This window comes from Denticeps clupeoides, chromosome 4, assembly GCF_900700375.1.
Source record: "Denticeps clupeoides chromosome 4, fDenClu1.1, whole genome shotgun sequence".
Taxonomy (NCBI): domain Eukaryota; kingdom Metazoa; phylum Chordata; class Actinopteri; order Clupeiformes; family Denticipitidae; genus Denticeps; species Denticeps clupeoides.
This window is the reverse complement of record NC_041710.1, coordinates 4,950,558-5,176,968: the sequence shown is the minus strand read 5'-3', so window position 1 is coordinate 5,176,968 and position 226,411 is coordinate 4,950,558. Positions and strand designations below refer to the sequence as shown.

Here is a 226,411-nt window from a genome sequence, read left to right as displayed (position 1 = left end):
CCCCCACACACACACACACACACACACATCACGACCATGACCTGTGCACTCTGTCACTCTTTTAAACCGTGATCCAAGGCCATGGGTTGGAAGAATTGCATTGTGAAATCTGAAAAGTCCCCCTGAAGCCCTGTTGGTATCACTCTTTCTCGCCGTCCCCGTCCTCTCTGTCTGTGTGTCCTGCATCTGTCAGCAGATAAAATACTTTCTTTTTTTGTTTATTTTTTTTTTTGACGATTTCTTTGTGCCTCGCGTTCGATTGCGTAACACTTTCTTGGCCCCATAATGTCGGAAATTATTGTAACCGCTCTCCCTCCGGAGAACAAATTCACGCCGAATTCTGCTGGTCGGAGCAAATTCATCACCCTCTTCACTCAGGTCATATCCAGTTAGAGGTCACTGCCAGTCAATCTCGTCCTCATTCTTCGCTTATTCCACTGAAAAGAATGATTTCATATCAATTTGTCCCTAATGGAACCATTCTTTAAAAAAGAACTTTTCATTCAGAATCTGCCGTATTTAACTAACCTGACAAACGTTCAGAATCCGGAGGACATAAAGACTGCGTGAAGGGACAGAAATAGGAATAATGGACATAATGACGTGTCGGGCTGCCCTGGCAAGCACTTTTAAAAGCTTGTTGCCATGGCCAACAGTGAAGAAAAGCGCAGTAATTCTGCTCTGATGGCGAAGAACTGCTGTCAGGGCAGCCGTGAAGGTACAGTGGAATAAAGAGCGAGCACCGGAGAGAGGCGAGAGAGAGAGAGAGAGAGAGAGAGATGCTGCCATCTCCTGCGCTTGATATAGAGGCAGCTTTGTCTCCTGTTGGTTTGTCATTGCGGAGAAGTGCGGCAGGAATACAGAGTCACGGCAGGGAAACACTGGATCTTCTGGATGAAAAAATTAATAAAAAAACAAAAGTCACATAGAAATTCCTAAAAGACTGAAGTTCAGCTTAGTGTAAAATGAATTAACTCTGAGCACCCGGACCAGTTATGGCCTTTACCAGACGCCCTTATCCAGAGCGACTTACAATCAGTAGTTACAGGGACAGTCCCCCCCAGGAGACATTCGGGGTTAAGTGTCTTGCTCAGGGACACGATGGTAGTAAGTGTGGTTTGAACCTGGGTCTTCTGGCCCAGTGGATATACCTGTTAAATTAATGATTTTATAACAGTTATAATAGATGTAATAGGACAGGAAAGCGGTTCTTGTTGCAGTGTCCTTGATGCCTCCTGCACGCACTGGCGCAGTGCACAGAGCTGTAAAAAAAAAAAGGGACGGCACTCCAGAGCGACGGCGCCGCTGTTGAACACATAATTCAGCAAAGAAGTCCATGATCAGAGCTCCGCGTTGATGGAGGAGTATGAAACCATCATTTAGTCGTCCAGACTCCACAACAACTCCCACATTCCCCTGGACGGGCACCGAGGTAAACATGCGCTCCTCCTGAGTAATGATAAGGTTTCTGGGCTGGGTTACTTCATCCTTCTCCATGTGCTGAAGTTCGGTGGCACACATTGAACTGCCACCACATCATCATGGTCTTAAGTGAGAATTTGCGCAGAAATTGAGCATTTTTAGTTATCATGAGTTATCATGATTCTGACAACTGGAATAAAATAGATAAAAAAAATGTTTTTTGATGAATTTAGTTTGACCATTGAAAAGGGAAGATCTTATGAAAAGAGAAAAACACACTGGAAGTGAATGGCAGAATGGCTTCTGTCACTGGATCTGTCATAGATAAAAAAAAACAACCTGCACTCTGACAGAAAATAATTATTTTCCTATGGTGATGCCTTTGTGAAAAATAAAGTCATAGTTTGTAACTACGGCTGCTGATCCAAGCATATCATCTTCATTTTCATTAAAAAGAGGGCTGTTGGTAATCTTGAATTTACATTTAAAAAAATCAACATAATTCCTTGTATGTTAACATACTTGGTCAATGAAGTGGGGTTATTACTGATGTAGAGTAATAAACAGTAAAAAAAAAATGAAACATACTCATTCAATGTGTTTTCTTTACTCATGACCATTTACGTTGGTATATTCTCACTGAAGGCATCAAAACTATGAATGAACACATGTGGAGTTATGTACTTAACAAAAAGTGGAGACCTGGCCTCCACAGTCACCGGACCTGAACCCAGTCCAGATGGTTTGGGGTGAGCTGGACCGCAGAGTGAAGGTAAAGGGGCCAACAAGTGCTAAACACCTCTGGGAACTCCTTCAAGACTGTTGGAAAAGCATTTCAGGTGACGACCTCTTGAAGCTCATCGAGAGAATGCCAAGAGTGTGCAAAGCAGTAATCAGAGCAAAGGGCGGCTATTTTCAAGAAACTAGAATATAAAACATGTTTACAGTTATTTCATTGGGGCAGTGGCGGCCTAGCGATTAAGGAAGTGGCCCCGTAATCAGAAGGTTGCCGGTTCGAATCCCGATCCGCCAAGGTACCACTGCACACATGCTCCCCAGGCACCTGTCATGGCTGCCCAGTGCTCACTAAGGGTGATAGGTTAAATGCAGAGGACACATTTCACCGTGTGCACCGTGTGCTGTGCTGCTGTGTCTCACAAGTGACAATCACTTCACTTTCAGTTCACCTTTTTTTGTTAAGTACATAACTCCACATTCATAGTTTTGATGCCTTCAGTGAGAATCTACCAACGTAAATGGCCATGAAAATAAAGAAAACATATTGAATGAGAAGATGTGTCAAAACTTTTGGCCTGTACTGTATATGAACAATATAAGCTTGAGAATATGTCCAGGACTGACCACATTCAGGCTGGTTCTTGTCGCCCCCTGCTGGACTGAAGAGAAATTACACATTAACATACACAGACACATACACAGAATTTATAGTCCCAAACTAAGATGAGCAAAAATCTTTGTTTTCTTGAAATCAAGTTGAAAGTTCTGCAGGTATAATTTATAACTATCAACCTTCTTCAGTATCTGAATGAGAAATCCCACCCTACCACAGGATCATAACATATACAAATGTGACATGTCTGTCTTGTTCAATAGATGCCACCTCTTCCCACATTCTCTCAAAGCAAAGTAGAACAAAAACACTGACACCAGGCCAGTGGTGGGGACAGTAAGGAAGTGAACTCGTAACCAAAGGGTTGCGGGTTCAAATCCCAGACCACCAAGGTCACACTGATGTCCCCTTGAGAAAATCACCGTCCCCAAACACTGCTCATTTACATTTACATTTACATTTACAGCATTTATCAGACGCCCTTATCCAGAGCGACTTACAATCAGTAAGGCTGCTCCCCGGGCGCCTGTCATGGCTGCCCACTGCTCACCGAAGGTGATGGTCAAAAGCAGAAGACACATTTCGTTGTGTCACCGTGTGCTGTGCTGTGTATCACAATGAAAAAAAAAACAATCACTTTCAGTAAAAGAAAGACCGATTTTTATGTGAGCTGCAATCAATTTTGTCAGCGTAAATGGAAGTTAAATGTACACAGTTTGGTAAAGAGAAGACAGTCGGTGAGGACATTCTGGTAGACAGATGGAGAGGGAGGCATCCCTTCTGTACAGCTTTGACAGCAGGCCTGCTGTTTGTAATTTGTGGCCTTTGCTGCCGCTCTTGACACCCACACACGTCGTGGTAGGAATTATTAAGTCTGACGGGCTTCAGAAGCCTTTTACCGACGATAAGTGTATTCAGAAGTGCCAATTGAAGAACACGCAGAGAAGCAGAGCTTGTCAAATAGAATGGAAATATTACAATCATCACACATTTATTTAAAACGAACTCATGCAGTTAAGTGACAAATGCGGATGATTTCTAAGACAGTGTGCACACAGCAAATTCCCAGAAGCTCTCCCAACCAATCAAACTGGGAGTAGTTCTGTCTTGCTCTTGTCACCCGTGACCTGCTTTCCAGACTTCTGCAGCCTGTGAATGATCTGAAATGTAATGGACCGGAGATTCTCTGATCCGCACCAATCCACCACCAAACATTTAGTGAACGTGAATTGATTTTCATTGTGAAACACTGCAGCACAGCATGACAAAATTTGTCCTCTGCATTTAACCCATCACCCTTGGTGAGCAGTGGGCAGCCATGACAGGCGCCTGGGGATTTGCTCAGTGGCACCTCAGAGGCACCTTGGTGGTTCGAACCAGCAACCCTCTGATTACGGGGCCACTTCCTTACCCGCCAGGTCACTACTGCCCCCTTTATAATTATCATGGATTATTCCGTCCGCCAGAAGGTGGGTGCGGTCATTAATGAAACTCACGTGCAATTAACAGACAGGAATAGCGTGAGGAACAGGTTTTATGACCAGCTGGTACCTCTTGTGGTACAGAATAAAGGACAGGGTGCAGTTCAAGCTACTATCACTCATCCTCAAATGAAACTTTTAAACCTCATGCAACAAATACATTCACAACAGCCATTATATACAGTACAGGCCAAAATTACAGGCCACACTTTCTCATTCGATGTTTTTTCTTTATTTTCATGACCATTTACGTTGGTAGATTCTCACTGACGGCATCAAAACTATGAATGAACACATGTGGAGTTATGTACTTAACAATTGAGATGGTTTGGGGTGAGCTGGACCAACAAGTGCTAAACACCTCTGGGAACTTCTTCAAGACTGTTGGAAAAGCATTTCAGGTGACGACCTCTTGAAGCTCATCGAGAGAATGCCAAGAGTGTTCAAAGCAGTAATCAGAGCAAAGAAACTAGAATATAAAACATGTTTTCAGTTATTTCACCTTTTTTTGTTAAGTACATAACTCCAAATTTTGGGCTGTATTTTACAGATGTTTATTGTGAATATTTTAATGGTCCACCTTTAGTTACCAAAGAAAGGAAGTGCATCTTTGTTGTTTCCAGAGAACCGAGTTGAACGAATTCTTCCCCAGATGTAACCATCAGGTGCGTAACGTTGCAATGGCACGCGGCGCCGGTGTTAATGAGGACAAACCAGTTTAGTGAGTCGAGAAAAACACTCGAACATTCTCTTTATTCATGGAGACGTTAAAAGGTCTGAAAGGTTCAGAATGTATAATGGGCGCGTATAGTACAGAATCATGTTGCTTGAAATGCATACATTTCATATGTGTAAAGAATAAAAAAAAAACTAGAGGAAAAAAAAACACTTTAAATACTTTAAAGGACACGAGAGAGGTTGAGGCGAATCACTGAACGCACGATGAAATAAGACACAGTGTGAATACTTGGTTATATGCGAAATACATAATTGTCACTGGTTAAGTGCCGGAAAAAAAAAAAAACCACAAATAAGGCGTTACAAGTGGACGACATGCATGGCATCCCTGTTTTTGAGCTGCACCCAAAGAGTTTGTCGCGAGCATGCAATAAAAAGCCGCCGCTCCGTAGTTACACTTTTTATTCTTCTTCTTCTTTTGTGTTTGAAAGAACTGAGGAGCAAAGAAATGACCTTACAATACAGCGATAAAAAGTGGGGGTGGGGATTCGGGGTGCAAGAACTTGGTCCAACAATGAGTGTGTGCTACAAAAAAAATATACATATATATATATATATATCTGTAAACGTCGACTTCTCCGAAACAAGCACCGCTTAGTGAAGTGTCCAGTCTGCTGAAATGTCTCTGGAAAGTGTACAACTGGCGTGTGGCAGAGAAGGTGAGCAATGGCATCATTGTTCCTGTGTGTGTGTGTGTGTGTGTGTGTGTGTGTGTGTGTGTTGCATTCCGGCCACTAATACGCCGGAACTTGGTTCGGAAGAAGCTGGCAGCCGTTGTTGACGTGGTTCATGACCCTCTGCTTGAGCTGGGCCACTTGCTCCCTGAGTAGGCTGGCGGTGGAGGCCAGCTCGGTGTTCTGGCTCTTCAGGTTCTTCACCTTGTCCTCCAGCCGCGAGATCCTCTCCAGCTTCCGCTTCCTGCACTTGGACGCGGCTATCCTGTTGCGCAGCTTCTTCCTCTCGGCCTTGATGCGCTCCTGCGTGTCCATGTCGATGGGGGACAGCGGCGGGCTGTCGCCGAAGCTCTGCATGTCGGGCACCGTCTGCGGCTCGTCCTTCAGGGACTGGAGGCGCGTCTGCGCCTGCGCCTGCGGCGGCTGCGCGCCGAGGGGATGCGAGGGCGGCGGCGGCGGCGGCGGAGGAGGAGGAGGAGGAGGGAAGGGGATGGTGTCGGTGGAGTAGTTGACCGTGGTGCCCAGCGGGCTGCCGCCGTACGTGTTGAGGTTGGTGTAGACCGGCAGGTCGCTCAGCCGGCCGGCCGGGGGGGGGACGCACGGCGCGCCGCTCAGCTGGTTCTGCTTGTGGAGGTCCTCCAGCGCCTTGACGAAGCCCTCGGCGAACTCCTGCTCGTCGGTCACCGACTTGGGGTAGACGAACTGCGAGGTCGGCGTGGTCGTGACCATGCCGTTGGACTGGATGATCAGGCGCTCCAGCTCCGGCGAGGCCAGTTTCAGCAGCCCCAGGTCCGGGGAGTTCAGGATGCCGTCCGCGTCGGGGCTGCCGCTGCCCTGGTCCTCCAGGTTCAGGTCCTTCTTCATCATGCTGTCGTGGTAGAAGGTCGCCTCCATGCTAGCCCCTCGCGTCCCGGCTCATCGCGCCGGACGCGCTGTCCGATCCAGCCGCTCCCCGGTTCCTCCCTCTCGGACTGGCGGTCACGGCGAAATCATTCCCGGCGACGGCGACGGCGGCTCCGGCTATGGGCGTCAATACGCATCTGCAAGTTTTCTATTCCCTAAAAATTCCATTATGTCATTTCAGAACGCGCAGATTGGCCAAAGATGACGTTTTCTTCCGGCGCCATTTGAATAAGGGGGCCGGGCCACGGCCGCGTTGCCACGGAGACGCGGGGTAAACTGCAAACAGCGCGGTGCATTGTGGGTTGATGTCATAGAAGACGTAGGACGAGACGCGTGCGAGGGTGGAGGACGGCGCGCTGGAAAACACACGGAACAGCCATTTTCGTCCCGAATAGTCCCCAAATAAAGGAATAAGCAAATGAAACCTTTTCTCTGAGTTCTGAAACGATTTTTTTTAACTAAGCCCTATACATATATATAGCATGTGTATAAAACTTACAAAAACAATCCATAATCAGATCTAGATTTACTAGATTATGTAAAATGCCGTGCAAAGGTTTAATCTTACCAACAGTAATTTATGATATTGTTCAGGAAGTCTAAAATCGCAAATAATACTTTTTTTAAAAGTGAAAGTGGCATTAATTTTGTGCTGATATGTAGAGGTTTGCCAGAAAAATGGGGGTTATTCTCGGCCAACTAATGAATAATCTCCTAAAAGCAAACGTCTACAGACTCCCTGATCCACATTGTCCTTATCCGCACATTATGTGTCCCTGTAAGACACTCGGGAGACACTCAGGGACACAATGGTACTAAGTGGGTTTTGAACTTGGAACTTTGTGGTGTCCTGGTTCACGGGCGAATGTCTCACCCACTAGGCTAGTATTATATTGCTGCTCAGAGAACAACAGGAGAACAGAGTCTCTTTCTCTACACACACAATGTCATTGTTTCATGAACATTTTGCAATAAATCCTTTGAGTAAATCTTATTTGATTAGTTTATGACCAAAAAAAATCACAGGTTTGCATTGATGCCTAAGACTTTTGCACAGTGCTATATTTGGATCCATAGAAGAGGCTGTTGTTCTTATATTAAGGGTTTTTGTGGCAGATTGGGCTTCTTGTGGTTTAGTATAACGGAAGCGTGAAGAACCATTAGAACCAGCCGACTATAAATACCCTGGAACGCAGCACGAAAACACACGTCTCCGTGGGAAGTGATGACGTCTGTAGGCTGCCTGCATCAGAGAGCAGAATGAGCATCACCCGTCGCCATGGCAACGCTGACATAAGGCCTGACGCAGGAGCAGGTGAATGGAGCCGAGGGAGGAGGAGGAGGATGATGCTGGTGTGTGGAGAGCACGCGTGGGCGCGCGTCCTGCGCTTCCCAGCAGTGGGTGGTGGAGCAAGAGAAGAGTTCTAGAAGCGGGAAGACAGAGAGCATGAAGGAAGTAGCAAACCAGTGCAACCCCCTTCATCCCGCTTTTGTACAATTGCGGACAGAATTTCTGTGGGTATAGACAGAGACAGGAGATGCTTTCTGCTCAAGATCAATGTGGTGGCCTTCAAAACACGCGAGTCACGGGCCTGAGGGTGTGTGTCCATGCAGATGACAGAATATAAGGAAATAATACAGGGGAATGCACACAGGCACCACCCGCTGGCTGCTCTACAATAGAAATTCCATATGGACAACTCACATTTTCTTTTGCTTTAACTCACACACACAGACTCAGCCCTCTGTAACGCAACAGATCCTAATATTCCTAATGAATCCTAATAATTGGTGATTCTTGAAGCATGCATGCTATCTGTTCATTCATGAATTAAGCGTACGAAAGGTTGGGTAGTAAAATGGGTAGTGGCCTAGTGGGTAAGACCCTCGTCTATGAACCAGAAGACCCAGGTTCAAACCCCATTTACTACCATTGTGTCCCTGAGCAAGACAATTAACCCTAAGTTGCTCCAGGGGGGGACTGTCCCTGTAACTACTGATTGTAAGTCGCTCTGGATAAGGACGCTGATAAATGCCATAAACGTAAATGTAAAATCGCCGACATTTCGTGTCATTTTAAACTTCCGAGACCCTGGCGCAGACAGCGACGCGTTCTACTCCGCGCCGACAGGGGGCGACGTCCGCGCCGAGCTCCGAGCGGTCCCCGCCGACCGACGCCGCCCAGAGGAGGATGAAGTCTGGCGGGCGGGCGAGCGGCAGCCCGGCGGACGCGGAGGGTGTGACTCCGGTGAGACGCGACAGCCCGGCGAGACGCCCCGCCAGCGACGGGCAGGAGAAGTTATGGACGCGAGGAAGACCGTCGTCGTGACAGGCAAGCGTCGCGGCGACGAGCTGTCGCGCTGTTCTCCGCCACGGTTCGGTCGTTTGAACGACTTCTCTCGAAAGTTATGGCGGAGTGTCGCGGAACGGTAGTTTTAGGAAACGTGTGTTATTTTGATATCATTGCACCGCGGAAAGAACGGTTTGAAAGTTAATGGTTGAGTAAAGATGGACCTTTGGTTCGCTTGTGACCGACACGTGTTGGTGCAGACGTGCAAACTGACGTTTTTTTTTATTTTATTTTTTTATACTGTTTTGCAGGATTTGAACCTTTTGGGGAGCACAAAGTCAATGCAAGCTGGGTCGCGGTTCAGGTCGGGCATTACGATGGCTTCCTTTTTACTCTCTATCCCTCTTTCTGCAAAGGTCTTATTCAGTAGCCTTGTGCAGGATATAGAATAATAACGATTAAAAAGTGAGAATGGCAATATTTTCTGTCCATGTGTGGAGATGTGTCGTGTATTGTTAGATTAAATAACTATTCAATAGTTATTAATATCAGTTTACTTAACTGTCGTGTCTGTCTAGGAGCTGGAGAAACTGGGACTGGGACGAGATATTAATCTGTTCGTTAAAGAAATTCCTGTGGAATACAAGGCCGTGCAGACCCTGCTGCCATCGTTATGGAAACAGCATCAGCCACAGGTATCCCGTTTAAAATAAAGTTTTCATTGGCCACTGTGTAATCTGACATCTTCACACCACATTCTGGGATTACGCCGACTGTTTTGGGTGAAAACATTTCTGTTTATAGAGATGAACAGAAGCTTTGATCCAGTTCCAAAATTAGATTTCCCCAGGACACACCGTTTCGGTTGCTGTAGCTTTAAATGCTAATGAGAAGGAGAGGGTGAAAAACAGAACGTTTTTAAAAAATACAAAAATTAATTTAACCGGCTGGTTCTTCAGGGTTTCGCTTGACGGAACAAAAAAAATATATTTGTGCATTTTTACATCCAATCACCGAACAACTGCAATGACGGTGGAGAGAATGTTTTAGTGGAGGGGTGAGAAATTCTCTGGGCGGACAAAGCATAAGAAATGGGAGGTAACCTTTCCTCTTATGATGTCACAAGGGGACAAATTCCAGATCCGACCGTCTGAGCTGTGAACAGTGAAGCAGAATGACCAAAGTACTCTTCAAATCACAATTTGTAGCCACTGCAGGACCATAGACAGGCTGGGGGGGGGGGGGGGGGGGGGGGGGGGGCTCGTATTAATGTTTAAAAATCTCACAGGGCAATTTTCATGATAGGGAACCATAAAAACACACTATTGCTTTGGTGTACTACAGAGACCCTGGCAGTTTATTATAATTCTGTTATTCTACTGTAATTGTTTCATACTCATGTGTTCCTTTCCCTGTTTGGGATAAAGCTTATGGTCCATGTTGGAGTCTCTGGAATGGCCACCACAGTCACACTAGAACAGTGTGGCCACAACCATGGATACACCCGCCCTGACAACTCCGCCTTCTGCCCATCGTCACAGTGCTGCATTGATAAAGGACCCGATTGCCTTTTGTCTGCTATAGACATGGAGTTAGTCTGCAAGAGGGTGAATTCGTCCAGCCTGGGGGTCACAGTGTCTGTGTCAGAGGATGCGGGCAGGTACTGGTCATATTCACGATTCTTCATAATGCATATTTTTCATTTATTTAACACAGGGCAAAAACGTGATTGTTTTACCCTGGACGTTCTTCCTCCCTCAGGTTTAGCTAACCCCCCATTAGTGCTGCACGATTAATGTAATCGCAATCGTAATCGCGATGTCAGTCTGTGCGATTACATGAACGCTAAAAGCTGCGATTTAAATGATTAGTACATGGATTGGATCGGCAACATATCCAATCCATTCTCTCATTCTCTCAAAGTTTGCGAGCTGACTGAAGTCTCACTTCAGTCGGATGTGACGTGTTTGGTCACATGACTTTCGATTCGGAGACATATGGTTAGACACCGCATGACGCGCTGCATCGTACGTCAACGTCGCCGCCATATTGCGATAGGCTGTGCTGTGGCGTGAAGCATATACATGTCTATGGAGAGAAGTGAATAAAAATGCCTCACTCTTGTGCTGCTCGGGGCTGTACAAACCGCTGTACGGTCCAAACCAGATCCCGGGGGATTACATTTCATAGGTAAGGCTGGACAATTGTTTTGAATAACTTTGGCCATTATAAAATCCCGTTTTATAAGTCTTAACCTTAGCTAAGCTAGGCTAAGCTAGCTAAGCTATGCATTCCTGTGTTCAAGTCAGCCTCCAAACAACGTTTTGGCTAAACATAGGCATTAACTATTTAGACTGTTCTTAGCTGTTTAGTTAACTTTTCTCAAACTCACCTCAATTCTCAAACTCACCTCAGTTTACAAATCTTAACCTTAGCTAAGCTAGCAAAGCTATGCATCCCTGTGTTCAAGTCAGCCTCCAAACAACATAAGAACTATAATATGGGATTTTATAATGGCCAAATATAATCAAAACAGTTGTTTAGCATTACCAGGGTTTGTCGTTCAACAGTAATGTAAAATAGTTTTTTGTGATTTATTTAATTTTGTAGAATATTTTATTTTGAAAGCACTGGGCATATCAGGTTGTTATAAGTAGTTTGTATGTTTCATTTACATTTACGGCATTTGGCAGACGCCCTTATCCAGAGCGACTTACAACGTGCTTTCAAGTTACCATCGATGAAGACATAAATTCCAGTTCACTAGGACCCCAACTATGAATACATCTATTTTATTCACTCTGTTGTAGATTCTGTATGCAAAGTTCGACAACAAGAAAATTACAATTTAATCTAAATATTCTTTTAAAGAGGAAGGTCTTGAGCTGTCGTTTGATTTCACTATTAGTATGTGACTTTTCATTGATATACAAGCAAGTGTCCTTTATCATATCGCTATCGCAATATTGATCTCAATAATCGCAACATGTCTTTTTCCCCTAATCGTGCAGCCCTACCCCCCATCTAATTTCTGTCTCCTGCCAGGTACTTGTGTGACTACACCTACTACGTCTCACTGTATCAGGGCGAGCGCCGGTGTGCATTCGTTCACGTGCCCCCGCTGGAGAAGCCCTACAGCGCAGAGGACTTGGGCCGCGCCCTGAAGGCCATCCTGCGAGAGATGCTCAAAATTCTGGAGGAACAGGCTGAGCACAAGGATAACTGCAAGCATGAACACTGAAACGAGCGCTGGGTTAGGTCCAGCAAGGGCTGTTTCGGGTGGAAGAACTAAATCATGCATAGTAACTGTCTAATTAGAGATTCTTGTTCGACTGTGAGGGATGACTTTTTGCCTGTTTATTGTAATTCCACACATGCTTTGGAAAAAAGGCAATAATGGCATTCACTCTCCAAAAAAGATGTTTTAATGCCGGGTGTGAACAGGGATCATGTTCCTGAATGTGTGGTTTTATCCTGTGCAGCATTTGTGTCACTGTGTGTAACCTTGACGTGAGGCTGGTGCTAACTAGGGTTGGGCATTAAATCAATCTGCAAGATGTTTTCTCATAATGTCTGTAGATGGGGGAAAAAAAGATATCTTTTTATGAGTAATAATAGCATTTTCAGTTGTGGGTAAGTTAATCTTCGAACAAATCCGTAATGACTTCTGCATAATACCAGGCTGTTGGCCAATAACCTGTAAGATTGTAAGAGGAACATGTATTAACTAACCTGTTCAACACTGTTAAAAATCATGATCACACAGAACTGTTCAGTGCTGAGAAATCAAATATTGGCTCAACCCTGGTGCTAAATTTTTGTGCGTATATGTATGTCTTTTAACACCTCTAGTTTTATTTCCAAAAGGATTCTGCTTAATCTTTTCATAACACTGAAACATTTCTACATGGAAAAAGTAGATGTGTAATATATACCCGCACACTGCACAATCATTAAATAACCAGTTTTAATATTCAGTAACTGCAAAGTGCAGGTTTGATTGCCTTAAATCTCTTGGTGTTTTTTACAGAATGTGGTGGGATACCTATAGTTCATAAATGAACATGAGACAAGCTTTTAATTTTGATGAAATGGGTTGCCATTGCTAGCGATTGGCAACCCCAGGAGCCTTTATGTCAATTTTAAAGCTTGTCCCTGGAACATTCTGAAGTGATTTGATATCTGAATTCATTTATATGCCAAAAAACTTGGTCATGATTTAAGACATAAGACGATTCTGTGTTATTTTTGTTTGTGACTTTTTTTTTTAATCATGATCTAAATGCCTCTGTTGATGACAGAATCTGTAAACAACATGACTGTGAACTGTAGAATTTCATATATATATTAAATATGTCACAAATACAATGTTGGAATTATTTCAAACACTTTTTCTAAAACTGGGGAAAAAATTGTCTAACGGGTAAGTACCCAGACCAATAATAGGAAAGTTGTGGGTTTGGGACTCCCCCATCCTTTTTTTATGGGTGGTCGACGGGGGGTGGCCCTGGTCCTGCTGTGCAGTGGCCGGGCCATGGGTGGTGGTCAAAGGACTGTTTTTATTTCTTGTTGGCCGGGTGGGGGGGCTGCCGTTATCTGGCCACCTAGGGTCTGAATGAAAAAAAAAAACTATGAATGAACACATGTGGAGTTATGTACTTAACAAAAAGTGGAGACCTGGCCTCCACAGTCACCGGACCTAAACCCAATCCAGGTGGTTTGGGGTGAGCTGGACCGCAGAGTGAAGGCAAAGGGGCCAAAAAGTGCTAAACACCTCTGGGAACTCCTTCAAGACTGTTGGACCATTTCAGGTGGCCTAGCGGTTAAGGAATGGCCCCGTATTCAGAAGGTTGCCGGTTCAAATCCCGACCTGCCCAGGTGCCACTGCTCACTAAGGGTTATGGGTTAAATGCTGAGGGCACATTTCACACACAGTGCTGCTGTGTGTCACTTCACGTTTTCTTTACCTCTTGAAGCTCATCGAGAGAATGCCAAGAGTGTGCAAAGCAGTAATCAGAGCAAAGAAACTAGAATATAAAACATGTTTTTGTTAAGTACATAACTCCACATGTGTTCATTCATAGTTTTGATGCCTTCAGTGAGAATCTACCAACATAAATGGTCAGGAAAATAAAGAAAACACATTGAGTGAGAAGGTGTGTCCAAACTTTTGGTCTGCACTGCACATATATACATTATAGTTATACATGTATTAAATAAGACAACACCTGGTCAGTTCAAATGTCGGTTTTATTGTTGTTGTTGTTTTGTTTTGTTTTGTTTTTCTCTCTCGTTAACACTTCTGCACTCTGTGAAGTTCTACGGTGAGGATTTTGTTTTATTAAAACTGTAAAAAACAAAAAAAATAAAAAATAAAAAAAAAGCCTAGACTGGTTCAGTTCAATTGTTTGCGTTGCAAATAAAATCCAAAATCGTTCGAAACCGCCTCCACTAACAAGCCCAAAACGGTTTTGGTGCGTCAAAAAAAAGCAACAAAAAATGAAAATAAATTAACAAATGTAAATAAATTAGAACACGATAATAATTAAAACTAAATAACGACCCACGTTAATACAAATAACAGTACAAAATAAAATAAAGGGAAAACGTTGAATATAACTTTTTAGTGCGCCGACGTCATGAAAAAGTGCGCATCACGTGTCTACATGTGCGCTGCTTGGTCTTACGTCACCATTTCGAGTGGGAGTTGGAGCTCTCAGGCTGTATGCTTTCATTTCTTTAATTTTAATCGACCTTTTTCCCGCAAAAGGGCTCTTTTGTAGCGCCACGCTCAGGGCATTTACACGCGCCGTCGGATTGCCGCCCTCTTTTACGCGTATCTTCGGGCCAGCGGTCGCCGCTTTGGGGGGAAATGAGCGTTGAGGCATACGGGCCGAGCTCGCAGACTCTCACCTTCCTGGACACCGAGGAAGCGGAGCTGCTCGGCGCGGACACGCAGGGCTCGGAGTTCGAGTTCACCGACTTCACGCTGCCCAGCCAGACTCAGACGCAGGGCCAAACGCAGAGCCAACTCGACAACCAGGTCGGTTTTCGCGCCTCCGCCGCGCCGGGAACGGTCTAGCGCATGCTAACAAGCTAACGGGCTAACGCAAAAAAAAAAAAAAAAAAAAAACCCTGCCCCGCGCCACTAGCGGGCTGCGCTAGCCGCGTTAGCCGCGATAGCTACGCCTGCTCGTCCGTTCCGCGCGTTAGCCGCTCGGCTTGACAGATCGCGCCCTGCCCGCGGAAATTGTAAAAATAATAATAAAAAAAAAAACTCGATTAGTTCTACCGTTGACGTAGAAATGGCTGCCGTTCTATTACCATGGTAACTGCAGCTGCATGGCAAAGACGGAATTACGGTTGCTGCAAGTCGGGTTTATATTAACTTTATGGTCTGATCACGCCACATGTAAACCCGGCCTCCTCTAGTGCGTTCTTTATTTTTGCACTTTTTTGCAGTTCTGATTATTGGAAAAATATATTTAGGTTGTGGTCTGTAGTTTGCTCGCACTCCATTTGGTGGTTTGCATGTGATTTATTCATTTTCTGCCATTGCATTTAAACCATTTTGTTCTCACAGGTCAATGGCCCTGATGGCATCTTGCAAAATGGCGAAGACACCGTGGTGAAAACCAGTCAACTCCTTGCTGAGCTGAACTTCGAAGAGGATGAAGAGGACGCCTATTACACCAAGGACCTCCCGATCCACGCCTGCAGGTACAGCCCGGTCCAGTGAGTTCATACCCCCCCAAAAAAATCACAGCTTTTTTATGGTACTTGACCTGTGCTTGCTTGGTTGTCTACAGCTACTGTGGAATCCATGATCCAGCATGCGTGGTTTACTGCAACACCAGTAAGAAGTGGTTCTGCAATGGACGTGGCAACACTTCTGGCAGGTATGCAGCATCCAAGTTGCAAACAATACGATTTGCAACATATTACTGGGTTTGTTCATGTGCTTTTCCCCTCTTGCTTTTCATCAGCCATATTGTGAACCATTTGGTGAGAGCCAAATGTAAGGAAGTGACACTGCACAAAGACGGCCCACTGGGAGAGACCGTGTTGGAGTGTTACAACTGCGGCTGCCGCAACGTCTTCCTTCTGGGGTTCATACCAGCGAAGGCCGACTCTGTTGTTGTGCTTTTGTGCAGGTAATGAATCTAGCTCCACTCATACACATTCGCTGTGTGAAACCCTTCTGAAATTGACCAGATGTAGATTAGTTAAGAAATATTATTTATTTATTTATTTATTTATTTTCGTTCTGTGTTGCGTGTGTACATACAGACAACCATGTGCCAGTCAGAGCAGCTTGAAGGATATAAACTGGGACAGCTCTCAGTGGCAGCCACTGATCCAGGACCGCTGCTTCCTGTCCTGGCTGGTGAAGATCCCATCTGAGCAGGAACAGCTGAGGGCCCGTCAGATCACCGCTCAGCAGATCAACAAGCTGGAGGAGCTCTGGAAGGTACCTGTGGGACTCACCTGTATTTTGTTCACTAATCTTTGTGGTATAATATGAGAATGAAAATATTTTATATTTCTCTTGAGGATGGAAAGTGACGTTCGTGTCTCTTTGAACTTGAAACCGAAATACTATTTTGCTGATGAGGTTGCTAATTGTGGTTTGCTGTAGGAAAACCCCAGTGCCACCCTTGAGGACCTGGAGAAGCCGGGTGTGGATGAGGAACCTCAGCATGTCCTCCTGCGTTACGAGGATGCCTACCAGTACCAGAACATATTCGGCCCACTGGTCAAGCTAGAGGCCGATTACGACAAGAAACTTAAGGAATCTCAGGTTGGTTTCACTTTCTCCCTACCTCGCTCTGTCTTTCTCTGTCAATGTTTACAAATATGCAACTGGCTTCTCTGATCTAGACATACAATTCATGCATATGTTTGATAGTTTCATGCAAGTACTTACTTGAATCACTTACATGTATATATATATATATTTTTCAAACTCTTCTCCCAGACCCAGGATAATATAACAGTTCGGTGGGACCTGGGCCTGAATAAAAAGAGAATTGCTTATTTCACCCTTCCGAAGACAGACTCAGGTACTAATGTCTGAAATACTCACATTTGCGTACAGTTAATATGGTTTTAACAAGTTTCTCTCAACCAATATTGTCTAAGTGTCTTCAAGGATGATTTTGATAGGGACCTTTGTAAGACACACAATGCTGGATCTAGTTCGGATTGTTGTGACATGCCCAAACTGAGCCATTTAAAAGTATTGTGTTTAAGACTGTAACTAACTGCATAATTTATGGTATTTATAACATCGACCCGGTAAACCGACGGCTTCGGATCCCTCTGCATCCCTCTCTGTATCTGTGTTTTAAAGGTTAATTAGCAGGGAAAGAACATTTGTAATAATTTTTTTCTAGAACCTTTGTCTTTTCTCTGCATCCCTACTGTGTTTCAGACATGCGCCTCATGCAGGGTGATGAAATTTGCCTGCGGTACAAAGGAGACCTGGCGCCCCTCTGGAAGGGAATTGGTCATGTGATTAAAGTTCCAGACAGTATCCTTGATTCACCATCAGGAATGTGTGTTCGGCTGCAGCTGCTGAGCCGTGGTGTGGTTGGAACGGTGTTTTATTGGATGATGTTTTTGGTCTACTTTGGTCCTTGACTGAAATTGTAAAGATTATGGAGACGAGATTGCCATTGAGTTACGAAGCAGTGCTGGGGCGCCCGTTGAGATTCCTCACAACTTTCAAGTGGATTTTGTTTGGAAATCCACCTCTTTTGACAGGTGACGTTTATTTCACATAACTCAGCTGAACCTGGATTTATCTAAATGCTAATTTGTAGTTTGAGAAAGTGTGCTTGACTTGTTTATTTATTTTTTTTGACTTATTTCTTAATGCCTTGAAGGATGCAGAGTGCCCTGAAGACCTTTGCGGTGGACGAGACTTCTGTTTCAGGGTATATTTACCACAAACTACTGGGCCATGAAGTGGAGGACGTCATCATCAAGTGCCAGCTTCCCAAGCGCTTCACTGCCCAAGGCCTACCTGACCTCAACCACTCTCAGGTGTGTGATGTGTTCCTTTTTTTTTCTGTACACATGGTCCATGTATGCACAGGGTGGTAGTAGGCTAGTGGGTAACGCACTCGCCTCTGAACCTGAAGACCCAGTTTCAAATCCCACTTACTACCATTGTGTCCCTGAGCAAGACACTTAACCTTAAGTTGCTCCAGGGGGGACTGTCCCTGTAACTACTGATTGTAAGTCGCTCTGGATAAGGGCGTCTGATAAATGCTGTAAATGTATTGTAACATGGCGTGTGGTGTATTACAGGTGTATGCTGTCAAGACTGTTCTCCAACGTCCACTCAGTCTGATTCAGGGTCCACCTGGAACTGGAAAAACGGTGACCTCAGCAACCATTGTGTACCACCTGGCAAGACAGGGCAATGGGTGAGGTGCCCTTTGCGACGCGTTGTCGGTCAGTATTTAGTGTGACTGCAGCTCTAATGCGTGCGTGCTTTGCTTGCAGGCCTGTGCTGGTGTGTGCTCCCAGCAACATCGCCGTGGACCAGCTGACTGAGAAGATCCACCAGACAGGACTGAAGGTGGTTCGTCTCTGTGCTAAGAGCAGAGAAGCCATTGATTCTCCCGTGTCCTTCCTGGCCCTCCACAACCAGATCCGCAACATGGACAGGTATCCATGCCCATGTTTGAATATTTGTAACTTTTAATCTGAGAAATTATACTTTTTTTTTTTTTTTTTTTTTTTGAGGGGGGGTGCTAGTGTGTTTACATTTGTTGCTGGTTTCAGTATGCCCGAGCTGCAGAAGCTGCAGCAGTTGAAGGACGAGACCGGAGAGCTGTCATCCTCTGATGAGAAACGCTACCGGGCTCTGAAGCGTACGGCTGAGAGGGAGCTGCTCATGGTACTGTAGCACAGCCGTTTCTCTATAAGTTTATGTTTACACGTTTTCCAACCAAATATGCACATCTGTTTTTACCCTCGTGTAAATATTTAATACTGTACCTTCTAGGAGTTACAGGAGTGGTGTAGACTTGCATTTTTCTTTCTTTTTTCTTCTTAAATATTTACAAATGACATTAACAATCGCCGTCCCTCGTCCCTCCTGCCTGTCTCAGAATGCAGATGTGATCTGCTGCACGTGCGTGGGGGCAGGAGACCCACGTCTGGCTAAGATGCAGTTCCGCTCCATCCTGATTGATGAGAGCACCCAGGCCACCGAGCCAGAGTGCATGGTGCCTGTTGTTCTGGGGGCCAAACAGGTATGACATGAAACCATTTTTAAACTTAAAAATTTCTTTTGCCTTCTTGTTTTCCTGCTAACAAATGCTGCTTTAGTTTCATAATTGTAATTACTTGAAGGATAAAAATTATAATCATCGCCTGCGTTTCATGTGTGCGCACACAGCTGATCCTGGTGGGTGACCACTGCCAGCTGGGCCCAGTGGTGATGTGTAAGAAAGCTGCCAAGGCCGGTCTGTCCCAGTCTCTGTTCGAGCGCCTGGTGGTGTTGGGCATCCGGCCCATTCGGCTGCAGGTGCAGTACCGCATGCACCCTGCCCTCAGCGCTTTCCCATCCAACATCTTCTACGAGGGCTCACTGCAGAATGGCGTGACTGCAGGTACTACGCCGCCACCGCCTCCAACAAATTTTGAATCTTCGATTTCTTTACGTGCGTGTGGTGATGAATCTGGAATGTACCAATTTTTTCCTTTCCTGTGTGTGTGTTACTTAGCTGACCGCATTAAGAAGGGCTTTGACTTCCAGTGGCCCCAGCCGGATAAGCCCATGTTTTTCTACGTGACTCAGGGCCAGGAGGAAATCGCCAGCTCAGGAACCTCCTATTTAAACAGGTGCAGAACGCTGGCTTGTTCGCCTCGCAGCCAAGAGTTTCAGTTTCGCTACTAGACTTCCCTATTTTTTGTACGATAAAAGACTGCCATGTAAATGCTGTATTTGTGACATGAAGCCGAAAGCAGTTTTGCCTCCATCTGTGGGATTTTCCGTGACCTCTGTGGCTGTGTGCAGAACGGAAGCCGCGAACGTGGAGAAGATCACCACCCGGCTGCTGAAGGCCGGCGCCAAGCCCGACCAGATTGGAATCATCACCCCTTACGAGGGCCAGCGCTCGTACCTCGTGCAGTACATGCAGTTCAGTGGCTCCCTCCACACCAAACTGTACCAGGTAGGAGAGCCCGCCCACAATTCTGGCAGCACACCTCAGCATTTCGCTTCAGAAAGCAATACATATGGATGCACGCAAATAATTGACATACCTGCTTGGTCAATTAATTGTTTGGAAACTGTTGACCAAAAAACCTGCATGCCCAGCACATGATTTCTGCTGGCGATCTGCTGCATTTCCCGAATAGTCCCAGACACTTTGTCATGTGGAAGGGATGTTTTGTGTCTGACCGCACACTGACCTTGGATACAAAAATTGAGAAACAATGTTCTGGGTTGGTCTGTTCACTTTGGTGTCAGAAAGCCCAGTTTTTGACACTGAGGAGGGAGACCAGACCCTTAACAACCTTAATAACAAGTCACTCTCTGATTTTCGTTTTTGGTTTCTGGGCAGGAAGTGGAGATTGCTAGTGTGGATGCGTTCCAGGGCAGGGAGAAAGACTTCATTATCCTGTCCTGCGTTCGAGCCAATGAACACCAGGGCATCGGCTTTCTCAATGATCCACGACGACTTAATGTGGCCCTCACCAGGGCCAGGTAGATTCACATCCTGTTTTTATTTACTGCTAGGATCAGGTCTTTTATTGAATTTGTGTTTTTTGGACTAATATCAAAATAATAATATTTCACTATATTCTAGATATGGTGTGATCATTGTTGGGAACCCCAAGGCCCTGTCCAAACAGCCACTTTGGAACCACCTGCTGAACTACTACAAGGAGCAGAAGGTGCTGGTGGAGGGTCCTCTGAACAACCTGCGCGAAAGCCTCATGCAGTTCAGCAAGCCTCGCAAACTGGTCAACACCATCAACCCTGTGAGTGCAAAGTCGCTATTCGTCATGCTGCCGCCACTTCTCGTTTTCTCTTTGTGGATTTTAATTGTTGCTGTGTTTTGCAGGGCGCTCGGTTTATGACCACTGCTATGTATGACGCCAGAGAGGCCATGATCCCTGGATCTGTGTACGACAGGAGCAGCACTGGTGAATACAGCCACCATAGCAACACCGATTGAATTCATCTCAGTTGATTAAATAATCCGCTCATTACAATGCAACATTTTTGCATGTTCCCTTGCAGGGTGCCCATCCAACATGTACTTCCAGACCCATGACCAGATTGGCATGATTGGAACTGGCCCAAATCCTATAGCTGCAATGAACATCCCAATCCCCTTCAACCTGGTCATGCCCCCCATGCCACCTTCTGGCTACCTGGGCCAGGTGAACGGCCCAGCTGCTGGTAAAACTCTTCATTGTCCCAAGCGGAAATGTTCACCTGGTATATTATACAGCTCAATGAAGGTTCCGACACATCCACAGGCCGTGGTGCTCCAAAGGGGAAGACCAGCAGCCGCGGGGGACGCCAGCGGAACCGTGGTGTGGGAAACCATGGCAGCGGCCAGGCCAACATTTCCGGCAGTCAGGCGAGCCAGGACCTGGTGTCCCAGCCCTTCTCTCAGGGTCCGCTGACCCAGGGCTACATCACCATGAGCCAGCCGTCTCAGATGAGCCAGCCAGGCCTGTCCCAGCCTGAGCTCTCACAGGTATGAACCTCTTCCTGAGGGACCAATTCAAGTCAAAGAAAATGCCACCCAATAGCCAGCCGGCAATGTTCGTTCAGCTTATGCGGGGAATGTAAGAAAGGTTCCATCTTGTGGCTTTGCAGTGCTGTGCAGAATTCAGCTGCTCTCAGTACGGGTGAACAGTCTCGGCCGCTTGTGTAAACGTCGGGCCTGGCGCAAACACGCACCGCCAACATTTCTGCGCTGTCATCGCATTGCTCTTGTCATCACTGAGTTTGTTCTTTGTCTTTTTGTCAAACAGGACAGTTACCTTGGCGACGAGTTTAAGTCCCAGATTGACGTGGCTTTGTCCCAGGACTCCACCTATCAGGGTGAAAGGGCATACCAACATGGCGGAGTGACTGGTCTGTCGCAGTACTAAAGTGTAAGGTTTTTTTCTTTTTCTGTCTTTATGGAATTTATTATTTTTTTTCCTGTTTGTTTTAATCAGATGATTTTATAAATTTTGTTAACATTTTCTTCCCCAGGTTCTTGGACAGGGAGCTAGGCTTATGCTGAGCTTACTCCCTTGGCATTTTAAATCTGGGTAATAATAACAAAAGACCAAACATGGATGCCCGTTTTCCACTGTTACAACTGAAGCATCACGGTGTGAAAGCAACAGGAGAGAGAAACCAACCAATCACCTGAGTGAGAGAGAGAGAGAGAAATAAAAAGAGGAAGATAGCTGGACGGGAAGACAGAGGGAGAGAGAGAGAGAGAGAGAGACAGGGGGTGTGAAGGGAGAACCCGCTGCTCGCACTCAACAGGAGACCGGACGAGAAGAAGAAGAGGCGCAAAGAGGTAGAGCGACAAGAGAAATGGGATGACAGCGCTGCCAGAAGAGAGGGTGGAGAGGACCTCTCGCCCCCTCCTGTCGGACAGGAAGCCCACTCCTGCTACTTTCTCTTCCTCCCCACCCCCACAGGGGCACGCGGTAGCCCAGCAGCCACCCTGTCCGTGCGGAGAGATGGGGACTCGAGTGTTCGTACAGCCCGCAAGCTCACACTGTCGCCCGCTAAGAGCTGAGAAAGGGGAGGAGAGGGGGGAATAAAAAAAAACAAAAAAAATTGCAGTCAACCTGGGGAAACTTTTTCCGACCTCAAAGTTGAAAGTGTTGGCGTTGTCTGTGACCAAACACAAGTGGATTTTTTTTTTCTTTCGAGTGGTGAGGCATTCTGAGGATGTAATTCATCTGTGAGATGGTTGATTCAACTTTGAGAGAAGTTTTCCATGCCAAGTCTGTTCTGCACAGGTTTTAGAAACTGAGAGCTTGCTAGATTTGCCAGCTTTCTCGGGTCTTTCTTTTTAGGTGATTCACAAAGGAAAAGGGTAGTCTAATAACGGCTAGGTATTATTATTACTGTCATCATTATTATTATTATGATTATTATTACTGTCTCGAGATCTGACGTGTGGAATAGGAGGGGTAAGACAAAGTGACATTTTTTTTTTTTTTTTTTTTCCTCAGATATAATTTTTTTTTTTTTTTTTTTTTTGCTCAAATGCAGAAGCCTCCTGCAGTGATATTATATTGCTTAGTTTCGAAGTGGCATAAATGGGTTGCTGGTTTTTCTGTTAATGGTCTCTTCGAACCTGCCTTGCTTCACCACCAGTAAAATGCCGCAATATCCGCATTAGGTGCCCGCCCTTTTCAAGTTCAAATGCCAGCACTGTGCCCCTTCAGCAGAGCCCTCCGCAGATTGGTACGCTCCTAAAGAATCGAGAAAGACCCCCAAACGAGGCAAATTGCCCGCCGGGGACGCCTTGGCGCCGCCAAAGGGCCGGAGATGGGGTCGGGGGGGGGTCGAGTGGTGGAGGCTGGACGTGAACTCTCGCAAAGCACGTTCAAGCACGCCAGTCCAGGCAGTCACGAGTCTTTGTGTTACTGTGGCATGCAGATATAAAGAGTATTTTCAAAGCCTCCGCATCTGTTTAAAAGTAACCACCTGAACACTGACGTCCGTGTTCTGTCTTCTATGTGAAATATATCGATTGATTTACGTCGCGAAACATCTCGGTGCTGGTGCCTTTCTGTTCCTTTTTGTTTTCTTTGGTAGAGACAGGTCTGACATGCCAGTAGAAGCTGTGTTTAAAGATGTCCCCACCCATCGTACTGCGTCTTTTAAGTTTTTCTATGCCACAGGACTTGTGCGTTTTTGCTGACCTAAGTGTAGTTAGTTTCTCCATGTATCTCCTGTATCTTTTTCTTTCTTTCTTTCTTTTTTTTTTTAGTGTGTTGTAGTAGCGGAATGTTATTGGCCCTTAACAATTTCATTTGCAGTCTGTCACGTCATCCTTTTCACGCTTTAGTTTTTCTTGCTGAGTGGAACCCATCCTCATCTGAAGTGTTTTATTGTGTCTGGTCAGTAACATCACAACCATTTCCCCCTCTACTTTTTGGTGTTCTTTTAACTATTTACTAATAAAGACATTTGGGCTTTTGATGATTATTTTTTAACCTGCTTTCATCGCACTCTACGTAACGTTAGATGATTCTGAGTGTTATTTTAGGTATATATTATTTGCGACGCCTTGGTACTGTGGTCCAAATGCAATGTAAGCTTATAATTTTTGTGTTCAGAGGACAATCAGCACCATCTAAATGTAGGATTTGGCAGAATGACAGCAGAGCAGCTCCTGGTACCATCTGTATTTATTGTGTGGTAGCTTTAATAAAAAATAAAATCTTGCCTGATTGGTTTGTGCAAATCATATTATTGCTAAATCGTCTGTTCCTGACTAACTACAGTTAATGAAGAAGTTTGCCGTGAAAGTACAAGTATGTTTCTAATTGTATCTGGCTTGAAGGTATGTACACTTCATTCAAAAAGAATGTTTTAGTGTATATGATTTCAGACTAAGTTAAGTGATTTGGTTTTTTTTTTTTAAATAACACTCTGAAATTAATTCAATTGTTAACTTGCTTTCTCTTCATATTAGCCAATTAATATACATGTTCTTTCAAGATTTTGTTTCCTGTTTGTATCTCTAGGCTGCAGCTTGTGTAAAATGGCAAATAAAAACTTCATTTTGCTCAAATAAAACTGCTTGCTGAATTAATATGCCTTCTCAGGAAGGAAAGACCTCCCACTGTCTCTAAATTGACTGAAGATGTGAGTTAATGGTGTGTGCGTGCACCCTGCGGTGGGCTGGCGCCCCACCCTGCCCAGCCCAGTGTCCCATCTCTGGCAGTCTCTGGCCCTGAGTAACAGGACCAAGTGGCTCAGTATAGTAAGTGCGAGATCTTGTGTGTGAAGGATGGAGGGCTTCACACTTTAGAGTTTAGTCACGTCCACATGTAGCCACAGCAGATTAGGAGCGAACCTCGGCTCACAAGCAACTTACTCAAAAAGGTTTCTCAATCCTGCTCCTGCACTTGCAGAATGAATCATATTATTGTTGTGTTATTAACAGCCTTCTACCATCATTGTTATTAGGCAATTAAGAAATAATTCAGGTTAATTAAGGTTGGGCTGGAACGTGGTTCGCCAGGAGCAGGGCTGATTAACACTCAGGATGTTAGAAAAGTGAAAGTGAAGTGATTGTGAAACAGTGCAGCACAGCACATGGTGCAAACAATGGCGGCTTGGGATTTGAACTGGCAACCTTCTGATTACTGGGCCACTTCCTTAACCTCTAGGCCACCACTGCCCCTTTGAAGACAGTTGAAATCACTTGGTAAGTTTAAAAAAAAAAAAAAAAAAAAGTTACCTACTTTATGTAGACTCTCCTCAGGGTTCAGTAATCGGTCCTCTCCTTTTCTCCCTCTACACAAGTTTGCTTGGTGAGGTCATTTCCTCACATGGGTCATCCTACCACTGCTACACCGACAAAACAACTCATCTTTTCTTTTCCTCCCTCAGATGTACATACTGCTTCCAAAATCTTTGCATGTCTAACTAACATCTCATCTTGGGCGCAGCCCATCATTTAAAACTCAATCTCACCAAAACCGTGTTAATATTCATTCCAGCAGATTCTTCAAAATATCAGGATCTTGCTATTTACCTGGACAACTCACAGATCAAATCACAACTGCATGCAACTCTCATTCTCGACTCACATCCCCAATCTTTATTGCTCACATATATATCCTTCTCTACAATACCAGGCGGATACGTTCCCTCCACTGAAGCCATGTTAAAATAAATGCATCAGTACTGATCGGGGGCAGTGGTGGCCTAGTGGTTAAGGAAGTGGCCCCGTAATCAGAAGGTTGCCGGTTCGAATCCCAATCCGCTGAGGTGCCACTGAGCAAAGCACTGCCTGTCCTGGCTGCCCACTGCTCACCAAGGGTGATGAATTAAATGCAGAGGACAAATTTCACTGTGTGCACCGTGTGCTGTGACAATCACTTCATATATATAAACTAGGGCAATCAGAATTAATGTGTTAATCACTGTAATTAGTCTTACATATTAATGCATTTACACTTTGTTTACTTTCTTAGTGGGCTGTAATCAATGATACGGATGCGAAATACATAAAGATGGACAACGACAGAATTTTATGGACGATTCAGATGATGCCTCTGTTGTGTGTCATTTGCATTGTTCTCAGCACAAACAGGGAGCAATGCCTGGACAGGCAAGCAGAGGGTGGAAATCAGGCACGACCAGATGAAAATATTTTAAAGCACACGGTGCATGAACATAAATATTTGCTTGCATTTTTAATTTGCTTCCTGTTTTTTTTGCTATGCTTGTTCCCTTTTTAACTGAGCGTTTCAGGATACATTTCACTGTCTGTTCTACTGGTTGTACTGTGAATCCTGAATCTACCATGTGACACGTGCTACCGGCGTTTTGGGGCGCGGCATCAGAATCAGCGGAAATTTAAAGGATACCTTTTTGCCTGACCAAGTTCTGGGGCAGTGGTGGCCTAACAGTTAAGGAAGCCCGATCCGCCAAGGTGCCACTGAGGTGCCACTGAGCAAAGCACCGTCCCCACACACTGCTCCCCGGGCGCCTGTCATGGCTGCCCACTGCTCACTCAGGGTGATGGGTTAAATGCAGAGGACAAATTTCACTGTGTGCACCGTGTGCTGTGCTGCTGTGTATCACATGTGACAATCACTTCACTTTAATTAATTTCCTTTTTATTCACAGTTTTAATATGAAACGAGCTGTTCATATCCCCGTCACTCCCTGCTTGAGCCCCTTCCCCACACTTTCCTCCTTCGTAGTTTTATAGCAAGCGTTAGTGTTGAAGGTTGATCGCGATTATTTCATTGCAAATTAATTTAAAAATTTTAAACGTTCTAATTAAAAAATGTTTTAATGGACAACCCGCGTCAAAAACCGCGCGGAGACGCCAGGGGGCGCTGCTCCCCCGCGCCCCGGCCGGGCGACGGTCGCCTGCCGGTCGCGCCGCCAGCAGGTGGGGCGAGAGCGGCTTTTAAAAGCCGCCGGATCCGCGGCGGAGAGCAGCGCCAGCGGCTCGGGGCTGCCCTGCACACCGGCGTGACTCCAGAAGTCGCCGCCGGCCGCCTCCGCCCGCGTCGCAGCCGCGCTCCGCCCCGCAAGGGCGACTGACGTCGGGGAGGACGGTCCGTGTGATGCCCGCGGCGGTAGGTGGTGCCCGGCGGTCCGCAGCGCCGGTGTCCGGGTCAGAGCCGGGTCCAGCGGCGTGTCTGGAGCGTTGATATTTACCGCGACATGGGGCAAGTTTCGCCGGTTGTCGTGCCGTCTTTGCCGTCTCGTCTGCTTTTGCACTTTTGTAGCCTCGCTGTGCTTCGCTGCGTTACGAGAACGACCGCATGAGATATTTTCATTTACTTCTCCGTAAAAGATTTCTGGTGGGGAATTAAGTTAAAGCTAAAACTAGTTTCTTGCGTCTATTCTCTGTAAATTGGGACGGGCAGACCTGATCTTATTTCTGCTTTCAGAAGGAGGCCATCCATCATCTTGTAAGCATGTATCCGTTACACAGAGACAGGTAAGATTTTATTTGTTTTATATTGGTCCGTAATGGTTTTATTTGGAAGAACCGGGTGCATTCGGGCCAGGTGTGTGTGTGTGTGTGTGTGTGTGTGTGTGCCACCACGACACCAGCCTGTCACCACACACACACACAGGTGACCGCAGTTCCTGAAGGATCCGTTGTTCCGGATGAATTTTTAAAGGGCATTGATGAGTACGTTGGGGCATTGTTGCATTATTTTATTATGCGGGCCCAGAAATGACCTTGACCACCCCAACCCGGTGGCGGAGGCGCACTGCGAAGCTGTCTTTCTTTGGTCCAAGGACGGTTTGTCCTTTGTCTCTCTCTCTCTCTCTCTCTCTCTCTCTCTCTCTCTCTCTCTCTCTTTTTCGTAAAAGAAAGAGCGAGTGAACTCTACTTGCTTCCTAGATGCAGAACTAGACACTATATCCGCCCACGAACATGTGCCACTGAAGCCCAATCGACTTTCTTTTTAGTTATTAGTCGGCGTGCAAAACCAACGTCCCCCGCTTAAAGCTGGGTGTCCAGGCACTAGTACCAAGTAGTACCAGTGGTTTTTAAGTAAAAAATGTCATGATTTTATGCTAAAGTGCAGAAAGGAATGTGTTGTTCCAAATTAAAGATAAAGGCGGGCATCATATCGTGAGCTGGTGTGTGGCCTAGATAAAAAAAAAAAAAAAATCTAAAGACCCCCTAACTTGGACTCTTCTGAATTCTCTTTCTGGTCTCTCTTTCTGCGTTAAACCAGAACGGACCATCTTCTAAAAAACCTGACATTCTTAGATTTTTTTTTTTTTTTTTTTTTTTTTTTTATTACACTCCATTCAAGCAAGGTGCAGCCGTCCAGGCTGTCCGGAAAACTCTCAGCGAGCGTTGAGGCACAACACTCAATAATATCGAGCGTCTCCAGAACGTTCCGAGCAGGACAAGGCAGCGGCGGCCCTCGTCAGCTGACATGGATCTCTGAGTGCGGTCATCCTTGGGCTCCTTTCCCGAGCGCCAGTGATGGCTGGTTATCTGTATGCCACAAATGTTCAATATGACTTTATATGGCGAATGGCTTTTATTCTAAAGTATGGCATTTGAGGAAGCTCACCACAGGAATGGCAAATTTTCGGCCTTGGCTTTTGGTCGGCTCGGAGGGAAAACCTCCATTACAAATCCAGCCTATTCTTAATTTTTTTTTTGGTAACTTTTAAAACAGTTATTGTGATAATGTCTACGTGCATTTTTGCTGTTTCTTTCGGCGTAAGACTTCCACGTTACTGCGAAGTCCCTGTTCGCACGTTTGCCGCTATGAACACTGTAAAATACGTGAATAAGTCTCATCTTGGCCCTCATCTTTCATTAAATCCGCTTCACTGTATGTGGTTTGGGTGAAAAATCTGTAAAAAAAATTTTAAAAATGTCGTATGGCGTTATTATTTTGTCCAGACCAGGCGGTGGTCAGTACATAGTATACTTGGACAGTATTATCCGTTGTTCCGGATGAATTTTTAAAGGGCATTGATGAGTACGTTGGGGCATTGTTGCATTATTTTATTATGTGGACCCAGAAATGACCTTGACCACCCCAACCCGGTGGCGGAGGCGTACTGCGAAGCTGTCTTTCTTTGGTCCAAGGACGGTTTGTCCTTTGTCTCTCTCTCTCTCTCTCTCTCTTTTTTCATAAAAGAAAGAGCGAGTGAACTCTACTTGCTTCTTAGATGCAGAACTAGACACTGTATCCGTCCATGAAAAAAAAAAACGAAAAAATAAATAAATAACGTAAAACGCCGTTATTATTTTGTCCAGACCAGGCGACGGGTCAGGCGGTGGTCAGTACATGCGTGGATCGCAGTCTGCACGATCGGCATGTAACCAATCAGCTCAGTGCAAAGGACAGAGGTCGTGAATGGAAGCAGATCTAAGGAGAGTAGACGCGCCCGGATTTGTGGAAGCCTACGGAAGGCGACCAGAAGGCCAGAGGACGCAGGGATTCTACGAGACGAGTTAATTATTATTTATTTTATTTTTTTAAGCGCAGATTTTATGCAACCCGCGATTATGATGTCTGCTACTCTGCGGGCAGATTTACGGTCAGCAGGAGGAGTGAAGAGCTTATTGGCTCAGAGACGAACGGATGTAACTGACACCGGTCTGAAGACGATTAGCATCTGAAGTTCCACCATCGATTTTTTTTTTTTATTTTTTATTATTTTTTTTTATTTGCTTCCCCATTTTGATTTTGCCGAGTGCCAGAATAACCCGTAAGAGTGCATTTATTTCTTTGTTCCATTTCATTGCCGATATATAAAGCTTTGAAGCATGATTATGACCATTACAGCTTACATTCAGGGATTGTGTGGCTTAGAACAATCTTATTTTCACCATTTGTCTTGAATCGGACGCCGTGATCCAGTTTTGAGTAATCCTTCTTACGTCACGCTGTTGTATTTGTGTGGTCTACAGGCCTTTAATTTCGTCCGGGCCCACCGCTTATCCTTTTATGTCTGTCACATTTCTGTGCCAGGCCTAACATTCTCCTTCCAGCTCCTCAGTCGTGTTCCGATTTGACGAGGTTTCGCATTTTCCAGGCGGCAGCAGCCAAAGCTCGCGCCAACACTGGCGACGGTGTGATGGGCAAATATTTACCGCGTATCTAGGATACACTCTGAGCACGAAAACAGGAAGTGAAAGAATTGTTAAAATCTGTAGCATGCATTTGTTGCAATTTTGAGGTATCAATCTCAATCTCACATGACTTACATCGTAATTCCTATGTTGGATAATAAAAATTATTTTCATTTAGCAGAATCACAGTGAGACAGCAACTCACATTGTTCTTGAAACCAGAGGGACCCTGCACAGAAAGTACATGGTAGTGCTAGTATCATGGTTTACATTTACAGCATTTATCAGATGCCCTTATCCAGAGCGACTTACAATCAGTAGTTTCAGGGACAGTTCCCCACCCCCTGGAGACACTCAGGGTTAAGTGTCTTGCTCTGGGACACAATGGTAGTAAGTGGGGTTCGAACCTGTGTCTTCTGGTTCACAGGCGAGTGTGTTACCCACTAGGCTACTACCACCCTGTATATGGTTTGGACATATACTGCAGCATTACATCATTGGGACATCATCACTGGAATGAAAGATCATTCAGAAAGATGAACTGCATATCACAAGGAAGTGTCTTATTGGGTTTTTCATATCTGTTTGTGTGTGAATCTATGAAGGAACGTGGGAAATGTCACAAAATATCATCTCTAGGTCCATACCAAGTGCCACATTGTTATCACACTGGTTTTGTTCAATTATTCCGTAACTGCCAGTGTAATCGAAAGCACACAACAAAGCGCCATGTGAAGGTGTGTGGCTACCCTGCAAGGTTTCCATTTCCGTAGATGTTGGTAAAGTGTGCAAGTTGGGATGGTTTTGCCGAGGAGCCAAGGAGTTGCATTCTGTCTACAATTTCCTGGCTCTATACAAATCGAATCAGATTCGTGGGATTTCTGAATTGAATTTGTCTTATTAACTTTCAGGTAATGGAAGGAAATGGTGCACTTTAATGCTCTGGATCTTCTGACTTTTTTAGTTTAAGGCATCACACCGTCCACAGAGTCACATGATATTTTCCACTCGTTCCGGAGTTCACCAACGTAGAAATGTAACATTTCCGATGCATTTTTCTGTCTGTGTGTCTCAGAGAGCAGCCCATCTTCAGCACCAGAGCTCATGTGTTCCAGATCGATCCCGCCACCAAGCGCAACTGGATCCCTGCAAGCAAGCATGCCGTCACCGTCTCGTTCTTCTACGATGCCAACAGGAATGTGTACCGCATCATCAGTGTGGGCGGAACTAAGGTCATCTGCACAGGCGCAGCAGCAGCACCTTAAAAGAGCCGCACGACATATGACATTCAGTTTTCAACCCAAGCTCCCTCTTAACCATTATGTACTTAAAATCAGTCATCAGGTAGATTAAGTACTTCTTGTTCCCTGGTAGTTTTGTGAAAAAATTTGCATTCCCAGAGTGCTTATTAAGATTGGATTTGATCATGTTTGTGCTGCTAGTCTTTCAGTGGGTCGATCAAGCAGCTTAAAAAGGATGGGAAAACTAATGTGGGTTTCAGATGCTTTTGAAATAGAGATAAAAGAGGAAAAAAAAATTTGCAAATGTACATCTTATGGATTTGGGAAGACTGTTTCAGTTATCCGATCCATGTTGACCTATATACCAAATCCATGGTGACCTGGACTGAAGAGCTGTAACAGGAGGACAGATTTCACAGTTTCACAGGACATTTCCCAAAATAGCTTCTTGGGAATTTTATTGAGGTGACATATATTTACATTTATAGTACTCATATTCACACACAATACAGTTTCAGTAACTTAAAGTGACAAAAAATATATTTTATGTTGATAATGCATCTCTTTAAAAAAAAAAAAAAAAAAAAAAAAGCACTTTCAAAAAGTGCTTTGTTTTAAATGAGAATGCATGTAAAAATTAGTCTTAAGATGTTGGTGCAGCGTGGTAAAGTGGTGAAGTGATATTTATATTAAAAGTCTAAACATGTAAACGTGCTCTTTTTGCCAACAGGCCATTATCAACAGCACTATCAGCCACAACATGACCTTCACCAAAACCTCCCAGAAGTTTGGCCAATGGGCGGACAGTCGAGCCAACACAGTCTATGGACTGGGTTTTGCTACAGAACAGCAGCTCCATCAGGTAAGTTGCCTGAAAGTGATTAGTTGTCACCTGTGACACAGCACAGCACGCAGTGCGCACAGTGAAATTTTACTCATCCCCTGTGGGGAGCCGTGTGTGGGTATGGTCCTTTGCTCAGTTTCGCCATGGCGGTGCAATCAGCATTGTTCCAATTACGGGTCCGTTGCCCTACCCGCTAGCCCCCCACTGCCCCTGCAGACTTTCTGCCTTCAGGATTTACAGAAATAAATACGTTTTGACACCAAGAAAACTTTCTGGCTTGTATTCTGGACTGTTTCTTCACCATCAGCAGTCCTCAGAAACCTTCTTCTCAGTTGTAGTCGTCACAGGAGCCACGCCCACTACCACATCAAACACAAGGAGGAACTGTTGAATCTGACATCCACTGACACACACTACATTTTAGAAGTGTCCCCTTCAAAGCAGAACGCTTTGTGGCATGAGTGTTAAAAAAAGACGTTGTTGAAAAATGTTCCTTTAGTTCTCCGAGCGATTTAAGGAGGTGAAGGAGGCTGCGCGCTTGGCGAGGGAAAAGTCCCAGGAAAAGATGGAGATGAACAACCCCGGCCTGAGCATCGCTGCCCCTCAGGTGAGCAGCGAAATGCAGAAGCACTGACAATGTTGTGATGTTGAGCGCTGGAGGATTTCTTCTCCACCGTTTTGATTTTGTGGAGCACATTTTTGGTTCATGTGCACTGACCGGCCACAACATTAAATCCCCCTTTTTCTAACGTCCGAACCCTCTGCATCTATGCAGCCCCATGAACAGCAAGCTGTGCTGCACTGTGTGTTCTGACACCTCTCTGTTGTGAGCAGAATTGAGGCTTTTGCCATTATTTAAACCCAGAGCAGATGGGATGAATGTGAACAGGTTCTGACCACTTCACCGTGGGGAACACCCAGCAACACCTGCAGCTTTACCACAGACTAGGAATGGCTCAAATCTCCAGCTTGTGAGCTGCTGCCTAGTATTTACCCCACTGTTCACTTCACCAGTGCTGGCCGCTGAACAGCCTCAAAGTAATAACGGTAATTTACGTAGACGTGCCTACATTGTGAAGAATTACAGAGCCTGCGCTCGCGAAGGTAAATAAGGAGTTAAGCGGCCTCGCTTAGGTGGAGAGGATGGAGAGAAATGAGTAAGAAAGATGAGCTGGGTCATCTGTCTCATGGGGGAAACGAGCGGAGAAGTAGGGCGGCGATAAAATTATCTTGTGCAGCGGGCATGAGAGTGGTGCTCAGCTTGGCACCTCCTGCCTGGGAAGGAATGTAGATTTTTTTTTTTTTTTTTTTTTTTTTTTTTCATCCAGGTCAACTGTCTAAAGGGCAATTAGCTACTCGGTCTTAATATTTCCTTTTGGCAGCCTTTATCCCGATTTAATTTTGTAATTTTGAAACATAGCTATGAAATAGAGATAATTTGACTAATAGCACAATACAACAATTTATTTTACTCAATTATATGATCTAAATGTACTAAAATTCCATTGAATACATGTGATTAAAAATATTAAATTTTCTTTCTTTTTCTTTTTCTTCCACCTGGCTCCAGTTCTCTCAGGTATGTTTCAGATGTTAGTTTTGGCGCAAAAAATTAAATAAAAGTAATACGGTCACATGATGAATTTGCATGATACTTTAATACATGTTCTTGTAAGCTGGGGAAAAACTGAGTAGTAACAATAAATTAGTAATTTGAACATTGCCATTGAAAGGCTCCTCAAAAGCCTCCTCATTACTATGGACACTGCAGGCGTATAGCCACGTGCATGGAGGCCAATTTCATGTACATACACCATTCGGGGGGTCTCATTTGAGGAAGTAGAAAATCCCAGTCTGACCTGAATGTGCACAACACCTGGAGTGAGTTTGAAAAAAGTAAAAAATGAAAAAGACCGACATCAAGTCCGCTGGTTGTGTTATCAGAGCAGACAGACACCTTTTTCCCTGAGTCTGATTTACCACCTCAGGTGAAGCCCCTACTGCATCATTTGCAGCCGCAGGTAGGGGGTAGGGGATGTAAGGAGACCGGTCATTTCTGTGAAGAACAGGATCGTATCAGGATGCAGCAGCCTTGTTCAGATTCAGGAACAGGAACACGCATGGAAAAGTGCAAAGACATTGGGACATCCAGTGGGTACGGAAAGTATTCAGACACCCTTAAATTTTTCACTCTTTGTTATATTGCACTCTTTTTTAAATTTTTTTTACATTTATTTATTTTTCCTCATTAATGTACATACAGCACCCCATATTAACAGATAAAACACAGAATTGTTGCAATTTCTGCAGATTCATTAACAAAGAAAAACTGAAATATTACATGGTCCTATTCCGACCCTTTGTAACACACTCACCTATGAACCAGAAGACCCAGGTTCAAATCCTACTTACTACCATTGTGTCCCTGAGCAAGACACTTAACCCTAAGTTGCTCCCTGTAACTACTGATTGTAAGTCGCTCTGGATAAGGGCGTCTGATAAATGCTGTAAATGTAAAAGCCAAGAGTCTTTTTGGGAAAGATGCAACAAGTTTTCCACACCTGGTTTTGGGAATCCTCTGCCATTCCTCCTTGCAGATCCTCTCCGGTTCTGGCAGGTTGGATGGTAAATGTTGGTGGACAGCCATTTTTAGGTCTCTCCAGAGAGGCTCAATTGGGTTGAAGTCGGGGCTCTGGCTGGGCCATTCAAGAACAGTCACAGAGTTGTTGTTTTTGAGCCACTCCTTAGGGTCATTGTCTTGTTGGAAGGTAAACCTTTGGCCCAATCTGGGGTCCAGAGAACTTTTGGGGACTGTTTTTATCCAGTATATTCCTGTATTTGGCCGCATTCATCTTTCCCTCGATTGCAACCAGTTGTCCAGTCCCTGCAACTGGAAAAATACCCCATGATGCACTATTGGGACTGTATTAAAGAGGTGATGAGCAGTGCCTGGTTTTCTCCACACATGCTTAGAAGTTCTATCTTGGTCTCATCAGACTGGGGAATCTTATTTCTCACCATATTGGAGTCCTTAAGTTGTTTTTTTAGCAAACGTAAAGGGTCTGAAGACTTAGGACCATGTGATATTTCAGTTCTTCTTTGTTAATAAATCTGCAAAGATTCAGTTTTTCTTCTGTCAATATGGGGTGCTGTGTGTACATTAATGAGGGGAAAGACAGTTTTAGCAAATGACATGACAAAGAGTGAAAAGGGTCTGTAAACTTTCTGCACCCACTGTATGTTATGCAACATGAGTCAAAAGCTGTTTTAGAATAGTTTTTAAGCTGCATTTTCAGTTTTCTCAGTTTGTATGAGTAGGACTTCTTTTTTTTTTTTTTTTTTTTTTTTTTTTTTTTAATTAAAGCAAACACATAGAATATTAAGTAATTATGAATAATGTGTTTGTTTTGACCCAAATCTCTAAATTCTTTGTTGTGGTTTTGTTCTTTAGGTCTGGTGGTGATGCATAAAATTATATGAATCTACATTAAATTAATGAAACATTTAAGCTGTTAATTGTGTGGTCTCGTTCTGCATCAGGATCTTTCAGATGAGCTGCAGTCACCTCCTGTCATGTGTGTCAACGGTCCAGAGGACAAGCTCTTTCGCAGCCAGAGTGCCGATATCACACTCTCCTCCGAGAAGGAGCGCATCAAGAAGATGCTATCTGAAGGGTAAACCCCGTCTGCATCCTTTTACTTCATGTTAGTCACGATGTAGTGTTGTCTATAGTTGGCTGTGGAAGGTGCTTCTAAATCCTTTCAGCTGTCAGTGCTGCTGTGTAGTATGCGCTCGAACGCGCCCTCGTGCGATCACGTATTTATTTATTTATTTGATGCTAACCTTTGTCACAAAGATCTGTGTAGGTCAGGGGAGGAAAGGACAGAACCCCCTCAAGTAACAAGTGGCTTCACATTCCGTCATTCGTAATTGGCCTCAAACGTCCCCTAGATGCAGCACGTCATTATTCCGCTCTCATTTAGCACCTTAGGTGATGAGGAAGGGTCATTACTGGGTCTGAGTCAGACTTAAGAGTGCAATCTTTGCACCGCCCCTCTCGGTTCCGCGCCATTCTCTTTTGTCCATCGTGGCACAAAGACCATATTTCCACGGTGCAGTTGCCATGGCATTTTCACATCTCTACTTTCTTCTGTGTGGTGGTGAAGTGCTGGGAGCTACATGCTCTTGCTGCATTTTTCACCACCTTCACCTGATGGACAGCTTTAACAATACACCTTGTGGGGGAAGAGTGAGAGGTGCACAAGGCCAGTCCATGCAACATTTCTAAACTGGAGCATTGTCGAACTTGAGATCTTTGGATCGCAATATGGAACATTGTGTGAAGTATTTACCTCATACGGGTGCAGTGTTTTAATAAAATGCTTTCCAAAGATCTGCTATTTAATTACACGCCCTTATCCAGAGAGACTTACAATCAGTAGTTACAGGGACAGTCCCCCTGGAGACACTCCGGGTTAAGTGTCTTGCTCAGGGACACAAGGGTAGTAAGTGGGGTTTCAACCTGTGATTTTTCTCCCCCCATAAGCTACAAATCTCTGTCTTCGAAAGTAAGCCACTACTAGCTGGTTAGTTGCAGAAAATTAGCTACGCCGAATATACAGAAACATATTGTGCTGGTTGTACAAAATAACTGTGTGCTTGGCCATTCATCATTGTGCCTTCAATTGTGTTTCTTCACATAAAAAAAAAGCTTTAAAGACATCTTCAGTTTATTAAGGGTGGTAGTAGCCTAGTGGGTAAAACACTCGCCTATGAACCAGAGGACCCAGGTTCAAACCCCACTTACTACCATTGTGTCCCTGAGCAAGACACTTAACCCTGAGTTGCTCCAGGGGGGGACTGTCCCTGTAACTACTGATTGTAAGTCGCTCTGGATAAGGGCGTCTGATAAATGCTGTAAATGTTATGAAGATGTCTACAAGAAGCGTCCTGTAAACTCTGAAGACGCCTGTGAGTTTATAGGTTCAGATGGATATGTACGTGCTTGTGTCCAGGTCGATCTGCGAGATGAACCTGGAAGCAGAGCTTTTCACGCTGCAGGACAGCAATGCCAAGCTGGTAGCCGCGCTACATGAAGCGAACGCTAACGTTGAGCAGTGGAAGAAACAGCTCACTGCCTACCAGGACGAGACTGAAAGGCTGCGGGAGCAGGTGAGACCACAAACCTTGCCCTAGTTCGCACAGTTTCCCTCACACTGCCTGACTGATTACTTAATTGAAAATCAACACCGTCCCCTCCGTAGCAGAGCATCTCGCTTTAACTGGGACAGGAGACCCATTTCATCCTCTGCCCACTATTTTCTAACTGGTGCAAAGACGCCCTCAGGATTTACGTAAACGAATAGATAAAGAAACATGATCTTTGATGATTAATCATCTGATATATTGATGGGTACAGGTTTATAGTGGGTAAGGAAGTGGATTCGTAACCGAAGGGTTGTGGGTTTCACATCCCGAACCGCCATAGTGACACTGAGGCTGCCTTGATCACACACTGCTCCCCTTTCATGGCTGCCCACTGCTTACCAAGGGTGACGGCTTAAATGCAGAGGACTCATTTAGTTTTTTTTGTGTCACCTTGTGTATCACAATGACAAAAAGAACCACTTTCATGTTTTTCATCTAGAATGGAGAAGGGCTCCTCCCTTTTGTAAACTTTGTTAAAAAACCACCATTAAAGATTGTAGGGTAGTTCATTTTTCTTCTTTAAGGAACAGTTAACTACCAAGAAGTGCTTTCTTGCATTTACATTTAATAGCATTTAGTAGACCCCCTAATCCAGTAGTAGTGTAGTTACAGGGACAGTCCAACCCCAAACATATATGTTATAAGTACAGTGGGTACGGAAAGTATTCAGACCCCCTTAACTTTTTCCCTCTTTATTATATTGCAGCCATTTGCTAAAATGATTTCAGTTATATTGTCCTCATTAATGTACACCCAGCACTCCGTATTGATTTGAAAAGCACAGAACTGTTGATTTTTGCCGATTTAGTAACAAAGAAAAACGTCTTCAGACCCTTTGCTGTGACTCATGTATTTGACTCAGGTTCTGTCCATTTCATCTGACCATTCTTGAGATGGTTCTACACTTTCATTTGAGTCTGTGTTCATTTCAGCTGCGTTGGATTATACTGACTGGATTTGATTAGGAAAGCCACACCCCTGTCTATATAAGCCACACCCCTGTCTATAATCATGAGGTCAAAGGAACTGCCTGAAGAGCTCAGAGAGACAGAATTGTGGCAAGGCACAGACCTGGCCAAGGTTACAATAACATTTCTGTGCCACTCCATAATCTCATAAATGGAAGAGGTTTGGGACGACCACAACCCTTCCTACAGCTGGCCGTCTGGCCAAACTGAGCTATCAGGGGAGAAGAGCCTTGGTGAGAGAGGTAAAGAAGAACCCAAATACTGTGGCTGAGCTGCAGAGATGCAGTTGGGAGATTGGGGAAAGTTGTAGAAAGTCAGCCATCACTGCAGAGTGTCCCCACGGAAGTTTCTCCTCAGTGCAAGACGCATGAAAGCCCGCATGGAGTTCGCTAAAAACACCTGAAGGACTGATGAGACCAAGATAGAATTAAAGTTCTAAGCGGTAGCAGCATCGTGCTGTGGGGGTGTTTTGCAGCTGCAGGGACAGGACGACTGGTTGCAATTGAGGGAAAGATAAAGTGATATCTTGGTTCAGGGATATCTTGGACAAAAACCTTCCCCAGAGTGCTCAGGACCTCAGACTGGGCCGAATGTTTTCAGTCCAACTATACAGCAAGGGGGGGTGATGATAGAATTTTATAACTCACAGAACTCTTCATTACAACATAAATTAAACAACAAAGAAATACATGTTTCATGTAAGCAAAACCAATAACACACTTACATGTCCCACAGATAATTAAACAAACAGGGAAATGTGATTTGTTAACATAATTCAACCCTAAATACTACATAGTACAGCTGAGCAAAATAAAAGTCTTCAGAAAATTATAAAATAAGACACAAAAACACACATTTTAGGGGAATAGCAAATATTAATCTAGTGTAACCACACCACTCTTGCACATAAGCACACAGCTGAAATAATGGAGTGGCTTCGCAACAACTCCCTGACTGTCCTTGAATTGCCCAGCCAGAGCCCTGACTTAAACCCAATAGAGCGTCTCTGGAGAGAACTGAAAATGGCTGTCCACCAACGTTTACCATCCAACCTGCCAGAACCGGAGAGGATCTGCAGGGAGGAATGGCAGAGGCTGTATTAAATCAAAAAAGTCTACTAAATACTGAGCAAAAGGTCTTTAGATATTTAGGAACATGTGATATTTCGTTTTTTCTTTATTAATAAATCTGCGTTTTTCTGTAATATGGGGTTCTTAAATGATTTTAGCAAATGGCTGCAATGTAACAAAGGGTGAAAAATGTAAGGGGGCCTGAATACTTTCCGTACCCACTGTGTTTATTTCTGAAAATCCTGAGAACTCCTTAACTTATACTAGCAAACAAGTCCCATGCTTGGCGTCTGCTGCTGTGGTCGGCGCCAACTTGAAAAACGGTGCTTTCCGTCACTGAACAGTCGAAGGTAAACCAAGTTAATGTCTGACTCGCAACATTAAGGGCATTAAATAATTATTACTGCATTAGAATATTTTATTTTTGTTTTTTTTTTTATTGTGAACTGGTCTGTATCGAAAAGAGGTAAAAGAATCAGCGGCATATCTGGTGCATTAGCCAAAGTGTGTTTAACGGGCTTGCTCAGAGATGTGTGGTGTGTTAATGCCTTGAGGTGTGTGGTCTTTAAAATAGGCCACCATCACCCCCACGATGGTGGTAACCGAAGTGCTAAAGGCTGGAGGAAAAAAAAACACGTTCTCACTGATGACTAACCCGAAGCCTTTCATCTTCAAAACCCACTGAAGGTTATCTCGAGGTCCCAAATGGATAATTACGCATTCTGGCAGAGCCTACAAATCTGTCAAAGCTCCTCATCACAGCGTTCACAATGAGAATCGACTTATTCAAAGTGCGCCGTGAGTCAGAGACATTTCTAATCATTACTTCATTTAAAGAGTCGCGCTCCTGACACTTCGTAATTATCATTCCTGGTTCTCAGAAGGGTCGGGAGAGGAATCCAGAATACTCTTTTTCCCCGAGGATTTACGTTTTTTTTTTTTCCACCACAGGGGAGAGGGTTTCTTTGTGCATTTTCCGCTAAGGCCCGGCACATTAGTGTGCTGCGATTATAAAGAAAATTACAGAGGTGCAGTTGAACAGAGCAGCACCGGTTGTTGCTGCTGAAGGTCGAGCAGGTACTGGGAGTGATAATTGGGACAGTAGTCTGTTCTAGAATTGGTTCTTTTAGTGGAACACAGCAACATTTCTATTTCAGGCTTTTTGTAGTCACTAATGAAATTCCTAAGTAACAGATGTTATATAATGGTTATAAATGCGTTATAAAGCTTATAAGGACGTTTCTGTCTGTTCAGACAGACAGTTCACATCACCATATAACTCAACATAAACAACCCAGGGTGATCCAGTGCTGATCAGAGTTGGATGGGTTCCACTTTTTTTGAGTCCTACTCAGTGATGTTTTCTTTGCCCTTTGGATTGTTGATGTGGTGGCTTTTGGTTTGTTAAATTGTTCCTGTTTGCACTTGTGTTCTGTTCTGCTCTTCTGTTGCACCATGGCCCCGGAGGAACATTGTTTTGTGTTAAATATGTACTGTGTACATGATAGAAATGCGTTTACATGCGTGTGACATAAAGAGAAACAAGAACGATAAGAGGAATCATTTTAAAAGGCATCAATACAGGGAGTGCAGAATTATTAGGCAAGTTGTATTTTTGAGGAATAATTTTATTATTGAACAACAACCATGTTCTCAATGAACCCAAAAAACTCATTAATATCAAAGCTGAATGTTTTTGGAAGTAGTTTTTAGTTTGTTTTTATTTTTAGCTATTTTATGGGGATATCTGTGTGTGCAGGTGACTATTACTGTGCATAATTATTAGGCAACTTAACAAAAAACAAATATATACCCATTTCAATTATTTATTTTTACCAGTGAAACCAATATAACATCTCCACATTCACAAATATACATTTCTGACATACAAAAACAAATCAGCGACCAATATAGCCACCTTTCTTTGCAAGGACACTCAAAAGCCTGCCATCCATGGATTCTGTCAGTGTTTTGATCTGTTCACCATCAACATTGCGTGCAGCAGCAACCACAGCCTCCCAGACACTGTTCAGAGAGGTGTACTGTTTTCCTTCCTTGTAAATCTCACATATGATGATGGACCACATGTTCTCAATGGGGTTCAGATCAGGTGAACAAGGAGGCCATGTCATTAGTTTTTCTTCTTTTATACCCTTTCTTGCCAGCCACGCTGTGGAGTACTTGGACGTGTGTGAGGGAGCATTGTCCTGCATGAAAATCATGTTTTTCTTGAAGGATGCAGACTTCTTCCTGTACCACTGCTTGAAGAAGGTGTCTTCCAGAAACTGGCAGTAGGACAGGGAGTTGAGCTTGACTCCATCCTCAACCCGAAAATGCCCCACAAGCTCATCTTTGATGATACCAGCCCAAACCAGTACTCCACCTCCACCTTGCTGCCGTCTGAGTCAGACTGGAGCTCTCTGCCCTTTACCAATCCAGCCACGGGCCCATCCATCTGGCCCATCAAGACTCACTCTCATTTCATCAGTCCATAAAACCTTAGAAAAATCAGTCTTGAGATATTTCTTGGCCCAGTCTTGACGTTTCAGCTTGTGTGTCTTGTTCAGTGGTGGTCGTCTTTCAGCCTTTCTTACCTTGGCCATGTCTTTGAGTATTGCACACCTTGTGCTTTTGGGCACTCCAGTGATGTTGCAGCTCTGAAATATGGCCAAACTGGTGGCAAGTGGCATCTTGGCAGCTGCACGCTTGACTCTTCTCAGTTCATGGGCAGTTATTTTGCGCCTTGGTTTTTCCACACGATTCTTGCGACCCTGTTGACTATTTTGAATGAAACGCTTGATTGTTCGATGATCACGCTTCAGAAGCTTGGCAAGTTTAAGAGTGCTGCATCCCTCTGCAAGATATCTCACTATTTTTGACTTTTCTGAGCCTGTCATGTCCTTCTTTTGACCCATTTTTCCAAAGGAAAGGAAGTTGCCTAATAATTATGCACACCTGATATAGGGTGTTGATGTCATTAGACCCCACCCCTTCTCATTACAGAGATGCACATCACCTAATATGCTTAATTGGTAGTAGGATTTCGAGCCTATACAGCTTGGAGTAAGACAACATGCATGATGTGGACAAAATACTCATTTGCCTAATAATTCTGCACTCCCTGTAGAGAGATTTTTGCAAAGCTGTTCTACTCTTAATTGGAATTAATAGTAGAACATGATTTTCTTCTCAGAATTGTTATGTATTGTCATAATTGTATTGCTTTATTCTTAAAATATTAACCTTTATTCACACTAAAATGCTGCAGTTTACAGTGAATCACAGACCAATCACAAGGAAGTGGGTGTGTCCACAGTGGGAGGGGCTGAGCACGACCATGCTTAATGATTCAATCAATAATTCTTGTTCTATCACAATGCACCATGCTGTGGGGCCCGGTGAATGGTAAACAACAAACCAGTCCCCACTGGCACATTTTTGACATCATTACATTTACATTTACAGCATTTATCCAGAGCAACTTACAATCAATAGTTATGAGGACAGTCTCCCTTGAGCAACTCAGGGACACAATGGTAGTATATGTAAATGGGGTCTTCTGGTTCATGGGCGAGTGTCTTACTCGCTAGGCTACTACCATCATGCATTTGTAGTTGGTTGTGTACGTGTAAAACTTTGGAGGTGACTGTGAACATCAAGGTAACTGGATGAATCGCTGTTCTGGTAGAATGAGGCTGATGGCAGCAATTTGCCCGTCACGCTGCCGCAGTCAAGTGAAACGTGGAAAAAAATTGTGGTGATGTAAATATTGACAAAATATGATTTAACAAAAAAAAGTCTCTCCCCAACTGTCTCTGGAGTGATCCAGGCGACCAGGTGGCTGAAAATGGTGCATGTCTCGAGGGGGTGGTGTAAGGGAAGAGTTGTGTGGAGGGGGCGGGGCTTTGTAGGACAACTATATCCTACTTTCTGCGCCCTAGTTAGGCGAAATGAAAAATCACCAGAGGGAGCTGGCAGCTCTTCGTTTTGGGTATTTTTTTTTTTTCTTCCTACTCTACATAGTTAAAAATAATACACTCTCTCAAGGCTCTCCATGTGGCAGAGGCCTTTAAGAGGGGTTATTTTCTGCCGTTTTTTTTTCCCCATCATATACTGCTCTAACACGACAATCAAGTCTAAATTTCATGTCACTTGGGGTGTCAGAATAGGCCCGGCAGTCGCACTCAGTCAGCTTTTTTTTTTTTTTTTTTTTTTTCTTGTGATAGAATGTTGCTTTAATAAAACCGCTTTTTGAAGTTGTGGATTTCTCTTCTCTTTAACCAGTTGCCGTGTGTGTGTGTGCGGTCTATGGAGAATTGTATGAAGGTTGTATGACTGAAAATTTTACTTTTTATATTTGTCTGCACAGTGACGAGGCACAATCTCATTTTTAGCGCTGAAAGACTTTTTTTTTTTTTTTTTTTTTTTTTTTTTTTTCTTTTTGTCATCCATTTAAAATGCTCCTAAATCATCCTTCGCAAGAGCAGAGAAACCGCTGTCTTTGGTATCAATAATCATATGCGCCACCCAGGAGGCTTGGCCCAGTTCATTTAAATCGGTGCACCATTCACTGAAAGAGCTCTGAGAGGAACCGGTTTGATTTAGTTGTGTCATGAAAGGATTCTGGCTTTTCATCCAGGTGGCAGACCTGGAGGCTCACGGCGGCCATGGGCCCAGCGACATGCTGAAGGATGAGTTAACTCAGTCCCTGGAGGAGCTGGAGGCCCTTCTGAAGGCTAAAGATGAGGTGACCCAGAGTGATCAACATAGTACCGATACGAAACAAAGGTCATGGCCACACTGCGGCAATATTATTTTTACATGATCATCTTTAGATTAGCAGTTAGCTAATGATGTGCAGGATGCATGCGTTTATGGCGAGGCGCCTTATTGGACAGAACAGACGTTAACATTACGTTTTCTTTTGCGTCAGGAAATACACATACTGCAGAGCAAAAAATCTGATTTCCACGAGATGGAACAGGAGCGAGAAGAGGCAATACACAGAATACAGGTAACCCCTAGCCTCATTTCCACAATCTGGAAAAGTAGAGAGACGTAGAAATATGTGCAGCGTTGCACGAAAGTGGCGACTGACCGCGTTGCTCCCTCAGGAGCTGGAGATTCGCAACGTTGACCTGGAGAGACGTGTGCAGGGCGCTGAGCAGTCTCTGGCCAACGCCCTGGAGGACCGGGACCGCATCGAGAACGAGATGCAGAGGGTGATCGAGATCCTGGACATCAAGATCTTTGACCTCAACGACCTGAGGCAGAGCCTGGTCAAGCTCATTGACAAATAGCGAAGCGCAGCGCCCCCTGCAGGCGCTGCAGGTAAATGGGTGTGCGAGGAACCGGTCAGAAGCTCTTGAACTGCGGCACGAAAGGGCTGAGAGTCAATTAACTGCTTCTCTAGCGATGCTTTTGGAGGGTGTGATGCAGTCACTACACAAATAGACCGTACCTCCTCAGTACCTTTTTATCTTCTCTTTTGTTGTGCTGGTTTCATTTCGCTCAGAACAACCCTAGCAATAAATGCAACGGTTTATGTGATAAATTTAGGTGCTGTTTATTTACTATGGCCAAACGCTTCTACGCCACAGATATTTGGTACAGACTACAAGCTGTTATTTGTGTTTTAAAGAAAAGATCTATTTTTGATACACTGTGGTGACGTGTGGATGACCGAAGCACAAAGATGATCAAATTAGTAACAGAATTATGATAGAATCACACGGGACCGCAAGTCAAGATGTGCTGCACTGAAAACGTGCAAAAAAGCACACTGACTGCTTTATTACTGACCGATTTGTGGATAAGAGGTTAATGCATATGGGTAAATTCACTCCACACTCACGCGCCAGCTTTCCTCTCAAGTTTCAGTAAAAGCAATGCCTCTTGCTTTCATCGCGGTCAGCCTGGGTCAGGAAGTCACTCGTGAATAAACACTGAATTCTAGTATTTTCTGTTTAACACGTTCAATCTGATCTTAAGGACAGCGAACCCCAAAATGGACACGAGTAATAAGGGATTCCACGATTCTATATTCTCACACCAAAGACCAGCATTTCTCTGTTCGGCTTCTCAACAGTCTATTAAATATGAGGGTTCCTATTTAAGAGAGAATGTTTAATGCTCATAACAACTATGGCAACAACAGATCTTTAAGGACTAATCATAGGTAGTTTAAAGTAGATTAAAACACAGCCAACATAGTCAAGCTGTAATAGGCTGGTAGGTTTATTCCTTTAATTTTTAAGAGGGAATAATAATAATAATAATAAATAGTCTTATAAGATAAGAATCTTTCAGTATTTGTTGTACGGATGCTTGTGGCTTGAATGTGTCAGTTTAGTGGTAGCTTGATCTCATCCGCAGGCTGACTGTCATGTTACAGTAGAATAGTAACGCAGAAGCAGATACATGAGCTGCATTCCCTTTTTCAAGCAGAGAAATGTTTTTAGATGAGCCTGTGTGTCTTTTTGATATGTGGTGATTTATAGAGGTTGCCCGTAAGCCTTTCTGAAAACTGAAAATGCCTGGAAAGATCCCTCTGAGGGAGAAAAAACATGTCACAGGGTAGGATAAGTGAAAAAAGTTTATGTTAGCAGAGTGTGCTGGTCTTGTTTTCTAGTAATAAAAGAGACACTTCACAGCAGATTAATAGCGAGTATCTAGAAAGAACAACCTGGCCATGTCAGCATTAATCTGGCCTTATTTTATAGTATTAAGATATATGATTTTTGCATTATTATTGTCTGTTTTCATTTTAATGCCTAAATATGTTATGTCCTTCCTTTGGGAACTGTGCACAACCAAGGATATCTAGCCTTTTTTTGCCCTAAATGCTGGCATGATAATAAAAAAAAAAGCAATGCATACTGCATACTCCAGGAAATATGCATTTCATCGTGAATCCAGTTTATGGCGATGGGAGGTCTTGATTAAAAGCTTTAATTCAGGATTTGCTGGCTATTTGGATGTTACTACTGCAACAAATCTGTTCATCTACACTCTGTGCATTGCCTGTTTCTCTGAATAAAGAGCGCACTTGAATGTTTGTTCCTTTTTCCATTTTTTTTTTCTTTCCTGTGCTGTGCAGAGTCATCAATAATTTGACACAGTGATTAGAAGTCTTAATATCCTGACTTTTTTTCATGCGACTTGATGAGAATTTATAATCTATCCCACTGTGTGGATTGTTCCTCTGTTACCACGGCTGGACAGGAATTTTTCTTTTAAATGATATCCATATAATAATTTCTGAATGCTTTCTTGAGAGAAAATATGAAAGTAATGCAAACAAGTATATTAAGTCTCTAAATTGAAATGATTGCACATATTCATGATTCTTATTTTAAGAATACTCATGTTTCTATAGAGGATAGAAGTTCTAAGATATGGGCTTTTATAGATTTTGGCCAGAAATCTGCCAGAGGACTTCTTAAATATGCAGGCTACTGTGTTCTGCTTCCTGCAGCAGACAGAATCAGGGTGAAGGTAAACTTCATGTCACAATGGCATTCAGATACCGATGCGTGTATTTTTTTATATGCACTAAATAATTCAGTGTGTTTAATTTGTTCTAAATTTAAAGCATTTCAGTAAACCTTAGCCTGATTAAAACAGTTTGAAACCCTGAAGGTCCACAACTCTACAGACTACGACTGACCGAGGCCGGTAAAGAGTGTCCTCCAGACATACTTTAGTACGTCATAGCGCGTATCGATATCACTTATATTTATGTCAGGCTGAATAAATGAGATGAGTGCCGTTAGAACAAAATGTGTGGTGCTTTTACAGTTGAATTCTCATACCAAACCCTAAAGAAGATGCAGGAACCACCAGACAAGATCAAGAAGTCAAGACTAATGCTGCATTAACACCAGAGACAGTTTATGTCAAATGCCTATATAAAGATCTCTCACAAAACAAGGGTTCATGAACATAATCTACCCACCTTTCCTACCAATAACCACAATTGCAAAGAAGATCCATCGGGTCAGATACAGTTTGTGTTGTGATATAAAACTTTTGCCAGAGTGATATTTACACAGCTTTTTTTTCAATAACTACATTTAAGGACTTTCTTTTCTAGCAACATAAATAGCGACCCCTTCTGTTCAAACCATGTTTCACTACATTTGTACAGGAATTCCACAAGTATGCTGTTTTAATGGGGGAGAGTGGGTTTATTCAAAAATCTTGATGCAGATATCCATATGCACTGTAATACGTTCCAGACAGTCATTTGTCAAAGGCAAGCATCATAATTAATGCCCCATGGTTATTGAACTGAAAAGAAATATGAAATGAATGAAGTGAAGTGATTGTGAAACACTGCAGCACAGCACACGGTGACACGGTGAAATGTGTCCTCTCCTTTTACCCATCACCCTTGGTGAGCAGTGGGCAGTCATAACATATATGAAATGATGCTTTTATGGTCATTTAGTAATTTTTTTGTTTTCCCATAAAAACTAAATCATGAAATAGGTTTGAATAGTGTGAAATAATGCTCGAACCCACATCCGCTGCTCCACTAGATACTGTACCAGTGTGAATCTGGCCAGCTGTATTGCTGCAACTATTTTCAGTTGTACTAAGATGGATATTTTAAAGTGACAGGCTTGGTTTAAGGAACAGAGCATTCAATGGAACTTAAGACTAATTGTTGCTGATAAAGTTCTGCCATTATAAAGTAAAAGAATGTCAGAAAAAGAGAAAAATGCACTCCAAAAAACAATGAATATAAAATTGGCATATAGAGCTGCTGCACACATCACCATCAAAGTTACATTTTGTTGAACTTTGACCTTTGAGCACAACCAATAGAAACAAAGCATTGAATTCAAATTCAAATTTTATTTGTCACATACACAGTCATACATGGTATGATATGCAGTGAAATGCTTTTTGCGACTACTACAGACCACAGTATTGCAAATGTTGTAAGTATACAATGAACCAATATGCAAATATTGCAAACATAACCAAATATTACACTTTTACGTCTTAACATAAAATATGTGTAACTGATAGGGTGAAGGTGTGCAAATGAGTTACAGACAATGTTTAAGAAAAGAGAAAAAGAGCCATACAAAAAAAAAAGCAGTAAAGTAAAAAGCACAGAGTGATTTTGGGCAAAGTGATTTTGAAGTGGGCTCTGAAACCAAATTCAATGATAGCAGGGATAATAAATGGATTATAGCTATTTAATTCAAGCATGTCATCTCACCGTAACACTGCAAGGAAGGCGATGCAGGACATACCTCCCCTTCCCATGAAATACACAAACTCTACAAATCATATGGGGTCGAAACAACTATGCCTGGCCATAAAAACTGCAGAGGGCGATAGCATCATGATTCTTGTCACGGCTCTTGAATGTCAGAAGATTCTTCTCACAGGCTTTGAGTCAATGGTTTTCTGTAAAGTATGGTCGACCAAATGGTTGTTCATTTTTTAATTATTTTACAGTATGAGTCATAAGAGCTAAAAAATAGAATTTACTTAACACACACGTATTTACATTTCACATTTGCACATATCACCATAACTGTATAAACACATCATAAGTGGACATACCTTTTTTATATTATATATATTATACAGGGAGTGCAGAATTATTAGGCAAATGTCCACATCATCCTCTTCATGCATGTTGTCTTACTCCAAGCTGTATAGGCTCGAAAGCCTACTACCAATTAAGCATATTAGGTGATGTGCATCTCTGTAATGAGAAGGGGTGTGGTCTAATGACATCAACACCCTATATCAGGTGTGCATAATTATTAGGCAACTTCCTTTCCTTTGGCAAAATGGGTCAAAAGAAGGACTTGACAGGCTCAGAAAAGTCAAAAATAGTGAGATCTTGCAGAGGGATGCAGCACTCTTAAAATTGCAAAGCTTCTGAAGCGAGATCATCGAACAATCAAGCATTCAAAATTTCAATCAATTGAATTTCAATCAATTTCATTCAAAATAGACAACAGGGTCGCAAAAAGCGTGTGGAAAAACCAAGGTGCAAAATAACTGCCCATGAACTGAGAAAATTCAAGCGTGCAGCTGCCAAGATGCCACTTGCCACCAGTTTGGCCATATTTCAGAGCTGCAACATCACTGGAGTGCCCAAAAGCACAAGGTGTGCAATACTCAGAGACATGGCCAAGGTAAGAAAGGCTGAAAGACGACCACCACTGAACAAGACACACAAGCTGAAACGTCAAGACTGGGCCAAGAAATATCTCAAGACTGATTTTTGTAAGGTTTTATGGACTGATGAAATGAGAGTGAGTCTTGATGTGCCAGATGGATGGGCCCGTGGCTGGATTGGTAAAGGGCAGAGAGCTCCAGTCCGACTCAGACGCCAGCAAGGTGGAGGTGGAGTACTGCTTTGGGCTGGTATCATCAAAGATGAGCTTGTGGGGCCTTTTCGGGTTGAGGATGGAGTCAAGCTCAACTCCCAGTCCTACTGCCAGTTTCTGGAAGACACCTTCTTCAAGCAGTGGTACAGGAAGAAGTCTGCATCCTTCAAGAAAAACATGATTTCATGCAGGACAATGCTCCATCACACGCGTCCAAGTACTCCACAGCGTGGCTGGCAAGAAAGGGTATAAAAGAAGAAAAACTAATGACATGGCCTCCTTGTTCACCTGATCTGAACCCCATTGAGAACCTGTGGTCCATCATCATATGTGAGATTTACAAGGAGGGAAAACGGTACATCTCCCTGAACAGTGTCTGGGAGGCTGTGGTTGCTGCTGCACGCAATGTTGATGGTGAACAGATCAAAACACTGACAGAATCCATGGATGGCAGGCTTTTGAGTGTCCTTGCAAAGAAAGGTGGCTATATTGGTCGCTGATTTGTTTTTGTTTTGTTTTTGAATGTCAGAAATGTATATTTGTGAATGTGGAGATGTTATATTGGTTTCACTGGTAAAAATAAATAATTGAAATGGGTATATATTTGTTTTTTGTTAAGTTGCCTAATAATTATGCACAGTAATAGTCACCTGCACACACAGATATCCCCCTAAAATAGCTAAAAAATAAAAACAAACTAAAAACTACTTCCAAAAACATTGATATTATTGAGTTTTTTAGGTTCATTGAGAACATGGTTGTTGTTCAATAATAAAATTATTCCTCAAAAATACAACTTGCCTAATAATTCTGCACTCCCTGTATATTGTGTCTTTGCTATTTTGTATATTTTGTATATCTGTGACTTGTCTTGTTACTGTCTTTTTGTTGAACTGTAGAGTTCTATCACTAAAACAAAATCCTCGTATGTGTAACTATAACTGGAAATAAAGCTGATTCTGGTTCTGATTCTGATAATTGAGTAAAATTTTAAACACAGTTAAAGAACTTTAAGAAGCACATTTGTGATGTGAGGAGTGGTTCAATGCACTTTAATACAGAGCACCTGATCTGGTCAAGGATATCTCGTATCACTGGGAAGTATTCTGTATTACTTGCTCTTGATATAAATTCCACTGTCATCAGCCCTGCAGGCCCCACAATGACCCTGGAGGTCCTGGGCTGGTCACCTGAGGTGGGCACCTAATGTCTGGGAGATCCTAGAACTTCCTGTCCTCCTCCGCACCTCCTCGCAGTCTGTCTGTCTGTCTGTCACATCCTCACCGCCAACGATGCCTGGTCCCTGACCGCCAGCTTTAAACCTTCATTTAAAGAACTGTGCACTTGCACAGGGCAGCACCTTGTCAGGGCAGCGCCTTTTATTTGCTGTTTTTCCGGTGATGTTAGTTCTTAATGCAAATTGATTTGATTGCATGATCATTTATTTATTTCAGAAAGTCACATGTGCTGCCATTCTGTTCTTTGGATGTTAGAGTACTTTTTTTTCTTCTTGTAAGTGCAATACAAAAGCATGTTGATACTGATGTATCAATGTATCAATTAATAACTAATACAGATTACAATACTTTATAAAATTGATTATATTTCTTTTGGTGTCGGTTTTGGCCTTTCCTCTCTTCTATGGTCACTCCCATTGTTGTCTCTCAAATTATTATGATAAATTTGTCATGGATTTTTATTACTTTATTAGTTTAGTGTATTTACAGGTTGTTTTAGATGAACAGTGATGATGAAATCGGCATAAAGATGTGGCATAAAGCAATGGTCTGATTTTTTCATCTTGATTTCATCTGTCGATACCTTGATGAAGTTCCTATCTGGACTGTTTATTTTGTACTTTTTCTTTTTTTGTGTGTGAAATATGTGAAAGTCTGGCTTTTCAGCCATGATGAGGTTGAGTGGCGTCCTCTAGTGGCTCCGAAACGTCTTCAGATGAGAATAGAGCCTGAGAATGATACGATTTTAATGATTGGATTACAATGATTGCATCCTTGATTACCGCATCAGTTCAACAGCAAAAAGGAGTCTTTTTTAATGACCACTAGAACAGAAGAGTGGAGAGAAAATTTTAAATGAATTCATGATGTAAATGCACGAACTACATAAATTAAGGACATAAAAAGAACATAAATTAAATAAATACCACAAGCAAGTGTCGTGTCTTCAGCATTAATAATTCAGGTTGATGTTCCAAGTTAGAGCTTTGCCAGAACTGTGAAAAAAAACATCTTCTGACATCGTCTGAAACCATCATTTGAAACCAAATGATTGCCTTACATCGCATTTAGCACGATCATTCTTTATAAAAGTGTAACTATACCATTATATCAAGGAAAGGAATTCTATTAAAATGAAGGGTAATTTGATTGGAAATTGGGGGGTTGATAATTTGACCCCATAAAGTGTTATTGTTACTTACTTTGAAGGTAGCGGGTTATGAAAATTATCGCAACATGTATGTAAAGGAAAACGAACTCTAATCAACGTAACTGGTTTTTTGAAAGCGCATAAATTGACTGGACCAATCAGCGTCGAGGGGGCGTGTCCCCGCCGAATAAATTACCCCGGAAACCGCTCCCGCCTCGCCAGGCAGCGACGGCAGCGACCGGGCCGCGACGTCGCCTCGTCTCGCCCCCGTGATGTCCTTCATCATGATGAAGAAGAAGCGGTTCAAGTTCCGGGTGGACTTCGCGCTGGACGAGCTCTCCTCCGTGCCGTTCGTCAACGGCGTGCTGTTCTGCAAGGTCCGGCTGCTCGACGGCGGCTTCTCCGAGGAGTCGTCGCGGTGAGACACCCACAGTAAATCGACGATAAAAAAGCCGAGGCCCGCGCCCGAAGTGGGACGTCTGTGTCCCCGGCGCGTTTAAACTCGGTTTACTGGAGTCGAGAATCTGAGGAGGACGGGGTGTCGTTCAAATCTGGTTTCGGGGGGGAAGGGGTCGTGATTTGGCTCCGGGTTCTGGAGTTTGGCACAGCGGTCTCCGTGTTCGCTGCTTGCAGGATAGCGACTTAAAGCGAGATTATTATTATTATTTTATTCCTGATTCTAGTCACTGCCATAATAAGGAAACCTTCCTGTCACCCTGTCACCACGACGCACTGAGCTGGACTGACTTTGTCAGGGACAAGTGTGACACTAGTGTCTCGCTTTCATCTGCAGTCAGTATGCAGAGGCCGATCGGGAATGTCGCTTTTTGACTTGTCACGCTGACCCGAGTGGCGGACTGATCGTCCTTGGGGACGCCGTGGGTTCTGAACCCGCGACTTAGTGGCCAGTGTTTAAGCCATTAGGCTACCACCAGCCCTATAAAATGTGAATCGAACCCCGGCCTCCCGTGTGACGGGTGGGGACACTCACCGCTACACGAACACGGAGATGGAACCCTGGGTGGGTTTATACATTTACATTTACAGCATTTATCAGACGCCCTTATCCAGAGCGACTTACAATCAGTATTTACAGGGACAGTCTCCCTGGAGCAATTTAGGGTTAAGTGTCTTGCTCAGGGACACAATGGTAGTAAGTGGGATTCGAACCCGGGTCTTCTGGTTCATAGGCGGGTGTGTTACCCACTAGGCTACTACCACCCTATGGTGGTACCCTCGAACCCTCACCGAACCCCGCCTTTTTTTTTATCATTTCCAGGGAGATGGTCCAGGCGAACTGCGTCCGCTGGAGGAAGCGCTTCACCTTCTTGTGTAAGATGAGCGCCAACGCGGGGACGGGAGTGCTGGACCCGTGCGTGTGCAGGGTGTCTGTGCGCAAGGTAAGTTCACGCCGCCTGGCGGGTAAGGAAGCGGCCCCGTAATCAGAAGGTTGCCGGTTCGAATCCCGAGGCGCCACTGAGCAAAGCGCCTTCCCCACACACTGCTCACAAATGCAGAGGATAAATTTCACTGTGTGCACCGTGTGCTTTGCTGCTGTCAATCACTTTCACTTCACTTTTTTAAAAATATTTTTTTTAACCTCCTCTCTTCAGGAACTGAAAGGTGGAAAGGCCTTCGCAAAGGTTGGTCGCCATACGTTTCGTTCCCCTTGTTCCCGACGCAGCGCCCGGCGTCCTTGCTGATTGTCCGTCTGTCGCTTTCGTTTGCCTCAGCTCGGTTTCGCCGACCTGAACCTGGCCGAGTTCGCCGGCTCGGGAAGCACCACGCGCCGATGCCTGCTCGAGGGCTACGACACCAAAAACACTCGACAGGACAACTCCATCCTGAAGGTACGGCGGCGGCGGTTCGCGCGTGTGTACTCACTTGCTCCGGCGGCGAGTGGGCGAGGCTTGGGAGAAAGTCGGGGAAAGTAGGCTCGGGTTTCAGCCGGCTGCCAGTGACGACCGCAGCCTACGGGAATGTGAGTCAGAGGAACATTCCGGATGGCCGGCAGTTGCTTATAGCTTCATGATGTAAGACTTTGGAAAGAAAACCTCGTGTGGTTGTACTTGCTGCCGAATGTCTTTATTAAGAGAAGAAACATGCTACTCCTTATTTGGAGGAATGCTTATTAACCAAGACAAAATTAATGAGGCAAAAAAGCCCAAAGATTTGTTCTTGGTTACTGAGGTTTAAGTTTATTCAGTGGGTTGTATTTAGGTTTAGAACATGTCATGATGAAGCAGTTACATACAGTAAAGGCCAAAGGTTTGGACACACCTTCTCATTCAATGTGTTTAATTTATTTTCATGACCATTTAGATTCTCACTGAAGGCATCAAAACTATGAATGAACACATGTGGAGTTATGTACTTAACACTCTTGGCATTCTCTCGATGAGCTTCAAGAGGTCGTCACCTGAAATGCTTCTCCAACAGTCTTGAAGGAGTTCCCAGAGGTGTTTAGCACTTGTTGGCCCCTTTGCGTTCACTCTGCGGTCCAGCTCACCCCAAACCATCTGGACTGGGTTCAGGTCCGGTGACTGTGGAGGTCAGGTCTCCACTTTTTGTTAAGTACGTAACTCCACATGTGTTCATTCATAGTTTTGATGCCTTCAGTGAGAATCTACCAACGTAAATGGTCACAAAAATAAAGAAAACGCATTGAATGCGAAGGTGTGTCCAAACATTTGGCCTTTACTGTATGTTATCAGCTTAAAAACAGCATGATCTCCCCCTGTCTCCGTTTCTGTCTTCCAGGTGGTGATTAGCATGCAGCTGATGTCGGGTGACCCCTGCTTTAAGACGTAAGGGTGTTCCTCTTACTCTTCGAAATCATACTTTCTCTCCCTCAGGAATTCTCTTCCTGCGTGTAGTGAGCACACACTAGCAGGATCACATGCTCCAGTCGTCTGTTCCGAGGTCCGCCCGCAGCCATTTGTTCACGGTTGCCATAGTAACCTGTTCCGTCATGATGTTTGGTGCCTCTGTGACCACAGCCTCTTTACCCGGTCTCTTCGGAAGGAAGTTGTCTAGCTGTCATCCTGCCTGTATGTCTCTCTCTCTCAGCCTGAAACGGTGTTCTCAGTGCTGCCCATATTCAGTCTATTTACGTGAGCTCTGTTGCTTAATGTATAATAGTAATAATATGTTTTGGAGTTAAGATTTCGTGCCATACCCTCTTATCTGTCAAGAGGATTCAAAGTGTCTCCTTTTATGCTCCTTAGGCAGATTGTGCCGCCTTTTTTTGTAATATTCCAGGTCACGGTGCATGTGAGCAATATGAACCCTGCCCGTGCCTGGTCAGTGCAGCTGACACGCGTCACAGCTGAAGTCACCTCCCGTCCCTGGGAGTCTGTGATGTCAGCGCTGCAGGAATTCTACAGAGTGTCGCTCCCCCGCCATCGGGCGTTCGCGTGTGGCTACTTTTTTAAAAGCGCAGGCCATTCTACCCACGCTGCATTACTCCGACGATGTCCTACCGATTCAGAGCGTTGGGAGAAGCCCTTCTGTGTGTGTGGGAGTGCATCAGCATTAACACGAATCCCACTATCATGTTATTATATAATACAGAGTTATGATATATCACGAGGCAAAACCACACAGGGAATTTACGCAATTTACATTCAAATATTCAGTCTTGTATAGAATGAGACAATCTGAGGTAACATACAGATCATTTCTGTCTAAATCTGTATTTGATTTCTTAATCATGTTGCTCAGAGCTGTTTGTGGTCCATTGTGGGCCTTGCACTCACCATAAGTCTTATGACTGAATATGTCAGCCCGACAGACTGACCGATAACTGATTAGTTCTGTCTGGCGGTGATAAGAGGGAATCTTTGATGTGACCATACGCAGCCGTCTTTTCTCCTGCTTAACGCTTGCTTCCCTAGTGCCACGTTTCGCAGCAGTCCTCTGCTGATCGGTTAAAATTACGAAGTTGTAGGACATCGTAAGTTGCTATCACAGAGAAGAGTGTTTTCCTCAAGTGTCGCATGGTGTTCAGAAGTTTAGAGAGTGCGGTGGACTTAACTACCGTTAAAGAAAACCTGCTGATTTTACAAATTCGGCATGAATGACATTGCAGCAAGGGTGCACACCGCAGAGAGCAAATAGCTTCTTCTGAAGGGTCAGCTGGACTCCGGTCCGTCTGAATGCAGGAACAGGTCCACGGTTGGACGGCTCCTTATCTGACTCCCGAAATGTACTCTGTACCCTTCAGCAGAAAACTGAAGTCGGCAGGCAAAGCATTGCAGTGTAATGCTGGGATGAGCAAATGTTTTCATGTGAGATGTGTGTATTATATATGTGCATTATGCAATAATAATTTGGGATGAATTCATTTGCATTGCATGTTATTTATCAACATGAACGGGTTGGACAGCCAGTCTTATTGGAGGTTAAGCAGCTATGTTGTCACAAGCAAGAAACAACGATTGGTTGCCGCTCCTGTGCTCCCTGCACGGCAGACAGGCCCACGTACTTTAAACATGTACGTGTGAATCCTGGGTAAACAAGACACAGCTCCGCTAATATATAATATAAATAAATATAGCAAATTAATCACAGTGATTAACATTGTTTTTGACAGCCCTAGTGATGAATACTGATTATACAGTACTATGTACTATGCATGTAGTGTGCAGTCATGTGTCTTTTTGTGCAAGTCAGAAATGTTCTCATGGGTTATTCTCAGTTTGCTGATCTGGTTGATTTTGCCAGGCCTCCATCCACAGCTATGACTGTCGGGCTCCAGGGGGAGGCAGGGTGCCTGAATGAAGACAGAAAAGGCGGGGAGTCACCGAAGACATACCATTCTTCCTCAGGTAGCCCAGCGACATGCCTTTTTATCATTTTAATACTAACATCCTGGATACATTACATCACGGCTATGGTCAGAAGTTCAGACCGGTGTATCACGTTCTTGTTTTTGTGGAAATTTGATAGTCGTCTTTCAGAAAGCTGCTTTGAAAGTTAGGGAACAAAATAGTTCTGAAGTGAGAAAGACAGACAGATTTCTGCTGATTTTGGGGCTTTGATGTTTCCAATCTAGGAGAACATCCCAAAAAGTGTGCTGCAATGACTGATGAGCCGGCTGGATACGGGCACTCCAGAACCTCCAGTTATGCCAGTCAGCAGTCCAAAGTGTCAGGTATGCCATCGCTTTCACACAACACAGAGGCGGATCATTGGGGTGTATACATCCTGAGGCCGTCTCACCCAGCACGACCTATCTTGGACTTGGACTGAGAATGGTTGGCGTAACACTTCTAATGATATATCAGTTTCAAATAACACACAAGAGCTGGTTTCATTCATTAATTCTTTGTGAGTAGTTCAGTAATAAATTAGAAAAATGAATGGATACTAAAAAAAAAAAAAAGCATTTGCTGAACTCCGCTCATCTCAGTAGGAGAAGAACAGGATAGAGCAAATAAACAGAATTGTCTGTCAGACCCAGACTGCTGTTAATATTGGGTAGTGTTTAACTCCATCTCAGTGTGTATTTGTCATGTAGACCCTTTCAGAATAAATTACTGTTTTTCTACAGTTTTCCCTTGTATCTTCTGTATATATGCAGTTATTACCAAATTACAGTAATTAATTATTGTACTTTCCACATATCTGTACTTTACTAAAGGATTTCCCTTTGGAGAGACTTTATACTTTAACTCCTAGAACTTAAGAAGTTCCTTGTTATGGCTTTGTTAAGGCTGTAGTCCTGCACTGGCGGGGGTGTTGAGAGAAAGCAGAGCGCCGTGGTGTCCAAGTAAGCGTTTCCACCCTCTTAGATTTAAAATTTTAAATGTCTTACTTTTTACTCCACTGCGGGCTAAATCGGTTGTTCCTTTTTACTTTACTTAGTGACATAATTGTTGCATAACTATTTTTTTTATTTCATAACCCCCAGGTGACTTAATAACGCATTACGTTTTAAACACAATGTGTTTGTCGTCTGCAACTTTATAAATGAAACCGGCATTTATTTTTCCAAAAAGAGTGATTTTTAAACGTGCTTGTGTGTGCACAGAGCTCCTCACATGTTCAGTGAAAGCAGCATGTAAAAAAAATTTAATGTAATGGCATCTAATGTAATTACAGAATCTCACAAAGTCTATGTGAGTACACCCCTCACATTTTTGTTGATGTTTTATTCTATCTTTCCTTGGGACAACCCTGAATATATGACACTTTAATACAATGTGAACTAGTGAGTGTACAGCTTGTTTAAATTTGCTCTCCTTACAAAATAACTAAACACACAGCCATTACCACTGGCAAGTGTGGCAACAAAAGTGAGTACGCCCAATTAGCCATTTGTCATCCAGGTGTCATGTGACTCATTAGTGTTACAATGGCTGAGGTGTGAATGGGGAGCAGGTGTGTTAAATGTGGTGTTATCACGCTCTCACTCTCAATACAGCAGGGTAAACCCTGGTCCTGGAGGGCACTTGTCCGGCACATTTTTGTTTTTACCTTCATTTAGCATAAATGTCACAGTGTCACAGCAAAGGGTCTGAATACTTAGGACCATGTGATATTTCTCTTTTTTTTTTTTTTTTTTTTTTTTTTTTTTTGGATTTAAGATTTATTATCATATATCATTATCATATATTTAACTCAGGTGAATTGAAGGTAAATCCAAAAATGTGCAGAACTATGTGCTATCTGTCATTCCCACCAGAAGATGCTACTATAGCAACAAAAATTTCGGCCTGCCTCTCAGACATATCGGCATGGATGTCTGAGCGACACCTCCAACTCAACCTATCCAAAACCGAGATTCTGATCTTTCCGGGCAACAATTCTCCTCAGCAAAACCTCTCAATTCAAATTGGATCGCTATTGTTAACACCCACGGCATCTGCAAAAAGCCTTGGGGTTTGGATAGATAACAAACTGAGTTTGAACCATCATGTTGCTGCGATCTCCAGATCCTGCAGGTTCACTCTCTACAACATTCGCAAGATTCGGCCTTTTCTCTCACAACAGGCTACGCAGCTCCTCGTCCAGGCAATGGTCATCTCCAAACTCGACTACTGTAACTCTCTCCTGGCTGGAGCCTCTGCAGTCACCATAAAACCACTCCAGATGGTCCAAAATATGGCAGCCCGCCTCATCTTCAATCAGCCAAAATACACCCATGTTACACCTCTCCTTACCTCCCTCCACTGGCTCCCGGTAGCTGCTCGCATTGAGTTCAAATCCTTGATGCTTGCCTACAGGGCTGTAAATGGAACTGCGCCCTCCTACATCAACACACTACTACCTAGATACACTCCTACACGCTCTCTCAGATCGGCAAACGAAAGGAGACTAAAAATTCCTTCTTCACGGGGTCTCCGATTCCAATCATGTCTGTTCTCCGTTGTTGTCCCTGGCTGGTGGAACAACCTACCCTCCTCCACACGACTAGCCGAGACTATCACCACTTTTAAGAAGAAGGTGAAAACCTTCTTATTCCAAAAATATTACAGACAAATTTAACACATACACATGCATACACATTTAACAAATAAATACAAAATGTATAAATACATTATAATTTTTCTTAGTCTAGCACCCAACACTCTCCGAGCATGTTCTTCAATGACAAGTCTAAGCCTTATCAGGGCTCTTAGTTTGTATACTTGATATTCTATAGAAATCGAACGAGAATTGCTGGTGTCTTCCCATTGTAAGTCGCTTTGGATAAAAGCGTCTGCCAAATAAAGTAAAGTAAAGTAAAGAACTGGTGCCCTCCATGACCAGGGTTGGTGACCCCTGCTATACAAGCTGTACTTTACGTTGTATCAAAATATCTTCAGTGTTGTCCCAAGGAAAATTGTTGTGGGTGTACTCATTTTTGTGAGATACCATATGTCTTTTTGAGAAATATTTTTGCTGTTAACAGGGATTATTAAAATCTGATCATCATAAAAAGTGGGCAATAATTTCACAGCTATACAGCAAGCATTCTGTAAGCCTCCACTCGGGTTTAGTGCAGCATTTAAAGCTTCACATTTACCAGGTAAACACCACACCTACAAACACTGCAAGCCCCGCCCTCTGACATCACCTATGGATTTTTCTTTATTTATACAAACACCAGTTCCTATTATAGTAAATCCGACCTGCCAGGTTTGTAGCGAAACTTTGTCTGTTTTCAAACTCTTTGTTCAGCAGTCACTGTGTTTCACCCAATGGAAATTGTTTGCTCGCCTGTTTTGTGGTTATGATCATATTAATGACCGCCAGACAAATGAAAGACATTAAGTGACAGTCTTTTCATCTAAAATCAACTGATTTTAGATGACTGCTCTCTTACAAAACGAATAAAAGAACATTAGAACCATAATATATCATTGTACTTTTACTTAAGTGCCTAAAGCACACCTGAAGGCAAATACTTATGTACTTTTACCCAAGTAGTATTTTTAAGAGTGGACTTTTATGTATTAATGGAGTAAAATTTGACCTTGTGTATTTCTAATTTTAAGTAGAGGACCTGCATACGTTGTCCACGACTGGTTATTACTTAGTTATTACATTTACCATTTACAGCATTTATCAGAGTTACTTATTATCAGTAGTTACAGGGACAGTCCCCCTGGAGACACTCAGAGTCAATTGTCTTCCTCAGGGACACAAGGTTTGTGAGTAGGGTTTGAACCTGGGTCTTTGTGAGCTGGTTCATAGGCAGTTGTGTAATATCATATCCAACCCTGCACTGACACCATTTGCAGGCTCACTCTACCCTGGAAGGGGGTCCCTCTCTGTATCACTCCTTCCCAAGGTTTCTTCCTTTCTTTTTTTCTCTCTCCTAGAGTTTTTTTTTGTGTGGAGTTTTTCCTTGTGTGCAGAAGGGTCAAGTGTGGGGGGTGTCAACTGTAGGGCCTGTCAAAGCCCATTGAGACATACTGTATGTGATTTTGGGCTATATAAGAAATAAATGTTGTTGTAAATGTTGTTATCCACTAGGCTACTGCCCCCCCCTAGTTGTGTGCCAGCATATGTAGGCGTTCACGATTGTTCTGGATTTCTCTCCCCAGTTTTGAGTGTGCGCCGTCATTGTTATTCCTTTACACAGGCTACAGCACAGACCACTCGCGTTCCTCCAGCCTGTCCGAGCTCACCCACAGGAGGAACACGTCAGTGGGCAGTGCCTCCACGGGTGTCGGCAGCCTCCCGGAGCCCAGTGAGGAGCCCAGGTCCATAGTACCTGCCTCTGTACCCGAGCATCTGTGCACACCAGGAAAGAGTGGCTCATCTGAACGGCTCAACAGGTACAGTGTGAGGCAAAACAGCAGTGGATTGCTGTTGTTCAAATAAGACCAGATCATTTATTTGTCTGTCTGTCTGTCTGTCTTATTTATTTATATTTGTTTGTTTCTTCATTCATTTATGTTAAATTATGTTCCAGCCACACTCAACATCTAATGCCAGTCATGAGCTCATATCCTAATTATAGAAAAGAAGCTATCTTTGAGACCAGCTGTCACGGGGTAACTGTTGGAATAGGAATCTGCAGACCCTGCAGCCCTCATCAGACCAAGTTGAATGTCATTCCAGTTCTAAAATGCCCCCAGGCCATTTCTAGTACAGGCCATGCATTTCTGAACTACGATAGCAGTGATCGTATTTGTACATAAAACAGCGGTGTTTATGGAACAGGGGAGACTGGTGCGACTTGCATTCAGCTATTATTACATTATGAATTAATACTGCAAGAGCAATATTTTGTTCCTGTAACACGTATATCTGTGTTGTGTGTCTCAGACATCCAGTGAAGCAGGACTCTGTCGAGTCACAGCTGAAACGGGTGGACGCCACCAGGGTGGACGCCGATGACATCGTGGAGAAGATCTTACAGACCCAGGACTTTAGCCACGGGCTCCTGGATTCCAGCGCTGAGGGTTAGTTGATCTTCATTCAGGGTCCAGCAGCCCACCTGATTCAGAGTTCATGTGAAAACATGGATTTACGGATCCTGTCTGGCATGCTGCATTAGTAGATTGGGAATATTTCTGGAAATGGAGGCCATTATTATAATCACACGTAGAGCTTTTGGTTTTATATGGTCCTTTGTTATGATCTGTTTTAACAAGGAGATGGTGATTACATTTGATTGAAATGAATGAATATTTGACATTTTTAACTTATTGCTTTTCTTTGTACATATCACAAATCAAATATATTGCTTGTTGTTTCATTTGTTAAAGTAGTTGTCTGACTAAATCACCTTAGTAACGGCATTAGTCACATTGTCCTGCACAGAAGGCGTGTTGTTGAGACTGTTACCATGGGTTACAAACAACATATCACTCTTAATTCCACTCACTTTCCACCCTCTCACACTTCAGCATGAGTCATGGCTTTACAAATTCTCCTTGTCGGTCCTATCTGGGGTCGTTCGCAGGACTGGCTTTTTTATCCCGACAGATTGGATAAGAGGTTTTTTTTTTTTTTTTTTTTTGGTACTTAACTCCCAATACTGAGAAAGACGTTCCTCCGCCAGGAAGCCCTGTAGTCCTGCACTGGCATGGGTGTGGTGAGAGAAAGCGGAGTGCCGTGGCGGCCATGTAAGCGTCTCCGCCCTCTTAGATTTAAAACACTGACACAACGATTATATTTTTCCTTCGCCTTACAGTAACTGACCGACCGAACCGATTGTTGTGGTCAGATGTGTACATAGCCTCATTCTGGTAGTTTTGGCCTTTCAGGGATTTTATTTTTGGTTACTTTTTAGGTTTACACACAGGGTGGAATCACAAAGACATACATCTTTAATGATAATTGAGAAATAGTTATTTAGCATTTTCTAATCTTTTTATATATTCAGGTTCAAATATACACACCCACACCTAAAATATTATCTTTTTACATTTTACATTTAAGGCATTTAATAGATGGCCTTATCCAGAGCGACTTGCAGTAAGTAGTTACAGGGACAGTCCTCCTGGAGACAAGGTTAAGTGTCTTGCTCAGGGTAGTAAGTGGGCTTTGAACCTGTGACTTTTTGGTCTTCTGGTTCAGGGGCGAGTGTCTCGCCCACTCGGCTGCTTGAATTTCTCCTCAGCCAGATCTACCTGCATCGTTACCGTTCAGCGTTTGCCATGCAGAGGCAGCAAATGTCCTGAGTGCCCAACCATCCCCAGCAGGGACACGGTCACCCCCACAGCAACAACTGGATGGTGCCTGTCAGCAAGATCTTATGATTAGATTTGTGGAGGCAAATGAGTTGATCTGACCCCCACTGTGTGTGTGTGTGTGTGTGTGTGTGTGTGTGTGTGTGTGTGTGTGTGTGTGTGTGTGTGTGTGTGTGTGTGTGTTTCTCTCACCTCTTAGAGGAAGGACTCCGGCTGTTCGTTGGCCCTGGTGGAAGCACGGCCCTTGGAAGCCAGAACACCAGGTGTGTACTGTTGCATAACCCTCAGCTGCCGGAATTACGTAATGGGGTTACATAGTGTTTTTAACAAGTACCAAAAAAAAACAAGGTCCAAAAGATACTGACAAGGAAGCAAAAGTAAAGAACAGTACCAAGACTTCTTTTTGCTTTTGACCAAATTGAGAGATTGGTGTGTTTGGCGCGATCCTATTTTCTTTATTATCACATAATGCTGGCATAATAACGAACCTGTATATATGTTCTTTTTACAGGGTTTGTGTAGGCGCTTATGAACAGGTTGTAATAAAGCGCTAGGCGCAGGAGGCCCACACCGGTTGGGAGAAGCTGCGACTGGGGGCTGCTGTTCCCTCGTCTCGACGTCCTCCATTCCACCTCCAGCAGGAGGCAGAGCGGACGTGGGTCTTCGTCTGTGCTCCCTCCAGAGGCCAGTCCGGTTCGTTAGCCAGTCCGAAAGGGCATTTTGTTGAAAGGTCGGGTCGTTGCGCGACATGTTGTCTGTTTTGTGCCGTTCCACAAATGGACTCCAAGGAGCTGAAGAAAACACTGTGCTGCACATTCATTGTCACTATTAAATGTGTATATTGTATGCAGAAATTTACTGTGGAGCCATAACTGTAATCTTAATCTTGGTGTTCAGTACTCTAGTAGCAGGAAAGGCTATGCTGATACCCATTAGCAGCGTATATAAGGACACACGTGAGCAGTGTGGCTGAGTAAAAATAGAGCCTATAAGTTCGACTGAGCTTAACTGTCTATAAACAACTAGTGTTGCGGACCATAAACCTGATTTTAATACAACATGCTTATGGCTCAGACATTTATGCTGGACATAAATTGTATTTAAATACTGTTTTGATCAACAGTTAATACTATATTTGACGTAAAAATGACATTTTAAGTATTCCAAATAAAAAGAAAAGATGTTCTAAATGTGTAAAGGTTTTGTCTGTTTGAAAAATGCAGCGTTTTAATGTTTTGTTTGGTTTATAGTTTAGTTTAGCTTGGTCTTATTTAGTCTCAAATTAGTTCACACTGCTTGATTTTAATATGATTATAAAGGCCTCTGTCATTGGAAGTTTACATTGTTGAATGTAAGTGTAAAAGGCCTTTTATTTCACTTCACTCACACTGCATGTCACCAAACATCTGTAGAGCAACAGAATAAAAGGGAATGCATTCTTTCATTTTTGTGCCAAACTTTTTTTTTTTTTTTTTTTCTCTATTTTTCTATTTTGCACAGAACCTGATTTCAGTGTGCCTGTCACTTCATTTACATGTCGGTAACAGAATGCTGTTGTCCTCAGTTTTACTGGGAAAGTGTCCTAAGTGCCTGTTTCCTGTATTTAATGTTCGCGGTGTTGGACATTCTTGTTATTTGTATTCTATATGCTGTAAATCCTTTCAAGTCAGCAAAATAAAGACACTGTTCTGGTGTTTCATCTGTATGGTGCTTGTGGGTTCTTGTGTTTTATATATGATGTTCATATATATAAATAAATGTTACACCATAATTACGCTTTTCACACAAAACTGACCATATTCTTACATTCCTTAAAGCCATCGCTTGAAGTGAAAATGAAGCGATTGTCATTGTGAAGCACAGCACAGTGCACGGCGAATCGTTGCATTCAAAGTTGTTTCTGTGATTGGTAAATGTGTTTTATGAAATGGGAATTTGTTTTATGAAAGATTAATTTGATTTTGAACTTCTATGCTTCCATAGTCAGGCGATTCATTTTGACACCCCGAATCGGGTGGAAGATACGCTCGGCACTCATTCTGCCTGAAATAAGAGCTCTTTATTTGTACAACGTACCAACATTATGCTTCCTAACTATTGAGAAAGTTTATTTTATAGAGCACCTTTAAACAACTAGTTGACCAAGGTGCTGTACAAGAGACTGTTCATAAAACTAAACAGTCATTGAGTTTGTAACCCTGACTTAACATTTACATTTAAGGTATTATGGCAGACGCCCTTATCCAGAGCGACTTACATTGTGCTCTCATGTTACTATTGATGAAGTGATCAATTCTGGTTCACTAGGACCTAACCAATAATACAATCAATACAAGTGTGTTAGCCCTAGGCTACTACCACCCAATCTTTTTATTCACTCTGTTGTAGTTTCTATACATAAGTCAGACAATAAGAAGGTTACAAGTTAATCTAAATATTCTCTAAAGAGGACAGTACATAGTGAAACGAAACAACGTTTCTCTGGAACCTGGTTAAAACGCTGCTGTTTTAGGAACGTAATAGAGGTATGTTGTGAGCATATGAGGTGGCCTAGCGATTAAGGAAGCGGCCCCAAGGTGCCACTGAGCAAAGCACCGTCCCCACACACTGCTCCCCGGGTGCCTGTCATGGCTGCCCACTGCTCTCCAAGGGTGATGGTTAAAAGCAGAGGACACATTTTATTGTGTGTGCTGTGCTGCAGTGTTTCACATGACAACCACTTCACTTTCAAGTTCTTGAGTGTTCATGTGTCTGATGGCCTGTGGAAAGAAGCTGTTGTACAGTCCGGCCTTTTTTCCGGATGGCATGAGGGTCTAGAGCGCATGTGATGGGTGTGTAGAGTCCTTCACAATGCTGCCGGCTTTCACCGGGCTATGAACCCCAAATGACAACAAAAGAGCATATGATTTCTTTTTTTTTTTCTGGATTTAGGGTGGACTCTCATCATACAGAAAACAACGTGCCAGTTGATGCTGTGACGGCGATGCCCCCTACAGGAGAAGCAGCCACATTGCAGTTAAGGTGGCTTCGGAAAATTCGAGCAAGGAGACATGAATTATTGCTTCAGCCTCGTTCTTCGAGAATCTTCAAGAACAACAGTAACATTTATTTCTTATATAGCCCAAAATCACATACAGTATGTCTCAATGGGCTTTGACAAGCCCTACACACTTGACCCTTCTGCTCCACACAAAAAAACTCTAGGAGAGAGAAAAAAGAAAGGAAGACACATTGGGAAGGAGTGATACAGAGCAGTGTGATGGTCCTGTAGCGCTCCTGCCCAGCTGTGTCCTGATGGAGATGAACCCAGGTGGAAAGTCAATTTGAGAACATGTGCCTGCTGTAAAAGTTTTGGAGAAGGTGCGCTCTGGGGCCTGGCGGTTAAGGAAGCGGCCCCATAATCAAAAGGTTGCCGGTTTGAATCCCAATCCACCAAGGTGCCACTGAGGTGCCACTGAGCAAAGCACCGTCCCCACACACTGCTCCCCAGGCGCCTGTCATGGCTGCCCACTGCTCACTCAGGGTGATGGGTTAAATGCAGAGGACAAATTTCACTGTGTGCACCGTATGCTGTGCTGCTGTGTATCACATATGACAATCACTTCACTTTAAATGCTGTAAATGTGTCTGGGACTTTAACAAAAGGCCAGAGAAAACCGATGTGTTTTTAGTTTAGATTTAAAAACTTCACTGAACGAGTCCGATACTTCTTACCACTAGGCAAGAAACTGCGCATTTTATCTGTCGTATTTTATCTTTTATTCTCGTATACAACATTGACGCCGCAGATGTCCGTTTTCAAATTCTCCCTTTTTTTGTTTGGCGCAGATGACGTCACGTCTGCTTCCGGTCCTTTCCCGGCAGTGCGTGAGAGCCATCTTGTCGTGCGGTCGCTCGGCGGCAACGGGGAACGAACCATCGCCGCGTCCGCTCAGCCCGCCTCACGCCTTCAGACGGTTCAGCCCCGCGCCGACCCGCGCACCTCGGCCCCGGCGGCATGGCGTTCTAGTCTTCCCGCCCGCCGCCTTTCCGTGAGCCGCGCGTCGCAGTCCGCAGGATGGCCAACAGCGCGGCGGCGGGGAACCAGCAGCAGCAGCCGCCGCCGCAGGCCGCGGGGAAGCCCGCCGCGGGCAAGCACGGCAACGTGCTGCCGCTGTGGGGCAACGAGAAGACCATGAACCTGAACCCCATGATCCTCACCAACATCCTGTCCTCGCCGTACTTCAAGGTGCAGCTGTACGAGCTCAAGACCTACCATGAGGTGGTGGACGAGATCTACTTCAAGGTAAACGTTGCGCCGACGTTGCGCCAACGTTGCGGTCAGCTAGCGCGCTAGCGACGTCCTCCTAGACAAAAAAAAAAAAAAAACCCGGTGGAACGATAACGTTCTTTACGATTCTAACGTGGACGATATGGCGAACGATGTTAATTTAATATTTACTTTATACGTGCGACCCACCTATTTAAAAAAAAAAAAAAAAGGCGGGCGGCGGAACTCCAACACGAAACCGGTCCGCCATCACCGCTCCGCCGCCCGCCTTTCGCGGGTCTTCGTTCCCCGCCGCGCACTAACCGGACGGACGGCGCCATTTCTCCCCGCTGTGTGCACGCAGGTCAGTCACGTGGAGCCGTGGGAGAAGGGCAGCAGGAAGACGGCGGGCCAGACGGGCATGTGCGGAGGGGTAAGTAGAAGTACGTGCGCGCCTCTCCTGGCTCTGGAATGACTGGTGGAAATAAAATACCCATTTCAAACCTCGATCGGGCTTTACATTTGTAGTAGATTAGGAGGGGGAAAATTTGCATGTGAAAGTTATTTAAACCGGTAAGTTATTGCGCTTTCTGGGGGTGGGGGGGGTCAGCTCTACTATTGAGCCGAAGCAGGTGAAGTCTGGACAGAAAACCGCATGTTTTTACACTTTATTACACATTTTTTTTTTTTTTTTTTTTTCTCTCCCCCAATTCAGGTCCGTGGCGTGGGAACCGGCGGCATCGTCTCCACTGCGTTCTGCCTGCTGTACAAACTCTTTACGCTGAAACTGACCCGGAAGCAGGTGATGGGTCTCATCACGCACACGGATTCTCCTTACATCCGGGCGCTCGGCTTCATGTACATAAGGTACGTCGTCCTTCAACACGTTGCCGGACTTCCTTCTCCCTTCGTGCCTGATTTCCATATTTTTGGTGGTTTAGGTACACCCAGCCCCCAAATGACCTAGTGGATTGGTTTGATGGTTTCCTTGATGATGAGGAGGTATGTCGGCACGGGTAATGCATTCATATTTCTTTTGTCCTAACTGTAGTAATGTATGGATCTCCTGTATTGTGATGCACATAGCTGATATTCACCTTTGCATTCATTTGGCTTAATCAAGCTGGTGGAAGCTAAAAAAAAAAAAAAAAAAAAAAGTAAATCGCCGCAGTGATGCTGGTTTGTCATGGGTAAGTATGAATTGAACTGGAATTTCATGTAGACAGAATGAGTTTTGTTTTCTGTTAAAAGGCATGCTCTGTATTTTATAACTTCACATAGAAAAGGGTGCTTTTAAAGGACTCGTTGCACAACACAAATTGTCCGCTTTGTGAAAGTCTGCGGAATTATACGCAAAACGTTTTGGCGTCGAATGAAAAGTAACTCATTCTCAGTTGACAATCTGCACAGAGTGTGTTAAACTCGCACGTCTGTGCACTTGAGGTCAAAAAGTACTCATGGTTTTCAGTTGGCTGATTGGCGCTCTGTGCAACCAGGCCTGCATATAAATATATATTTACATATTTTTTTTTAAATTTATTTTTATGAATTTTCTCTGAATCTCAAACACATCCCATGCAATCCATACCAAACGGGCTAATTGCACTGTTTTCTCCTTTAGATTCCGCTTGTGCAGCAGGTGAATTGGAAATTGTATCTCAACTCAGTTGGTTTGCGTGTGTGAGTGCAACGCAGCTGTTCTTACCCATTCAAACTGTTGATGGTGTGAATCTGCCCCTTTCCACTGAGCGCTTGCCCTGGAGGACCTCGTACCGCAGCTCCCCGGACGTAGACCCTGCGTCTCACAAAGCACGTCCTTTTTTTTTTTTTTTGTAACTGTGCTCCGAGCGCGCGAGGCCCTGCAGAGTAAGCCCTCTTGAAAGAGCTTTCAGGTTAGACTAGAAGAAGTCCGCTGTCATGTTGTTTGTAACCCCCAAATTCTCTGCGAGTTACTTACTTAATTTGCATATTAAGCGAGATGAAGACAGAGGTGAAGTGTCAGAGTTTTGTCATCACACATACTACTTTATCTTTTGAAGCAGTTAAGTTAGGATACTTGTAAGGATCTCGGAGCTTCTTGGAAATAGATGTGCTTGTAGGTCCGCCTCAGATTTCTGAAAGCTGCTTCATCTTCACACTTGCCAGGAGTTGGACGTGAAGGCGGGAGGCGGTTGCGTCATGACCGTCGGTGAGATGCTGCGCTCGTTCCTCACCAAGCTGGAGTGGTTCTCCACGCTGTTCCCTCGCATCCCGGTTCCAGTGCAGAAGCTAATTGACCAGAAGATGAAGGCCCGACCCAGAAAGGTCCCTCAGAAGGACGAGAAGCAAGAAGAGCCGGTCGAGTCTGCCCGGCAAGGCGAGAGGAGGCGATCTCGGTACGTTTACATTTGCAGCATTTACCAGACGCCCTTATCCAGTTACAGGGACAGTCCCCCCTGGAGACACTTAGGGTTAAGTGTCTTGCTCAGGGACGCAATGGTAGTAAGTGGGGTTTGAACCTGAGTCTTCTGGTTCATAGGAGTGTGTGTTACCCGCTAGGCCACTACCACCCACATACCTACCGTACCTCATCACACCGCAGTTCGCAGAGTTGAACTTCCTCTGCGTGCCAGGTGTGGTGTTTCAGGACATTTACAGCATTTACCAGACGCCCTTATCCAGAGCGACTTACAATCAGTAGTTACAGGGACAGTCCCCCCCTGGACACACTCAGGGTCTAGTGTCTTCAGGGACACAATGGTAGTAAGTGGGGTTTGAACCCAAGTCTTCTGGTTCATAGGCGAGTGTGTTACCCCACTAGGCTACTACCACCAAATGGTTGGTCTATAATAGTTTTTACTATTTGCAGGACCCCCAGAAGGAGCCCGAGTCCGAGGCGATCCCCGGACCGCTCCCGCAGCAGGAGCCACCACGGAGAGCGGCACGGCGGCAGCTTCGACCGGGAGCTGGAGCGAGAACGAGACCGGCAACGTAAAGAGCGCGAGGGTAAGGATAAGGACCGGGACAGGGACCGGGAGCGCCGCCGCTCGCACAGCCGGAGCAGAGAACGGCGCCGGAGCAGCCGCAGTACGAGCAGAGAGCGGCGCGCCGACCGGAAAGAGCGCGACGGCGAGGCGGAGCGCAGTAGGCGGAAAGATAGAGATCACCACAAAGAGCGCGCCGGAGACCGGGAGAGGGAGCGGTCCAAGGACAAGAGGAGCAAAGGGGACGCGGAGGAGCGGAGGCACAAGGACGAGCGCGAGGAGAAAAGGCACAGGGACGAGAAGAAAGGCAAGCGGGCGAGCCGAAGCCGCAGCCGCGAGAGGCGGCACAAGCCCGAGCGCCCCGGCAAGAGGCGCTCGCGAAGCCGCAGCCGGCCGGAGGCGCCGGACGAGAAGCCCAGGAAGCGCGAGCGCAGCCACAGCAAGGAGCGCGCCCACAAACGCAGCCGCAGCAAGGAGCGCCGCCGCGACCCCAGCAACGGCAAGGAGCCCAACCGGCAGGAGCGCCGCCACAGCCAAAGCCCGGAGCTGTGGGAGGGACCCCAGGGGGCCAGAGCTGCCGACTCGCCCTAAACCGGTCCCACCCAACACCCTCACCAACGTGGGTTTTTTTTTTTTTTTTTTTTTTTTTTTTTTTTATATATAAAGGTTCTTTTTACTTTTTTTTTTTTTTTTTTTTTTTTTTTTTTTTTTTTTTTTTTTTTTTTTTTTTTGGTCGTCTCCCTAGCGAAGGTGCACGAGAAATGGAGCACAGGAAACGGGAGATGAAAACCTCGAGACTCCTGCCTCTTTAAGTTCGTTCCGTAGACGCCCTCCCGTCTGTGTTCTGTCCCTGTGCACCGGCTCCCGAGATGAATTTTAATTTTAATACATTTTTTTGCATATTTTCCCGTCTTATTTACAGCAATCTTCCAAACGGCTCTGTACATAGTTTTGAGAATGTTTTAAATTGTAACGAGCAATCACGACGACAGGTTTGTACACACATCGGGTCACGCTATGCTGAAGCTGTACTGTGTTTATGTTCATTGCTCTGTTGCATTTCGTTTTCTAATAAAATAAACTTTTATGGAAGGGGAAACTGCGTCTGTGTGTGTATTTTGGTTAAATAATGAACTTTAAATTTTCTCTTTACATGAAGTTTCCTTAATTTATGTACATTTAAGTGAAAGTAAAGTGATTGTTACACGTGATACACAGCAGCACAGCACACAGTGAAATTTGTCCTCTGCATTTAACCCATCACCCTGAGTGAGCAGTGGGCAGCCATGACAGGCACCCGGGGAGCAGTGTGTGGGGACGGTGCTTTGCTCAGTGGCACCTCAGTGGTACCTTTTTGGCTAGATGCCTTTATCCAGAGCGACGTACAACTATGAATACAACCTTTTTATTCACTCTGTTGTAGTTTATACATAAGTCAGACAATAAGAAGGTTACAATTTAATCTAAATATTCTTTAAAGAGGAAGGTCTTGAGCTGCCGTTTGAAAATACTCAGTGACTGAGCTGTTCTGACCTCGAGGGGAAGTTCAATCCACCACTGAGGGGCCAAGACGGAGAAGAGTCTAGATGAATGTCTTCCTTTTACCTCCAGAGATGGGGGGACCAGGCGAGCAGTACTGGAGGCTCGGAGTATACGAGGTGCAGTGTGAGGTGTAATAAGGGCTGTGAGGTAGGATGGTGCTGCTCCATAATTGGCTTTGTAGGACAGCATCAATATTTAGAACCTGATGCGTGCAGCTACTGGGAGCCAGTGGAGGGAACGTAGCAGAGGGGCGGTGTGGGAGAACTTGGGAAGGTTGAAGATCAGTCGTGCTGCTGCATTTTGTAGTAGTTGTAGAGGTCGGATGGTACATAGTGGTAGACCAGCTAGAAGGGAGTTACAGTAGTCCAGTCGTGAGATTACTAAGGACTGAACCAGTAGTTGGGTGGCCTGGGTTGACAGATAAGGGCAGATTTGTCTGATTTTGTAGAGAAGGAATCTACATGAGTGGGAAAGATTGCTGATGTGGGTCGAGAAGGAGAGTTGGTTGTCTATTGTTACCCCAAGGTTGCGGGCTGTTGCAGAAGGAGAGAGCTGCGAGTTGTCCAGGTAAATAGCAAGATCCTGATGTGAAGAATCTGCTGGAATGAATATTAGTTCAGTTTTGGTGGGATTTAGTTTGAGGTGATGGGCTGCCATCCAAGACGAGATGTCGGTTAGACATGCAGATCAGACGGAGGAAAAGTACATTTATTTTGTCACCCACCCAACAGTTTTAATTTTGTACTTGTGTGCGTATGAAGAACAAAACAATTCAGCTCATAATAATGTTTATAAAAAAAAAAAACGGGGGAAAACTTAAAATAAAAAAAATGGAATGTTATCCCTGGGATATTAATTTAGGACAGACATGCGCAACAGCAATACATGTTATGCTCATAAGGTGCACTCTGTTTAGCATGTTGAGAGGTGAGAAGCTCTTGAGATCTGATCAGATTTGTTTAGGTCATATTGTAGATGTTTTCTCTTTGTCACAAATAAAGTTCCATGCAGCAAACGTTTGTCAAAGCTGAGTTTTAATGGTTCTGGATCATGAAGAAGCTGGTTGGCGTTCATTGTAATTTTGACTATGAGTTACGGATCACGCTCCTACGTAAGCGGGACCGCTTTCTCCTGCAGCGTTGCTGGCTGTCACCATAATGTCCTTCAAGTTCACGTTGGCGACGGCGCAGGAGAGCAGCGTTGTGGTGCAGATCTGTCTTCTGGCCGCGCCGGAGACGTCGTACACTCTGTACGTGTCGGCGTACACAGAGGCGCTCCAGGACACAGCTGCGGATGTGTTTGATCCGGTGTACACCACATGCTGGGGGAGACAGGGAGCTGGAAGAGAGTTGGAGGTTAAGAACGTCGTAATAAAAGTCGTCAGGTGAGTAAAGCGAAGTGCTGACTGAAAACGTGCTGCTGTTCTGCACCTGTGGTTCCTGTCGTGATGTTGGATGGCATGCCAACCCCTGCCAGGTTCCTCGCCCTCACGCTCACGTTGTACGTGGAGCTACATGGGAAGGGCATCTCAAAGGACAGGACCGCCGCCCAGTAGGAGAACATCTCAAAAAGAGCCTGAGGACTTCCAAGGATGCTTCCTCTTGCCTCCAACAAGTAGTCTGAGCCAGGGCAGTCCACGCTGTTCCAGGAGGCTTTTATCACCTGCCTTTCATTCTGCATGGTCTTCGTCTGAACCCGTAACCCTGAAGGGGCACAGGGGGCTAAAGGGCGGAAAGCAGTCCACCAGCATGTTAACACTTTACATGGTCAAGGTCGCGTCCTGTCTACTGCAACACATATAATAAGTTCATAATAATAATCAGCATCCTGTTCCTCGTCATTTACATTTACAGCATTTATCAGACGCCCTTATCCAGAGCGACTTACAATCAGTAGTTACAGGGACAGTCCCCCCCTGGAGACACTCAGGGTTAAGTGTCTTGCTCAGAGTCACAATGGTAGTAAGTGGGATTTGAACCTGTGTCTTCTGGTGCATAGGCGCGTGTGTTACCCACTAGGCTACTACCACCAGGTTCAAATCCCATTTTTTACCATTGTGTCACTTAACCCTGAGTGTCTCCAGGGGGGGACTGTCCCTGTAACTACTGATTGTAAGTTGCTCTGATAAATGCTGTAAATGTAAATGTAAACCTGGGTCTTCTGGTTCATATGCGAGTGTGTTACCCACTAGGCTTCTACCTCAGATCTATTCAGATGGCGTTCAGATCTATTTGAATTGCGCACGCGTACCTGCCCCATTCTGCACCGGTGCACTGGCGGAGGAGTAACACTGTCCATCGGTGGCCTGCACCGTGAAGTTGTAGAGCACGCCGCACCTCAAACCCTGCAGCGCACACGACTGCTGGGAGCTCTGGCAGCGCACCACGCCGCTGTCCGTCAGGGCGTTCGCCGTGTACGCCACCGCGCCTGCGCTCGCTGTCCACGCGAGCAGTGCCGATCCGTTGCCACACTGGACCTGCGACACCAGGCCGGTGGGTTGGCAGGGTACTGCCCATAAAGAGAAGAGGCAGAAAGTGCACTGGTAAGACCATACGGACACCTAAATAGTAGGGATGTAATAATGCGCTCAACTTGTCCCCAGGATCTTCTAAAAAGAATGAGCTGCAGACAGATTTTTGATGTTTTACTGTAGCTGAAACTGCAATTTATAAAAATGGTAAAACAATAAAAGTAAAATATATATATATCCTCAAGTAAATAGACTAAGCGTAATGTTTAGTAGGGAGAAAAAATCTTTTCAATAGTGATATAAACATAAACGTAAATGTGGCCAAACACAACATTCAAGATTCAATTTTCAAGATTCAAGATTGGTTTATTGTCCGTACAACAGTTTACACAGTAGGGGTGTTAAAATTAATCTTATAATCGATGAATCGAGATGCAGACGTGGACGATTTTGCATCGATGCAGTGCAGAACATAATCAATAATATCATGATGACGTGGAATTCAATTTCAGCCTGATCTGGGAACAGCGCCACTCCGGGTAGGAGTTTTACGCTGCACGTATTTTCACGTGACCAATTTGGACATTACACGTACCAAATATTACTGCTTTTATGTAATACAAAATGAAATAATACAAGGACCTCGGTTCCTCTGCTTGGTGGAGATGTCAATCTGCATCAGGACCGGGACAGATGATTAACTCCTCCCACAACATAGTGCCGTGTGCATTTAAAGGAGAACCACCAGTATATATAACTGTTACAAGGTGAGTGCGGACGTAACAAGTTTTTCTGCTCTGGAGCAAATCAGAGCGTCTACACAGGCGCACGAGGCCGTAACTCTGGAATTTGGAAACATCATGTGACCATGTAGAAAATGGCTGGGATGCATCGTGATGCATCGATATCGAGGCACTGCTAATCATAATCGAATCGAATCGTGAGACCAGTGAAGGTTCATACCTCTAATACACAGTATACCGTGTATTGAAATAATGTTTCACACAGACCCCCCCAAAGTAAAAGAAAGAAAATATATATATATGTGGTGGGCCGTTATTGGCGTTAACGTGCTGCGTTAACGTGAGACTCTTATCGGGCGATAAAAAAAATATCGCCGTTAATCTATTCACAAAGTTGGGTTGGGAGCTGGGTCTATACTACGCAAGCGATTTTGCCGGAGTTAAATGGTTACACTAGATTTAGTATATTTCTTCTTTATGTTAAGTATATTTCTTCTTTCTTGTGTCTTTTATTTTCTTATTTTCTAAAGACTTTTATTTTGTTTTTGAGACCCGGTTTAGTTCTCTTGGACACAAAAAAATATTTCTTTCATTTTAATTTATGTACATATTAGGAATATTTTGCATGTGTGTTATTTTGTGAATATTTTCTTTTAATACTGTATATTGTAGAGAGAGGTGCAGAAAGACGCGATGTGTGACGCGATGTTCTGACGCGACCTTGCTTTTTGTACAGAATACAATTTTCACAGAAAATCTCTTGGGTGTCAGCTCATCATTTGTGGTTCAAGAAACGAAATCAAAAAGTTACACAACGCAGAAGAAGAACCGCTATAGTATGATGACTTTCACCTTGATATTTTAGCGCGATGTATACCTAGCCGTATTGCATTGTAGGGGGCGAGAACGAGTCTTCGAACTGTGAAATGACCACATCAAACGTGACGTGGTAACATGGATGCAGCTATTTAACTGAATAAACAGTTGGTAAACACAAGTACATCTTATTGAACATAATTTATTTTCATCACCAATTATCATAGTAGAACAGCTTTCTCAAGCAGTTTGTGATGCATTTTGGAAACAGGAGATGAGCCCCTGGTCTAACGCGCCACCTGGCTTGAGAAACCCGTTCTCAAAGACTTACTTTTAGTCATTATTTGGGTAGCACACATATTCTGAATGCCTTCGGCAGAATTCAAATGAGCCATTTTAATCTAGATTAATTTAGATTTATCTCAAATCTAGATTAATCTAGATTAATTTAGATTACCCTAGATTAATCTATATTAATTCCAAGATTACAGTGAGATTAATCTAGATTAAGAAAATTAATCTATGCCCACCTCTAGTATATACACACTAACTATACTAACTAAAACTAAAACATAAATACTGTACAGGTTATCTCTATAAGAGAAAAGTAAAACTTTTCTATACAATGAACAGGTTGAACAGGACAAACTGGACGTAACCGGACAACATCATGTAGGATGCTTGTAAATGGATATGTTGGAACAGGACACACAAGACAAGACAAACGTGCAAAAAGAGCAGAGATGCGCAAAATGGCCAGTACGTTATCAGGTATGTTATGTGGGCTACATGTGGGTTTAACACATAAACGCAGTTCAGTCTTATCCCAGCATGTTTTAATCCTCACAGAATTAGATCATTTTAGCCGATTCACGGTGCATCGTTACATCCCTCCTGTCTAGTGTGTCTACGTAACATATTTAAATGAGAACAGACTACCTGATTTAAAGGTGATGGCAGTGCTGGGCAGACTGGAGCAGTTCCCACTGCTCGCTGTCACACTCAGGCTGTAGGTCTGGCTGCAGTGCAGGTAGGTCAGGCTGCAGCTGGCGCTGGAACTGCTGCAGGTCCGGAGGTCACCGTCCCCAGCCGTGGCTGTCAGGACGTAAGACGAGGCCACGGCTGAAGGGTTCCATGAGACCAACGCCCCATTAGTGTCACAAAGCTTTTGAGTGGAGATGTTCACAGGTACACAGGGGGCTGTAAGAGGGTGGGCAGAGGCAGGCACTGAGAGACGTTCCGCAACATCAGAGTGGTAAAAAAAAAAACTACTGTACTTACAGGGTGGGGATTATTATTAAAATTGTCATAGTAGAACACAGCTCTGTTATTCTAGAACAAAGCAGTTATTTTTCATGTCTTTACATGAAAATCAGTCATTGATAGGATTGTGTATGTGTAAAATCTGCTTTGATCTGATAATTTTCAACTGTCATCAAAAGCTTTTATTATTCTTATTATCGCAAAGAGTTCAAATCTGGATTCTGACTATTTGCTGAAATGGAAAAAAAAACAATAATTGTTACAGCAATGTTAGGTCAGGTTTTTTTTTATACATCACAACCCCGGCACCGACCCCCACCCAGCAGAGGCGGCACCCCAGAAGACAGCCTGAACACAGTCCAAAATACAGTCCACACGACCAGTAATGTTGTTACTGGTAGACAAGGTACACAAGGAGCAGTTCTGATTTACCACACTGGTGACCAGGTCTAGGTTTTTTTACCAGTGGTCTGCCAAGAAGCATGGTCCCTGCTTTGTGGGACCATTTTGGGTCGAGTCGAGTTAACCAGGTGTCCTACCAGCCTCCATCCTTGGCACCATGAGAGTCAGCCCGTTCACTTTCGCGAACCCTGCATCGACCCCTACCCAGCTGTGGAGGTGCGTACGTCCCTATTAAAATGGTGCACCCAACTGAACACAGCGGTAGATTGGGTCCTATAAAGACACAGAGCAGACACCAGTTTTCGCTCGTTCAAAGTTGTCATTTTTGCTCAGGGTGGTAGTAACCACAGTCGCCTCTGGTAGACACTACCGTCCCCACACCGTCCCTGTAACTACTGATTGTAAGTTGCTCAGAAGGGCTTCTGATAAAATGCCATAAATGTAACTGTAACTGTAAATGCCGACTTCCTTTGCCCTGGACCCCTGACTCTCAGATCACGAGTAGAACTTGTCAGCCTCGCCTGACTTTGAATGACTGCTTCCCGGTAACTACACTGTGCTCGCTTGATTTCACGTCCAAGACTACACATCGCGTAGCGTACACTCGTACCGCGCACCCCACAAGACTTACACCGTCTCACTCACCGCAGGCACATGCCCCACTCCCCCTTTTGCAGCTTCTCCCCAATAATCCCAGACTCAGTTCATCCAGAGTATTTGCAATTACGCACTCCCCCACAACCCCTGACATGACCTGGTCATCCAATCATTATGTTGAAATTCTATTAATAATGCACATGGAATGGCTGCATTACTAATTGAAAGGCAGTTTTCTGGACGTCTGGAGCTGTACACAACTAAGCCTTTAGTAAACACAATTAATTACACAATCATCAAATGTTTGTAAAGCCACACCCATCTCATCTAAACATCGATTTCATAATAGATAGACTGTCGTACTGGTGCTGATCGTGTACGTCTGGCTCCTGAGTGTGCTACAGACGTTAGAAGAAGGTGCTACGATGATGCTGTACTGCGTGCCACACTTGACGTTTGTTAGGTTGCAGCTGGAATTAGTGCTGTTGCAGGACAGGGTGCTGAAGTCGTTGCCTTGTGCTGTGGCGACATAGAGGCGCCGTCCTGTCGTCGGTCCCCAAACCACCTGGATGGAACTACTGTTGCACCCGTAAGAAGCCATGATGGAGGAGATGGAGCAAGGAACTTGGGGATAAAATAAAAAAATAGGTGGTTAGAAGAAATGTATTTAATGTGATTATTCTCTACAAATATTTGAGAGTTGTTTACTGCTGTACATTTTGTGTTTATATGTGCCTGTAAAAGCTAAAAAAAACGTACCTGTTTCCATCTGTAGAACGTCACTGGCTGGGCTCTGGCACTGCTTATTTGAGGCAGTCACCTGGAAGGTGTAGCTGTTGCCACAGCCTAGATTTGGAACGTTACAAGTGGTGTTGGAGGTGGAGCAACTAGAGTTCATGCCATCCACTCCCACTGCCATCACCGTGTATGAGTCTGTTCCCAGGACTTGTTGCCATGACACCCAGGCCGAGTTAGAAATACAGTCCACACGACCAGTAACGTTGTACGGTACACAAGGAGCTGAAATATACAAACAACAAAGGTTCATTGAGACTTTGTTAATGATGAGTTTTACATTTTCTTCAGCTTTAACCTTTTTTTTTTCTTACATTTACAGGTTTATTGAAAGAGAAAGAACATACACAACATACAACGAGTGTTACCCACTCGCCTATGAACCAGAAGACCCAGGTTCAAATCCTGCTTACTACCATTGTGTCCCTGAGCAGGACACTTAACCCTGAGTGTCTCCAGGGGGGGGGGACTGTCCCTGTAACTACTGATTGTAAGTCTCTCTGGATAAGGAGTCTGATAAATTCCACCTTGTAAAATGTAAATGTAATGCCAGCGAATTTTTGGGTCTGCATGGGCACGATCGGTTTTCTATTCCACATTTGCGGTGAGTAAGAACACCCTGCTTTTGCGAGGTGCACTTCCTAAATAAAATAAATCTGCTGTTAAACATTGAACTGAAAAAAGAGTACCTGCGACCAGTCTGTATCCTGTACTGGCTGGACTCACACAGCTGCCGTCTGAGGCCGACACACTGAAACTGTAGTTCTGACCACAGTGCAGACCAGACAACTGGCAGCTGGTGGAGGTGACGTTACAGGAGAGTTGGTGACCATCACTGCCCACTGCCATCCCAAAATACTGCACTGCATTGGAGCTGACCAGCCAGGACAGAACAGCTGTGTTGCTTGAACAGTTTACCACGCCTCCAACACCTACTGGAGTACATGGTGCTGAGGGACAGAGACACAATATTTGCCTGTCAATATTTACACCAAGAATGATAATGGGAGATGTTTATAGTTTAATGAAGTCATGATGTATCAGTAGAGCTTCTGGAATAGCTGGAGTTTGTCAGTGATCTTTGGATATTAAGGGAATGTCTCTAATGAACAGACCTGTGGTGACATTCATGCTGTTTCCAGGGCTGCTGCTACACTGGGAACCCAGAGCCGTAGCAAACACTGAATAAATCTGGCTGCACTGGAGTCCAGTCAGGACACAGCTGTTAGTGGACGAGCTGCAAGACACTCTGTGTCCCCCACTGGATGTAGCATTAATGAGGTACCCCACAGCGTTGGGTACTAGTGTCCAGGATACTGAAGCACTTTTGGAGACACAGTCAAAGTTGACAGCAGTGATGCTGGGTGGAACCGGAACTGGAGGAAAGGAAACATATAGATGAACTGTAGTCACATGACCAGACAACACAAGAAAGTACCAGAACATTTTGGATCGTGTAAATGACTGTGTCTGCATATTTCATGGCTCTTTCTTCTGTACCTGTCTTTAAGATGGCGCTGTTTCTGGAGGTGCTGTTACAGGTTCCATCATCAGCCAGCACAGAGATATTGTAGACGTCGCTCGGCGTCAGCTGACTCAGATCAAATGAAGTATTGCTGGTTTGGTATGAGGTCTGTTGGCCTTTGTTCTGTGACAACACTGTGTACCGACTTGCACCAATGCTGGCATCCCAGGAGATGGTAGCAGCGTCCGCACCACAGCGAAGCACCGTAACAACATTCTGGGGCTCACAAGGAGCTGCCATTACATGGAAGAGAGAAATATTCAGTCATACGTTAAACTGTCACTTGTAAGAGTGGAATAAATGTACACAGTATATTGTTCATCTTTACAGAGTCCTGGTAAAGTTGTGGCTTATTCAAATACCTGAGTTCAGCAACACAGTCGAGCTGTAACTGCTGTTGCAGATGCCGTCAGATGATGCCACACTAAGTCTGTACTGACTGGCACACTGTAGCCCACTGAATGTGCAGGACATGTTAGCAGTGGAGCAGAGACCGGAGTACATGCCAGGGCCAACCAGAGATGTCAGGTAGGTGCGGGCACCAACAGCAAGGTCCCAGGATGCTATTAGGGAGTTGGAGCTGCAATCAAGTTTTCCAAAAATATTCTGAGGGATGCAGGGAGCTGCAAAGACAACAGTTCTTGATCAGGGTTTGTAATGAAGGTTCACCAGCTTTCATTGTAATTTAACACATACGTCAATACACAGGTCTGTAGTAAAACCTTTTCAAATCTCTTTCACTGAAGTTTTTATCCATCTGTGAGGTGTGGAGGTTTTATTACTGTTAATGTTAATGTCACCTGTTTGTACAGTTACTGCAGAACTGCTGGTGCTGCTGCAGTCACCACGTGATGCTGTTACTGTCACGTTGTACTTCTGTCCACATCGTAGGTTGTCCAGCCTGCAAGTGGTGCCCTGTGTGCTGCAGGTGACGGCAGCGTCTTGTCCTGTCCTGGCGCTGGCTGTGTAGCTCAGCTGGGCCACACTGGAGTCCCATCCGACCAAGAGGGTGTTGTTTCCACAAAACAGTTGAGTGATTATGTTCAGTGGGCTGCAAGGGGCTTTAATGTAAAAGAAAAAGTAGAAACAAGAGGTGATTTCAAGTCACATTAAAATGAGTTAGTTACATACAGGTAAGATTTATATACTGCTATTTCATAATGGAAAGATTAATTAACATAATGTAACAACCTGTTTCTATTATACACACACACACACACACACACACACACATATATATATATTGAACCTTTAGATATGTGGAGAATAAATGTTAAAAAATGCAAATTCCGCTGTGAATTATTGAAATAAAATTGGTGTACCTGCGACCAGTCTGTATCCTGTACTGGCTGGACTCACACAGCTGCCGTCTGAGGCCGACACACTGAAACTGTAGTTCTGACCACAGTGCAGACCAGACAACGGGCAGCTGGTGGAGGTGACGTTACAGGAGAGTTGGTGACCATCACTGCCCACTGCCATCCCAAAATACTGCACTGCATTGGGGCTGACCAGCCAGGACAGAACAGCTGTGTTGCTTGAACAGTTTACCACGCCTCCAACACCTACTGGAGTACATGGTGCTGAGGGACAGAGACACAATATTTGCCTGTCAATGTTTACACCAAGAATGATAATGGGAGATTTTTATAGTTTAATGATGTCATGATGTATCAGTAGAGCTTCTGGAATATCTGGAGTTTGTCAGTGATCTTTGGATATTAAGGGAATGTCTCTAATGAACAGACCTGTGGTGACATTCATGCTGTTTCCAGGGCTGCTGCTACACTGGGAACCCAGAGCCGTAGCAAACACTGAATAAATCTGGCTGCACTGGAGTCCAGTCAGGATACAGCTGTTAGTGGACGAGCTGCAAGACACTCTGTGTCCCCCACTGGATGTAGCATTAATGAGGTACCCCACAGCGTTGTTTACTAGTGTCCAGGATACTGAAGCATTTTTGGAGACACAGTCAAAGTTGACAGCAGTGATGCTGGGTGGAACCGGAACTGAATAAAAAAAATATATAAAGATGAACTGTAGTTACATGACCAGACAACACAAACAAAGTACCAGAACATTTTGGATTGTGTAAATGACTGTGTCTGCATATTTCATGGCTCTATCTTCTGTACCTGTCTTTAAGATGGCGCTGTTTCTGGAGGTGCTGTTACAGGTTCCATCATCAGCCAGCACAGAGATATTGTAGACGTCGCTCGGCGTCAGCTGACTCAGATCAAATGAAGTATTGCTGGTTTGGTATGAGGTCTGTTGCCCTTTGTTCTGTGACAACACTGTGTACCGACTTGCTCCAATGCTGGCATCCCAGGAGATGGTAGCAGCGTCCGCACCACAGCGAAGCACCGTAACAACATTCTGGGGCTCACAAGGAGCTGCCATTACATGGAAGAAAGAAATATTCAGTCATACGTTAAACTGTCACTTGTAAGAGTGGAATAAATGTACACAGTATATTGTTCATCTTTACAGAGTCCTGGTACAGGTGTGGCTTATTGAAATACCTGAGTTCAGCAACACAGTCGAGCTGTAACTGCTGTTGCAGATGCCGTCAGATGATGCCACACTAAGTCTGTACTGACTGGCACACTGTAGCCCACTGAATGTGCAGGACATGTTAGCAGTGGAGCAGAGACCGGAGTACATGCCAGGGCCAACCAGAGATGTCAGGTAGGTGCGGGCACCAACAGCAAGGTCCCAGGATGCTATTAGGGAGTTGGCGCTGCAATCAAGTTTTCCAAAAATATTCTGAGGGATGCAGGGAGCTGCAAAGACAACAGTTTATGATCAGGGTTTGTAATGAAGATTCACCAGCTTTCATTGCAATTTAAAACAATAAACAGGTCTGTAGTAATTGTTACAGAACCTGCTACATCGCTCCTCAATGTGCCACACCAACTGCAAACCCTTCAGGTTTACACCAAGGTGAGCCAATCACATCATTTGGCACAGAGTTCCTGTTTCTTCTCTATCCAGAATGTATGTGAATGAGCCCCCTGTCCTCGACCATGACAGCATGAATGAGGCAGTATCTTGTGCAGCAGATATGGAGCAGCTGAGGGGAATGTTCGGCCAGCTCCTCACTAGCGTCCAGCAGCGCAGGTGTAGCGGTAGGGGCTCCAGCCTCAGGGGGTCCATTACAGCCTGGCTACCCCTTCCGGGAAAATGCAAGCATTGCTGCTACATCTTTTGGGTCGTACAATGATTTGAGGTGCTCTGTGTTTGTACGTGTTTCCCTTTTAGGCTGTCTGCTGGGCGAAGATTGGGATTATGGTTCCGTCCACCGACTCCCTTGTCAACTGCCAGCCAATCAAAGCTCAGGACTGGAGTACTTAAGGACCATTCCATTGTTGTGTGCTAGAGTGGTTAGTGTTGTTAGTTGTGGCTTTGTTGTGTATCTGTATAGTCTCTCCTTTCATGTTGTGTTGTCCTCCTGTGAACTGTTGTGTAGTTGTTGTATATACCACTTTAGGTTTGGTTGGTTGTTCCCTACTCACTGTAAATAAAAGCACAATATTTCACTTGTGCCTGCTATCTGTGTATTCCCATTCTCGTTTGTTGTCATGTTTCCCAACTCTTAGCCATTGCACAGCACATCAAGTGTTTTGGCTTCTAGCGACCCAGTGGACGGCTGATTCTAAAACTGCTGGCTGCCATAGGCAACCAGGGTTTCGGCACCATGGACTGAGAATGTCATGTGCTGATCCTGAGGACATCAACAACTACTGACCAGTCTTTTGTTTTCTCATCAAGTCCTTGAGCACAGGATCTACAATCAGCTGTCACTTCATCTGTCTCAGAACAACCTCCTGGATCCCCACCAATCTGGCTTCAGAAGAGGTCATTCTACTGAGACTGCCATTATGGCTGTTTATGAGAAGCTACATGTGGCCAGATTAGCAAAACTCTCTCCTTCTCATATTTTCCTTGACCTCTCTGAAGAATTTGATCCACTTAACCTCAAGACTCTCCTGTCTATCCTGAAGAGACTTGGAATTCGGGCTCAGCATGGATATGGTTTGCTTCCTACCCTGATGAGCAGTTTTACCAAGTGACTTGGAAAGCATACATTTTTACTTCACATAGACTCTGCTCTGGCATCCCTCAGGACTCAGAACTCGGTCCTCTGCTTTTCTCCTGATATATGAGATCATTTGGTGAGTGATCACTTATTTTCTCACATGGGTTAACGTACCAATGCTATGTCGACGACAAACAACTCATCTATTCTTTTCCTCACATTTCCTCACAAGTTTGAATTAATCTTGTCTGGAGTCTAGAGGTTTTATCACTGTTAATGTTAATGTCACCTGTTTGCACAGTTACTGCAGAACTGCTGGCACTGCTGCAGTCACCACGTGATGATGTTACTGTCACGTTGTACTTCTGTCCACATCGTAGGTTGTCCAGCCTGCAAGAGGTGCCCTGTGTGCTGCAGGTGACGGCAGCGTCTTGTCCTGTCCTGGCGCTGGCTGTGTAGCTCAGCTGGGCCACACTGGAGTCCCATCCGACCAAGATGGTGTTGTTTCCACAAAACAGTTGAGTGATTATGTTCAGTGGGCTGCAAGGGGCTTTAATGTAAAAGAAAAGGTAGAAACAAGGAGTTATTTCAAGTCATACTAAAATGAGTTCAATTAAGGTTTATATACTGCTATTTCATGATGGAAAGATTAAATTGATTTAATTAAAACACATTTGTTGTAGAATTATAATGTAACAACCTGTTTATATTATATATACATAATTCAAACCTTTAGATATGTGGAAAATCAATAAAAAAAAGCGAATTCCACTGTGAAATATTGAATTAAAATTGGTGTACCTGCGACCAGCCTGTATCCTGTACTGGCTGGACTCACACAGCTGCCGTCTGAGGCCGACACACTGAAACTGTAGTTCTGACCACAGTGCAGACCAGACAACTGGCAGCTGGTGGAGGTGACGTTACAGGAGAGTTGGTGACCATCACTGCCCACTGCCATCCCAAAATACTGCACTGCATTGGGGCTGGTCAGCCAGGACAGAACAGCTGTGTTGCTTGAACAGTTTACCACGCCTCCAACGCCTACTGGAGTACATGGTGCTGAGGGACAGAGACACAATATTTGTCTGTCAATGTTTACACCAAGAATGATAATGGGAGATGTGTATAGTTTAATGAAGTCATGATGTATCAGTAGAGCTTCTGGAATATCTGGAGTTTGTCAGTGATCTTTGGATATTAAGGGAATGTCTCTAATGAACAGACCTGTGGTGACATTCATGCTGTTTCCAGGGCTCCTGCTACACTGGGAACCCAGAGCCGTAGCAAACACTGAATAAATCTGGCTGCACTGGAGTCCAGTCAGGACACAGCTGTTAGTGGACGAGCTGCAAGACACTCGGTGTCCCCCACTGGATGTAGCATTAATGAGGTACCCCACAGCGTTGGGTACTAGTGTCCAGGATACTGAAGCACTTTTGGAGACACAGTCAAAGTTGACAGCACTGATGCTGGGTGGAACCGGAACTGAATAAAAAAAAATATAAAGATGAACTGTAGTCACATGACCAGACAACACAAGAAAGTACCAGAACATTTTGGATCGTGTAAATGACTGTGTCTGCATATTTCATGGCTCTATCTTCTGTACCTGTCTTTAAGATGGCGCTGTTTCTGGAGGTGCTGTTACAGGTTCCATCATCAGCCAGCACAGAGATATTGTAGACGTCGCTCGGCGTCAGCTGACTCAGATCAAATGAAGTATTGCTGGTTTGGTATGAGGTCTGTTGGCCTTTGTTCTGTGACAACACTGTGTACCGACTTGCTCCAATGCTGGCATCCCAGGAGATGGTAGCAGCGTCCGCACCACAGCGAAGCACCGTAACAACATTCTGGGGCTCACAAGGAGCTGCCATTACATGGAAGAGAGAAATATTCAGTCATACGTTAAACTGTCACTTGTAAGAGTGGAATAAATGTACACAGTATATTGTTCATCTTTACAGAGTCCTGGTAAAGTTGTGGCTTATTCAAATACCTGAGTTCAGCAACACAGTCGAGCTGTAACTGCTGTTGCAGATGCCGTCAGATGATGCCACACTAAGTCTGTACTGACTGGCACACTGTAGCCCACTGAATGTGCAGGACATGTTAGCAGTGGAGCAGAGACCGGAGTACATGCCAGGGCCAACCAGAGATGTCAGGTAGGTGCGGGCACCAACAGCAAGGTCCCAGGATGCTATTAGGGAGTTGGAGTTGCAATCAAGTTTTCCAAAAATGTTCTGAGGGATGCAGGGAGCTGCAAAGACAACAGTTTATGATCAGGGTTTGTAATGAAGGTTCACCAGCTTTCATTGTAATTTAACACATACGTCAATACACAGGTCTGTAGTAAAACCTTTTCAAATCTCTTTCACTGAAGTTTGTATCCATCTGTGAGGTGTGGAGGTTTTATCACTGTTAATGTTAATGTCACCTGTTTGCACAGTTACTGCAGAACTGCTGGCGCTGCTGCAGTCACCACGTGATGCTGTTACTGTCACGTTGTACTTCTGTCCACATCGTAGGTTGTCCAGCCTGCAAGAGGTGCCCTGTGTGCTGCAGGTGACGGCAGCGTCTTGTCCTGTCCTGGCACTGGTTGTGTAGCTCAGCTGGGCCACACTGGAGTCCCATCCGACCAAGAGGGTGTTGTTTCCACAAAACAGTTGAGTGATTATGTTCAGTGGGCTGCAAGGAGCTTTAATGTAAAAGAAAAAAATGAACATTTATACTGTTTTGTTATGGAAAGAAATGCAAAGCTTCTTATTTCTCTAAACAGAAAAAAATCATTGTATAGTTTGTAACCTGTTTCACTGACAGGCCCATTTACACCATTGATGCATAAACACATTCTTTTTAAACCCACACTTGTTTTCCCCCATTTTTCTGGAATCTCATCCTGAGTTGACCCTATCCATCCTCACAAACTGACCACTAAAGAATGCTTGCTCCTGCAGCCAAAAATGTAAAAAAAGAATATTTTAAAATCTTGTACCTGCAACCAGTGTGTATCCTGTACTGGCTGGACTCACACAGCTGCCGTCTGAGGCCGACACACTGAAACTGTAGTTCTGACCACAGTGCAGACCAGACAACTGGCAGCTGGTGGAGGTGACATTATAGGAGAGTTGGTGACCATCACTGCCCACTGCCATCCCAAAATACTGCACTGCATTGGGGCTGGCCAGCCAGGACAGAACAGCTGTGTTGCTTGAACAGTTTACAACTCCAATGCCTACTGGAGTACATGGTGCTGAGGGACAGAGGCAGAGAGGCAGGAGACAAACATTCGAATTAGTCACAAAGCTTTTGAAAGGAGATGTTCACAGGACGAAGTAATTCTTCATTATTATTATTATAGTAGCACACAGCTCTGTGTCTTGAAAATGTAAGATTGGGCATCGCAGGACCATGCTTTTGTCTTGCATAGCAGCTGTCTACAAGAAGAAATGTGACATTCCTGTGCCAATTGTTGTGCATGAAAATTCAACACCTCTGTTTTTCATGCCTTTTGTCGGACAGCAACGTGTGAAGTGTCGGTCGTCAGGACCGCCCACTCTCTTTGTCTTCCCCAGATGGGAGGCACCGGGGGGCGTGACATCAGAAACAACAGGTTATGATTGGTCTGTGACAACTTCCTGTAGGCCAGTGACAACTGTTTCTAATTCATTAACACCAGTAAATAATTATTGTAGTTCCATGTGAATATTGAATGTAAAAAGGTAAAAAGGTTACAGAGAAAACAAAAATGAGAAGAAAGAGGTAAAGGGAGAGAGAGAGAGAAAAAGACAGAGCCATGAGAAATGAGATGATAGAGCAGGCTCAAAAACCAGAAGATCCGGTTTCGATGGAAAGACGGCTGGGAAAGAAAAAGTAAAGAAAAAAGTCCCTTTCCCACATGTGAGGAGACCTTTATACCCCTGGCCTAAAGGAAGTTGTCACTGGTATGACATGGTATCTGTCTTGTGGGAGGCAGAAACAGGATAGGTAGCCCGTAAGTGCGAACATTGGTTGGGAGGGTTGGCCACCAGAACAATCAATGCACAAGCTCTATGTTGTGGTGGTACCCTGGATGTCTGACCCGGTCTGCATCATGGCCACACTGCAGCACATTTTGCAGCAGAGGGCAAGATATGATGGTACATCTAGGGGGAGTCTCTGGTTGAGGACTTCTGCCTGATGAGTGGCTAGGACCTCAGCTCGGAGGACCCATTGCATTGGGGCAAGCAGGAGGGTTTCATGGTCAGGGAACTCATTATCAGGGGCAAATAGGAGAGTGTGTTGGCCTTGAGATCCAGGGTGATAAAAAAGGGTAAAATTGAACCGGGTGAAGAACAGGGCCCCGCGGCCCTAAATTCGTATGTTTTGTACAGATCAACAATGGCTTTAGTAACATGAAAGTGAACGTAAAGTGATTGTCATTATGATGCACAACAAATACAGCACACAGTGACACAACGAAATGTGTCCTCTGCTTTTAACCATCCCGCTTGGTGAGTAGTGGGCAGCCATGACAGGCGCCCGGGGAGCAGTGTGTTGGGACGTTACTTTGCTCAGTGGCACCTCAGTGGTACCTTGCTGGTTCCGGATTCCAACCCACAGACTTCCGATTACTTCCTTACCCGCTAGGCCACCACTGCCCCAACCACTGCACAAATTCAAAGCCACGCCCATCTCATCTAAACATCCATTTCATAATAGTACTCCAGTACAGCTCGCCTGGTCCCTCCATCACTAAAGGTAAAAGGAAGACATTCATCTAGACTCTTCTCCGTCTTGGCCCCTCGGTGGTGGAATGAACTTCCCCTGGAGGTCAGAACAGCTCACTCACTGAGCACTTTCACACGGCAGCTCAAGATCTTCCTCTTTAGAGAATATTTAGATTAACTTAACACACATGGAAGCACGTTGTAAGTAGCTCTGGATAAGGGCGTGCCTTTGCCAAATGCCTTAAATGTAAATAATAGATAGACTGTCGTACTGGTGCTGATCGTGTACGTCTGGCTCCTGAGTGTGCTACAGACGTTAGAAGAAGGTGCTACGATGATGCTGTACTGCGTGCCACACTTGACGTTTGTTAGGTTGCAGCTGGAATTAGTGCTGTTGCAGGACAGGGTGCTGAAGTCGTTGCCTTGTGCTGTGGCGACATAGAGGCGCCGTCCTGTCGTCGGTCCCCAAACCACCTGGATGGAACTACTGTTGCACCCGTAAGAAGCCATGATGGAGGAGATGGAGCAGGGAACTTGGGGATAAAATAAAAAGGTGGTTAGAAGAAATGTATTTAATGTGATTATTCTCTACAAATATTTGAGAGTTGTTTACTGCTGTACATTTTGTGTTTATATGTGCCTGTAAAAGCTAAAAAAAACGTACCTGTTTCCATCTGTAGAACGTCACTGGCTGGGCTCTGGCACTGCTTATTTGAGGCAGTCACCTGGAAGGTGTAGCTGTTGCCACAGCCTAGATTTGGAACGTTACAAGTGGTGTTGGAGGTGGAGCAACTAGAGTTCATGCCATCCACTCCCACTGCCATCACCGTGTATGAGTCTGTTCCCAGGACTTGTTGCCATGACACCCAGGCCGAGTTAGAAATACAGTCCACACGACCAGTAACGTTGTACGGTACACAAGGAGCTGAAATATACAAACAACAAAGGTTCATTGAGACTTTGTTAATGATAAGTTTTACATTTTCTTCAGCTTTAACCTTTTTTTTTTTTTACATTTACAGGTTTATTGAAAGAGAAAGAACATACACAACATACAACGAGTGTTACCCACTCGCCTATGAACCAGAAGACCCAGGTTCAAATCCTGCTTACTACCATTGTGTCCCTGAGCAAGACACTTAACCCTGAGTGTCTCCAGGGGGGGGACTGTCCCTGTAACTACTGATTGTAAGTCTCTCTGGATAAGGAGTCTGATAAATTCCACCTTGTAAAATGTAAATGTAATGCCAGCGAATTTTTGGGTCTGCATGGGCATGATCGGTTTTCTATTCCACATTTGCGGTGAGTAAGAACACCCCGCTTTTGCGAGGTGCACTTCCTAAATAAAATAAATCTGCTGTTAAACATTGAACTGAAAAAAGAGTACCTGCGACCAGTCTGTATCCTGTACTGGCTGGACTCACACAGCTGCCGTCTGAGGCCGACACACTGAAACTGTAGTTCTGACCACAGTGCAGACCAGACAACGGGCAGCTGGTGGAGGTGACGTTACAGGAGAGTTGGTGACCATCACTGCCCACTGCCATCCCAAAATACTGCACTGCATTGGGGCTGACCAGCCAGGACAGAACAGCTGTGTTACTTGAACAGTTTACCACGCCTCCAACGCCTACTGGAGTGCATGGTGCTGAGGGACAGAGACACAATATTTGCCTGTCAATGTTTACACCAAGAATGATAATGGGAGATGTGTATAGTTTAATGAAGTCGTGATGTATCATTAGAGCTTCTGGAATAGCTGGAGTTTGTCAGTGATCTTTGGATATTAAGTGAATGTCTCTAATGAACAGACCTGTGGTGACATTCATGCTGTTTCCAGGGCTGCTGCTACACTGGGAACCCAGAGCCGTAGCAAACACTGAATAAATCTGGCTGCACTGGAGTCCAGTCAGGACACAGCTGTTAGTGGACAAGCTGCAAGACACTCGGTGTCCCCCACTGGATGTAGCATTAATGAGGTACCCCACAGCGTTGGGTACTAGTGTCCAGGATACTGAAGCACTTTTGGAGACACAGTCAAAGTTGACAGCAGTGATGCTGGGTGGAACCGGAACTGGAGAAAAAAAATATATAAAGATGAACTGTAGTTACATGACCAGACAACACAAACAAAGTACCAGAACATTTTGGATTGTGTAAATGACTGTGTCTGCATATTTCATGGCTCTATTTTCTGTACCTGTCTTTAAGATGGCGCTGTTTCTGGAGGTGCTGTTACAGGTTCCATCATCAGCCAACACAGAGATATTGTAGACGTCGCTCGGCGTCAGCTGACTCAGATCAAATGAAGTATTGCTGGTTTGGTATGAGGTCTGTTGGCCTTTGTTCTGTGACAACACTGTGTACCGACTTGCACCAATGCTGGCATCCCAGGAGATGGTAGCAGCGTCCGCACCACAGCGAAGCACCGTAACAACATTCTGGGGCTCACAAGGAGCTGCCATTACATGGAAGAGAGAAATATTCAGTCATACGATAAACTGTCACTTGTAAGAGTGGAATAAATGTACACAGTTCATCTTTACAGAGTCCTGGTACAGGTGTGGCTTATTGAAATACCTGAGTTCAGCAACACAGTCGAGCTGTAACTGCTGTTGCAGATGCCGTCAGATGATGCCACACTAAGTCTGTACTGACTGGCACACTGTAGCCCACTGAATGTGCAGGACATGTTAGCAGTGGAGCAGAGACCGGAGTACATGCCAGGGCCAACCAGAGATGTCAGGTAGGTGCGGGCACCAACAGCAAGGTCCCAGGATGCTATTAGGGAGTTGGAGTTGCAATCAAGTTTTCCAAAAATGTTCTGAGGGATGCAGGGAGCTGCAAAGACAACAGTTTATGATCAGGGCTTGTAATGAAGATTCACCAGCTTTCATTGCAATTTAAAACAATACACAGGTCTGTAGTAATTGTTACAGAACCTGCTACATCGCTCCTCAATGTGCCACACCAACTGCAAACCCTTCAGGTTTACACCAAGGTGAGCCAATCACATAATTTGTCACAGAGTTCCTGTTTCTTCTCTATCCAGAATGTATGTGAATGAGCCCCCTGTCCTCGACCATGACAGCATGAATGAGGCAGTATCTTGTGCAGCAGATATGGAGCAGCTGAGGGGAATGTTCGGCCAGCTCCTCACTAGCGTCCAGCAGCAGCAGGTGTAGCGGTAGGGGCTCCAGCCTCAGGGGGTCCATTACAGCCTGGCTACCCCTTCCGGGAAAATGCAAGCATTGCTGCTACATCTTTTGGGTCGTACAATGATTTGAGGTGCTCTGTGTTTGTGCGTGTTTCCCTTTTAGGCTGTCTGCTGGGCGAAGATTGGGATTATGGTTCCGTCCACCGACTCCCTTGTCAACTGCCAGCCAATCAAAGCTCAGGACTGGAGTACTTAAGGACCATTCCATTGTTGTGTGCTAGAGTGGTTAGTGTTGTTAGTTGTGGCTTTGTTGTGTATCTGTATAGTCTCTCCTTTCATGTTGTGTTGTCCTCCTGTGAACTGTTGTGTAGTTGTTGTATATACCACTTTAGGTTTGGTTGGTTGTTCCCTACTCACTGTAAATAAAAGCACAATATTTCACTTGTGCCTGCTATCTGTGTATTCCCATTCTCGTTTGTTGTCATGTTTCCCAACTCTTAGCCATTGCACAGCACATCAAGGGTTTTGGCTTCTAGCGACCCAGTGGACGGCTGATTCTACAACTGCTGGCTGCCATAGGCAACCAGGGTTTCGGCACCATGGACTGAGAATGTCATGTGCTGATCCTGAGGACATCAACAACTACTGACCAGTCTTTTGTTTTCTCATCAAGTCCTTGAGCACAGGATCTACAATCAGCTGTCACTTCATCTGTCTCAGAACAACCTCCTGGATCCCCACCAATCTGGCTTCAGAAGAGGTCATTCTACTGAGACTGCCATTATGGCTGTTTATGAGAAGCTACATGTGGCCAGATTAGCAAAACTCTGTCCTTCTCATATTTTCCTTGACCTCTCTGAAGAATTTGATCCACTTAACCACAAGACTCTCCTGTCTATCCTGAAGAGACTTGGAATTCGGGCTCAGCATGGATATGGTTTGCTTCCTACCCTGATGAGCAGTTTTACCAAGTGACTTGGAAAGCATACATTTTTACTTCACATAGACTCTGCTCTGGCGTCCCTCAGGACTCAGAACTCGGTCCTCTGCTTTTCTCCTGATATATGAGATCATTTGGTGAGTGATCACTTATTTTCTCACATGGGTTAACGTACCAATGCTATGTCAACGACAAACAACTCATCTATTCTTTTCCTCACATTTCCTCACAAGTTTGAATTAATCTTGTCTGGAGTCTAGAGGTTTTATCACTGTTAATGTTAATGTCACCTGTTTGCACAGTTACTGCAGAACTGCTGGCGCTGCTGCAGTCACCACGTGATGATGTTACTGTCACGTTGTACTTCTGTCCACATCGTAGGTTGTCCAGCCTGCAAGAGGTGCCCTGTGTGCTGCAGGTGACGGCAGCGTCTTGTCCTGTCCTGGCGCTGGCTGTGTAGCTCAGCTGGGCCACACTGGGGTCCCATCCGACCAAGAGGGTGTTGTTTCCACAAAACAGTTGAGTGATTATGTTCAGTGGGCTGCAAGGGGCTTTAATGTAAAAGAAAAGGTAGAAACAAGGAGTTATTTCAAGTCATACTAAAATGAGTTAGTTACATTCAATTAAGGTTTATATACTGCTATTTCATGATGGAAAGATTAATTGATTTAATGAAAACACATTTGTTGTAGAATTATAATGTAACAACCTGTTTATATTATATATACATAATTCAAACATTTAGATATGTGGAAAATCAATAAAAAAAAGCGAATTCCACTGTGAAATATTGAATTAAAATTGGTGTACCTGCGACCAGTCTGTATCCTGTACTGGCTGGACTCACACAGCTGCCATCTGAGGCCGACACACTGAAACTGTAGTTCTGACCACAGTGCAGACCAGACAACTGGCAGCTGGTGGAGGTGACGTTACAGGAGAGTTGGTGACCATCACTGCCCACTGCCATCCCAAAATACTGCACTGCATTGGGGCTGGTCAGCCAGGACAGAACAGCTGTGTTACTTGAACAGTTTACCACGCCTCCAACGCCTACTGGAGTACATGGTGCTGAGGGACAGAGACACAATATTTGCCTGTCAATGTTTACACCAAGAATGATAATGGGAGATGTGTATAGTTTAATGATGTCATGATGTATCAGTAGAGCATCTGGAATATCTGGAGTTTGTCAGTGATCTTTGGATATTAAGGGAATGTCTCTAATGAACAGACCTGTGGTGACATTCATGCTGTTTCCAGGGCTGCTGCTACACTGGGAACCCAGAGCCGTAGCAAACACTGAATAAATCTGGCTGCACTGGAGTCCAGTCAGGACACAGCTGTTAGTGGACGAGCTGCAAGACACTCGGTGTCCCCCACTGGATGTAGCATTAATGAGGTACCCCACAGCGTTGGGTACTAGTGTCCAGGATACAGAAGCATTTTTGGAGACACAGTCAAAGTTGACAGCAGTGATGCTGGGTGGAACCGGAACTGGAGAAAAAAATATATAAAGATGAACTGTAGTCACATGACCAGACAACACAAGAAAGTACCAGAACATTTTGGATCGTGTAAATGACTGTGTCTGCATATTTCATGGCTCTATCTTCTGTACCTGTCTTTAAGATGGCACTGTTTCTGGAGGTGCTGTTACAGGTTCCATCATCAGCCAGCACAGAGATATTGTAGACGTCGCTCGGCGTCAGCTGACTCAGATCAAATGAAGTATTGCTGGTTTGGTATGAGGTCTGTTGCCCTTTGTTCTGTGACAACACTGTGTACCGACTTGCTCCAATGCTGGCATCCCAGGAGATGGTAGCAGCGTCCGCACCACAGCGAAGCACCGTAACAATATTCTGGGGCTCACAAGGAGCTGCCATTACATGGAAGAGAGAAATATTCAGTCATACGATAAACTGTCACTTGTAAGAGTGGAATAAATGTACACAGTATATTGTTCATCTTTACAGAGTCCTGGTAAAGTTGTGGCTTATTGAAATACCTGAGTTCAGCAACACAGTCGAGCTGTAACTGCTGTTGCAGATGCCGTCAGATGATGCCACACTAAGTCTGTACTGACTGGCACACTGTAGCCCACTGAATGTGCAGGACATGTTAGCAGTGGAGCAGAGACCGGAGTACATGCCAGGCCCAACCAGAGATGTCAGGTAGGTGCGGGCACCAACAGCAAGGTCCCAGGATGCTATTAGGGAGTTGGAGTTGCAATCAAGTTTTCCAAAAATATTCTGAGGGATGCAGGGAGCTGCAAAGACAACAGTTCATGATCAGGGTTTGTAATGAAGGTTCACCAGCTTTCATTGTAATTTAACACATACGTCAATACACAGGTCTGTAGTAAAACCTTTTCAAATCTCTTTCACTGAAGTTTGTATCCATCTGTGAGGTGTGGAGGTTTTATTACTGTTAATGTTAATGTCACCTGTTTGTACAGTTACTGCAGAACTGCTGGCGCTGCTGCAGTCACCACGTGATGCTGTTACTGTCACGTTGTACTTCTGTCCACATCGTAGGTTGTCCAGCCTGCAAGAGGTGCCCTGTGTGCTGCAGGTGACGGCAGCGTCTTGTCCTGTCCTGGCGCTGGCTGTGTAGCTCAGCTGGGCCACACTGGAGTCCCATCCGACCAAGAGGGTGTTGTTTCCACAAAACAGTTGAGTGATTATGTTCAGTGGGCTGCAAGGGGCTTTAATGTAAAATAAAAAAAAGAGGTTATTTCAAGTCATATTAAAATTAGTTAGTTACATTCAGTTAAGGTTTATATACTGCTATTTCATAATGGAAACATTAATTGACCTGATTAAAACACATTTGTTGCATAACTATAATGTAACAACTTGTTTCTATTATATACACACAAACACACACACATATGTATATATATTAGTGGTGGGCCGTTATCGGCGTTAACGCGCTGTGTTTACGTGAGACTCTTATCGGGCGATAAAAAAAATATCGCCGTTAATCTATTCACAAAGTTGGGTTGGGAGCTGGGTCTATACTACGCAAGCGATTTTGCCGGAGTTAAATGGTTACACTAGATTTATAAGTATATTTCTTCTTTCTTGTGTATTTTATTTTCTTATTTTCTAAAGACTTTTATTTTGTTTTTGAGACCCGGTTTAGTTCTCTTGGACACATGGCGTAAGTTGTGAGAGGTGTGTGGGGTTTGTGTGCAAAAAGTTATTTCTTTCATTTTAATTTATGTACATATTAGGAATATTTTGCATGTGTGTTATTTTGTGAATATTTTTATGTTTTGACGCGACCTTGCTTTTTGTACAGAATACACTTTGCAAAGAAAATCTCTTGGGTGTCAGCTCATCATTTGTGATTCAAGAAACGAAATCAGAAAGTTACACAACACAGAAGAAGAACCGCTACACTATGATGACTTTCACCTTGATATTTTAGTGCGGATGTATACCTAGCCGAATTGCACTGTAGGGGGCGAGAACGAGTCTTCGAACTGTGAAATTACCACAACAAACATGACGTGGTAACATGGATGCAGCTATTTAACTGAATAAAGAGTTGGTAAACACAAGTACATCTTATTGAACATAATTTATTTTCATCACCAATTATCATAGTAGAACATCTTTATCAAGCAGTTTGTGATGCATTTTGGAAACAGGAGATGAGCCCCTGGTCTAATGCGCCACCTGGCTTGAGAAACCCGTTCTCAAAGACTTACTTTTAGTCATTATTTGGGTAGCACACATATTCTGAATGCCTTCGGCAGAATTCAAATGAGCCATTTTAATCTAGATTAATCTAAAATATAGATTAATCTAGATTTATTTAGATCACTCTAGATTAATTCCAAGATTACAGTGAGATTAATCTAGATTAAGAAAATTAATCTATGCCCACCTCTAATATATATATATATATATATATGTGTGTGTGTGTGTGTGTGTGTGTATATATATAACTTTTAGATATGTGGAGAATAAATGTCAAAAAATGCAAATTCCCTTGTGAAATATTGAATTAAAATTGTTGTACCTGCGACCAGCCTGTATCCTGTACTGGCTGGACTCACACAGCTGCCGTCTGAGGCCGACACACTGAAACTGTAGTTCTGACCACAGTGCAGACCAGACAACGGGCAGCTGGTGGAGGTGACGTTACAGGAGAGTTGGTGACCATCACTGCCCACTGCCATCCCAAAATACTGCACTGCATTGGGGCTGATCAGCCAGGACAGAACAGCTGTGTTGCTTGAACAGTTTACCACGCCTCCAACACCTACTGGAGTGCATGGTGCTGAGGGACAGAGACACAATATTTGCCTGTCAATATTTACACCAAGAATGATAATGGGAGATGTGTATAGTTTAATGAAGTCATGATGTATCAGTAGAGCTTCTGGAATATCTGGAGTTTGTCAGTGATCTTTGGATATTAATGGAATGTCTCTAATGAACAGACCTGTGGTGACATTCATGCTGTTTCCAGGGCTGCTGCTACACTGGGAACCCAGAGCCGTAGCAAACACTGAATAAATCTGGCTGCACTGGAGTCCAGTCAGGACACAGCTGTTAGTGGACGAGCTGCAAGACACTCTGTGTCCCCCACTGGATGTAGCATTAATGAGGTACCCCACAGCGTTGGGTACTAGTGTCCAGGATACAGAAGCATTTTTGGAGACACAGTCAAAGTTGACAGCAGTGATGCTGGGTGGAACCGGAACTGGAGGAAAGGAAACATAAAGGTGAACTGTAGTTACATGACCAGACACAACACACAAAGTATCAGAACATTTTGGATTGTGTAAATGACTGTGTCTGCATATTTCATGGCTCTATCTTCTGTACCTGTCTTTAAGATGCCGCTGTTTCTGGAGGTGCTGTTACAGGTTCCATCATCAGCCAACACAGAGATATTGTAGACGTCGCTCGGCGTCAGCTGACTCAGATCAAATGAAGTATTGCTGGTTTGGTATGAGGTCTGTTGGCCTTTGTTCTGTGACAACACTGTGTACCGACTTGCTCCAATGCTGGCATCCCAAGAGATGGTAGCAGCGTCCGCACCACAGCGAAGCACCGTAACAACATTCTGGGGCTCACAAGGAGCTGCCATTACATGGAAGAGTGAAATATTCAGTCATACGATAAACTGTCACTTGTAAGAGTGGAATAAATGTACACAGTATATTGTTCATCTTTACAGAGTCCTGGTAAAGGTGTGGCTTATTGAAATACCTGAGTTCAGCAACACAGTCGAGCTGTAACTGCTGTTGCAGATGCCGTCAGATGATGCCACACTAAGTCTGTACTGACTGGCACACTGTAGCCCACTGAATGTGCAGGACATGTTAGCAGTGGAGCAGAGACCGGAGTACATGCCAGGCCCAACCAGAGATGTCAGGTAGGTGCGGGCACCAACAGCAAGGTCCCAGGATGCTATTAGGGAGTTGGAGTTGCAATCAAGTTTTCCAAAAATATTCTGAGGGATGCAGGGAGCTGCAAAGACAACAGTTCATGATCAGGGTTTGTAATGAAGGTTCACCAGCTTTCATTGTAATTTAACACATACGTCAATACAAAGGTCTGTAGTAAAGCCTTTTCAAATCTCTTTCACTGAAGTTTGTATCCATCTGTGAGGTGTGGAGGTTTTATTACTGTAAATGTTAATGTCACCTGTTTGTACAGTTACTGCAGAACTGCTGGCGCTGCTGCAGTCACCACGTGATGCTGTTACTGTCACGTTGTACTTCTGTCCACATCGTAGGTTGTCCAGCCTGCAAGAGGTGCCCTGTGTGCTGCAGGTGACGGCAGCATCTTGTCCTGTCCTGGCACTGGTTGTGTAGCTCAGCTGGGCCACACTGGAGTCCCATCCGACCAAGAGGGTGTTGTTTCCACAAAACAGTTGAGTGATTATGTTCAGTGGGCTGCAAGGGGCTTTAATTTTAAAGAAAAAAATGAACATTTACACTGTTTCGTTATGGAAAGAAATGCAAAGCTTCTTATTTCTCTAAACAGAAAAAAATCATTGTATAGTTTGTAACCTGTTTCACTGACAGGCCCATTTACACCATTGATGCATAAACACATTCTTTTTAAACCCACACTTGTTTTCCCCCATTTTTCTGGAATCTCATCCTGAGTTGACCCTATCCATCCTCACAAACTGACCACTAAAGAATGCTTGCTCCTGCAGCCAAAAATGTAAAAAAAGAATATTTTAAAATCTCGTACCTGCAACCAGTGTGTATCCTGTACTGGCTGGACTCACACAGCTGCCGTCTGAGGCCGACACACTGAAACTGTAGTTCTGACCACAGTGCAGACCAGACAACTGGCAGCTGGTGGAGGTGACATTATAGGAGAGTTGGTGACCATCACTGCCCACTGCCATCCCAAAATACTGCACTGCATTGGGGCTGGCCAGCCAGGACAGAACAGCTGTGTTACTTGAACAGTTTACAACTCCAATGCCTACTGGAGTACATGGTGCTGAGGGACAGAGGCAGAGAGGCAGGAGACAAACATTCTAATTACTCACAAAGCTTTTGAAAGGAGATGTTCACAGGACGAAGTAATTCTTCATTATTATTATAGTAGCACACAGCTTTGTGTCTAGAAAAGAACTTGGCAATAAAGTTCTATTCTGATTCTGACTATTAGCTGAAACAGAGAAAAACAATAAATGTTACAATACTATTATATAACATAATACTAAGTGCACACAAAAGCCATTGTTGATCTGTACAAAACATACTAATTTAGGCCTGCGGGGCTCTGTTTTTCAATTTTACCCTTTTTTATCACCCTGGATCTCAAGGCCAACACACTCTCCTATTTGCCCCTGATACTGAGTTCCCTGACCATGAAACCCTCCTGCTTGCCCCAATGCAATGGGTCCTAGCCACTCATCAGGCAGAAGTCCTCAACCAGAGACTCCCCCTAGATGTACCATCATACATTGCCCTCTCCTGCAACTTGTGCTGCAGTGGGGCCGGGTGCAGACCGGGTCAGACACCCAGGGTACAACACAACATAGAGCTTGTGCACTGATTGTTCTGGTGGCCAACCCTCCCAACCAATGTTCACACTTATGGGCTACCTGTCCTGTTTCTGCCTGCCACAAGACAGATACAATGTCATGATGGACTTCATGCCCAAGTCCAAAAGAATGTCAGTAATTCTTCACCATTTTGTGTCCATTCCCCATCTGCTGACAGCCTTGCACACTGCAGACGTAGTTAGTGTGACCCTGGGAGAGCTCCTCTCTGTCCAAGGCCCCTAGATCATTGCCGGGTTTGACTCCACCTCACTTGGGCCCTGGTGCATTGAGCGCTTCAACACTCTCAAGCTACCATGAAACGGAACTTTAATTGTCAACAGCAAGCACTTCTGATAGCTGATACCCCCCCATGGGGGTAGTAGTAGCTTAGTGGGAAACTTGCATATCAATAACAAGACCCATGTTCAATTACGAAAATTGTGTCCCTGAGTAAGAAATAGAAGCATGGTGGCCTGGTAGGTAAGGAAGAAGACTAATAATCAAAGGGTTGCTGGTTCAAATCCTGAACCATCAGTGTGGCACTGAGGTGCCCTTAAGAAAGGTATCATCTCCTCCCACTGGGGGGTACTGTCACAACCCCAGCACCGACCCCCACTAAGCGAATGGCCCCAGAAGAACAGTGCACTCCACTGAACCATAGAGGCAGACTGGGTCCAATATAAAAGACAGCAAGGACACTAGTTGTTTGAAGAATGGAACTGACTTCACATTGCTGACTTCCTCTTTTTTGGACCCCTGACTCTTGGATTACCAGTCACAATTCTGCTCTTGTCTGACAAATCTTGTCTTGTCTGCACAGCAAATACAGCACACAGTGACCCAACGAAATGTGTCCTCTGCTTGTAACCATCCCCCTTGGTGAGTAGTGGGCAGCCATGACAGGCGCCCGGGGAGCAGTGTGTTGGGGCGGTATCTTGCTCAGTGGCACCTCAGTGGTGGCAACCCACAGACTTCCGATTACGGGTTACCACTGCCCCAACCACTGCACAATTTCAAAGCCACACCCATCTCATCTAACCATCCATTTCAAAATAGTACTCCAGTACTACTTGCCTGCTCCCTCCATCACTAAAGGTAAAAGGAAGACATTCATCTAGACTCTTCTCCGTCTTGGTGGTGGAATGAACTTCCCTTGGAGGTCAGAACACCTCAGTCACTGAGCACTTTCAAACAGCAGCTCAAGATCTTCCTCTTTAGGGAATATTTAGATTAACTTGTAACCTTCTTTTTGTCTGACTTATAGAAACTACAACAGAGTGAATAAAAAGATTGTATTCATGGTTGCGGGTCCTAGTGAACCAGAATTGATTACTTCATTGATGGTAACATGAAAGCACGTTGTAAGTAGCTCTGGATAAGGGCGTCTGCCAAATGCCTTAAATGTAAATAATAGATAGACTGTCGTACTGGTGCTGATCGTGTACGTCTGGCTCCTGAGTGTGCTACAGATGTTAGAAGAAGGTGCTACGATGATGCTGTACTGCGTGCCACACTTGACGTTTGTTAGGTTGCAGCTGGAATTAGTGCTGTTGCAGGACAGGGTGCTGAAGTCGTTGCCTTGTGCTGTGGCGACATAGAGGCGCCGCCCTGTCGTCGGTCCCCAAACCACCTGGATGGAACTACTGTTGCACCCGTAAGAAGCCATGATGGAGGAGATGGAGCAAGGAACTTGGGGATAAAATAAAAAAATAGGTGGTTAGAAGAAATGTATTTAATGTGATTATTCTCTACAAATATTTGAAAGTTGTTTACTGCTGTACATTTTGTGTTTATATGTGCCTGTAAAAGCTAAAAAAAACGTACCTGTTTCCATCTGTAGAACGTCACTGGCTGGGCTCTGGCACTGCTTATTTGAGGCAGTCACCTGGAAGGTGTAGCTGTTGCCACAGCCTAGATTTGGAACGTTACAAGTGGTGTTGGAGGTGGAGCAACTAGAGTTCATGCCATCCACTCCCACTGCCATCACCGTGTATGAGTCTGTTCCCAGGACTTGTTGCCATGACACCCAGGCCGAGTTAGAGATACAGTCCACACGACCAGTAACGTTGTACGGTACACAAGGAGCTGAAATATACAAACAACAAAGGTTCATTGTGACTTTGTTAATGATGAGTTTTACATTTTCTTCAGTTTTAACTTGAGTCATAAGCTTATTTTTTATCTACAGGTTTATTGAACTAGAAAGAACATATAATACACGTATTTAAATTTTAGTGGAGGTTTTTGATATGGGCGACATGGACGGCATCATGGTAGAGACACATCATGGTACTAAACTGTACTAAACTGGGAGAGAACACATAAACTGGTTCTCTCCCACATGTTTCTGTCCACAGTAGACCTACTAATGTTTAAATGTAAGTATTTTTAATGCTATTTTATCTTTTTAATTTGTATTAGCTGTTTTCATAAGGAATATCAGTAACTGCAAAAATCTGTATCAGCCAATCACACTCACAAAAAATCAGAAATTGGAATTGGCCAAGAAAGTTTCGTCCAGAGCATCATTACTGGTAAAAAAACAAACATTTGTTTTATAATTGTAAATTAGCATCCTGTTTATAAATATAATTTGAACCTTTAGACAGATTTAGAAGATACATGGAAGTCTGGCCGAGCGGTCAAAATTTCACTTGGGCATGGTACCTGTGTATTCCCACCGCACACATTCCCCTTGTTTGTTGTCATGTTTCCCAACTCCTAGATGGGAATGTGACAAGTGGGGGCTCGTCCGGGATCGTCACCATTTTGTTGTGGCTGACAATCAATTTTTGTGCCTGTGTGTTAGTTTGAGAACATGCAGTGGTACACCGAACTCCAGTCAGTAGTGCTGCAGCTGGTTTTGCTTGCAGAGCTTCCTTTGTAGTAGTGAGTTTTCCTGTGAGTAGTTACAGGAACGTGCACGCCAATTCGAAGCAGTGAAATTACATTTGGAGCGGGACATTCGCACGTTTAAGGAAAAGGAAATTGAGAAAGAAATTCAGCTAAGGAAATTGGAAAAACAGTGGGAGCTAAATTTTAAAAAGTTAGTGCAGCAAGCACGGGAAAATGAGCATGTTCGCGAGTTTCAGCGTGAGAGCGATAGGGAGGAATGCAACTTCGCCTTGCGAAAGCTGGAGCTGGAACTAGCTGTCCGTACTGGGGTCGACTCACGACCTGCGGTACCCCATGGGGGTTCCGGATTCAGTTCTCCAGGAGGTTCACCAGGACGTGGGTAACCATCGCGGAGAGCTTTGCCCCCTTCGGAAGAGCCGGAAAACATACACCAGTTGGGCAATCATTTTGAAGTTGGCCATAATATTTGTATGGTGCTACCATTTAATTAAAGGGAAATGGAGAAGTATTTTAATCACTTTGAACGTGTTGCCCTTACATTTCAGTGGCCGGTTAAAGTGTGGACTTTGTTGTTGCAGTGCGTGTTAACCGCACTGACCATAGACCAGAGTTTAGATTATAGAGTAGTGAAAACTGCTATTTTGAATACATATGAACTCATACCAGAAGCGTATCGGCAGAGTTTCTGGGGTCTTCGAAAAGATGAAAAGTGTTCTTCACAGCAGGTTACCACAAAGGAACAATTACGTGAGTTAATTCTGCTGGAAGAGCTAAAAATAGCCTTCCCACCGCTGTGGCCACCTATCTGAGCAAAGCTAAGGTGACCACGTTAGCTCAAGCTGCCAGCAGCGCTGACGAGTTCATCCTGACATGCCGGAATGTTTTTGGGTCTTCTTCCCAGTCTGTAGGATCGTTCGGGCCGACATTCACACGGCAGGACTGGAGAAATCCGAGGTTGGACCAAGCATCCGCGCAGAGGGAGTGTTTCTACTGTTATAAGGTCGGACATCTTATTGCAGATTGCCCTGTTTTAAAACAGAAGGAACAATCCTCGAAAAACCCTGTGAAGAAAGAATCAGTATCTTGTAGATACTGTTAGTGTGACCCAGGTGAACTATTCAGTCAATAAGTTTAGTCCTTTCGTTTTTGATTCATTTGTTTCTGTTCTGAGCCGATTAAATTATTGCGTGTCACAGGTGCCGCGCAATCTTTTATTTCGGACTTATTGTGATGCTCTAGTTCAGGGAATCAACATGACTCTTATGACTGTTCTCTTGCACTCTGTCCATATTGAAAGCGACTTATTTTCGGGTTGGGCTAACGTCGCTTTTCGTCCTCATTTACCAATGAACGGAATACAGTTTATTCTTGGCAATGATTTGGCTGGCAGACAGATTTTTCCCACTCCTGAGGTAATTAGAAATCCTCTGGTTGGCTCAGTACTCAGTGATACCACTCAGAATACAGTTACATTTCCTGTTTGTGCGGTTACGAGAGCTCAGTCACCAAAATTTCAGGATATGGTGGATATGTCAGATTCTTTCTTGTACCTCCCTAATGGCAGTGTCAAATCCTCCTGAAGGTCCGTCTGTGGGGGATGTGGGAGAAAGTAATGACCGTAAGTTAACGCTCTCGGTTGACAAAACAGGTTGTACAAGAGCAGAACCAAGATCCGTTCTTAGCAAAGTGCTGTTTTGCTGCCGTGATGAAAGACGACACTTCTGGTCAGTCTGTAGTGTATTAATGAAATGGCGTAAATGGACTCCACAGTGCGGATTTGGGGTGGGACACAGTTTATCCACTTGAGGCCAAAGTTTTAGCTATTTTGGAATTTCCTACTCCCAGCTATTTTTGGGGATGTTTGGATATTATCAAGGGTTTTGTTGAAACCTTGCGGATGTTACTTAAGAAAGATCATGAGTTTATATGGTCTGGGGATTGTCAACATGCTTTCCAAAATTCAAAGGCATTGTTATGTAGCAAACCCGTATTGACCTTTTCAGAAACTGAGGTAGATGCAAGTGCCACCGGAGCTGGTGCAGTACTTGAATTGATCATCCCGTCTGCTACTTCTTGCGAAACTTTCTAAAACATCAGTTAAATTATAGCACTGTTGAGAAGGAGGCACTAGCACTACTTCTTACACTTCAATATTTTGAGGTTTACATCAGGTCCACTACTATTCCAGTTGTTGTATTCACAGATCATAACCCTCTGGTGTTTCTCTCCAGGATGAGGAACATTAAACAACACATCCTTTGCTGGTCCTTGTACATAGAGGGGTTTGCCTTAGAGATCCGCTACAACAGAGAACTGGACAATGTTTTAGCAGATATGTTGTCTCGTGTCTGTGTTTGTGCGGGTTTCACTTTTAGGCTGTTGGTTGGGCAGAGATTGGGATTATGGTTCCGCCCATCGATTGCCTCGTTAACTGCCAGCCAATCAACGCACAGGACAGGCATACTTAAAGACCAGTCCAACCACCAGTAGAGGCTCATTGTTGTGGAGCCGAGAGGAAGAGGATGCGAGAGGAGAGTTTGAAGTGTTGTAGAGTTGCTGAGTTTGAGATAAGCCTTTGTTGTGTGTTAGTGGTTAGTGTTGTTAGTTGTGGCTTTGTTGTGTATCTGTACAGTCTCTCCTTTCATAAAGTGTTGTCCTCCTGTGTATTGTTGTGTAGTTGTTGTATATGCCACTTTAGGTTTGGTTGGTGGCTTACCAATCACTGTAAATATTTCACTTGGGTCTGGTATCTGTGTATTCCCACCACACACATTCCCCTTGGTTTTTGCCATGTTTCCCAAGCCCTAGCTGCCCGCTGATCACCAAGGGTAATGGTAAAAAGCAGAGGACACATTTCGTTTTTTCACCGTGTGCTATGCTGCAATCTGTCACAATGACAAATACTTCACTAAAGAAAAAAATAAACGTGAAATGTGCTGTTAAAGATTGAATTGAAAATAGTGTACCTGAAACAAGTCTGTATCCTGTACTGGCTGGACTCACACAGCTGCCGTCTGAGGCCGACACACTGAAACTGTAGTTCTGACCACAGTGCAGACCAGACAACGGGCAGCTGGTGGAGGTGACGTTACAGGAGAGTTGGTGACCATCACTGCCCACTGCCATCCCAAAATACTGCACTGCATTGGGGCTGGTCAGCCAGGACAGAACAGCTGTGTTGCTTGAACAGTTTACCACGCCTCCAACGCCTACTGGAGTGCATGGTGCTGAGGGACAGAGACACAATATTTGCCTGTCAATATTTACACCAAGAATGATAATGGGAGATGTGTATAGTTTAATGAAGTCATGATGTATCAGTAGAGCTTCTGGAATATCTGGAGTTTGTCAGTGATCTTTGGATATTAAGTGAATGTCTCTAATGAACAGACCTGTGGTGACGTTCATGCTGTTTCCAGGGCTGCTGCTACACTGGGAACCCAGAGCCGTAGCAAACACTGAATAAATCTGGCTGCACTGGAGTCCAGTCAGGATACAGCTGTTAGTGGACGAGCTGCAAGACACTCTGTGTCCCCCACTGGATGTAGCATTAATGAGGTACCCCACAGCGTTGGGTACTAGTGTCCAGGATACTGAAGCACTTTTGGAGACACAGTCAAAGTTGACAGCACTGATGCTGGGTGGAACCGGAACTGAATAAAAAAAATATATAAAGATGAACTGTAGTTACATGACCAGACAACACAAACCAAGTACCAGAACATTTTGGATTGTGTAAATGACTGTGTCTGCATATTTCATGGCTCTATATTCTGTACCTGTCTTTAAAATGGCGCTGTTTCTGGAGGTGCTGTTACAGGTTCCATCATCAGCCAGCACAGAGATATTGTAGACGTCGCTCGGTGTCAGCTGACTCAGATCAAATGAAGTATTGCTGGTTTGGTATGAGGTCTGTTGCCCTTTGTTCTGTGACAACACTGTGTACCGACTTGCACCAATGCTGGCATCCCAGGAGATGGTAGCAGCGTCCGCACCACAGCGAAGCACCGTAACAACATTCTGGGGCTCACAAGGAGCTGCCATTACATGGAAGAGAGAAATATTCAGTCATACGTTAAACTGTCACTTGTAAGAGTGGAATAAATGTACACAGTATATTGTTCATCTTTACACAGTCCTGGTAAAGTTGTGGCTTATTGAAATACCTGAGTTCAGCAACACAGTCGAGCTGTAACTGCTGTTGCAGATGCCGTCAGATGATGCCACACTAAGTCTGTACTGACTGGCACACTGTAGCCCACTGAATGTGCAGGACATGTTAGCAGTGGAGCAGAGACCGGAGTACATGCCAGGCCCAACCAGAGATGTCAGGTAGGTGCGGGCACCAACAGCAAGGTCCCAGGATGCTATTAGGGAGTTGGAGCTGCAATCAAGTTTTCCAAAAATGTTCTGAGGGATGCAGGGAGCTGCAAAGACAACAGTTCATGATCAGGGTTTGTAATGAATGTTCACCAGCTTTCATTGCAATTTAACACATACGTCAATACACAGGTCTGTAGTAAAGCCTTTTCAAATCTTTTTCACTGAAGTTTTTATCAATCTGTGAGGTGTGGAGGTTTTATTACTGTAAATGTTAATGTCACCTGTTTGCACAGTTACTGCAGAACTGCTGGCGCTGCTGCAGTCACCACGTGATGCTGTTACTGTCACGTTGTACTTCTGTCCACATCGTAGGTTGTCCAGCCTGCAAGAGGTGCCCTGTGTGCTGCAGGTGACGGCAGCGTCTTGTCCTGTCCTGGCGCTGGTTGTGTAGCTCAGCTGGGCCACACTGGAGTCCCATCCGACCAAGAGGGTGTTGTTTCCACAAAACAGTTGAGTGATTATGTTCAGTGGGCTGCAAGGGGCTTTAATGTAAAAGAAAAAGTAGAAACAAGAGGTGATTTCAAGTCACATAAAAATAAGTTAATTAAATTCAGTTAAGATTTATATACTGCTATTTCATGATAGAAAGATTCATTGACCTGATTAAAACACATTTGATTTATAATTATAAAGTAACAACCTGTTTATATTATATATATATTTCAAACCCTTAGATATGTGGAAAATCAATAAAAAAAAAAAGCGAATTCCCTTGTGAAATATTAAATTAAAATTGGTGTACCTGCGACCAGCCTGTATCCTGTACTGGCTGGACTCACACAGCTGCCGTCTGAGGCCGACACACTGAAACTGTAGTTCTGACCACAGTGCAGACCAGACAACTGGCAGCTGGTGGAGGTGACGTTACAGGAGAGTTGGTGACCATCACTGCCCACTGCCATCCCAAAATACTGCACTGCATTGGGGCTGGTCAGCCAGGACAGAACAGCTGTGTTACTTGAACAGTTTACCACGCCTCCAACGCCTACTGGAGTACATGGTGCTGAGGGACAGAGACACAATATTTGCCTGTCAATATTTACACCAAGAATGATAATGGGAGATGTGTATAGTTTAATGAAGTCATGATGTATCAGTAGAGCTTCTGGAATATCTGGAGTTTGTCAGTGATCTTTGGATATTAAGGGAATGTCTCTAATGAACAGACCTGTGGTGACATTCATGCTGTTTCCAGGGCTGCTGCTACACTGGGAACCCAGAGCCGTAGCAAACACTGAATAAATCTGGCTGCACTGGAGTCCAGTCAGGACACAGCTGTTAGTGGACGAGCTGCAAGACACTCTGTGTCCCCCACTGGATGTAGCATTAATGAGGTACCCCACAGCGTTGGGTACTAGTGTCCAGGATACAGCAGCATTTTTGGAGACACAGTCAAAGTTGACAGCACTGATGCTGGGTGGAACCGGAACTGGAGAAAAAAATATATAAAGATGAACTGTAGTTACATGACCAGACACAACACACAAAGTACCAGAACATTCTGGATTGTGTAAATGACTGTGTCTGCATGTATCATCGCTCTATCTTCTGTACCTGTCTTTAAGATGGCGCTGTTTCTGGAGGTGCTGTTACAGGTTCCATCATCAGCCAACACAGAGATATTGTAGACGTCGCTCGGCGTCAGCTGACTCAGATCAATTGAAGTATTGCTGGTTTGGTATGAGGTCTGTTGGCCTTTGTTCTGTGACAACACTGTGTACCGACTTGCTCCAATGCTGGCATCCCAGGAGATGGTAGCAGCGTCCGCACCACAGCGAAGCACCATAACAACATTCTGGGGCTCACAAGGAGCTGCCATTACATGGAAGAGAGAAATATTCAGTCATACGTTAAACTGTCACTTGTAAGAGTGGAATAAATGTACACAGTATATTGTTGTCATGGCCAACGCGCCTCCAGCCCGCTAGAGGGCGCCTCACCAGCCTGGGAGACGACGACCCGGAAGAGGAAATGGAAGCGGGCGGTGGCAAGTATAAAAGTGAGGTAACCCCAAGGAGACACGCCCGCTCTTTGTATGAGTTTACTCGCCAGAGACGCTAGCTCTCTCACCCATGACCTACGATAATAGTGATTTCCTGAAATACGACCTTCGCCTGCCCACGACTTCGAGAATTGCCTGATCCCCTGGAAACCACGAAAAGAACCCCGACCGGAACTTCCTGGCTACAACCTCTGCCTGCCCCTGACCTTGAACCTACCTCACCCATCGGTTAAGACGGGATTCCAAGCTTCCCTACCGTCCTGCCGCCCAAGACCTACTCCCGTCCAGTCCAAGATCCCGGACCATCCTGAAACCCGCCGTCTTCCGGTTCTCCTCTGCCCCGGTCCTTCCCAAAGATCCCGAACTGACTCCCCGCTGCGTTGCAGCGCGTCCATTGCTTCCTCATTCCTCGCCGGCCAGGCGCCTCCGATCCTCCTGCCCCGCTCGCCCAGTGTCCTCTACCGGTACGACGGCTTATCCCCACGCCCAAAGTATGTCTGCAAGTACGTCATCGAATTCCCCCTGTGACAATTGTTCATCTTTACAGAGTCCTGGTACAAGATTTGTGGAAAATAAATGTTAAAAAATGCAAATTCCGCTGTGAATTATTGAATTAAAATTGGTGTACCTGCGACCAGTCTGTATCCTGTACTGGCTGGACTCACACAGCTGCCGTCTGAGGCCGACACACTGAAACTGTAGTTCTGACCACAGTGCAGACCAGACAACTGGCAGCTGGTGGAGGTGACGTTACAGGAGAGTTGGTGACCATCGCTGCCCACTGCCATCCCAAAATACTGCACTGCATTGGGGCTGGCCAGCCAGGACAGAACAGCTGTGTTGCTTGAACAGTTTACCACGCCTCCAACGCCTACTGGAGTGCATGGTGCTGAGGGACAGAGACACAATATTTGTCTGTCAATATTTACACCAAGAATGATAATGGGAGATGTGTATAGTTTAATGAAGTCATGATGTATCAGTAGAGCTTCTGGAATATCTGGAGTTTGTCAGTGATCTTTGGATATTAAGGGAATGTCTCTAATGAACAGACCTGTGGTGACGTTCATGCTGTTTCCAGGGCTGCTGCTACACTGGGAACCCAGAGCCGTAGCAAACACTGAATAAATCTGGCTGCACTGGAGTCCAGTCAGGACACAGCTGTTAGTGGACGAGCTGCAAGACACTCGGTGTCCCCCACTGGATGTAGCATTAATGAAGTACCCCACAGCGTTGGGTACTAGTGTCCAGGATACTGAAGCACTTTTGGAGACACAGTCAAAGTTGACAGCACTGATGCTGGGTGGAACCGGAACTGGAGAAAAATATATAAAGATGAACAGTAGTCACATGACCAGACAACACAAACCAAGTACCAGAACATTTTGGATCGTGTAAATGACTGTGTCTGCATATTTCATGGCTCTATTTTCTGTACCTGTCTTTAAGATGGCGCTGTTTCTGGAGGTGCTGTTACAGGTTCCATCATCAGCCAGCACAGAGATATTGTAGACGTCGCTCGGCGTCAGCTGACTCAGATCAAATGAAGTATTGCTGGTTTGGTATGAGGTCTGTTGGCCTTTGTTCTGTGACAACACTGTGTACCGACTTGCTCCAATGCTGGCATCCCAGGAGATGGTAGCAGCGTCCGCACCACAGCGAAGCACCGTAACAACATTCTGGGGCTCACAAGGAGCTGCCATTACATGGAAGAGAGAAATATTCAGTCATACGATAAACTGTCACTTGTAAGAGTGGAATAAATGTACACAGTATATTGTTCATCTTTACAGAGTCCTGGTACAGGTGTGGCTTATTGAAATACCTGAGTTCAGCAACACAGTCGAGCTGTAACTGCTGTTGCAGATGCCGTCAGATGATGCCACACTAAGTCTGTACTGACTGGCACACTGTAGCCCACTGAATGTGCAGGACATGTTAGCAGTGGAGCAGAGACCGGAGTACATGCCAGGCCCAACCAGAGATGTCAGGTAGGTGCGGGCACCAACAGCAAGGTCCCAGGATGCTATTAGGGAGTTGGAGCTGCAATCAAGTTTTCCAAAAATGTTCTGAGGGATGCAGGGAGCTGCAAAGACAACAGTTCATGATCAGGGTTTGTAATGAAGGTTCACCAGCTTTCATTGTAATTTAACCAGTGTTGGAGGAAGTACTGAAGCTTAGTACTTAAGTAAAAGTACAAGTAACCTGCATATTTTGCAGGTTACTTGTACTTTTACTTAAGTACTAAGCTTCAGTAACAGTACAAGTAACACTTCAGTAACTCAAGTAACAGTAGAAGTGCTACATCAACAATCTTACTTAAGTAAAAGTCTTAAGTACTTACTTTTAAATTTACTTTAAAGTATTTTTTTTAAGTAAAAGTACTCACACAATGGTTTGTCTCAACCTCTGGGGTGTGCCATTTTGTAAAAGCATAGTACATATACTGACTTATGCCTGTACTGATGTCATTGCTCGTAATAATTACAAGCAATTATACAGTATATGTGTTTTGAAGTTTGGTGTGCTTATTGTGCATGCACTCTGCAATACTTTGTGTACCTTAGAATTATGTGGATGACAAGTTATCTACTAGGTATTACCCACTAATATACCATTAAGATAAACCAATCAGGACATGATATATCTTTAAATCATTTATGTACTTGCAAAACTATTCAACACTTCTGTTAAGAGCAGTAAAAGGGAAACACAACAGTAACCAAACACCAGTGGTAACAAAGTAACTAGCACAATCAAGTATATTATTAGACCTATTTACTGTGTTAAACTATGTATATAAACCTTAAAATTACCAGAGATTGCATTTAAGTGAATACAAAACCAAATTGGAGGGGGTCCTGAAATATGTGGGAAACCCAGGAAATACAGGAGTGTTGGTCTATTGTGATCACATCTCTAGTCAGAGATGACTACTGACTGTGAAACAGGCGGAAAGCACCACTTCCAGCCAAGCTGGACCAGTGTTGTGCATGAACGCATTCGTTGAACGCGTTCCTATTTTTCGTGAACGCTGAACTGATTTATAATTTATGAGCGTGAACGTGAGTGACGTTCACTCTGGCGAGACTGAACGCCGCTCACGTTTTAAAGTTTGCTGGTTACAGGCTAGCATGGCTGGTGCTTCGAGTCCGGACGCCTCTGCAGAAGCAGTTTTCTTTACATTTTCATGGACTGAAAAAAAAAAAAAACTTAAGAACGAACGTGAACTAGTTCATTTTTTGAGCTGTGAACTTGGTTCAAAATTTTAAAAAATGAACTATGAACGTGAACTAGTTCTTTTTCAGTGTGAACTGGCACAACACTGAGCTGGACAGCAAAGACATTAAGCTATCTTCTCTGAGCTAATAAACCAGTTTTATCCTACCACTGTGTTAAAAAAATAATGAAGCTACACTGGTGTGATTTTTATACTCTTTCTGTATGTCGGCATACATTTCGCTAGATAATAGTATCATGTCATAACATACCCAAAAGCATAGCTTACCTCTATATGTTTTTTCAAAGGGGAGTTTTTAAATGCCAACAATTCTTTATGTTGAGGCAGGCATGGGATGCAAAGAAATCGCAAGGACTCATTCTTTGCTCCTTTGTACTCAAATAAATTTCTTAAATCCGGCCAAGGATTTATTTGTGATTCAGAGCTCAGTAGATGCAGCTCTGGGTCCATGTTGAATGTCTCGTCTACCAGCTCTGCCATCATTGGAGCTAATAAAGCCGGATTGGTAGGAAATGGCAAACAACGCCAGAACGTGATAGGCGAACTATTTTTTCATGCAAGATTTTGAGGAAATTGTGTTCATAAAATGTAACGATTAACGGCAGAAATTGTAGAAATGTAGAGGAGTAGAAAGTACAGATAATTTCCGCGAAATGTAGTGGAGTAAAATAAAAAGTATGCATTATTATTTTTACTTAAGTAGAGTACAGATACGTAAAAATTTACTTAAGTACAGTAAAGAAGTACAAATAGTTCATTACATTCCACCACTGAATTTAACACATACGTCAATACACAGGTCTGTAGTAAAACCTTTTCAAATCTCTTTCACTGAAGTTTGTATCCATCTGTGAGGTGTGGAGGTTTTATTACTGTTAATGTTAATGTCACCTGTTTGTACAGTTACTGCAGAACTGCTGGCGCTGCTGCAGTCACCACGTGATGCTGTTACTGTCACGTTGTACTTCTGTCCACATCGTAGGTTGTCCAGCCTGCAAGTGGTGCCCTGTGTGCTGCAGGTGACGGCAGCGTCTTGTCCTGTCTTGGCGCTGGTTGTGTAGCTCAGCTGGGCCACACTGGAGTCCCATCCGACCAAGAGGGTGTTGTTTCCACAAAACAGTTGAGTGATTATGTTCAGTGGGCTGCAAGGGGCTTTAATGTAAAAGAAAAAGTAGAAACAAGAGGATATTTCAAGTCATATTAAAAGGAGTTAGTTATATTCAATTAAGATTTATATACTGCTATTTCATGATGGAAAGATTAATTGATTTAATTAAAACACATTTGTTGTATAAAGTAACAACCTGTTCATATAATATATATATAACATTTAAGCTTTTAGATGTGTACAAAATAAAGGCAAATAAATGCAAATTCCCTTGTGAATTATTGAATTAAAATCTCGTACCTGCGACCAGTCTGTATCCTGTACTGGCTGGACTCACACAGCTGCCGTCTGAGGCCGACACACTGAAACTGTAGTTCTGACCACAGTGCAGACCAGACAACGGGCAGCTGGTGGAGGTGACGTTACAGGAGAGTTGGTGACCATCACTGCCCACTGCCATCCCAAAATACTGCACTGCATTGGGGCTGGTGAGCCAGGACAGAACAGCTGTGTTGCTTGAACAGTTTACCATGCCTCCAACGCCTAATGGAGTGCATGGTGCTGAGGGACAGAGTCATTTTAAAGATTTTTTTGGAACCATTTTCTGTACCAGTGTATCTTGTTTATTCAGAAATTGTACAGTTTATTAGTGTGAATAATATAACAATAATGCATGATACTGCATAATTAGTCTGCACCCTATACCCGGTGTCTTGGGACAGGCTCTAGCAGCTGTAACCCTTTAGTAGAAGTAAGAAGTTATGGACAGCGAGTGAGTGAGTGAGTGAGTGTGTGAATGCATAATGATACCTGTTTTGAGGGAAACAGTCTGACTGCATTGACTGGTGCAGTTGTTGTCAGTTGCAACCACACTGACATTGTACATCTGGCCACAGAAGAGGTTTGTGATGGTGCATAACACCCCATTTGACGTGCACCCTACGCTATTCCTGTTGCTTACAGCAAGAGCTGTGTAGTTTTTGCCCCCCGCACTTGGTGCCCAGGTCACATCTGCCGAACCATCCCCACATCTACGTGCCACACTTATGTTAGTGGGAACACATGGCACTGCACATACAGAAGAAACACAAAGCACACTGTTAAGTTGTGTGAGCCTGTGCTACTATTTTTTACCAATAGTAATGATCTAACAATGACAAAATTCCAAAATCTGTTGATCCGTTCCACTGAACCCCACCTGACTGAATCTGAACTGCAGTGGAAGGCACGCTGGTGCATCGATTGTCTTTGCACTGGACTGTAACCGAGTAATTCTGGCCACAGCGCAGATTAGGGATGCTGCATGAATTGCTTATGGTACTGCAGTTCAACGTTTCACCATTTTTAGACGTAATGACAGCTGTGTAGTTGCCAGTTTGGAGGGCCTGCCATTTTATCCAGGCTTGGTTAAAGTCACAGTCCCGTACTGCTTCCACACTGGAGGGGGGACAGGGAGCTGTTGGATCAGGGGACACTTAATCAGTAAAGTGGTGATAAATGTCCATTGTAAAAAATCTTTGCACCAGTCACAGCATATCTGTAATGCTTTCTTTACAGTATTACTGAACAACTCTTACCTGTTTTATAGATGACATGTTTGCTTTTAGAGCTGTTGCACTTGAGGTTGGTTGCAATGACATAAGTGTCATATGTCTCCCCACAGTGAAGGCCCTGGATCCTACAGCTTGGATCTGTGGACTGGCATGTGAACATAGCGCCACTGGAGTGAACCGCCATCGCAATGTAGAACACGCCACCGTTACTGGGGTCCCATGTCAAAGTGACTGCATCTGCGTTGCATTCGTCCACCAGCAATAGGTTCTCAGGGGTGCAGGGAACTGAAGAGGTGAGAACGCATCTCATTGTGCAGCAATATAGCAATATCACAGTGGAGTATTAAACTACATAGGCATAGCTTTATATAAGTTAAAAATGCACAGATGGGGGTGGGGGGTGGGTGGGTGTAGAAGGATCCATCTCACCAGTCTCAGCCACCGCTTCCAGGAGGCTGTCACTGCAATCCCCGTTAGAGACAGAGACCCACACACTCAGGCTCTCTCCGCAGCCCACCTTGTCTATTGAACAACTGCTGCTTGTGGAATTGCAACTGTATAAGCTGTCTCTGCTGCCCTGGGCGTAAACTGTGTAGTACAGGGCTCCGGGGGCCAGGTCCCAGGAAGTGACCAGGGAATAGGAACTGCAGTCTGTAAAAGCCTTCACATTCTGTGGTAGGCACGGTGCTGTGGTGAAGATGTTCAGTATTAAGATGACCGCATGGCATTATTTTATTCTAAACAAATAATGTTGAACAGAACTTCAATCGTTGCCCAAATATGGTTTCTTTTTTCAACTGTCTACCCTATACAGGTTAGTCCTATAATAAAGAAAAATTCATATTCAGCTTTTGTATTGTATTGTGGTGAATGTGTGATTTATTCAACCTCCCTCAGAGTATGTCTTCCCATCACGTCAGCTACTGTACGTCCACCTGCTTTAGCTGTGCTAACTTCCACTGGGTTCATGGTGTATTCTGTGTATACCAGGACAGAGCTTATACAATGCATATTGTTGGCACACCGAAGGGGATGTCTTATAAGTAGCGTTCGGAAAGGAGGCGTAATGTAGCGTGTTGCTGCCAATTGGACTGGTTCATTTGCATGGTGCCCGCCTACTGGGTTCTGTTAATGCAATGGTGTCACTATTGGTGATGTAGTTTGGACAACTGTACTCACTTTGTCATTGTTGGCATTGGAGGAGGGGAGGGGATGACCAGTTAGGGTGTTAGGGTGATGGGCTGGTGAGTGTTTGTGGGGGTGAGGGAGGGGTGCAGAGGTTGCTTTTATTTTTGTGACGCCTCCTCCTATTCAAATAAATGAACTGATATGACTGACAAATGCCTTGCTTCTTTTTATACCCCATCATTTACACACCACGTCATACGCTACAATATAAACTTTCATTTGACACCACCATGTGTCATGGCTAAAGAGATGAACAGATTTATAAATAGGTTCATCAGTATATGTTCAGATCTTTTAGTGGCCTCATAAACTGCCTCAACTGGATGAATTTCTTTTTCTGTAAATGTTTACTGCAGATTAATGGTTGTAGTGTAAGTCCATAATGGTGGACCTTGGTTAGGACAGCTGTATGTATGTATTTATGTATGTATGAATGAAGAATTGTTGCTCTATGTTTTCCACTCTTTAGTCAGGACTGTTTTCCACTCCTTCTTCCCTAATGCCATCAGACTCCTTAACTGCTGACCTACCTCAGTGTAATTTTTGCACATTAAGCTGTTTCCACATCGTCTCCATCTAGCTGATACTGTAATTATTCTGGTCCTTGCACATTTCTTTCACTTTTCAATACACAGTTAATATTAATTCACATCTGCATCACACTTAAGACCTCACTAACTTTGTAATTTCTTTGCTCGTAAACCTGCTCGTACCTGTGCTGACATTGACTGAGGCGCTGCGTCCACTGTTACATAAGCCAGACACAGCGTAGACGCTGAACTGGTAGGTGATGCCACAGGCCGTGTTACTGAAGTAGCAGGATGTGTCTGTGGTGTAACATTCAGCAACCTGTCCGTCAGATCCCTGCGAGGTGGCAACATAATAGTTGGTGTTGTTGGTGCCCTGCCACGAGAAGATGATGACGTTGCTGGCGCATTCGCGGTAGGTGGTCAGCCCGATGGGAGGACAGGGCACTGGATCATTAAAAAAAAAAGACAGTTAAACACCATGGACAAGAAATACGTGAAAGCAGGCATAACTTCCAAAAGTATAGATTAGATTTTATGTAGCCGCTGATATGAACATCTTGATGCATCAGTAAGGAGAATATGAGAATATGATGAATATGACATACACCGTAGAAGTATGTGTAATAATAGTTCACAGGGGTGTAAGTCCCAGGCATCATCAGCATTTTCATGTTGTCTCACCGGTTTCGAAGCTGGTTGCCAATTGGCTGTTGCTCTCACAATTGCTGGAGACGGCAGTGACAGTGACAAAGTAAAATTTTCCACATGGCAATGATGTTATCTGGCAGGATGTTGAAGCTGAGGTGCAGGACAGTTGCGCCCCACTGGCATCAACAACAGTAGCCCTGTATGAGTCCGCCCCAAAAACCTGAAGCCAATTCACCACGGCCATGCTAGAAGTGCAGTAGTAGTTCACTGAAATGGAGCTCGGGGACTCTATGGCTGGGAATACAATTGGAAAGGTGTTTCAAAATGCATTACAATATCATATATAGGCATACTGTAAGAAATTAACACTGTGCTTTAATATACATAGTGCATGCAAAGTGTTCGCAAATGTAATGTCTCATTCAGCTCATGTGGCATAATTATTTCTGTTACCCATTAGATGAGCTTCAATAATGCTTTACTGAACAAAGAATAGTGTGGGAGGTGACATTGAACCGCAAAGTCAGAGGTTCAAACCACACTTACAACCATTGGCCCTAAGCAAGACACATAACCCTGACTTGCTCGATGGGGACTGTCCCTGTAACTACTAAGGGATTGGATCAGCATTTTTACTTTACTTTAGTTTACTTTACTTTACTTTACTTGGCAGACGCTTTTTATCCAAAGCAACTTACAAGGAGAAGAAACCAGCAATTCCCATTCGGTTTAAATAAAATGTGAGTTACAAAACTAAGAGCCCTGATAAGGCCTAACTTGTCCAGATGAAAAACATGCTAGGGAATTGTTAAGTGTGTGTGTGCGTGTTAGACTTGAAATACTGTTTAAACAAGTGGGTTTTCAAATGATTCTTCAAGGTGGTATTTTTAGTCTCATTTCATTTGCAGATCTGAGAGGGCGTGCAGGAGTGAAGCCAGGTAGTATTGTATTGATATAGGAGGGTGCACTTCCATTAACAGCCCTGTAGGCAGCATCAAGGATTTAAACTCAATGCGAGCAGCTACCGGGAGCCAGTGGAGAGAGGTGAGAAGAGGCGTAACATGGGTGTATTTAACATGGGGTGGTAGTAGTCTAGTGGGTAACACACTTGCCTATGAACCAGAAGACCCAGATTCAAATCCCACTTACTACCATTGTGTCCCTGAGCAAGACACTTAACCCTAAGTTGCTCCAGGGAAGGACTGTCCCTGTAACTACTGATTGTAAGTCACTCTGGATAAGGGCGTCTGGAAAATGCTGTAAATGTAAATGTAATGTGTATTTTGGCTGATTGAAAATGAGACAGGGTGCCACATTTTGGACCATCTGGAGTGGTTTTATGGTGACTGCAGAGGTTCCAGCCAGGAGAGAGTTACAATAGTCGAGTTTAGAGATGACCATTGCCTGGACGAGGAGCTGCGTAGCCTGTTGTGAATGAAAAGGCCGAATCTTGCGAATGTTATAGAGAGTGAACCTGCAGGATCAGGAGATCGCAGCAACATGATGGTTCAGACTCAGTTTGTCTCCAAGGCTTTTTGCAGACGCCATGGGTGTTTTAGGCGTTGTTGCCCGGAAAGTTCAGAATCTCAGTTTTGGATAAGTTTAATTGGCGGTGTCGCGCCAATTTTGCATTTTTACCTGCATTATCATCCAAAAGTAAGACCTTGTTCGCACTGCCTCATTTGCATTTCAGTTTGCTATGAGCTAAGAAATTTACTGGAAATACAAATAGTAAGGTAAAAGTGAAAGAACTCACCGCTTGTTTTGAAGTTGACATTTGAAGGTTCACCCGGGTCCAGATAGGCATTGACTGAAGATACTCCCATCGTGAACGAAGAACAAGGCAGAAGATTCCTGATGTCGTAGACAGTAGAGGATGTCTTTACAACGACTGGAGCTATTGCTGGTGCGCTGTTGTCTGTCACATTGACTTGGTACTGCAGGACCCCTGCCACACTGTTCCAAGACACCCTTGCGCTGCTGCTTCCAGTCGCAGTTACCGTAACTCCACCGGGTGGAGGGATCACTAAAGAATAGCGCAGATATTTTAGAAAGAGTTTTTCAAAGATCACATTTTCTAAAACCAAAAAATGTGCACTTGCATGTCAACATGGTCTTCACTTTACTTCTGCTGCCTAAACCAGCAACATTGGAGGTAAACACAGAGCACTTGTAAGATGTTGATGGCTGAAGGTTGTTGATCTGGGCTTTCAGAGACGTGAAACTGTTGGAAACGTTGTACGAAGGTCCCTCCAGCAGCAATATATACTGGTCGGCTCCTGTTGCAATTGACCATTCAAACTGAATGGAAGAGCTGGACACTGCCTTTGCAGTTGTTATTTGTGATGAGGCTGGAACTAGAAAAAACCCCAAACATATCAAACATGTTAAATATTAAACACAATCTGTTTGTCTGTCCTCTCATCTGTCTATCCTTCCATCTACCTGTTGTAGCAGTTTTGCTCGTGCTGCACAACACAGAAGAGGAGGAAAAGACTTTTAATGTGACTTGATAGGTGCTCCCAGATCGCAGTCCTTGGATGAGCTTTTCAGTGCTGGGGGCAGCAACAGTTGCACTAACTGGGGCTACATTTGTTACATCCAAAAGACGTAAATCCAACGTGTAACTAGTAGCTCCTGCATAACTAGTCCATATCACGTCAAGTGTTGATGCTGAGGGCGATGAGATAGATGCGATGCTGCAATCTGAAAAGGGAATGGATCATAGATGGCGTGATAGAAGTAATTGATCTAACTCTTTTTTTTTATTTATTTGTTTAAATTGTATTATCATTATGTAAGTGTGTGTTTAACATTAGTTGATAAAAAAATATTATTATTACAATATTGATTATATCAATTAACAGTAAACTTGTGTCAGTTAAGGAAGAAGTGCATTTACCTGCCAGGGTAAGTTGTATCTAAAAATCATTGAAAAAATAGATGTTGTAAGTAAGTTGATTATGCAAACTACTAGCATGCACCTAGTAATACAGTGTCTTGCAAAAATTGATAATAAAAAGCATAACAAATACTTCCACATTACCTGAGATAAAGATGCCAGTAGAATACATGGATACAAAAGAGAATCCATGTCTCAGCAGGGTAGGTACAATAGAATGCTCAGAAGAACAATATTCCAACCAATATTGACTTCTGGACTGTTGTAGTCCGTGGCATGGGTTCTCTAGTAATATAGCAACCAATCACAGAATGAGGAAAACAAAGAAAGGTGAAGTCCCAGAGCCCTGGGGCCTTGTATACAATGACCAGTGATATCGCATCACTTCTGAGAGCATGAGGAAGAAGAGGCACAGGATTAAATGCTAAAATTAAATGCTGATAGAACTTTTGAAAACATTTAATGAGTCTCAGCATTTCAATCAGATTATTTTATTCTTACGGACTTGATAAAATTTATAGCTGTGCTTTTGCCAGAGTACTTGTATTCTGTTACAGAAGTGATTTTAGCAGATGTCCTTATCCAGAGCAACTCACAGTCAGTAGTTACAGGGACAGTCCCCCTGGAGACACTCAAGGTTAAGTGTGGTAGTAAATGGGGTTTGAACCTGTTACCCTCTAGTGTACTAGTACCAAACCTAAGAAATTAAGAAATGTAATTTTCTAATTCTGGTCAGTACACGAAGATTTTTCTTTAAATTAATGTAAGAAGGATACAAAAGTAACGGCTATTATGATATAATGAGAACAAAGCAAAGTCATCCAGTCTTTGTATGGGATTTCACAATCAGAGGTGTGAAAAGAAGATAGTGAACAGGTAAATTGAAACCTGACACATAAACTCAAACTGAGCCAATTACTGGGTTGAAATTTGATTGGGGCTCAGTAAGATGTTTGCCTTTTCTCTTAGCTGTTACATAAGACAATCTGATATTTATTTGGCAAGTCACCATATTTTTGAGGACTTTGAACAAGCAGCTCCAAAAAATTCAGGTCACATCCTGGGACAGATTTTACCACATTTTGTGGCCCCTTCAGTTATGAAAAATATATATATTTCCAATCACTGCAAACAAAAAAGTGCCTGGCTTCCTTTGATTCAAGGTGTCTTTGAATCATTTGAACATCCATCAACTGTGATCCTTTTTAAACCAGTTTAAAAATGAAATGAATCATGTGCATGAGAACAAGAAGAAGTATTTGAATGTGAGTTTGATTATTTGCATTTTTTAATATAGAACAAATGTATTTCAGGTGTACAGAAAAACAATGTGTTGAGTGATTTAGGCAGGTCAGGTCAACTCTCAGGTGTCCTGGGCGTGCCACACATGGTACAGTGTGTCGGTAAATTGCAGCTGCAAATGCTTAGCTTCCCTTTCCTAATATGATCCCCATGGCTTCTGTTATCACAACTGAACAGAACATTCCTTTATAAAAACAAAAATCCTGTGGGATGGCAACAATGGTACACATTTTACCAAAGTTTCAAATAAAAAACAATTGTAAAATTATAAATAAATAAATAAAAATAAAAATGTAAAATAATGATTGCATGGGGATTTGTCTTCAAGCAAAACAGAGTTTGTAACTTAGATTCTTCAGCATTTGTCAGTAACAAACCTCCAAGGCAAAATTCATTAAACTACAAATTGTTTTTAAACTACAATTCTTTTCCATTGGCTAAAATAATTCGAAATTTTAGGTCACATAACAAAAGTGCTGTGATTAGGTGACAAATACCATGATTCTGATTTAAACTTGTGATAAGTTTTTATTTTATTTTACTTTTTATTCTGTATTTTTACTGAACATTTTGTCCATGTCAATCCTGTCCCTGGTTATGGTATGGTATGGTATGTTAGACCCAGGTTCAAATCCCACTTTTTACATCATTTACAGTTACAGCATTTATCAGACAATGATAGTAAGTGGGATTTGAACCTGGGTCTTCTGGTTCATAGGCGAGTGTGTTACCCACTAGGCTACTACCACCCTTACTACCATTGTGTCCCTGAGCAAGACACTTAACCCTAAGTTGCTCCAGGGGGGGGCTGTCCCTGTAACTACTGATTGCAAGTCGCTCTATATAAGGGCGTCTGATAAATTATGTAAATGCTGTAAATGTGTGGTACGGTGCGGTGTGGTATGGTGTTGTGCGGTATGGTATGGTATGGTATGGTATGGTGTGGTATGGTGCGGTGTGGTATGGTGCGATGCGGTATGGTATGGTGCGGTATGGTGTGGTGCAGTATGGTGTGGTATGGTATGGTGCGGTAAGGTATGGTGCGGTATTGTATGGTATGGTATGGTATGGTGTGGTATGGTGCGATGCGGTATGGTGTGGTGTGGTGCGGTATCGTATGGTGCAGTATGGTATGGTGCGGTGCTGTATGGTGCGGTGTGGTATGGTGCGGTGCTGTATGGTGCGGTGTGGTATGGTTCGGTGCTGTATTGTGCGTTGTGGTATGATGTGGCATGGAACAGTGTCACTCTGTTGTTGAAATTTTTATAGTCTTCATGTAATGTGTCACATCCACTGTCCACATCCACATTGTTTTGCAAAAAATTGTTTCAGCCAGCATCATCACAAATACTGGAATTCCACAGGATTGCTTCCTTAGCTTCTCCAGGTGCTTTGCGGAGAGCACACTGACTAGCTGCATCACCGCCTCGTACCCCAACACTTATGCTATGGACCACAAAACGCCTGCGTTGAGGCTGCCCAAGCCCATCGCGGGACTTTGTGTGCAGCCCTGCCGCAGATATTTAATAGTGTAAAATAATTCTATGATATGCTAGGAATACCAATATATTTAATCGAAAAAGGTTAAATGCAGATAGGTGGGTTTAATTGAGAGTAAAATATATTCCAATTCAATACATGATCCAGTGTGTAGAGGCAATTAAACAAATATAAAAACATATATAATAATAATATGCATATTTTCCAGACCATTATAATGTCATTAGTTAAAAGGCTTGTGGTAGCATGTTAATTTTAATGAATGAATATCAAGTTTACAACAATGGGTAAATATGTATCTTGAACTGTAATTGTGAAAATAGCAGCAGGTAAATTAGTACATTTAAGTCCAAGAACATTGCTGAAAAATGATTTTGGTTCAGCAAGTTTGAGTCTTTGATGGGTTTCATTTGAATTAAATCAACTTCATTTTAAAAAGAAGAGAAGAAGCACAGCAAAAGTTCACTTTAGTAATATAAAACAGGCATCCTCTTGTTAGTCCAGTGGGTCCTGCTGTGATAAAAGCAGACATCATGTACAATAATATGAGACTATACTTGCTGATCAGGTATTTTCATTACAAAAGGCTAGTTTATTTCCTGTATTTTTTCTTAATTCACATTCATTAATTACATTATCAAACATGAGTAAGATTGTACACACCAGGCCAACGTTAATCAATGCTTCTCTTTCCACGATAGATCACTGGAAGGGAAATTCAAAATTACTTAACAGGCACTGAAGTGAAAACTGGGTTAATTTTGTCTTTATGGTGGCTTACAGTGCTTAGGACATATTTGCACTATGTATTGTTTGCATGTTGTTCTATAGAAGAAAATAGATCATGCATCTTGAAATTTTAGTAGGTCGCTCACCCATTCCTAGATTGTTCCCAGAGCACGACACTAAAAAAAGAGAAACACATAAAACATTTTACATTTGTTTTAATTCAGTGAAGCAACATTACGTTAAAATTGTTGCTCATGGGCACAATGGATTTAAACAATTGAGCATTTTTATTGTATTGTAGTGAAGTGTTTAGCAAAAAAAGATTTCACATTGGGATAAACAATGTGTACTCACCAGAGTACATTCTTCTGGGGCAGAACTTGATTTTGCTCCCGTCTTGTGAAAGTGGAGCCACAACGACTGTGTAGACGTCCCCGCAAGTGATTTCAGACACATCACAGGAACTGGAGCCCATGGGTGGGCTGCAGGTATAGTTGGAGCCACTACCATATATGTCTGCTACATAGTTGTTTGGGTTGCTGGAGGAACGCCAGAACACTCTCAGCTTGTTGTCTGTATTGCGATACAGTCTAACACTGGAAGGACAACAAGCACCTGCAGAACGGTGAAGAAACAGAAACACAGCACGTTCACCGCAGTGTCATGAACAACGTAATGCTGAAACCTATATGCTCCCTAGTTCTATGCCTGACTGTAATTATGTCTAATGAGGGCAGTACAGATGTTTGAACAGGAACTGAACCATGCTCGAGCTGTGGTAGAGAAACAGAGAGTAATCTCACTGGAGGAGAAACCATGGTAGCTGCACTCCTGTTTATGACCTGTCCGGCTGATGGCTTCCAGGTTTACTGTGTAGTTGGTCCCGCAGGTTATGCATCCCATGATGCAGTATGTGTCGACAGCGTGGCACTTGGCGTAACCCTTGGCTGAGGTCAGCGAGGTGATATAGGACCAAGCTCCTGTTGCTGCTGACCATGTGACCTGGGTCATAGACTGGGTGATCTGTTCCACGGTCAGGTTTTGAGGGCAACACGGTTCTGAAAAATATGAGTACACATATAATTATTGACTTGTTATATTTATATTTATAAGTGAATATGAGAGTGAAAATTGGATTTGACCAGATGAAAATATTTAAATGCACACAATACAATTTGACATGAGGTTCACAAAGGTGGGCCTGTCATCTGAATAAAGCATAACCTTTTTATATTTTCAAGTAAATTCATTTCTACTCTCTGCTGTGTTTAAAAAAAAAAACTAATCTTCCCATCCCTCCCCTTCTGAGCATCTTTCGCACACTTGTCTTTATCATATTTTTAAAGATGCATAAAGAAAGCATCGATCTGAATTAATTAATTGAAAAATGTGTGATTAGTTAGTTTAATTGTTTGATCGATTCACATTTACATTTACAGCATTTATCAGACGCCCTTATCCAGAGCGACTTACAATCAGTATTTACAGGGACAGTCTCCCTGGAGCAATTTAGGGTTAAGTGTCTTGCTCAGGGACACGATGGTAGTAAGTGGGATTCGAACCCGGGTCTTCTGGTTCATAGGCGAGTGTGTTACCCACTAGGCTACTACCACCCTTACACAAATTGTACTAAGTGTACAAATTGTACAAAGTGTACAGTAAGCATATGAATTGTACATACGTGTCTCTAGTGGTACGGAATAGCTAGGCAGGCTCCGCCCAGCAGCTGTAGTGGCGTAGGCGCTGACCTCATAGCTGGTGCCGCACGGTAGGTCAGGGACCTCACAAAACGTCCCACGAGACTGACAGGTGCGGGTGTCGACCTGGCCTGCCACACTTACAGTGTAGTTGGCCTGTGTGTTTGCAGCACTCCACTGGATGGTGTAGTGGGACAGGGCCTTCTGCGTGATGTTCAGGATCTCGGGAGCGCAGGGAGCTGGAGGGAGAGCTCAGTCAGCAGCATATGGCAAATAAACATTATATGGCGAATGGCGCGTCGTCAAACCGCCGCCAATAGAATGGATATGAAGTGGTTGCGGACCCGTCTCCTGATTGTGCGCTCTGCAGCTAACGTTGCAGCCACTGATCTCACTGCAGGACCTGACCACCACGCTGTACTGCCTGTCGCAGGTCAAGTCAGACAGGGCGCACACCGGCTCCGTGTCATTGCAGAGGATCACTTCGGATCTGTCGGATGCAATCGTTTCGTAAAGCTCCGCCCCTCGCACGGGTGTCCAGTTGATTTCTAGGGTCTCAGTGGAAATGAGAGACACTGACACATCCTCCGGGCAGCAGGGAACTGGAGATGCAAGGCAGGGAAGACGACAAAATCATCAGTACTACACGGTTTCTTAGGCCCGTGTCACCATTTTTTGTACAGTGCAATCTGCAAACTGAGAAACAGTATTTGTCTCACTGTTCTGAATTATTGATTGAATTATGTTTTGGACCGAGAAAGGACGATATGATTTAGCTGCACAGTGTATTGTATTCATATTGTCTAATTATTTCTGTACACCCTCATTCTAATGATTTAAATCAACATGTCACATGCACAAACATCATTGAAGATAGTGCCTTCTCTTGTTTTCTCACTATTGCTATTTTTTAAGTCCTGAATACACCTTTGTCCTTATGCTAGCGGTCAAGCCCCACGTTTTATCCTGTCACGCTTCCTCTTACCCGTGGTGTATTTCAGCACTGCCCCTGGCGTGCTGGGCCCAGCCTGATTGTAGGAGAAAACGGAGGAGAAGAAGGTATAGCCGCACGGGCAGCTGAAGTAGCAGACGGTGCTGGTGGTGTTGCACTGCTGCTCTGAACCATCGTCCCGCTTCACATATGCAATGTAGAAGTCAGCAAAAGTCACATTGGTCCACCTCACGCTGCAGTTTCCAGGGTTTGGCTCTTCCACCCAGATCTCTTCTGGTGGGCAGGGGACTAAAAAGGACATTGTAAAGGTCTACTTTAGGCCATAAAACAGACATTTGATGGTCTTTACAGCAACTAGATGACATTGATCGATCTGTTATTACAGCATACATACAGGTAAGGAATTCCTGAGGACTTGATGGGCCACTCGGCCCGGCCTGGTTGCTGGCGATGACCGTGACGTAGTGAATCTGGCTGCAGTTGAGAGTGGAGATGGTGCAGTACAGCTCCACGTTGGAGGTGCAGTTGTGGCCTATGGAAGTGCTCGCGACGTAGTAGTCAGCACCACGCACCATCCCCCATGATACAGCCATGCCTATGGTCCTGGTGGGGCTCAGTGTAACATGAATCTCTACAGGGATAGGCGGACCTGGAGCATGACACAAGTTTGAATCTCATTGGGAGACTGCCACGTGAACTCGTTTTTTTGTCAATATTGTTACTGAAACTGAAATAAGTGAATGGGTGTTAGAATGATTTGAAGCTCTAGTCAGAGACTAGAATTTTGTATTCATCACATTTCGCATTGGCAATTAAAATTTTTCGTTCTGCTGACCTGACTCTTAACATCACTAAACCACAGAAGGATCCCACATCTGAATTACACAGGTCAGCAGAACCTGACCTCTAAGTCTGCAATTTTGCATTGATGGTCTAAATATTTGTAAAAAAGTGGAAATGCTCATTTAACACACCAAATTCGACCTCTGTGGCCAGCCACCCACTTCTTGAGGCCATGGTGGAACATGGCGGGTCTATGCAGGGACTGGTGACCCCCAGATTAGGGTATGGTGTATGTGGCCTCGCTGCTTCTTTTATAGCCCGTGTTTGCATGTTGGCCAACTTTCTTACGTGTAATCTGGCACATGGTGAGGTCATCGCCCACGCGCCCAGCTGGGTCCAGGGCAGTTCCTTTGATGCAGTAGGTGGTGCCGGCTTCCAGGTTGGACAAGGTCACGGAGGTGTTGGTTGTGTTGAGTTTGACACGGGTGTCTGAACCTTCCTTAATGATGCACAGACTGTAGAGAACGGCATGTTGCACAGGCTCCCAGGTCACGACGATGGTGTCATTGCTGGGAGAGGTGGTGTTCAAGGCTGGGGCCACAACAACTGAGATGGCAATTAAGGGAATAAGTGAAATGAGAAATACTCGATTACAAAAACATTTCATGTAAACCCATTGTAACTTGGATGACCAGAACATTAGAAAAATATTTTAAATACATTTTTTTTCGTAATATTACAGGAAAAAATGGTTTGTTCTAAGGTATCAAGGAAACCTGTCCTCCCATTCTAGAATTACATTAAGAAATCCTCGGGGGAAATGATACAACCCAGTTCTCAGAGTCTATCTTTTCATACAGGAGAACCTTCAATGAATAATGGGATACAGTTTCCAACACTGGTGGGATTGTTCATCATAATGCACTTGTGAAATTATATACGCTTTTTGCCAGAGGCTTTAAGTTTGTTCTTCGGATAATAAGCGCTATTTTGCAAAATGCTTTGCAGAATGAATTTGATCTTAAAATGAGTGTTAAAATGGAAAAAATTGCTTCCTTAAAAATAGCTTTGTTCCAACCTAAATAAATAGCTTTTCGGAGCCGGCAGCGCACGTCAAAATCCTGACGTTACGAACCTGTTTTGGTCGTTACAGGCAGGGACGGCTGGCTCCTTCCTCCTCTGTTGACGGACATCAGGCTGATGGTGTAGGTGGTGTATGGTTGCAGGTTAAGGACGGTTCCCGGGGAACCGCGCACTGATGTTTCGGCGAAGAACTCTTCATCGTCGCTCTGAGCCCGGAGGACGTAGCCCGTCGCCCCGGACACCTCACCAAACTCCACCGTGATGCTGTTGCTCTGTTTGGAGTAGGCCTGCTGAATGGATGGAACCTCGGGAGCTGACGGGTTTTAGGTGGAAAAAGTCAACAGTATATTTTACACTATGAAAATCTTTATTCATATTATGTTTGTATAATATTTTGATTGTCTTAAGCTTTATCCCTCTTGGTGCACAAAGTAATTTTGGTCTGGAAAAATAAAGTTCTTCTTATCTTGTCTTCTTGTTTTTCTTCTTCTTCTTTTTTTTAATAAAGGAACAAACCTGTTGTCTCCTCCGTTTCTGCGCTGCTCAGAACGTTGATGGAGTTGTCCATCGCCTCCACCCTCATGATGTACACCGTGTTTGGGGAGAGGGAGCTGACAGAGCCCATCGCCGTGTTTTTACTGAACTGGGCAAACACCGGCGTCTCGGGCGAGCTCTTTGGGGTGGCAGTAACTTTGTAGGACGAGGCCCCAGAGACACCACTCCACTGCACCGTCATACTTTTAGACGTGACCGTGAACACTGACACCGACAGGTCTGATGTTGGCAAAAAACAGTAGAAACAGTAGAAGCCATGAAAAAAAGAAAGAATGATACAGGGCTATGTCAAATTCAAATTTTATTTGTCACATTGTCATACACTTGAATGTGAATATCATCATGTGAATGTTAAAACTTCTCAGATAATCAATTCAACTCACCATTTTGAGCTGAACATATCTAAAATAAAAGAGTGCATTATTATATGTATATCACAATGCTCATTTACAAAAAAAAAGTACAATGACCTCTCCGAAGATTGCTACTTTAATTAAACTATCGCATATCTATTTTAATTACATTTTTTTCAGTCACCACAGATCCAGGACATCTGATGTTAGAAACCCACAATTTGTAAAAAAAATCCTTACCTTACACAATCCGGTACTCAGCAGAATGCATTTGAACAAAATGGAATATTTCGGACCCATCCCGACACGTTGCTGCCTTGGGGCAGAGGGGTAAGCCTGTGGTCCTGTTTCTTACTATGTCTACGGGGCAACGTCCTGGACTTTTCCATTTCTTTTTTTCCTTTTTTTTAAAGCAGTCAACAGATATTTTATTGTTCAGGGAATTCTCATGTGTGACCCCACCCCCTGCTGGTGATGAGGGGACCAATCAACGCTCAGAGAGGAGGGGGTCTGTTCTGGCCCGTGTACACAAGTAAAAGAGCTCTGGTCATGTTTCACTTGTGCACAATATATTTAAATAGGCAGGCAACAAATATATATACAAGCTTAGAATTACTAGTAAACATTATATAATACATATTCTATGAGAATATATGTTTCATTCACATATGTTTCATTCATGCAGGATTTCTCAGTTAGATAACTTAGTTATGTTTGTGGAGCAAATAATGTGAGTATGTAGGTGTGTGTGTGTGTATATATCTAATTAATTTTTAAAAGTCTGTTAATACTAGACCTTGGTTATTAGTGATCATGTTTCATCATAGGCAGATGCAAACGAAATTGGTTCAGCTATTCTAATTCCTGAAAATGATTAATCTTACAATGAACGTGATATTTTTAACAGGCCTTTCAAGTAATCTCTGATTTAGTCATTTCAACAGCATCAGTGTTTGATAGCCGACTTGTGTTTTCATGGACGACAGAAAGGGAGGAACCGGTCCCGCATGTACCAGTTTCAATTCCTTTATACTACTGTGATTACTGTAGGGTTTTCCTTTTGCGCTAAACATCAGGTTTCAGCAGCTCCTGCTCCTGCTTAGGAAGTGATGACAATTGGATGGCAATAAAGCATTTATATTCAAACCAGTATCATGTATAAATTCAATAGATATTACCATATATTAAAATGCTTGAGGGCAAAACAACATATTTATTTAGTTACAAAAAGACAGAACATAGGTAAATAGTTATATATAAAATGCTAGTGGGCAAACTGCTGTGGACAGATCACTTTCTACTTTTACCTACTTTTTAATTATTTCTGATGCACCAGGCAGATTACAAAAGGTAAAGACATTAGTATACATTCCACTGGGTATCACAGTTTGGATGGACAAAACAAGCTCAGGGTGGGTGGACCCCTTTGTGCTCACCTTCACATATCCAGGTATCTTTTACATTCTTTTATTAGCTATTAGTATGTTAATACAATTCCAGTGCAGTGACTAAATATAAATATGCAAAAACATAAATATGGAAATACTCTATCCTTAATCAAAAATAAATAAGATAAAATGTTTAATTTAAATCGTGTCAGACACCTGTGTGCAGGTTTTTGTGTTAATGCAGCGACAACAGTGGTACAAAATCTGAGTTTAGGATATTGTGTTCTGCAGCTTCTCCGGGGGGTAGAGTCCATGCAGCTTCCTGTAGAGTTCAGCTTTGGCCAGGTCTGCTGACAGGCTCTTCGCCATCCTATCTGTTGTGCGCTTCATGTTCTGTGCAGCCTCTATGGCCTTGTCCAGAGTTCGGCTGATGTCCTCTTCCTGATCAAATTAAATACAAACAACAAATATCACACTTTTTGATTTAACACATAAAATCCTATAGAAACAATGTGCCCACCCTGCTCTTTCTGCTTCTGGACCTCGAGGACGTGGGATTTGAGGGGCTGCCAGGAGCTGTGAGCGGCCACTGAAAGTAGAGGTTGCTGGGGAGCAGAGCTGAGTCGGACTGCGTTGAGCGTGTCTGATGGTTCCGTATCGGTTGGGATTGTGTCTCCATTACTTTGAAACTGAAATTTTGCAAAGCATGTCATTATGACCAATCGTAATTTTGTGGAACTGTGGCACCAGAAGGCAACAGCATACATTACAAGTGGCTCCTGTGGCATTGCTCTTTTAATTCTATTCCATTCAATTCTATTTTACTCATTTGTCCGGTTGTGGATACCCCTCCCAATTCTTCCCTCTGATGTAAATAAGGTTCTGAAGCATCAGAACCATCACTGCCATGCTCAGTTAAACACCTTAATTGTCTTACTTACCTTTTACTACCTCCCTGTGTGCATTCAGCTTCCTTTTTCACAATATGTTGTTGTACAGGGATTGAATATGTCATATTGTCTAATTCTAAACTGGACCAGCATTTTTATTGTGTATGTTACAGTTTCACCAATATAAAAACATTTAATGGCATATATATAAACAAACACACACACACACACACACACACACACATATACATATAAATAAACATATATATATATATATATATATATATATATATATATATATATATCTTTATATATCTATATCCATCTATCTATCTATATTATATATATATAAAAAACAGAATCATGTGAATGTTACCCAGCTGGAAGGCTGCTGCAGGACCCATAGTTGACTTGCATCAGAGGTTTTTGATGTGGAGAAAGCTGGAGGTCCTTCTTCAGTTCACAGATCCCCATGTTTCCTGCAACAGTAGGGAAAAACTATGAACATCTCTACTCAGATCCATGACAATCTGAAATGATACACTTCGCAAGCAATAACAGCATGCTCAATACCAGTCACCAACTCAATTGAAAGGGTTTGTACCAAAAAAAAGGAAACAGCATGTAAGGTAATCTGATGTGCACCAGGAACCTGTTGATGTCAGGGGAACCTCCACAATACAATAGACTGTGTTGCTCTTTACCTGGTGAACTGTAACTGGTGCTCTGATGGGTTCTGCCACATCTGATCCTTCTTAGGGTGGAGTTGTGTTCTGAAGAGCTGCTCCCATCTGTAAATCCATTTATACAGTCCAGAATAGCTTGTTGAAATTTCGAGGAAGAAAAACTAACTACCATTTTGTTGGTGTGTAATTATTTCTTTAAAAGATGGGATGAGCCTGTTTATTGACAGTTCTCACACACATTGCCTAATTTAAAAACTCACATGCAATGCATCACATGTGCAAACACATGGAATAAAGCATTCTAGAGCAGGGATCAGCAACCCTGGTCCTGGAGGGCACCAGTCCTGCACAGCTTCGAACTTTCCATGTCTCTTTTACGTGATCCCACGTGACCGGGAGGTCAGCTCCTTTAAAAGGGTAAGATGGCCGCTCCCAGGTTGCTCAGTCATTGAAAACCATTGTTTGAAATCAACAGCCCAGCTCTACTCACCTTAAACCTCCAAGTAAGATTGTTCCTGTTCATTGCCTGTTTTCCTGTCCTGCCTCCCTGCCTTCTCGTATCCTGTTTTGTCTCTTTTTTACGTGAATGTCGACATCCATGGATGTTGCAGCTTCGGCTGAGTTTACAATCGCAGGTTAACGTCGTGGTAAATGCATATATATTTATGCATTACCTATGAGGAGCCGTTTAGCTAATATTTCACAAACAGATACATGTGAAAGCACGCACACACACCTATGAAATGCTCACACAGATACATGTGATGGACTCTTATGTAACAAACAAAAATTAAACTTAAACTGTGTTAAAGGCCCATAAAATGTAAAGTGAATGTCATTGTGATACACATCAGCACAGCACACGGTGCACACAGTGAAATGTGTCCTCTAAATTTAACCATCACACTTGGTGAGCAGTGGGCAGCTATGACAGGCACCCGGGGAGCAGTGTGTGGGATGGTACTTTGCTCAGTGGCACCTTGGCGGATCGGAAAGAACACCTCTTTTTTGCTTGCAATGCCACGCATATTTTTTGGAATGATTTTCAAAATTGGATAATGTGTAAAAAATCTATTCCACCTTTGAGCTTTGAGACAATAAGGGTTGGTCTGATAGGAGATGAAGAATCAGAGTACTGTAATAATAACTTAATTCTTATGGCAATTTTTTTTATTCATATATGTCTCGATTTCTAAAAATCACCCCCCATTTTCAAGATTTTTGCAAATGAAATAAATTTATTCAAGGAAGTGCTAAGTCACTGTAAAAATACTAAAACCCAATCATTATACCAGTATATAGACAACTTAATATAAGAACTGGAAGTCCTCTTGTAAGTAACAACGATCGGTGTTTTTGTTTTTTTGTTTTTCATTGAATAGTTTTGCTGTTGTTTTTTTTTTTTATTATTTTTTAAATTTATTTTAATTTCTTGTTGTGGTGATATAGGTTGTAATATTTTTGCTCAGTTTAGAATGCTCTGAAGATATTCCTTAATATGTGAAATGTGCCTTGTAATTTGTAATATTAAATAATGGGTTAATTGGAAAAAAAAAAAATAAAAAACCTTGGCGGATCGGGATTTGGAAATGACAACATTCTCATTACCTGGCCACTTCCTTAACCACTAGGCCACCACTGCTCCATGAGCTAAGTAAAAAACAAATGTGGCTGGTACTCAGTTTGGACTGAAATGACTTCCAGATATACTGAAAATGTACATTTTTGTTTGTTACATAAGAGTCCATCACATGCCTCTGTGTGAGCATTTCATGTGTGTGTGTGTGTGCTTTTCATCTGTATCTGTGTGAGCATTTCATATGTGTGTTTGGTTTTCACATGTATCTGTGTGAGCATTTCATGTGTGTGTGTGTGTGGTTTTCACCTGTATCTGTGTGAGTATTTCACATGTGTTTGTGTAACAAAAGTCTGAAATATTTCCTAAACGGCCCCTCATAATTACCACCCTCCTAATGCTTCTTCGTACCGGGGTACAGGTGCTCACTGTCCTGTCTCACCTTGGTGTGCTAAATGAAGGAACCAGGGTTGATGAACCCTGCTCTAGAGGCTCGCAGAGCAATGGTGGCCGCTTTGCTGGGTGTACCAAAAGACCCCTCTTCAGGCACACACCTCATGATGGTCTATGAAGGTTTTCAGCGCACTCAGCTGACGGAAATACACCATAGCACACACAAAACTTTAATCCATGTCAAAAGTCATTATACATGGTATTCTCTCTTGTTTTATCTATTTATTCATATTAATCCTGACTTAACATTAGCGAACAAGCCCCAAGCTTAGTGCATAATGCTTCGCTTTGTCCAAGTATGAAAATACCGATCTAAATCTGACAATTTGAACAGAAGAGACCAAGAGCAATACGTCAAATAATATTTCAAACAATAATTCAATAATTATTCAGCAATAATGTGCGAATGCTGTTGTGATGGACGGTACCTTCTCCCTTGCTTTGGTCCATATCTGAGGAAATCCAGTCCTCAACTTTGAGGCTCGAGTTTGAGCCAGGATGTCTGGGATAGCACAGGATAAAATGCTTAGCGCATTATTTCAAACCCAAAGCATTTTCCATTGATTTTTTAGGGAATATATTCACTACTAGAGCATCCACATGGTGGCAGACATTTTGCATCACTACACACGCTTTTTCCAACTGCAACAATGGCCTGTGTAGCTTCAGCACATTGTCATATAATAAATACCTGCTGGACCTGGTTCTGTGCCTGGCTTTTGTTCTTCTCTCCTGCTTGTACCTATAGGCCAGGTAGTCCATCTTTATCGCCAGGTGAGGCAGGTGAAAGAGACTGGCCTCCAGTTCTCTCTTAAGACGGGACACTTCAGACTGCAGGGATAAGATGGCCTCACTGAGAGAGAGAGAGAGAGAGAGAGAAAGAGAGAAGCCATCATTCTGCATCTATACCAAGCCAGACAAACTATACGACAAACTAAAATCAAACAGCTGTTCTTTTTTGGGGTTAGTGACATTCACAAGCCAGACTCTTGCAGGACACCTGCATCAGGCAGGACAAGTCAGCCTTACTTGTGGCAAGTGCAAATGTGGGGTTGGATGGCCTGTCCCTGTGGGGATATGGACAGATGGCCCGCACCACTTTGATGGGTGACCTGGTCAGATGTCTGCAAATCACCTGAATCACCTAAAGAAGAGATGCAAAGATGAAAAACTAGAAAGGAAATAAGGCAGTGAAAATACTCAGATTACACAAACATTCAATAATTACAGACAAAGTACGGTATGACTGAGAGACAGGCACAAACTATGCTAATAAAACCAAAAAACAGACCTAAAAACTAAGGAAAAACTAAATGACAAAGCTGAAATTAAGTTGAGCCTGCCAATGGTCAGTGGTGGTTGCTACTTTGGGCTAGAACCTTTGGAAATAGGGCAGAACACAAAAACAAAAGGACACACTGCACAGTTATCGCACCTTGCTGAGAAGCCGTTCTACTCTCAGATGGCAATGCGCTTGATTGGTCAATAACCCTGCTCTTCTGCCAGTGGCCTGTTCTTGGGTGGCAGAGGGCAGACTGGTTTGCTGCAGTAGTGATGGTTTCCACGTTTGAGGCAGACGTCTCACTGTCACTCATGCTGTCAGGGCCGAATGTCACAGAGGAGAGGAATTGTTGCCTGAAACATATGACAACTAATCCTATAATTATTGAACCAAGAAATGCCTGAACAACCGAAAATATTTAGTCTTTATTAGGCCCTTTTACAAAATGTAAAAAAAAAAAACCATATGATAATAAGCAAGTATGTTTTATTTTGTATCATATTTGATACTTCGGGCAATATCAAACTTTGCTTTCAACATCATGCTCTGCATTGAGAGTTCAATTCCTATCTTGCTCTCAGTCGTGTGTCTCTTCAAATCTCTACAAATTTTCCATACATGACGATTATTTTGGACTTTTTCCTCATAGATTGACGACTGGTCAGCAATCTCGTAATTAGTTATCTCACTTTTTCATGGTGCTTTCTCTCCAGAATGAAAACAGACCAATGAAAAACAGACAGCAAGCCCTGGTGGCCAACGTGGAACATTACAACTAAAACCTGTTTTAACAGAATCAACAATCAGCGCATGAAATCTCAATGTCAGTAAGCCTAGAAATCTCATTTGCATGTGTTGATCTCCCACTGTCTGTCGGGTGGCCTTGTTGTTCTGAATTTGTGATTGGAGGGTAATTTGTCATGATTTGTTCAATGGCATTCAGATGTCTGTCAGTTGTACATTTTCAGTCATTACAGTGATTACCGCAGGAATGAGCTCCAGGTCTACAATAGTGCCTTTGTGCCTCAGTGTGCCCTGACCTCTGAGTATTCACTGGGTCAGAATAACGCAAAAATCTACCATAAATAAGAACATTTCAGGACTGCAGGCTTAAAAGGATGCTGGGAGGGTTTAAATTTCCAAAAATTACTGGAAAGGTATTTGTGAATCTGCTGCGATACAATTTGATGTGAAATTTCTGATACGTGCTTTGCATATTTCAAATGTTTTTTAATTGTCAAAAAGTTCTGAAAGATACCCTTTTCATGGAATTATTGATTTATTTTCATTCCAAGGCTGGACCCAAACTTCTTGTCTGTTGTAGTGTTTAGGTGTCTCACATAATCTTGTGTAAATAGAAATTCTACGGAGTGATTTCTAACATCACTGGAGATAATCCACCCTCTGTTAGATATACAGTACAGGCCAAACGTTTGGACACACCTTCTCATTCAATGTGTTGTCTTTATTTTCATGACCATTTACATTGGTAGATTCTCACTGAAGGCATCAAAACTATGAATGAACATATGTGGAGTTATGTACTTAACAAAAAGTAAACGGTTTCATTTGACTACAATTAATACAATTAGGTCTCATGTAGAAACTGTATAAAACAGCAGGAGCTGGCTCATGTGTAAACAGTGTGCCCATAACTGAATGAACGTTGCCTTTTCTACCATGCTAGGGTGTGTGAGTTGTGAGTATGACAGCACCTGCCAGCACCACAAGCTCCTACAGAACATTTTGCAGACCATACCTTTCAGAGTGTGAAGGTAACTGGGACAGTCCTGTGGCTGACCGGCTCAGATCTGAGCTGCCAAAACCGCTGTCTGTCTCTTGCACTATCCTCTGCAGCATATAAAATAAATCAAATAAGCCCCAATACAGTACGCAAAAATATTTTAATATCCATCTTGAAAATAAACTATCAACCAAAAACAATATGTCAAAATGTAACTATCATGTCCCCAAAACATGATTAATACATGCAATAGAAGTACTAAAACAGTAAGGTATGGTGATAGTAAAGCAGTAAGACTGTAAAATACTGTATTACCTGTACGGTTCCAAGTGATGCGTCGAGTGAGTCCAGTGGGTTTAGACTTGGAGAACAGGAGACCCGTACTACACAGCCTCTGCTACACTCAGATCCTGATCCCGACCGTCCAGTTAAACAAGAAACGTGACTGTCATCCCTGTGGAAATGTATTAAAAATCCTTTAATGACAAAATAAGAGAAATACGGTGTTTGATGTCATACCTAGCAATGACAAACCATATTTTGCAAGCACAATTGGACAGCGGCTTACTTTTCAGTAATCCAGCGTCTATCTGTCACATCAACGGGCAAAGCTGAAACGCCATCGTAGTCTTCCTTCCCAGCTGGAGCGAAATGGCTCTTACCCTCCCTCCTGGCTCTTCCCCTCACCAGCCTGTCCAGGGGCACGTCCGAGTGCCTTGTTTTGCCACATGCACAAACAGATGCAAGAAGAGGGACCGCTCGATCAGTCCCAGACCTTCAGTGAAAATCTATACCTCGCCGTATTCTCACTGTAACTCTACCCCTCACAGGGAAGGATCGGTGTGTGCCAGGCTAACAGGACACAGGTTCTCATCTTACAACACCCACCAACACTGTGTGTGGGCTCTGAATTATAGCTAAACTTCTCCTGCATCCTATCTAAACTATGTAGGCCGTAATTCACAATGTCCGAGCGCTTCTAAATTTTAGAAATCCTTATTCTAGAAAAAGGTCAAATAAGGTAATGCTGATGTACTGCAGACTGTTACTGATCTCTCCATTGCGCTCTGGTGGAGAGTCTCCGGGTGTTTTCTCTTTGTCCTTCAGCTTGTCATCGATTGGTGAAAAGCACAACACAGGGTCCTGAAATATACCAGAACAACAGGTCTAAAGCAGGGCGAAACAGCAACAAGAAGACGACGACGAAGGAGAAGAAGGAATAGCGGAATTGTGGAATAGTGACGACAGAGAGGGCAATCAGAGGTTAAAGCCACCGTGCACTAGGTTACCTCATGCAATGGTGCTCTAGGAGAGAGAGGGGTAGGTGGCGTAGGGGTCGAGGAGGAGGGTGGAGGGGACAGGCGCTGGCAGACGTTGCTGTCTATCTGTTCTTTAATATCCTCCAGATGCATACCTATCCTGAATATTTCCCCTTCCACTTGCCTTTTTGACATAAAACAAGAGGTCATCATGCACGGGCATTAGTCCACTGTTTGTTCATTTGATCGTCTGTTATGTGTGTTTCTATTCTGAGCACAACTGGCTGGCTGTGCGATTGAATCCCTCGCCTCACCTGTCTGGGTCAAACTGGCCTATGTGCTTATTTAACCCCATGTAGCTCTGCATCTCCAGAGCTCTGTGTGCCTCCTTCTTGCTGATGTAATTCCTTTCTAGTTGGTCCTGAGCATCCATCAAGGTTTTAAAAACCTGTAGCCACACCAAGGCAATCCATTACACTGCACAAACTGTAATAATGTAATGGCGTTGAAAACGTGAAAAATATAGCAATGTACCATTTGCTGTTCTTCAACATTTATAGACATTGTGTTGAGACATTTTTTGAACTCTTCCACCTGTGTAAGAGATGTTTAATATGATGTTTAATGTTTAATACTGTATACTATGGGGTAGTGGGGTTTATTACACTATTGCAAAGTATCCTAACAGCGTCATATAGAATTGTATTATATCATATAGTACAAAGTGACTCTTTACCTTGTTTACAAACTGGCCGATAACGTCCATAAGCTCGCAGGTCAACTTTTCCCCCTCACTTTGGTTTTTCCCTTCTGCCAGTAGAGGTGCACCACAGCCTAGAGCTGGTTCCTTTGCAACGGGACCCACTGCTAAAAAAATAATTTTCCATGTGAAATATGCAGTGGCACTTGCCACAAAGATACAAATTTATTATTGTGCCTGGTCGGGATCGGCGCAACAGAGGAATGAGCCAGAGAGTTTCCCAAAGATGGGGCTTTAGTTCCTTACTTATTACTCTTCCAGTCGCTCGCTTATGAAAGCTAATGTCATGAATGAAACATGGACCTCATGTCATCTAACACCTCATCTCCAGATTTCCGCCGTAATTTGTTGTCCGGGTTACCATATAGGATTTCAAACACGACAGGTTGCTCCTTGCCGAAGGAACAGAAAAACGTGAAACACATCTCCTGCCTGTTTTGTGTTGTTTGGTAGCCTCAGCTGGTTTGACATCTTCATTTTCCTCCTTCTCTGACCAGTCTATGTGTAGTGATGGCTCACTGCACGCTTCTGTCTGCTGACTGAGCGGGTGCCAATATTCCTGCTACAAAACAAAAATACAATCCAATTACAGACATTTCCAAGCTAGTGCTGAAATAAAAGAAATACCGTGTCAGTGGAACTGAGCATAATACCCAGGGATCCAGCAGTTGGGTGGACGGATGCATTGTTATAATATTGGATCATGTAATTGGCACAAGTTACATTACATTTTTTCAAAAAAAGAAAGTTTAGGTACGTTCTCATGAATAGTGACGTTTACAAAATATAGAAACCTACCTGAGTTCCCACGAGATGTTCAGCCTTGGCACATTTGGTTACCAATTCGTCATATTCAGCCTAAAAAGTCATTGACAGGTGATGAGGGTACAAAACAAATGCAGAACATATGCTTACAGAATTTTTTTTTTTTTAAAGAGGGAAGTTACTTGTAAATGCTGAAAGACTCCCGACGGGCTCTCCAAACCGTCAAAGATGTAAGTCCTTTCGGGTGGAGGGCAGCTGTCCTCCAGCACCCTGCTGATGATGTCCATGGTGGACACTGATGGCTTATTGAGAATCCCCGGAGAGGAGTGTGCCCTCTGAATGCCGGGAGACTTACAAGCAGGCTTCGCCGTTCCTTTACCTTTGGGGATTTTCACTTTAGGAGCAACCTTGGAAAAGTCAGGAAGCGGGTAATGAACCTGTCCCTGTCCATACTTCAGCTCCGTAGAGCACCTGGCCTTCCCGGGGAGGCAGTTCTGGGCATGAGCGTCCTCTTTGGTCGGGTCAGGGCCCGCGATTGTGTTACTCTGCGCTACCTCTTGCTCTGTCTCTGACGGTGTGGGAGCCTCGCTCAGCTGGCTCAGATCAGGCTCTTCGACTGCGTGTACGCTCTCACTTGCTCCAGGGAGGAGGACACCGTTCACCGCATCGCCACTTGGAGAGTGGTGAGAAGAAAGCCTGCTCACTACCGTCTCATCAAGGCTCTCCATTAGAGAAACCTCCGGCAAGGTCTCCGCTGCAATGTACCTGCTGGGGTTTAACAACTCTTCTGGGGAGAAATGTCGGGAAAGAAGATCGGTGATGTTAGGGTCCCTGTTCTTGTTTGTCGGCTGTACAAGATCTCTGTGCATCTTACTGACATCTTCACCCATCTCTTGCACAGTTAAAGCCATATTGGCATCAGTACATGTTTGTGGGGTCTGTTGTTCCATGTCAGTTCCAACTTTAGATTTTTTATGTCCTGAATACTTCCTGTGAGCAAAACAAGGCACTTCCTGGTCACCAGGGCCATCATCATATGGAAGATCCTCTTGGTCTTCATCACTGGTGTTCACAGGGTCTTCATCATTCGAACGTTCCCCATGTGTATTTCTGGGCCTTTGCACTGACTGCCGGGGCGAATCTTGCTTATTGCGACCACTGCATGTCACATTTTCCCAACTAGTTGTGACATTCGTGTCTGAAGTGGCCTCACCCTCTTCATCTGTGTCAGATAGTTCTGTGTACTCTTGAAATTGAAAGGAGACCCCACTTTTAGATCATGAGCATTTTAAAAATGAGGAACATAATAAAGAACAGAAACACAGCAGGAGGGACATAAACAATACAGCATAATTCTTGAATGGAGAGTGAACTATGACTCTGTGTGGACCAAGAAACGCAGTAAAAACTCACAGGAAAGCTGACACCGAGACTCTTACCACTTAAGTTGATGCTCGGTTCGGACAGAGCTGAATTCTGGGAGAGACAGATGGAGAACGACCCTGGCTGCAAGTCACTTAAATGAAGGCTGTCATCACCACTGATGTCCACCAATATGCTTTGCTGGATGCATCTCTCCCAAAGGACAGAGGGTGCCCTCTCCTCGTCACCCTCTCCCTCGTCTCCAGGCATGTTTCTCCGCCGGTCCTCCGGTGAACTCACCTTCTCCTTCGTCTGGTGTCCAGACGTCGTCGGTGTGCTCATTTCTTGGCAAGGAAGGAAAGGTTTAACAGAATGGAGGTACTTAAACGACAATGTCCACATGAAAAGAATGCACGATCTGTCTTTAACCGTCCCTGAATGGTGTGTTTTCACGTAAAACGAGTCCCGTCACCTCCGTGACTTACCTGAAGTTCCATCCGACTGGAGGTCCAGGCTGGAGCTTGTTTAAATGTCACCGCGTTGCGCCAAGGGACTGCACGGCCCCGAGACAACGAGCATCTTAACTCGGGTCGGGTCACAAGTGAATGTCTTTAACTTTTATTCGTAAATAATACATCGGCGTCGCTGAACGTCTGCGACGGACACGTAAGACAGGTGTAGCGAGTCACGTGGGAGGACGTGGGTTGCTAAGGTAACGAAGCCGGACGGCCGTGCCTTCGGATCACGCTCCTATTATTACACGCATGTGGGGTTATTTTCCAAAACATCACAGCAAAATTACTCTATGGCTTAAAATATAAAAATATAAAGTACAACTTTTCGGAAACTGTCACTTTATTTTTACCACAAAAAAAAAAATATTTCCGCCATGGGTGCAAAGCATTCAAATCTCATTGGCCAATGGACGGTTACTTGGGGCGTGGCTTTCTTTGAACTCTTCGATCTGATTCGCTGGGCTAAACGGACACGCCCTCCACGCCCTTGGCTTCTGTTGCCCGTTTTCTGATCGTGTTGTGGGAAAGTTTTTTTTTTTTTTTTGGGAGACCGTCTCAGTCGCATTAAAATAAACCTGCAAGAGTTTCGGTGCCTTCAACCTTCAAACGTTACGACTCTCGACGTTGACGGAGAGAGAAGCGGAGACGAAACACAGCGGGATATATGTCACTTGGTGCCCGTGAAACTACGATCTGGTAAGCAGCGCAGCCGAGTCCGGTTCTTTGTGGCTCCGCGTTTTTTCTTCTGTGAAACTGCTTCTATGAAATGGAGACCCGTCGTGTAACGCGTCGTATGGACCGTGCTGCGTGTGGGTTTCCCGCTTTAATAAGACCGCTCGTGTCGAAGTGAGGTGTCCTCTCTTTCTTCTTTTCTTTTCTTTCAGGCCGGACAGGGAACTTTTTTTTTCTCTCTCTCTCTCTCTCTCTTCAGGTCCGTCCTGAAGCCCCGGTTGGGTCTTGCATGGCATCATCCTTTGCTTTAAGGGCTTTGCCCTTGTTGGTGCAGTTTGTGACAAGCGGCATGAATGATGGCTGCGTGTTGTGACGTCACGGTGACACTTTCCTTATGGGGGCGATTTGAGGCTTGTGGCCTGGCTTTTTCTCATTTCTGAACTCTAATCACACTCACACACAAACAGGCCTGGAACCAACATTCACTCTTCAAGAAGAACGTTGTAATAAAGGGTGAGAGAATTGTGTGTGTTTAGGGTCGGAATTGTAGGTTTTTTTTCACCGTATAATGACATTGTACACTTGTCACGTGTCCTTGTCTATTTGTGTTAGCTGGCTTAGTTATGGTCTGTGCGTGTGTATGAAATGGGGCTACACACCAGTATGTCCAGGATCCAAACGCGGTTTTAATCCAAGGGAAACACGTCACAGTTTTGATTTTATGTATCAGAAATGTTTGTTTCCCTTCAAAAAAAAAAAAAATTAATTCTTCGATTTGTATGAATAATATTAATACATTCAGCATAATGGGCACACCAATCCTACATTTACATTTACGGCATTTATCAGACGGCCTTATCCAGAGCGACTTACAATCAGTAGTTACAGAGACAGTCCCCCCCTGGAGCAACTTAGGGTTAAGTGTCTTGCTCAGGGGTCTTCTGGTTCACAGGCGAGTGTGTTACCCACTAGGCTACCACCACCCCTAATATCAATATTGCAGAAAAGTGAGTTGGGTGTTTGATTTTTAATATTTTAAAAGTTTTTGTGTGAAGTTGGTTGTATCATATATTTCCATATATGAATCAACCAACTTAATAAAGCACGTCCAGACACATTATGGCACAAATATCACGAGGAGCTCAGCGAAACAAAAACTGGACAGTTCCAAGCAGTGTAAACACAAATTTATGTAACTTTTACACACCCCAGGGTGGTGGTGGCCTAGTGGTTAATGAAGCGGCCAAGGGTGATGGGTAAATACAGAGGACACATTTTGTTGCGGGTGGTAGTGGGTATGAACCAGAAAGACCCACCTACTACCATTGTGTCCCTGAGCAAGACACTTAAGCCTAAGTTGCTCCAGGACTGTCCCTGTAACTACTGATTGTAAGTCGCTCTGGATAAGGGCGTCTGATAAATGCTGTGAATCCGGGATTAGATTGGTACCCAGAGTGTATTTATTTATTGATTGATTGATTGATTGATTGCACAGTAGCTGATTTAAATGTACAGCATTTACCAGATACATTTATGGCATCTATCAGACGGCCTTATCCAGAGTGACTTACAATCAGTATTTACAGGGACAGCCCCCCCCCCCCCCCTGGAGACACTCATAGTGTTTTGCTCAGGGACACAAGGACAGTAAGTGGGATTTGAACCTGGGTCTTCTGGTTCATAGGTGTGTGTTAACCACAAGGCTACTAATTTCTGCCAATTTCATGCAGAGCTAACTATAGGTGTGTAACCCTGACCGTAACTGTAAATGACTGCTCATTGAACTATTTCAAGATTTAGCATTTTAACTGGATTTCCTGTAAATGCACCTTCACAATTGAAAAATCAATAGAAGTAAAACATTATAATAATGTGTGAAGCGATAAATAAATGCTTAATTTATTTTGGTTTATTCTTCTTAAAATATCTGTGTTCACGCAGCTTGACTGTGATGAGAAATAAGTTCAGGTGGCCAGTCGGTGACGTCACCTCTGACCTCGGCTGTGATTGGACAGTGTTTTTTTTTCTTTACTGAGGTGCAGATTCTTTCATTGTGTGCTTGATTGACTTAAATGTCAGTAATGTTTCAATGCAGAGAATTTGGTTAGAACAGATGGAATTGGGTGTGGATGCCGTGACATGAAAATATGTGAAGGAGAATTCTAATTCTAATGCGAGAATAGTTCTAAGAAGAATCATGTTGTGGTCTTTTTTTTTTTTTTTTTTTTTTTTTTTTTTTTGTCATCATACTGAAAATCATACACATCATTGTATAACAGAAAGCAGCAAAATAATCACTTGTCTGTTGTGTGCTTTCCTGATTTTAAGATCATGTCTGCACTCTTGATTAAAACGGTTTGGCCCGCATCTGGAAGCGTTCTCATTTCCCCCCGAATCACATCACCGCCGAGCAGCTCGTCCAGACGTCTGTGGAGGACAACCTAGTGCTGGAGTCGAGATGCCTTGGCATGCATCCTCTCTTACTGTCGCTGACTGACGCACGCACACACACACACACACACACACGCGCGGCTCTCAGCCTCCCCCTGCTTGTGCACGCTGCTTGCTGGGTGCCGCCATGGCATTAAAGGCTCCGAACGAGGCTTCAAACGCAGCATCTTGTGTTCTCTTCGCAGAGAGCCGCAGGAGGGGACAAAAACACTAAACACACTCCGAGTCCCATCCCGCCGGTGTGTGTGAAGAACGAGGACCACACTCCTTCACCACGAAGTCTCGGAACAGAAATGCTCCTGACCTGAGTTGTTCTCTCTCTCTCTCTCCACCTGTCCCGGACTGTTTTTTTTTTTTTTTTTTTTTTTTTGGTTGGGAACCGCCCGTGTATTATGCTCCTCGATGGATGTCGGTGGCTCAGTGGTTAGCTTGCAGAATGAGAACCCGTCATCACATGTCCACTACAGGTAGGCATGCGAACCCACTCCGCGTCTCTAGCGGCGTTCCTGTGCGCCGCGCTTCTCCCGTTTTACGGCCAACAGGCGGGACGTGGACGTGGGAGGAGGGTCGTCCCTCTGCGTCCCGTTCGGTATTTACTGATGTTTTACATCTGCACCGGGTACGACGTGAGAACTCTTCCCCACGCGGATCAGTTCGTGGTGCCCTACTCAAGCCGAGAGAAAGGACAGACCAGATTATCCCCGAAAGCGCTGACCACAGAGGCGCTGCAATCCTTCCCGTCAAGAGCAATAACGTGGCCGTCAAGAATCTGCGTTCGGATTAAAGCCAGTTCGCGGGGACCCTTTGAAAAAAGTTTGCCGGGCGCAGCGGAACCTCAGCGGGTCCGTGATGCGTCTCCGTGGAAACGCCCGCAGGGCTCGGCAGAAGTGGCCCAATAGGACGGAGGCGCCGTAGATGCCTCTGACGTGCACTGTGTGCTGCGGTTGTGTGCAGCGAAGTTCTGGCAGGTAGGGGCGTCGTCATGGGCCGAGCGGGGCGCTTTGGTGACCTTGACCTCCTTTGGCGCTGATGGTTTTTTTTTTTAAAGAGCGTTTGCTGTGTCATTTTGGAATCACTTTTTTTTTGTCATTTAAATGATCTGCTATCTGTGGTTATGATTTTTCTCGCCGCTCATTTTGCGTTTTGTAAATGATTTCGAATGAGGAAACCAGCTAGACGTCGTAGAAACAAAACGTTTGCATCGACAAGGACCGCGAACCCCGATGGCTGCCGAATTCGTAACCGGAAACCCCGGTGGCCAGCATTCAGGAAGGAGGTGTTGGGGGTGGAAGAGCTTTATTTGGCTTCTGGAGGAAGCGCGGCCTGTCATTTGGGTTCCGCCCGCGGGTTCTGGAGACAAAGGTCTTCATGCTAAAGCCTACGTGGAGTGCTGTGTGAGCACATGCTATAATTAAGCTTCATAAGCTCAAAGCAGATCTGATTAGGCCTTACACAAGCAGTCGCAGACACTACTCAGGGCCGTGTGGTGTAGTCAGACATTAAAGCTTTTTTTTCCAGAATCGTGAACCTCTTCTTAGATGCTATTTCATGATTGCTGGTTGTTCTTGGTCAAAATGCTGGAATGTGTTGCTGGAAGCATCTGAGGGTTGAGCATTAACCGAGAAAAGAAAGAAAATATATATATATATAATATATATTTAAAAAAAAAAAAAAAAAAAACTACAGTGCTTCATTAAAGTTTATAGACCATGATGCTACTGGGTTTTTTCCTCTGCTGGTTTATGGTGGCGGCCTCCACGTGTGTAATATTTGCATCATGTGAAAAGATCATGTGTGTTGAGTCATAATCCTTTAAGGAGTTGTGCAGATCGATCCATTTCAGCATTAAACAAAATGAAGCATATATATAAAAGCAAGAATAACTTTTTGAAAGTATTTCAGACTAACACTAACGCACGTGCACACACACTGCACAAAAGAATAATAATGTATTTTTTCGTCTACCACTTAACTATTCCCGAGCATGTTCTTTTCCGGACAAGTTCGGCCTTATCTGGGCTCTTAGTTTTGTAAACTCCAAATAGTTTTGCTGGTGTCTTCCTCTTGTAAGTCACTTTGGATAAATGCGTCAAGTATGTCTTGATTGTTTTCAGAAATAAATAGATAGAAACAAGGACCGCTTGCTAGTTTTTTTTGTGTCTTGGTTTGAGCTCCCATCTCAGATTACCAACATGTCAAACCCAACATTTCTGATTGGCCTCCAAGAGAATCTGGTGCTACGTGCTACGTCTTAAAATCGCACCTCCAAAATATCCTCTCTGTGTCCTTTATCCAGTTGTCCATCGTACGCGGTAATATTCCAACAACGGACTCTGTGTCAATTCCAAGTAAACCATTGTTAATAATTATTATACTGTTCATATGACACCATTGAGGCTGGTTTTTTCCGTTCCACCATCCGCCAGAATGGAGGCGTCCTGTCTGGAGCTGGCTCTGGAAGGGGAGCGCCTCTGTAAGCTGGGGGACTACCATGCCGGCGTCTCCTTCTTCGAGGCCGCCATCCAGGTGGGCACAGAGGACCTGCAGGTGCTCAGCGCCATCTACAGCCAAGTAGGCAACGCCTACTTCCACCTGCGCGACTACGCCAAGGCGCTGGAGTTCCACCGCCATGACCTGACCCTCACCAGGTCTGCCATCTCCTGCTAGTCATCTGTAGCGTAGGTTAAAACATTTTGAGTCCTTTCTACCTGCTTATTATATGTTCCTTGACTCTCCTAGAACCATCGGGGATCTGCTTGGCGAAGCTAAAGCCAGCGGCAACCTTGGAAACACTTTGAAAGTTCTGGGCCGATTTGATGAGGCCGTAGTCTGCTGTCAGAGGCACTTGGACATAACCCGCGATATTCGTGACAAGGTGAGTGTTCTGCTCCCTGCACGTTGGTAGCGGTTCAGTGCGAGCGGTACGCACTTCGTAGGTAACAGCGCCCCACTTTCCTGGCAGGTTGGACAGGCCAGAGCACTTTACAATTTTGGCAATGTGTACCACGCCAAAGGGAAGAGCATCTGCTGGAGCGGCGCTGAACCAGGAGACTTCCCAGAGGAGGTCACGACGGCACTTAGAAAAGCAGCCGAGTACTATGAGTACGTCTTCCTCCATCTCAACTCTTTAACTCATAATGTGAAGGTGATTTTAAAGAGCTTTAAAAATTTTTTTTAATTATTTATTTATTTTTGCTTTATGGTGAAGGGCTAACCTGGCCATTGTGAAGGAGCTTGGAGATCGAGCAGCACAGGGCCGGACCTACGGCAACCTGGGCAACACACACTACCTACTTGGCAACTTCCGAGAGGCTGTGAGCTCCCATGAACAGGTGTGTGTCGGTTTACCAATACTGAGGTTTTTTTTTTTTTTTTTTTTTTAAAACCTGTTTAATCAAGTTGTATAACTTGCAGCGAACGCCATTTTGTCTCCTTTATTTCCAAATGACAGCGGCTTCTCATTGCCAAAGAGTTCGGAGACCGAGCTGCAGAGAGACGGGCCTACTGCAACCTGGGAAACGCCTACATCTTCCTTGGAGAATTTAAACTGGCTGCCGAGCATTACAAGTAAATTCACACTCCGGGGAACAAATTAATGACGTGCCAGTGACTAAGAAGGAGTGTTGCCAGATTGTTTCAGCCGGACATCAACGTATTTAAAATGGCATGTGGTTACAATGAATGTAATGAAGGAATGAATCAAAATAATGTTGCCTTAAATGACTGATTCTTAATTAAGAATTCTTTTTATCTTCTCATGAAATGGGATGTTGAGCATTTCTGTCTTGTGGAAAACTGAAACTACAAACAACCGGATGGAATGGATGCAAAATAGGTTCTGAAAAGTCTTACTGATCTAATGAACACGAAAATACACTAAATTTGGTGTGGAGGCATGGGATATGCAAATAAGATAGTTTGTACTGATTACATTTATTTTTTTGACATTTTTTTTGTTGAGTGTTGGGTTTGCTGTGAAATTACAGTTATGCCCAAAACATCTGCATTTTGACAACGTCCAGGTAGCTGCGCTCGAGGTTTATTTTTTGCGGTTGTAACTTTGTAGAAAGACGCTGCAGTTGGCTCGGCAGCTGAAGGACCGGGCGGTGGAGGCGCAGGCCTGCTACAGCCTGGGGAACACCTACACCCTCCTGCAGGACTACGAGAGAGCTATCGACTACCACCTGAAACACCTCATCATTGCCCAGGACCTCAATGACCGGTATGTGTTGAGGCGTGAGTTCCATCGGCACGCGACTCAGAGCACTACGGATGGAATGTGAGCTCGCGAGGCTGCAGTAGGAACTCCAGAGCAATCAATCAATCAATCCAACCAACCCAACCATTTAAAAGTAGTAACGACTTAATGATGCATTAAAAGAAATCCAGTGGTTTGGCTGAGTGGTTTAAGGCACTGTGTTCAGGTCTCTAGAGACGTTGTTTCGGATCCTACTTCTGACAAGAAGGTTTGTTGTAGTGGTGGCCTAGTGGCTAAGGAATTGGATTCATATTGGACTCAACATTTCGAACCACAGAGGAGCCACTTCATGGTGATAGGGATGCAGAGCTAAATACAGAGGACACATTTCGTTGTGTCACCATGTGCCGTGCGTGCTGTGCATCACATTGACAAAACACATCCCTTTTGCTTAACAATATCTGCAAATATGTAGAGAAGAACTTGAGCAGCCACAGTTCCAGTCGGTCACTTTAACTTTCAACTTCATTGTAAAAGGCTTTCTTATAATCTGTATTAGTACATCTGATATTGGTGTTGTACTGATTTAACAAATGTCTAAATGACCCATAACTTTTGAAACTTGTTTGTGTTGCATTTGTGCTGTAATGTGGTGCTATTGCCTTTTAAATGTTTCAGGGTTTCTTTCTCTTCTTTTTTTTTTTGGTTATAACTTGCCGTGTGTAGGGTTGGTGAAGGCCGGGCATGTTGGAGTTTAGGCAATGCCCACACAGCCCTGGGCAATCATGACCAAGCTATGCACTTTGCAGAGAAACATCTGGAAATCTCCAAAGAGGTACAAGTAGCTACAAGTTTTCAGCCTTTTTTTTTTTTTTTTTTTTTGTACTTTTGGTGAGTTCCTGTATGATCGTACACTGTTTTAACACTGTTGTTCTGCTTCTAGACTGGAGACCGCAGCGGTGAGTTGACTGCTCGTATGAACGTGTCCGACCTGCAGATGGTTCTGGGCCTGAGCTACAGCACCAACAACTCTGTTGTGTCTGAGAACAAAGAGATCGACTACAACCTACATGGTAACCAGCTGCACCCAGTATCTGCAATGCTTTAATTAGGGACGCACCAACACTATAGCAAAAATCAACAAAATGACCAAAATATTTGCCTCCATCACCACCAGGGGGCGCACACTTGCCACACATCGACGCTCCTAATTGGCTTTGCATTACATTTTACATTTACAGCATTTATCAGACGCCCTTATCCAGAGTGACTTAAAATCAGTTGTTACAGGGACAGTCCCCCCTGGAGCAACTCAGGTGTCTTGCTCTTTGACACAATGGTAGTAAGTGGGGTTTGAACCTGGGTCTTCTGGTTCATAGGCGAGTGTGTTTCCCACTAGGCTACTACCACCCTATTTGCTGTTTATGTGTGTACTTATAAATATTTAGGATTAATGATTTGTAGTTTACATTATTACATTTTCATGATTGAATACCGTATGAACGAATTCAAAGACACTTTGAGAGTGTGAACATCTGAAAGTGAAGATTTTCATAACAGAACTTTATAATTGGTGCATTTTTTGTGTTTAATGTATTTTAAATAGTTATTTAAAGATTAATTTAATTATTTTGTCTTTTGTGCATTTAGGGGCCAGACCAAGGATGAGCAGGCGACACAGCATGGAGAACCTGGAGTTAATGAAACTCACTCCAGACAAGATCAATGTGAGCTTCACATTGTCGTCGAGGCATCGGATCATGATTATGTTCTGCTCGTGTTAGAGGACGTGTGTCTCTGTCAGTCTTACAGGCGGTTTTGTTGTTTCGCTCGTTTTAAAACCAGGGCCAGAAATGGACCAGCGAAATCCTCAACAAGCCGTCCAAGCCCCCTTTGGGCAAGTCTTCTTCCAAACTGTTCTTCAACCGCCTCAGAGGAAAGAAGCCAAAAACCAGCAGCAGCTCCACCAAGGTCCTGCAGGACACCAGCAACACCCAGGAGACGCCTCAGGTGAGCATCACCTTCATGTCTCACGTCTGAATGCGGTAAAAGGGACGTGGTTTTTACGTTCGCCTCACCTTAGAGAGCCGACGCTCAGTCGCTGGGGGATGAGGGATTCTTCGACCTGCTCAGCCGTTTCCAGAGCAACCGCATGGACGACCAGAGGTGTTCCATCCAGGAGTGGAAGAGCCAACTCTCAGTCCCATCAAGCCCAGCTAGCACCTCACCGAGGACGATGAGGAAGTGTGAGCTGCTGGTTCTCCTACTGTGTCTGAATGTTCTGTGTGGGGGAGGAAAAGGCTAAGGCTATACGGCTATACGTTTCTGTCCACTCCAGCGTTGTCAGAGTCAGCAGCGTCCCCGGGCCAGGAGCCATTCCTCGGTCTGGTGGCCAGCGCTCAGGGACGACGCCTGGACGACCAGCGGGCCGGCGGAGGGGGTAGCCTGCCCGGCCTTCGCTTGACCCATCAAAACAGCCAGGCCATGCTCCGCCATCTGATGGCGAGCTCAGACAACATCGAGCCGGATGACCAGTTCTTCGACATGCTGGTCAAGTGCCAGGTTAGCCGTGACACTCTGCTCATGTGCCGATGGATATGTTGATGCAGCGTAGCATTATGTATTTATTTAATTATTTTCATTCAAGTGACCATTGAAGAGCAGAATGCATGAATATGTTAATTAATTCATGATCTGTGGTGTGGGTGGCCCATCACACATAAAAAAAAAAAAAAAATTCTAAATGTGTGAACATACAAGTGAGCTTTAAAGGCAATAGGGCCAAAATTTACATGACCATGATCTCTCATGTGTTATCAGCGAAACTCACAAAAATGTGCAAAATTTTTCATCACTCACATATGCATTACACAAAGTAGTGAAAGTTAAGTGATTGTCATTGTGAAACACTGCAGCTCAGCGCTCGGAGACACAACGAAATGTGTCCTCTGCTTTTAACCATCACCCTTGGTGAGCAGTGGGCAACATGACAGGCGCCCAGGGAGCAGTGTATGAGGACGGTGCTTTGCTCAGTGGCACCTTGGCGAATCGGGATTTGAATCCTCAACCTCCTGAATTTGGGTCTGCTTCATTACACACTAGGCCTAGCAGATAGCCAGGATAGCCGGCACTGCAAGAATAGAGAACTTCCTGTTAACGGTGCTTCATGCTTAAACTGGAGCATGTATACAGTCAGGCTGGTAGGAGCCTACTGGGTAGGCTAGAAGACCCCACTTACTACCATTGTGTCCCTGAGCAAGACACACTCCAGGAGTGTCTCCAGGGGAACGGTCCCCGCAACTACTGATTTGCGACTAAATGTAAATGTTTTTCTTGCTCTGTCCTTGCATGTGTCAATGTGAAAGAATAAAAACGAAAGCGTAGCTAAGTCATGAATACATAGATAGTGGCCATTTCACACCTTTTTCACACCTATAACTTCATTTTGATCACCGTATTCCAGATACGACACAGGGCATTGTGGTTGTGGTTACACAGCTTTCTAACGCTTCAGTGTTTGCCTTCTCCTGTCGTTGTACAGAGCTCCCGTCTAGACGACCAGAGGTGCGCACCGCCACCTCTCCCCAGCAAGGGCCCCACTGTCCCGGATGAGGACTTCTTCAGCCTGATCATGCGTTCACAGGCTAAGAGGATGGACGAGCAGAGGGTGACCCTGCCCCTCAACTCCCATCGTCCCAGTTCTAACTGAAGCTACTGATGCCACCCATCACCGTTTTGAAAAGGGTATCACTACTCAGGCTGAAGGACTCTCTCTTTACCCGCATATCACTACAACAGCTATTATCTGCGGTGTATAAACCTTCAACATCAGATGGTTTTCAGGATCCAGATCAATTCCGTTCAGTTCCCCCACCCCTCGCCTCTCAGGTTCTTCAGTTCTGGAAACAGAGTAGCATTAACTGCACATAGTTCTAAAGAACTGGCCAGTCAAGTCTGATGTTGTTCTTCTTCTGAAGACTGTGTAGTGTGTATGTGTGACCCAAAATGTATTTTTAGATACAATTTTGTAAAAGTGCATACGTGTAAACTGCCATTCCCCTTCTCTGAAAGAGGTTTTATTTTTTGCAGGTTAATGTGTAAGATATAGAAAGGTACAGCACTCTCTTTTAACATTTCTTTAACCGTCTGTGTGTGAGAGATTAATGACACAAATGGGGGGGATATATTTTGAGATAAGATGCAAAGTTCATGTATTTGATAAAATATTAACTTCATTAGTGTAACACATCTGTATTTTGTACTATATTTAAAGAAAAAAAACATTTGTGGGATAAATCTAGGTCCATGTTTGTGTGTGTTTGTGCATTGTGGCTGCACTACATGACAGATCCAAATAAGAGTACCATGGAGAGGGAAAAAAAAATCCCCACCAACTGCAAGTGGAAAAATAGTTGCTCATAAAAATGCAATTTAAATGTCCAAAATATTCAAACACATTTTATTCATTCTCACATTAATAAACTTACACAGGAAACCTGAAAACTACTCATCCTTGAGGTGGTTTTAGAAACTTTTTAGAAAATGATCTACATGTGTACACAGAGCATCCGAAACGCCAGCATGTCACAGGAATCATCTGAATGGCACGTGACAGGGAATAACATGGCAGGCAGACAGCAATAAGCGTGAAACAGTGTATGGACTGGCATCTAGTGTCTGTTCATAGCACTGTTCACACGCGGCACTATAAGATGATCTCTGAAAATCTTTTAAAACCGGTCATAGACAATGGTCTTAAATGTTCAAGGTTGTAATATGAGGTTGATTAGCATCTATCAGCACTTTTGGTGAAGGCAGCACCTTTTAGGGTCTGTGAACCAGTCATCCGGAGGCTTCTGACCTCGTAACTTGTGTTTACATGAATGAACTGAACCCTCAAGAGAGAGACAGACTAGAACCTTTACCCATTCTGACCCTGGATCCTGAACCCCGAGGTGCAATATTCACCCCAGAGTAACAGTAAAGAAAAGTTCCAATAATAAAAGATCCAAATAATCTGCGGTCTCGTCCGTGTGACGGACGTATGGTTGTTACTGTCCATGGGGGCGAAACATGAACCAGAAGACCACAAAGTCACATGTTAAAACCCCGATTACTACCATTGTGTCCCTGAACTTTGCATAAGTCCATTTGCTAAATGTAAATAAATAAATCAGGCTGATCCCAATGAAGGGGCATTCAGTTTCTAATGATGATTCTAAAATATAATGGAGCCGTAAAAAAAAAATCTACGTTTTTATTTTCCTTTTAAGGAGCTGCCATAATGAAAATCAGCATTAAAAAATGGGAAAATGTAGATTTCAGACTGTCTACACAAGCTATAAAACGCACTCCTTGCCACCACGAAACGCAATTCCAGGACATTTATGTAGTAACTTCAGTTCTTTGTAGTCTGTGATTTATAAATTAATAAACACAAATGAACACTAATTAGTATTTAACTGAAATGTCTTCATATCCGGCTTCCTCTTTAATGGATTCATACGCCGCCTGACATTATCCCTTCTCCCGTCTCTGGAATGGGGTCGGAATAACTTTTCTCACAGGTGTCTAGGCTAGATGCCGTCCTGTCAGCAGGGTCGTCTGGTGGTGGAGCCTGCGGCAGGAGAAAAATTCTGATATTGATTATGGATTGTGCCATTTATATTGTCTTGAGGGGAAAAAGCAAACGTGGGACATACTTACACCCGGCCCTTGGTCTGGATGTGAACCTTCTAGATCGGATCTCAGGGGTCCGGCATGCGTGGACCTTCGTTCACTGTCCCTTCCCTGCCTTCTCTGGTCACCCTCTTCTTCCGACTCGGTCTCATCGGCTGACCTGTTTCGGCGGGACGCTGCCAGCGGACCCAGGCTCTTCACTCTCCGCCCGTGGCGCCTGTGGGCTTCCGCCATCCTCCCTTCTTCTCCCGGCAGCGGGGCTGGAATGGGCTCGTTGCCTGCTGCCAGGTTACGTTCCTCAGCCCGTGGCAAGTGTGGGGCTTGTGGCTGTGGGACGGCAGGGGGAGGCCAGGCGAACGCGTGTTGAATGGTGGCCGGGACGGCGACGTAGACAAAGACCTGGTGTGGAGTAAACCCGCCGAAGACAGCACAGTGATCATACAGACGAAAACTATGACTAGAAGATGACTTTAAAGCTAGCATCCAACCATACCAAGTCTACATGGGCAGTGGTGGCCTTGCGGCTAAGGAAGCGGCCCTGTAATCAGAAGGTTGCCGGTTCAAATCCCGATTTGCCACTGAGCAAAGCACCGTCCCCACACACTGCTCCCCGGGCACCTGTCATGGCTGCCCACTGCTCACCAAGGGTGATGGGTTAAACTGTGTGCACCGTGTGCTGTGCTGCTGTGTATCACAAGTGACGATCACTTCCCTTTTTACATTGCTGTAAAAGACTAGTATGTTTCTCAGTGTAGCCTGATGTTGAACTACATTACCTGACGGAACGTTTCACTGTGTTTATTATAATACGTAAAAAACATGTACGTGTAACATAAAGGCATTTCTCACTGTGCACCGCTTCACTATAACAACATACGTTTTTGGAAAACAGCAAAAAAAAAAAAAGTAAATTGAGTTTTCAAGTGATTGCTTCAACCAGTGCTCACCACAATGAAGACTGTCGCAGACAACGTGATGACAATGAGGACAATAGCCTGAAGGGTAATGGGCAGGTTCTTCAGCAATGCTGTGAGGAACTCACTGACTCCTTGACCGATCTGCTTCATGGGATCGGTGAACACAGCCGTGATGGTCATAATGAGAGCCTGAGAGAAGCCTTTTGTAAGTACGGGGGACATCGGTGATGTTTAGAAGGTGTTTATTACCTTGCTAGGTGGAACCAGCAGGATGGGGTCAACGATGAGAGCCTTGTAATACTCCTCACACGGATCGTCCTGTAAGGTCAGCGATTCTCTGAAAAACTCTGAAGAATCGGAAGTCACTTGAGAATTCTGCACAGTGTTTTGCGGTGGAACCAGGGGATCAACGTGGCAGCAGATTTCATTTACATCCATTCATGGTAGGAAAAGCGACATGCTCACGTTTCAGGTTGTCCCTCCAGTCAAAATGTTTCGCCCCCGAACACTTCTCCCCAACATTGTTGGTTCTAAAGATCTTGCTTTGGTGCTCCGCGAAAGCGGTCTGTAACATTAATATTTTATACAACGTTAGAACGCGCTTGGTCCTGTTTCTACCTTCTAGCGGTTCAACTCGTACCTTGTAAAGGTAGAGCCAGTTCCACGCAGGACTTATTAGTAGGATTATGGCAACGATGCGCACGGTCTGAGCGAACCACGATACCCTGGACCACATCTCAGAGCAGATCCCCGTGATTATCATCAAGAAGATCGCACAAACCTAGGAAGCGACATGAAGAAACACGGGGAGGACATCATTACTGTGTTAACCAGCACAGTAATTTAACGTTTCATTTCATCCGTCCTCACCCCCAGGACGGTGCTGAGCTCCACACCAAAAGTGTCCTCAAACCTCCAGCTCCAGGCCTCACGATCATGGCGTTTCACGTTCAGCAGCATCTGGCCGAGCGCTTCGTCTAAAACGCCCGTCACCGTGCACTCCTCTCTGCTCAAAAACCTCCGGATCTCCTTCACCGCCTGTACGGAGAGCTTCATTTCTACATCGCAGTGGACGTGCTCCTCACTTGCACCGGGCTGAAGAAATCCAAATACATATTTCAGATTGCACATACTTGAAAATGCCATCTGTGATGTTTACAAGTCATTAGGGCAGGAGAACACCAACACTAACCAGACCCAGATCCTCAGTGGCCTTCAGAAGCTTGGTTAGAAATCGTTTGAGGAGCGCGGTGGCGACAGGGTGCTGGCCACCTCGGAGTCTGGTCCTCAGATCATTGCTCTGGAACAAGCCAAATGCCCCGAGATCAACACCCGAGATCATGGACAATCTTGACTTATTTTACAAAAGACCCCCACTGGACATGTTTGGTTGGTCTTAACCAGTCCAAACATGATTCTGTCCATTGTGAAGGTCTTCGTACAGTACAGGCCAAAAGTTTGGACACACCTTCTCATTTAATGTGTTTTCTACATTGGTAGATTCTCACTGAAGGCATCAAAACTATGAATGAACACATGTGGAGTTATGTACTTAACAAAAGGTGAAATAACATTTTTATATTCTAGTTCCTTCAAAACCGCCCCCTTTGCTCTGATTACTGCTTTGCACACTCTTGGCATTCTCTCGATGAGCTTCAAGAGGTCGTCACCTGAAATGCTTTTCCAACAGTCTTGAAGGAGTTCCCTTCACTCTGCGGTCCAGCTCACCCCAAACCATCTCAACTGGGTTCAGATCCGGTGACTGTGGAGGTCAGGTCTCCACTTTTTGTTAAGTACATAACTCCACATGTGTTCATTCATAGTTTTGATGACTTCAGTGAGAATCTACCAACGTAAATGGTCACGAAAATGAAGAAAACACAATGAATGAGAAGGTGTGTGTAAACGTACCCACTAGGCTACTACCACCCAGACAGGGTTGCAGGTTCTGGTTATTGTAACAGTCTTGGCTCTAAATATAACGCGCATATATATATATAAAAATATCGTCACATTGATAACTGGAATAAAAACGTGGAGCTTACTTGGGAGCAGGAAGAGGCGTCCCCCGCGGTCCCGCCTGACGGCTCCTCCTGGAACAGGAACGAGGAGGCGTTAATGTGGAGATCTGACCGCGCTCGGGCCGAGACTGGGCCGTGTGGAGCTCACCGCCGGGCCGCCTCTCCTCATGCTTTGGCTGGTGGGGTCGTATCGCAGCATGTCGGTGTGGTCGACCCAGTCGTCGTCGCGGCGCAGGCCCGCCGAAGCCGCCAGGTAAAGCGCCGCGACGGCGGCGCCCAGCGCTGCGCGCATCGTGGCGTGGTTTCGGGGTTCACCTTTCGGGGCGAACTCGGGGAGACCCGGGCGCTGAAAGAGTGAAAGTGAAAGTGGAGAGCAGGTGCGCGCCGGTTCCCGGATGTTGGAGCAGCGCCGCGTTATATTTAGAACCAAGACTGTTACAACAACCAGTCAAGCCGTTTGTTGGAAAAAGTTTATAAGTTATCATGCAATCACCCTTTTTGTATTACATCTGTAATACCAGATATATATTAAACATTAGCCAACATCTGAATTTGTAATGTTAAACTCTGAAAGACATCAGCTACATTAATCATTAGCTGCTTGGAAGAGAAACCGTGGAACGTGGGTGGTGGTGGCCTAGTGGATAACACACTCGACTATGAACCAGAAGACCCGGGTTCGGCCATGGGGAGCAGTGTGTGGGGACGGTGCTTTGATGGATGGCACCTCAGTGACACCTTGGCGGGTCGGGATTCGAACCGGCAACCTTCTGATTATGCCTTCTTAACCGCTAGGCCACCAATGCCCTTGATAAGCTTTATTATTAAAGATGAAGTGTAAAATGTGTGATTAATTAGTTAAAAGGAGCAAGGGCCAGCCAATCGTTAGTTTCTTGTGTGTGAGTCAGTTTATCAGATAACATCAACATTTATTTCTTATATAGCCCAAAATCACATACAGTATATGACCCCCACACTTTGACCCTTCGACACACAAGGAAAAATTAAACTTAAAAGTCAGAGAGAGACGCCCTTCCAGGGTAGAGTGAGCCTGCAGTTGGCGTCAGTGCAGGGTTGGTGATGATTTATCCAGGAAAGAAAAATGTCCATTTTAATGCTACTGGTCCATACGAAGATCCCTGGAACTGTAGCCTTTTTACGGTGTTGGTGGCTGTGGTGACCCTCTGGTGCATTTCATGCTGGGTCGTCTCGTCAGAAGCTCATTACCAGGAACCAGGATCTAGAGAAATGGATTAAACTTGGGCTGTTGGGTTATGGTAGTTGAGTGGTTATGGCAGATGCCTCTGTATTCTGTACAAGTGCAACATCGCCCCGGTGGTTTATCTAGGACAGCCGAGGTGAGATGAGATTCACAGTATGTAAAGGCTGTTCCAGAGAAGGGAAGCTCTGTAGCAGAAGCTCGTCCACCTGCTGAGAGTTTGTTAATTCTCGGAACCAGAGCCCGGAGACTAGTGGCCGTAATTCTCGTGTAGGGCGGGGCTCTGTTAACAAGTCACTCAGGTAATCAGGGACCAGTCTATGTTAATAAAAGAGTTTAATAGTCAATGTGGAATTTTACTGATCCATGGAGGGCCGGAGAGGGTCCACGATTTTGGGACTGACCTCTGGAGGAGCTTCATCCATCTTCCATCTTCTCCAGGTCTCAATGTTGGATTGGGTCATGTTGACCAGTCAGCTCATTCTCTTTAGCTGCAGCCACCTGATCACGTTGAGGACATTCGACAGTGAGGGGATGTGGCCTTTGCCAGTATTCCTGCAAGGCCAGGCTGCCGTGTCGAATGAGTTGTGGAACACCTACATAGATCAAGACCTATTACACAGAGAAACAGGTGAGACAGTTTTCAGCATGTATTCATTCTGTTCTTGTCCCGTTTCCTTTCTAAAGTAACATAAGCAACACAGCAGTTTCATATTTGCAAAAACAGAATCCAAACTTTGATAATTGTGAAAGATAGGCCTGTTCTAAAATTGCATTGGTTGAACCTGATTCAGCTCTAATAAAGCTCTAATAAAAAATCTTATTGTACAAAGCTCTAATAAAATGTTCCTTTGGGCCTTAGAGTGGTTTGGCGTGCTCTGTGTTTGGTGAGTTTGGGATTGATGGTTCCGCCTACCTATTCCCTCATCATCAGTCTGCCAATCAACTCCTCAGACAGGAGCATTTAAGGACAACTCCAGCCACCAGACGGGGCCCATTGTTGTGGACCCGGAGGGGGATAGAGAGGAGAGATTTGGGGTGTTGGAGAAAAGTTAGTTCTACCTGGGATTTTTTGCACGTGGATATTGTTCCGAAACTTAAATAAACAAGCTTGCGGGTGAAGTGGAAAGCCGAAAAAAATTGTTTCCGGGTCATATTAGGGGAATTTCGTGTCGTGGGTTAAACACCCAGCCCCAACAGTATGAATGAATAAAAAAATAAATGAAAGAAAGAGATGGGTTAACACTATAAACAACTTTTCTACTCGCTGTTCCAGTCGTGATAAGTAGGCGAAACAACGTTTGAAAGGTTTGCTTGTGTCTGCCACTGCTGAACGCGTCGAGATTCCATGTTCCCCATTGAGACATACAGTATGTGGGCTATATAACAAATAAATGTTGTTGTTGGTGTTGTTCTGCTGTTGTTCAAACCTCATTCCACGCAAACTTCAAAATTTGAGAGCCCTGATCCACATCTATGTGTAATATTTCTTAAATTAAGCAACATGGTGAACATCTACAGATGCTTCATAAGGTACTGCAGCACTTTGCTAGATAACTCATGTTCACGGCGATACACAAATGCAGTCAGGCTGCAGAAATTATGCTAAGGAGGGTAACGCTGTGCAGTAGGACAAATGAACTTGATTGAACAACCTTGAGTGTCTCACACTTTAAGAAGTGAACCCATAAATATGAGTAAGTGCTCACAGCAAATAGGAGCGTAACAATGCAAACGTGGACAAAAGGCAGATCCTTCAGCAAGGCGGTGAGAAAATCGTTGATTCCTTGACCAAGTTGCTTCAGTGGGTCGGTAAACACAGCTGTAATGGTGTGAGTGAGAGCCTGTCTCCCCAAAAAGAGAAAGAAGAAGAGACATTTGTAAAATCTGCAGTGAGAACAACTATGTTCTGACAGGCTGAAGAAATAAATATTGATAATCCATATACACAGTAGTTGAGTTGTAAAAACAAATCGAGGGATGGCGACTTTTGTCGTTTATCAGCTGATGACAGTGCACATAGTGGGAGACCGACTGCGTACTGAATCGCCTTTTGGCAAAATGAATTTCCATTTGAATATATGTGTAGAAAACCCATGGCAAAAACGAATTGCAATTCAGTGAATTTTATTAAAACCTTTGAAATTAACTAAGGATTGTTTCGGCACTTTGTAATGCTCAGGTTGAATATTGAATTGGCAGTTGCATGCTCTGATTGAATATCCAAAATGAATATTTGTGCTTTTAATCTTCCATAAACTCCACTCTCCTTTAATCATTTTCCTCTGAGGGCGACCGTTGCCCTCACCAGCCGTAGCAGGCACTAGGCAGGAGGGACGGAGGGAGAGAGGGCTTCACGATTCAAGATTTATTTTTGTCACGTGCATAGTTATAGGGAGTTATAGGAGAGTTATAGGGTTATATTAGTTATAGGGAGAAGGAGTTATAGCACTACAATGTGCAGTGAAATGTATCCTGAACTGTTCTGTTTTGACTAATAGATAGAATAGAATAAATGAGTGTGTACAGTAGCACCCAGCAGGTAATGCTACTGTAGCCACAGTATGAGAAAACGCATGGGTTGGATAATGTTCTTATCCAGTGAGAATAGTGACTCTGTACTACCTTCATTAGAGCTGAGTAGTTGTTGGGTAAATTATACAGTCCTTGTAATGGGTCAGTAAAATAGCATACCATAAAACATCATTATTTATAAATGAGATTAGTTTTCCCAAAGTTCAGGAAGTTGGGTTCACAGGCTCCTCCTGCCAAGCACTGAATGATTCGGTGCTTTGGTGAACAAATCTTTTGAACAAAACTTTTAAGTACACCTGTTATGCCACATTATTAAAAAGCTGCCACATCCCTCCTCATCCCCCCTCAACTCGAGTACTGCATATACACTTTAAATAATGCGGGCTGTGGTTGAAGTATTTTATGAGGTAAAATTGATCGACTGTGTTGGAGCTTTACATATTACATCTTTAAAATCAAGAACTACTGAGCTAAAATACTGATCATTACCTTGGCAGGTGGAACCAGCCAAATGAGATCAACAAGAGCCCTAAAATACTCCTTACATGGGTCCTCCTGTAAGGTCAGCCATCTCCCGATGCCTTCAGGAAACACAGACGTCTGAAGTATTTCATTTGTGTTTCTCCATATAAAGACCATGAAACTCTCACACCCAACAAACTCACCGTTCATATAGTCTGTCCAGTCCAAATCTTTTAATCCTAAACACTTCTCTATATTGGTTTTGGAATTCCTGTATTGACGATCCGCCTGAGCAGTCTGAAAGATTATTAGTAACCATTAAAATGTTTGTTAGGGGGTAATTTATACTTATAGTTCAAGTCTTACCTGATAAAGGTAGATCCAGTTCCACATAATACTTGAAATAAAGATGATGCCAATCAAGTTCACTATTATTTTAAACCATGAAACCCTCCAGTGCACTGCCAATATTAGGATAACTGCAATAATCACAATGAAATTCCTGTTCCAAAAATCATGGCGTTCTGCTTTCAGCAGATTTTGGCCGAGAGCTTTATCCAAAATGTTGGTCGCTGGGCACTCCTCCTCTCCATTCAAAAATGCCTGAATCTCCTTCACCGCCTGTCCAGAGAGCTTCATTTGTACATGGATGTCCTCCTCGCTTTCACTAGGCTGGGGAATAAAAAATCAGACAGGAACAAGAACAAAAAGAAACGCTAAAGTGCCGTCTCTGTGCATAATATATGTTGCGGTGGTTATTATTCTGGAATATTATTCTTGTCACTCACCAGACCCAATTCCTCCACAGCCGTTAAAATGTTAGCTAAATGTCGCTTGAGAACATTCGTGGACCATTTTTCACTCTGGAATAAGACACATCCCATTAAACAGAACTTTTCAAATGAGGAATGACAAAGGTCTAAATTCTGCCTTCCTCAGCTTACTATTTTTTTTTTGTGTTTTTGAACCATTCACCATTTTAAAATAGTTGGGGCGCTTACCCATAAATCTCCTTTTTCTCCAGTTTTCGATGTGTTATTATCTTGACCATCTTGAACCCACAGGAAAAATGCCAAAATAGCCATATATAATGATCTGAACATCCTGCTGTCTTACTGTGTGCCAAATCCAAATTCTGTACGTGAAGACAGGTTTCTGTATGTTTAGTATATACTTTATAGTTATGCTACAGGCCCCTCCTTTGCCCTGACTTCAGAATAGCAGATAATCCTCAAAAACAAGAAATACCTGCTCTGGACTATGGTGAGAAAGCCATTATTACATTCCATAACTGCTTACAACACTCAAACTGGAAAACATGTCAAATTCACAGATAGTGTCACTGACTGTATAATTGTGGGTTATGACGACATATTGTCTTGTGATGGATGGGTTGAGGCGACTGGCCTCAGGGATGGACTCCAAGACGTTGTTCCTCCAAGGCAAGTTTGGCGACCAGAAGGTTCTTATTGCCCGCGTCATAGTTCAAGGTCCAGGGAGTTTTATTGTCATCTCAGCTACATACATGTCACACCAGTACATCTGAAATGTTTCTCTTGGAACCTGGTGCTACATGTAACATTTAAACAAAGTTACATACTCACATAAACTGCACGTGTACGACATCGACAAACCGGGCGACATGAAGTGCAGGAGTAACGAGAGTAACATCAAATAAAACATGGAGACAACAAAGACAGACAGCGCTAAACACCAGCCAGATTAATAACGAAGGTGCAGAGGATGCCCCAAACCTCTATTACAAATGGCAGCCCGGGATCGGGGTGGACTGTGATTGAGGCTGACGTGAAACGTTGTTTGAGCTGGACGGACAGATGGGGGTGGAGCTTGCCAATCTCTTGGCAAGCTGGCATCTCCAGAAAAAGCTCTGCTTCTGTATTAAACAAATACAAATTTCAGGGGACCTTGGGACAAGTGACAGAAAGACCTTTATTCTGGTCATATAGCAGGGATCACATTTTAAAATGCGGTTTATAAAACTGCACAATACAACGTTACATTTTGGAGAACCTAGACTGTACATTAAAAACAAACAAGCAATAAATATGGCTATGCATTAGTTTTGGCTTTATTAAAAAATAAACGACTTTACATGAAATAAAACGAACTGATATGCATTTTTAAAAATGAGTTTCTCTGACAAAGTGCAACAAAGGAAAAGAAAACACTAATTAACCTTTAAAATACTTAAATAAATAAAATTACTCTTTAAAATAATATTAAACCTATATTACTGTGTTTCCCTGTGACCAAAGTGTCCTGGGTGTTCCCTTTTGCAAAGAAGATGACTGTCACTAAGATGGCGAAACACTTCCGCAATGCCACTTTAATGCTGTTGAAATGTTCATTCAAGCAACCTGTACTTGTACTTGAGTTATAAGGAAATGAATGCAGCCAGCGACAGTGTGCTTCTCAGGAATAAACACAAACTGTGACGCTGAAACAAGATTTGCGCGAGCACAGCAGACACAAAATTCAGCTTCCTATCGACGTGAGCATGTAACTTTAAAACATTTAATATGTCCAGATACTAGCAGCGTAACACATGCTCAGAACGCGGCACTGTACGGAGTGCGATGGGAATGTCGCCGTTTTCACACAAGCTCAGTCCGGTTTAGTTTAAGTGGTAACTGAATGCTCAAGGCACCAAAGTCACGATCGTCACTCCGTTTTGTTCCAGAGGTGCTCGACCGGCTCCGGAACTGTTTTCACATACTTTGTGGATTACGAACACAAATAAGAGGCTTGACTGGAATAATCTAAGATATTGTGCTGATACAGAGTTTGCAGAGCCAACTCAAATAACAATAAGCAATCAGCCACCGGAGCAAAAGATAAAAAAAAATGTCTGAGATGCTGTACATACAAACTGTCTCACACACACACACGCACACACACACACACACACGCACATAAACACACAGTAGTAAATGCAACAGTATACTGTGGACACTCCGCGGCCAGGACGGGTGGCCCTGCGTGTTGGTGAATGAGCTTCCCTCGGACGGGTGTCTCCTGCTGGTGGACAGGAGGCGGGGGCGCGCTGAGACTCTCTACGCCCTCTGTGTCCACAGGGTGACAGTCTTGTCAGCCGAGGAGGAGAGGAAGGAGAGCTCGTGGGTGTGCCACCTGCACTGGATCACCTTATCGCCGTGCTCCCCGACCAGCGTGAGCGGGAGCTGCTTGGTCAGGTCACCTACGAGTACAGAGGCACACGGTGGTGGCTTTTACGAGATCGTGAAGTAGGCGGCGCGTAGAGACCCTGCACCGACCACGCCCACGTCGCCATTCACGCATTTTTCATATCCAAATTTCTAAGTAGATATTTCACAACACATTTGACATCATAAATTATTTGACATGTATAAAAATGTAAAACACCCTCATGCACCAACCTGCATGCTCAGTAGCAGTAGCATGCAGCTGCTACTGAGCATGCCTGAAACGAAGAATAAGCTTACAGGGAACCCGCTGCTAAAATGCGGAACAATCTGCCTTTGCGCATTAGACAGGCCTCTTCAGTTTTGCAATTTCCACTATTTTCTCACCATGTGAGATGTTGACATTTATTTTTTACTTTATTTGCTGTTGTTATTGTGTTCGTATTGGCATTGTATCTTGTATTTATTAAATTTGTATTTTATGTCTTGTCAGCATTGTTTTGTCTATTCATTTTTAAAGAGCTGTGTTGCGATGTCTAGGAATAAACACAGTTATTATAGATAATATGTATTACTTCCCCATAACACATGGAACGTTAATAAAAAATTCAAGTTTTTTAGACCGAACTTTGTACAGTTAAAAATGAAGTGACATGCAGGCTTAGAGGCAGTTCATTGCGAGAACGTGCATTCAATCACACAATTCAACATTCAACCTGCCATGAAGCTGGTTCTGGCACACAGATGCTCCATTTGGCAGAGGAGGCCTGTATTCTTTTTGTTACAGCGTTACCTTGCAGGTCGGTGATCATGACTTTGGTGTCGTAAGACCCCGTGAGCAGGTAGTGAGCGCCGGGGGAGAAACGCACTGAGCGCACGTCACTGGTGTGGGGGTGGTAGGTCTGAACCATTCGGCCCCCTCTGATGTCATACAGCATGCAGGCGCTGTCCTCCTGTCCTGTCGCCAGCAGCCGACCGCTGGGGTCAACGGCAACAGAAGCCACCGGGCTTCCTGTGACAACAATAAAGGGATTTGTGTATTTTTCACAGTTCCTCTACTCTCAGGATGGCAGGTCTAGGTTCTCGTTAAATTCCTTTGAATTATATATGATACATCGGGTCCAGTGAAGTACGTACCAGACCCATGGAAGGCTGTCCCCACCACCCTCACACAGCTGGGCACTCGCAAGTCCCAGAACCGCACCGTCTTATCCTGAGAGCCGGACGCAATCATCCAGCCTCCCCAGGTGAACAGGGACAGGATGTGCCCTGAGTGTGACACAAAAATACCTATTTCTAACTGTACTCAAACACCCAAATGCAAAAGTCAAAAGTTCTAGCACTCCTTATTTATGGGTCATTTATAGAACAAAACATTTATGGGTCATTTATATGAACCAAGACATGTGAGGTTAAGTTTGTGTCTCTCAGGGAGCTTTTGCTGTGATGGCAGCATTTTACGCTCTTGTCTTCTCTCCATCACCTTAAGTCCTGAATGTTTTATGCTGAACACTTGCTTATTATTCACCCATGTTAATGAGCATCTCATCAAGCGACTTTTTGATGAGGCGACTCTGAAAAAACAGATTCATCAAACATCCTTCACTTTCTCCTGATGTTTCTTTCATTGGAATCTTCAAAATAGCTTAGTCTCCATAACCAGGTGTGAAAGTTGGTGTGTCCAAACATTTGACTTGCAGTGAATTAATTAATTCATTAATAGTTAGAATATTTGTGGCTAAATAAAAAACATTTACTCGCAATAACATTGACTGTATCATTTGTTTAGTGATACATTGGGTGCCCTGAAAATGTCTTGTTATAATCGTGTAAACTCTGCACTGGTACTCAGCCAGGTCTGTAGTAATTAATGTGTAATTATGAGTGTAAGTGGATGTACCTGTATGCCCACTCAGGGCGTGCAGGCCCTGTCCCCTCTGGCAGTCGGTGGTGTAAATGTTGCAGTCTCCAGCCCCAGCGCTGATCAGGATGGCTCCTCCACTCTCGGGTCCCTCCATGAAGGCCAGGTCTCTGATGGTGCCGTCGTGCATGCTGAACTCCAGATCAGGCCCTGAACACACAGCACACGGACGGCTTCACTTCATTTTTGTTTTGTTTGAATATCTCTGTCATGATCCGGTCCGGCAGGGGTTACTCCGGGTCTGCAGTTCGGCCCGGAGTTTCATGTTAAGTCTTGTGTAATGTTCCCTGATCGTGTTCACCTGTTGTATAATTATATAATTGTATAAAGCTGTCCATTTGTGTCTGTTCGCCGTCAGGTCATTGTTTGGTGATGTTCCCTTGTCCTGTGCACCATGTATTAAACCCCTGGCTTGTGACGTTATCCTCCTTTCTCGCCACGTCCAGCCATCGTGACAGTCTCATCAAAGTAGTGACATAAAATCTATATGTTTAGTGTTAAATTCAAGATGGATATAATAATTAATTATGATTTCTGAATTGATAAGAGCGGCAGTGCAGAGAGGAAATAGCTGAATCAGCATGTACCCTCAAAATCCAGCAGCAAAGTATCAAGTGAACTAAATGGCAGCCTTATCATGGCTGTTGTCCAATATGGTGACTGCATTACAGGAAACTCTATAGTAAGTGCTATCCATCAGAATGCAACAGGGCCAGAGTCGGTCGTCCTCACCAACCTGTGGCATTGCAGGTCTCGGCGTTGAAGGGCAGGACCTTCACGTATTTGTCGTTGGAGCCGGTGGCCAGCAGCTGGCCGCAGGGGCTCCAGGCCACACAGTATATTGAGCCTTTGTGATGCTTGTTCCTCTTGAAGCGAACAGCAGGTGGTTTAGAGGCTCCGGACCCGCTTAGGAACAGACAAATTCAAATCGATTAATCACAATTACTTCTTAAAACTTAAGAACACTATAATATTTTAAATGATGCAGAACAACTCCCATTAACTTTTAATGCGGCCAAAAATGTACTTTTCACTTGCAGCAAAATATTTAAAAATGTTGTACTTTTCAAGCCTTGGAGCAAGTTCAAATTTTATTGCATTGTCCATTCATTGGGGTTTATTGTGGGTTACGTTGTGGTGAGCGAGAAACAACGATTGGTCGCTGGTCCTGTGCTCCCTGCATGGCAGTGAACAAACAGATGATGTTTCCCTTTGAGCAGGTGGCTCAGGTTGAGCAGGGACCAGATCAAGAATGGGTTTTTATTCATTAACAAAAAGAAAAAATCTTCTTTCCATACCTTGTGTCCAGGACGTCAGGGTAAGCACAGACCCGTAAGGTTTTAGAGTTTGAACCCACAGCGTAGAGCGCCCCCGAGGGGTGAAAGGCCACAGCGCGTACAGCCTGTGTGTCTTCCAGTGTGTTCACAGCCACAAATTTGCCTTTGGCTTGGTCTCCCTGTGTGACCAGTGAAAACAGGATAATCTTAAAATCTGGTGCTTTACAGATTATAATCTGTGTTCATCACTGTCTATAATCCGATGAAATTTGAATGCATCCCAATTGTCTCATGCTGTGAACATGATGCACACATAAGTGCATTAAACTCTGTAATACGCAAAACTGTATAATGACTTATATTTAAAAACAAAAAAAAAATTTTATTCGATTGCTACTGCATTAGCCAAAATAAATCCTTCACCGAGATTAAAGACGGGGTCCATTACAGAGAGCTCTGACGCCAAGAGCTTGTGAAAGACTTATGGTACATGACAGTGTGTGTGTATCTGTGTGTGTCCAAGCTGCTTACACATCCGCTGTAATTAAAATGACGCTAAACCGTCAAAGACCAGATACCAACACAGACCCAATTATCTGCACTCTCATGGAAAAAAATATTTCAATAAAACTGGAGTTAAACTGGAAGCCATGCAATCAAAGCGGTGACTGTAATGGTTAACTAATCTAAAACAGTGACATGGTGAGGAACTTGCCTCTGGGTCTTTAGCATGAGTTTTGGTGCCACCAGAATCCTCCACACAAGCCGGCTGTGCTGCTTTGTCCCGCTGAGCACTGAGTAATAAACGTAATAATGTAATAATCACAATGTAATTACCTTGTTAAAATTTACATTTACATTTACAGCATTTATCAAACGCCCTTATCCAGAGCGACTTACAATCAGTATTACAGGGACAGTCTCCCTGGAGCAATTTAGGGTTAAGTGTCTTGCTCAGGGACACAATGGTAGTAAGTGGGATTCGAACCCGAGTCTTCTGGTTCATAGGCGAGTGTGTTACCCACTAGGCTACTACCACCCTATGCGCTCTGTTCTGATAAGTAAAGTAAAGCACTGCTGCTTTGGTGATGGCCCAGTGTGACTGTTACCTCCGTGGCAGGACAGGAGACTCGCTGATAGGCGGTGCTGTGCGCGGCCCCACCCGCTGTGGGGTGCTGCTGACAATGCTATCACTCAGAGAGCCCCCGCTGCTGGAGGGGACATCCACGCTGTCATCTCCTGCCTTCCCGTTGCACTGCTGCGTGAGAGCCTGAACGTCCTCCCCCAGGTCGTCCATCCCGACGTTCAGCTCCTCCAGCTTCTGAATGGACCTGGATGCATAAAATGCAGCTTCTGCTCATCTTAAAGCTAAATGTGGATTTCCTGTGCAACAAACACTACAAGTAAAGATGAGTCGGCCATGCAATATTAATACACATGGTTGCAGTGCTCACTAAAAATATTCCAAAAAATTTAAAAAGCAGCAAATTACCTCTGAGTAAATACACAAATTACCTCTGAGTAAATGCACAAATTACATATGAGTAAACGCACAGATCTCAGTAGGTGATCATTCATTGCCGTTTATTGTATTTACCGACATTATTATGTCGGAATAATAAAAAAATGTTAAATGCCTTTTCAGAGTTTCGCAGCAGTAGTTTGTCAATATGGATAGCATTAAAGCTTAATACATGTATTAAGCTTATTTTTATTTATATATACATATATTATATGATCTGTGCACATTGCACTTTCGACGTTGAAATAATGTAATAAAAAGAACAGCAGATCGGGTCCCTCGACACACGCACAACCATCTGGAGCCCCCAGGAGCCTTTGTTCTCCCGCGTTCTTCCCCCACTCTCCCTTTTCCCAAATTCTCCAGGGACTAACAGTCACTCCTCGTCACCATGGTAACTGGTGGGCTCCATAAGTAAAGCCCTAGTCAGGGGGACACCCAAATTACCAAAGTTAGCACGACAACTTCTAAGTTTGATCAACTATTTTAATGTAATAAGATAAAATAAGATGATCCTTTATTAGTCCCACAAGTGGGAAATTTACCTTGTCATGGCAGGAAGTGGACAGTACAAGATAAGAGCAGCAAAAGACAGTAGCACAGACACCATGTCAAGTTTAATGTACAAATAATCAAATAAATAGTCCTAGAATTTACAGTCCTAGAATTTATTCAGTAGTTCACACTTTTCAGAAAATCAGACCAGTAGCCACACGCCATCTGGCCACCACATTATCATCTTATTATCATGTCATGAAGGATTTATTTGGGGGCCTATTGTGATAAATCCTCTCTGATCCCACCTGTTTAAATTATTTATTAGACAGGGCATGCATTTTTAAATCAAGAGAGCAAACACGTTCCCCTTTTTCACCAAACTTCCCTTCTCGCACAAGTGGAAGATGATCTCATGATTCCAGAAAGTTCCATGCTTTCACACACTGCTTCTTTAGATCACATTGGGATGCAGACCCACTTCCTCAACACAGTCAGTCTGGGCAGTGTAGAAGCTGCTGTCACCAACTGGACATTTTTCGAAAATAATGGAAGTCTGTTGGTTATTGATGTAAAATGTAAAAACCTAAGCATCTAATAAGCTAATTTTGGTCTTCGAATCTACTCAGATTTCACATTCTAGTTAATCCAGACACTATGAGCCAGAAAAAACCCAAATCACAGGTTCACTTACTACCATTGTGTCCCTGAGCAAGTCACTCGTGAGTGTCTCCAGGGGGGGACTGTACCTACTGATTGTAAGTTGCTCTGGATAAATGCGGTAAATATAAATGTAAATCTGCACAGGATTTGGATGTTAAACAGATTCATGGATGAATTCGTGTTAAGCTGATGTTGGGTAGACGGTGTGGTTTTATAAGGTCGTGGTATAGTGAGGTTGTAGCTGAGGTGGTAGTTCTGATGAGTTCTTGTTGTTGCTGAGGTTACGGTATAATCATATTAAAACTGATGTTTCGTATAGCTGCTGACCTGCTGAGGAAGGTCTCCGTCAGGTTGTGCTTGGCAGCAGGCGCTCCGTCCTGCTGCTGGACCCCTCCCTCCAGGAGCATTTGCTGGTACAGCTGCCTCTGCTGCTGCTTCTGCTCCAGATGCTGCTGCACGCGCAGGCGCTGCCGGTAGTACTCCTCAAACTGCTCCGTCGAGTTTCGCAGCTGGGAGAAGAAAGGAAGGCTGTTGTGGTGAGACTGTGGGATTCGGGGGAAGAAGACTGCACTGTAATTGAAAACAAGACTGGCATAATAGCCCGGATATACGTATTAATGACTATTAATGATATATGTAAAAACGGGGCAGTGGTGGCCTAGCGGTTAAGGAAGCGGCCCCGTAATCAGAAGGTTGCCGGTTCCCGATCCGCCAAGGTGCCACTGAGCAAAGCACCGTCCCCACACACTGCTCCCCGGGCGTGTGATGGTTAAAAGCGTTGTGTCACCGTGTGCTGTGCGTCACAATGACAAACACTTCACTTTCATGTATTAATGGTATCATTTTTGCCACCGTCATTTTCAGCACCGTCATTTTACATCCATTACGTATAATGCATTAAATATAATAGCACCATGAGCTTGTTACATATATACTTTGAGAGGAGTATACTTTTTGTTTCATTGGTGGTGCCTTGAAATGTGCACACCGCACGGTGTCAACAATTAAATTATCCGCTAAAATTTTTTGATTTATTTTCTCGCTTCGATGAGGTATGACATACAGGATCTCCTGCGTGGTCCTGCAGGTGGCGCTGCTAAGGTTTTGCTGCTTTTTTCCAGCAGTCTGTACAGAGGGAAGGCATCCTGGGCGCCAACATCGGCTCATGGTGAAACTCGGAGGGCCGCTTGTCAATTCTGGCCCGGCGCTCTCTGTGTTTAATGGGTCGTGGCCGGGATGACGGTACCCAAACGAAAGCTTTCAAAGCGCCACGCCGTTGATCACCTCGTTCTTTTCTGCCGGGTCGGGAGGCGGGGCGTCGGCGCCAGGGGCAGAGGTCGGCCGCTGGTTCTGAGGTCCCGTCGAGTTCATCATTTTGTCCGTGGGCGTGTCAGTCCTCGAGCTGCCAAAGTTAAAAAGGACACGCCCGTGAGACATTCCTCACTGTACCTTGGTGAGTTAAAAAACAAACTGTGATACTAACAGCTCTTTGTTCATTTGTTATAGATTTGGTTATAGTGATTTTTAACGAATAGTTATTGAATATTCTTCCATTTGTTATTGTAAGAAGACACCTTTTCAAGCGTGCAAATGAATGCTAACGTACTAAACACACACCTTATACGTCTTGTTCAACAATCCATAGTAGAAGCTTCTGTGGCTAAATAATGTGACAACTACACATTCTATGGGGCTTTTTCCCTATAAAAATAGGAAAAAGCAGCGTATTGTACATTTGTTTTTTTTTTTTAAATCAAAAGGCTACACCGTAAGAAAAAAAAAGAAGGGAAAATGTACATTTTGAACAAAATGTACATATATAACTATTCTTTAAAAATCATTTTGAACAAAATGTACACATGAACAAAAAAAAATTACGTTTTAAATTGAATTTTACATACAAAGCAAAAATTGCAAAGCATTTTTAGGTTTACATTTACAGCATTTATCAGACGCCCTTATCCAGAGCGACTTACAATCAGTATTTACAGGGACAGTCCCCCCCTGGAGCAACTTAAGGTTAAGTGTCTTGCTCAGGGACACAATGGTAGTAAGTGGGATTTGAACCTGGGTCTTCTGGTTCATAGGCGAGTGTCTTACCCACTAGGCTACTACCACCCATGAAGCTGAGGTTCTCTCAGCTTAACTGTCTGGCCACCCCGCTGCCACCGTACCTCTCCGGGGACTCCTCGAAGATGCTGTGGCAGTCCGAGCTCTCCACCATCAGGCTGCGGCTGAGGTTCTGCCCGCCCGGGTACTGGAAGTTGGCGAAGGAATGCGACATGGGCGAGACCTTCCCGCCGCCGTTGGTGGCGCGCTTGTCCTGCCCCGAAAGGCCGTAGGACAGCCCGTCCAGGACGGGGTTGAGCGAGCGCGACATGTAGGTGTCGGCCGACTGCGGGCGGCGCAGCGGCGAGGCCGGGTACGGCGACAGCTTGCTGATGAGCGGCGTCAGCAGGTCGGCGTACGTGGCCTTGGCCGGCTTCACCAGCCGGTCGGTGTGGATGTTGAGGACCTTCTGCTCGAAGGCGCAGGAGAAGATGCTGGGCGAGAGGTTCTGCAGCCACGACAGCAGGCTGAGGTCCAGGTCGTCGCAGCCGTTGCCGCACAGCATGTCGACGCCCAGCAGCACCTCGCCCTCGGTGATCTCCTCGCCCGTGGCCCGGCTCTGGCAGAACTCCACGCAGCACTCGTACAGCACGCCCTTGATCAGCAGCTGGAAGAGGCGGTTGGCGCTGGCCCTGAAGCCCGCCTCGCTCAGCTTGCGGTCGGCCGGGATGAACTCGGCCACCATGCCGCAGGCCTCCTCGAAGCAGTGCACGCGCGCCGTGCTGGGGTTCCAGTCCTTGAACTCGGCGTGGTTGGTGAGGCGGGGCAGCGTGAGCAGGAGGCACAGTTTGCTGTAGTCCTCTTTCGACGGGCAGAACTCCTCCAGGGCGTGGAGACACTTCACCGCTTCCTGCATGGTGAACTCCAGCTGGGCGGAGCAGATATCTTATTCACAATTCCGAACACTCGCAAACATTACCAGACTACTATTCAGAAAAAATCGATTACATTTTACATTTATGGCATTTACCAGACCCCTTATCCAGAGCGACTTACAATCAGTAGTTACAGGGACAGTCCCACCCTGGAGACACTCAGGGTTAAGTGTCTTGCTCAGGGACACGATGGTAGTAAGTGGGGTTTGAACCTGGGTCTTCTGGCGAGCGTGTTACCCGCTAGGCCACCACCACCTACGATTACGATTATCAATGGCTCGATTTTCGACGCGTCCCATCATTTTTTCTACGTTGCTTCACATTATGTATTCAAACATGTGAGTGAGATGAGAGCGGAGGCCTCTGAAGCAGCCGTTTCTCTGGTGTTTGTTCATCACAGCGAATCACGTCGAAATTAAACGTTTTGGGGAACAGCAACGAGCGTTAAACAGTGTTCAGAAGGCGTTCCTGTCCAACGTCCGCATGGACGAGGTCGAACTCAGCCCCTTACCGGCACTACGTTTTTAACGGCGGCACCAGAAAACCACCAAGCAACGTCGTTACGATGAAATCAATTATGTTCTGCGGTTCTGAAATGAATTTCCACGCACCGCGACGCTCCCGGAACCCCTGGCTCACGCCGGGATCTGAAATGGCTACTAATGGACGCGAGTCGGGCGCGTGGCGCATGTTGCGGAATCAGCGCTTTTCTCAGGACGGGACGAACTCTCTCGACACTCACGTGCTGCGGCTCGTCCTCCGCAGACATGGCGTTGTTGACGCACAGGGCCTCCAAGAACTTCTGCTTCAGAACAATGTAACGGAACCTGTGCAGAAAGCCCAAAGGAGACCATCTCAACGGTCACACGATCGTTAATATGTTTAAATGCTCTTTGGTGTCATGAAACGTCCTTCACGTCTCATCCTTTTCATTTGATTAAGTATGAGCGTCTAGCATGTCACCGGTTAATGCGTGCAGTAAACCAGCTCACCTCTTCCTGTCAAATTTATCCATGCTTTCCAGTGGCTGAATGAACTGAAGCACCTCGTCCCACTGGCCGTCCAGCACAAGTTGCCTGGACAGGGAAAAGTAGACCGTCAAACAGTGAAACTGCTTCTGATAAACACTATAGTATTACTGACCACGTGCTCACAATATCTAGTCCACTGACGCATAATGCCCTGTCACTGACTGGGGACGTTTCAAGGGCAGGCCGATGAATGGGGACATTGTAAAAAGCACAGTTTAAAAGACGGGGTTGGGGGGTGAAATTCCGATCGGCCGGGATTCCTGAGACGGAGCACACTCCGAGGCTGCTACAACCCTCCCAAGGAAACAAGGAGTACTACTGAGACGTAGTCATTTTTGGACTTTTAATACTTGTGCTGATTTTAATGGATAGCAGTCCTTGTCTTTAGAAGTGTGTTTCCACATTCGGCAAGACATTACAGGTCTATTACTGTAACATATCAGTAATTAATCAAATAGAAATAACATGTAATATCTAACCCCCGAGTAATATGTTAGTAACCTGTAGGGGTTTTAGAAAATTTAGATACAGTGGAATATATTGCGATATTTTACGTGGTGATGTTGTATCGATGCAGGAAAATCCATATTTTGTATACAAGAATATGGTGCCGGCTCGGCCCCCTACAAGCACCACACCCGCCTCAGATAACTGACTGGCCACTTAAATATCTTCTTTTCAATCGAATGCATTTTTACTTTAACGTTTTCCATGTCCACTAGTTCAGTGTGTTAAAATTCGGTTCTGAGTTACGCTGTTTTGGCTGAATTATTCATGTAATTTGATCCACTCAGACCCTACACCGCGCTGTTTATACGTTTTCAGTGAACCGTAGAATTACAGCATCACAATATATCGTGATGTAATCGCATCGTGACCCGTGTGTCGTGAGTAACTCTTGGCCTATTGGGTGCGGAAGTGGACTCGTGACCGAAGGGTTGCGGGTTCAAATCCCCAACACCGAGGTCCCCTTGAGCGAGGTACTGTCCCCACACACTGCTCGCCAAGAGCGACTTACAGTCAGTAGTGACAGGGACAGTCCCCCCCCTGGAGACACTCAGGGTTAAGTGTCTTGCTCAGGGACACGATGGTAGTAAGTGGGGTTTGTTCACTACCACCCTGTATGGCCGGTTTCATGTCATACCTCAGGAACAGCATGTCGTCTGAATACAGGCCGTTGATGACCCCGCTTTCCTTCTCCAGCGCCAGCATGCTGATGTGCAGCTTCCTGGAGTTCAGGAAGTCCAGCATGACTTTGATGATCTCCACTTCTTTAATGTTGATGGTTTCCTCCGCTGTCATGGTGTCCAGTCTTTGGAATAGAGAGATTATTAACCTCGTTTATTACATTGTGTACCTGGGAGGCCGGACCGTCTTACTGGAGGTAAATAGCTTAATCCTGCACAGCGATTAGCCGGAATGCCGCGGAGAGGGACATTCAGAGGTGGCCGAATGTCACCACAGACCACGACACCGCGTCGCCGGCTTTAAACGAAAGCTAACGGGCCCGGCGCGGCGGGGAATAACAGCCGGACACCGTGGACCTGCGTGGGCCGGAGCCCCCGCCCCACGCCCCGGCTGCACCCCGCTTCCCGTCGCCGACGACGACTCACCGCGCCGCGGTGTAAATGCAGGAGAGCCGAGCTGCCGCCGTCACGATGCGCACGTCGCGGAAACAAAACGACGACGCCCGGAGCGCTTCTTCTTCTTCTTCTTCTTCTTCTTCTTCTGTTGTCTTCTCCTCCTCCTCCTCCTGATACCTCCCTCCCTCCCGGCCCTCGGTTGCCAGGCGCTTCGCTCCGTCCAATCAGACGCGGCGCTGAACCGGGACCAGCGTTCCGGCGGCGGCGTGTGGCGGGGAAGGCGAGACGCTGGTCTCAGGTCAGTGGGGAGGAACTCATTGCCCCCCAACGCCCTACCGAGCCAGCGCCCCCTGTCGGCTGCGCGGGGACGGGACCTCGGCGTCGGCGGTGCGGGATTCGAAAGACATTTCACGCTGAATTAAAAAAAATTCAGGCAACCTGTCACACGCATTGACGTAATGTGAATATAATAAACGAACCTGCTGTCAGTAGCATTATAGTAAAGTTGAAAAAATAAGACAGGTCAGTTTAAAAGAGAAAATTAATGTTTTTTAACTAGTGCAATGAGAAAAAAACACATTAAACAAACAACGTCCACGGTTTACTTTTTCAAAGCATCCATACGCTGTAAAAAACAGAACATTAAACTAAATAAAATGTATGAATCAATCTGTCACACCTAATATTTTAGCATTGATGTAATGTGAATAAGCCAATCAAACCTGCTGTAGTTCAAGTTCAAGTATTGTTTTTTTTTTTAAGCTTAGCCAGTGTTTATCTGATGGTCTCTGTTGAACATCGCCTGATGATTTAAGTCGAGCTTTAAAGGTTTGAAGATCAGAAATGAACTATAACTATATTGTCTTTGTGAAACGCTGCAGCACATGTTGTCACAACGAAATGTGTCCTCTGCTTTTAACCATCAACCTCGGTGAGCAGTGGGCAGCCGTGACAGGCGCCCGGGGAGCAGTGTGTGGGGACAGTCCCTTGCTCAGTGACACCTTGGCACTGCCCCACTTCACTTTGTGTGTTTGGCAGGGACGTGAGCTTTCACGGTTTTATATACGGTTTCAGATGTCGAGATGCGCAGGGAACATTCTTCAATTGGAGATGCTGACGGCAAGGATACCGGTGTCATAGAGGTCAATCAGCATCAGTACTACATGCCCACTGTCTCTCCTGAACAAATTCATCAATAAAGTACAGTTCAGACACTCGAGTGATGAAAATCCGTGTTTATATACAGGTTAACAACAAAACAAACACGAAACAAAGAGTACATGAACAAAAGATCAAATGTTGGACTGATTAATGTCGCTCTCATTTTACCGTTATAGGTTTGCTCTTGTACCAGTCATGTCCTCACGCTCTCGGAATCAAGGTTTGCCCTGCATACAAAACACAACACACTCCGGCCCGCATCTTCTTCTGCGTGTAAATCATATGTAATAAACAGCCTCCAAAAATACAGTTTTATGATAAACTATATATGTACAGCATAAACAAGTTAGAATAATGAATCTAATAGAAAAAAATAAAAAATATATCCTTTCAGGTTTTTTTTTTTTTTTTTTTTTAAAGGCATGGAGAAACGATAACGCCAATATGCACCTTTTAGACACTTGCCATATAAAATAGCAGCTAGATTAGCAATGCTATGGGCGAATAACAACATTATATACAGTTACTGTTGCTCTTTTACTGCCCACAAGAAGTGTTGTGAATATTACAGTGTACATGTAGTGTTCTTGGTTTTCTAAAAGTAAAATTAAAATACAATAACATTGTAATCCTGTGTTAAGTAAATATATGTGGTTCTCTCACCAAAAAAGGCCTTATATTCACAAATCAAATGATAAGCCATGTATGCTTATTGTTGTTTTATTAAATATCCGGTATATACAAACGTCCATTCTTTAGCAGTCGTCTTCACCAATATTTCGCGATGATATTAACGGAACCAGTAACTGAAAGATCGTATCGAAACATAAATAAGAATATCAAAACTCTCGCTTTCCAGTAAGACAGGTGATCCGTGATTTGAACATATTGGGCCATTTTCCCGTTGAGAACGACGGCAGCCTTCGTGTGAGGCTCCACACAAGGTATGAGGTACGGAAGCTTCACACCAACAGTTCGCAACACAAGCGCGACGGGGCTCCCACATCTGAACCAACACAAGAGTAAGGCCACGAAAGTCCACACCAGGAACAGAAGGGAGGTGAAAAAGAACAAGTGATATTCAGTGCTTCAATGCCCCGCCTCTCCACATTTACGCGTCGTTTTTGGCACACACACACATACGCAAAATACATGCACACAAACAGACGTGTGTGTGCGCAACACTAACATCACACAGGAACCTATAGTCAGTTTCATGTTGCATGTGTATTCATTTTCTTCGTTTACATTCAAGTTGTGCATAGACTTGTCCACCTTATCCACTATAACAAGCCAACTAAGGTACTAACTAACTAACTAGCTAACTAACTAACTAGCTACTTTACTGGTGAGGCGGCTTTGCCTTCTTGAAAATCCACACGTCTGCTCGCATGGCGAGATTGGGTTAGGTCTTGATATGTTGAAACTTTTTGGGTGTTCCCTGTTTCTTGGTCTGCCACAGGTGGCTGTAGATGGTGACGGCGTCCACGCTGGCTGACATGGTCTTTGCCGGGATGTGGCTGAACTGCTTCCTGTCTGAGTTGTACTTGTACAGACCCTCGATCATCTTAAGTGTGATTGTTTTGGGCCCAATGCCGGCGAGCTTGGCGATGTCCTCCGTCTCTGGACAGTACGTGTAAAGCGAGCGGAACTGGCAGCCAGAGTCTCGGAAAAGAATCAGGAAGTTGTTGGATTCCGACTTCTCCATTTCCTGGAAAGCAAAGAAATATTGTTTGATCCTGAACATAAAAAAAACAGCAGCCCAGACCCAAAATCCACAAAATTTCAGTAAATACAATAGTTGCATTTCATTTCATATTGGGTTTCATACCGCTAATAAAATATTAGTTTATATATAATATAGGGATAAGAATCATTATTGTCATTGGAACAAGTACAACGAAATTACGTGCAGTCCCTGAGCCGGAGCGTATAAAAGGAGAAAGCTAGCCTGTATACTAATTAGTGGTGGGCCGTTATCGGCGTTAATGTGCTGTGTTAACGTGAGACTCTTATCGGGCGATAAAAAAAATATCGCCGTTAATCTATTCACAAAGTTGGGTTGGGAGCTGGGTCTATACTACGCAAGCTATTGTGCCAGAGTTAAATGGTTAGATTTATAAGTATATTTCTTCTTTCTTGTGTCTTTTATTTTCTTATTTTCTAAAGACTTTTATTTTGTTTTTGAGACCCGGTGTAGTTCTCTTGGACACATGAGAGAGGTTGTGAGAGGTGCGTGGGGTTTGTGTGCAAAAAGTTATTTCTTTCATTTTAATTTATGTACATATTAGGAATATTTTGCATGTGTGTTATTTTGTGAATATTTTAATGTTCTTTTAATACTGTATATTGTAGAAAGAGGTGCAGAAAGATGCAATGTGTGAGGCGATGTTCTGACGCGACCTTGCTTTTTGTACAGAATACACTTTGCACAGAAAATCTCTTGGGTGTCAGCTCATCATTTGTGGTTCAAGAAACGAAATCAAAAAGTTACACAACGCAGAAGAAGAACCGCTACACTATGATGACTTTCACCTTGATATTTTAGCGCGGATGTAGACCTAGCCGAATTGCACTGTAGGGGGCGAGAACGAGTCTTCGAACTGTGAAATTACCACATCAAACGTGACGTGGTAACATGGATGCAGCTATTTAACTGAATAAACAGTTGGTAAACACAAGTACATCTTATTGAACATAATTTATTTTCATCACCAATTATCATAGTAGAACAGCTTTCTCAAGCAGTTTGTGATGCATTTTGGAAACAGGAGGTGAGCCACCTGGCTTGAGAAACCCGTTCTCAAAGACTTACTTTTAGTCATTATTTGGGTAGAACACACATTCTGAATGCCTTTGGCAGAATTCAAATGAGCCATTTTAATCTTGATTAATCTAAAATGTAGATTAATCTAGATTAATTTAGATTACTCTAGATTAATTCCAAGATTACTGTGGGATTAATCTAGATTAAGAAAATTAATCTATGACCACCTCTAATACTAATAAAATACAAAATATAATAAAACCATAAAATTAAAATTTACGAAATGAGGTAGGTAGACAAACAGTATATACTTTCAATATACAATATACTTTCCAATATCGATTGATTCGATAGATTTTTTCACAATTTTTTCTGATATTGATATACTGAGACCAAAGACACTAGACACTATGTAATACCATGACTATTGCTGCCCTGCTTGACTCTGTTTTCAGCCATTTCGCTCTTTGCTAGTTATACACAGTGATCCACATTACGTGGTGATGCTTCTGTATTCCAGCATATCAGCAGAATCCCCCAAAAAATGGCAAAACCTGTTGACTGAGGTGAATCTGTTGCCCTGCGCACTACAGATGTGTATTGGCAAGGATCTCATGATACGATATGTTACGAGAGATACTCTCTCTAGTTTCTGGGATATTTCATTCAATTTGCAGGCATCGATATGCAGGAAACGGGATGTCCGGGAGACTTTTGATACCTCCTCCATTTAAAAGTAATGTAAATACACCGAAAAGTAAATGATAAAAAGCTGATCGAGATTCATTTTATTGTGATCATTGAAATCGTATAGTCGCCCAGCCCTAATATAATATGCGTTTCTCTTATATATTGGATCTGTGAGGAGTGTCATACCTCTAGTATCTTGTTCTTTTGACCTTCGTTGACCTTGCCAGCAAGACAGCAATGGGCCAGTGCATTCTGAATGATGTATTTGTTGGACTTGGCACTGGGCTCTTTATATAGCTTTGGTCCTATGTGAGAAAATAAAAATAATAAGAGGAATAAGAAACATTCCTGAACATCAAACACGTTCAATGACAATACATGAACTACAATTTCACTTAAAGGCTCCTGTGGCGGCTTGAATGATTTGTCTGGTTTAGTGTCCCATACCTGTATATTCTGTGTTCGATGCCGCAGACGACGTATTCGATTCATTCTCCCAGTTCTCTCCGTTCCGACTGACTGATTGGCAGGGCGATAAATATCCCTCAGCAGAGTCCGGCCTAGTGATGGTCACACACACACAAACAACAATGGCTTAGATCAGCAGCGACCGTGTGGAAAATGTGTGATGAAAGATGCTATGACGCAAGTGACAAAGCCAGAACCGTGGGGGCTGCAATAAGAAGCGTGAATGAAGCGCGGTTGGACAGCAGAGGAGGGGAAACTGATCCATGTGTAGATCCAGGCCGGTGTAGATGCAGGTTTTTAAAACAACCTCCCATGCCGCTGTACTGGATTATTATTACTGGATCAGTGAAAAAACTACACTCATGGGATCAGGTTCCCCAGCCCTGGTTTAAATGGGAGCCAGAAAGCAGCAAGAGCCTCCATGTTGTTGTATTTACAGCAAATGGATTTATATATTTAAAACAGTATATATTCTGACATTAGGACAGAATGTCAAATGCAGTGGCATTAACTTAGTTACATTTATGGCATTTGGCAGACGGCCTTATCCAGAGTGACTTACAACGTGCTTCAGTTACTAAGTTCAGTTATGACTGGGGGTGAACGTTTAACACGTTAACGCAACGTTGCATTTCAAATTATATGATGATGTTCGTGAGCCTATTTAAGGAGACCAAAATGACCAAATCTTAACATTTCATTTCACACTGGCATAAGCCTCTGAACTATTATGCAACAAAATATAAACTAAATATTATTATTATTTTCTCCAAATTTTGTCTCCTCCTAAAATAATACCCTGGACGTAACATAAGTGCTTTAGTCAGAGAACACAGAGGGTGAACAGCTGAGATGGTCTGAGATGATTTCCCCTTCGGAAAAACGTAAAAATGTGGTATGCTCAAATGTTGAGAAATAATCAAACAAACAAATATGCCCAAATAAAAAAATGCCAGGATTTTAATATTTCACTCATCTAAATTGAAGGTACGAGCGATGGATTGGACCTTACTAAGACTAACCTTCCCTTTCGGTCTTTTGCAGAGAGCAAAAAGAAGCTTAAATTTCCAGAGGAAATTTTGCTTCTAAGGCACATTTGACGGAAGGGAAATTGAGAGAGAAACAAATAGAAATTTAAATCAACTTCACATTTATACAAGTGGAAATCGTTGTGAACTAATGATTCAACTCATGCTTAATATGTGTGTTAACCATAAATTGAGCTTACCTCGAGGTCCTCTTATCTGACTGTACGCTGTCACTGTCAGCAAGGTTGAGAGAAGCAAGTGACAGACTAGAAACTGAATACCCTCTGGGTCGCGACCCTGCAGAAATGGTAGTTTAGCATGGTAATTATACATATGCATACTCATTCATGTTTAAATCACAAGTATAGGGTTGGGCAATGTGGCATAAAAAATGGACCACAGTGGACATCAACCACACAACTGACGTAGTTTTTTGCTTCAGAGTCCAACATCACTCACAACACTTGCACATATGCGCTGCCGAACTAAGATTGTGGGTCCACTTCATGTTATGTGCAGCCGAAAGTTAAAGAAATATCAAAATGCCATCCAGGGAGTTTGGCTGAATTGCCTGTGTGGCCAAAGCTGATCACTTCACTTCAGTCACAATCACTGATTGCGATCATATAATCTCCCAGCCCCACGTGAAAATCCTTATGAACGCATTACTATGCTCACACTCACCAGTTGCTTTGGTAGGTGGTTTTGGGGACTCCACGATGTCTCTATGCATAGACTTGGGTCGCGGTTTCTTCTGTTTGATGCTTGCGGGGCGTGGCTTGATGACGCTGTCCATGTCTTCCATCAGTTTCAACTGTTTCCTTCTCATGTACTCGTTCTTAATGAACTCCCTACGTGCTTTCTCTTCCTCCCTTTTCTGCTGTTCCTCTTCTGCTTTCAAGCTACATGTCAACAGATTTTACAAAAAAGGAAACTTTTACATATTAACAAGCGACGGGGAAGAAAATAATCTCCAATATATATCTCTAAACAATATTGTATTGCAGTCTCTTTCTCTACACATATAATGTTAAGTAAATTTGCTATAAACACTTTTGGTAAATCAATATTTGTCCAAAAGGAACCTAAAAATGTGGTTCTTTTTTTTTTTTCTTCTTTAAATCCTTCTCACCGTGCTGCTTCCTTCTTCTGCTCAAGCTCCGCTTCCAGCTGCTGCCTCTTCTGCTGCATCTCCTTCTCCCTCCTCAGCCTTTTCTCCAGCAGAGCTGCACGCTTCTGCGCCATGTCCTCCTCCCCCTGCTGGTCATCCTGGAGACAGCAGCAGGCACACACACGTCGGGACAAATCATCTCAAGTGCATCACGGAGACTGGCGTCGCGCTGAGGGCCTAGGTTTCATATAACGTTCATCCCTTGCACTTCAACAGTTCATATGGATCATTTCTTAGCAAATTATCCCCAAAATGCACCCTGTGCCTTTAAATTAAACTCATTTTAATACAATAAAATCAGTGAATCAGTGGCAAAGAGACCTTACCCTGTAGAAGAAGCCACAGCACGTTTTCTGGTCCACGTCACGAGTCTCTGCCGCAACTTCTGCATCTTTGCCGGGTTCCGAGGCCCGGGGCCCGTCTGAAGGTTTCAGCTTGGACAGAGGCACCTCAATCAGGTCCTTGCTGTCGTGACTCGCGGCGCCAGCAGCGTGCGACTTGGGTGAATGTTCACCTCGCGTCTCCACCGCTTTCTTCTTCATCTGCCCCACTTCTGTGCGCTCCTCCTTGCTCTCGGCTGCTTCTTCTTTGGATTGGCTGACCTGGCCCGTGCCGGCCTGGACGTCCGGCCCAGTTGGTTTATCACCGGCCTCGTTCCCCGAGTGCTTCTGCCCCTCGGACGTGGGCCTGGAATCGTGGCCCAAATAAGCGAAGGAGCTGGTCTGGCTCTGACTGGGAGAGAACCGGCGCAGTCGGGGCAGGCTGTCCACCGACTGCGGCGTGTTGAGCATGCGGCTGAACGGCGCGATCTTCAGGTCGGTGGGGCGCGGGGTCCGCGGGGTCCTGGCGTGGAAGGAGGCGGACTTCCTCTTGATGGTGCCGGGGGAGCGGTGAGGGGCCCGGGGGGAGCAGGCGGAGGACAGGATGGGCGAGAGGGAGCCGACGGAGCCCCGCCCGGCCGCGCTGCTGCTGCGGAGCTCCCGCACCTGCTTCTGGGGGGACGGCTGGGGGGGCGAGATGACCCACGCCTGCTTGTCGCGCATCTGCATGATGACCTCCTGCTGCTGGGCCAGACGTTGCATCTCCGTCTGCAGGAAGGTGAGCGACAGGTTGAGCCTCTCGATGGAGCGGGTGTAGTCCGCCAGGTCCACCTCCCCGCTGCCGTCTTCAAGGGGCGACTTCGGGGCCGCCCCGTCCGGTTTGTACCTCTCTGGCCGAGAGCAGGTGACAGTGGCTGATGCCTTTGAGCTCTGGTTCTCCCTGAGGGACTTCTCAGCGTCTGGGCTTCCAGATTCGGGTCCCGGGGACGGAGATGTCGCACCACCTTTGCGGCGGACAACATTGAGAAACGCCGTCCTCCCCATTCTTTGGCGGTGGCGCGTGAACGCCGCCTCTACTTTCTTCTTCTGAGCCTCGATAGCGCGCCGCTTCTCCTCCAGCTTCATCTTCAGGTGCACCATCTCCGAGGCCAGCAGGTGAGTGGGGTCTCTGGAGGACAATGGCCGGGCGGGGCTGCGTGCTTCTGGGGTGGCCGCTCTAGCTACTGCGTGTGGGATGTTGAGGTCTGAGCTTTCCGGTGTGGTGCCACCGCTGCTCCGGCCTTCCACGTGGTTCAGCTTCCTGAACTTCTGCTCGGCAAAACTGGTCATCCGGACGCCAGAGCCAGAAGATGAAGCCGGACTGCCACAACCCAGAGAACGAGAGCCTACCAGACTTGGGCACGGGCTGGCTGTCTCTGGCAGTGGGCAGGACCTTGCTTCATAGTCCTGGTCCATATCAGAGTAGTCCTTCAGAGAGGAGTCCTCATCCTGACCATCCTGGATGTCCTCAGTCCTCACGTGAATACCCGTATCCACCTCAGTGGAGGTGGAGTTGAGATCTCCATCTTCCATCCTGACCTTCACTTCAGGCTCTCCAGTCGCATTGTGAAGGTCTGCTTCTGGGTGGTGCAGGTAGAAGCCATTGTTCTCCCCTGCCAACTGTAAGCTACTGTGGGGCCTTTCTGAGTCGTGAATTATCTTCAGGGCCTCCTCCATACTGGGGGTGGTGGGATGAGGCTCAAGCTCCACTGGATGGTCACCATTAGAGTACCTGGTTGAGCACATTTTAAACACTTTAACTTAACTATATATATTTCTCAAGGCAATTACGTCCGTGTGGTCTATAAAAGCTCACAGGAGATTTTACATTAATGACATGTTCCTCCTCATGGTGGAACAACCACTGTTCCCCTGTTCTTCTCTAGTCCTTTACTGTCTACAATCAAGCCCGTACAAATGTAATGTTTTTATAAACTGGGAGGATCTCTTTCACATACCATGTCCTCATTCTGGCTTTTTTAACCTTCTCCTGCCAATAGGTCACCCAAACAAGTGCAAGAACTGTTGCCAGATTTGTGAATGACTGTCTATGAAAAAATTTTAAAGTCTAATACACACACCAAACCGATACATATTTCAATGCTGCATGTACCTAAGACATTTAAATTGTTTTCCATGACACCTATTCTCAGTGATCAATTTTTACTGAAATATCAAATTCAAAAGTGCCCAATCTGGCAACAATGAGATCCTTTAATTCCCCTCTTCCTCCAAGATCAGCACTGTAATTCAAGAGCTCTCACCGCAGACTAGTGAATACCCATTGCCCTATGCAACAGATCAAGTAATATAGAGTGAACAATGATCCAATATTTCTGTTGATTGAAAATGATTTAGCTGTTTTTTCACTTTGTCTCTCAATATAAAATATTTTTTATGTAATAAAACAGGGTTGTGCACCTGGCTTCAGTTGACTGTTTACTTGACTCTGCATCCTCTTCCATAATACCAGTTGCTGGGTGGTGACCACCCTGCCCATTAACTGGCTGGAAGGAGAGGTTTCTGCGCATGTTCCTGGGTGCATGGTGCACCTTGAAGCCCAGACCTCCAGTGCTGGCAGACCTGGTCATCATGCCAGGGGCTGACTGAGGAACCTCATCGAAGGGAATCTCAAAAGAGATACCGTGAGTCGAAGACCTGTGAAAGGACCACAAGTTCCTTAATGTACTTCATGCGCACTCTGAACAAAGCAATTTAAAGGTCTCATTACATGTTTTTTTGTTGCTTTTATAGCGTTTACAGCAGAATTACAGCGATTTTAATCCATTCCCACACTGAGATTTCTCTGGTACACAGCCTAGAAGTTAAGGGTCATTCACGGAAATGACGTCATCAACACATTCACCAACCACAATCTTTGGCGCAGACAGGAAGTCGTGTCAGCGTTTTTCCAGAAAAAAAATTTATTAACCCACTGGTTCTTCAGAGTCCCGAATGATGGAACTAAAAAAATACATTTTTACATTTACATTTACAGCATTTATCAGACGCCCTTATCCAGAGCGACTTACAATCAGTAGTTACAGGGACAGTCCCCCCCTGGAGCAACTTAGGGTTAAGTGTCTTGCTCAGGGACACAATGGTAGTAAGTGGGATTCGAACCCGGGTTTTCTGGTTCATAGGCGAGTGTGTTACCCACTAGGCTACTACCACCCTTTTTACATCCAATCACTGAGCAACCGCAATGCTTTGCACGTTTGGAAGCCATGAAGGTCGGTGGAGATAATGTTTCTCTGGGCGTAAAAAGAATGAGAAATGGGACATAACCTTTCCCCTTATGATGACAATAGGGGGACAAATTCCAGGTCTGAGCTGCCGCTCTCTGAACAGTGAAGCAGAATGACCAAAGCACTCTTTATACAAATCACCATTATTAGCCACTGCAGGACCATAGACAGGCTAGAGGAATTTGTTTTAATGTGAAAAGTGAAATTTTCATGTCATGGGACGTTAAATGAAGAATTTAGTTGACCTGTGCACATGCATTAACACAACAAAATTGAAACACCAACCGTTTTTCTTTAGGCCAGGTTCCAGTGCAGCCATCCACAAAGGACAATGAGTTTGACCTTTTAATTACAGCTGCAATTAATAACACCAATAAATATTAAGGTACAATAGGAAGGTACAATGAGTAAAAATACATCATTGGTGTGCGTATATGTAATTAACTGAAATATACAATCAGGCACAACATTAAAGCCTGCGCAACATTGTGAAGGTTCTCCACCAAAATAGCTTTAGGCATTGAATCCACAAGACCTCAGGGGTTGGTACGTAGTACATGTTGCAACAACATTATGAGAAAGTTATCAGCAACAGATACTCTGTCAGAATGATCCAAGGCCCAGTCAACTCTTTATCATGTTCCTCAAAACACCGTTCCACACCATCTTTACAGTGTGGCAGGACAAATAGTGCCATCATGGAACAACAGTAACCAGAACAGTAGAACATGACAGTTCACTTGTTACGTGTGATATCCGAGTGCCACATCACAAGATAATGTACGTTATTCACCTGTCAGTGGTTATATATTTCAGGCCTGAGTGCTGTATATAACAATTTACAGTGGTATTGTTAATGTTTGAGTGAAGGAGTATTCCTGTGTTTTACCTGTGGGAAAATGTTGAGTTCTGCAAAATGGAACAAAAAAAAAACATATTGGAGAAGGAAGCACAGTTTAATCAGGCTTAATAGCATGAAAAGGGGTATTGCTTACAAATTGTTTTATTGCATAAAAGTTAATAACATATGTGAACCTGTTTTGGTCAGGACTACATGTCCTCTCAGACACGCTTTGTTTGGCTGCGTGGGATATAGGAGCCATCTTTACAGACGGTTCTGAAAACAAAATAAACCGTAAAAAACTCTCACGAAAACCTCAATAATTAATGGTAGAACATACAAGAGCTCAAACAGAGCTCACCTTCGGCATCTAGGGAACGGGGCTGTACGAAGGAGGGTTTCACAACTTCAAACCACCAGAACAGCTCTGCCATGAACACCAGATAATTGCTCTGTAAATGTAAAGAATATACAGACACACAAATGTGGAAGGTTAAAATAGACATGTTTTAACATTTGAACACATTTTAAAGCAGTTGTGGAACATGTCCAGAAGATGTCGCTCTTCACCACAGTATGAGTCAGACAAATTTGATTAAAATAATTTTTAAACATTATTTGCTCAGATATTACAATGATAAAAAAAATGTATTATTACAAGAAGAAATGCTGTTTATGACTTTAAAAACCTGGTTTTGGCAGGTTATTAGTTAGTCAGTTTTATTGTTTAAATTGCAATTTTGACCAAAGTGCTTTCAATGCTATGGCATTTATGGCATCTATCAGACGCCCTTTATCCAGAGCGACTTACAATCAGTATTTACAGGGACAGTCCCCCTGGAGACACTCAGGGTTAAGTGTCTTGCTCAGGGACACAATGATAGTAAGTGGGATTTGAACCTGGGTCTTCTGGTTCAAAGGTGAGTGTGTTACCCACTAGGCTACTACCACCCCACTCCAGTAAAACCAGTATGCATACATATTGAAGCAAGTAAATAAAAAAGAAAATCTATTAAAACAATAAAAAAAAAGGTAAATAAATGAAATTGAACTGAAATGAGATCGAATTTTGCTTTTGAGAGGTAACATTTTGAATTGCTAGTAAGAGTGGGAGGCGAGATGTAGGCTCTGCTATGTGGGGAGAATGTCTGAACGGCGGCTCTATTGGCAACTCTCTCCCCCGTCCTCTCTCTGCCCGTCCCTTTCTTCTGCCCGGGGCACTTGTTGCCCGGCGTCATGTGCCTGCTTCCACACTCTCGCAGCGCGCTCACAGCACACAGCTTTCTTCTGGCACAATCGGGGCAGGCTGCCGGAAAAACACAGAGCCGTGTGTTCGGCCGCCTCGCTCTGTTGAATTGGGTGGTTTTGGGGGGGAGGCTGTGCCTCGTGTGCGTGAGACAGGAGCCCTTGAATCTGAAATGGTCCTTCGTGGTTTTTTTTTTAGATATTGTACACGGCACCCTGAAGTGGAGTTCTGATGGTAAAAACCGGGGCGGCGGCATAAGCGTTATTCCCAGCGCAGCGGCTCCATTGCACATGAAATAACGGATGCAAAAAGACAAGCAGACACATGGTTTACAGCCAAGAGCAGAGGGAAAACTTTGGAAGGCCTCAGCTGGAATATTTTTGTCTCTGGCGAGAGAACTCCGGGTGACTCAGTGTCTCTCCTGGCTCCCAGTACAGTGGACTGTTCCCTGCTGCCCCTCCAGATCCTCCCGTCCGAACCGCCCGGGCCCGGCGTGACTCACTCCCTCCGAACGCTCACCCTGCCACCGCTCCATTCAAAGATCCGAGTCTCCAGTGCCTGGCTGTCCCAGGAGCGGCTCCGGGGCCTACCTTGATGCAGGAGGAGGCGTAGAGCATGTCCTCCAGGCTGAAGTGGCAGCAGCCGCTCAGGTTCTCCCGGCAGAAGTCGTGAACCAGCTGCAGGTTGTAGAGGCTGTCTGCCAGCGACATGGTCTCCTTCAGGCAGATATCTGAGGGGCGGCACCCACACGCCAACAGTTAGTGACGTCAACAGGACGCTCGGGGGTGGCCGGATTCAAACAGAGCTGTTTATCTTTGAAAACCAAAGGCCTCGGACACGTCTGCAGCTAGATGGAATGTCCACAACCAAGGGGAGGGACATTCAGGGCACTATCTTCAAACTGACACACTAAACTAGAGGCTTGTTCAGGATTTACATACAAAATTAGTATAAGTAATAAGTTTTTATCTGTTTTGTCCTTGTCAGGAGTCAAAAAGTTGTGGCCTCTCACTGCTTTTACCAGGCCCCACGCGAGAAGCATTGACACTTGCTTATCAAACTCAACCAGTCACATCAGACCGCGTTCATCTTTACTCTACTGTCCTGTTTATGTGACGCTGTGTGGTATTCTGGGAGGGGAAAGCATTCTCTAACCTCAAACACTACACCCCACAAAGTACATTTACACACAGGGAACATTTCAAATTTCATTTTAGCAAATTCCCTGTGAGGATAAAAAGTACAGTAATAATGATAGTTGCAACTGTGTTATATAATTATTAATACCTGTATAGCAGCACAATATAGCCAAAATATGCTATGTTAATTTGGCTTCATACAGTAAATAAAGCAAACCACACTGCTTACACCATTAATAAATAGAACGCCCAGGAACAAAAGAAAACATACGATTAAAATGCATAACTGTACATGCCATATTGTCGTCTTTATTACCCTACTGCATATTGTCGTGTGGCATGGTGCATGTGTTTAAGCACAATGCCAGATACATTTTGTTTATGTCTGTGCATACGTCTTGTCAAATTTGTCCTATTGTGTATCTGAGCCTTGAATTTTTCATCTCTCTGTGCAGTTTTGTACGGCTCAGATCATAGTAAAAATCACTTTAAGTTTGACTTGACATTTACCAGGCTTTACACTTGAGAACAACTGTTGCAAGCCCTACTATATTAGCCTATAAAGCACTGCTTAAAAAATCAACAAGGCAGCACAGTCCGGCATACAGCTTAAAGCTGGGTCAGGTCGGGTCAGGTTCAGGCTCAATTTTATTATTTTAGAGCTCGTGTGGTAAATGAGCATCAAACACAAACTTCTGGTCAGTGGTTGGCCTAGTGGGTAAGGACACGAACGCGTAATCTGAAGGTTGCGGTTTGAATCCCAAACCACCTAAGGTGCCACTGAGCAATGTACCCACACACTGCTCCCCGGGTTCCTGTCTTGGCTGCCCACTGCTCACTAAGGGTGATGGGTTAAATGCATAGGACAAATTTCGTTGGGTGCATCTGTTTGCTGCTTGCTGTGTTTCACTTTTTTTGGATAATTTTGCACTGTGATAATTTAAACAGATGCATGTACCAGTGCTGTTCTGTACCTTCCAGCCTGACAGAGGTGGGGCAGTAGAAGTGGAGCAGTGTGGCCAGGGCACAGCCGTCCGTGTTGTCCTTCAGCAGGTTGTCCACCAGGGGGAGACAGTGTGCTGAGCGCGGTTTCACCTCCTCCCTCCTGTAGCGGGCCTGCAAAGAGCGAAACCAGGGCGAATGCTTCATCACGTCCACAACACAAAGCAAGAGACAGAGCCCAGCCGTCGGGCCACACACTCACACACACATTTCCAGAACAGTAATTAGTGTTTTGTAATGTTCGTTCAGGATTAGCGGTAACAGCAGGCATATTACAGCATGCGAAAAGGATCTGTGGCAAAAAAGCTCTTAATCATGTGTCCATATAGCCAGTTTCTGTAAATAACCAGAATAAATATCTCAAACCAGGCTACAACCAGACCTAAATTATTCAGACTGAAGAGGCTCCCTAAGTACATGGCTATAAATTCCCAACATCTGCTTTAGATTTAATATAAATCTAAATTAGATTTTTTTTTTTGTAGGTTTCTGTTTGTTACACATGCATACATCAAAATGCATACACCACATTTCTCTAAATAATTATGTTGTTTTGTATATAATACACACATAATGCAATGAATAATCTCAAATTAACAGATTTAACTGAACTGGGTTGGTTTGGGTGGGTGCGTGAGCGGGCTAGTGAGTACAGGGGAGGGCGGGGTCCAGAAAGAACCAGAACTACAGTGGGAAGGTTAGACTGGTGGGAGAGGGGTGGGGCCAGGAGAGGGGGGCAGGACGCGGAGAGGTGTGTCTAAAGCAGTCCATTCACACTGGCACCAAACCGCAGGGGGACTCATGCACCAGCACACTCAAAACAAACAAGGGAGGCGCTGGCAAGGGTGCAAGAGTGGGGGGAAATTCTGATGAGTCTGTTCACTTACAGGTACCAGTTTCCAGTACCATTTGGTAGAAGACTTTGGGGCCCGGATGAAAAAATGAACGTGATGAAGCAGAACAGAAGAAAAGAGAATTAGCTATCAGGAACATATCTTCTCGCGAGTGCTCCTTATGGGCTGAACGTGTTTCTAGATCAGCATTTCTATGGAACAAAGGCCCTGATGCTTTTTAACCGCAATGTGCTTCACTGCTGCGGCCAACACAATAATGAAGCTGCAATTCAATCGAAGAAATAGTTTTTAAGTGAATTAGGGCTCAGAGCTCAGACAACCCTGTCACTGCATCACTACACAAACACTAAAAGATGCCTGGATTTGGCTTATGCCTTCACGGGCAGTGGTGGCCGGTTGATGGTTGCCGGTTTGAATCCGCCAAGGTCCGGCTGCCCACTGCTGACCACATGGCTGACCACTGCTCACCAAGGGTGATGGTTAGAAGCAGAGGACACATTTCATTGTGTCACCGTGTGCTGTGCTGTGTATCACAATGACACTCCCTTCACTTTGGGGCGGGGCAGTGGTGGCCTAGCAGTTAATCAGAAGATTGCCGGGCCGAATTCCGATCCGCCAAGGTGCCAGTGAGCAAAGTACCGTCCCTACACACTGTTTCCCGGGCGCCTGTCATGGCTCCCCGCTGCTTTGGGTTAATGACAATCACTTCACTTTCACTTTCAACTTCATATCCCCCCCTTGGTGTGGTTCGTTTCCTCTGGTGCGAATTAAAAACCAATGCACCAAGACCAACAAGAAGAGGTGGTCTCCATAGGAATCAAATCACGAACTCTGATGCGGTCCGCCTGGTGAGTATGCGCCCCGAACCAAAATAGGACCAAACGCTATCACATGATTAGACAAAAGTGAATTATGGGCAAATTTCAATGTCACTTCCACAGTATTTTCACAGTTCCTTATGCACACCAGCTCCTGTCTCGTCTTGTTATGCATCAGCATATTGTTTTTAAGATGTAACCAGGCAACATTTTAAAATGTACGTTTTGCCTGAAGTGGTACATGCATGTAATGTGATATAAAATCGCAGCAGCAACAGCCAACCCATGTAAATTTACTTCCATCAGGTCCCTCCAATTTCACACAAACAAAGACCAAAACAGCCGATCTGCTTCCTGCAAAACATATGACCAATCAGGAGAGAGAAAGTTCTTGCTTTGATTTGAAGAAACGCATTTTGGTTCGCTTGGAATCATTGGAAAATGATTATATGGTTGTAGGATGGTAGTAGCCTAATGGGTAACACACTCACCTATGAACCAGAAGACCCAGGTTCAAATCCCACTTACTATCATTGTGTCCCTGAGCAAGACACTTAGTTACTTCAGTGGAGACTGTCCCTGTAACTACTGACTGTAAATCGCTCTGGATAAGGGCATCTGACAAATGCCGTAAATGTAAATATGTAAACAAACTATGGTGTGAAAGCGCCTCTTAGATCCAAAAGACAAATGCACATTTAATCTCCTAATTGGCGGTAAGTTCAACAGTTCTTTCTTCACAAACACAGCAGGGTCCTGAATTGCTGATTGTGCACAAATCACACAAGTCTTTTTTGTACCATCAACCGAATAAACCATCGTTTGTTCGTTACAGCCACTCTCTAAATGCAGGCATACTGGTTTGGACGGATTGTCCTCCTTTCCAAAAAAGGAGCAGCGATACGCAGTGACATTCCAACACTGTCTGATTGAAAACTTTTTATATTTACTATTAAAAAAAAATATCATTTACATTTACAGCATTTAGCAGACACACTTACCCAAAACAGCTTACAATCAGTAGTGACAGGGACAGTCCCCCTGGAGACACTCAGGGTTGAGCGTCTTGCTCAGGGACATAATGGTAGTAAGTGGGGTCTGTGAATTTGTGGTCTTCTGGTTCATAGGCGAGTGTCTTACCCACCAGTCTACTACCAAGGTTATTATAGTTAACGAAAACGAACGATAAAACTAAAACTAGAATTGAAAAAGCATTTTCGTTAACTGAAATAAAGAGTTAAAAAAAAAAACGAAAACTAACTGAAAAATTCAAAACACCCGGAGCTGCAAGAGTCAATAACCTTATCGGAGCTAAGATGGATAAGGCTATTCTGGTGATTTTGATTCATGCACCTGACAAATATCCTAATTTACAAAAAAAAAAAAAACTAAAACTAACACTGTAACTAATAAAAACTAAACTAAAACTAAGCAATTTCAAAATATCAAAACTAATAACAACTAGTAAATCTGCCTCTAAAAACTAATTACAACTAACTGAATTTGAAAAAAAAAATCTAAACGAAATAAAAACTAAAACTAATGAAAAATCCAAAACTATTATAACTGTGGCTACTACCACCCATATCATGGTTCTTTTGTGCTGTATCCAAAAAAAGCTATGATGTGATGTGGGCCATAACGCACCAACACCTGCAATTTTTCTCCGCTAATATGTGTGCGTGCTCTATGAATCTTCTCAGAGACGCTCCTCGGTAAAGGCATGAACTTCATCAGCACTTCCAAAGTAGTAGTAACACACGCTGGTTGTAGATGGGACAAAATGATGGGACAAGTTTGTGTCCATTTGATGCAGGGAAGGCTATATATAAAAAAGAAAAAAAAAAACTATGACGCAACAGAGGGATTCTGTTGGAGAACGAACACATCCACCCACACGAGGCTCAGAATATCCCTTCAAGTCCGGTTTTTAATTTTACTTAACCAAGAATTGTGTGTGTGTGTTTATGATTATTAGTTAATAGACTTTACAAAGCTATACAAAAAAGCTAAATACAGTGATTTAGAAAATAAGTCCAATAACTAAACTGATATTTAAACCTTGGTTGAGATGTTTTCTGCCCATCAATGATGGATAGATGGATATGCTTTCTAAAGATTTCGGCCAATATATTGACGAACTCACCCTCTGATTTCCGGCAGGTTCTGGTGTGGGCGTGTCCCCGATCCTCTGCTCCTGGGCCAGGATGTCCCTGAGGTGCTCATTCACCTGCAGTGTCACAAACACAAGGTCAAGCTTAGCATTAACACAGCGCACTTCAAAAACAGGAACATGTCTGATCATTTCGATATGTTACCAGACGCATTTCCAGCAGTCAGTCATGCCGAACGAGCCACACGCCGAGTCTAGCAGACTGATGTCAGTCTGAGGTGAGGTCAGCCACTATTATCAGTTATTCTGCCACCGTGCTGTGGTGTATCAGTCCTTTATCTGCATGTTCTAGGCTTTTTTCTCTTTTTGAGATCATGACCTAATCAAAGTTGTTTTCTCAAGGTCAAAACTTCTAATTCCTTGAACATTCGGTTTTACTGTAATCAGACACGGACAGAACCAGTGGTATGTCTGTCGGTGACAGATCATTTTCATATGATCAAGTTGTTTCCTTGAGATCTTGTGACCTTGTAACTATAAATACATAATAATAAAAAGACACACACACTCACACAAACACACACACACACACACACACACATATAAAGTCCCTCCCCCAGAGGCGTGTTTTTAAATTCCTGTCTTTTCTCTTTGGGATACTACTTTGAAGAGTTCAAGGACAGATGTGGCGCTCAGAAAACACTCAGATTTGTGTGTACGTCTGTGTGTGTGTGTGTGTGTGTGTGTGTTGAAAGGATTCTATCCACCCCACCAAAGGAGGAAGCACTCAAGCTTCTCCACAAAGGAATGTAAACAACGTTGGCTTTTCCAGACTGGAAATAAAGGAAATACCTCTACAGTGTCGTGGTATTGAGGCACAATTCACCAAATTACATTCCAGCGACTTACAGTAGCAAATAACATTGTGGAATGCTCCTGAAATGAAATGACGCCGAGACATCTGCACAAAGATTCACCAGATATGGTCTTTATGCCTCAACACATGTTTTTACAACATTCTTTAATATTTATTTATTAAGCATGTACAGCTGTTCCAGAACAACATCACCAGCAACCAGCAACTGCGGCTCTTCCAGAACTCCCCAGGAATCTCTGTAAAAGCTCACAATGAAATCCTGCTGCTGCCCGTTATAATAACTGATTTAATCAGATCCTGTCATTATAGTTATTTTTGGCTTCATTTTAGTTATAGTATAGTATAAATATGTCATTTTAGTCTTTATTATTCTTAGTCACGTCCAGACTAATATTAGTCTGAGCATTTCTTATTTTAGTCAGAATTATTCTTATTTTAGTCAGAATTATTCTTATTTAGTTTTAGTCAACAAGAACTGATTTTTTTTAGTAATGCTATTCTATTTAACTTATACAACAAGCATACTACAATAGACAAAAACAACATTTTAGAATGCAAGAATGCAAGAAGGTTTCTTCATCTTTTTCTCCCAGTCACCTGCTAACCCACCACAATATATCTATGACCTACCACAAGCATTCTGAAGTCTAAATAATGCGTGAACGGGAATCGAGGAAGTGACGTCATCTGTGCTACCAAATGGGAGACACGGGAACCAGGAAAAATAATAATAATAACTGGATTAAACGAGAGGAAATAATGTCTCGTCTTGTTAATGCCAACGAAATAAAAAAATAAACCTTTTAGTATAGTTTTTGTTTTGTGAACCACATTTAGTCTCTTTTTATTCATCAACAATATTACATGATATATTTCGTTATAGTTATCGTGAAATGACCAGCTTTTACGCTCCATCTCCGTCACGTCACGTCATAAAGGTTTGTTGAGTAAAAAACAACGCTACCTGTCATGAAACATAATAATGTCTGCTGTCATTCAAGTGACTAAATACATGTTTGATAGTCACCACTAATGCTGGACCGCTGAAAAAGTTTCCTGTGCTCAAGAACTCAGCGGCCCGAAGGAAACCTTCTTCAAATATCTCCGATGTCTGAACACTCCTACCCTCGATTTAATGTGGTAACGGGGACAGCGTGATATCTTTCGGGCACCTTGTTGATCCAGGTGGTGATGGCGTCCTCGGCATCGTAGGGGATGTCCTCGTCGGGGAAGAGCGGCGAGTATCTCTGCACGCAGGCCAGCACCCGCTCCACGCTCACCATCTCCACTGTGTAGGCCATCATCAGCGTGTCGATCATGGCCAGGTGAGAACTCTGTAACACAGCAGACACAGACTTTCACACACGTCCGCCAGGGAAAGAGAGAGGGAGGGAGAGAAGGCATCTGGAAATGCCAAACGTCTTTATCCTTTGTGTTTCTAATCTTTTATATTTTGATTTTGAAATGTGAGAACTGAGGGTCAGCAGTGACATAAAGAATGGCATTCTGCTGCCCTTTGCACACTGGTCCTGCCTCTTCCTGCCACTGAAAAACCATTCTTTATCAGCACAACACAGAGGCTCTCACTACACAATCATAACTGGTTTACTAATATATTAATTAACAAGATTTATGGGCAGACAGATACACACACAGACAGACAGATTGATGGAATACATGGAACACAAAGAGAAAATCTATGCCATTATAATGTGAATACTCTTCATTTCTGACCATAAACAAAAGCATCCATTGTACTTCGGCTAATAACATGAAATAAATTAATATTTGCGGTTGTTTTGTGTGTTTGGGTATTTTTACTGGCTAGAATTAATCAGCCATTTTTGGCGACACCAAGCTGACATTAAGTTTTAAAGTCTTTTTGCGTTCTAAATTATTTAACATTGTATATGCAATGCATGCGTCATGTATTATCAGCACTTTGGTAAGTTTTTGTAAGTGCTTATAAATTTGGCAGTTGGAATGAAGAAAATGGTCTTTTATTATGAAGAAAATAGCTTAACATGACACAGGCCTCTATTTACTACAACACAGTCTCTTCCAAAATTTCCAAAAAAGTTGTTCCCCGTCTTGCGCTGAAACCCAGAGACTTGTTTAAAAGTTGTTCCCTTATGGGCTTAATCACTGTGGAGGCTTCAAACGACAGAACCTCATCGCTGCGAGATTATATCTACAGAGCAAAGTACAGTGCAGACTGTTTACCGCCCAGGAACGCTGCGTACGCTCAGACAGTGGGACTCCTCGTGGCCACGGACACGTAAAAACGCATACTGACACATGCACATTCGACACAGACGGCTTGGACCATGGAAACCCAAACATGTTAGCAGCCGAAGCGACAACCCCTGAAAAAAAAAAAAAAAAAGCGTGACTGAAACATCTGGAAACCTGACACCTGACTGTAGATATCTTCAAAGGAATGGACGGTGGGTGGCCTAGTGGGTAAAACACTAGTCTATGAGCCAGAAGACCACAAAGTCACAGGTTCAAACCCTACTTACTTGTGTCTCTGTCCCTGTAACTACTGATTGTAAGCCTCTCTCTTTCGATAAATGTAAATGTGTTGGACGCCATGGTACTCCACTTCGGTAGAATCGGGACCAGTCATCGCACCTCAGCACGTGGTATGAGATTCCTTATAGATTTTTGCACGAACGTGAGCTGAACTGTGTACAGTCAATAAAGGCTTTTAAAAGCATCTGTCCCTCTTTAATCCCGCAGGTCAGACTCGGCGGTTGATGGCCAGTCTGGGCGACGTCCTGCAGGCTGCGCGTCTCGGAGCTACGTCTGCGCTTGGCTGGGACTGGATGACCGTATATGGCTTTACGGCAGAATGCTGACCCTGCACACGATTGGGTTCATCTCCCAACTAAACCACAGTGCTGGTGAACGGCTGGCGGCAGTCCAAATGAGCGAGTTAAAGCACCGATGACGTTAGCACTAGATCATTTGCATGAAAGCACCCGATTGGCCAGCTTGCAGAAGCGTGCACTTAATTAGTTAACTTTTTTAATCGATTGTAAGACCTCCCTACTACTGTGAGGACAGTACCTTGATCAAGGGGACCTCCGGTTTGGGATTTCTTCGGTCATGAGTCCACTTCTTTTCCCCGTTAGGCCACCACTGCCCCATAACTGATTACATTATACGTTATAATGCATGAATGTAATACTAATGTAGCACAAAGGCGTTCAGAGACGCCTCCACACACTGATAGTCTTGAGTCTACAGCTATCCATGAATCGCATATTTTTTTGAATGACATATAATGATGTAAGTCATTGGCTTTTACAAATATACAGAAGTACCAAAAGAGAGAACCACCTTGAGAGTGCTGATCCATTTTAGAGAGTAATATTAATCTCCTCTCCAGTCACACCGTCAGAAGAACCGAAGCCGCACTCTGACCCAGCTCGCCCTGACATTCCTTTAGAAATTATACTGACGCGTGAAGTAGGGCGTGGCTGCTCAGTGCATCTATGGAACATCTGCGCTGACGCATCCACTTTTTTGCTGGACAGATTACTTGGGGTGAAACGTCAGGATGAGGTTAAATGCCAAGAAAGCTACATAATAATGCAGGCCACAAAACAAGACAATAAGAGCGCTATCGGTACGTCTGGTGTGCCAAGACCCCTGGCAGACACTTTTATACAGATGAGGAACAACAGGAAGACTTTGGAACTGGTGTGATGGCCTTAGGCCGTGATGCATCAGCGTGGTTCCCAAAACACCTTCCACAAAAGGAACTTATTTGTTAAAAACACAGAGCGTTTTTCCACTGATTGGAGAAAATCTAATGCCGCTTTCAGACCGAATGTGCTGCGCTCGCACAAAAAATGTGCGTGTTTTTCCAAATTTCCGGTTAGACGCTAATGTCGCGTTATGGACCTCTGGGCACTCTCCTCCATTCCTGCTTCATGTGTGTGTTTCGAAGTGGCAGAAAGAACACTTGCCCGCTTTGATTTTATTGCACAAAAATGCACCACGGCACGATTATGGTTCTCAAAGCCTTGATTACTTCACGTGATGTTTTCGGATAAAAGAGTTAAGGACAGTTGAGCAAAAAATGAGCAAAAAAAAAAAAGGTTGCTGTTCAGTCTGCGCTCACCTGACACCACAAACTCCAGAAAACCGCCTGGTTCAGACGTCCCTGGCATCGTGTGACCGCGGACTGAACAGCAACCTTTTTTTGCTCATTGGAACAAATCTAAAGCCGTTTTCCAGAGCGACTTACAACCAGTAGTTACAGGGACAGTCCCCCACTGGAGCAACTTAGGGTTAAGTGTCTTGCTCAGGGACACAATGGTAGTAAGTGGGGTTTGAACCTGGGTCTTCTGGTTCATAGGCGAGTGTGTTACCCACTAGGCTACTACCACCCCTTTAAGATGATAATGTCATGTTGTAGATTTTTTTTTTTTTTTTAGATCTCTGGACACTCAGATCAAGATCAGCTTTTCCTCCATTCCTGTTCGGCAGACCGAACAACTTTGAAACTCCTACCCGGAGTGGCGCTGGACTCAGATCAGGCCGCCACAGTAACTACTGTTTAACGAGTCTTCGTCACTTGCTCGGTTCTCCGTAAGGTGACCTGCCCTGCTCACACAGCTGATGCTGCACAGCACAAAGTTTGTTTAATGTCCGGTCTCACTGCTTTGTGAACTTGCGGTCTTGTATGGAGGTCAATTTTTGGGCTGTGGCTCAGTGGGTGGTAGTAGCCTAGTGGGTAACACACACTGCCTATGAACCAGAAGACCCAGGTTCACATCCCACTTACTACCATCGTGTTCACAAGACACTTAACCCTGAGTTGATCCAGGGGGGGACTGTCCCTATAACTACTGATTGTAAGTCGCTCTGGATAAGGGCGTCTGATAAATGCTGTAAATGTAAATGTTGTCCACTTCTACTTAGTTTTATCATTTTTGTCCAGCCATGCACCGGAAACATTCTTTGTCTGTAGCTTAAGGGCACAAAAACAACAAGTTTCTCCGCCCACGTCTCCTAGTCACGCTCAGGCTCTGAAGGAAATAGCTGAATAACGCTACTACAGGCCTAACGCACACTCGTCTCTCCACACGAAGAAATACACACAATTCCCCCTGTATGCGCTCCCGTCGAATGGCAGAGCGAAGGGTGGAGCTTGTGCAGCTGGAAATAACACTGAGAGGGGAGACGGGAGAGCGTGTGTGTGTGTGTGCATGCTCTATACGTGTCTGCTCTTGTGCTAAGACCCCACCCTCTGAGCTACTGCAGCACTGCGTCTGCACGCATTCCTGTGTGCACGCGCACGCACGCACATTTTGCCCCTCTACCTGCAGCCGGCCGAAAATCTGCTGAGGTTTCCGTCGCGCGCGGGGAATAACGAATCCCTGGACCGCGTGCTTGCGTGTGTCAGGGTTGTGGTGGGTTGAGATAGGCTGAGGGGACAGGCTGGCCGGGTGACCGTGCCTGCAGACAGCAGACGAATCAAGGTCGAGTTCCAGCGCTACTCTGTCAGAAGGCAGAGAAGAAACGTGCTAGAAGTGGAGCGTGCGCGATAGACCGGCAGGAAAGAGGGCTGCAATGCAGAGACGTGCTTGCACCAACGCAGTCTCCCGAGACCAGACTGCAACCTTCCCACCCACCCGACATGGGTGTGATCACGGGTATATTCTTTTTAAATAAACGGTCGCTGTCAATGCTGTCAATTGGGTGGTGGAAGCCTAGTGGGTAACACACTCGCCTATGAACCAGAAGACCCGGGTTCGAATCCCACTTACTACCATTGTGTCCCTGAGCAAGATACTTAACCCTAAATTGCTCCAGGGGGACTGTCCCTGTAACTACTGGTTGTAAGTCGCTCTGGATAAGGGCGTCTGATAAATGCCGTAAATGTAAATGTAAATGCAACTGCATATGCGTCGCCGTGACCGTGCAGGGAGCACTCCAGCCGCAGCCAATCGCGATAACATGGCTGCTTAAATCCTACGGATGGGCCAACAAGTTCACATTTGGGAAAATTGCATAAATGGATTTCCTATACCTGCATCTGCATAAGTTTATTAATATTATAGCAATCGTTAGAGTAACAGTATTACAGCAAGCTTTTAATCGAAATTGATACTTTGCAAAATGTGCATAGTTTAACATTTTTTATCAATTGACAGCATGAGTTATTACTATACTGTAACATAACGGGACATTATTTCACAGCCTCATACAGACAGACAGCATTTCAACACCAGGACATATTATTCTTAACTGATTCATGAATATTTCATGCCATTATGGTACGTCATATCATATCATGCATGTATCATACTGTGAAATACCATGCTTTACACATGCCTCTCTTGACTATGAGTGGGAATCCCAGAGATGTGGTGATATGGTGTCCTACAATACAATCATGGTATCTATGTAACTGAAGAAGAATCTGAATTTTATAAGCTGTCAAATGCAGAGAATAGTTTTTATAGTTTTCAGTCCATGTTGGGTTTTCCTCTGAGCAAAAAAGAGAAGACCTTTGTATATTCATATTATAATGCTGTCTCCATTAAACATTTCATTTCCATTAGGCTCCTTTGTATCCTTAGTATTGGTATATATAACCTTTGTTATATACTGTGAAGAACGACTAAACCGATAACAACAGATATACACACAGCGAAGGAGATCTTATTCACATCCCACTCACCATCTGTATGGGGCTGCTGCTCAGATCCCTCTCCGTGACCAGCCTCTCCTGGTCGGTAACATACAGGCCCTTCTGAGCGAGTGCCTGGATGACGGCGTTGTGGCCCAGCAGGGGCTTTGCTGTGTCACTGCGTAGGATGAGGCTCCCGGCACGGCAGTAGAGCTCCGCAGAGAGCAGCAGGGAAGCCACCGGTGGCTTCAGGTGCTCCTGGTCATATTGGTCCTTGTAAAAGGGCACCTGTAGGTCCTCTGGAACGCTGTCTGTGGATAGACACATGGGAAGCGACTCTCAGAATATGCTTGGTTTTTGGTGAAGGAGAAGCTTCCGTAATGTACAGTACAGGCCAAAAGTTTGTACACACCTTCTTATTCAATGTGTTTTCCTTATTTTCATGACCATTTACGTTGGTAGATTCTCACTGAAGGCATCAAAACTATGAATGAACACATGTGGAGTTATGTACTTAACAAAAAGTGGAGACCTGGCCTCCACAGCCACCAGACCTGAAGTGAGATGGTTTGGGGTGAGCTGGACCGCAGAGTGAAGGCAAAGGGGCCAACAAGTGCTAAACACCTCTGGGAACTCCTTCAAGACTGTTGGAAAACCATTTCAGCTGACGACCTCTTGAAGCTTATCGAGAGAATGCCAAGAGTGTGCAAAGCAGTAATCAGAGCAAAAGGCGGCTATTTAGAAGAAACTAGAATATAAAACATGTTTTCAGTTATTTCACCTGTTTTTGTTAAGTACATAACTCCACATGTGTTCATTCATAGTTTTGATGCCTTCAGTGAGAATCTACCAACGTAAATGGTCATAAAGAAGACACATTGGATGAGAAGGTGTGTCCAAACTTTGGCCTGTACTGTATACCATTATGTATATGATTAATCAGTGAATGAACCAATTTTGTTGGATGTTTTAAAAAAGACAAAGGAAAAGACACATAAACGATTTATTCACAAAATACAGCTCCCCATTTGACTTTTTATGAATGACACAGTTTAGAGTACCAATGTTTTTGAGCAGAAATTAAATGTAATGATGTAAACAAATAACCGATTAGCAATCGTTCTGGTAATCACTTGGTCGTTTAGTTGCTGCAGTCCTAGATGTAATAAGATCTTGGACAGAACAGAACAGAAAAATGGCAGCGCCATTCAGCAAGCCACCTTGTTGAGGCCAGAGACGCACAGAGAAAAAAAAAAACGCTGCAGGGAAATTGGGATGGGATTAATAAATGGGATGACACTGTGCATCATAAAATACAGTTTGCTCAGGGCTGATGTGTAGAATGCCAGTCTGTCTCCTCCTCCTGCATAGTGATTTCTACTCAAACCTGTCCACTAATTAATCAATGTGCTTTGCAAAGCTGATAACTGTACAAATATTACATCGTTATCACCATCCATTTTAAAACCGCAAGCACCCTGATGTAGACTACACGTAGGCCAACATATATCACTCCAACCTACTTTGGACATTTTTTCTGTAAACCGTGCCTTGGACTCGTTTATGGCTCTGCACTCCAGGGCTGTAAGGCAGCTTTCTTGTCTTCCTCAGATATGCTCTCAGCAGAAACGGCCAAAACGTCCATCCAAGTCTCACATCAGTGTATGTATAAAATATACAGAAATTGTTTTGTCACATGGACAACAGCTATTTGTGTCATGGTGTTTGACTGTCTTTGTTCTGTGCTTATTCTAAGTTCTAAAAAAAGACGAATACAATAAAACCACAAAAAGCATCAGATGGTCTTGCTGGGTTCATGACCTGAAATACTGATATATATATAAAAAAAAACGACCTTCTATCTCTAAACCAGTGCTTGGCAACAATGTAATATTTCAATCGCATTAATCGCGTGACGATTCTGCATCGATGCAATGCAGAATATAAGCGATCGTGTCATAATGATGTTGCTTGGTGATTTTCTGGCGGCGGTATAAAAATAAAACTGTGGTAGAAGTTTGGCCTCGTTCACATGGACATTCATAAGGAACGCCCCTTGAACCGAACGCTGGTTCTGCTCTAGTTTGTTTTGCGCCAATGAGCAGAAAACTGGAGCACGAATAAAACGCCGTAACGGCAGAAAAAACACCTGGTTCAGACGTCCGTGTGGACTCTCCTCTCCCTGACGTATTCGAAAACATAATGTGAAGTAATGTAAAAAAACATTTATGGTATGCATCATGATGCATCGATAATCGAGGCCCTGACAAATCGTAATCAGTAATATTTACATTTACAGCATTTATCAGACGCCCTTATCCAGAGCGTCTTACAATCAGTAGTTACAGGGACAGTCTCCCTGGAGCAATTTAGGGTTAAGTGTCTTGCTCAGGGACACAATGGTAGTAAGTGGGATTCGAACCCGGGTCTTCTGGTTCATAGGCGAGTGTGTTACCCACTAGGCTACTACCACCCATTCAGTAATAAATTCTAAATTCTTTCTCTCTTTTTTAGGTGCGATTTTCCGTGGAAGAAAAAAAAAAAAGAAAAACACAGTCACTCAAGTTAAAACTAAAATTAAAAGTGAATAAAACCAAAATCGGCCATAAAATTGTCTCATACGTACGTGATGCGTATGAGACACTACTGCTATAAACATGACTACGGGGACACGCTAGCTGTTTCAGACCTTGGCCTCTTAGTGCGGACACATAAGGCCTGAATTGCAGAAAACGGCCGTGAGAGATTTCATTACTAGCATTCAATTGATCAGCCTGTTATCTCATTGTCCAATAAACTCTCGACAGCGAGCAAACATCCCCCGACTCCTTGCTTTCTGAGGCTGCGAAATCCTTTACAATTCTATGGATCGGCTATTTAGTTATCAGATAGTAGTACAGATGTCATGAAAAACCCTACAGCAAAAAACAACAAGCGGTCAAAGATCTGCTGCAGACGTCTACTGACTCGACTGCAAAACTTGGACAACCTCGGAGATTTTTTTTTTTAAAGGCCATTCGCAGGAACCGTGCCCTGTTTTTAAAATGTCTTCAGAATTCCCATCTGTCCTTGGCAGAAATGAACCCAGCAATTTCGAGACTGTTAGTCAACCACATGAAGCGCTGAGCAAAACCGGGCCGGCCTCTTCAGGAAGAATGTTCGATGCACATTACAATATGGAAAGAAAAAAAAACCTACAAAAAAACACACACAGAGCTCCAGACCCATCTGTGTGTCACTGGGATGCACTTTTTCCCCTCCTTTTAAACTCATTAGTACACAATGTAAATCTGATTTGCCGAACAGCCTTAAAAATAGCTGGCCGCTCTTCGCTCCGCCCGAAACCGAACAGCACGTCAAAACAGAGGAGCCTTTCATGGCAAGAGAGGACGGTGTGAACTTGACCACTCGTCTGCTGGCCTCTCATTTCTCCCACAAGGCTCAGGAGAGGCCTGGAACCGACTTGAGAATGTGTTGAAAGGAGGGGGGGGGGGGGGGGGACTTGGATTTCTGGTCTCGCCGGGGTCGCTTCCTATCTCCTCGCGTACACGTCACAGTACGGCAGCAACAGGAAAGCCGACCAAAGTGCACCGCGTTTGCTCAACTTTTAAGAGTTTTTGTGGAAGTTAAATCCATGATTTCTACGAGTCTCCTTAAAAAACCTCTTGATGTTGCAACCATCAGTCACAATCTGTCCAGACCACAGCTCAGGCAACATCTGACAAGCACAGTAGGCCAATTAGAACAGATGCTTTAAAATGTCCATCATAGAAAGGCCTGTTTAATGTAAGTATTTCCTAAAAAGGAGACATCTAGTGGAAGGTCATTCCACCAGCCAGCAGCCAAGACAGAGAAAGGTCTGGATGAATGCTTTCCTAGTACCCTAAAGAGATGGTGGTACCAGTCTGGAGCATGAGGTAGGACGGTGCTGACATTTCTTTGGCTTTGTAGGCCGGCATCGGTGTTTTGGATCTGATGTGGGGGCAGCTACAGGAAGCCTTCACTGGAAGGTTCTATTAACCCGTCCTTTATCAGGAGAACACATGGGTTCGTGAACAATGGGGCTTGTTCGGCTGCTCATCCCACCACTGCTGCTCCAAGAGCAGGACTTTTCCTCTGTGTCAGCCGTGAGAGAGGAAAGAGACAGGAAGTAGCTTTCTTTCACAGGAAGAAGCCAAAGCGGGCTGGGGGGAGGGTGGGATCTATTGTGCGGTCGAACCCAAAATGTGTCACCCTGGAATCTGTTCTTCGTCCGATTCCGTCTCCATACGTAATTAAACCAGGGTCTCAAATCATGTTCCTTTTCTTCGAAATGTTCAGTAGCAGGCCACTGTTTTAGAACCCGTGCTAAGCACAGCGCAAAGCGCGGGGCTTGTTCTCTCCGTGAACCGAGTAAACAAGAAAGAACCGCTTGGCTGTTATCTGCATCTTGAAGAAGAGACGCTAACGGCCCATTTAGTTGGTGTGTAATTATTTCTGTCGCACGGAGCCCGATCCTTAACGTTAAAACCGCGCCTGTCAATGAATAACATGCGCAAACATCATTGGAGATGTTTTATTCTTGCTTTATCTACTTATTTATGTGAATTGCGAGGATGCCTTTGACACCACGTTTAGCGCATAGTGCTGCACTAAGCACCAGTTTGAAAATGGTGCCCAGTTATAATATGATTGGACGTAACTGAAAGTGAAGTGATTGTCACTTGTGATACACAGCAGCACAGCACACAGTGCACACAGTGAAATGTGTCCTCTGTATTTAACCCATCACCCTTGGTGAGCAGTGGGCGGCCATGACAGGCGCCCGGGGAGCAGTGTGTGGGGACGGTGCTTTGCTCAGTGGCACCTCAGTGGCACCTTGGCGGATCGGTATTCGAACCGGCAACCTTCTGATTACGGGGCCGCTTCCTTAACCGCAAGGCCACCACTGCCCCTTCCGGTCACTTTAACGCTGTCCCCACGATTGGTGTTTTCATGGTGGCTCAGAGGATAAATGTGACCTGGGTTGGACTGAGAGCCTCCTACAAATGACTGTACGATGACAAACGGCCATGCCGTTTGTTGTGGTAATGCCTGCTCGTCCTGCAGAGTGTCCTCAAACACTGAGTCACATGTCAACTGCTCAGGACCTCCTGACTCCCTGACGTGTCGTGATGTAACTCTCGTCTCGGCGCTGGCATCACACCACAGATGTCCCGGAGGACCGAGTCTATTTACGTCAGCCGCGTGCTCCACTTGGCGGTTTAGAAACCCTCCTCAGCTCCCTCCGAAACCGCGGACCTTCAAGTCATGCGGATGCTCTTTCGTTTCGCGAGCAACGCGCAGAGGCCGAACGCGCTGCCGCCTCCTTCCGCCCGGGACTCCTCTGTTGTGGTCTGCGCCGCGAACCCGGGCCAGGGCCGAGCCGGGGGGACGCCAATTATCTCCGAACTGTGGGAAAAGCGGCCCAGGACCAGGCAGACCGACTTCGCTGTCAGACAATGGCGGCTCTTCGTTTCCATACCCAGGCGCCACGGGGCAGTTTTTCAAATCTCATGGTAGTGGCCTAGCGGGGTAACACACTCGCCTATAAACCAGACGACCCAGGTTCAAACCCCACTTACTACCATCGTGTCCCTGAGCAAGACACGTAACCCTAAATTGCTCCAGGGGGGACTGTCCCTGTAACTACTGATTGTAGTTCGCTCTGGATAAGGGCGTCTGATAAATACAGTAAATGTAAATGTATTCAATGAATCAATTAAACCAAACAGATATGAACTAAATAAAATTATTATTATTATTATTAATAATAATAATACTACACGCCATCTGCAACTAACGCTGTGTCGAATTGTGACACTCGGATCTGAGGTATAAAAAAAAAAAAAAAAAAAAAAACCTTGTCAAGGAGCCCTGGCTTCACTTTTTCCCCCTTTATTGTCCCGCTCGGGATCTGCCGCGTTCAGCCAGACATTCCTCGGGAATTCCCGCAGGAAGTTGTCCCCGTTTCCCCGCCGCTCTCAAACCCACCTCGGCAACTTTAAACAAATGAGCGGTGGTTTGTTTCCAAGACATAAATCGCCTCAGCAATATTTCGCTGTATTTGACTGTAAGTCAAGCGGCCGAATAAAAAACGCACAACTGTTGCTTACCGTGGCGATATTATTACGCGCAAAACGCGTAAAGACCGGTTTTAATGCCATTGCTTGTTATTTAATAGCGTATAGTGAATATATATATTTTTAGTTTTTTTTTTTTTTTTTAAACAATTATGCAAACACGCAGACAGGAGAGCGCCACCTACCGGAGCCGAAGGCTTTGGCGACGAGCCACGTCAAACTACAGGATGTTTTAGCCCTTCTGAAATCATAGAGGTCAAAAGACTTAATCGCCGGAACGACGAATGTCCTTCTGCCCTCCTTCATGTCGGCCGCATGCTCCATGCTGACGCGGCGAGGGGAGAATTCAGGCCGCCGACATCCCCGCAATCCGAGCCAATGCGCAAAGCCAAAAGCCCTGCGGCGACTATTATTATTATTATTACAATGATTATTATGAGCTATTGCTGCGATATCAGGTCATCCCCGGCGAGGGCGCCGATCTCCATCCAGCTGCGGCGGTTCTTCATCCTCCTTCGCCTGACATTCTCCTCCGGCAAGCCGGGGATGGTCACGGCGCCTCACGCGGCGGACAAGCTCGCTCCCGCTCCGCCCGGGGCCGCGGCGTTCGTTCGCAGGGACGGGGACGGGGACATCCTCCTGCGCGTCAACTTTCCGGCAGTCGTCCTCCTCCCCCTCCCGCTCGCCGGAGCGCCCGACTTCTCTCCCTGCGGGTTTTTTTCCTGCTGCCGCACTGGCCTCGTCAGGCGGGGCGGCCGTGTGCGCATGCGCGCTCCGCCCAGCCCGCACCGCGGGCACGCGCTTCCGCCGCGGAGGGGCGATTCGTCGACTGCGTCGATTTTCTTTTTACTCGAAACTCGCCAAAAAAAAAATTTGTGTTTGTGGTATGCTTCGGATACACGTTACCAGCGATACAACCAAACACATACAGCTTATTACATGCGTAATATGTACCTAATAACATGCATATTTAATAACCAGATTACAGCATGTGTACACAAGATTTACATTTACATTTACAGCATTTATCAGACGCCCTTATCCAGAGCGACTTACAATCAGTAGTTACAGGGACAGCCTCCCTGGAGCAACTTAGGGTTAAGTGTCTTGCTCAGGGACACAATGGTAGTAAGTGGGATTCGAACCCGGGTCTTCTGGTTCATAGGCGAGTGTGTTACCCACTAGGCTACTTCCACCCAACAAGATGTGTATTAGCAAGGGTCTGAGGACACAACACAGTTCAATACATCAGTTCAACGCAGGAAAAAAACAACGAATTTGGTGCTTTAACGGTTCTTATTTAACAAATAGGCTTAACACCCGAATATATACAGATTTTATATAGATAGAAGGGGGCTGTCCTGTCTGAATCCATCATTATATACCCACACAATGATTCAAACATGTACAGGAGTTTCCCTGAAGCTCAGGATGAGCCAAAATTGGGGTTTTGCTCTAACCGTTGTGCCTGTACGACTTGGTCAAATTCATGCACAGATAATGTTTGCATTTAAAAATTCTAAAAAAGGGAAAACGATTGAAAGATCTTTGCTTTCGAAAGACTGGAACGATGCTCCGGGACACTCTAGCACCTCCTTACAGCTGTAATTTGAAGTTGTTGGTGGCCCTGCTCCGGATCTCGATGTCTGTGGTGGAGTGGAAAACAGCTCGGCCGTGGTGTGGAGCGATTCGCTGTGCCATCTGCCCAGGTCTGCTCTGGAAGGTGGTGTACCTGTGTCCCCACTGTGGAGGGCTGTGGAGGCAGCATCATACGTCGTGGTCCCACACGAGGTTCACGATTAGAGCTGTCAACGCCAGTAAAGACAAAGATCAGGAGTCGTGAAAGCATTTATTATTGCTGCACGAATTGTGACGATGACGCTTAAGGTGACTGTTGTCATGGTAACAGCTTCGATCCCTTATCTTTATGTACCGAAATCAGTAGTTTGTGGCAGCAGTGGAACTAACTGTATCGGTGGACAGGAAGGGGTGTGTTCCATCTGCTGAGGGCATCAGCCTGAGAAAATGGCCGAGTAATTACCAACCCTGACAGAACAGCCTTTTATCTGGCGAACAGAAGGCAAGAGAGAGAGAGAACACTGGGAATCCACGCACTCTCTCGCTTTCTCTCTTTCATCCGCACACAATATCTGTCACTCACTCGCCATTAGTGAAGGCTGCTATCTGGCCTACCAACTGAGCTTAAATATTGTACATTTAGATCTTTTCCTCCACAAGCCTGTCTGGCCCTTAGTGGCACAAAATTGTCACCTTAACTGAACAGCAGAGGGTTTTCACGAGTGGCCCGTAACTCATAAACTCTTTTATTGGATTCAGGAATAAACAGAACAAGCACTGAAAGACGACATGGAAGACAGATGAGCAGCAAATGATGAGGTATCAAGAAAGAAAGACTCAGATGCGGCTTTCCAACTTCTGAAGATTTTACAGATGTAATTGCAAAAAATATGGAATTAATGCAGGTAAACATTTTTTTAAGTCCTAGTGAATCTAACGCAAACACTGACCCCTACTGGGCATAAACAGAATTGCGTCTGTAACACTTTACTTTACTTTACTTTACTTTACTTTATTTAGCAGACGCTTTTATCCAAAGCGACTTACAATAGGAAGACACCAGCAATTCTCGTTCGATTTCTATAGAATATCGAGTTTACAAACTAAGAGCCCTGATAAAACACTTACACCTAAAACAAGTAAAGTATATGAAGTATAGTATTATACGAACTGTAACCAACATGCAGTGTACATTTAATAAAAAAGTAAAAAAAATATTATTGTATCTATTATTGCTTGCTGTTTGTTAGTTAATCATGTAATACATTATCACACACGGTGTCATGACCTCAGAGTTCATGTTATGTTCATGCTATAGTGTTGTAGTCTTACAAGTTGAATACAGCGATGCTCATTTCTTTCCTGTAATGTTGTTTCAGTGTCATCAGAATTAGAATGGCGCCATGCACAATTAGGTCTGATGCAGCAAACTCCAATATATATATAGATTGAGATTATATATATATTACCTTAAATCCAATTTCCTTAATCCAACCATTATTATTATTTTTTTTGTAAAACTATAACAAACATGGGTAAATTAGGAAAAAATATTATACAGTTTTTGGCAGGTTCTGTACAGGACGGTTGTAATTCTCACTTTTATTCACTAGATGTCAGGATCATTCTGTGCATGGAGTCAGACAAACAAAACTCAGACAGAGTTAACCTATAAATTATGTGACATAAAAATATTAGATAATAGCATATCATTCTATAAAACTGTAATTATTAGCTTTTAATATGATTCACAGGACATTATGATATAATGACATCATTATTTTGGATCTTTGGAGCTGTAAGGATTCAGATAATGTCCATCTTTCACCAATAAGACATTATCATGCAAAATACTGCCCCTCCCCTCCTGAAACACACACAAAAACTTATGATCACACACACAAAACAGCAGCATCACACACAAAGAGGGCTGTGTCTCGCACAAATATGTCTTGTCCTCACAGAGAGACAACACATACAGTGTTTTCACAGCCTTCATACACAGAGTGACTTTGCCGGGCAATGCCTCCATCGTCTCCAGGCTAGTACGACACAAAGCCACACAAACACACACTGAGGATGCTCACATAGAACCACCTTCTTGTACTCTAAAATGCTGCACACAGAAGAGATATTGACACTTTTGCCCGCGGCTCTGTAACAGTTTCCTCGTTTTTTTCTCAGCGGTTCATCACATAATTTATGTGCATTTTATAGAGCGAACAGGAACAAGGGCCTACATAATGTGCGTGTCATTGTTCAGTGGCCTTTTCAGAAGCCCTTGTGCAGCGCGAACATCCTCGAAAATCCAAGGACTGATGTTCAGGCTTCGAGGAGAGAATATTAAAATGGCTGTGACGAAAACCCCAGAGCAGAGCATATAAAGTCATAATCATGAGCCTCAGTCTGCTACATGTATTTTTAAACGCGCTGGAAGCTTGAAGTCTGTATTTACAGGGGGTGGGGTGGTGATGCCAGGCAAAATGAAGGCCTAGCCATATGTTTTTCTGTTCCTGGTCCAAGATGCTTTTCCAGGCACACTGCTTTAAATTTACACCTATAATCAGTGTCTATAGAAGTGTATGTTTGTTCATTTTCCCTGGACTTCTTTGGCATTTTTTTTTTTTTGGTGTTTATTGTACTCTTCCAACCAACACGACCAACAAAAAATCCTAAATCCTTCTATCTGCTTTTAAATAACAGGCATAGTTTTATATTATAATATTCACAAAAATTATCTTGACAATCACATTCAGACCATGCCATGCTTTAAGTAGAGCTTTTCTAAAGATGACTATTTCTTCAGATCTACACTTGAAAAGTTTGAACCGATGGACAAAATGTTTGCAAAATGTGTGATTATTAATTACATTTTAAATTGATTGACACCCTTTTCATACATTTAAATTTTATGAAAAAAAATGCTCCTTCTCATGAACTTTCAGTATGATGAAATTTGGTTAAACAACAGGCATTTGAAGATTCTGATTGTCATTTTGTATTTTATTTATATTTCTGTATGATGTCATAGTAAAGAACCCATGCACAATGATTCGGGAAGAATAGCTATGGACGTACACAGTGGCACAGGTCTTTGACTGACATGGTGACATACAGTGAACGACATTGTATTCCTTTCTACTTAACTTTGTGTGACAGTGTGACATATAACACGGTGTCAGAACCAACGACATACATCAACATGTCTTCATAGCAATGCATGCTCTAGATTAAAACCGAGGTTGTCATTAGAAGAGCATTGACATGTGAAGCCATGAAGCTGTGGGCATATGCGGCGGCACACGGTTGGCAGAATCAGAAGGCAACGAAGCGAGAGTGAAACATGTCAACCATGGTGCTCCACAGAACAGCCCAGGATGAATCGTGTGCTCAGCATTCGCTCTGGACCCAGAGGAGTAGAGCGTTCTGTCCAGGTGCGTACGTCCAGAACCTCATAAGCATCACCGCAAATAATTCACATTTGGTTGAAATGCATTAAGAATAATGACAACTTTAAATTATTACATCAGGCAGTCAATTGATTAAAACATTTTAGAAATGAACCAGAAAATTAGTCCGATTAGTCCTAAAATGGAAAGCTTACTGTAGTGCACGTTTAAGTCTATGACAGAGACTAGTGTGTTTAGTTCCGTTTTTTTTTTTTGCACCGTGAACACTGTGAACCATGTGTCACATGGTCCTGAAAGCAGGCATATTGGGGACACTCCACAAGAGACAGGTTCAAACCCCACTTACTTAACCCTGAGTGGCTCCAGGGGGGGACTGTCCCGGTAGCTACAGATTGCAAGTCTCTCTGCATAAGGGCATCTGATAAATGCTTTAGGTGTAAATGTAAAAAAAGACGCATCGTCCGAATTGCCGCTGTGCACCTCCATTTTCGGAGTAGGTTTTGTCTCTGGCTAGGATCATTTTATTTTACAGTTCATTTATGACCAGAACAACTCACCAACTGACCATTAAGCAGAGTGGTAATATATTTATTATTAATGTATATTTCTTAATACAACGATGAGCTCTATCAATTGGCCATGGCCAAAGTGCTGAAGTGGTTGCCGCAAGCAGGCTTGAAGCTCGCTGAGCTTCTAAAGAAGCTTGTTGTCAGCACGCTGCAAAAATATACCTAGTCCAGCCATTCAGCAGTGACCGACCAGCAAAGCTCCACTCTACATAGTGAGTGTGACCTAAAGAATACAAACGTGGGACTTTGAGGGCTCAACATTTTCTATGACAGAAATCGTTGGACACAGCGCATGTTTTCTAGCACCTTGGCGATCACCCTTATCAGCCAGCCATTTTAACAGATGCTGGACATTTGGTAAAAGCCCTGCGCTTCAGTCGGATTTCAGCAAGGACGTGGCCAGTTATTAATGCGAAACGCTGAGCCCAGTGAGAACCCAGATTACTAAATACAGCGGGGACATCAGCAAATTCTATCCCTCTGTCACACGTATTCATATTACCCAAGCACCGATGTATCGTGGCGGCAAATACCAGGCGCCTATATAATAAACGTGTAAGAATGCATAACTGTTTTACACACAGTATTTTAGAGCTGATGCCTATCATGTTCTGGGTGGATAAAAATGATAGCACAATAACCAAAAATATGCTCTTTCTTGTTTTATCTGTTTATTTCTGTAAATCCTGAGGATGCCTTACCTTACACTAGCCAACAAGGCCATGCTTGGTATGAAAATAGTGCCCTCTTATGTCTATACACTTATACACAAGATTTTTTTAATAATCTTCCTGGTGAGGACGTGTCCACACCTCTAGAGCATTTATTGTTTCCTATCATTGTGCGGTCGCACTATCTCAACCAGGACACACACACACACACACGCGCGCAGAGCTACTCGTGCAGCTTGACGTTCATCTTCGTACTCAGGAGGCCTTAAAGGGGAATGCTTACATAACTCCGCTGTCCTTCGTCATTATGGGCCTGCTGAAAAAGAGACATGCTCTGCCCCACAGCTGTGTGACTTCCTGTCTGCTCGCCTCATGGCCCGGAGCCCAACGTCGGCATGCGGCCGCCGCAAAAGGGAACTGACCGCCGCACGCTGCGGACTGGGCTGGATTCGGCAGCTACGCACAGCAAATGAGGCAAACAATAAAGTCGGTTCTGTCAAGAAATCATTAATTCTTTAATTAAGTCATTAAACCTATTTTTTGAATATAGCCACAGCTACTGTACATTTGAGGCGAGCCAACGTCTACATGATTTTCGTCAGACAATGATTATGGCATTAATTAAGTGCACAGTAATATGAATGATTAACGTTCATTTCATTATGTACAAAACGCAAATGAATAATTCAAAAGTCGCTTATTATTTCCGTTGGCCAGCATTAAGTGAACTGTGAGCGAACGGCTCCATTTAAAAAAGCGAAGGAGCAGTAATCAGTGATTCGTGGTTGTGAGTGTGTGGGTATTTGTGTGCCGAGTTTGTGCGTGATGTGCATCGGCCCCTGACAGCTGCGTCGCATCCCATAATCCCAGGACAAAGACGCGCAGCTGCCCCGCAGCTCTGCCCGACAGACCCGCCTCTGTGCTCCTCGCTCGTCCGAGCCATTCCAGTCGGCACGGCCGAGGAGGCCCGAGGCCGGCACAGTTTCGCCGTGAAACGGTAACGGCCGATCGCGGCAGCCATCACGGCGACGGACATATAACACAGGGTCACGGGTGCCCTCCACAAAGCAGAACAATGAACCGGCGCAGCCAAAACAGCGTCGGGGACAAGGCGCGGCGTGTGTAGTCTTTTCCTGTGACCAGACTGTGCCGTTTTTTGTCCCGGCCTTCAAGGGTTTAAGGAATAATTCCTCAGGTCGACCCGTGAGTCAGTCACACTTGCTAAAGGAATTACTCCACGCCGCGCTGACTGGCCGTCGCGGCGGGCCGCAGAATAAAAAAAAGGCCCGTCTCCCGCCGTCTCCCTCCTGCTCGTCTCTCGCGTCACTCTCCGAGTTCTGGACAGGCCTTTTTTTTTTTTTCTTCGAATAGAGCGCCAGGCAACCCGAGCATGGATGCGTTCCTTGACAAATTGGTGAAAAGGGATGAAACGCTTGGCCTTTTCTTTTCTGGCGCCAAAGACTCTTAAGGCACAGTTTAAATACACATCAGCATATTATTACTGAGCAATGAACGACGCACATCAATGGGGAAAATAGACAAAACACAAATAAACAGTATACATTATACGCAGGGGTTATTACCACAGGGGGCAGTGGTGGCCCAGCGGGTAAGGAAGTGGACCCGTTGCGGGTTCAAATCCCGGATGGCCAAGGCGCCAGTTAGGTGCCACTGAGCAAGGCACCGTCCACACACGCTGCTCCCCGGGCGCCTGTCATGGCTGCCCACTGCTCACCAAGGGTGATGGTTAAAAGCAGAGGACACATTTAGCTGTGTCGCCATTTGCTGTGCAAATGGCAATCGCTTCATTCACTTCACTTAATACAAAAGCAGCAAAAGAGTAAACCGAAAACAGTCTTGGGTTTAAGCATAATGGTTAATGCACTTTTTTTTATTTTGATAACCCCCTTTGGTCAACACTACAGCCATGGACACAGTCTGCAACGAGCATCGCACATCTTGGTCTCACATGTAATGCTTAAAAAAATCCTTACCATGCACTTAACATAAATCTCAAATTCATTGCAGAATGAGAATAACACCTTTTTACTTTTAAAAAATGTGTGTGCGGATCAGAGTTTTTTTTTTTTTTTTTTCATGTACAGATTTGGAAATTTTGTATTTGACCTGAGTTGACCTGAGAAATAATTTGAGGAAATACAGTTTTCAAAATTATGATACATGAATGTGTATTTAATGCATGCCAAAAATGTTTGAATAAGTGTCATTTTCTACCAATCTGTCAACAGCAGCAGTTACATCTCTTGAAAAACACTGGCAACTGAATATTGCAAATGAACTGAAAATGACAGAAAGCTTCAAGCAGAATTCAGTTTCACTGACATTATCCTTTGATAAATAAAAAGGTTTAATGGAATGTTTCAATATTTTATTTTAAATAGATCAAAACCTACATAATAAATTATGGCAATTTTGACCTTGAGTCTGAACCTTCCATGCTGGTGATTTAATTTTTAATGGTGTCAGAAATTTTTCTGTTTGTTAATTTGCATGTAACATTTTTAATGTTAGAAAGTTTTTTTCCCAGATACACCAAAAAATATAGACATATGTACAAAATTACTACCAGTGCTCCACAAAGCACATCTCTCCAGTCTAAGCACAAAATGGTCAGAAATTGTTGGTGCATTAAACAAACCCAGAAATGTGGCCATGTGCATTAGAAGTCTCAAGTTGCACATGCAGAAATGACCTGATGTGCATTTCAATGTCAGTAACGTTAATGGGGAGCAAAAAGCAACAAGCTGCCCCCACATTAAACCGCGTTCATTTTAATCATGACAATCTTTGCTCAGCATCGTGATGAACTATCATCAAGCGGATGTTAATGGGGCAAAGCTAAATCTCCTTCATTAAAATCTGCCCTCAACGATTGCCATGATGGCGATGATGAAGAAGACGATGATGAAAGTAAAAACGCTTCGGAGATGCGCGGATGTGTGCAACGCGAGCGCATGCTTCACTGGCCATGTAGGCCATGCCAGCAACAATGCATAATCTACCCCGTGGGCACGGGGCATGGCGTGTTTTTATGCACATATCTGGAGTCGCTCCCGCATCAGCGTGACAGGACGTTTGGCCCCTGAGGAGTTAGTCATGCTTGCCAGCCAACGCAGGACTCCGGGAGCATTGCACAGGAGGACTTTGCAGCTCCAAACATGTAATCTACATAAAATGTGCATTTAAACATCATTCATATTACAATCTATTTCATTTGTGGAGTCAAACCTTCAAACCAGAAATAGCAACCCTCATGCAATTTAATTAACCGGCTCTTAATCACACATTTGTGTCCCGTAGAGGATTGTTAAGATATGACAAAGGCCTCGGCAATGAAAAGAGAGGAGTGAACCATGCCCACCCCCCAAACACCCTTATTTTATCAGCCTGTATACAATAAGCCTGTTTCAACCATGTCCCACATCCCCATGAGGCCCACAAAGGCCCCCCTGCTGCCCAGCCTCATGTGGCAGGCTTCGTCGGGGACAGTGGCATGAATAAAGAATAAAAAGCACTGTTATTTGCCTCGGAGTGCAGGAGCTCAACTATTTATCACTAATATTTCAGCAGGGTGACCGTCAGTGTTGCCTGGAACATCACCCCGTGCTGCCCTTTTCTCTGTTTTTAGGCTGGTTATTTGGAACGCAATAAGAATATCAACTACTGATGTCATTATAATCCTCCAAGACCCCTAATATCAGCCGTTGTTGTTAAAAATGCTTTTTACATTACATATTTTACAAATACACATCCATTTTTGAAATTTTTTTACCGAGACAACCTGATACAAAATGACAGTCCAATCCAGCTGAAATGACCCGGGCGGGAAACACCTGCATCGTTTTTTTTTTTAAATGTATTAATTTCCATTTCATTTGACCTTAATGCGTCACCAGCGGACATGATTGGGGTTTGGGGGGACCGTGTGTGCGAGTGCTGCTGTCCGGGACTCTTCACTGGACTGGCAGAACCCAGCATGGCTGCAGGCTCTTACATTCTCGCAGTAAACAGATATCAGCACAGGGAAAAAAAAACTGAAAAAAGCCCTCTGCAGCAGCTGAGGCCACTCTTGTGCTGTCACGCACACACACACACACCTGGAACCCACCCATAACCCAGCTGTCCTTCCATCCAAATATTTCTGGGTTAGTAGTGCGGACTGGGGCAGCTACACGCAAAACGCGGAAATGAACGTGCATAAAATGAACGTGCATTAGGCCGACATTCCTGTTCAAAATTCCAAGACCTCTCAGTGAACCAAATGAATGAGGCTCGGTTCAAGCGCTGCCTTCCACGGATGACTCTTCTAAATAAATCAGATCCACCAAAAATACATAAGCTACTGTACTTCTGGGCGACTGGGACATCTCTAGGACTAATCAAATCGTGAATGACATGTCTTATTCAGTAGAATAGTTGTAATTATGTATGCATTGTATAATTTTTTTTCCAGAAGGTGCGGAAGGTGCTCGAAAAAAAGGCGCGGCGGTCGAACGGTTCCGGCTAATCGCCGCAATTAAAAGGCGGCTGCTGTGAGTCCCGCTCCACCACTGGATCCCGCCGATCACCGTTCAGCACGGGCGCTAACAAAGCGTCCCCCAAAGCGACCCCCCCCCCCTGGCATTGCTACCAAGGATCAGTGTCCCTTCTGAAAGAAGGCAATTGCTCTCAACATCCCAGCGACTCGCATGGCTCCCTGAAAATGGACTCTGTGGTCCGACTACGGTAATTTGGTGCTCGGCCCGCGCTGTTCTGCGACAGTGCAGGAACAATGGGACCAGCACGCCCATGAATGGCGAGGAGCGGGCCTGGCCTGATGCCGCGTGGCAAAGATGTGGTTAAAATCCCTCGCTTTAATACGTTGCCATGGAAATCGGGCAGTACAGACCCAAACCGGGTGTGTTTGTATCTTCGTGACAAAAGGATGCAAGAATCCCATTTCCTGCGCGTGCGAATTCCTCAGCGGGGCACGAACCCCCCCCCGCTCTCTATAGGGTGGAACCGAACCTGCTGATCGACCTTGTTTACCGCGTGTCGGCGGTAAAACGCAGGCTTGCGTGTTCCTGCGCTGTAGTGGTGGTGCGAAACGACAAGCCCGTGGGCCTGCTTTAAAACCGGACCCCCGGTTTAGAGTTCGGCGTGACAGAAATGCCGAATGGCCTTTTATTCTATTTAAAAAGCAGGGGGCCTGTCAAGCTTCAAACAAATGCGGCCGTTTCTCCGAATTTGCCCCCAACACAGACCGTCTTATCTGTGTCAAATATCCACGGAGGCGAATGAAACTAGCTTTCATTGCAGAAACCCCGCTCCACTTTCATTACGGATTATCTCTTAGCGGTAGTATCTCTCACTTCACCAAATAACTAGTGTGTGTGTCTGTGTGTGTGTGTGTGTGTGTGTGCGTAGGAGAGAGAGAGAGATTTCATTTTTAAACGGGATGTGTTAAGCCAGCAAGACTCCTGGGTTGCAAATATCTCTGCTGAACTGACAGTTGTGTTACAGTGATGTGCTCCTTTAACTCCTTCACCCAGTGTCAGAAAAATAATTGGGTCAGACGGAATGTCTCGAGTCGTTTATTCGTCGTGCTTCTTGCCAGCGACGTGGAGGCGTGTTACTCATCCGCACACAAACGGAAAGTGACGTCAGAGCAGAAAAAGATGTCCGATCCAAATTTGAACTTGGATGGTTTAAAACAATATTGAATTGTACAGGCCAGAAAAAATAGCCTAGCCTCTATGAAAATTCCGATCCATCCTAAAAAAAAAAAAAAACAGCCTGCGCTGTCATAGCAGCAGTGGGGAAAGATTTAGTACACAAGAATGCTTTTAGAAAATATTGATTCAGTAAAGCAGGCTGTGAACGGGTGCCGCAGAAGTGTTAAGTCCCCCCCTTCGCCATCACTCATGTCACAGTGTCCCTGTAGGCTCGGCTTCACTTCCACAAATGCAAAGGCAGAAAGACCGATCGGCCTGTGAAGTCCACTCATATACCAATATAAAACCATTGCATCATGGACACTAATCTGCATGCCTGGAAGGTAGGGGCCGGGACGTTCTGTATAAATTATTCACCAGGATCTGTCACAACAGCAAGCCCTGACATGAAAAATTTAGATTAACACAAAAACATAATTATCTTTGCAGCAAGATGACCCACTTCCTGGGATTGTACCATCTTTAAAAAAATGTTTTTTTTTTTTTTTTACCCAAATGAATGCCCATTAAAATCCAGAGAGCAGCATAAATGAACACCCCACCCACCACAGCAGCCCCACCCTGTTCTTCACCAAATTCTTACACAAGTGTCTAATTCTGCCGGGCCGCCTGTCTCCCCCTCGGGCCAATCACAGAGCCGGGCTCCCAATCAACCCAGACGAGTCGGCCAATCCGAGCGCGTCCTCGTCGCCCACGTGACACCAGGCCCGCCCTCCGGCCGCTACTTCAGTGACGAGGCGCCGAGCGAAAGTATACCGGAGCGGGGCTGGCAGCGGGGCTGGCGGCGGGCTGGTGGAGTTTCATTCTTATTTTTATTTTTGCAATTCGCTTATTTTATTTCACGTCCGCTTGAAAACTCGACCGGATTTCCGCTGCGGCTTCTGAAAACGGAGTGACCGGTGAGTTCTTTTTTTTTTTAAATACATATATCTATTGCAATTGAACGCGCTATGAGGTCGTAATTTGCTTTAAAGGCGCCCATTTATTGTGGAAAATGAGAGTTTTTTTCCCCCTACTATTCCGTCCATGCGGCGGAGTTGTTTTAAACGGTCCTCGTGTGGAAGAAGCGTCCGCGAATAAAGGCGCCGGTGCGGGTCCCCGGGTCCCCGGGTCCCCCGCGGGTTTCACCCCTGACCCCGGCGCGCCCGCCGACAGGTACACCGGCAGGTCCGGAGAAACGAACCGGGGCGGCCGCGACGGAGCGGCGGCGTTTCCCTCCTGAACTTGAACAGAAACTGAGTTGCGTCCGCGGACCCCATAAAGATTATTATTCTAACAACTAATTCTAATAAAACGCGCTCGTGTTTTTACTGCGGGGACGAACGGGTCCGAGGATCGGAATGAAGTCCACGCACGCAGCGTTTTCGTCGCTATTTGCATGCAGTTTTATCGGAGGGACGCGGCCGGGGGATATAATGTAAGTGTGCCGGACAGCCTGTTCCCTCTTTGTCTGTCGCCTCGGCTGCACACCTCCCCCAACCCTCCATCCATCCATGCATCCATCCATCCATCCACCCAACCATCCATCCATCCATGCATCCATCCGTCCATACATCCATGCGTCCATCCATTCCTCCATCCATCCACCAAAGCTCCGCCCACGGCGGGCGGGGAGACACCTGAAGACCAGACATAACGATCCGTCTGGATCACGGCCTCTGCCCCCTCCCTTCTCCATCCGTCCCTCACTTCTCCATCCGTCCCTGCTTCCTCCTCCTCCGCTTTTACTCCCATTTCTCCCCCCTAAAAGAAAAGTTCGCAGGCATCGGCCTCCCTTAGTTAGAAAGTGTTAATTATTGATTCGTATCATAGAATAACATGTAATTACATTAATAAGCATGTTATTATTATGTGGTGGAACAATAAGACGTATGTGTCGAGGATTTTGCTGCAGAAAAAAACACAGGCTTTTTTATTTAAAAAGATAAAATAAATGCAAATAGCATCGCTGCACCAAACGTAGAGATCTTAAATATTTTATGAATCAATCATTCTTGTCAATAGTGTTGTTATAAAGGAACGTTTATTATAAATGATGTTTCGCGGCATTTGGAGCAAAGTGAAATATTTTGACGTGAGCAGAGTTGCAGTTCCTGCAGCTACAGAGCAGAGCCGGTGGCAAAAACAGGGCGTAATGTCGCCGAGACCCCTCCACGCCACGCAGCCCGCGAGGCCGCCCGGCGTGACCGCGTGGCCCCCCCCGAGGCCCACCGAGGCAGGGCAGAGTTGTGCCGCAGGAAAAGAGGAGGGAGGGAAGACGGAGCACAAAGAGCGACGCCCGAGGGGTGGGGGGGGGGTGGGACGGTTCTAGACCCCCCCCGTCGGGATGCCGTGACACCCTCCCGGGCTCCCGGGGAGCAGGAGAGCAGAGAAAATGCATCACCGCGGCGAGTGGGAAACCTATGGCGCCGCAAATATCAAGCGTGGCAGGAAGCGAAGTGCCGGGAGGTTAATGAGGCAATCTGCATAAATTCGTATACCATCTGGACCGGGTTTCTGGAGAACGCGGCGAGTCGCAACTCTGTCCGCGCAGAATTATTTGCCTAATAATCCGTGGCGCCGCCTGCAATTCAATTCGCCGCCGGGGCTCGACTGTTAATTGGTCGGCGTCAGATTAACACGCCTTGGAATGCGTCTTCGTCCCCCCCCTCCCGCCCTGGCCGCTCCAGGACGAGCCTGGCCGCACGATCCGTATTGATCTAGGGAATGATCACCCGCGAACCCGCCAATGCCCCCCTGAAAAGCCACGACGGAAGCCTGGCCCGGCGATCCATTTCTCCTGCTCCCGCTTATCGATGTTTTCTACCCAAGGCCCGGAGATTGCGCTATATATAATTTTAATGAGAAACTGTCCGCCGTCCTGCCGGTCTTTGTTTGTCTCGGCTGGCGTTAGGGGCTGCAGTTTGGATAAGTGGTGGTGGCCTAGTGGGTAACACACTCGCCTGTGAACCAGAAGACCCAGGTTCAAACCCCACTTACTACCATTGTGTCCCTGAACAAGACACTTGACCCTGAGTGTCTCCAGGGGGGACTGTCCCTGTAACTACTGATTGTAAGTCGCTCTGGATAAGGGCGTCTGGTACATGCCGTAAATGTAAATGTCTCCTGCAGGATTTTGGGTGCACTTTTCATGTCCTGAAACACCACACCTGGCGTGCAGAGGAAGGGAAACTCTGCGAACTGCGGTGTGTTGAGGTACGGTAGGTATGTGGGGGGTAGTAGCCTAGTGGGTAACACACTCTCCTATGAATTAAAAGACCCAGGTTCAAACCCCACTTACTACCATCGTGTCCCTGAGCAAGACACTTAACCCTGAGTGTCTCCAGGGGGGGACTGTCCCTGTAACTACTGATTGTAAGTCGCTCTGGATAAGGGCGTCTGGTAAATGCCGTAAATGTAAATGTATGGTGGCTAAGCGCTGAGGAATCGTCTGCGATTGTGTGATTGCGAGATTGGAATTTGATGCCCTTGCGAGTCTGTCTGCTGCCTCACACCCGGTGGCCCGTCCAGCAGCGTGGACGTGTGACCAAGCCCGATCATGAGGAGAACGCAACGTCCTCATTTCAGAAAAGCCCCGGTTCCTCTTCCACCTCGCTTTCGGTTCCGAGCCAGTTGGAAGCTGCCCTTTGACCATCATGAGACACGTCCCTGTTGTTGTCCTTTTATTGCACGTTAAGCAATACGTGGTGGAAAGTCCCAGCAGCGGAAGATGTTGTGGACTCAATGAGGCGTCCTCTCCTCCTCCTACTCCTCACTGTGAAGGAAATGAGGAGCCTCATTTGTGCAAATGGCTTGTCCGCTTTGCATTGTGCAGAGTGGGAGGGCGAGAGGAGCGAGGCTGTCGGGATTGCGACGCAGCCAAAGGCGCGAAAGGCGAGCGGAACTTTGTCCAAATCTTCTGCGATCGACGCGTTCATTTCGCGTGGGAGGGGCCTGTTCGGAAACGTGGCCCGGCCATTAATAAAAAGGTCGAATCTTTTTATTCCGAGAGGTTGCACAGGTCAGATGGGACCTGGCGTTACTCGCCCCGTGACCTTTGCGAGGCTGACCCCTGACCTCCCTGCGGGGAAGTCAGGTGTGTTCTCGCGCCACCTGCTCGCTTTTGCAAATCGTGGCCTCGCTGTGTGCTTGGGGGTTGATGAGCGCCACATCCGAACCTACACCAGCGTCCCGTTCAGGCTGTGATTAAACTGTGGAGCGAAGCCACTGAACTTCCAGCCCGGCCTTTTATTCCGCTGGAAAGGTGTGGTCCAACTGACTCTCGACAAGTTACGTGCATATCTTCTGTGTTTTGCACGTCGCGAACGAACCTTAGAAATGACACTTTACAGGAAGAGCAGGTCCCAGAGTTTCGGGATTGAACTTTTTTTTTTGTGTGTAATTAATAAGGTTTACATCTTTCAATACCCTATTTTCAAACGGGTCCGAA

General features: G+C 44.4%; 14 protein-coding genes and 1 long non-coding RNA gene across 44 annotated transcripts in view; 7 read left to right on the top strand and 8 right to left on the bottom strand.

The window, feature by feature from the left end:
• Window positions 1-4,971: 4,971 nt before the first annotated feature.
• jund (JunD proto-oncogene, AP-1 transcription factor subunit) lies at window positions 4,972-6,781 on the bottom strand. Its single transcript, XM_028978140.1, has one exon. The coding sequence runs from the start codon at window positions 6,558-6,560 to the stop codon at window positions 5,727-5,729; it is 834 nt and encodes a 277-aa protein (XP_028833973.1). The 5' UTR covers window positions 6,561-6,781; the 3' UTR covers window positions 4,972-5,726.
• Window positions 6,782-8,746: 1,965 nt separating this feature from the next.
• pgpep1 (pyroglutamyl-peptidase I) lies at window positions 8,747-13,119 on the top strand. Its single transcript, XM_028978141.1, has 5 exons — window positions 8,747-8,901; window positions 9,171-9,223; window positions 9,438-9,554; window positions 10,287-10,519; window positions 11,905-13,119. The coding sequence occupies exons 1-5, from the start codon at window positions 8,871-8,873 to the stop codon at window positions 12,098-12,100; spliced, it is 630 nt and encodes a 209-aa protein (XP_028833974.1). The 5' UTR covers window positions 8,747-8,870; the 3' UTR covers window positions 12,101-13,119.
• Window positions 13,120-14,546: 1,427 nt separating this feature from the next.
• Window positions 14,547-24,309, top strand: upf1 (UPF1 RNA helicase and ATPase). The gene is made up of 24 exons (XM_028978347.1): window positions 14,547-14,902; window positions 15,443-15,579; window positions 15,669-15,758; window positions 15,846-16,013; window positions 16,150-16,330; window positions 16,499-16,660; window positions 16,838-16,922; window positions 17,294-17,392; window positions 17,517-17,625; window positions 17,748-17,907; window positions 18,175-18,293; window positions 18,373-18,537; window positions 18,655-18,769; window positions 18,984-19,127; window positions 19,274-19,487; window positions 19,602-19,719; window positions 19,895-20,051; window positions 20,445-20,587; window positions 20,691-20,865; window positions 20,949-21,030; window positions 21,128-21,289; window positions 21,370-21,593; window positions 21,874-21,996; window positions 22,100-24,309. The coding sequence occupies exons 1-23, from the start codon at window positions 14,732-14,734 to the stop codon at window positions 21,991-21,993; spliced, it is 3,300 nt and encodes a 1,099-aa protein (XP_028834180.1). The 5' UTR covers window positions 14,547-14,731; the 3' UTR covers window positions 21,994-21,996; window positions 22,100-24,309.
• Window positions 24,310-26,960: 2,651 nt separating this feature from the next.
• LOC114789120 (homer protein homolog 3) lies at window positions 26,961-46,536 on the top strand. Of its 8 annotated transcripts, none has more exons than XM_028978218.1 (11): window positions 26,961-27,183; window positions 27,505-27,551; window positions 31,246-31,402; window positions 32,142-32,273; window positions 32,755-32,862; window positions 33,826-33,834; window positions 35,796-35,929; window positions 37,271-37,427; window positions 44,141-44,248; window positions 44,435-44,515; window positions 44,616-46,536. In XM_028978218.1, the coding sequence occupies exons 1-11, from the start codon at window positions 27,172-27,174 to the stop codon at window positions 44,799-44,801; spliced, it is 1,131 nt and encodes a 376-aa protein (XP_028834051.1). In that variant the 5' UTR covers window positions 26,961-27,171; the 3' UTR covers window positions 44,802-46,536. The 8 variants fall into 8 exon arrangements, with proteins under 8 accessions (XP_028834051.1, XP_028834050.1, XP_028834052.1 ...); XM_028978217.1 differs by having other exon boundaries at window positions 27,502-27,551; XM_028978219.1 differs by having other exon boundaries at window positions 26,961-27,411; window positions 27,502-27,551; window positions 44,141-44,289.
• A 5,925-nt stretch (window positions 46,537-52,461) lies between these two features.
• Window positions 52,462-65,090, top strand: LOC114789265 (protein FAM102B-like). The gene is made up of 11 exons (XM_028978488.1): window positions 52,462-52,671; window positions 53,533-53,653; window positions 53,867-53,896; window positions 53,987-54,103; window positions 55,014-55,060; window positions 56,979-57,082; window positions 57,310-57,408; window positions 61,327-61,522; window positions 62,016-62,152; window positions 63,585-63,648; window positions 63,897-65,090. Exons 1-11 carry the CDS (start codon window positions 52,526-52,528, stop codon window positions 63,937-63,939), a joined length of 1,104 nt encoding a protein of 367 aa, XP_028834321.1. The 5' UTR covers window positions 52,462-52,525; the 3' UTR covers window positions 63,940-65,090.
• Window positions 65,091-67,239: 2,149 nt separating this feature from the next.
• prpf38b (pre-mRNA processing factor 38B) lies at window positions 67,240-71,216 on the top strand. Of its 2 annotated transcripts, XM_028977178.1 has the most exons (6): window positions 67,240-67,670; window positions 67,999-68,067; window positions 68,350-68,501; window positions 68,576-68,636; window positions 69,780-70,009; window positions 70,483-71,216. In XM_028977178.1, the coding sequence occupies exons 1-6, from the start codon at window positions 67,443-67,445 to the stop codon at window positions 71,186-71,188; spliced, it is 1,446 nt and encodes a 481-aa protein (XP_028833011.1). In that variant the 5' UTR covers window positions 67,240-67,442; the 3' UTR covers window positions 71,189-71,216. The 2 variants fall into 2 exon arrangements, with proteins under 2 accessions (XP_028833011.1, XP_028833012.1); XM_028977179.1 differs by lacking the exons at window positions 67,240-67,670; window positions 67,999-68,067; window positions 68,350-68,501; window positions 68,576-68,636 and adding an exon at window positions 68,688-69,443.
• A 1,939-nt stretch (window positions 71,217-73,155) lies between these two features.
• fndc7rs1 (fibronectin type III domain containing 7, related sequence 1) lies at window positions 73,156-121,296 on the bottom strand. Of its 3 annotated transcripts, XM_028976996.1 has the most exons (67): window positions 121,186-121,296; window positions 121,042-121,060; window positions 120,585-120,845; window positions 120,242-120,496; window positions 119,896-120,165; window positions 118,173-118,433; window positions 117,675-117,935; window positions 116,203-116,460; window positions 115,798-116,058; window positions 115,419-115,676; window positions 115,031-115,288; window positions 114,521-114,781; window positions 114,004-114,264; window positions 111,697-111,957; window positions 111,310-111,567; window positions 110,926-111,186; window positions 110,500-110,760; window positions 109,424-109,681; window positions 109,038-109,298; window positions 108,612-108,872; window positions 108,091-108,351; window positions 107,653-107,913; window positions 107,266-107,523; window positions 106,879-107,139; window positions 106,453-106,713; window positions 102,455-102,715; window positions 102,059-102,319; window positions 99,823-100,080; window positions 99,265-99,525; window positions 98,827-99,087; window positions 98,440-98,697; window positions 98,054-98,314; window positions 97,628-97,888; window positions 96,042-96,302; window positions 95,604-95,864; window positions 95,217-95,474; window positions 94,832-95,092; window positions 94,406-94,666; window positions 93,886-94,146; window positions 92,079-92,339; window positions 91,699-91,956; window positions 91,312-91,572; window positions 90,886-91,146; window positions 90,163-90,423; window positions 89,771-90,031; window positions 87,785-88,042; window positions 87,227-87,487; window positions 86,789-87,049; window positions 86,402-86,659; window positions 86,017-86,277; window positions 85,591-85,851; window positions 85,079-85,339; window positions 83,273-83,533; window positions 82,886-83,143; window positions 82,499-82,759; window positions 82,073-82,333; window positions 81,551-81,811; window positions 81,113-81,373; window positions 80,726-80,983; window positions 80,341-80,601; window positions 79,915-80,175; window positions 79,190-79,450; window positions 78,794-79,054; window positions 77,108-77,368; window positions 74,390-74,647; window positions 73,570-73,860; window positions 73,156-73,477 (listed from the first exon to the last, which is right to left on the bottom strand). In XM_028976996.1, the coding sequence occupies exons 1-67, from the start codon at window positions 121,231-121,233 to the stop codon at window positions 73,239-73,241; spliced, it is 16,998 nt and encodes a 5,665-aa protein (XP_028832829.1). In that variant the 5' UTR covers window positions 121,234-121,296; the 3' UTR covers window positions 73,156-73,238. The 3 variants fall into 3 exon arrangements, with proteins under 3 accessions (XP_028832829.1, XP_028832830.1, XP_028832831.1); XM_028976997.1 differs by lacking the exon at window positions 87,785-88,042; XM_028976998.1 differs by lacking the exons at window positions 108,612-108,872; window positions 109,038-109,298; window positions 109,424-109,681.
• A 2,636-nt stretch (window positions 121,297-123,932) lies between these two features.
• Window positions 123,933-130,376, bottom strand: fndc7a (fibronectin type III domain containing 7a). 3 transcript variants are annotated; one of them, XM_028976310.1, is made up of 14 exons: window positions 130,236-130,376; window positions 130,026-130,044; window positions 129,604-129,861; window positions 129,140-129,400; window positions 128,353-128,610; window positions 127,616-127,870; window positions 127,255-127,509; window positions 126,614-126,871; window positions 126,254-126,508; window positions 125,376-125,630; window positions 124,927-125,187; window positions 124,719-124,748; window positions 124,507-124,548; window positions 123,933-124,356 (listed from the first exon to the last, which is right to left on the bottom strand). In XM_028976310.1, the coding sequence occupies exons 1-13, from the start codon at window positions 130,293-130,295 to the stop codon at window positions 124,517-124,519; spliced, it is 2,457 nt and encodes an 818-aa protein (XP_028832143.1). In that variant the 5' UTR covers window positions 130,296-130,376; the 3' UTR covers window positions 123,933-124,356; window positions 124,507-124,516. The 3 variants fall into 3 exon arrangements, with proteins under 3 accessions (XP_028832143.1, XP_028832144.1, XP_028832145.1); XM_028976311.1 differs by having other exon boundaries at window positions 123,933-124,353; XM_028976312.1 differs by having other exon boundaries at window positions 125,415-125,630.
• Window positions 130,377-131,188: 812 nt separating this feature from the next.
• aknad1 (AKNA domain containing 1) lies at window positions 131,189-144,657 on the bottom strand. Of its 7 annotated transcripts, XM_028976304.1 has the most exons (21): window positions 142,646-144,657; window positions 142,238-142,504; window positions 140,981-142,044; window positions 140,832-140,891; window positions 140,466-140,595; window positions 140,010-140,140; window positions 139,808-139,867; window positions 139,588-139,721; window positions 139,304-139,457; window positions 139,051-139,157; window positions 138,583-138,729; window positions 138,330-138,468; window positions 138,030-138,121; window positions 136,424-136,623; window positions 136,018-136,132; window positions 135,680-135,841; window positions 135,417-135,490; window positions 132,978-133,064; window positions 132,650-132,752; window positions 131,904-132,072; window positions 131,189-131,824 (listed from the first exon to the last, which is right to left on the bottom strand). In XM_028976304.1, the coding sequence occupies exons 2-21, from the start codon at window positions 142,500-142,502 to the stop codon at window positions 131,654-131,656; spliced, it is 3,564 nt and encodes a 1,187-aa protein (XP_028832137.1). In that variant the 5' UTR covers window positions 142,503-142,504; window positions 142,646-144,657; the 3' UTR covers window positions 131,189-131,653. The 7 variants fall into 7 exon arrangements, with proteins under 7 accessions (XP_028832137.1, XP_028832134.1, XP_028832136.1 ...); XM_028976301.1 differs by having other exon boundaries at window positions 142,238-144,657; XM_028976303.1 differs by having other exon boundaries at window positions 136,424-136,584; window positions 142,238-144,657.
• gpsm2 (G protein signaling modulator 2) lies at window positions 143,222-154,306 on the top strand. 4 transcript variants are annotated; one of them, XM_028976315.1, is made up of 15 exons: window positions 143,222-143,371; window positions 145,984-146,265; window positions 148,225-148,446; window positions 148,538-148,673; window positions 148,761-148,900; window positions 149,007-149,130; window positions 149,250-149,365; window positions 149,865-150,020; window positions 150,723-150,831; window positions 150,940-151,069; window positions 151,647-151,723; window positions 151,842-152,006; window positions 152,080-152,242; window positions 152,335-152,558; window positions 153,538-154,306. In XM_028976315.1, the coding sequence occupies exons 2-15, from the start codon at window positions 146,201-146,203 to the stop codon at window positions 153,703-153,705; spliced, it is 1,995 nt and encodes a 664-aa protein (XP_028832148.1). In that variant the 5' UTR covers window positions 143,222-143,371; window positions 145,984-146,200; the 3' UTR covers window positions 153,706-154,306. The 4 variants fall into 4 exon arrangements, with proteins under 4 accessions (XP_028832148.1, XP_028832150.1, XP_028832146.1 ...); XM_028976317.1 differs by lacking the exon at window positions 145,984-146,265; XM_028976313.1 differs by lacking the exon at window positions 143,222-143,371 and having other exon boundaries at window positions 145,866-146,265.
• Window positions 154,307-154,441: 135 nt separating this feature from the next.
• On the bottom strand, window positions 154,442-159,359 carry LOC114788111 (chloride channel CLIC-like protein 1). Of its 2 annotated transcripts, XM_028976318.1 has the most exons (11): window positions 158,762-159,359; window positions 158,638-158,685; window positions 157,785-157,892; window positions 157,463-157,687; window positions 157,233-157,373; window positions 157,058-157,157; window positions 156,842-156,939; window positions 156,623-156,781; window positions 156,169-156,213; window positions 155,703-156,074; window positions 154,442-155,613 (listed from the first exon to the last, which is right to left on the bottom strand). In XM_028976318.1, exons 1-11 carry the CDS (start codon window positions 158,903-158,905, stop codon window positions 155,497-155,499), a joined length of 1,557 nt encoding a protein of 518 aa, XP_028832151.1. In that variant the 5' UTR covers window positions 158,906-159,359; the 3' UTR covers window positions 154,442-155,496. The 2 variants fall into 2 exon arrangements, with proteins under 2 accessions (XP_028832151.1, XP_028832152.1); XM_028976319.1 differs by lacking the exon at window positions 156,169-156,213.
• A 139-nt stretch (window positions 159,360-159,498) lies between these two features.
• Window positions 159,499-164,467, bottom strand: LOC114788112 (chloride channel CLIC-like protein 1). Of its 5 annotated transcripts, none has more exons than XM_028976322.1 (7): window positions 164,434-164,467; window positions 163,831-163,964; window positions 163,618-163,692; window positions 163,196-163,501; window positions 162,857-163,126; window positions 161,542-161,676; window positions 159,499-160,444 (listed from the first exon to the last, which is right to left on the bottom strand). In XM_028976322.1, exons 2-7 carry the CDS (start codon window positions 163,930-163,932, stop codon window positions 160,277-160,279), a joined length of 1,056 nt encoding a protein of 351 aa, XP_028832155.1. In that variant the 5' UTR covers window positions 163,933-163,964; window positions 164,434-164,467; the 3' UTR covers window positions 159,499-160,276. The 5 variants fall into 5 exon arrangements, with proteins under 5 accessions (XP_028832155.1, XP_028832156.1, XP_028832157.1 ...); XM_028976323.1 differs by lacking the exon at window positions 164,434-164,467 and having other exon boundaries at window positions 159,499-159,853; window positions 160,237-160,444; window positions 163,831-164,120; XM_028976324.1 differs by lacking the exon at window positions 164,434-164,467 and having other exon boundaries at window positions 162,857-162,948; window positions 163,033-163,126; window positions 163,831-164,117.
• Window positions 164,468-164,759: 292 nt separating this feature from the next.
• wdr47a (WD repeat domain 47a) lies at window positions 164,760-177,659 on the bottom strand. The gene is made up of 15 exons (XM_028976309.1): window positions 177,518-177,659; window positions 177,049-177,216; window positions 175,866-175,949; window positions 175,616-175,700; window positions 174,064-174,866; window positions 173,174-173,291; window positions 172,217-172,398; window positions 170,319-170,540; window positions 169,925-170,003; window positions 169,231-169,388; window positions 168,669-168,838; window positions 167,912-168,082; window positions 167,149-167,280; window positions 166,805-167,023; window positions 164,760-166,046 (listed from the first exon to the last, which is right to left on the bottom strand). The coding sequence occupies exons 2-15, from the start codon at window positions 177,204-177,206 to the stop codon at window positions 165,904-165,906; spliced, it is 2,724 nt and encodes a 907-aa protein (XP_028832142.1). The 5' UTR covers window positions 177,207-177,216; window positions 177,518-177,659; the 3' UTR covers window positions 164,760-165,903.
• A 1,048-nt stretch (window positions 177,660-178,707) lies between these two features.
• On the bottom strand, window positions 178,708-210,771 carry camsap2b (calmodulin regulated spectrin-associated protein family, member 2b). Of its 4 annotated transcripts, XM_028976297.1 has the most exons (20): window positions 210,205-210,771; window positions 203,970-204,229; window positions 198,442-198,603; window positions 196,426-196,509; window positions 193,495-193,527; window positions 192,580-192,721; window positions 191,057-191,196; window positions 189,582-189,672; window positions 189,415-189,496; window positions 189,269-189,288; window positions 188,665-188,734; window positions 187,553-187,789; window positions 185,099-186,863; window positions 184,734-184,870; window positions 184,286-184,503; window positions 183,802-183,898; window positions 183,596-183,658; window positions 182,553-182,665; window positions 182,292-182,410; window positions 178,708-180,359 (listed from the first exon to the last, which is right to left on the bottom strand). In XM_028976297.1, the coding sequence occupies exons 1-20, from the start codon at window positions 210,341-210,343 to the stop codon at window positions 180,054-180,056; spliced, it is 4,278 nt and encodes a 1,425-aa protein (XP_028832130.1). In that variant the 5' UTR covers window positions 210,344-210,771; the 3' UTR covers window positions 178,708-180,053. The 4 variants fall into 4 exon arrangements, with proteins under 4 accessions (XP_028832130.1, XP_028832132.1, XP_028832131.1 ...); XM_028976299.1 differs by lacking the exon at window positions 183,596-183,658; XM_028976298.1 differs by lacking the exon at window positions 193,495-193,527.
• Window positions 210,772-222,750: 11,979 nt separating this feature from the next.
• The window catches only part of LOC114789061 (uncharacterized), a 12,291-nt gene continuing 8,630 nt past the window's right edge, over window positions 222,751-226,411 (top strand). The window contains exon 1 of the long non-coding RNA XR_003749613.1: window positions 222,751-222,881. This is a non-coding gene — a long non-coding RNA (uncharacterized LOC114789061). The remainder of the gene's footprint in view (window positions 222,882-226,411) is intronic.

Coding starts and splice junctions, on each gene's coding strand:
- LOC114788111 (XM_028976318.1), bottom strand. CDS start 158,905: ATGCGCGCAGCGCTGGGCGCCGCCGTCGCGGCGCTTTACCTGGCGGCT. Junction 157,374..157,462: donor AGCTCAGCACCGTCCTGGGG/GTGAGGACGGAT, acceptor GTCGCTTCCTAG/GTTTGTGCGATCTTCTTGAT. Junction 156,940..157,057: donor CTGGAGGGACAACCTGAAAC/GTGAGCATGTCG, acceptor CCGATTCTTCAG/AGTTTTTCAGAGAATCGCTG.
- fndc7rs1 (XM_028976996.1), bottom strand. CDS start 121,233: ATGGATTCTCTTTTGTATCCATGTATTCTACTGGCATCTTTATCTCAG. Junction 107,140..107,265: donor CAGCGCCATTTTAAAGACAG/GTACAGAATATA, acceptor TTTTTTATTCAG/TTCCGGTTCCACCCAGCATC. Junction 74,648..77,107: donor TGCCATCACCTTTAAATCAG/GTAGTCTGTTCT, acceptor CTTTATGGGCAG/TACCCTGCCAACCCACCGGC.
- jund (XM_028978140.1), bottom strand. CDS start 6,560: ATGGAGGCGACCTTCTACCACGACAGCATGATGAAGAAGGACCTGAAC.
- aknad1 (XM_028976301.1), bottom strand. CDS start 142,562: ATGTGGACATTGTCGTTTAAGTACCTCCATTCTGTTAAACCTTTCCTT. Junction 140,141..140,465: donor TACCAAACAACACAAAACAG/GCAGGAGATGTG, acceptor TTATTTTTTTAG/CAGTGGGTCCCGTTGCAAAG. Junction 135,491..135,679: donor CACAGAACCAGGTCCAGCAG/GTATTTATTATA, acceptor GTGCTATCCCAG/ACATCCTGGCTCAAACTCGA.
- camsap2b (XM_028976297.1), bottom strand. CDS start 210,343: ATGGAGCATGCGGCCGACATGAAGGAGGGCAGAAGGACATTCGTCGTT. Junction 189,289..189,414: donor TGTAGTCCTGACCAAAACAG/GTTCACATATGT, acceptor TCCATTTTGCAG/AACTCAACATTTTCCCACAG. Junction 188,735..189,268: donor AACTCAACATTTTCCCACAG/GTAAAACACAGG, acceptor TATTAATTGCAG/CTGTAATTAAAAGGTCAAAC.
- LOC114789265 (XM_028978488.1), top strand. CDS start 52,526: ATGTCCTTCATCATGATGAAGAAGAAGCGGTTCAAGTTCCGGGTGGAC. Junction 52,672..53,532: donor TTCTCCGAGGAGTCGTCGCG/GTGAGACACCCA, acceptor TATCATTTCCAG/GGAGATGGTCCAGGCGAACT. Junction 55,061..56,978: donor GGTGACCCCTGCTTTAAGAC/GTAAGGGTGTTC, acceptor TGATTTTGCCAG/GCCTCCATCCACAGCTATGA.
- prpf38b (XM_028977178.1), top strand. CDS start 67,443: ATGGCCAACAGCGCGGCGGCGGGGAACCAGCAGCAGCAGCCGCCGCCG. Junction 68,068..68,349: donor AGACGGGCATGTGCGGAGGG/GTAAGTAGAAGT, acceptor CCCCCAATTCAG/GTCCGTGGCGTGGGAACCGG. Junction 70,010..70,482: donor GGCGAGAGGAGGCGATCTCG/GTACGTTTACAT, acceptor TACTATTTGCAG/GACCCCCAGAAGGAGCCCGA.
- gpsm2 (XM_028976315.1), top strand. CDS start 146,201: ATGGATGTCGGTGGCTCAGTGGTTAGCTTGCAGAATGAGAACCCGTCA. Junction 148,674..148,760: donor CCCGCGATATTCGTGACAAG/GTGAGTGTTCTG, acceptor CTTTCCTGGCAG/GTTGGACAGGCCAGAGCACT. Junction 149,131..149,249: donor CTGTGAGCTCCCATGAACAG/GTGTGTGTCGGT, acceptor TCCAAATGACAG/CGGCTTCTCATTGCCAAAGA.
- LOC114788112 (XM_028976322.1), bottom strand. CDS start 163,932: ATGTTCAGATCATTATATATGGCTATTTTGGCATTTTTCCTGTGGGTT. Junction 163,693..163,830: donor GAGAAAAAGGAGATTTATGG/GTAAGCGCCCCA, acceptor GTCTTATTCCAG/AGTGAAAAATGGTCCACGAA. Junction 160,445..161,541: donor TTGTTACGCTCCTATTTGCT/GTGAGCACTTAC, acceptor TCTGTGTAATAG/GTCTTGATCTATGTAGGTGT.
- fndc7a (XM_028976310.1), bottom strand. CDS start 130,295: ATGGGTCCGAAATATTCCATTTTGTTCAAATGCATTCTGCTGAGTACC. Junction 126,872..127,254: donor AGTGCTGAAATACACCACGG/GTAAGAGGAAGC, acceptor TTGCATCTCCAG/TTCCCTGCTGCCCGGAGGAT. Junction 126,509..126,613: donor AGCGCACAATCAGGAGACGG/GTCCGCAACCAC, acceptor CTCTCCCTCCAG/CTCCCTGCGCTCCCGAGATC.
- LOC114789120 (XM_028978214.1), top strand. CDS start 27,373: ATGAGATATTTTCATTTACTTCTCCGTAAAAGATTTCTG. Junction 44,249..44,434: donor TTCTGAAGGCTAAAGATGAG/GTGACCCAGAGT, acceptor CTTTTGCGTCAG/GAAATACACATACTGCAGAG. Junction 44,516..44,615: donor AGGCAATACACAGAATACAG/GTAACCCCTAGC, acceptor TTGCTCCCTCAG/GAGCTGGAGATTCGCAACGT.
- wdr47a (XM_028976309.1), bottom strand. CDS start 177,206: ATGACAGCGGAGGAAACCATCAACATTAAAGAAGTGGAGATCATCAAA. Junction 169,389..169,924: donor CTCATGCTAAAGACCCAGAG/GCAAGTTCCTCA, acceptor CTGGTCACACAG/GGAGACCAAGCCAAAGGCAA. Junction 167,281..167,911: donor CGCCCTGAGTGGGCATACAG/GTACATCCACTT, acceptor TGTCACACTCAG/GGCACATCCTGTCCCTGTTC.
- upf1 (XM_028978347.1), top strand. CDS start 14,732: ATGAGCGTTGAGGCATACGGGCCGAGCTCGCAGACTCTCACCTTCCTG. Junction 16,331..16,498: donor AGCTGGAGGAGCTCTGGAAG/GTACCTGTGGGA, acceptor GGTTTGCTGTAG/GAAAACCCCAGTGCCACCCT. Junction 21,031..21,127: donor GTACGACAGGAGCAGCACTG/GTGAATACAGCC, acceptor GTTCCCTTGCAG/GGTGCCCATCCAACATGTAC.
- pgpep1 (XM_028978141.1), top strand. CDS start 8,871: ATGGACGCGAGGAAGACCGTCGTCGTGACAG. Junction 9,224..9,437: donor CAAGCTGGGTCGCGGTTCAG/GTCGGGCATTAC, acceptor GTGTCTGTCTAG/GAGCTGGAGAAACTGGGACT. Junction 9,555..10,286: donor GGAAACAGCATCAGCCACAG/GTATCCCGTTTA, acceptor TTTGGGATAAAG/CTTATGGTCCATGTTGGAGT.